This window comes from Echiichthys vipera (genome assembly GCF_963691815.1).
Source record: "Echiichthys vipera genome assembly, chromosome: 2".
Classification (NCBI taxonomy): domain Eukaryota; kingdom Metazoa; phylum Chordata; class Actinopteri; order Perciformes; family Trachinidae; genus Echiichthys; species Echiichthys vipera.
In genome coordinates this window covers 9,032,146-9,320,503 of record NC_139827.1, presented here as the reverse complement: position 1 = coordinate 9,320,503, position 288,358 = coordinate 9,032,146, and the positions used below count along the sequence as shown (strand labels likewise).

General features: G+C 39.8%; 2 protein-coding genes across 3 annotated transcripts; both read left to right on the top strand.

Moving 5' to 3' along the window:
• The first annotated feature begins 159,695 nt into the window (after window positions 1-159,695).
• Window positions 159,696-236,406, top strand: fat1a (FAT atypical cadherin 1a). 2 transcript variants are annotated; one of them, XM_083927545.1, is made up of 29 exons: window positions 159,696-159,833; window positions 161,432-164,721; window positions 175,989-176,303; window positions 187,149-187,210; window positions 192,802-193,131; window positions 194,199-194,415; window positions 195,990-196,129; window positions 203,930-204,205; window positions 204,439-204,649; window positions 205,578-209,651; window positions 210,278-210,474; window positions 210,594-210,747; window positions 212,046-212,279; window positions 215,019-215,405; window positions 222,660-222,874; window positions 224,318-224,455; window positions 224,649-224,792; window positions 225,929-226,126; window positions 226,698-227,288; window positions 227,447-227,669; window positions 227,774-227,905; window positions 228,014-228,171; window positions 228,996-229,464; window positions 230,093-230,246; window positions 230,585-230,695; window positions 230,792-231,435; window positions 231,789-231,926; window positions 233,746-233,781; window positions 234,844-236,406. In XM_083927545.1, exons 2-29 carry the CDS (start codon window positions 161,460-161,462, stop codon window positions 235,509-235,511), a joined length of 13,878 nt encoding a protein of 4,625 aa, XP_083783671.1. In that variant the 5' UTR covers window positions 159,696-159,833; window positions 161,432-161,459; the 3' UTR covers window positions 235,512-236,406. The 2 variants fall into 2 exon arrangements, with proteins under 2 accessions (XP_083783671.1, XP_083783672.1); XM_083927546.1 differs by lacking the exon at window positions 233,746-233,781.
• A 15,018-nt stretch (window positions 236,407-251,424) lies between these two features.
• mtnr1aa (melatonin receptor 1A a) lies at window positions 251,425-286,117 on the top strand (the record flags this gene model as incomplete). The annotated part of the gene is made up of 2 exons (XM_083923710.1): window positions 251,425-251,605; window positions 285,249-286,117. The coding sequence occupies 2 exons, from the start codon at window positions 251,425-251,427 to the stop codon at window positions 286,115-286,117; spliced, it is 1,050 nt and encodes a 349-aa protein (XP_083779836.1).
• Window positions 286,118-288,358: the final 2,241 nt, after the last annotated feature.

The following is a 288,358-nucleotide window of genomic DNA, read 5'->3' as shown; positions in this document are numbered from 1 at the left end:
TATTACAAATGAAACTGTGTGGTTCAGCAAATACAAAGATAATGGCTTTAATTGGGCTCACAGGGGCAGTTAATCAAGTCAAGTTTATTTATACAGCACATTTCAAAAAAGGCAAAGGTTATAATAGAAAAAACATATATACAATAACAAAGTTCATTCATTCATCTTCAACCGCTTGTCCCTGTCAGGGTCGCGGGGGGCTGGAGCCGATACAAGCTGACATCAGGCGAGAGCAGGGTACACCCTGGACAGGACGCCAGTCTATCACAGGGCACATAGAGACGAACAGAGACAGACAAACATTCACACCTACGGGCAATTTTAGAGTCATCAATGAACCTAACATGTGCATGACTTTTGGACTGTGGGAGGAAACTGGAGAACCTCGAGTAAACCCACGCAGACACGGGGAGAACATGCAAACTCCACACAGAAAGGCCCCAGCCAGGGCGCTAACTGGGAACCTTCTCGTTGTGAGGCGACCATGCTAACCACTACACAAAGAGTTATACAAGATAACGTAAAAACATAAAGAGGGTATTGCAATGAAAAGGAAATAAGAAAAGGTATTGTGTTGGAAAAAAAAGAAACTGGTCTGCAATGTTCTCAAACATGCCAATTAACACTCATGATTGTAGCATTAATTCACCATAATTCTGCCATTATCAAATTACATTAATTACCATCTATTTTTTTATTTAGTTTCTTTCTCCTAGCAGTCTTTCTTTTATAAACACATCTTAGCAACGAGTGGTAAGCAGTCATTGCACTCCAACAAATTCATATATATAGTGAAAGCAGATTATCAGAGCAATTAACCTAATGTTAATTAGAACTAATCTTTACATTAAATGGACCAGAGCTAAACAGGCACTGGAGTGGATGAATCATGGTGGCTTTGTAATCACACACACAGCACGATACTGAACAACTCTTTGTTAGAATAACAACAACAACAACAACCACAATGAATAATCTACCAAACCTGTTCTGCATAGCTACATTTTAACTGAGTAAGGAGGTTACCCAGAAGCCCTATGTGCTGTTTCTTTAGTTTTGTTGAATTCCTCACACATTGAGCTGATTTTTCCGGTTCCATGGTTAAAGATATCGACCACTGTAACCTTAATGAATCTGATTTCTAGCCATAATTTTCCAACATAGTCCATTTTAGTTCAATACGACTTTTTTATGTGATGGCAAGTGCATGCAGCTAAACACAAACACACAATAAATAAAGCGGGGAAACATTACAATAATTAAAGGCTATAAAATGTATAAGATCTGGATATACTGGATATAGTGAACTCACTTTTCTGCTACCTTAACAGGCTTGTTCCTTTGCCTTCATTCTGTTTTTCAGGTATTTGCTCTGTTTGATCTCGTCATGATTCTTCTTGTGCTAGTTAAGTCCATGGCCTAACGATTTGTTTAGGATGATGGTCCTGGTGACTCAGTTAAGTTTGCCTGGGCAGATCCAGATTTGGTGTGTTCCAAAACAACTGCACCAAAGCCCTTTAGAGGATTTTGTGAGAGGAAAACTACACACTTTAAAGTACAAATCTAAACCCAGTGCTCACTGGAAAAACTTCCTGGACAGCAACGTCCAAAACATTTCTTACACACCAGGGCATGTTTTTGCTTGATAACGCTCCAAATATAATAATGATACACTATTTGCTTGTTTAAAGTAAACTGCTAGTGCTTATAACAAACAGGACTCAAATATAAAAGTTGAAAACTACATCACTAGGCCGGATGTTTTGTATTATTACACTATCTGAAAAATACAGAAAGCTGTGTATTTTTTTGTCTGCTGAATGTAGACTGGATTTCCATCTGGCAAAATCCAACTAAATAATTATCTCCAAACATTGGACCGGCTTTTTCCAGCCATGCTGCTTTTGTACCATTGTTAGTCAAAGCCCTTTAGAGGCTGCCTTCACAATAGCCAGTAAACCAGAAAAGCCCCATTAATGCTGAAAAGGGGGTTGTTGGACTAATGTCTATCATTTCAGTAATTATCAAGCTCAGTGTGTGCTCACTGTGGGTATTATATTTGGCCTCTTTTACGACCTGTAATATGTCCAGGGACACAACCGCAGGTCAAACTAGTCCTTTCTGAACTGACATCACTAAAGCGCCATTTATGCTTTACTCACTGATTACAATCCTGTCCAGAGTAGACTTTTCTCCCACTACCCAAAAAACCTGCTGTTTTGTGATAATTCAAGTCTGGGAGAGTTTGTGTATGTGCTTGGAAAGAGTCTCAGTTATGGCATTTCAGCTTCATTTTCACAGCCCGTGAATATATATATATATATATATATATATATATATATATATATATATATATATATATATATTGGTGGCCAGTGTGACCACCATCTCTCCTGACAGAGTTCTGTGGACAACTAAAAATTAATCCAGGACAGGTCTCCAGGACCAGATAGCCATCATTCCCTGTAAACTTGGATTAAAAGTGCAATCAATGACACATACAGTCCTGGTTGTTCCAAACTTGTTCCCTTTCAGAAATATGAAAGCCACTGTGCTCTTGGGAAACTTCAGTGCAGAATGTTTTTTTTTGCAGCCTTCCCATGATCTTTGCCTCAATAAAATTTCTGTCTCTGCAGGCAGTTCCTTCAACCGCTCTGATATGCATAGGTATTGAAATGTTATAGACAGGGTTCCTACGCAGTATGGAAAAGTATGGAATTTAATTTAAGTAATTTCCAGGTCTGCGATTCTCATTTATTGAATATTTTCCATACGTGTTGTCTAAATTTGATTTAATTCTTATTTATTATTATTATTTTATTCATTTCCAAGTATGTTTACTCCATCTAAAGCCAATGAAGCAAAGACTTCTGTTTTTTGTGTTACTGTCTGAAGGGGTTGCAGGTTCACAACTCGTTTAGCATTTAGCTTGAATAAAATGCTGTGTATTGAACATGTGAGAGACATGTTCATTCACTTATATGACATATTTAACATGTGTTAAAAGTCGGATTTTAAAACCATTTATTTACATTAGCATAAAACAATTGGTATTCAGATGTTTAATATTGACCGAAAAATCCTCCGAGAAGTCTGGAAAATATGGAATTTTGAAATGGAAAATGTTTAGGATCCCTGTATATAGACACATGCCCTTCTAAATCATGTCCAATCGACTAAATTTACCACAGGTGGACCCAAATCAAGCTCATTGATAATAAACATAATGGGAGTCACCTGAGCTAAACTTCAAGTGGCAAAGGAGGTTTTATCACAGCAAATGATAATTTCTGAAAACTCTGGCCAGAGTGGAGATGTGTGGATACCACATTTTCGTGTTTGCGTGTACTGGGTTAGACTGAGATTTAGGTTCCTTAACGTCACAGTACAGAAAATATATAAGCTTCACGTGTGCGTCCTTTGTGTAGAGTTTGTATGACTACTGATCATTATGGATGCTGTTAAAAGAGAAAGTCATTATGACAGCGGGGGTTAGAGCATCAGTATCAGATCACCTAGTGGTACGCTGGACACTGAAGAGCTAAAGCTCTGAGTTCTGGTTGAGTCACGTTATATGATTACCTGGGTGTTTTAAAGGAGATAGGAGCGGCTACTTTCTGAATGCACTGTTTATCTCCAACCATTTCTTTGCACAGTTCTGCCTTAAATACATAAGCATGAAGGACAGAGACGCACTCCAATGATACCTTGATGCAAGCAGGTCATCAGATGACAGCTAAACTAGCTTCCAGATTTGTTATCCTGTTTGATAAATAAGATGAGTTCTTAGGCCCAGAGTGCATCTGAAAGGAGGTGAGGCAGGTTTAGTGAATTTGGTCCTTTGTGTTCTTCCCTCAACCTAGAATTTCTCCTTTTTTCTCACTTCACCTCCTTTCTAACCACCGTCCTTTGGTGCTTCCGCTGCCCTCTCTCAGCATGTCACTTCTCTCACTTTCTTTTTCAGTCCACTCCATCACCTGCATATCCCCTACATATGAGATATTTTCTGGGTTAAGTCTCTGTCCTGTTTCTTTTCTTGCAGCAGATTTAAGGCAGGGAGGGCAATACAGGGTCTGTACTCATTATCACATCATCCATAAAGCCTCTACTCTGGAATATTGAACTCCAAACACCGGCATTTAACAAGTCAGAATTCCCATTAATTCATCTTAAATAGTGAATGTAAATTTCTCTCAGATGACCCTCTTTACAGTGAATTGTGATGTTGTCTTGCAGCAGAATATCTAGTACATTTCAGAATTTGTTTTCATCATTTATTTCAACATAAAAGGTTGGATGTCTGTTTAAATTAATTTATCAACTAGGTAGTATTGGTCAAATAGTCTGAAAAAATGTGTGATTTGTGTGAGGTGGGACTTTAGCTTACAGTGATTGGTGTATCTGCCCTTGTGTTTCACAACCCTCAAAGACCAAATAAAGGCTGTGTTAAAGTGATGATCAATAACATTTCATCGTTGATATATTAAGATTTGGTACAAACTGCATAAGAACAATTTCTTCCAGGGATGCATTTAATTCATTCTCCATCTTGGAAAGTGTAATCTGATATAACTCAATGGACAAAAGTTGGGTCCTGAAGTGTGGTAGTGGATATAAAACAAATGTAAAGGGACCACAGAGATAAATAAAAGAAGTCATTATCAGTAATATGGGGTTACACAGTATTTAAAGGTTTCAAACAGACACCATTGCTATCACTTCATATGGTGCAAAATAAGCAGCCAACACTCTGACGTCAACAACGCTCTCTTTCCCAAACTTCCATCTGTATTGCCAGAGGAGAAAAACTAAGAGCAGAATATAGAGTAGAGGAAGTAAGGTAATAAAAACTGGAAAACACTGATAAGACACATCTGTGGGATTAAACGAGACTCGCTCTGGCTGCTAAATAGGCACCTTCACCCCATTAGTAGGGTTCACCAAAACATTCCTGAGTTGGCTGGGACGTGGCCCTCCTGCGAGAGTGTCAGGTTGTTGAACACAGACACACACACCCTTCAATTCTCCCTAAAAAACAAATATATATATATATATTGTACAAATTAATATATACGTTGTACTGTCGCCTTTTTACTTTGAGATAATTACAGGTCTGATGTTAGAATTAGTGATGCTGAATAACTAGATATGTCTTAGTCAATGGAAGAATAATTGTGGGAAATATTGTTATTGCGTTCTTGCCTAGAGTCAGAAGAGAAGATAGATGCCACTCCCATGCTTGTATGCTAGACATGAAACTACAGCAGCTCACTTAGCTTAGCACAAAGACTGGAAACAGGGGGAAACGGCTTCCCTGGCTCTGTCCAAAGTTAACCAAATCAAATTTTGTATAATTGCACTGTCGTTATTTGCTGCTCTGTGTGCCCTGAATTGCCCCCCGGGGACAAATAAAGTTTTTTGAATTGAATTGAATTGATTGAATCCAGCTACCAGGGCCTCTAAAGACCCCTACTTTAGTATGTTACATGTCCTTTGTTTAATACCTACAAGAATATGTACAAATGGAAACACGAGCAATTGTGGGTTTTATGGGGGGGTGAGTTTCCCAAGCAACCATCAGAGAACCTAGAAAGTCGCTGCTCCTGGGAAGGAAATAGGACATGATGAATAGTTTTTAGACTTTTTTGAAAAAATAAAACAAACTGTACCTCTTATTTACTCTTCAGAGTGGTATTAGTCCAATTCACTCGATATCAAGAACATTAATATAGCAGCAAACATGTCAATATATAGTTGAGTAATGGCATCCTGAGAAGAGAATGAAGACGCTCTCCCTCTGTTTGTGTTATAATCTGAGTAAAACTCAAACTCTGTATGTTTGTGTATGTACTGTGCAACCCATTCCCATCCCAATGCATTGCATACTGCTGTTTTGTCAGGACCCTTGAGCGTCACTTGTTAATGTCCTGGGTAGGTCCTTTCATCAAAAGCATGATGCTCCCGGTCGCTGTTTGAAACACAGGGAACATGTCGTTTACACTGTGAACTCACATACAACTATGTGGTTAGGTTTAGGGTAACAAAACCACTCTGTTGGGGTAAGGAAAATATCGTGAATGGGGTTAAAATAAATGCTTGATGCACGAAATATGAATGGAAATAAACTGCGGTCTCCTTGGTGAAAGTTTGGTGTTTATTTGACTAATCTACAACCCGCACCTACTTCCTTACACGAAGTTTGGAACTCTTAGTGCGTAATGTAGTGCCTTGTTTGTCTATATCGGATACAGAGGGCCATGACAAAGAGTTTGTATTTGATAAATTCTGGAACAGTCGGTGTGAACCATGTGGAGGCAACTTTTTCCGTATTTCGAAAGGTTATTTTTCTCCTTGACAGGTGAACAAAATCTGTGGTAGACGTCTCTCTCTTTTATGATCTACTGCTAGCATAAAGACTAGTCAATGCCTACTTTTTAGAACTCTACTTTTGGGTTTTTATACATTTTGAAATACATATGTACCATTTGGTATGTTTTGTATTGTATGACTGTTTATATACAAAAACAAAATTGGCCATTAGCTTTGGACCATGACATAAACAACCATCATCAGCATCAAGACTCTAAATCAGAGCGGAGGAGTTAAGGGTTTGTTGCTGACAGTAGTCATCCTCTTAATTGGACCCCAGAGGTTGACATCAGGTTTTATGTAAGGCCTTTGTATCAGTCTCTCCTGATGAATAGTTCAACATTTTGGAAAATGTGCTTATACGCTTTCTTTCCCAGAGTTAGATGAGAAGATCAATACATTCTCGAATCTGCAGTAAGACCACACACGCACCTAGTTATTTTAGCTCATGATTAATACTAGAAACTAGGGGTTACCTGTGAAGCTCGCTAGAGCTCTTTTGTTTAACCCACACAAATACTGAAGTGTACAAATGACAGTTTGCCATTTTACCGGGAGTTATTTACCAGGCTATTTGTGGTTGCTTGACAACTGTTCCCATTCTAGAAATACCTGGGCCAGGAACCAGGATACGACAGGTTTCATTCAGTGCCTAATTGGTCACAAAATGTTAACAAAAGGTTAGTGTCCACAATAGCCAACTGGCACTGTTGTAAATAGTAAATAGTTGGCTTGAGTTTGATCTTAATGTGACCAACACCTATGCAGATACATTTCATTGCTGGGTTGTAGTGAGATTGAAGGGATATCGACCCTAACATTGACTGGTAGCATTGTCCTGCAGTTCATGGATTATCTTTATCTTGCATGTTCCAATTAGGCCTCCTGACATGCAAAAACACCAAGCACACAACAATGCACTATAACCATGATGTTGTTCCCTAATGGCCGGAAGCTCATGCTCAGATAGCCTCACCAAATGATCAAACACTAGTTTTGATACTTTATTATGTTTTGTTCTGTCAGATTTCTAAGGGCCGGTCTGATGAGGTATGATGAGTCAAGAAAATATAATTGGTATCATTAAATGATGTCGGAAAAGATGTTCTGTAGAGAAATGGATAACTGTGCCTCAGAGCGAAAACATCCCCTCTTTACAGATTTGAACATCTGACCTTTTGCCAAAGGCCTTGAAAAATCACATCAATAACTGGAGTTTGACTTGTGCAAAGGGTTAAGTTCCCTGTTGCAAAGTACATTATGTGGCAAGGAAAAAAAAATAATTTGTGCATTTTTCACTGTAAGAGGTCTAACCCTTTAAACCCTTTAAGAACTGTATTTCTTTGTTCACAGATAGTGGGACCTTCTCCTATTTAAACACAGTATGAAAATGCACAAGTAGAAACACATTTACTTGAAAGAGATCAAATCCATGTTTGTTGTATGCAGAGCTGCTTCAAATGAGTGATTTAAATTCAGTTAAATCTGACAAAACTTCACTTTGAATTCTAATAGACTTGCAGACTGGGATTTAATTATAACTTAGCATTCATTTTTTTCTTATTCTTATTACATTCAACTCTAACATTATCAATTTCCTGCCCATTTACAGCATTTTATATAAGTGTTCACACATGTACTTCTGACATGAAGTAATGGTGGCTACTTGACAGGTTCTGCTGATTACAGCTCAGCATGAGCCTGATAACTGCTCAGGTTCTAGCTGATCATTGCCACTGCTTTCTCCGCCACTGATCTAGACCCAACTCTCCCTTGGTATGGAATATAACTGTCAGCAAAACAAATTAAAATAAGCCTCGGAACTCTGAAGTCCCTCTGAAAGGACACTTGCTGCAGAGAGACTCACTTCAAAGATCATTTCATCCTCCTTAAATCAAATATAAGAGGGAATACAACTGGATTGGTGATGAACTAGCAATGAACCTAACGTACTTGACCATGTCAGAAACGCCCCCCTTTCATATGAGCCCAGCAGTTAGCAACACCGAAAAACTGAAACCAGCACTTGAATTTGATTAACTCGAGTGAAAGAAATTTCTCTCACTCTAGAGCACTTTCATATTATGTGGCTTTATAAGAGCTTTACATCATGATTAAACACATCTACGTCTTTAAAACCAGCAAGTTGCAACGCCATAAATGTCACTGATATCATAGTTTATGTTACCAACTACATCTAGGTGAACTGTAGTCTTCTGGCTTAATTTTGTGATTCATTTCCAGAAGAACTGTAGGCTTTACGATATATTCAATGGAGGAAGTTGATGTGCCACTAATAAGTAGCTTCACAGATCGGGAAACGAGGATTACTATTATTACTTATTACTCTAGTTTGGCACCTGGATCTTTAAGATCCAATAAAGTTTATCTTTAAAGATGCTATAATCAACGTTGTATTATATTAGCAATGGATTAAATGTATGTTAAGGGGCCTACCCTATATACATAGTGGAGGATTAAGGAGCTGAGGAGACAGATATTTCCCTCAGAAGTTTGTGGAGACGAAAACTGATCTAACAGGTGAGTGTACTTTGGAAACAATTGTGGACATGACAGAAACAATGTTGATTGTTAGTAGGGAACAGATGAAAAAACAGATTTCTCCTGCTGTTAATGTGTGAAAATGTACTGACCCATCCAACAACCTGATCTTCTCCCTTTGCATTCCTTTGTGGCTCTTTGCTCCCATTGAACAATTTATAATAGAGCGCAACAGTGACTGCCCGCAATGGTTCCGGCTCTGGAAGTGATTTTGCCCATTCATTAACTCCAGTGATGTTTCAGAAAGTCCTTATATAAAGAGTTTTAAGCCTGAAACTAAGCCAACTAGCTACAATATGAACAGAAGAAAAGGCAAAGGTACAAGTCTGTACGTACACAATAATGGAGTTCATTGGTAGCAGCTCACCAGCCGTTCACGGGTTTGTGGGGTCGATCACCATCTCCATGGTAACAACGCAGCCTGCTCTCATTCACAGTACTTGTGATATCGTATGAAAAGTAACGTACAAAAATGTTTGTGTATTCCACATATTTTAATAAGTAATGAACTTTTATCTTGTGTTTCCTAAATGCAACGAAACATTACTATCGTGATCCATTTTCGGTAGCTGTTTTCGGCATTAATTAGAACATCACTTTGTCACCTTACTTAACATTGTTTTTAGCGAACAACTGATGTTTTCATTTTTTTTTCTGTGGAGGACAGTGTCAAGCTTTTAAGTGTGTTTCTAACAGAATCATTCAGCTTACTTTCAAAGGAATAGTAAGTTAATGAAGCAAGATCTCATAAGCGGTGAGAAAGCTGATCATTATATTTAACTTACAAATAGTTCTTAAATGTGATGATGATATATATATATATATACATATATATATATATGTATATATATATATATATATATATATATATATATATATTTTTTTTTTTTAACCAAAGTTTGACATTTGGACATTTATAGAGAATTAAGTAGATTTAATCTGCACATACAAATGAAGTGAAACTGAAATATCATTCAGATATTGCTCATGGTGTTTTGTTTGCATATAATTTGATGAATGAAGAACTTTATCTACTTAACACCCACATTCATTCCAATGAATCCAATTATTAAGGACAGCGTTTCACTTTTCAAACGCATGCAGCTCCAGTGCACATATCATAACCAGTTTTTCTAAAGTTTCTGACATCACTTAATTCACACCAATATGTCACTTCTACATTCGACAACACACAGTTACGACCGTTTTCCCTCTCACATAAACACACAGCCTCTTACATCTAAATAAACATTCCTCTCACAGCAGTAACACACATTCCAAGTGGAAAATAGTTGTTTGTTATTGTAGATTCAATAACATTTCTCTACTTCCTTTGCATTGCGCATTGGTCGTTAAAAATAAGTTAATAAGAGAAACATGCAGCATGTGATTGAGTAAATCTATATGTTTTTTTTTTTACAAGGTGATGAGAGTGTATTTGTCCTGCCCTTTTCACTGTACACTGGCAGCCCTTTATCCCTAGGAATATATTCATACTGCAGAAGGTTGTACATCACAATGTACATTGCATTGCCAACCTTCAGTGACAATTCAGGAAATATTGTGCCCTTTATGTAGTGGGGCACAAAGTAATAGTGTTGAGGTCAGGGGGGTGGGTATGCATGAGGATCAGGACCGCGTCTCAATGAGCATGATTATGCTTTTTGGGGATACAATACAACAGTCAATATAACAGACATCTCCCAACAAATCACAAACAAATATAACTAGAAGCTAGAATAGTATTTTGTTCCACCAAGGCCAATGGTTCATTCATAGCTTCTTGGATCACGGCCCTTTTTTTCCAAGTCTAGAAGTCCTTCTTCTGATTACAGTGCTTTCATCAGCTTTAAGTCGTAATGTGGGAATAACATGCACACTACAAAGAAGAAGTGTTCTATTTCAATGTTCAGAACGTTTTAACAACACATGGATTGCTGTTTCCAGTATTTACATGACAATGAAGAACTAACGAAACCATGGAGCCACGGAATATGATGGGGAAATCATTTTTCTAATTATTCTGACACCATACGAATGCAGCACAAATGCCCTCTCGCAATGCGAAAAATAATTTGTTTATCTTTATTATGGTGTGGAGGTTCATGAAAATATAAAAACAGTCATGTTTTTGTAATCCTACAGATGGACAGACCAACCGAGGTGAATATCCAACCTCTATTATTCTGCCAGCGAACAATAAGAGGTATAATAAGAGTAAAGAGATTGCCACAATCAGCCCTGTTGACCGAAAGCAATGGAACAACCCAGGAGCCCCTCTAGCAGCTTCAGGTTAATCAGAACATGGACCTCCCATTTCCCATGGCTTGTAAGCTCCTCACCTGAAAAGAAGCCATACAAGCTTTGGTAGGACTCTTCCCTCTATTCCCATGGCTTTCTGTGACTGACACTTTCTGGAGGCCAGGCACGCATCACTGCAGGCTGAGTCAAGCTGCGTTTTTGCTCTGTTTGGCATTGAGGAATTGTTGTGGTAAATGGGTTAAACATGAGACAAGAATGTCGAGGACTTCCACTTGATATCATGCCGGTTATTTCCTGTTATTTGTTAAAACACTTATGATGTTTTAAGTAGCTTTGCGGTTCAGGACTTTAAAGTGATGTACTTTTTGTGCAATCCAAAAAATTGAAGAAAAGAAATTGTTAATTCCCAGAGGAACTTTGAGATGCACTTAGTAGTAAGGAACAAAGCTATCAAATGTGCCACTATAAAGGATATGGAAACAGAGATTGAGAGTTTGTTAATAGTTAAAATGTTTTGTATTGTATTTCAAATTTTTATATCTCTTGATGTTTCTAGTTATTGATTTGATGTTTTTTTTATTTTTGATTTACATGTTAACTAGTATTCTTATTTCTGCTTAACCAAAGTGGTCATGTTTTTGCTCCTGTCCTGTTTGTTTGTTAGTGTGTTTGTTTGTCTATTAGGCAATAGGATATCTTAATTACTTAAATTATTGCAAATTTGAATAAAATGTGATGCATTGTTAAACCATGGCCAAAAAAAAAAGTAAAACATGCATTAGCTGCTGGATCAAGGACCTGTATTTCACAAACATCACATGTATTCTTGGTCCAAATCATCATTTTAAAACCTTTAATGAGATTTATGGGAATCGTCAGCCTTGGTGAATGTACTCTCTCTCTCTCTTCTGTTGCTGTTACACTGCATGTAATGAAGGGGTGTCATTTTTAAGCATGAAAAAAGTGTGTTGTTAGAAACAGGCAGTTCTAAAATGTGGCAGCATAATGTCAACCCCCTCCCCAATCACCTCTGCCCCCCGGGGGAAGTCAAGCATCGTGTTGGAGAGGATGACATTTCATGGTTCAGTAGCAATATGAAAATAAAACATCCTTGACTTTTTGTGAGAGAAGCAAAGCCATAGAGAGCTGTCTAAAGTTATTAGGAAGAAAGGTGGTTGAATCAATTAGAATAATATTGTTGTTTGGGTAGTGGGTAATCTACTCGACAAACAATACCATGTACGATACGATCCATAACTGTTTACAAACAGATCTCTTACCTTTCCAATTGTATTCTGCTATTCTGAACTTTGACATTCAATTTCGCAAAGATACAATTTAACTACAAATCATGAAAGTGTGGCAGAGGAATAAAGACAGTAGCCACTTTGTGGAGTCTGTATTCTTTCTGTCGAGATGCCGAAGCATTGACGTGGTACTGTGGTAAGCTAGTTGAGTTCTACAGGTGACACATTGCACAGGGTTTTTGTGTCAGCTTGAAACGATCCCAAACCTTCTGTTCTTTTCTCTTGCCTGTTTCTTCAAGCCCCCCCTCGCTATTTTCTCTCTCATCCTCCACTTTGTAATCCGCTCCATCACCTCTTTTTCTTGGCAAGAGTCATGGCAAAGAATCAAAGCAAAGACTTTTTAGTAATCGAGTTCTTCGAGTTACTCGAGGAATACTTTCATCCCTAATACAGACACACAGGGCACAAGGGCACAAGGCAGTGGATCTTGATCTTGTTCTTGTTTAACACACACACACACACACACACACACACACACACACACACACACACACACACACACACACACACACACACACACACACACACACACACACACACACACACACACACACACACACACACACACACACACACACACACACACACACACAGGACGAGGCTATGCATTTACTTATAACCCGAGACAGTGCAGCACCTTAGCAGGAGAAGGGGGGATGGCTCTGAATGCTGTGTATACAGTATATACTAACGTAACCGATACCTATTATACCTTTAAGAAGGACCAGTGAGGAGAGGGAGATATGAAAAAAAAAATAGATTTCCTTTGTTTTTTTTGTTTTTAAAAGAAAAAAAACTTGGAAAGAAGAAAAACATGGATGAGAAATAGAAACTGTTCATTAACAAAACCCCAGCCAGACCACATTCTTTCCAGGAACCAGCTCTCTGTCTCTCTGTGGTAAAAGCAATTTATGACTGTGGCACTGTGAGTTGGGTGGCACAGCATGGTGACAGATGCAGAGCGTTTCATTGATCAAAGTATCAGCAGAAGCACAGAAAAGTGTAGAAAAGTACAGTAAAAGAATGGGCTGGCTGTACAATTACTTTCCAAAGTCCAGTCTTTCATCAGTACCTTTCTGTCATTGCCTGCTTCTTTGTTTACACAGTGATATATTTATAATTTCTAGCCTGTTTTTTGCCTATTTATAATTGACAATACCTTAAATATTAACTTTATTTTGTGCTGAGGTGAGTTCCAAATTCCTGTAAACAGAGACACTGTTTGATCCTGTGACTTTACTGAAAGAAGTGTTTGGCGCTGTAAATCTTTCCAGTCAACTGAACTAAGCCATTGGGAGACAGTCTGGGGTTGGCTGCTCCCACTTCCTCTTTGTAATGGAAAAACCCACATTGAGAGTCAAGATAAAGAATGGGGAGCAGGATTCACCCACTGTGTCTCAATTCCCATCGAACTTGGTCCTCAGTGTTCATGAGGCGCGCTTTTGGTCGATACGTATCTATTCATTTTGAGATAATGTTTAAATTTAATTTACATTACTTTTGAAAGAATTTCAGTTATTTTAAGGCTCATTTGATCTTTCAGCAAATCCTCATTAGCAGCGCCCTCTCATTTCTACTTGTCTTCAAAGCAAGCTGATTGAAACATCTTAATGCCAGTGCAGTTTCCCTTGAATGAGAAAGCGGATGGTTTCAATCTTCCACACGCTGTCAAGTGAAGGAGGGAAGGAAACAGATTCCTTCGGGAGTTCAATGCATTATTCCAGTCAATATATTGATGTATGTTTGAGACTGATCCAAGGGTAAAATCCCCTCAGAGACAAAGGTAAGAAGAGAAGGAGAGATGGTGATGTTTATGTTCATTTGTCCTCTACTTGGTGAGGCGTGTGTGCTTCCTCTCACCCACTCATGAATAATGAATGCACACACAGCCTAAACTGACCTCTTTGCGATTACGTCAGATGATGGATTTGTTTGAAAGCCACTTGACCTTGTCTTACACATCATCGTTTTGCTGTGTCATTGACACTTGAGCAAGGTTGCCAAGTCACAGCCTGGCACCAGCAGCTCATATGCTGCATAGAAATGCCTACTTGGCAATTTGGCTTCAGTTAGTCCTGCAGGAGATACTCAATCACAACCTCTCTGTCTCATTTGTTGACTCTCAGCCAAATGTCATGCTTTATTTACAGTAATTTATCTGGATGTGTCTTAATTATATCTGAAATGTCTCTTCACTGATCTCATTGTTTGTATCTAATTAATAAAATGGTATGGCAGCCCATTCCAATAAATTGAATGCAATTTTCTAAATGCGTTGTAAACAGAACCCCCCCCCCCCCTCCTAACATGTAGTTAATTAAACCTGCTGTGTATGTGGAAGTTCGTGTAAAGAAAGAGAATATTAGTAATTGCTGTATGCTACTTCAATACGCCATCTTCAAAAAAAAGGACTGATTTGTATGTAGATCCTATTTCATACCAAGACAGCAGTGTGTAAACTATGCAGAGTGGTTTTTGCTTTAAATCACCTGTGAAAGGATTAAGGAAACATATCATGTCAACAACTGCCCATGAGGGAAGCGCTTTCCAGCTCAAGGTTGACCTTTAGTCTTCTTTTTCACTCTGCAGTTTTGCCCGCTAATGAGGCTCAACTTTAGCAAATCCTGTCTACTGCAATTTGAACATATGTGCTAAAATTAAATAGATTGAATAAACATTTTTGACACATTGTAAGGCTCTAGTACAATATTTTTTATACATTGAAAGATAAGGCCATTCATCAGGGTAATATGACAGCCCTAGATGCTGAAACAGAGAGACTTTGCACTCGTGCATTCCAGCATGCAGCAAGATCCCCTGGGTGAGGAAAAATAATGTGCAGATATACATCCATGGGGAGGCCTGATGTCTAGTGACTTGCTAAAGGGGGATTAAAAAAAAGAGCTCTTTCTTTAGCAAGTTTCTTGACATAACAAATTTATTTTTCTTTTTTTTTACAATGTAAGATGTTTCTATCTTTTTATTTTCTCACATCTCTTCAATCTGGCTCATGAGAATTATCCCCTACCTATTTCACCCTAAAGTAAGCCTATATAACGGAGATTTTTTAATGAAATGAGCTCGTACCAGTGAGATCTCAAACACTTTACTAAATTATACATGAGGCTGCACAATATCAAGAATGTGCCCCTATGATTTAAAAAACAAATGTCCTATGCCGTCTTATGTAAAATTTAAAAAAAGACAGAGAGCTGAGCATTTGAACGACATGCGGACAAAACTAAACAGAAAATAAAGTGATGTTTCCCTTCTGCAGTTATTCTTTATTTCAACTCCTTCACGTATCCTTTATTAACCCTTCCAATAATTGGTCAAAAAAGGCCCAGGTCTTCATCTGTGTTGTATTCAGCCCAGAGTGACTGGTTTCTAGATTGGATTCCTCCTCACAGGGACTGTCCAGATAGTTTAGTTACAGTTTCACCTGGGAGAACAAAGGAAAGTAAAGAACTTTTTTAAATGGTGTCCTCAAAAACACTGTGACCTATCATGAAGCTGCTACCTCCGGGGAAGAATGCAACATTGACTACAGTTTCTCGAATAACATGTTTACAGCTGGGTACCAAAGGTGTTTTTGTCTCTGTAGCTAATAGTCCCAGTATGACAGCTGTATGTGGGTTTACATTTCATATAACTCACCTGTCTAAACTATATTAAGGCCTAAAGTTATACATAATTAAGGGAGTGGCCGCTACCAGCAACCTGACTTAATTCGGCCCACTTGAGCTCCACTTCACCTCTTTGCCCGTTATTGGATTAGCTGTGCAGGTAGCTTGGGCAAGATGGCAATAGCCGGAGCCACCCAAACTGAGCTTCATGATAGTCTCTTCAGCGAAGGGCATCAAAGAAACTAAGTCCATGTTTATACAGTCTACCAACAACTAATGTGGTGGAAATCCTAGTGGAGAAGTGGCAAGAATATGGCAAGCTAGCAAGCCCTCCAAGATGTAGTTTACAGACAAAGAGAGAAGGTGGAGAATTCAAATGAGGGAAAGAGAGTGTGTAAGAGAGAAAGAGGCGGACAGAGATGAAGAGATGAGTGTGTACGTGACATAGAAAGATGATGTGAAGCTGCCTCTGGCAAGATCTTAAAATTGTTGTGTAGTGTGCCCTGCACTGTATTTTCTAATCTTATATAGGTACGTTTGTGATCAGACAGCAGATAATCTGTGAAACTGTGTGATGCATTCTGATTTCAAACCTGGTGAGGGGCTTATATGCAACGAGCTACATGCAATAATTAAGGCTCAGCCGGTAGTGGGACCATGCCCGTATACGATTTAATTGACAAAATACTGAAATCAGATTTCCTGTGCGATAGGAAATTCTGTAAAGGTTGTCAGTGACGTATTGCGACCAAATGAAAAACACACAAGTACAACTGTGTTTTAGAAACTGTGAAAAGTCCCGTAACAGAAAAAAAAAGATTCACAGTTCAAATTGTTGCATTGCCTGTGCTGGGAGTTGAGGCGACAGTGATGGTGGATGATGTGCACCTCCAAAACACCCAATTGTATTTCAAACAGCAGACCTCAACAACATGTTAATCCGTCCTTCACTTTGCTGTAGCCAGCATGTGGTGGTATGGCTCCCTAGTGCAGCAGCAGTTGGACATCCGACAGATGAGGAGAGAGTGATGTTCGGTTGTTTGATCCGGACAGAGCGATTAGATCTCAATCGGATCTCAAACGGATCTCAGTGTGGACACAGGAAACACATAATTATACCAGATGTAATTGTAATCAGGTTAAATCATATCTAGATACAATCTGGATGAGACACTTATTAATGCCAGGTATAAATGGGGTCAATAAATGGGTTTCATGTCAAACAAGTCACACAAGTCTTGGCAAAGATAATAATGAAATGCCGCGATTCTGCAACTTGGAACCACAAATCCACTAGTATGTGTATGACAATACCGATGCAATTACCAGACTTGTGGGTGACATGAAATGCATGAGATAAAAGAAAGTGGTTGAGGAACAAAAGGTTTTCAGATAGAGCTAAATCAAAACATCATTTAATATATACTGCCGAGACACTTTCAGTCCTACCTGACAATGTGGAATACAGATGATGCCATCTGGTTAAAATTCAAAGCTTTTAACAAAATAATACAATGGAATATCATTATCAGGGCAGTCGTCCCAGGTCTCTGTATTTAGAGTTATATTCAAGCACATTACGCAAACAAAAGTAATACAATTTCTCTCTGACAACAGAAAACTAGATGTGAATTTAAGAAGCAGGTTCATATTTCACTTTAATGTTTTTGAGGGTGGTATTTTAAAGTGAACACCTATGTTCAATATGCAATGTTGCATTTTAAGGAAAAGACACCTGTTGAATAACAAACATACACTGGGTGTACAGTTATAGGGAGATGGTGTGGGGTGGCTTCCTATAAATTTCCTATAAATGATTCATTACCCTAATCACTGACGAACAGTCTCTTAAAATGTATGAAACTGGGATGGCCTCTGCAGTTAATGACAAACATCGCATTCATTGATACTGAAAAATGAGAGCCCAAAAAGTTCAATTTTGGTCTCATCTGACCATATCACCTTTTGCCACATGACACTAGAATCTTCAACCTTTTTTTTGCCATACTCAAACGAGACTCAGTGGGACTTTTTTCAGAAGAGGCTTCTTTCTTGCCGCCCTGCCATACATGTGGAACTTATCAAATAGTTATCACATGCAAAGACTTGTAATTCCTTCAAGGTCACCATGGGCCTCTTGGAAGCCCTGATCAATGTTTTCCTGGCTCAGTCATCCAGTTACGAGGGGCAGCCCGATCTAGGCAAGGTCTGGATGGTGCTGTATGCCTTCAACTTCTAGACAATACTCTGAACGGTACTCAAAAATAGAAATAGAATAAAGATAACTAAATGAAGATCAGTACTTTATGTTCAGTACAAACTATGTAATGACACCATATATAAATCACCCCAAGCCCAGTTTTCTGCATTATATGTTCTCGAAAAATACATTTTCATATTGGTGCATACCGGACCAAATATACGCCAATACCGATGAGTGCTATGAATATGTATCACTTAACCTCTACCCTGCCATGGGCACAGCAACCTGTCAATCACAAGGTAGCCATGCTCTAAAGTGCACCCTGTGTAATTGTCTTTTTTACTCTAAATGGACGCATATATTACAAAATGAACATTATGCTGTCTTGAAGACTTGAAACTAGCGATTGACACCATAAACTCACTGCGAAAAATTATAACTGAGGAAATATATCAAGTGAGAGTTCAAGTCATTTTCCCATTGACTTCTAAACAATAGGACTTGTATGGTCAGCCCTGCCGGAAATTAGGTTTAGGGTACTTCACCATTGACTTCACTTCAGAGGCCATGGTAAAGACATTCTAACCAGGTTTTGTATCTAAAGCATGGTCACACTTTTTTGATGAATATATGATATATTTCTTTAAGTGAGCGCTGCTGTAGCACAGAAAGAATTTTTCTCTTAAAGGGGAAACAAATATGTTTTGGGTTCCCATCTGCCTTTTAAGAAATGTTTTTTTTTTTGTGGAACACATTTCATTGCATCTTTAAGTCATTTTGTATACAGTAGAACAAAATTGGTTAATCCTGAAAAGGTTTTTGTTTAATTGCGATGATTTTTACGACCTAATGTTGTTGCTGAATTCTTGTAGGTGTTTAATGTATTGAAAATATACAAAAGGCTGGCAGAGGTTAGAGAAAATGTTCAATGTGAGTACATACAAAAATGGATGAAAAGAAAAAACTTGAAAAGAAAATTACCAACTACAAAACATGGACAAAGTGGTGGAATTGTCCATGGATAGTGACCCTTTCAAGACCAATTTTTGCCTGCTAGTGGAGCAGTTCGACCAGCTTTTGCAGCTTTTGGAACGGTTCAAACAACCAGAGAGTGATATTGACATCATATGCAGCTCTCAAGCTGAAACATGTTCAAGTTGTAGTTCCTCGGTGAGCAGATCAATGTGTCATATCCTCAGTTTGATCTCATAGTTTGGAGGTGTTTTCAAAATCATTACAGTGTAACAGAAAGGAAGCATGGAGTGTTCAAAAAAGGCTCACCATGTGATACTGACTGCATGAATGTTCGTTCAGCACTGGACCAATCAATATACATGTCATGTCTTGTGTCACTACCATCGGTAAGCCTTATCAGCTTTGTGAAACCTGTTCATATAATGTGTGTTTCTTAGTTTCACATTATGACTTTCATCTACTTATCATGCACTTTGTACGTCCATCATCCACCCAAACCTTAATCTTCAACCTACGGGGCGGTAGTAGCTCAGTCCATAGGTGACTGGGCTGGGAGTTGGAGGGTAGCTGGTTCGAGTCCCTGTGTGGACCATGAATAGTGTGGAGTGGTGGCTGGAGAGGTGCTAGTTCATCTCCTGGGCACTGCCAAGGTGCTGTTGAGCAAGGCACCGAACCCCCAACTGCTCAGGGTGCCGGTCACTGGCAGCCCCCTCGCTCCAACATCTCTCCATTGGTTGCATGTATATAGGTCCTGTCTGAGCATGTATATGTATTTCAGGTTTGTGTGTGTGTAATATGAAAAAAATAATAGAGTGAAAATTGAATTTCCCCATCCACGGGACTAATAAAGGAATTCTTCTTCTACGCCTACAACCAACAGCGTCTCCTTGTTATTACATTTAAATACTACTAAATTGTTTTCCAAATTATGTTGTGCTGACAAATGTGATTGATGCATCAATGTTCACAGGCGAAGCATCAGAGTGGCACAGAGGAGATAGATTGCAGACATACAAACTGCTAGACTGTGATGCCAGAGGTGTCATTTTCCCAGGAGTTCCAACCCACAGACACACAGAATTGCATAGTGAAAGTGAGGCTTATAGAAAAGCAATCCAAAAGACAGTGGTTTCATTTTGCTCTAGCCATAACACTGTGCAATCAACAGTTGCTTCATAATGATAAGTTAAAACAGAAAAGTTATCCGTGGTGACTTTAACTGCATTTCCTCATTATGTCGATATAAATGTTATCTGGAATTACATCTTACTCAAAACATATTTCCTTTTGCAAATTAGGTGTATATAAAGTCAATTGTAGGAGGCAGAATTGTCTCAGACAGGTTTGCATTGTTTTGGATAACAAATGCACATTATTCCTGAATAAACGGGCCAAACTGTTATGTTGGAAAAGATCAATGTTATTAAATTATTTTATTTCTGCCTGGTAACAGGTGTAGTGTATCATGGAATGTGTTTACAAAAAGTCCTGTGTGTCCTCTAGATTATTTCCAACCAAGTATTTCAGCAGGTGATTTCACCGAGGAGTTCTCTCCTGTGGTCTGTGGTTGAGGGTATTTTAATTACCTGCAGTGTTTGGTTGGAATGACAACCTGCATGCTTGTCCCTCGATGCCTCATGGTTTGAGAGGCAGCGGTGTCGAACAATGAAAGGCTATACTTCTGTGTTCCAACACTTCCCCAGGTGCCAGATTAAATCAAAGAGCAACAATATTCAAAGGAAGGGCACGCCCCAGTCAAACCAATCCATCATCTGATGAAACAACGGAAGTCAGGTTTATGTCGGCAAGACATTTATTATTCATGAACCATTCATGAGGAAGGCAAGTGAAAGGGAATCGAACATAAATCTTTCCATTTCTTTCTTTCTTCGGGAGAGGGAAATCTCCTCACAAACATATCTCTCTCTCTCTCTCTCTCTCTCTCTCTCTCTCTCTCTCTCTCTCTCTCTCTCTCTCTCTCTCTCTCTCTCTCTCTCTCTCCCCCCCCCCCTCTCTCTCTCTCTCTCTCTCTCTCTCTCTCTCTCTCTCTCTCTCTCTCTCTCTCTCTCTCTCTCTCTCTCTCTCTCTCTCTCTCTCTCTCTCTCTCTCTCTCTCTCTCTCTCTCTCTAGAAACATCAGTATATTGACCCGCAGAGCAAAAAAAGATGAATATGCTGTGAATTTCTCTCACACCGTGTTTAATGTTGCATAATAACAGAATCAGAATATTTTTCTAATTTCTATGTACGCAAGCATTTAGTATGGAATCAACACAAAGTTGTTCTGAACTGATCAATAACACAAACAAACCAAGAATCAATCAATCAATCAAGTTCTTTGCGTTCTGATTACATTTGATGTTGAAACAGCCTTAATATACTGTTGACAGGCACAAATATGTTGCTACTTGTTGACACTGAAGAAGCACTCTTTTTCTGTTTAATTTATCATGAGACACTCTGTGTAAGGGCATCTGTTTAATTACCAGGGCCAAGTTGGAAGATGCATCACAACTTTAATAAAATAGTTTCCGTCTTTCTAAAATCACAGGCCACTGTAACTCAGAGGGCATAGAGTGCTGATGGTGAGTGGGCTGAAATGTGAAAATTCCACATGGCATGGACTACTTCCATATGCATTCATTACTTTCCACTAAATTCAGAACAAAAATGAGAGAGCTCAGTGACAAATGGGACTACGGGGGGACAAAATATTATATTACAATATAATATGAAAGATGACAGAAACCTTCACACTATTTCCCTTTGTGAGGATTCACATATTGCAAAAATAATGATAAATGGTTTTGTAACAATTTCACAATAGCTGTAAGGAGAAAAATGCCTTTGTCATGTACAATTCTCAAGTGTGATTGGCCAAATACTACGACCGTTAACAAAACAAAAACTGTTTCCACATGTTTATTATAACAACATAATATCTGGAAAAAAATGTGTGTATGTCATAATAACAAAAGCCTGTTTATCAACTTGTTTACTTCCTTTTTACTGTACGACTTTATGCTGTTGTCATGTTGCTCAAATACTGTACAAACTCATATAGACTGCTGCATCTACATCCTCAAATTTTTTATTTTCTTATTTATTAAACTACTTAATTACTTGAAGTATTTTATTCATATTATTGTTTGTATTATACATACATACGTAGGTTTTCAATTATCTGAATTCTTGGTTTGTTGGTCTCCCCCTCAACAATGTTCAATACAGTAACGTACAATATATTGTCAGTGTATATGGTGTTTGGCAAAAAAACTGAATTTGGTCGAGCCTATAAAGCTTCAAAAAGCTTCCACAATTGATGTGTAGCAAATATTATTTTTCCTACTAGTGCACAGACATATATGCACATGAATGCCTAGCATAAACAAAAGAAACACTAATTTTAGTCAGTGACTAACTGCACTGTTAATTGGAAATCTAGTACATGCAATCATCTATTGATTCCCCATCAGTGCTTATAGTTATTAGGGAGTTTCATTACCTAATAAACTCTATTTAGCAGTCAGTGAAAGAAGTACTTCAAGCTGTTCATTCTCTGCCCAAACTACTGAATAAATCCACTGACGCGGTATCTTACACAACAGTGGTGTACATTACAGACAGCATTGATTTATCACTCTCATTATGCCACATTAGCCAGACTAAAACAATGACCAAAGAACTAAATGAAAGGGAGAGAAACAGACCTGAAAGGATGGAAGGAAGTGCTGTATCATTAATCTCAACCTGTTCTCTACATCTAACGTCTCCGTTTCCTGTTGACACACATCACTCTTTAATCTGGAAGAACCTAATTAAAAGCAATGCATGTCCCACAAAGGTCTGCCACCCAACCTCTTTACCGCAGTAACCGTCTCTTCCACTTCAGAATGAGGTGGGAACTGGGCATCCTGGAAACATGTGCTCTGCAGACCTTATTTGTAGGAGAAACAACCCAAACAGCACCAAGCTTTCAGTCTTTCAAATATGTTCAAGCCTTTTATCAATGGGTTTCTTATTCACGCTTTACTTTAAAAAATGCAATCGTCAGAGAATTGACTTGGGAGAGAACTCAAAGACTCAGTGTTTCCATTAGAGCTATCTGTGTCAGACTATAGTACAAAATCAATCAGTCGACCAACAAAACCGTATTTGGCAAGGTTGATAATTGATGAATCATTTAAGTAATTTTTTCCATCCAAAACGTCAAACAAATCCCTTCTCAAATGTGCCAATTTTCTGATTTTCTTTGTGTCATTTGATTTGAAACTGTTGGTTGTAAAAACAAGTATAGAAGCCATCCTTACAGTTAAAAGTTTATTCTGCTTGAGGAAGAAAAAAGAAACATCTCTGAGTTTTTCCCTCAGATATTTCAATTATTATGTGAGGAAGCATACAGCATTTCATTTAGTAGTGGGAAAAGAGAGCCACATGTGGGTGGACATGCTTACTTTAAATTCATCTCCACTATACATGTGCATCTTCCATAAGTTACTTATTCTTGTTCTCATTTGCCAACCGCTTCCAATTCCCTATGGAAATGTCTGTGAACAATAAGCATTACAACAAGTGTATGTTAGACTGTCTGAGAGAAGATTTAAACTGCACATGGAAATAACTGATTGGACAGTTTTCTGGTTAACTTCTTACAGTATATTAACATTTTATTTAAAAAAGTATAATCCAGGACATAGTGAGAATAGAATGTGTACAGAGTTTGTTTAACTTCATCTTTCCTCTTAAAATGTCCTTAATGTATTTAATGTGACACTCATTCCAGAAGCAGCTGCGTGTTAGAGATCTTTTCACACCCTGTCTCATTAACACTGTATCAACGTCAGCAAGCTCCTTCCTTATCAGTGTACTTCATCCACATCTGCCAGCCTGCAGATAAGAATTGTCAATTTCGACTCATTAGAGGTCTTGACACTACCTATCTGATGGGAGCCGCTTGCTGGCCAGACATGACTTCATGGCTACTATGTGTTCGCGGAGTGACCTTCATTAAGATCTTCAGTAAAGTTAAACAGTCATGGTATGTACTGGATTCAAAATGACGTTTAAATCTCATAATCTGATTCAGCCTAATTATTTCCTTAAGATGAGACTTGAGTATGCAGTGGAAGTTAGAGCTAATAGAGTAACCACTGTTAATCACAAGGTCTTGCAAGAAAACACCATTCGCAGATCTGCCAAACATATGAGTGTAACTTGTTCTTCATTTGTCATTATCCCTTTACTATTAGAGGTTAAGTTGAACCATCACCCTCATGAAACTGACTGTTTTGCCTCATACATGGTCAAAGTGAAGTGAAGAAAAGTCTTAAAAAAGTATTCTCCACTAAATATGTATTATACATATTCATGGTTAGCACTGTCGCCTCACAGCGAGAGGGTTCCTGGTTCGAATCCCGGCTGGGGCACTTCTGTGTGGAGTTTGCATGTTCTCCCCGTGTCTGCGTGGGTTTTCTCCGGGTCTCCGGTTTCCTCCAGTCCAAAGAAATGCCCGTGTTAGGTTAATTGATGACTCTAAAATTGCCCATAGGTGTGAATGGTTGTCTGTCTCTATGTGCCCTGCGATAGACTGGCCCAATGGCAGCTGGGATCGGCTCCAGCCCCCCGCGACCCAGACAGGGACAAGCGGTTGCAGATGAATGAATGATGTCGATATCAATGTAAAAGTAATGCCCTTAGTTTTGATAACATTTTTACATTTTCATGGAAAAGTAGGGGGTGTATTAAATCACATAGCAATCTATCCAATAATTGTTGAGATATTTTAGTCTGGACTGACTGACAGAAAATGTGCATGTTCAATGGACGGATGTCAGAGTAGTCACTGAAACTGAAACTGAAATACTGCACCATTCTTTGTTTTTCAGCGACTTGATATTTTTTAAACACTGCAGCTCACTATTGCCAAAATGGGAGACAATTTTTCCCTGTTCTTTAAATTAGCTTTTCACAAAGATTCAGGGCACCATTGAAAATGAATTAGAAAATGTGGAAAATGTGATTGGAAAGCCTTAGGTATAAATGTTCTGGCAAATGGGTCATTTTTCTCATTAGACTGGTCAACGTTACAATAAAATTACTTTCCTTTTTTTGAGTTCACAAGTTCACCTTGAAGATAAGAGTGTAGGTGTGATTATTCCTCCAAACAATAATTACACAGCTGCAGGCTATGGGGAAATAATGGCTGTTTGAATCTAAATGGCATTCTTTCAAAGACTTTTGTATTGTCTGACAAAAAAACAAAAACCATGGTTACAATTAACACTTTACCCACTACACTTAACTAAACCCCGTCAGAGATGTTATGAGAGGGAGAGTAAGGCAGTAATGGCCTTTGGTCTGTTATTTAGGATCAAATTGCAGCAAGTTAAGAGCAGCATGGCTGTTTCGTTTTACATCATAATGGTTTCCCTCCCCAGCTGCATGCTCTGTTGCATTAAATGCTTGATTTAATGTGCAGTCATTGATGGGCACATTAGTGAAGGGGAAGCAGAAACATTCATTGGTGTGAAGTGAAGTTTTTTTTTTTGTTGTTGACTCAAACTGAACTGTGTCAGTGTGGCTAGTCTGGCTTTGTTGTGTTGTGGTAGTGACATGTAATTTTATCTGGGACTGTATATGTATCATTTTGGTAAAGATTACCAGAGGGAGGTCCCCTCCCCCAATTCAAGTTAGTGAATCATGGAGAGACTACCTATATGCATGCTAATTAGGACACTTGTCATTTTACATGACTCATTTTATTGAGAGCAGAAAATTACCAGCTTCTGCTTTGGCCTACAACTAAGAAATATTAACGTTTGAAACATAAGTGTGGTTATGTGCTTGCAATACTGAATAACTTATCTTTCCTGGCAACAATATACATATAACTAAAGAAAAATAAATAATAGAAGAAGAAGAAGAAGACTTACTTTATTAGTCCCGCACGGGGAAATTGAAATTTTTCACTCTTATTATTAATCATGTTACACACACAGGCCCGAAATACACACATGCACAACCAGGACCTATACATGCATTTAAGGAGAGATGTTAGAGCGAGGGGGCTGCCAGTGACCAGCGCCCCGAGCAGTTGGGGGTTCGGTGCCTTGCTCAACAGCACCTCGGCAGTGCCCAGGAGATGAACTGGCACCTCTCCAGCCACCAGTCCACGCTCCATACATGGTCCACACAGGGACTTGAACCACGACCCTACGGTTTCCAGCCAAGTCACCTATGGACTGAGCTACTGCCGCCCACGATTAATAGCAATATGTCATCTGTCATCACAGAGTTGGCAGTAATATCAGATACCCTGAATAAAGACAACTAACTAATCAACCTACTTTACATAAGTCAAAGGCCTATAGTCTGTACAAAAGCCAATAATTGTGACAAAATGCATGAGGTTTGTGCAAATGTAATATTATCTACCTCCTTTAAAACGTACTATACCTCCTGTATGTAATAAGTTCTCACCTTTTAAGCGGTTCACCTTCAGTTTAGACTGCAAAATGATCAGCAAGCTCAAATAATGGCTAAACTACTCAATGCACACAATGGTTGCTCAACACATGTCATATTACATTTGGCTCCTCTGTATGATTTCACTGTAATTTGTTTACTACTATGACAACACATCAGTTTTATGTATTTGTTGAAGACTTTAAAAAGACTAGTAGTCTCTCTTAAATCATTATTAATATGTCTCATGCAGTTGATGTACAGGATTACCCAGTGCAATGACAAGTAACGTCAAAGGGCGGCTGTGACTCAGGAGGAACAGTGGGCCATCCACTCATTAAAAAAATCTGTGGTTTGATCCCTGGCTCACCCCCGGTCCTCTAGTCTGCATGTCAAAGTGTCCTTGGGCAAGACATTAAACCCCAAATTGCTAATATTATTTGTGTTGGTTGTTTGTTTAAAAGTTTTTGCTTTTTTATATATTTAACTAAAGAACTAAAGATGTGTTGGAGCATGTTTGTGCTTTTTGTCATCAGTTCCGCTCACATCAAGACAAACTGAGATTTGTTTTCACCTTCAAGCGGATGCTTGGTTATTTTTAAAGAAGAGGTTTGTTATTATATCACCATATGGTGTGTTAATGTTGATCGCTGTGTTATATCAGTGGGGAGATGTTTTAACGCCCTGTTAGCCAGCGCTTTAATAACATTTCTATCAGGGGAAATGTTGATTTCGGGTGAATGTTTAGCGCACTGATTGTCATCTTTTGACTCAACTGAACCAACACAGTACAGTTGTGGGCTGTAAAACCAAAGCAATGAGCTGACAGGTGCTAAAATCTGTAGAGCTGTGAGGAACAGTAGATCTGGGGTGACAATTCTCTGTAGGTTTGTCAGTGCGAGTGAGGAATTTCACATGATGCAGCCGTTTGCTCAATTGCTGATATAAAAATACTGATTAGTGCCGCTGTAACATCTACATTCAAAACACATATCCAGTGGAGAAGTGGGGGAGAAGGACGCAGACACACACAACAGATGGCAAGAATATAGCAAGATGGATGTGTTGCATGGATTGCAGCTCAAACTGAAAGACCAGATGTGATGTTAAGAAAGAAGGAAGCAGAGGTAGTGAGCTTAAGACAAGTTCAAATGGGTCATGATATAAGCCTCTCAAGATAGTAATGAGATGGAGGGATTATCCAACACGACAAGAACAGCTAATCAAAGGAACAGTCAGAAGACCGCATAGAAAGAATTTTAACAAGGACTGAAAATTTAGAGGTATGATTGACAGTAATCCTCTTGGCTGGATTAAAGAACCATCTATATTTCAAATGTTATGTCACAGCCCCTTCACAGAATTTGTCTAACATCAGTGGGCATACAGTAGTATTAGATTCAAGAGAAGATTAATTTGATTGTGAACTGTGAAACAGATAGACAAAATACTTCCTTGACTTAACTTAAAAATGTTGATAGTTATCTGAACACATGTAATCCTTACATGCGTCTGACTGAAATGCTTAGAGATGTGTAAAATCCGTATAGGACCATCGTCTCCCATGATCGCAACAGAAAGATGTTTGTTTTGTAAATGTTTTCTTACATATAATTATCAAAATATTATACTCTACAGCTCGAGTGGAATTGATAGAAATGTATTCAGTGGCGACATCAAGGGCATATCTGTCATTTGAACATTGGTGGAAACATCTACTGGGAAGTGTCCAAGCCATTACGTTTATGGTCTTAATAGAAGACTATTCATGTGTGTAATACATTGCATACACTATATGTAACCCTTAGGCACATAGGATGACATCCTGACCTGAACAGTGTATTAAAAAGGAACATAATAGCTGTAATTCTGCCTGACATAATTTCTAAGATGGAATTTAATCAAGACATTTTTTTTTTTGTATCAGTGGCTATACACCTGCACATGCACTGATACATTACGTCCCATAGGTGCTGAATTGAATTAAGGTCAGGGCAATGAGAGGGCCAGTCTATGGTATCAAAGTCTTCATCATCTAGGAACTGCCTACACACTCTGGCCGCATGAGGCAATGTATTAATTCAATTCAATTCAATTCAATTCAAACAAATTTATTTATCCCTGAAGGGCAATCGAGTTTGCAGCCTCAGTCATATAGAACATAGAGACAACAAAAACACATACAGCATCTACAGAGTACCACAGGTTGGCATGAGCGGTGGTAGAAGCAAGTAACAATAAGAAATAGATAATGGGTAAATAAAATAAATATACACATCAAGGCTCTTAAGTTTACAATGCCTGACCTGCTAGCTGTCTGCTGCATTTAAAAGCCTGATGGCCGAAGGAATGAATTGATTTGCAAATCTGTTTGTCTTTCTTGTGCGCAATAGCATCAAACAGAATTCCTGGCTGAGGGCGTGGTAAGGATGACTTATGACCTTCCTAGCTTTCTGGATGACCCTTTTTTTCCCCAGATGGAGCTTAAGTCTTTTAGCTGGACTACAGTGATCTTTGAACAGAGTTTGATAATGCTGCTGGACTGTTCTTCTCCTTCACAGATAAAACCATAAAACCAGAAAATAAAAGAAAACGTCAACATATAACATAATAATAAAAGTTACATAAAACGCTCTTAGAAACATTAAAAGAGTTCTGCTTCCGCAGTAGATGGATACGTTGTTGGCCCTGTTTAACAATCAAACATGAGTCTGGAGTCCAACATTGTACCTTAATACTTATCTCCACAATATCTACATTTCCTCCATGGATAGTGCATGCAGCAGGATCAGGATGGTTCCTCCTAAAATCAATGATTAAATCCTAGTTTTTTTTTCACATTTAAGTCCAGGTAGTTATCATCACACCATTTCACAAATGAAGAAAATGCACAGCCATGACCTGATTGGCTCCCTGGAGGAGTGACAGTAGGGCTGTGTCATCTGAAAATTTCACAAGATGGCTGTCCACTTGGGAAGACTTCAGTGATGGCGTTGGACATATGACCATTCACAAATACTTGCTAATTCTGTCTGTTAAAAAATGTAAAAGCAACATTAAAATCTGATCAGGTAGATAAAAGTAAGAAGCATGACATTCAATTAAAATATGAGGCTGCATCTTATTAAAAGCTGAGTAATAATCAGAAAGTAGAAGCCTTGCATGTGCACTGGGTTTTTCCAGGTGCTTATATAACATGTCTAACATAAAAATCTTAGCATCGTCCATACCTTTCCCAGGCTGATACGCGAATTGTATTGGATCAAGTTTGCCATTTATAAGAGAGAGAATTTCATCCTTCAATATTCTCTCAAGACCCTTCATCACAAGAGACGTAAGAGCGACTGGCCTGAATTCATTAAGTTCTCTTGGATTACCAGCTGTAGGAACAGGAATTATGGTGCATGTTTTCCACATAGTCGGTATCTTTCCCTTCTCAACACACATCTGGAACAACGGTGTGAACACTTCACTAAGCTGGTCAACACAGTGTTGCAGAGTGCGACCGCAGATGGAGACAGGGCCAGCAGCCTTATGTAAATCTACCCTCTGAAGGAGATTTGTGACATCCCTGAAATATCACAATATCATTGTGTTGGGACAGAGATTCCTCCAACATGGAAAAATTATTCATAAAATCAGACCTTTCAAACCGAGAGAAATATGAATTGAAACAGTTTGCCAAGTTGTTATCATCCTCATCCTTTAGTCGAATGAGCTGCCTGGTCTCACAAGATGACTGATTAATTGATGCCATAGATTTTATTCCTCTCCGGGTAGCTCTAAGATCTCCACTACAATACTGACTTTCAATATGTAGTCTGTATGATATTTGTTGTTTGTATATCTGGAGTTTTTTAACGAAAAATAATTTCCCCCTGGGATTATTAAAGTATATCTGATTCTGAATTTTATTTTTATACTTTATTTTGGACTTCCTTTTTGCTCTTTAACTTCTTTAGGGTGCACTCTGTCCATCCGTACCGTGCCCAAACAGGTTTTAGGGGTAAAGTCTAGTTTGTCTGACCAGTGAGAGTGCAACCGTACTGCGCCTAGTTGTGGCACGCTTGCCGGCCATGGGCCGTTTGGGAGAGGTCAGCTTTTGTAAAGCACGTTTGCACATGTACGAGCACGAGCTTGTGCATGAGAACAAGCACAAGGCCTACAGTGGTTCTGACGTCATTTTATGTGCGCCTGTTCGGACATAGAAAAAAAAAAGGACGGACCATGCGCAGACATTTAAAACATGGCAATGAAAGGTTCACGTTGGTGTGGTGCGGAGGTGGAGTGTTTACTGCAGATTTGGTCGGATGAAAATATTCAAAAACAGTCGGACAAGACGCACAAATACTCAGAGGTCTATGGAAACATTTGTAAACAAAGTGACCCATCGCGATGACGTCAATCTATGCGTCTGACGTGTTACGGCGTGATGACGTATAGGCAGGCACAAAGTTACCTTTTAGAGTTGATATCAAAATCCAGTATTTACCAAGATTCCGCAAGAAGAGACCAACTCTCATCCACCTAACTCAAGCTATCCCTATTGAAGAATCCAGAAAGACTTTTTGGCTTAAAAGCTGAAGATTTAGGGTTGACACAAAAAGTGACCCTTGACGCTGAACATCCGTTGCCAAGGTGAAGAGAGGCTTTCGTGTGCCGTCCTGTTTGACATCCGGTCCGCTCTTTGGCCTCTGACCCACCTCGGGAGAGACTCGGTGTTCTGCACGTCTGGAATCCACTCTGGAAATACATCTCCTTACTCTTGTATTCCCACTTCAAAGCAGAGTATTTGGTGAGCATTGGCCATTTGATTTTAAACTTTACTTTCCATAAAGGTATAATTAGAAATAGTAATTCCATATCATAGCTTTGCCATGCCCATCTGTTTTAATGTGTGCCATTTCATGTTATAACCTATTATATTGTATATGTAAATATATTCAGAATTTTGTAGTAAAACCCCAAATCCCAAGTTGTTGTCTGTGATCTTTCATTCTGTTTTTTAAAGAGTCTTTGAATCATTGTTTTACTAGAACAAGTGTTTTCAGATTGAGATTTATAGAAGTTTATTTCATAAGAGCATTTGCTAGAAAAACATTCTTTTAATTCTTTCAGGTGACTAGACAACGATCAGGTTTAGTTCACGTCTGCTGCCTAAGTGGTGGTGATGCCCTTTTAACGAGGAAAAAACAATTTGCCTAATTAATAATTAATAAGGTGATTCATATTTGATTATAATAAGTGTAGTTCCTCTCCTACATCTGGGAGTTCATTTGCATCATCACATACATCATAGAGGCAGTTCCAGACTGTACACTCAAATCGTGCCAGGGGTCTGAAGGGTGGCTTGTATACAGGCATGAGATACACACTGCTGTGGTAAGAAGCACCAAAGGGAGCTAAAGGCTGGGATTTGTAAGCCCCAATGACTGATCTATAGCAAAGATCCAGTATGGTGTGGTGGGACCAGTCACATACTGATTATATGTCCTCAAAGTTCTTTTTAAATTATTTTTAAATTCTATGGCCCAGCTCTCCTCATATAACGACCCTGGTATCTCCTCCATGCTCTTGAGACTGTGCTCGGAGACACAGAAAACCTTCATCCGACTGCAGGTATGGGTGTGTCACACTGGAGAACCTAGACTACCTGTGCAACCTCATTGGGCTGCAGGTACCACTTGATGCTACCAGTCTAGTGACAAGGACACTCAAACCATTCCCTTTTTGGGGGTTGTCTTGCTTTTGCCTCTCCATTGCACCTGGTGTCACTTTCATTTGCACCAAAGCAGGTGAAATTGATTCACAATCACTCGTGTTGCTCAAATGTACAAATTGCATCCCTCAGGTTGAACTGACTTTGTGCTGTAGTGTGATGATTAATTACAAAATTGTAATTTGTAACACAGTGAAATGAGTTTCCACACAGAGGACAACATTTCTCTGCAACATACACATATTCCATTAAAAAATAATGTTTGACTCCAACAGACGACAAGATTTTACGGTACCAGCTGAGAGCATTGACACACAGTCAGAGATTGCATTTACAATCTTTTGCAATCAATTTCCATCTGTGTCTGAAAAAACAGCATGCAAAGCCCACACTGTGTGGAGAAACATGATATAAAAGTTGTGGTACATTTGAAGGATGCCACCACTTTTCTTTCCATCAAGATATATTTTTTGTACTTAATTTGGCCAGCAACAGGATGCTTCAAAGCAATCACTGCCATCTTAGTCTAAAAGCTTTTGCCTCGTGAAAACACATTTTCTTGCCTTTCTCAGTGATGCAAGTTCACCTCCAGGTGCACAGACATGAGCAACATATTGAAAGGATAAAGGGTATGCTGGTTCAAAAAAATATTTACATAATCTCTAAAATGTGATTTCTAATGGCTTTTATACATTTGACCCCGATCAAATCAGGGCCTAAATCTGAGCCAAGTGAATTAATAGTGAGAGTGAGAGAATGTGCAAGTATTGCATTGATGAAGTGTAATAAATTAGAGGAGGCGTGGTAAATTCAGTTCTTCATTTAGCCTATATGTTTGTTCTTTGTTTCTGATGTGACTACAGTCAGTGTGTTTACATGCAGTTTAAAAACCCAATTATAATCGAGTTAAGGGCATAGTCCGGTTTCTCAAAAACCATGTAAATACCATATCCCGGGTAAAATCAGAGTTCTCATACCACGGTTAACATACCTAGATAACTCCTTTAGTAACCAGAGTTCTCTTGCATGTAAACGCTTTAACCCGAGTATTATCGGGTTTCTCGTTTGTGCATGTGCCGGGGTTAGAACTCCCCCCTTCTCCACTCCACGGTGGTGGCTTTTGACTCGGAAAGGCGCCGAAAACAACAAAAAAACAACCTCAATAGAGTGTTACCTTTAAACCGAGGGAGGACTTCGCCATGGCAAGTAACATCACTACCAAGAGGACCCCTTTCTGTCGTAATTCTGTCCAAAAGTAAGCTGTTTTCCTCCCGCCAGGTAAAGGATTTTGAATAGAATGAAAAAAAAGCCAAGCTCAGCTCAGTCAGAGCCGTGCATGCTACACAAGCTAAGTTGGTTTCTGTATTTTTTTTATCTTTAGCAACTTCTTCAACACAGGTTGAAATATCTTCCAGCAGTATGCAGCTATTTCCCAGCCTTTATATCTGCAAAAAATGTTTCAATGCTATTGTTTTATTTACTGTCTTTATCAAAACGCCAACATGGACAAACAGGGAGAGGATTACAAATCTATTGAAAATGGATTGAAGGAAGGGACTTGCCATATTCAATGTCCAAGTGCCACATCACATGCATTCAGTAACCCGAAAATGGCCTTACCCTTTATTTCCAACAATTGAAAATGTGCAGTATATAACCCACTTGTCTGACATGGTCAGTTAACAGGATACCAGTCACCTGGTTTCGTAACAGTGGTTCTAAATGAGATACCATATTTTAAAAAGAGCAATGGCAGGGAAATATGAAATAGTTCTCTGTAATTTAATTTCCAGAAATACTGTGGAGACTGAATAAAACTACAAATAATAGGGACTGCAAAAATTGCATATTGGTTCAGGGACTGTTCTAATCATTCATGTGTTCAATGTTTTGTCTGACTCAGTCTAATAAGAAATGCAACATTTCTACTGCCAATCATTATTTCACATTGCTGCCATAACTGTTTTTGAGCCATTCATGTATGAGCTCTTCTGTCCACTTGTTGTAATGTCTCACAGGGACACAGGCTATAAATGGGATGCAAACCATTTATAAGCCATTTGAAGTGATCTATATTCACAGTCTACTCTCGTATGCCAGGCTGTCCCTGGCAGTTTTGGATAGGACAGTAAAAGGGAATTACATCATTTTGGAAATATACAAGGACCTTTGGGTTCCAAGAGAAAGGGATTATCCTCTTTTGCTCCATTTGAATCCTCTGGGAAGTACAGCATAACGGCACGGTTTCGGACACATAGTTTTTCTGTTTCATTCATATAATACACAATGCCAACTTTGTGATGAAAAAGGATTTTACCTAAAATAGCACCTGAGACACCAGCTGGAGAAAATATAAACCGAAAGTCTGTGAAAGACAGAGATGCATGCATTGAAGATTTGCTGGTGTGAGCATTCTGGACACTAAAATAAAACCATTCTCAGCAGTCATTGACATCATTTTGTTTGATTTTGTGCACATTTTGAAAACAAAGTAATCACAGTGTAACTTAAGGTATTCCAATCCTATTAGTGAGCTGCCATCATTACGTTTACATTTGGTCAATCTGTTATTGATGACAGATTACTTACTGTCTCTCTTCCTCTTTTGCTGACTTTGACAATCAAATGCCACATCATTTAATTAATATGCTGCTCTATGTATTGCCACAAAAGCAATATATAATACATTTTCAATGGAAATAGGATTGGTATATTGTCTCAGTTTGGGTGTCTAATTTTACAATAAACTCTCCAAATTTGACAAATTCTATAAATAATTTTAAATGTTAAATCAACTTGCAAAGTAGAAGGACCTATTTCAGGGGCTCCTGCTTCCTTTCAGTAACTATGACACGAACTTAATAAGAAAAAAAGTTCACTTACTTTTACCCAAATCTTTTCTTAATGTAACTAAATTGAGTTCATTTCACAAAGTTAAATGTACACTCATTAACAGGTTAGTAGTATCTTACAAAATATGATGTTAACAGATTCATAGGCTATCCTATGAAACATAATATTCTATTTAATGCTGTGAAATGGTAGCTGAGACCAGCTAAATTCAGCCAACAGAAGGTGACGGATAGGTTTGGTCGCTAAAATGACTTGGCAAGGATTAGAAAAAAAGGTTGTGGCCTGGGCTTACAGTGCATCACTTTGTGTAGTTATACGCACAATGATTACGGACAGCTCATCACTCACTCACTCATCTTCTACAGCTTATCTGGGGTCGGGCCGCGGGGGCAGCAGCTCTAGCAGGGGACCCCAAACTTCCCTTTCCTGGGCCACATTAACCAGCTCTAACTGGGGGATCCCGAGGGGTTCCCAGGCCAGTGTGGAGATCTAATCTTTCCACCTAGTCGTAGAAGTGGGTCTTCCCCGAGGTCTCCTCCCAGCTGGACGTTCCTGCAACACCTCCCTAGGGAGGCGCCCAGGGGGCATCCTTACTAGATGCCAGAACCACCTCAACTGGCTCCTTTCAACGCAAAGGAGCAGCAGCTCTTACAGCCGAGGATCCGGACACAGTTCTCGCTTTGAGTGTACAAAGATTGGATGGCCCACATAGGTGACCCCCTCACCCCATACTATCGCAGCACCTTCCACAGTTTCTTGAGCTTGAGTTGTTCCATGTCCCGGATGGAATCCGCATTGTTCCTCTTCAATCTGAGGTTCGACTAGAGGATGATACCTCCTTTCCAGCACCTTGGAGACTTTACCAGGGAGGCTGAGTAGTGTGATACCCCTGTAATTGGCACACACCCTCTGGTCCCCCTTTTTAAACAGGGTAACCACCACCCCTACCAGAAGCACCAGGCTCCAGACGACACAGCCCTCAGGTTCACAGGGACACACAAACCTCTTCACCACGATAAGGTGATGGTTCCTGGAGAGGTAAGGACAGCCTGCTATGTAAACTGCAAACGGTGCTAGTTTAGGAAATACTCCTCAAGTTTGTTTTAGAGGGTACAAATGACCTATGTGGTGGTATGGGTTGGAGGACTTGTTGAGAAATATCGATAGACTTTGGGAATTAAACTGAAATAATGGAGGTTGGATTCATCTCACTCTTCTGTTTGAAATGTTAAAATAATTCTTGCTGTGAGACAGAGCAGTATCAGTTCAGATTTTTCTTATTATCACTTCTTGATTACATTTTTATCCGTCGCAGAAAAACGGGAAAGCTCACCTGTTGTACAGGAAATTACTAAATGGAAATACATGCTTATACACATACTAATCTATTGTACGTTCAGTTACACAATGTAATCCTGCTCTCTCCCTTGTCATTTGCTGCTGGTGCACTTAACATACCATGTTGTCATAAACTGAACAGGCATCTACTGTAAATCCCTGCAGTAAATTCCATTCTAATTCATATTGGATATGGATACTTGAGAGTCCCAGCGGGTGTTTCAGTTGACAATGCAAGACTGTTGTCTGGCAAGCTCTTGTCCCTGCAATGTCGCTGCCATCCTGAGGATTAGAGGATGAATAGAATGATGAAGGATACATGCCATTTCCCAGATTAGGATTGACCTGCTTTAAAACATAATGGTGATTTCTTCTCATCCGATTAAAGCCACCAACTGACCCAAATGATTTAGCTTTCTCTGCATTACAATTTGAAATATCTACAACAGTAGCATGAAAAATAATTAGATTTTCAGTCATCTACGAGGCCTTTATTTCATTCAATTCAAATCCGAACCTAAATCTGAACCAAGTTATTGAGCATTCGCTGTCTTGCAGGCTGTATTTGTTCTACAGGCGTTGATCTGCGGGCTGTGTATTCAACTGCTCAACTACTCTAATCTGTCTTTCTCATTCTGTACTCCTATGTGTACAATATATGTATTGGACTTAGATATTTTCTAATGTTCATTATAGATGGATCAAACACTGTACCAACAACAATTTCTTGATAGTATTAGTAGGGTTGTAAAAAAGCAATTTTAACGGTTAAAGATGTGACTACATTGATACAGAGACCTGTGGTCCGGTCAAAATCTATGATGAACCAGTCAATGGCCTGATTATGAAGTTTTGAACCAGTTGACTAAGCTTTGCTGCTTCTGCACAGCGTCTCCACCCTGCCTAACTCTTGTAACAGGTAAAAGGTCAATGCGAGACTTGCGAGTCAGTGTAGATTATGTGGATGCTAGTAACATTACAGCTAGCGCAAGCAAGAACATGCAAGACAAGACCTTACAAGACCTTTTGTGACATGGTAAATGCATTCAAGTTTGTTTGTTGATACAGTAGGCTCAGTATTTTTGTCTACCTGTGTCTATTGGAAAAGTAACAATCACAATGACGTGTTATTCTGACATGATACATTGGACCTCTATTTTCTTCCCATGCCAGAATGTAAAGTACCAACAGTAATAGGGATTCCCTGGACTTTTAAGAAATATATCTATTTGAAAGTAAGCAGCAGTGCCACTTCTATAGAATTAGTTTAATTTATTATGGAAAATGAATATCTTCTGTATCAAACTGTATTAAAATGTATTGTAGCCTATGTATCTAGATACGGATCAAATAGTCTTGTAAGGGAGAGATACACGCCCCTAAATAGAAGTGTGCTTTATAGTCTATAATACGTTATCAATATGCTCTACAGTGTAACAAATAAGTACAAACTTACAGCTTAGAGTAAATGTAGTGTAGAAATGTAATTCTTTACAAAAAGTCATAACCATCTGTATGATATTAGACACCATTTTCAGTTGTGTGGCAAGGCACAAACTGCAGGCAATTACAAGCTTGTGACACTATAGTATCTCATAACAATAAACCATCTGCACCACCTATCAAGCTCAAATTAATCCTTTCCCAGTACTATAAATTATTTCCCAGATAAAAGTGGCTGCTAAACCCGTCTTTGCTGAACTTGAACCTTCAAACTATAAACATCCAAAAGTAAAGTCACGGCCATCTGTCATACAAGGTCATATAATGTTCTCACTTCTTGTAGTCAATGGGCATTTAAAATGGCTCCTAATTCTTGGATTATTATTTTATTATTATTATTATTATTATTAATGGATTAATGTATTCTAGGCTGATCCAAAATGAAACCAAATACTTTGTCCTGACCTGATAAGCTATTTCACATTGCTGCCATTCATGTATGAGCTCTTCTGTCCACTTGTAATGTCTCACAGGGACACAGGCTATAAATGGGATGCAAACCATTTATAAGCCATTTGAAGTGATCTATATTCACACTGTCTAGTCTCGTATGCCAGGCTGTCCCTGGCAGTTTGGGATAGAACCGTACACTGGAGAGTAATATGTGGTTCATGTATGCGGTTTCTATGGAACAACAAAGCAAGAAGAAAACGAGTTATGCACTCTGTGCTTACAGTAAGCCATAGTTTGTGCCCCATGTATTTTACCATAGACTTCAACGCTTCTAACTTTGGTGGATATATATATTTATCAATATAGTGGATATTAAAGGTACTGAAAACCCATTTTACAATCAGTTTCATGACCTGTCGGCTCTACGTGAACACACTCTTTTTGCCAAAGTTTACTCATTTAACATGCTCCTGGCAAGTAAGACTTAGTCGGAGTAGGTGAGGTCATGTACTCCTTTGCTGCTTTCAAAGCATATGTTCTAGGGGGGATACAAATTATGCCTCAAAATGTATCCCGACAATTGAAACACTTTGTCCTATTATCAAGGATTTTATTTTGTGTATACTTCTAAACATGCCTAATAACCTTGGTGAATATAGAGAAGTTTCTTACATACAAAATCTGTCAGACTGCATTTTCGGTCAGCCTCAACATACCTTATATTCCTTATATAAATGACAGTCTTTGCCCTACCACTGAACAGTTTTTTTTCTGTATACTTCAGATCATGCCCAATAAACTTGATGAAAAAAGAGACATTACTTTGTTTCTAGCAAAATAAATATGGGGCTACAAATTCTGTCAGTCTGCATTTTAAACCTATCTCAAAATGTATGGTCTATCTATACTGGGAAATCTTTGCAGATCATGACTATTAACCTTGGTGAATGTAGATAGATTTCTTCATTCCTCTAATGCACAGTATCTACCCTACTCTGTATTATCATATTTTATTTGGAATATACTTCAGATAATGACTAATAAACTTTTATTTAGACATTTCTTTATTACACATTATTTTAAAATGCAGTTTCATCCTGCCATAACATGTATTTCCTATATGTAATGCACAGTCAATGCCCTAAGATAGTATTTTATTTTGTATATACATCAGACAATTATTAATAGCCTAAGTGAATATGAAGATATGTATTCTTTTTTTGTAAAAGAGCGTCCTCCCTCTGTTTTGAACAGGTGATGTTGATACCATCAGGTTTTTACTCATGCAAATATTTCAAGTTACACTGTTTGTCATTAGGTGAATGGAACTTGCCTCATCATTTAATTAGAAACTGAACCAACTTAAGCAATACATTCTGTCAGAACCATCCATATCGCCTTTGAATTTAAATTTGCAAGAACATCTAGGAACACTATTTAGCTTTTAACTTGTCCTTTGTTTTTGGATATGAATTTAAAAGGGATACACATCCGTCCAGATTCTGCAATACAATAGGAAGGGACGTGATAGCTCATCACTGTTCATTGGCCTCTGAATAATTAGACTATCATTTAGAGTAAATTAATGATAATACATAGCTAGGAATTAGTACCCCAACATTTATGTGCTCATGTTTGGGTCATTAAGGATGAAGGTACAACCAGAGTGCACAAAGGGTGCCAAGAGTTATTTTAAATATGCTGAGCAGACATTGTGTGCATCCAGTGTAACTCTATGATTGGAGTCTCGATCACTGAGCCACTCCATCTCTTTGGGTGAATCTCATTACTATAAATGGAAGAGAGAAGAAAGGAAAGTGTGTAAACCCTTTTTAAATGGATTACCATCTCTTGGGAAGGTCAAGTAATTTAATTTTTATAGCACCAGTCAGTGTTAATCCTGTCGGAATCAGCAAGGTCTGTTATTAGGCTACCAATGATCTGTATTTATGTGAAGTTCAACTTCAACTAATTAGTGATCTGATACTATCTTAAGCACTATCTAGGCCTGAACTTTATAATTAATAGTGTTGTTAAATTTCTATTTAGACCAACCCTCCTCAAAGCAATTTCAGTCAAAAGCAACTGGACTTGGTTATTTGTCTAGGACAAAGTCCAGGATTATTTAGACCAACATTGTCATTCCTAGAGACGCACCGCTATTACTGCAAAAAAAATTGGGGACCATTCATGTACTGGCGGAAAGCATCATCTGAGGCTTGAGGGTCAGCTGTCATTATACGTGTTAAGTTGTTGGGAAATGAAGCCTGGGAAACAAAAACGGCATCATCACTACCATAAATTAATAAAACTTTTTCATCAAATTCATTTGTGTGCACTCATTTTGCATTTAAGCAGTAACCTTAGTATAACAATATATATTTATTTTGTAATACCTAATCTTTTTGGGCTGAATAACACCTTCTAATTGAGTGGATCCTGTTTGCTGCACAGTCCACTGTTGGCCAAAAAATTGTGAATATATGATTGTGACATGTAATGGAGACTTTCAAGGATGTATCACAATTTCTTCAGTTTTAGTTTTTGAGGAGTAAAGCAAGGTGGGATTTAAAATATATACATGTATGTGTATTTGAATACACTGAATAGTGCTTAAAGATATATCTTGCTGATTTGAATCCAGATCTGTCAGGGTAATGTAGCCATTGGTTTTAGATGAATACTGTTTTGCCTTTCTGTGTAGCTGTTCACTCTCATTTGGTGTAATACGTAGGTTAAGTATCCCTTTAAGATCCAACTAATAAGACCAATTCAATAACCATCTTTGCAGAGGTTTTAGGAACCAGCCCATGTGATGACTCACATTAGATACAATCAGGACTGTCCAGACTAAAGACCATCCAATTTACTGTAACCCAGCACACATTTATAGTAATTTAAATAAGAATGCAGATTGCAGGGTTAATGTGGAGTCTAATCAGCGGGTTTAAAGCATGAACAAATGTTTTTTATGTCCCTGTGGAGATACCCATGAGCCTCCAGCTGAGCGCTTCTGTGTTGGAGTTTTCCCCAGAGGACAAGAGGGTCACCTCGATACAACTGAGAGGATGGTGCTGGCTGTTGTCTCTGTGTGTTGAACAGAGTCTCTGTCTCATTTAGGGACTAGTTTGGCTAGGGGACATCAACGCTCAAAGCAGAAACCTGAATAAGGGAAAAAGGCTGCCTTATCTGAACCTGTGTGATGTTATTGGACTTCTCTGTTATGGATTGTGCATAATAAACTTAATACAATTTTCAGCTGGTATTTCATGAGTGTACCCTCAACCAGAACATTAGGAGATCAATTTTCACCTTAGTAGTTGTATAATCATTTTTGCAGTGTTTGTCTAGGATACCCAGGTCAAAATGCTGTGGTTACTTTGAAGTCTGGTACATACTGTCAATCGATTCAAATTACATTTTTTCATAGTGCCAAATCATGACAAAAGTTATCTCAAGACACTTTACATATAGCGTAAGTCTAGGTCACACTCTATGACTCATTTATGACTAACAGAGACCCAAGGATTCCTCCATGAGCAGCAGTAAGTTGCAATATCTATATAATCAGATATCAGATAATCAAATATTGAAATAACATATAAAACCATATGTGGTATTAAAATGAATTCAAACTATATGTGAGTGATGTTTCAGCTCAGTTGATCTGTTTATCCAAATATATAACATTATTTATGTGCATCAGCATTTTGCAGCAAGTGAGTGGATATATTTCACTTCTATTTATAAGCATTAAATACACCATTTGTTATGACAAAGTGCTTGCGAATGCTTAATGGATGACTGACCAAATGTATTTGACAATGCTGATTGAGCCATCAGTTACTTCTTGAGGTAGGGATTTTATGTGCAGCTATGTGAAGTTAAGTTGATGCTCATACCTTAAAAAGTATGAATGTGTTGAATGTGTGTCAAGTATGGTGCTGACGCTCAAAGTACTCAAGGTTATTGGTAAAAATCCAACTACACACACACCTTGGGAATCCTTTAATCCTGTGATGTGGAAGAGAGGCTTTAAGCAATAAGAGTCTTAAAAATAACACCAAAGTGCCAATATAGGGCATTGATATTGGGTGGGGGTGGGGGTTACACAATTAACACTCATTCTATCACCACACCTATTTCAACATTTTAAAAAAAATTGAACACTTTAAACTTCCTTTAAAGGAGCTGTACTCAAAATACCAGGGACAAAGGTGGGTTGGGATTGCCTACAGGCTCTCATCCCAATACGTCAAATTCCAGCATATTTTCAAGGCCTCATACATGCGAGGCCCGACCAGCTATCACAACAAACAACTCAGATTACTCCTGTTATTTCTTTCTTCCAAAACAGTAGTGAAGAACAGCAGGAGCAAATGCCAAGAATTGAGTTTTCATTAAGACAAAGTTATGACTGGTGTGTTAACTGCATGCCAAATGAGTCAGAGCACACATGGCCAAATTGCATCCTAAGTTATGATATGACAAGCAATTTAGCATTTAAAAAGCTTCCAGCACTGTGCTTACTTCACATAAAACACACACCAGGGTACTTCCAAAAAGTGTCCCAGAGAACTCGAGAGGCAGCATCGCTGATCTGTTTTAACCAAAATATTATCTAGCCCAATGTAAAACACAAAAAGACAGAATCTACCAGTCTTATGCACCACCACACATCTTATTATTGGAAACATTAACATCAAACCAGCTACAGACAAATTACACTATTAACAAATTCAGTGTGGCATATCGTGTGTGTCTCGTTACTCACCTGTATGGTGAGAAATGGTGGAGGGATAATTGTTATCTATTACACGTACCTTGGTTTTAGAGTTGGCCAGGTTGGGTTGTTATTCACATGGATAATTGGACTCTCCTTTTTTACTTTCACAGTTCATTTTGAGTCACCTGCATGGGCGAACAGCTGATAAGCGACTCAAATACCTTCTCTCTAGCTGTGTGGTAATTGAGCTGCCAACAGACATCCAACCCACTGGCAGTTACCTGTATGACAGTCTCGCTCTGTATCTGCACTGCGTTTCAGATGGGGAGGTCATGTCATGCCACTCAAAAGGAGACAACTAAAAAGCCTTCAGGTATGTGTAAAGTGTTCATACTCACACATATATCAGTTGGGTGGGTGACACGAGAAGTTGATGTACTATTACTAAGTTCTGCTCATAGCTCAGTGTCAGTAAAATGTCTAAATATGTGGCCTCTCCACCATTTGGGAGCAGGTTTTAGACTATCGCCAGTACAAGCACATTGCTTTTATACCTGGCTGTTATGCCTCAACGTTGGTGTTACAGTGTGCTGTGGAGTACTCATTTCTTACAAGAAAGATATTCAATAAAGTTGGGAATGCAAGAAACAAAATGCTTGGGATGGTTGTGATGGTTTTGATGTGATAGTCACAATTGTAGTTATATAGTCACAATTATAGTAATAAAAGTGCTAATAGTTGACTTACAACAGCTTTTTTTATTACCATATGTCTACACCATTGTTGTTTTTTTGCCACATTTTTTAGTCCTCCCCGATGTAACATAATATAAAGTATGCTTCCATTTCAATCGATGCAGTTGTCTACACATGATGGCCCACTCTTCACACACAATAAATATCAAATACATGTGAGTAGATGATTGCATATGGGGCTGTAAGCTCATCAAAATGCTTCAAAATGCAAGGCATTGCTGTGGCTGAAACAAAACAGTGACACTGACTGAGGGCTCCAGCTGCTGATGCTGCTGCTGTGCTCTCTTCGCTGCCCACGCAGTGTAGACATGGTGTGTAGACAAGCAGTGACAAAGCTACGTTGGGTGGGATGGTGAGCTGCATGTGTATGCATGTGAAAAACTACTGATCACAGCCAGTTTAAACCAGTTGGTTCAGACCAAATAAATGGTAAATTTAACCCTCAAACCTATAATGGTTGTAGCTGAAAATTTGACGTCTCACTCAGATTTGTACTCTGATGGACAGAGGGCTCAGCTGAACATATTAAAGTCATAATCCATAGGAGTTGGGATATGTTGTTTCTAGCGTCCTCTTTGGCGGTACGATGTAACTGCAGGTGAGCATGTTCTTTCAGAGCGTCCATCATGTCACGTACGTTGTCACTATGTGTGTTGACCCTTTTTTTTCCCTTTTGTAAACTTTATTGAGACACATTCACCTCTCTACTTCCAGTCCTTCCTTTGTATGTTACTCTCTAAGATCCATACACACACCTGTTCCAAAAAATGCTATCATTAGTGGGTCATATGATCAGTCACCATTGTTTTAACTCACCCTTTGATAGATAGCAACTTAAAAAACAAATTAACTAGATGAATATCTTACAGATTACAATTTTAATATGATACATACAGTATATTCAGTATATGCAATATCTGTACAAAGTGTTTAAATTACAACTGTTTCTAATAAACATTATGAATTTCACTTGAACTGGAAGAGGATGGGACAGTGAGAGTCAGTCCTTGTATGATCATGTTAAGATCTTGTGTGAAAATTGTGAGTGACAGTTTTTATTTTTATTATTTTTGGTTCAGATAAACACATCAGGAGCTAGAGTGGGTAATGTCACCCAGACCTATTGTGTCTCAACTGATTGCAAATTTAATTGAAAATGTGTTTAGAAATTTGCAACACTAAAGCAAATATCAGCTAACATGATAGGGGCCTCAAGCTGGACCCTGCTTCATTACCAGATTTTGACGCCCTGTCATAAAGATTGTCCCCTGTGTCAAAAAGCAGTTAATTTCCTATATACTGTGAATGTGTTTCACCACAAAACAGAACTCGGATCAGAATTCTCTCACAGAGAAAAACAATTGAAAAGAATGGGATGTATGGGTGGTTAATGGGGGTCCAATAGCATCAGGGCCCTCATGCAGGTTAATCCAGCCCGAATGCCTTCTTTGTTGAATCACGATTCCAAAGAACTTTGGTCATTGTAATGCATGCCCAGCACAGCAGTGCTTCTGAATACTCAGCGGCATTAAAAACTACATTAGGACTGTTGAAATAGGACTGTACAAGAATACGGAATAGCTCACGAAGGATGTGTTTGGAAGATATATACTCAGTGGGTAAACACAGTTAAATCATAAAGCCGTGGTGGGCAATTTTTGTGAAGTAAATGAAGGTGTGATTAATTCAACTATCCTGGTTCCTGCTCTTGTGTGATTGCCAGTGGGCCATGAATCATCCACTGTACCATCCTGCACCTCAGTCTCATCCAACTGAATTACAAGAGGGGAAATTTTCTAATTAACTGTGGGTTAATTGCTCTAGCAGTTGATGCACGGAGAAGGATGTGCGTCATATGGTAGTACATTTTCTTTTAACTTTAAAGGGACTTCAGATCACCAGCTTTGCCAGTGTAACTTTCTTTGTACAGGACACACTTGGTGTCTGGGTATCATTTGATAAAAATGAAAATAGAAAGTTTGTCTGAACTACAAGTTATTTTTTTATTTTGCCTAGGAGGCTATTTCAAAAGGGTGGATGAGTGTCAGAGTCAGGGATGTAATCCAAAGAGAAAAGTATAAATGTTGAGAGAAATTTCGTGAAACAAAGAATAATTTAGAGTTTACATAATCTTCCAAACATATATTTTGGTATGGTGTAGTCTTTGTCTTTCTAGTCTTTTTACGAGAGAGTCTGTTTTTTTTTTGTTTGTATTGCGCACACACACACATATATAGAGAATAGTATATATAGTATAGTATAGTTTTTTTTAATTAATTTTATTTTAATGAGGGATGAAAAGCAGTCAGGACCACATACAATGTGTTTTGGTGAGTAACAATAAATGTACACTTTATTATTATTATCATTATTATTAAAAGTATTATTATTTTGTTATTACCATACTTGATCTTTGATCTGGTATGTATTTCACTACTGTAAATATTAATTTCTGTAAATTTAAATTTGATATTTCATATATATATATATATAAACGGGATATAAATATATATAACTACATAGATATATATTTATATTGTTTCTTTAGTCTGTATAATATGTTGTTTGTATATCAGTAGTTTTGTAATGAAAAAAAAAATCTAGTCCTCTCCGTGTTTTCCCTTTGTTCTCTGTGTACCCTTTTTGTTAAGTAGTTTCATTAAATCTGTTCATGTCTGCATTTGGGTCCAATCCTCTGTGTTTTTCCCGTCACCATCCGTGACATAAAACTCTTATGTGGCACGATATGTTACTCAGCAACAAAAGTACCATTTGTGAAATAGAAAGATCTAATGCAGAGAGTTGTCATGGATCTGTGTGAGCTAAAAAAAAAAAAAAGGTCATATGTTCCTATTTGAATTCCATTTGTGAGTTGAGGGGGAAAATTACGGGCTGTTCCATAACACTTCTGATATGGAAATGTATCATTCTGTGAATGTTTCCATTGATGAAAACAGAGATACCTCCGTGTGCGTTGAGCATGCTCAGGCAGATATATAGAGTGCAGCTTGTATTCAACATTACATTTTATGACTGACGAACCTGACTGGTTGCTTTATATTGGAATTCCTCTGGTCTGGTAACATCCTGCAATAACAAGCACAAAACTCTTTGGAGACAGACATCTTGTCTGTCTGGTGATTTCAATCTTGTTTCCGCATCTGTGATTCTCCTTTCCAACATTGGTTTAAGCATCACAGCCTCACCAGGGTAAATTAAAATAGCACAAAATGACTCCTTCTAGCCATCACATTACATGCAAAATTATGTCTCAGTCTAATCTATTATGGGACTAATTTGCCTTATCTATGTGGTTCTTGAGATTTAGTGGAAATGCAAACAAATCTGCTAAAGAGACTTTAATTCTTGATATTCGTTTAGTGCCTTTGGTCCAAAGTCCGATAAATATAGTCTGGTGATTGAGAACTGAGCAGACTTTAAATACAGCTCAACTGTTGTTCATTATCCAGTACACTGGGACTTTTTCCTCCAAATGCATTGGTTTCACGCCAAGCTTCAATAAAAACATTCATAACTCATGTATGGTTTTGGACCGCCTTCATTTATTTTCTGTATTTGGCTGCAATGGTCACAATTCCATTTTCACCGTCTTGTGAGAGTTCATTATAAATAAAACAATAGAACTTTGAAGTGAGGCATTTTTCCACATCACTTTCCCCATTTATTATAAAAGTTTCATGACATAGACAGTATATCGTTAGAGAAGCTGCTGTTGAGAAATGATGATTAGGTTTCTTGTGTCCCATTTGTCACACTTCATAAATATTGATTTATGGTGGCGTAATAATATTTACTTTGAAGCAGCACAGGTGACAGTGCAGTGTATTATGAGTTTTGATGACTGTGTGACTTACAATAAGCTGCACTAGTGTCCCAAAGGTTACGCATAGCCATGGCATAGATGCTATTCTCATTTTGAAAAAAAGTATGCATTGACATTCTTCTGGTCTTACCTATTCTGCTGGAAAGATAAGAAGGGCCAGTGTTTGCACACTGAATACCGAATACACTTCCAAGGGAAGATGTAACTCCACCTCTCTTGTGTTAATAGTGTTGTACACCATATGAAACATCTTTAACTACAATAGTGTTGTTAAATCAAGGATAGTTAGCCTCTCAGCAGCAGCACTAATTATAGTGACATAATTTGTGTGTTAAAACATATATTACAAAAAAAAAAGTTAGACTTTGCGTGTTCATTTTGTGTTTTCTTACTCTAGGTGCAAATGTGAACGTGAATGGTCATCGTCTTGTGTGTTTTGGACAGTGATAGACTGGCGATCCGTCTTTTGCCATAATGTGTGCTCCAATAGGCCTCAGCCCTTTGTGACCCTGAATAGGACAAGTGTATATAAATAAAGCATGGATAGATGATGATGATTTAGAATCAACTAAATATCTAACATGCAATAATTGGACTTCTAAGACTATCACCTGCCTGTAGACTGTCACTAGTAAAATAAATCAATGTTTTTTCTTGTGTATTCGGTAAATAACATCAATTTATCCACCGCATAATTTCCTGAATACCCCCTACTAATTCCAATGAAACTTGTTCGAAATGCAGTGGAAAAACTACATTTTACTAATGTCCCAATGTTCATATTTTGCTATACAGTACAAATGTAACAGTAATGTTGCATTTATCAACTGGTCACAGCAGCTACATATTGGCAAATGAACATTTCCTTTACATTGGCCTGGTGGTACAGAGCTTGACCAACAACCACTAAGTTGGTTAAATCCCCCGCACCATCAGGATGGTGTACTCCAGCTGTGAGCTAGCTTTGCAGGGTGGCTGCTATTACATCTACGGTGCCAAACATCCCTGCAAAAGAACCCCTAAGGCATTGAAGCCCCAAACTTTTCCAGGGGTGCCTGCTGAAATTTCCTAGGAGAGATATGAAAAGAATTCACATTTCATCAAACAGAAAAAAAATATCAAAAGGTTATACAAGTCAAAATATATAAATTAACATATTTATAATAAGACTTTAGTGGAAGAATTAATAGGAAGCTTTGCATGTGTCCTTTATCCTCCATTCAGTTGGTTAAAAAGAAATATAAAGTGTCTCTAGGGCAATGACTGGGTGGGGCAATTATAGCATATTCCCATGCTGTACAGTAACACTATTGCAGTTTATTACATCCACAGATATTATGAAATCACACAGTCCCTGCTGTGCAGTTCTTTTTGTACATCATTTCTACTACAAACACCTAACCACCTGCTGACAAGAAAGTGTGTCAAACGCCACAAGGAATCCCTCTAAAACTCATTAGGGAAGTTTCTGTTGAGAACAGTCTTGATGAGGAACTAAGAGGGATTTCATTAACATCACTTCTCTTGACACTGACTCACTGGAACATCAAATTGTCAGTGGATCTTGATGTGAATGTGCCATCATGAGGGCTGAGTGGGGAGGATGGAGTGGATGATATCCAATTAAATAGAAAAAAACATGGTGGTGAATGTGGATAAACTGATGAAATCATGGTGAAATATTGTAGTGATAATAATATATTCCAGCAAGCAGGAGATACAATAACCAGAGGTAGAGCTGCATCTGCACAGTTTGTGAGACGTCCAGACAATTAAATCAGTTTCCAAACCAATTACAGATAGTGACACTGATGGAGGTATGTGGGTGTTCAGGCTCTGGCTGCAATCGTGACTGTATACCTGAGGTACACGATAACTGGCAGATATATATGGTTGGATATAGCTACTTTCCTCAATAGAATAGAAGCGGAGAGAATGGAAGTAGAGGTGAATTAAGTGGAAGAGAAAACCTTGGAAGTATAGCACAGTCCAAATAAATGAAGTTTTCTGAAATAAATAAATAAAACACCACATTTATGATAACTAAAGTTAGAATATCAAGTTAGCATGTGAATTTTGCATCTCATATTTAGACCAACACATAAAACACAAGTTTTACTGATGGAGTGACATGATATTTTAACTTTGTGCTAAATGCTAATATCCTCATGCTAATTACAGCCTTGTCCTTAGACTTGCCATGTTTGCTCCACTTCAAAATGCCTGTGTTTGTGTTAAAGGCTTTGAAGCTCTCTGTCCCCAGGCCATTATTCTAGCCAGTGCTTTCTACTCTGCCACCATTGATCAATCTACTCCTTTCTGTACCTCGGTGCAGTAATAGCCCCTCCTCACTCCAATAAAAGCAGCAGTCACTGCCTATCTTGCATCACGGAATGAGATGGTTTGCCTTCAAGGAGTAGCCTACCTTACATTGACCCATTTCAATGGAATATGGATTATCTCTGCTTCCACTTTTTGGTCTTTATGAAAAATACCTTTATATCTCTCTTTTATCTCATTAATACCTTTATGCAAAGCTAAGCTATCACCTCTAAGCTCTAACTCTGTACTTAAAGGGACAGTTCACACCCTAATCAAAGACATATTTTTCTTCTTAACTTTAGTGCTATTTATCAATCTAGATGGTTTTAGTGTGAGTTGTCCTGTGTTTGAGAATGTAGAGATGTCTGCCTTCTCTCAGATATAATGGTACAAGATAGCACCCGGCTTTAGGTGCTCAAATCGTCATAAAAATACATATGAACAACCAAACAGCAATGTCTCTTTCAAGAGATCAAATCGTTTACTCAAGATTAATTCATAGACCTGGTTGTGAGCACTTTCATGCAGGAACTATTACCTTACCAATCCACTGCCACCAAGGGTATCTTCACACAGAAGGAAGCATAGTCATGGACGTGAGGTTCATTATTTCATTTATCAATAGCATCCTTCTTGGCTGAGCTAGCATATCAGAGAGCTACAAACTAATTTCCACAAGCTAGCAATGGCAGACAATGGGGGACTTCTGTGCATTTACACAGTCAGCGGGTGAAGTCCAGTAGAAAGAAAATAATTCCTACATGAAACTGCTCACAACATGGTATGTGGATTATCCTGAGCAACTGGCTCATGTTTTCTGGAACGGGCTGTTGTGTTTTTTTGATGTATTTTTTTTGCGCTCTGGGAGCACATGCCGAGTGCCATCTAGTTCCATTATATTCGAGAGAAGCTAGACAGTTTACCTTAAGCTTCAAGACTTAAAAACTGTATGCATTACTCGTAAAGAGAGCCATATTGCCCCAAATCTTAACCATGTAAGTATGCAAGGTGATGTAACATAAAGTAGGGCTTCCATTATCTTTTGTCTGTGCTTAATCTTTGATGCCCTAAGCCTAGCTGGGTACAGGGTATTCAGTTAAATGTTGTTAAGATGCCAATAGTCTGGCTTACTGGATGTACTGTGCTGGGACAAAACCTGACATCCTGCCGAATGTCAGGCTTTCACTATCTATTTTGTTGAGAAACCAAAGCTGCATCCAGGGCTTCACAACACCTAACACAATTGTGATTGGTTTAAAGAAATGCAAACAAGCCAGGTCATCTTTTTCTTTTTCTTTAACTTATGCATATTCCAGCGCTAGCACAGCACTGTGGAGATATGTTTTGCAATGTGAGATTAATGTGCCAATAATATAAACTTCCTAACAGAAACACTTGTCTACCATTAAGTAGACCTGTCTTTATGTCAGTATTTAATGTAAAGCCCTCAGAGACAGAACAGTACTACAACTGTTAGAGGAGGAGATGCACTGAAACCAGCCAATGGGTTGGACTACAAAGTGTAATTTGGACAGAGAGTGAGGTAAGCATTAAGGTTAGGGCCAAGTCTTTTCAGTTCAATGCTGAATTTGTAATGGTTCAAAATACTTCCATGGTCAGCCATACAACTGAGGAACTACACCAGACAGTGGAAATACTCTGCTGCCACTTCTACTGGCCGGTTTGATTGTCACTTCTGCTCGCAGTTAAGTCAGGAGCAACGAAGTGAAGACGGAAAGGGCTTGTAGTCTATTGGTATCTTATTACTGAGCTAGGAATATAACACTTGGCCTTTTGTTTTCTTTCTTTTCAGTGAAGTGTTTACCTCAAAGCAGTGATACCAGCAAATAACTCAACTATCTAAATCTTTTTTGGTTTTACAGTTTGTAATAGATATTCTTTTTTTTGGAGCTATTTCTCCACCAACAGAGTCTTTCAGCAGTTTGAAATGCTGTAGTATATATAGTAAAAACTAAATTGTTTTAAATTTGATTGTAATATATAATTGTACTTGTGTCATGATTACATCAGGGCAGCCCTTCTCTCCTTTTTAGTCTCTGTGTTTTTGTCTCCCTCTGTCGGTGTTATCCTGTATGTGCTCTCCTCTCTGTGTTTTCCGGGCAGGTTGATCCAGGTGTTTCTCGTTGGCACCAATCACCCGCCTCCCTGTATATTAAGCCGGTCCTGAGTCTCATTCGGGGTCGGATCGTTATTGCAGATACTCCACATTTCTCAGTAACAGGAGCGGTAGCGCGTAGGGCTGGCTTCATCCTTGTGTCGGTGTTTCTTCTCACACTCCTCCATGGCCCTATTTGTGTCTGTTCCTTGTGTTTTTTGCTCCTGTTGCCCGTTTCCCTGTCGACCTGTGACTGTTCCTAGTGTTTTGTTGCTCCAGTTGCCCGTCTCCCTGTCGACCTGCCTGCTTGCCTACCTGCCAGCCTGTCTCCCAGCGTACCTCCCTCCTGAGCTCATTCCCTGTGACCAATCTGTTAAAACAGACTCCTGAGTTTGTGTCTGCATTTGGGTCCAATTCTCCATGTTTTCCCCGTCACTGTTCCTGACAACTTGAGTACTATAGTACCTTAGTGCTGTTGCAATTCACATCATGTAAGTATATTCAAAATGTACAACAGCTATGTAGAGTGACAGAATATAAAATAAACACAGATTTATTTTGTCCAATAATCTCACCTGCAAGTCTACCAGCAAACATACTTCATGGAACATTGCTTTGAGCAGCAGCTTGTGTCAGGTTTCCTGCAACTGTAGCATGGACATCTGCCTTTGTCGATAGTCACGGACTCTAATCTACCAACTCAACCAGAACCATAATCTCTGTTTTGTCCTCATAACTGCAGAAAACTTTGGGCTGACCTTTATCGCAAAATTTCCAGGTAATGCAATTATATGGTTGTCAGCAGGATTTACATATTCAGATAAAGCAGAAATATAAAGCTTTGGGTCATTGGCCTAAACACGTATTTACAAATTATAGAACTTAAAGCTGCAGTGGGTAAAACACAAAAAAACCTCCTGCTGCAGCCTTCTCTGACATGTTGGATTACCGTGTGACATGTGAATGTGATTATAGCAGGATCTTGTGTTATCTTAGATTTTGGCTGCTGTGCAAGGTAAAAACTAGTCAGCACCTGATCGAATATTAATCAATATTCTGTTATTGTATTGCCTATTTCTTACATAAAGTGTTTTCTTAAACATATTTTAGTGTGCAGTTCAGCTGTGAAATGAGAAACGAGATTCATATTCGATCAGCGCTGCCAAGTTTTACAGTCTGATCGGATTGCGTCACAGACTCCTCGGACACTTCTCCACCTAGTGTCCACATTTGTGTCCATTTTTTCATTATTTTAAATTCTGACGGGCTTTTTCTAACTTGCTTGTATTTCCACATAGTATATCCCCATGGCCATTGTTGTTGTCTTAAGAGTAAGGAAAGTGTGGGCAGAATTTTCTAATGGCCAAACTAATTAGATCACCTCATTGCCCTTTAAAGCAGCACATATTTTCTGATTGGGCCTGAAGGAGAATACAGGTCACCTCTCTAAAGAGAAAATTGTTCTGCTTCAAGAGGCACAGAGTTCCAAACACAGCACCTTGTATAAATATGCACAAATGGTATCCAAGGGCACTGGAATTCCCTTTGTTATATTCACTATGCATTTAGGTATTTCTGATGACAACTTGCCCTCACCAACTAAAACCACTAAAATACCATTCACTTTTGCTATGAGGGTGGTCTGAAAGCATTACTTATTACCACAATTGCACTGCACCACCTCACCTGCATGTACACAACCTCAGCTGCACCACTCCACCCACATATGTGCAAGAGAGTATCTTTGTTGCTATGAAATTACTTGGCACAAGTGCAAAAGAAAATACTTGTACCAGACTCCATAAGTGCCCCTTCCAATGCATAGAGCCCCAAAGTGATTCTTTAAAATATATATATACATCCGAGGAAAAACACATCAAAACAAGAGGTTTGTTGCTTCAATCTCCTTGTAGCAGCTTCTTCAAGAGCGATGCTGAAGAACACAAAAATGCAGTGTTGACATCCTGTCAAAACACAAACTAACCCAACATAATAAACAAACAGGATACAAAGAAACGTGGTTGTGTGGGCTTCACTAGTGGCTTTGTAGGGGAGCTATAACAGAGGTATGAGCTGACATTCCTGCAGAGTTTCTCTTCAGGGAATCAGCTAATGAATCCCACCGTAACTCTATAATGTGGAGTTGCAACTATCGTCTATAGCTTCAAAAAGCTTCTTGAAAACAGGTTAGAACACGAACACACACACACACACACACACACACACACACACACATACACATACACATACACATACACATACACATACACATACACACACACACACACAGACTCTTAGCAATATTGTTGTGACAAAAAGTGGTTTTAGTGTAAATAGAGAACAGAGTAGATGCCCAGAGGAATTAGCTGAGAAGCTTGAGCATATCTGTGGAACAAAGATGAGCTAAGCAAAGAAATGTAGACGTGACAGACACAACACCTTGTATATCAATGTCACGCTGACAGCAGAAATCTTATATGACTTCTGTTTGTCTCTTCTTCAAAGTCGCTTTACATTTATTCATAATCTGCTGCCAACGCTCAGGAGATACATTTATTGGGCTGCATGATACTTGGAGCTTTACCAACAGATCTATATGGCATTTTTAGAGTAAATCATTCCTGGGCAATAAGTCACTACATCCAATTCTGAACACCCACACACAAGCATAGTCCACCCATACAGGTGTGGACAACAGTTTACAAATTCGTGGTTCAACTTGACCTACAGTGTATGCTTCCCACTTTGTTGAAGCAATGCAACCCTGTTTTAGATAGAAATGCTGACCATAAACTAATGAAAGCAGATAAATTGTTAATTTCCTTTAATACATGTATTTTATTCTGAAAACACCTGATGGTGGTAATGGTTTTACACGTGAGGAACGCTGTAAAAGCTAGTTATGTCCAAGAATTATGCAAAATGAGGATGAATGCCTCTTGACTTGTGTGTGATTGTATCATGCTGCACTAGACCTGCATTTGCTGATTTGCTATCCTACCCTCTGTCCATACCTGATTAGCATAAAGACTGAGCAAGGGGTCGTGGACCATTCTGATTGCCTGATATTGTTTATCAGCACTCTCTCCTGTGTCTAAAAGGAGACCTTTGAGTGCAGTCCACTGCCGTCCTGATGTACTGTACTTCTCACCTTATCACCTGGAATTGTGGGAGACCATTGTGCAACAGCCCTCTGCTATTGGCATGGCTCTCCACCTTCTGTTAAGCAGTCTGGATAGATTATTTGTGCCTCTCCTTATGCCCTTTTCTCACCTCTATTTTTAACTTGTGATTCTGGGCTTAGCCACAAAAAGCAAATGTTAGTGGTGCTGCACTTCCAACCTTCTCCAAGGCAGTTTGCAAGTGCTTTGATTGCTTTCCCCTGCTGGCCCATTGTGTGGTACTGCCCAATCTTCAGCCTTCTGTTTGTGCAGTCCGGTGATGTCGAGCGTGGTGCTTTGTTCTGTTGTGACCTAATATAAGTCTTAACGTTTTGCAGGGGGAGTATTTAACATTTTTATTATTATTATTATTATTATTATGGCTTTGATTTATGTAGCACCTTTCTCAGTGCTCAAGGCGACGGAAGCCGCCTGATGGAAGCGAGGCAGCTGATCAGCGCCTACGGCCCCCTCCGACCACCTCCTCAAACATACAGCAATCACACGACCATTCAACATGACCATTCAACATGACCATAGATCACCATCACGGCATCTAATGACCCTTCCAGTTTTATGTGTCACTGACGCTTGTGAATAAGGAGGTGGCAGCTTTTTTTAAAGGGTAAATCCCAAAGAGATCGATAAGCTATTTCTATCTGGTTGAGTCGATCCCTCCATCCATACATCCATACATACTGTTCATCAACAGATTCTCATCAACTGATTGGTATGATCTCTTATGTAAACAAATGCACAACATTACCAACCAGTTAAGTTTTGGCAACAAGGTGATGGTTAAGTTTATCCATCACAATGACTTGGTTAGTTTCAAAAAAAGGTTGTGGTCTGGCTAAATACTTTAGGGACATGAACACCGGTCCCCTGGGTGAAATTTATTTGTTTTGGGACCCATCCACCACTCCAACTCTCCTCCATATGCATATTAAACCTGACTTCATTCTTTGCTCTGAGCATAATTTATGTGGATTACATACGAATCACAGTGCATTACTTTTCATAGCTATATGTATTAACAGTGAATGATGACAGCCTCCCTACATCCATCCTCATCTGTTTATCCTGTCGAGGGTCTTGGGGGCTATTCCACTAGAGTTTGGGCAAGAGGTACTGGACAGGAAACACTTTCAAGCAGTTGCTAATTTTGGGAAATACACTTTTTCACTTTCTTACTGAGAATTCCACGAGAAGATCAAAACCATGGAGACTTGGCCTGGTATACAACCCTCCGTAACACTACAACCTGTCCTTTCTACAATTTGGGTTTTGTTTGGATTAAACTAACACAATCTAGAGGTGCTTGTAGGACCCCATTTTTAACTTTTGACAGCACCAAGCTAGCTGTTTCCCCAAATATTTACGTTAAGCTAACTGGCTCCAGTTTTGAATGCAACAGACGAGAGTGGCATCAATCTTCTCATCATTCTCTCTGCAAGAGAGGAAGTAATCGTATATCATACAATTCAAAACTATTCCTTTAAGAACATGCAAATTCACACAGAGAACATTTATTGTTTTTTGTGCTTATATTTGCTTTTTCTCAAGCACTGTGTTAGCCGAGTATTAATATTGTTACTGATGAGAGGCTCAAAACTATACTTATGCTGTTTTACTGTTGTATAATGTGAAAATACTATTGCACACGTACATTATTCATATATTCTCATATTCCACAGCATTAAGGTGAGTTTCATTTTTCCCTGTAAAGATATTCAGTACGTGATATGCAAACACAGGGCCTTATATCCCAGCAGTTTTGGTGGAAAGAGAAGTGTGTTAACGCATAGATATTTTAAATGAGAGTATGACCTATGCCATACAAATATGAGACCCCTGGGAAACTATATGTGTAAAGCAAAGTCATATGGGCAGAGTGTAACTCTACACAAACAGGCCTCAACAGGCTGTTGAAATCAAACCCAGCATCATCTTGCTGTGAGGCAACAATGCTAACCCCTGAGCTGCTGTGTCATAATTGGGAAGGTACAGTTTGTAAATTTGTGGTGGGTGACTAAATCTGTAGAGGCTTGTTAGGATGCTCCTTGTGTGATCATAGAGCTAGGGTTACAATACATAGCCAATTTTTTTCCATCCATGCGAGTTCCACTCTGTAAAAAGACATGAGGATGTGCTCCAGTGCAGACAGCTAAGGTTGTAGGAGTCAGGCAGCACCAACCCCTTCAGGCCATGAGGAGACAGCGGTCCGACCGCAGGATGGCTCAGAAAATAAATAATCTCTGACCCATCTCATACCCTCCACCTAGAATATCTTCCCCCTCAGGTGAGCCTTTCAGAGCCACAATACAAACAAGGCTACTAAAAAATATCATCTTTACAAATTTCCATTTGAAGGCTTTGAATAGACATTTATTCTTGAGCTACCTGTATGTTGTATATTGATGATGCGATGAGTTGCATCATATTTTAATATCTATAGAGCATGCCCTAATAAACTGTTTAATCAAAGGATGGATTTATCTGATATAAATTCAAACAAATGCATACATAAGCATATGCATGATTTGGTGAGTTTCTTAACTTTCTTCCTGTTCTCTATCTCTCTCACTCACACACACACACACAAACACACACACACACGCACACACACACACACATACACATACACATACACATACACATACACATACACATACACATACACATACACACACACACATGCACTGCAACTGGCAGCACATGTTAAACAGTGGAGATCATGGAGTGAGGACACTGAATTATTCATCCAATCCTTTGTCACTCTGTGCTCTCAAAATACTGAGCTCCTGTTCACATGCATTATTAGAAACCCTTGGTTCACACACTTTGACCACATACACATTTTACAACATGTGCCTTAAACTCGCTTCATCTTTCACCTCAAGTTGATGACAGTCTCGTCCCACTCAGTGTTTATTTTGGTTGGTTTTTCCCCAGTGTTTCCTTTGTGCTTGTTACCCTCTTGCCCTTATCTTCTCCCTCTGTGTTCTGTGTCATGGACTCTCAATGTTTCTACCTACCGCTGTTTGAGAGGTAGTTGTTATTGATGTGTTGTACCATTACTCCAGAAGTGACACACAGCTACAGACTGAGAACACAGGGTTTGGAATTGGTGCATGGGAAACTTACATCTAATTACTTGGTTGCCTTTGCATCCGACACAATCTAAGTCAGAGAGAGTTACAGTCTGCAACACATCAACCACAGAGCGGGGATGTGAGTTCGGCTACAATTTATACTTGGCTACTAACAATTATTAATTTTAAAACAAACCAAATGAGAGAATGAGATAAAGATTAGTTATATGCAACAAATTAAACAGCTTCCATTTTAAAATCATATCAACAGATGATTTCCATTTGTAATTTAATTAGTATTCAATTTTAAATTTCCTGAGACACGCTCATTGTGCTCTGCTATAACAAACTAATTACTGGCAGAGCTGCAAAAACAAATTCTCATTAAGTTGTGTCCCATGCCTCCCCATTTAACCTAAATTGTGAACTGCATTGGCTGACAGAAAGAGAGAGAGAAAATAGATGCCAGAATATCTTAATATAGTTTGCTTTTGTTTGGAGAGAGAGAATATGGGTGATTTACATATACAGAACATTTGATTTAAGGATGGTAGATTCGGGTCAGAACAGACCACTTACACAATTAGCTGAAGCCCATGGTGCAGACTTTATGAGCAGGAAACAAAAAAAGGTAAAATACATTCTAAGTCTCTAGAGTTTGTCGTACTTTTGTATGCAGATTATTTCAGGTAGCGCTGTAATAAATGATAAACATGCAAGTAATCTGCTATCAAAGTGTGATTTGTGAATGTCAAAAGGATGATAAATACCTTGCTGAGTGACAAGTGATGTCGCTTTGCTACATTAAAATCAGTTCAATTAATTGGATCAGTGAAATTAATTGTATAGGCTAAAAAAAATCTATAAGTGATATTGAACAAATGACAATCTTTAAATGCCAATTCATTCTTTAAAATTGAATGAGGAAATATTGATAAGATATAAAAAGGGATTCAACTGTGACAAAACGATAAAAAACATTATTACAAAAGCTTTTGCTAGAAAAACAACATGACATTTATGAGTGTCACATTCAAACATAACTCATTAATGCTTATTTGAACTCTTTGGTCTAGTATATATGGAAATTAACCTACAGTTGGCAGCCGGCTCAGGCAGACAAAGACCCTACACAACATGCATTGTTGGCACCCAGCGTAAAAAATGGCAGAAACGTTTTCAGAATATGTGCTAAATAAGACACTTGGCATGTCAGGGGTCAACCACTTTTGTGTGCCACCATTGGCACATGGTAGCTTAGGTAACTTAATGGCACACTAGCAATAAGTGTGCAAGAGAGTGCACTAGCTCCTAAATATAGGGAAAACATTGCCAGCAGGAGGATGCATCACCTTAAACAAAGCACAGATCTTTCAGATCAATCAAGTTTTATTGTGTCATTAATCATGGAAGAGATAACGATAGCTCAGAGGAAGAAATTATACCAACAGTAACCTGCCTGCTGCTGTGTGTATATCAAGTATATCATTAAGTTTTAGGTATTCAATCATTCAGTTGTAATAGCCCGCATTCACCACTTGAATTGAGCAGAGCATCGAACATGTGTGCCAGCTGAGATGCCTTTTAAAGGGTGTGCAGTCGATGCCTACTGGGCCCAACACAGGCATGGTAATGGTGCAGACCCATTTCTTTTTGGAAATGTGGAAGTGCCCACTCATCCGCATGCAAAATGATGTTCGACTTTTACCCCATTCTTGAAAGACCCGCCAATATATATATAATTAAAACAAAACAAATGTATTCATTATTGATTGGTGTTTAGCCTGCAGCCTGGATAATGATGAAGCCATCAAGAATCATTGGATCATTAAAGCTCCATCCAGTTGCTTTGTTGTTGTTTGTCTGTTTGTCTGTTTACCAGAGGGCATGGCAAAAAGCTTTCATCAATTATTTGCTTTGTCTTTTTGATGCTGCGCAGGTAGTATGCATTGGGTGTTTAACTGCTTTTTGACTTAAAAACAATGTGAATTATTCATAAATAATTCCTCATCTTTGGTGCCATACAGTAACTAATTTACTTACCTTAGCTAAAGTCTTTCATGGCCCTGTTTGTTTCTGTAAGGCTTGATATCCCTATACTGCCCCCTTAAAGCAGCATACAGCAGTAAGGAAATGTTTAAACAAAGTTGAAAAACAATAGCATCACATGCCAGAGAAACTGAAAAAAAAAACATATCCATCAATCATTTTTGCACAAAAAAAACTCAGACTTTGTTTTATTACACTATGGTGTTGACATTGAAATATGGCCTTTTCTTATGATATTTTACCTTATATCATAAACATGCCAGTTTTTAGTCCATTACCCGCTGACACAAGCTAAGAGGTAACCTTTTTTCAGTTTTGACCTTTGTGAAAAGGCAGCACAGAAAAACACTCAGTGGTTGTCAGGTACAGTAGCAATAAAATACAAATATTTGATTTGTTTATATTCTTTAAAATGTCATTCCTTTCCTCTCAAACCTATTAACTGGGGTTGCAATGGAACTGAATTCTTATCTATAGAGCCTCTTGTGAATGCATCAAAGCCACAGTGCATTCTCTGAATAATAATGAGAGTTTATACTGGGAGAAAATATTTCATACAGATCTATGGGGAGAGATAAACAAGTGAATATTATACAGACAATAAGGCCCCAAAGGATGATTAGTTGTAGCCTATAATGCACACAAAAAGCCTTGTGGGCTATAGGAAACCTCAAGGCTTAAAGCAGTGCTGTTTACATGTCTTGGCGAAGCAAATCAATCACGGCGGAAGCCACACTCACAAATGACAATATTTTGCTGTTGAATGTTTTAGCATTGTAGCGGTCAGAGAAAATGTGGCTAATTGCAAATTAAAATGCTTAGGGAAAACGGCAACATTTGAATGCAATTTGTGCCTGAAAAGGAGTGGGAAGAAGAAAAAATCGTATGTATACCCCAACCCCTTTTCTCATCAAGTGTCTTAAACAGAATGTGTATTGTCACTTCCTGATTTCATGCAAATAAATGTAAATAAACAAAAACACACACACAAAAAACACCTTACATAATGTTTAGGTAGCTTATCCACTTGAAGTAACTTAGAATTATTATTATTATACTTTTATATTCGATCATAATGGCGTTTAGCAAAGCAAGATGATGATGAACAAATAACAAACAAAAAAGCAATACATATGAATGTCAGGACAACAAGTCCAAGATGGTAATGAAGACAATTATTGATTTCCGATAACCCTCCTTATACATATTGTGACCAAATAAAGCGTTTGCATAGTAATTTAAATTTGTGGATGCTTTGGCATTGCTTGAGCTGGATATCCAGCATATTCCATAGCTTCACACCTCGTACCGACACACAAAAGCCTTTGCGAGTAGTCCGGATCTTTGGTAGAACAAAGTTTCCGTAACCCCTCAAGTTGTAAGCATTATCTCTTATTTCAAAGACTTGTTGCAGGTTAGGCAGCAATGAATTAACACATGCTTTGTAAAGAAATATCATTGTGGTATACTTAACCAAATCATCAAGCTTCATCAATTGCAACTGACAGAAAAGATGATGAGTATGCTCAAGAAAACCAGCTTTATGAACAATCTGCACTGCTCGCTTCTGTAACATAATCAAAGGGATTAGTGTGCACTGGTAAGTATTGCCCCATACGTCCACACAGTACATTGAGTAAGGAAGTACCAACGAGCAGTATAAAGTACGGAGAGCAGTGTAATCAAAATATGGCTTCACTTTGTTCATAATTAAAATGCTTTTGGCAATTTTAGTTTTTATTTGCTTGACATGAGACTTTCAAGACAAATGTGTGTGTGTGTGACATATGTCTTTCATTTGATATAAAAAAGAATGATGTAGATAACACAGCACCCAATAACAATCTTGTTGATTTCGTCACACTCTTCTTTAAACACACTGGGGTCATTATCTTTTGATTATTGTCAATCACTTACACTCTGATTAACACAGACAAAATTGCTTTCTCGATTAAGCCTCTGGCCAAATTGGTCCAGGTAAAGACTGCTCCGGGCTCAATTATTGGATTTTGGGTTTATGTGTTTTCCTTTGCAGGCCGAGTGGGCTATTTGCCATTAGCCTGTATTGAATTTAAAGATGATTGAAAGTTCAATACGATCATCATCATTAAAAACTAGAGAACATCTTAAGATAGAATTACACCAGCAGTGATGCGCAATCTGGAAAGGGGTGAAAAGTAGGCTGGCCCAGACCCCTTGCTCGGACCACACTCATTTTCGAATTTGACCCTCATTTTGAGTTGCACCTGAAAAATTTCGTAACGGTATGTTGTAAGTTTGGTACGCTATACGGTTACACAATCTATTGAAAGACAGACAGAAAGACATATAAACACCTTGCAAAATACTCAAAAGGTGAAAAGAGTATCAGCATTGCTGTCACAGCTGGCAAATAGTAAACACACACACACACACACACACACACACCCACACACACACTTACACACACATAATGCAAATCGTCACTTATAATCAGTCAAGCTTCAATTATCTTCAAAAAATGTTTTCATATACTTTTTGAGTATGAATTAGCTTGCATTCTAACCCAGATATTAGAGGCAGCGGCAGATTGCATTTGGTATGTTTACTGAAAGTCTCTTCCTGATTTACTGAGGGATGTTGGAGGAATCTTGGTTTCAAACATGTTTGTATCCTTCACCAATAGATGTGATGTGCTCCAGTGTTGGTGTCAGTCTCACAGCCAAAATGCATGGGTAACAGATGCGACATGTCACATACGAAGGTGGCAGCATAGTTTTTTAAACACACAGCTGTGGTTGCTTCCAGCTTCACTGTGTGCATATTGACTTTTGCCAAGGGTTAATGCAGTTGTATATGCAGGGTAGGCTGGATTGTTTTAATGATCATTGACACAAAATCATTTGATTTTTTTTTTTTAATGTGAAATGTAAAAACACCCACAAGGTTGCTCTGCTGCTTCACATTACTCTCTGGTATGATGAGGTATTATCTTAATCATTTGGCCTATTTCTGTAATAATAATTTGTCTACTAAAGGGACGTCACATGAAGGTATAAACTGATTGATATGACTTCATAGATAAAAGAAATAACTCAATCTGAAATTGAATTTCACAGAAATGTATTGACATTGTTCCCTCAAGTATTTGGAACAAGAGGTAAAAGACAAAAAACATTTAATTTAAAATTAAATTTTTCCTAGAAAAGGCCACGATTCTCATCCAGAAAGCTAAATGTGACATGCACCAATGCATTTCCTGTCAACTAAGAGGCAAAGGAGACCGCCAGACTGATCTGCAACTGTCTGCAGTACACACGCATGCAAACCGGGCAACGGACTCCTTGTACTAGGTTTTCAACTTTATCCCGGATCGCTTTTGAAAGCATCTTTCCAACCATGGTGAATTATTTGTTTTATCAGGCACTACTAGCACTGGAATGATCAAGGAACAATATTCTGAAGTAATCAAAGTCCCCACGACCTCCAGGTGGAGGTCACTTAACTCTGTGTGTAATTTGGATGGTGACTGGTTATACCTGAGAATGTTAATAATGGTTATTCTGAAGGGACTCATCACTTTTCAACGCTGCTATTCTAGTTTTTCATCTTTTATTAATTTTCAGAAGTTCAGAAAAAAACATCTTTTGAATGTTGTAAGGCAAAATGTGTAAATCACATTGGAAAAATAAGCTTTTATGTAGTATCATTTCAGGCTGTAAAACAAGAAAAGTCACTATTTCAAAAGGGTATCATGACTTTCTATAGGCACTGTATATGGACTTGATCGTAATGGCATTTTCTGTTTATCTCACTTGATTTAATATGTACTTTACTGTGTGGAAAACTTTTGATAGCTTAGGTTAATTGTTAACAGTAAAAGTGGCAAAAGGTGAGAGAATCGTGATTAAAAACACTTACAGTAACTGTCACAAAGACTTTTCACTTATCATTTCCAACAAATGTTACATTTTTACACTAAAGGCATACATGACGTATATCCTTGGACCCATTGTTGATTGTTGTAGCTATAAAATAAGTCAATGTCATAATTATTTTGTGTAAATCAGTTCTTACTGAAGCAAAAACACTGTATCATATTTCAGTTTGCTTCTGCTCAACTAATGAGAATCTTTTCTGTCTACTTCAATGTATTATGTGCTGTAATTAGGCATTTGGACTCTAGGCTGTAGGGAATAAATGAAAACCAGACAAAGACTAGAAAGGGAGGAGGAGAAAAAAAAGTGAACCATAAACATTAAACAGGCTTTGGAGAAATCATACATGACTGTGCTTTTCAATATTCCATATATTTAGATTTCTATCTAGTTTATTTTCTTGATGTAGGGCATATTTTGCTTGGTTCTTTGTTACTTTCTTTGTTGTCGAGCCATGTGTCCGTTGACAGAATCACTCACATCATCAAGGGGCTTAAGTGTTTGTAGAGAGAATGTAAATAAAGTTAGATTTTAATGATGCAGGCGTCTCCAAACTGAGAGTAGCAATACAATCCTGATCTTCAAACGGTCGAATCTGAGAAGGCAGGCTGGTAACAAGCAGAGTGAAAACAGTGATAAATGGCTGTATGATAGCAGTGGTCTGCAAGCTTATCTCCACTAGCCAGCAAAGCCTTTTTATCACTCTTTTTTTAATTGCCTTGGTAGTTGCACAAACCCAGTGAAATATGTGCGCAAACACATTTAAAGTGTTACTCTATCCAGAATCTATCCTTCAAGCATAAAACACTCACCGCCTGAAGACTTGAAAGGTGGCTGTCATGATGGGGAAAAAAAGTATTGATAGAAACTTCTCAAACGGTTTCTGCAGCATGATCCACTTCTCCGCTGTCCATCCATGTGATCGATCTGATCCTGTTTTTGTCAAAATATGTCTCAGGACACCACTTCCATCTCGATCCTCCTGAGTGGTCTTGTGAACTCAAATAAGGTTTGTACATTGGCTTGTGCACAGAAACGTAACACTGCACTTTTTGTAAACATTACTGTGCTACTGTATTACTGAGTGGATGTGCCATTCACTTAGTCGCGATAATCTCCTGCTGTGTCTGTGTAAATGTCCCTGAAACCATCCCTAAAACAATGAGCCTCTGGTGTAATATTGCCTTAATGATATGTTCTTAAATTAAGGAACAAAGTGATGTTTTTCCTTTTTTATCTTAATTGAACAGTTGGACATTTTTGCTTTCATGCAGAGAGTTAAATAAGAAGATTGATACCACTTTTGTTTCTGTAAACAAAATATAAAGCTACAGCTAACAGACAGTTATCTTACATTAGCATGAAAAGATGTCCCAAACTGAAGGGATGGTTTGGTGGTTTGGTAGGCAGATCTCTTCTTACCTTTAGACAGGTTAGCTCTTTCTCCCTACGTCTGTTATGCAAAGTTACTTCATATCTAGCTCACAGCAGTAAAGGGAACAAGGGTGTCTTTTACGTGAACATCTCAACGATTTTGAGGAAAGTTGGGTAGGACTTTGTTCGTTGTACTAAATGTGTAATAAACAGTGAGTGATTTGAGGGAGGTAAGGGGGGGATACCACTCAGCATTGTTAGCATAATGACCAAAATGCATGCCCCTTGTGAATCTTTGTACAAGTCCCTGTGTGGACCATGTATGGAGCGTGGACTGGTGGCTGGAGAGGTGTCAGTTCATCTCCTGGGCACTGCCGAGGTGCTGTTGAGCAAGGCACTGAACCACCAACTGCTCGGGGCGCTGGTCACTGGCAGCCCCCTCACTCTAACATCTCTCCTTAATTGCATGTATAGTTCCTGGTTGTGCATGTGTTTATTTCGGGCCTGTGTGTGTAACATGTATAATAATAAGAGTGAAAAAATGTAATTTCCCTGTGCGGGATAAATAAAGTAATTCTTCTTCTTCTTCTTCTTCTTCTTCTTCTTCTACAATTTCATTTGTAAGGATATTTTGAATAGCATACTGTAGGAATTTCTTTAAGTCAGTTTTAAGTGTAATACTGAGATGCTGGAGGTGGACAGCTGTGTGATATTGCACAGCTTTCAAAGAGCAAAAGATCATGATAAATTAAAGTTCTCTCAGAAATAAAATCTGCAGGCTAAAGGTCCCTCTAGGCCCCCAGTATCCCTCCATCTCTCAATTCTGTACGCTCTAACCATCTCTAATAAAAGTATAATATCCTTAAATTGAAGACATTTTACAGGGCATCCCTGCAAATACCAGTTCAAATTGAACAGAATTAGAAAGGGTGGTAGCGCCAGCTTGCTTGATGGGATTCTGTACACCAATAGAGGTGTAACAGCCGACTTGAAATTGATAAACGAGTTGACATGGAGGGGTTGAAGTAAGTGACCTTGAGTTAATACACCTGCAGTAGCGAGAAGCAGAGTTGAGTGTAGAGGAACTGTGGAAGAGAACAGGTCACTGATAAAATACTCTTGGGGTGTTTTATCGTCAGCTAAGCAAACCTTGTTTTCTTTATGTTTACATTATGAATAACACAATCTTCAACCTATCATTAAACAACCAAAATGAACTTAATAAATATTTATGATATTCTATATGAGGCACTCTCAGTGACAGCTTTGACAACTCCTTCATACTGCTTCACTGCAGATTAAATCATCTTTGCCTACACGGTATCAAACTGACAAGGAGCTGATGGTAAAAGAGCAGTAGATGCTTATATTTCAGGTGTTAAGAATAGCTAATGTAAAACATTAATAGGTTTAGTCACTGGAGTATGTATACATCTGGGATAGAGAGCATCAATATGGAAATCTGTTTGAGTTAAAACATCATGGATATATTTCCTGCTTTAAAATGTACTAGCTGCACTGTCGGTTTATGACAAAAAGTATGGATAGGTGCCCATCATTTTGTATTTCATTGCATTTATCTTTTTCAGATAAACATCAACATCAAAAGTGAATATTTAACCTTGAAACCGGAGAATGAGACCAGTTGTGTTCAGAGTGACAGATACATAATATTATTGGGCACACTGGCAGCCCGGTCCTGGTATATCGGGATGCAAAATGTGATTTATTTAGATTCAATATAAAGTAATTGTCTCTTTAAGGCTCTCTCTGTATCCAGATGCCTGAAAACTTCAGGCTTACTGTGTGAAAAATGTTTTTTACTAATTTAAAGAATGTGTTTATTATGTGCCACTAAACTATAACAAAGGACATAGGGGCCTTAAGGTGTGTCCTGTTTTATTGTTTTTTTTTAACAACTTGGAATTGTGAATCCACATTCAATGGGATTTATTTCATTAAAAAAAACACCTGTGACCCCTGTCTCCATCCAGGAGGTCCATGTGGACACTGTTGAGGAGTAGAAATACCTGGGGGTGTACTTCATTAATAAGTTGAACTGGTCTAAAAACGCGGAGGTTGTCTACAAAAAGGGCCAAAGTCGACTCTTCTTCCTGAAGAGGCTGAGGTCCTTTAACATCTGCCGGACGATGCTGAGGATGTTTTATGATTCTTTTGTGGCCCGTGTGATCTTCTTCGCTGTCACATGCTGGGGCAGTGGGCTGGAGGTCGCAGACACCAACAGACAGAACAAACTTACCGGGAGGGCCGCTGATGTCGTGGGGGAGGATGCTGTCCAGGCTCCGGTCTATCCTGGACAATGTCTCCCACCCTTTCTACGACACACTGGCCCAGCAGAGGAGCACCTTCAGTAGAAGACTCCTCGCACCCAGATGCACCACAAAAATAACTTCTCCCTGGTATTATTAAAGTATTTCTGATTCTGATTCTGATAAGATTTAAGGTAACTAACTCAGGGAACACCTCTGAACCGAATATGTGAGGGCGGCTGTTCTCATTCACGGTTCATATAATATGATACTTTAAGTGTTAAAGGCGGAATGATACAACCGGTATGATAACGGCATAGTAAAACACCCGGTAGTATTATGTGGGCAGGTTTTGTTACTTTAGTTCATAGTAGAACGAAGGGTTTTAATCAACTTCCTTCCTCCTCCTTCTACGGGGCTCTTTTTCGTTTGCAGGGTAACGTTAGCGTTTCCACAGTTACTCTGGTTGTCCTACCGTCCTTTACACTAACATTACCTGACCACAGATTCTGTAAACTGTTTTGTTGACATGCCTCATAGTGAAATGTTCTCTGTTAAGCAGTGATGCGGTTTATTGTGAAAGGTAATAGGGCAGTTAGTGAAGCTGTGAAGTGCTTCTGTTGACGGTGTGGGAGGGAAAATAGTTATCCTTCTTTGTTCAGACTACGAAGCCTCTGTGTGATGATTTTATTACCTCCATAAATGCAAACATAACTCCACCACATTTTTCCGGAAGTTCCGACCCTAATGCAGACAGAATAGCTTAGTAAAAGCAAAGTGTGTCGAAAACTAATACAAAAACAACAATTGGATAATTTTTCTATAGCTATAACAATGTGCAATCAACATTTATTTCATAATGATAAGTTAAAACAGAAATTATCCGTAATGACTTTAATATAGACATATGATATATACTTTTTTTTTTAACTGGGGGCATCATCTTAGTAATTTACAGTCCTACAGTAAAGGACATGCTTTAAATATGTGTGTGTGTGTGTGTGTGTGTGTGTGTGTGTGTGTGTGTGTGTGTGTGTGTGTGTGTGTGTGTGTGTTTGGATATGTAAATGTATAATGTTACCTGAGTCTAATGGTATGTCATCAGTACCACACACAGGATGAAAGCAAAGGGAGTAGAGGGAGAGAGGCAATTATATCTCATATACTGTATATGATGTGAAATAGAAGAAACATCAGTGTACTCTGTTAAGATGGGGGAAAGTAAACTTTATTCTATCACATCAGCTGGTGAATAATTTATGCAAAGTAAAAAAAGCAACAACAAAAATGGGGTTTAAGTGAGTAATAGGAAAAATGACACAGAACTGAAAACAGGAACCATATGTATGCAAATTGATAGTTTTCCAGCAAGTCAACCTATATTTTATCTCATGGTAAACCAAAGAGTACAGTTTATCTGAAAAACACAAGCATTTTACGCATTGTTTAGAAATATGAATTTATGTAAATCACAAGTCATGTCAGGGGTTAAGTCAAGTGTCAAACTAGATCGAATCCTCATGAAGCAAAGCAAACTGTATCAAATCAGGTCAAATCTCGAGTAACATGTTTAACGTGTCTTTTGACTCTGCTACAAAGGAAAAAGATAATTGGATTGCTCGCACATATGCTGCCAACATTACCAGCACTGTGTTGCTTTTTTTCAATCAAGCGTCTGCTCTTGATCACATCACCTTGCTCAACAATTACATTGTCAGTACAAGTCTGCAACAAGGTAAAACAGCTTTGTGACACAGGTGCTCCATTTTTAGTTACTGGTTCATATCCAGAAAGTCGGTCAGGTTGTAGATTCAAAGCCAAACTTTTTTTTAAAGGCCAGCAAACTCTATACTGGTGCATTAATTGGCATGCTGGGGCACCCCACCAACAAAATAAAGGCTACAATCCACCCACAAGCTGTGCAAACTGAAGCTGTTCTAGTTTGGCTAATGGTATTCGACAATCATGATTTGAGTATTTTTTTTAAGTTCTTTATTTTTGTTCAACTTCCTTCCTGTCCTTAGGTGTCCTTACATTCTTCCATTAAAATCATTATATTCCACTCTTGGTGCACTTACATTTAGAGGGTCCATCCTTCTCAATCTTAACAATACATTATTCAGTACTCTATTATTTCCCACATACTGATTTCTTTATTGCAGAGTATTCACATTTAGGCCGTATTCACAAGGCAGAGTGAATGGCTAAAGTAGTACCTATTGACCAAACTTTTAGAGGGGCGTTCGTCTAATCTACTGCCTAGCAAGTTCAAGTTGGGTCAAGAAGTGTGAGAAAGATTGGGAGAGATTTGTGCTCATACCACTGAAGATTTTCAGAATGAAATGGCAGTGGTTCTATATTGAAATCACACAGAAAAAAGTGAGGTTATTGGAGTTGAAATGATGGATGGGTCAGACAGTTTCTTTCATTCCCAAACAGTATTCCACATGTGCTTTCAAATAGTATGGAGTTAGAAATTACTTCTGTCTGGTACATGAGTGTTTGCTGCTTTCACCTGCGATGAGATGTATATTTTAAGTCTTTAGTCTCTTTTAGTGAGTGTTTGCATGTAATTGAGGAGCATAGATATTCTCAAATGCACTTGCATGAAATCTGGTTGTTTTAGTAAAGATAATGCTAAAATATATTTTCCCCAACTATATTTAAAATCCCTGTTAAGGGCCAACCTTCAATTTCATAAATTCCAGGTTTGTTCCCGTTTATTCCCACAAATTCCTCTTAATTCCCATCGTATGTTTCCAACTTTGAAAATTCTCTGAATTTTGCAACGCTAGCAATTATTGATTTTGTCGTGTAAAATGTCGACGGTGGCTATGAGATTTTATCAGCTGCTAACTCTGTGAGCTGACCAAAGGCTCTCTCTCTCCAGCAAATTTTTTAAATGTTTCTTGTGGATTTATTTTTAAAACAAAAAATAAAATCTTGTTAAATGTTACTTTGCCCTTATATGGAAAAACATAATTTATCAAGCAACACAGAGGTTAGATTCATGCTTTGTTGCCGTATTTTCAAATATAAGTCAAAAGATGACTAACCAACTGTCTACAGGATAATAAAAGCTTAGAATTCCCCAAAATACCTGCTAACATCACCCTCAATTATGATATCGACACAGGGCTTGTCATCTGATGTAACCTGTAACTAGCTAATCATAGTTAGCATAATGCACCTAGCAGTAGGCTAGTTAGATGAACATGCTACCATTAGCATTTTACATTATAGTAGTAATAGTGAGCCAGTGTTCAGTCAGTTAACTATTGATATACGCAGGCTCCAGTTGCCTCCCTGTCAAACTCTGAAACTGTCTTTGGGATGGTGAGACACTACAAGTGTAATAAGCCCCTTTGTTTTACAAGGCAGAAGATAAATCTGTCTATGTTGTGTGTGTTCTGACTGACATGGAGTTTCAGAAAATCTGAAAGTTTTGGAACCGAAGAGTCAGTATAAACAAATGTTGGCATCCATGCTATGGGTACATCTGAGTAGCATTCAAACAAATTGAGATAGACAGCTACACTCTCCATCAAACCTGAACTTGATCATTTGTATTACTTGCAGCCTCTCCTCTGTAACGTTTCAGTTCATGCATGAGTTGTTTGTGTTCTGATTTGGAGGCTCAGTGTCAGAGGGTGGCATGAGTAAAAGCACTTGTGTGAGACAAAGGTGTCATCAAACAGGGAATATGTGAAGAGAAACCCACTGAGAGATAAATTACATTTGGATTGAATTGTTAATGTTCCTAAAATGACTTGTTTCCCCAAATACTCCACACATTCCCTGTTTAATCCCATTAAAGATGTAATCCATAAGATTTGTATGTCTTTTAAATTACTATCGATCAAAGAGTGAGTTAAAACAATGGTGATTGATCGTATGGCCCACTAATGAAAGCACTTCTTCTTGCCTTTTTGCTGAGTATTTCAATCTGTGTGTCAGTGGCGAGATTCCATTGCTAAATGTAAAAAGGTCGGCATGTTGGTCTGCAGGTGAAGCTTGTCACTGCAGGTAATGCTGCTTTCACTTGTAATCGGAAATCGGGGCCTTCCAACTGCTGATTCAGGCTTGTAGTAAGGACAGAAGTGTAATAGGAACGTGTGTGTCAGTGTGTGTGTGTGTGTGTGTGTGTGTGTGTGTGTGTGTGTGTGTGTGTGTATTTATAAGGGTAACATATAGGGGACGGACCGGAAGTAGAGCAGTGAATAAAAAAATAACTGACTTGTGTGAAAACCCCTGAACATGACAAGATAGAGGTCTTACCAAAGAGGCTAATAGAAACAACATATCTCAAATCTTAAGGATTATGACTTTCATACATCGTGGGTACCAAAGGTCTACTTGGTAAAGTGAGCAGCAAAAGTACAAAACTAGTGACTATTTCCTTTTTTTCATTAAAATCTGTAAGCAAACCCTTCACACACCCGCTTGTTACTATTTCACTTCTTAGTGCAGAAACTACCCATTTCGTTGACCTTCAGAAATTAATACATACCACATAAAAATGTTTCAAAGAAGTGATTGAGTTGTCATGAACACCATGTGGAAAGCTTTAATAAAACTATTTCAGTAGCATTTTCCTTTGTGTTTTTCTCACTGAGAGTTGTTTTTAGAAAGCAAGAGTTGTATGGGTAAATGTCAAACTGTTGATAAAATTTGCTTTATTGAGCCTAATTTAAAAAAATATGTCTCTCTAGTTAATTTTTTCATTGGTATCTCACTTAAACCTAAATCTGTTTCGGTGTGAATGACAATTACATTTCGGGGATGACTGTGGTGACCTCAATCATTTGTCCTGTCGATTGCTGCAGGAATCACAGCACAAATTCACACAGGGACTGAAAATCTCTCTGCTTACTGCAGCACTACTTTTGTCCTTTTTTCAATACAAGAGGCACATAAAATTTGAGAGGAAATAATAGAAAATCAGTATGGTAAATGCCAGAATAAGGGTGCTGCCATGACATTTTGTACTGACATTCATTGTTCCCAGATGGTGGATCCTAATGACCTCACGTTCCCATGGGGTTGACATTTGTGTTTAAGTGTGAAACCTGCAAAGCTAATGACATTCCTATCAGCTTCTGATTTTCTTTGTGTTTAGTGCTAATAAGCAAATATTAGCATGCTAACGAAAGATGATAATTGGCATATTGGTATCGTGAGCATGTTAGCATGCTGACGTTTGCAATTCACTCAAAGCCCCCAGTCCCTAACTGCACTGTTAAAGCAGGGCAGTACTGACACTTTAGGTTAAGGAGTATATGTATTTTTAGAGGAATAGTTAAAAAAAAACCAGTAAATTCCAAAATAAGGCAGCTAATAGAAAGGGAACACAGTGGATGCACTTAAGAGTTGCTATGTTTTCTGTTTTGACATTGACCAATTGGCACCAGAAGGTTCCAGAGACAGTCTGTCTGTATGGTCGGCATCTCACTGGAGCCAAACTCACCACTGGTAACTACTGGTTTGACAGGTTTCCCAGAATCAGCCAAAACAATTTTTCTTTTCCTCAGCATCTATGGCTGCCCTCATCTCTGCTGAGGAAGAATTTGTCACGGGTGATTACCTTAGTGACAGTGTTATCAGGCATTACTCCACCCAGGAGCCTCTTCTGATCCAAATATTTAAAATCTTTTTCTCACACACAGATCACGCGCTGGCACATCACTAGCACAATGAGTGATGTCGCCAACCTAAGAGAGGCTCAGTGCAGGAGGGAGGAGTGCGAATGAAGGGATGTGGGCTTAGCTCCTCAGGGACAGAGTCCTGCTAATCATCCGTGATCACAGACAGAATGTCAACATGCAGCATCGGTGTCTTCCTGTTGTCTTTTGCTGCTTTTTGTTACATTTTCCATTCACTGCACACTTATTGTTAACATTTTTACACCCACACACACACATTGTCATTTGTGGTTTTGTGTGTTTTGGACAGAAATGGAAATGGAAAACAATTTGTTTGCGGATGACGGGATGCCTAAAACAGCAGAAGAATCTTTCAGTTTTTGTGGAAAATAAACCTCCTGTAGTTTTTCTACAATATAAATAGTCAAATATGTCGTACTTTCTATATATATATATATATATATATACATATAGTTTAAAGAAATAGTGCAACATTTTGGATACGCTTCTCTGCTTTTTGCTGAACATTAGAGGAGAAGACTAATACCACTCACATATCTGTCCATTACACATGAAGCTACAGCCAGCAGCTGATTAACTTAGCTTAGCATAAAGACTGAAGCACGGGGAAACAGCTTGCCTAGCTCTGTCCTAAAGTAATCAAGTCTGCCTGCCAACAAAACTCATTAACATTTTACACCTTGCTTTTTTAATCCTTACAAAAAACATGTGTACCGATGTAAAAACGAGGGGGATAACTGAGATCTTATCTATAGCAGCAAGAAAGTGATTAAGCCTATTTTCAAACAACAACCATAAAAAAAACATTAACATGAATTCATTTGCATCAGTGTATCTACTTAAATGGAGCGTTTTAAGCTCATTCTTTCTTTATTTTCTTACTTCATACACCTGGAGCAATTCCAGTCCCTTCTAATTGACAACATGTGTCGAGTGAATATTTAAAAAGGTAATTGGGTTAATGTCTTTCAGTCTGAGGGAGCCGGTTTCCATAGCTTTGATTTGCCAAAGCTCTGTGGAGCTTTCAAAGCCTCGTGGTCTGACGGCGTAAAGGATGGAGAATATACCAGGTGGAAATGTGTTAATTATAAACTCCTGGAGCCATGATCTCTCTCTGTGACCTCTTTATCAGACCAGCTGTTGACCCTTTGCAGCCCTTTTTCAGGGGGCACAATGTCACGGTTGTCCATGTGCTGTTTCAGTGTATGAAAGGTAATACAGATTTTGTTTTGACAGTTTCACTGGATGAAGAAAATATCCAGTATCATCAGTTTCTTTTCAGCACATGGCATTTTGTCAGGATTCAATGACTAAAAAACACTTCTAAATGTGGTTAACTGCTAAGAGGGTCATCTGGAATTGTATCTGAGGATAAATAATTTTTGGCGGACATCTCTATTATGTCTACTATACTTTATATGCATGTGTCTCTATCTTCTGAAAGTCACGGTATGTGAACTGAAAGAAGGTGATCTATTGTCTGTCCTCAGCTGTTAAAAGCTGCCACCTTCAAGGGCTGTTTTGAAGTCACCTCTCTCCTTTTTTTCTGCCGAGTAAGCACCTCCAGAGATAGTAAGTGAATAACACCTCTGAATTAAACCTAATTAAGTCCTTTACCTGAACTCACATCGGCGGAGGTAGTTGTGCTGGCCTTCTTGTTGTACTGTATTTGCTCTACAAATTTTGGCTGTATAGATTAGACTTTCCTTGTAATGGAGTGATGACAGCCTTGGCAGCTCAAGCTTCCTTCCATACGGAGAACAATGGAGGCTGTAGTAGATCTTGCATGATCTGAAAATTTCCAAAAGTAATATAAAATATTTACAGGACTAACTTGTCTTCCAGATGTAATCTAATCTTTAAAAAACTCATCCTCCTGTCATCAGTCAGTCGAGAAGTGTGCATATACAGTAACCTTTTCAGGAAGCTGACAGTGATGCATTCTTTACTGACCTGCTTAAATCTGTTGATACACAGTACACAGTCTCTATGCCAGGCTTGTAACACAGACAAAAGCCCTGTTACTGTAGAGACATTAAGGGGAGCAAGGAACATGAAACATTATGACATCAAACTGTGTGCAATAATGTATATTATGTAAAATCATCACATTCTGCTTCTCTTTTGGAAGTACTTCCTACATGCCAACATGGCATATGTCCCTCTGCAAACAATGACTTTTATGTTCTAAAAAGCTTTCATGAAAAACTGTAGCCGTACAGTTTACTGAACATTGTAGTCATCTGTCTCCATCTGCTATTTTCCCTGGCAAGAAAAGTGCAATGTCTCACTCTGAAGACAAAGAAACTCTCCGGTACAATTATAGGTTGTTCACATCGTCATGTCAGTATCAATGAATCATGCCAATTGGTTTTCCTCTGTTCTGTTCTGTTTTCTGAGGCATGTACGGAACAGTAAAACTCATCCTCTGTTAAACACATCTAAATATGTTGTCTGCTGGTTTCAGTGGTTTGGATGCTTATCCAGAGTCCCTTGATGTGACTATCATGTACGTCAGGATGCACGCATGTGGTATGGATCACAACGTTTACATTTTGTTGCATCATTGGGAAATCTCAGCTGTGAAGACCACAGTTTTAGGACAACTGTGTGTTTTTGCACACATCCGATCCCATTACCACAAATGAGGCAGTGAGTTATCTCTATATATATCTGACTCTCTAATATTTTAGGCTAGCATAAGACTATAATAAATCAAATTAAACAAATAACATTTTACACTCATATACTGTGCAAACAAACACCAGCTCTCTCTCTCTCTCTCTCTCTCTCTCTCTCTCTCTCTCTCTCTCTCTCTCTCTCTCTCTCTCTCTCTCTCTCTCTCTCTCTCTCTCTCTCTCTCTCTCTCTCTCTCTCTCTCTCTCTCTCTCTCTCTCACACACACACACACACACACACATACACACACAAGCAAGCACACACACACACCTTACATATGCACGCAGAGTTAAAGACAGGAGCAACACCGAAGTTTGCACTGAGGTCAACTCTATTTAGAGAGCAGACAGCCAGACTCCTGGAGCCGGCAAAGAACAAGACAGACTGAAATACAGGAGAGATGAGAGGGGGAGGCCTGGTAACCTGAAACCAAGCAATAGTGGAAGTCACTACACACACAGGCATGCATACTTTCAAGCCGACACCAATGTGTGTGTGTGTGTGTGTGCGTGTGCATGCGCGTATACTACCCACTTTCTAAATTAGAATTTTCCAAATGTGTGAGAGGAATGTGGCAGAGTTGTGTATTTCTGCTGAACACACGGCAGCACAATGCCACCAATTCCATGAGAATCTCATACTGAACCTGAAATACAGAAAACAACTAAAGAAGGTCATTGCTTTTACAGGGGAACTGTTGTCAAATAGCCGAATACAGGAAAAGAATTCAGGAAGTTCATTAAGTCAGTAGCCAAACTTTAGGATGTCTGGGAAAATAGCGATACCATATATAGCCAGATCCATTAAATGTTTGGAATATGATTTATGGTATAATACTGTACGGTCAATCAGCATAAACGTGTCTCAATACTACAAGTTTAACTGTTTAACTAGTTCAACAGGGAATGAAATAACATCAATACAAACTCCCCTATTAAATAATTATAAACTTAGTTCAACTTCATGACTACAAACACGCATATAATTAATAAATCACAAAAGTCTTGATGTCCCAGAATAAGGGCTACATATTGATGTGAATTTTTGACTATGATACAGTGTCCTTGGCATATAACCTAAAGATTTTGTGATAACTCTAATGTGGCTACAGGCATTTGAGTTCTTTCTAATTATGTTATCAGTTACTATGTGGAGAAATATGGAAAAGATTGTAGCAGTGATCCAACACAATAACCAGAGCCGATATTCTGCAGTAATGTCAATACACAGAGCAGAGAATAGCAGCAATACAAATACAAAAGAGAAGTATAATAAGGTTGCATAGGACCTACAATAATTGGAATAATAGGAAAATTTAGCGTGGGTAGTATAGGTACATGGTGTACGTGTGATTACTATGTGTCAGTGTGAGGACTGTAAGTGTGTGTAGGCAGAGGTATAGTTCAGCAGATGGCACAATTCAGTTGGTTGACACTCTAAGGAGAAGAAACTATTCTCGAGCAGGGTGCTGAGGCCTCAAGGACACCCGTATCACTTACCAGTTACATTTAAGCAGGCCTAGTTCATTTTTCAGGATGTTGCTGTCAATATGTTTGTTTAGTTTATTCTGTAGTATGACCTGGAATGTATACAGGACTGACTTGAAGCCCCCATTTGTCACACAAAGCATTGAGCCCTTAAACCAAAACAGAAAACAGTCTTTCACTTGGTGTGATGTATTAAAACAAACTGGCTGACTAATTCCCCTTACTGTAAAACTACCTTGTATAGAAGGTTGAGATGTATGGTAGAATTTGATACAGGACATTCATTTAATATGGTTTAAGATATATGTAAAGCCTAAATCATCACAGTAAAAGAATCATGGCCATTGTTTGTTTTTACATTTCTCAAAATAAATGTAAAAAAGGCCAGTGAATGAGAAGGCAGGATTGTTTTATGTTCTATGGCTCTCATTGGTTGTTTCTTTGATTGACATTTGTTCCACCAATTCTGTGCAGCTATGGTGATGTCGTGTGGCGCAGCTTCAATTGTTATTGGTTTCAAGAGTGTTAGAAGCAGGCAGAGAAAGAACACCTAAAGTTTTGCTGTGAGACTTAATTTGCCAAATTTTATTTTTATTTTTTTTTAATGGTGTGCAATCCTGTGTGTGTGTTTGTGTACAAGAATCGGAAGTAATAATTAAAAAGAGTTAAATTAACTATGAATTTGGTTGAAATTATAAAGTAATATGGTAAGCTTTAATTGCTTTAAAATCATTTTATTTAATCATCATTTGTGTTAGAAGCTTAGAAAAGTGTTAATGATGCGTAAGGAAATCTATGAGAACAGATAGATGTTAATTGCTATGAATTAACGCCATGCGCTCTATGTGGTGACGTAGGGATCTGTGAAGGTGTTTGTATTGCATTAGCACCCTAATATCTATTCATGCTGTGCACAGGAGCCAAAGTATACTGTATATTTTCTTTATATTTCTATCAGAACCACACCCAACTACTTTTCTCACACACCTTTGATATGTGGCAACAGTGAAGGAACAGTTGAAATGGCCAAGTGTGTGATTCTATTTGGCAGTATGCAGCTAGTTACTGCAATAGTTGCTGTAAGTTATATGCCTACTGTTTGACTGTAGATTAAAGTACAATTTCACATCAAAATCAATACATTTTAATGAAATTTTAATGAACTTCCACTTGCATGTGTGAAGTAAAAATACCTTTTTTTTTGCATTGAGTTCAACGTTGATTCAATTTTACACACGATTTATGCCATTGACGTTGGTATGTATTATGGAAGAAAATGCTCTTTTAATGTATATGATTGATACACTTTTCACACATCGATTACTCATTTACATTTATGGTGATACATATGTTCCTCGAGCGGTGTGCAGGAGCCGAGGTAGTGTTACTTATGGAAATGTGAGGGAGTCTTTTGACAGCCTCATGAAATTATCGCTTTAAAAAATGTTTATTCCCAGACATCATGTGAGAGGTAGGTCTGTGAATTAAGTTTTCAAGGGAAGAGGAAAAATACCTTTGAGAAAAGTAATGGATTAAAAAGGAACAGTTCAGCCATGTGGCAGACACGTCAATATGATAACAACAATGTCAAACTTATAAAATAAGATGGCATATTTCAACAGACTGTGAAGTTTCCTGATTAGTTCCTTTAGTACAGACTCAGACTGTCGTCACTGAGTGATACATGACAGACAGAGACACTGTAAAATAAAAATGAGATGCAGGAGGCGTGATTCGAGTTTGTGCCGTATGTGCTTTGAATTTGAAGTACTCTCCGATGAATACAGGGCCATAAATGCTCCCAGCAGGATGTAATATGCCATTTCAGATCTACGGGTGATGATTGATATAATTAGGAGTAATGGACCGGCCACCGATTATTATAATGAATGGAAGATCTGCCTTAATGTACATAATAATATTAAATCACTCTATTTTGGGACCCTCAGTTCTTTTGATTTTTTTTTTCAACAAAGCTATAATACCACAATTTGCATGAATTTTGCAAAAACAGCCATTGTCCAATTTTCTGAAAAAAGGAAATCTGGAAAAAAATCACCATATATAATAATTAACAGTATCTATGTAAGTACAATCAATTGACATGATGCAATAAAGGTATATTGAGACAGACAGTATGAGAAAAATAATGAGACTGTTCCAGTAGAAACTCAAAATGCAGTACGAATCAATAACATAAATGCCCCCTTTAAACCCAGCACATTTTCTCCCTTACAACACCAGAAAAACACACAGAGACACTGAGAGAGGGAGAAGGAAAGTTTAAAACAGTAATGATGATGATAATGATAGACCCCTGCTTGAAAAATTTCAAAGCAATCATGTTTTAAGTTGTATTTTATGATAATCATCACTCTGCTGGAAATCAGGGCTGTTACATTTAAATTCCATTCATCAGGTTGTCTTGCTGTGCGATCAGCTTATAGAAAACTTTTGAAAAGATTTTTTTTTCTTAACAGGTTGTGTTTTTACGTGTGTGTGCAATGGCAATCTAAGGGGGGAGGGGGCTTTAAAAAAATACAATTTGTTACATGTCCATTGTTTTATAAAGTTGATAACTTTTTTCAAGAAGTTGTTGAAAATTAAAAATGAAGATTGATGTCTTAATTCAGAAATATATTGACTTTGGATAAGTGTTTCTGCATTCACTTAACAAGGAAAAGTATTACGTTAATGAAACTTAATATTGTATTATAATATTAAGTTAGTGCAGCTTCCTTTCACGTGTGCATGTAGTGACCAGCAGCCATTTTATGCTGCCAGACTCCCCAAGCAACACCTAGTGAGAGCCTACAAGGAGTGAAGGTCAGGGTTGGATTAACTTTACTTGGTGAGTAAATAGTTTTTTTATTTTCTTAATTTTATGCAAGTAATTATCAGCACTCAGTCCAGTTAACCAACACTAAAATTGAATGTCCGCAGCATGCTGTGTCCTCAGATTTTAGCTAGCTAGCTAATGTCTTCAAAGAAGTACATTGAAGTCAGATTAAAGGTGCCTAAATTTGGTCCCAGAACTGCTGCGGGCATGAATCTTCAGCCCTTGTGTTTGCATACACATATATGAGCTGGCATTGGTGAGTAATATGTTGTGGAAAGGCGCTAGCCATTAGCCGCTAACACTAATAATGATAAATGAACAGGGAAGAACTAGCCGTTAGCTGTTAGCCGTTAACGTGCATTGTTGTTTACAACTACTTCCGGCTGTTTTTGTCTCCAGAAAATCAGTGTTCAAAATGAAAAATAATGCAGTGTTTTCAAACCTTGAATATTGCAAAGAATATTAATTTTTTTAAATATTTTTTTTTACCAAGGAAGTTGTCAATGTAGCACCACCAGTCAGTGACTTAAAGGACCGATGGCCTGCACTTTTCAATGCAGCTCAGGTAAATATTTTTTCATGATATGATTTGCACACAAGGTGAATTGAGTGAATGTTGATCAGATGGTTTCTGTTCTTCAAGTGCTGACATATTTCGCACAGAAACAGGATATTTTGGCAGGGCTTTAGTGTTTACCACATCTGCAACAATGTCATTCTCCTGATATTGCTGGTTTATTGCAATACAACTGTTATTGATAAGAAGTTGGTAACAAGACATACATTTTGACAGTAAAACTGGAATTGCCATGTCTAAATTTATTCTGACGTAAGTGAAATAAGTTACTTATACTCAGAATTTAGGTAACAATTTGCATGGACTTTTCTGAGTTGAAGGAAATTAAAATAAAGGAGTTATATCAACTTAAATAGAGTAATTTGACCACTTATTAACACTAAAACTTTGATATAAAAATTTAGTTGGTTCTACATAATTATGTGAGTGTAGATTTTAATGTGGTAAACAATCAATTTACTTTTCTAGCAGATATGAAACTTTATCATAGTATGCAATCACAAAATAAAGGTTTTTTTCGAAGTGCCTTGGTTATTTAAAAAAGAAAAACATGGCAGTACAGCAGTGGTATAGCCACAGCGGATATTCTATCAACTTTTGAACAATAAAAAATAACAATATTGCGGTATTTATAATGTGTTTTTTAATTTTGATCTCCAGTGTATATGGTGTAATTACAATATAACTCATCTAAAGTGATTTACGGGACAACAAATAGCACAGTGGTAGTTTAGGAAGGAAGCAAATTTAAAAGGCCAGAAGAAATCCTCAGCAACTACTGATGACCTTTGAAGTTGTTTGGGTTTGAAAAAGGATTAAATAAACTGTCATCAGCATAACAGAGAGTGAATGACATGATATATGTTTGAATGACGAGGACTTGTGGCAGCACATACATATATAAAGAAGATTGGACATAGATCTAAACCTTGGAGGACGTCACATGAGAAGGAAAGTTGAGGATATGAATAACTTTGCCAACGCAGATGGCCTCAGCTCTATTAATACGTTGAAAACCAGTCCGAAGGGGAAATTAAGATGCCCAGAAGAGTAGTTCAGTCGATTCAGCCTGGATGTGAGTGTTTTCTTAAGTGTACTATCTGAAGCTGCAATGGGATATAAAAGCAAGTGGATAACACAATCTTCTGCATCAGCTTCCAGAAAGAGATGATGTCTAAGCTGATTGACTACTCCAAACCATACTTTTTCAAAGATGTTTGTTTTTTCTAAACATATCAAAGGAGAAAAAAACGCTTCTCTAGGACTTGTGCATAAAAGAGGGAGGCTTTTGAGGATAGGCTACAACAGAGAAACATCCAGAAACATCCAGTTTTCAGGAAACTTGACTAATTGGAGTAAAAACAAGTTCAAAAGTTTAATAGGAACTTGGGTACTAAGGAACTACGCCTAATTTGGTATCGAAAGATATACTCAGAAACCATGTTGTTACTACGGTTTTAACTGCTCAAAAAATAATGTAAAGAAAGTTGCTGTAGCAACCGACAACTATTGATTAATTAAATTATAATTCTTTAATCAAAGGCAATAACATAATTCTCTGTTATTTTACCAAATTACAAGCGGATTGAGTAATTGATGCATTCGTTTTAATCATTCACCATAAACATATCCAGATCTTTTTTTCTACATTTTCCACTCTATGTTAGACAGCCATACTGGCACCCCTCTACTGAACGTCAAATATCGCCGTGGACGGCATAAAAAATGTAGTGAATCGAGCCCCATCTCCGTCTGCAGACAGCGTGGAAGGGTACTTTTTCCGTCAGTGACTGACGCTAAAGGGCCCTTGCCGTCTGTCGCTATTTGATATTCTGGGAGTGAGACTGTGTCCGCTACAGTTTTGATGCATATGTGTTTTTGTGTTTACGAGTTTAAGTTTGCAGCATAAATATTAATCTTTGAAGTATAATCTTCTCCACGACAAGGAATTTGTCAGACACAGCGGTATCCTCAGGGTGTTTGAGAAGCATGTGATTGCAATTACTCCACTTGATTCACTCCTGGCATAATGATGTGTTTGAAATGTCATCACACAGTTGGTGGAATTGTATCTGTCGTGCACAGACCGCTGCCAACCATTGGTACACTTATTTACAGTGGTACATTTGAGATTTTTGGCATCTTAAAGCCACTAGGGAGAGGGAGAGATGTGTGTTCATAAGAGACAGTTTGTTAATGGATGATGGCACTCTGATATACATGTAGCCCAAGTTTTCATCTCCTGAAGACTAACTTTGAACTGACTTATACGTATTCCCTGTAGCCCTGTGTTGTTGAATGACAAAACAATTAACCTTGTCTTCGGTAGTTATCTGATCTAAGCTAGGCTAAGCTAACGGTTTATCCTCCATTATTCACACTCCAAGATGTCCCTTTCAAAGTTTAAATTATCCATAAACTTTTTGCAATTTGACATACTGTTTTATTATATTCATATTCTCTCTGATGCCCCGCACGTAATCAGTGTCCAATACCAATATCTTGGTCTGTATCACTGACTAACCAAATCCTCTGTATTGCTGCTATTGCATGAACCTTTGTATAACTTAACTCTCATGAGCCTGAAGCTTTGTGGGAATGTTAAGCAATGAGCATGTAATATTTATACCCAGCTCAATTTGGGTAATTTTGTCATGGTGCCAACACCTAAGTAATTTGTTTCCACACATTATTTTCTTATTCTGGTCCTGGTAGCTCATTAAGGTGTCAGTATGCTTCATCCGAAGTGCTTGGATGGTTGAAAAGCATCTCAAGGCCCTTCCCCCTACGCCTTTACGACGTCCGATTGGGCAGGACAGTAATAAATACGTGGATTACACATAAAATTAATTTTCTTATTTATGTGAACAAACAAGTGGATGATAAGCAGGGTTTAAACATTTCTCAAAATCTGTTTTTCATGCTCCACTCAACTTACTTCATTCACTTTTGGTGTGCACAGATGACTGCATCTTTATAAATGCCGTTGAAAGTGGTTTCCTTTACACCCAAATGAACAATTAACACTATATGACAGGAGGTTTTCCGCCCGCCTTGGAGTGTGGCTGTTCAAAATGGATACGGACGCCTTCAGACAGTCGGACGCTATGTGTTTGTAGCACTTTTACATATTGAGTGGAGTAGAAAACCACTTTCTGTTTCCAGAGGGGAAAGGGGCTATGCAGCTCTTTCTGTAATCACTGAGTGTCCTTCCTCTCCACACTAATTTGCATTCTGTTATTCGACGAAGACTTTGTCACGGATCAATGTGGCATTTACTTCCTAATTGAGCGCTGTAATAGTGCAAATGAAGATGGAAGAATCAGCCTTCCTATTGACAAGCTTTACTGTTTAGTTTGTTTAATTGTCTTGTTCCTTTGTAATGAAAATGGAGACTTATCCATATTCTTTCTGTCCTACATGATACCCTTATTTCTCACCATATTAGGGTACATTGTGGTCTCAATTAGCATATTCAGTTCATGGGACTGCCCTTTGTGCAATAATGGATTTGAGAAGAATCCTAGCACAGTATTTCTAGGCTTATACAAAGTGTGCAGTTTCCAGGTGTGAGCATTCAATATTGAGCTTCATGAAGAGCCCTTGAGGCTTTCTTACAACAACAGTCCTGAACAATCTGAGTTTTATATGTATTTTAATCATAAGGCATTCGTGATCTGCATCCTTATATATCTGTCATTATCCAAAGTTATCAGTGCTATTAAAAATAAATGCTTTTGAAGGTACAGCTTCAAAAAAGGTACAAAGTCTGAGAAATGGACACTGTGCTACATCAGAGGTATAGTTGAATATAATTTAAATTATACTTCAGTAAAATTATAGTTATTTAGGCATGCAAGCTAAAAGTGCCATTCAATTTACACATTTTGACTGAACTGTCCGAAACCACATGATTAATATTAAAAAAATGTTTTGGCCATTTCGCTGTGGTAGCTCTATAGCTCTGATGCAATGTCAGTAATGCAACATTTGATCCAGACTGAAGACCCATGGGATTAACCCAAAATGTCCATTCATAGTCCCCAGGGGAGGGGCCCTACTAACTTTGGTGATTTGTTAATTTTTTAGTGAAATGTGTTGACAACTATTGGATAGATTGAAATTACATGAACTTTACAAATATCCATTATGAACACAGGCTAAATCCCATCATGGCATTGGTGGTCCCAGTGATTTTGTGCTAACCACCAAAGATTAGCATGCAAACACGCTAAACTTAGATGAGGACCATGGTAAAGACTACCTACTGAACATTAATATCATTGTCATTGTGAGCATGTTAGCAAACAGCCATTAGGATTTAGCTAAAAGCCCCTCATTACAACCCGTACAAAGCTGCTAGCATGACTGGTGATTCACAGCCCCCTGGTGGGCCTTAAAGGTACTACAGATGGGCGCCGAGAGGTCCTTGATAATAATGTTTTGATTTTGTAATTAAATATGAAATTACCATGAAATATTTCTCATTAAATATTAACATTTTAAAAAGTAATGACAAAAAATTAAACAAAGCAATATAATTCAAATGATGTGTTATTCTGCATTATCTGACCTATTTTTGAACCGCAACATTTCTTATCTCAAGATTTTCAAATTTCAAATCGGGCCGCAGTGTTCTTAACTTTGGGAAGCCCTGCTGTACACTCTTTGCTGTGTCGTATGATAGAGAGAGATGCTATGTCTCAAAACACATGTATAACTTGTAACATCTGTATAGTAAGTTTGCCGTTTCAATCGCAAATATGGTTGTGGTCCCACAGCTTCTGCTATGCAGCAAAGATGGAAACTGTTGAGGGTGAGTATTGTCCAGCGTTCCACACCCTGAGTCCATAATGAGGGTTAGTCGTAGTGCACTTCATTTTTCCATACTTTGTCAGTGTGAACACTCAATGCACTCAGGTAGAAAATGTAAGTGCAGAAGTGCATTTTTTGCATTTGTGTTTAATTCAATGCTCATTTACTGTATATTAAGAGAAGGTGGAGAGAAAGAGTTTCGTCACGATCTCTGCTTGGCCAAACTTATCCTGGTGACTAATTGTTTTGAGCAGGACCAACATTGGTTCTGATTATATTTTGACTGATTTTAGTCCTGGCACTAGAAAGCACCCCAACTATTCAATTTGTGACACAGACAAATCTCCTCTTACGATTGTGATATTATGATATATAGAGTGGCTGCACAATTAAAGTGTTAGTTTTGGCAAAGAACTATGCCAGATGTCTGTGTTTTGACCACAAACACTTCCTAGATGGAGATCCATACATTAATCTCAGTTATAATGATTTTTGCTGAGAGATGGGGCATGTTACTATAATCTCTGAGCTCTAACATTGAGTACAGGACTGCTTATAGGCTTCCTTCAGTGTGTCTGGGTCCCATATGTGTTAACCGCTGAAACCAGAACAATACACCTACAGTAGAATGTAAACACTCCCACAATGCTCAAAACACAAGGAGTATATGTGGTGGAGAGCCTTCTGGCAGCTCTTCACAATGACATGTCCACTACAGGGTGATGGATGGTCCACTGTGGAGTCGCTCTGCAGGCAGGGAAGCACAGATGCTCAGGTCTATCCAGTCCAAATACAATATATTTCTAAAAGATCCAAGCCGATGCTTCACTGGAAAAGAGCTATTCAGCTTCAAAGAAACAATTTACAATAAGCATCAAAGCCTCATCTCCCTGACTGCAAGAAATCTAATTTGTGTGGGGCAGATGAGAAACATGAATGACTCATATTACAATGCACATATAAACTTTTCTCATTAATGTATGTGTCTCACTACAAATAAAACCAGGAACTAAAGCTGTATTAAAAATAAAAACAAACTTGAGGACAGTGATTTGCCCATACCACAATGGCAACTCAAACAAAGCAAATCCAATCATTTTTTGTAAAGTCTTTTGATCATTGGAGCCAGTATAAAATAGTATAAGTCAAGTAAGATCCAGAAGAATGCCTGAACAGCTCGCAATCAACATCAGAGATCCACCTGGAGAAAACCACATGAAGGAAATATATCAGCAATGAAAATGAAAATGTCAAACAGAAACAGAAGTCAATTTAATAGATTAGACTGGAAATAAAACAGTAAACATACCTTGTTATTCATCACATGTGCGGATTTTTAAACACGAAGTGTTTATTTTTGTCACAATATAATACGTTTTGTTATTTCTAACTGTGTATGTATAAAAACTTAAATATAAATGATTTAGCATGCTTTAACATTATTATCAATTTAACACAGATGGCATGATTAAAGGATGTTGCAGATAAGCTCCAGTTTAAACCTAGATGCAGTAAGATGAGAGGGGACCAGCCCCGGGAAGGAGTAGGGAGTGTTCTTTCTACAGGAACTGGCTGTTTATTGGAGGAACTGTGTGACCAGGGGTGGAGGATTCAACTCGTGAACGAATGAGAGCCAGTCTGGGAGTGATTGACATTCTAAAGCCTGAACAGGGTCTGCCTCAGCAACATTCTGAACCAATCAAAACAACCCAATGAACTTTATTGCTGTATAAATTCTGTGTGAGAGGAGGAGGCTTGGTGCTCTTTCTGGCTCTTTGGTTGCAGATAACCGCTTGGCTGAAAGCCAGGATTACTGTGATTGGCGGCATCAGTTCTATCAGAACTGGAGAGTACTCTTCATTGAAAAAATAGAAAAGAACAGCACTGAAGGCATTTCGCGATGAAAAATATATTTTAGCGCTTCAGCAAGAGTTTGATAGACAGATGGTTCATCCAGTCACCTAGGTATTTTTTTTGAAGTGCTTGCCTTTTTCCTGACTTTCCAGATGGTTCTGTGCAACAAAACCTCTGGCATGTCCAGTTGGATGCCTCCCTCCTTGTTAGTAATATAACCAAAATGCAGCATTCATTCATTCATCTTCAACCGCTTATCCCGGGGTGCCCCTTGTTAATCTTCCCTCTCCATCCCCTCGTAGGAGAGAGTGTGCAGGGACAGGGGGGTTGTTTAGTTGAATATGTTAATCATCCTAATCTAATTCATTAATCCCTTTTCTTATTATTCATATAAAACAAAATCTCTTATCAATTTCACTTTAACATTAGAATGCTGTGTTGTTTGCTGAAAAACACAGATTGTTACACTTGTTAGGGGGGCACAGTTTGATGCAGTAGCCGAGTAGTGTTTTAAATCCAAGCTGATAGAGGGCATTGAGATGGACAGCAGATGATTTTAAAATGTGTGCATTTTAATGTCAAATTCAGGGGCAGCACAAAATATTTCTGAGGGCTGCCGTTGGCCGCACTTTAAGAAAATGCAATTAGATTATAGTTTATATGAGTTTTAATGTGTTAACATTAATCAAAACACTTCCATGCCCAGGATGAACCTTAATCACGCCACCTTCCTTGAGAGTGGTATGCTTCTAAGTGTATATACGGTATATCTGGTCACTGATAGAACACTTTGCAGCTTGTAATTTAGAGGTCTGAGTTAGTCTTAGTTATAGCCTGTAATTGACTGAATATCCAGGAGAAAAATAGCCAGAACCTTGTTAATTATTGAGACTGGAGTGTCATAATTAAGGATTTCATTCATTCATTAGCAGGCCTGATGCCACTGGTGTAACTGTGGTAATCCACAGTGAAAGTACAGTTCGCTGGCAGAAGCCATATGGTGCTTGTTACTCAAAACCTCCAGTGTCTAATTAATCATAAATGTGGCCCCTGTGCCTTTCGTAATTTGAGAAAATGTGATTAAAGCATTAGTCTTTTTTAATGCTCCCAACTATCCTTGCACATGTGTGATGAATTTGCAAAGGCAAAGGTCTTTAATACAGTTAATTGTTCACTTCAATCAAATGTTCACTCTTTACAATGGCAATCATATATTTTATGCTTTGATATTGTAGTTGATAATATGTAAAAATTAGCTGTCACCTACTGATTCACGGGCATTTTCAGCAATCAAAAAAGAGGCATGTCTTCTTTGATATTCCTGCAGCCAGTGGCCTTTTGGTTAATTCATATGTTACAATTAAATTATATCCCTCGAGGGCTATCAATTAATTTATTCAGAAATCTATTAGAGGCTTTGACAGAGTTAAACACCCTGAAGTCAAACTCTTTACCATATTTGACCTTGAGACGCTTATGAGTTCTCCACAAGGGCAATATTTCTTCATTCTTCTTCATTCTACTATTATTTGTATCACCTCACACATTATGCAATACACTCTAAAACCAGAGTATTACACAAGTAAAAATTAATTCACCTGTGTCATCATCTACTTGTTTATTAGTATTTGTACACATGATTGACTTTGTTAAACCTCTGGAAGGTTTAGCCAACCCTGACAAATGAAGAGATAGATCTTTACTAACTTCCTCAGATATCATCTCTTCAGTCATTGATTAATGTCAACACGCCTTTGCTTTTACAATAGTTGAGTTTAATAATGAGATGAAGGGCTTGAAGATGGGGAATCTGCAATAAACGACAAAATGCTTTGTTGGTCCATGCCTTCTACGACTACACATAGAAGCATTTACGACACTCCTATCGGCAGAATGGCCTGTAGGGAAAGGTCATGGTTTGGGTTTAAATGAATACTTTGTTGTAGTTATGGATCGTTCATCATTATGGTTACAAAAAATAAATGGTGTTTAAAGTTAGGCAACGATCATGGTCATGATAAAAAAAAAAAAGCAGAAAAAAGTTTGTTGCTTTGAATCAGGACACGAACAGCGATTGATGTGTGTTGTTGACCCATCCGGCCACCCTGACTGTTTCCCTATGTGGACTTTGACGCTCTATAACAATGTCACTTGAACTCCTCCTTTTCTCCCATCATAGGCACACAATTTAAGAACAAATCCACAGGGTAACATCAGTTGCACAGAAAAAAGCACACCCCTAAAATCCCTCTTGAGTCATACCTCTGTGTTGGGAGGGGCTCAATCTGACACTTTTGGTGGACACAAAGTGGACATTTAGTCGATCACAGGTGTTACTGATTACATTGATAATGGCTGCATGCATTGTGCATTTTGGCTCACTGACACGTCTAAATGGAACACAGCCATCAGGCATTTCATCACCTCTGCTTTTCTTGCAGGGACAAGGTAAAATGTGAGACTTAACGACAGTTGGAAGCTTGTAAGGGATTCTGTTCTTGTTGCCACACTTGAAACTCCTACTCATTGGTTTAGGTGCCTCTGCAGGTGGATTGATATCTCATATCTATCTACAGTATATTCTTAAAATGTGTTGTGCCCATTAAAAGATTATAAATCACATCTAAAAATAGCTTTTCTAGGCTCTGGGAACATTGTATTCAACCTTCATGGTTTTTGTTTGTAGTTTTGAGGTTAACTGTGGAAAAATTTTACCTCCAGATTCAGTCGAACACACGTGCCTCTTATCTGGCTGCCTAAACCCCTTTGAGTAATTGCAATTCAAACATGAATGACTTTCTTAAATGATTTCACTCTTGAGTCCCGAGAGGAAGAATGTGTGATATTGTTGTGTCACAGCTTAAGTCACAATCAAAATTACGCACAACATGTTTTAACACAGCCCTTTTGTAGCCCATGCACCCTTCTGAATGAGCAACTACCTCCACTAGCATTGTAACAAATGTGTTTATTTATATGAATCCCAACTTTATCATATTACAGAAATTATAAACTAACTAATCTGAAAATCCCACTGCATCACACACAAAAATCACACATTATCTGCTCAGAAACAGCTAAAATCCTCACCCTGCAGGATGAGACAATACTGCCGTGATAAAAGATACTCTTGCCAGAGGGAGCTTAGCATCACCTTCCTGTGTCACTTCTTGTCTCTCATACACAATGATCCTCTGGTCTACACAAAGAGACACACTCACAGTCCCTCCCTTCCTTAACTCGTGTATATTCGTACTCCTATGACCTTTCTTAGAAAACACATTAGCCTTGGTATTTCTGATCAGCGGCCACGACCAAAATAAACCCAAGTCAGAAAACTAAACATCTCAAGAGACACAACTGATTTGTGTCTGAGAGCCTACTTGTGCAGGTGGCACCAACATAAGGTCACTTGATACTGTATGCTAAAGAAGTCACAAAAGACTTTGATGTAAAATAAAACATGTACTGTAGAAGTAGAAATTGTTGATAAATCACAGATTACAGAATTACAGACACTATGAAATTAAGACAACACCTTCACAACTTCAATTGCTTAGTTCATGGGGAATGATAATCAAAAAATGTACAGACGAGACAAGTGTTGAGAAATTGTGATATGCATGCATATTTGAGAAGGAAGGTGATGAATGAGGAGACAGAAATGAACAGATTAGTAAAGGGTTTGGGAGGAGAAGGAACTGCACTGACTGGTTGCAGGTAGACCCCCTTGTCAATTAAACACCTTGTCAGTGTTCATATTACTTCCCACCAACAGAGTTTCTATTAACACTTTCAGAAACTCGCCTATAAGCATTCAAACTGAAGGAAACAACTGCTCCGTGAAACACGCCAAACAGAAAAAAGGAAGAGGAAAATCGTTCATTAATGCGTGCAGTGAGGCCGCTGCTTAAATTGACACTTGTGTAGTGTCAGGAAAAACTATTTTGATCCAATGTAATTACGTGTTGATCTTCCCTGAAGAATTGATTGATAAAAACTCTGATAACTTTTAACTGTTAACTTTTTGATGGCAGGATCACACTGACTCATAACGGTGAAAAAAAACCACACATTTTATTTAAGTTAATTTCAATAATTAATCATTATTTAAACATCAGTTCATACAAAACAAGAAAATTGTCACTTTTAGCTCAGAGAAAGAATTATTAATGATATATAATTTTTGTTTAACATTAACGTTATGCAGTTGATTCATAACATTGCTTTTTTATTCCCTTTCCTGAGTTAATGGAATGTCAATCTTTAATATGGCCTGCTACTTTATACTGACTGCTGATGTTTATCAGGCTTTTATCACAGCATCCTGTCACTCTGCCAAATGGATATTATAAATTCAATTAAAGCAACTGTATAACTTCTTCTTGGCAAGTACTTCCAAAGTCATTTAAGTTCTCAAGTGTGTGTAAATATGACACTTCAACCAACGTCCTTACACTAATGGAACATAATCGTTGGCAGCCAAAACACCTAAAGAAGCATTGGTGATGAAGAGATTAACATGATTTAATACTAATCTTGCAGATTGTGGCATTATTAGCCTGTGATTATGCGACTAATCTTGGCCTCAGTGAGCTGGCCAAGTAGTTTAGTGGTTTCCAAGGGTTATTTCTGTCTCTGTCCAGTATCTTACTGATTCAGTGACATATGGCACACTAGCGAGCCAAGATCTCTAAGCACTGTCAAAGTGTGTCATCACTGTTTTCTTCTTGAATAATATCTTCATGGTGTTGAAAATGTCAAGTCAAGGCACATTCAAATCAGAGCATTTTCATGGGACATTCACTTGGACTGCCGTCTGTATGGGCTTTTTTCTCGCTCCTTGAATAATTTATCTTTAATTTGTAATCCTTAGGAATTCAGTCCTGATTTGACAGCAACCATAGTTACTGCAAATGTTGTTTCAAATAAGAAATACTCCTTAAACAGTTGAGATCACTATGGACGTCATTGCTCACAACAGTGACCAATCCATGTGTGTTACATTTCTTTCACCATAAAAGCCACCATGTGTTTGGCCATACTCTTTGAATATGAAGCAGCAGCAGTTCAGCTGAATAGGCCACAGCTCTGAAGCTGTGTAAAGAAAGTGAACATTAAAAAGTTAAGCTGATAATGAGATAAAGTTGTGCTGGATTACATGCATGCATTGTTTTCCATCCACACTGAGTCTCTCGTTCTTGTAAGGCAAATTGAATCTAGTGCGGGAATGGTCACTAACAACAAAAAACTCTGTAGGGAGACAAAATGCAAATATATTGAACTATAAAAGATACAGGAAGTTGTGACGCTCACTCACAGGCAGCAAACTTATAGCATGCAGCTGTGCGCACTTGTAAAATAATGGCTATTAATTGGTGGGGTATATATATGCGTCGGTTAGTCGACCAATCACTCTCAATGAAGACTACTGGTCGACCAAGGTTTGTTATATTAACTCATTCCTTTTTGTCAATTATTTCAGTTTGTTAATGAGACCAAACAGAGGTATAAGATCAAACCAGGGTATAGCTTAACCTCACCTAGCACAGATAACCTAAACCAATCAACTGCCTTTATAAAGTGTAGTGCCAGGTTGCATAATTAACACCTATGTCCAAATTTGTGTCTATGAACTCAATTCAAATGCGGCAGACATGTCATTAAATTGAGTCGAGTTACTGCCAAATCACCTTCTCTTTCTTCAAATGATCTGTATGCTGAAGACTGTTTTTATCGTTAAGTATTAATGAATCACAGTTGTCAATGTTTTGGTAGAATGCTGATGACTACAAGCCTATTGAATGCAATAAATTACCCCCCGAGCCTGTCAATACATTAATCAGGCTTGAGAAGTCCTCTCTATGCTGAACAGAGAATGACTGCCTGGTCTGGACCGCATCCAATCACAGTGAGAGACTGAAACCAGCAGTTTCACTGAGCAATAATTTGTCTTGTTGCTCCAGCAGCTTTGTATTATTACTCTTGATATCAGCAGAGAGATGAAAAAAAGTCCACAGAAAACATTGTTGCTGTTGTTGTTGTTGTTTGTTTTTTTGTAATCATTCTAAGCCCATCAGCCATTTTTCATTCTTTTGTTCTCTAAAACTTATTGAAACATCCTCTTCAGTGTCAGCAACACCGTCCTATATTATGACAGCAAAACACCACTTGTTAGCTATCAATCATGGTTTAAAGTGGTACAGTCTTTATTGTCACTTCTAATTAGCACAACACTGAAATTGCCTTTTATCTGCAGTGCATGAATTGTCGTCATATACTGAACTGAATGTTACAGGTAATTTTCTCTGCTTTCATTTGTTTCCTTGTACACTTTAATCAAATATGTTCAGTATGCCTTGTCAAACCAAGTCAAAACAGAAAAATTAAAATACAATCCTTCACTTCACGCTAATTGGAAACAATCACTTCTGTAAAAGTTGACTTGCTAATTGAAGCAGCTCAGTGTGATATAGCAATAACCAATTATTAGTCCTCTGAGAGAATTAGGAAAATTAAATTCGTTGTGTCAGTACACTAAATAAATGCATTTAAAAGCCCCCCCCCCCCTGATGAAAAATGCTGTTTGGCTTTACTTGATTGTTTTTTGCTTCACTGTAATGATTTAATATTTTTAGTTTAATAAGTTGGACACAATTTCAGTAGTTCAGTTAAAAACGTTAAATACAGCGGTCACATGATCACAGCGTTTTCACAGCGTTAAATGGAACTGGCTTATTTCTCTTCTCTAAGTGTGATGATGTGTCAAATAGAAATGTGATGAGGGCACTCGAGAATCAGCAGTGAAGCGGAAAAAGATCTGTATTTATAGATGTGAGATTTTTCAATGAGTGGGAGGGAGTAGAGTTAATTTGCAAACAAAAAAAAAAACAGATAAAAGCCATTCTTGAAAAGAATAAGCAATCGCCAGCTTGGTTGATAGTCCCTTGAGTGCGCAATTTAAAAAATGAACCGTTTCGGTTCACTTGCTTGTTTGTTTTTCAGCAGGATTATGGAAACACTGCTTGCCTGATTTTCATGACACTTGAAGGAAGAGTGAAGTATGGACCAAGAAAGAACCCATTACATTTGGAGCCAAAATCCAGATCACATATACACAAATGACTATTTTCACCGAGTGCTGTTGTAGTTATTATTTGTGGAAAAACCATACCAGACATAAATTATTTAACGAAAGGTAAGCTTGTCTTGTACATGTCTGAAGGGCATCTTTAAATCTTGCTATGAATCTGTTTGTTGATATAAATTCCAAGGTTACTGGACTGGATTAAGCATATTTAATTGATGAACAAAATTATATTTTTTTGCTAAATGAATGCAAGTTTAAATGCAAATTAATGGCAAAATACATACATTATACATACATTGTAATTTCCCTCAACCACGTACAGTAAAATGCCATTTGCATGTGCCTATCAAAACCGCTGTAAAAAGAAAAGAGATTACAGATAGGGTCTGGTTAAGAAAGATAATACTTATCTTAGATTAGAAATCATCCTTATCTGGGTATACTATTGTCACTTGAATGTAAAAAATATGCAGTTTATGGCTCTTGGTAGATTCAAATAAAAAGAATCTAATCAAATCATGGGTATTTTCTGGAAAGACTGAAAAACGGTTTGGTTTTCTTGGAAGGACAGTCCTTACAGAATGCCTCAAATTTCTTAATGCGTGCATATGGATGAACCCAGAGCATTCATTTTGTGTATAAAGTCAATCTTAACCCTAATGAGTTGACAATTAATGATTTGGCAACATGCTAAAGGTTCAGTTTCATCCACACTCGGGTATAAAGTTGGAAACAGTGATGGCTAGGATCCCTGTTCTTATTCCAAATAAAGTCAACATGTGTGTGCTCTGTTCTTAAGTCTAGTTCCAGGAAAGTCTTCTGGGACATTCACCTCCTCCTCACTGTTTGCACTGAGATTGGATTTTATATTAAACATGATCATCACAGCATCCTTTGATAGCAACCCTACCAAATAAGAAATTAAATCTCACCACTATAACCTTACACTGTGGGAATTCATTTCTGTCTTCTTGTCTACTCAGTCACTCCCCTTTGGTTGTGTTTCCCCTTCAAATCACAATCCACTTATACCCTGAAATCTTCTCCACCACAGGGATAAGAAACTTCTGTGAAAGAAGTTTAAAAACAAATTAACATTTATAACCAGAAACGGTGGCAATGACTTTAGTCTGGCTTACCGGATGTACAGAGCAGGTATGGAGTCTGGTCTGGCAATGCATGACTACTATGACCTGGACAAACCTTTTGATTGAGAATCTGTTGGGTGATTTATTAGAATACGTGCTGTATTCTAATAAATCACTGATTTAATTTGCAGTAAGTAAGTGGTGTAGTAGTAGTAGTTAGAACGTTGTTTATATTCAGTTTGTCATAAACCAGAGAGCAACAGGTGCAAATGTTGCTAAACCAATGGATTGGGAGCTCAGTGATGGGCTCAGCCCTGATTACCTTCCATAAGCCCCATCAGCTGATGCCTCTAAGGCATGCATCTGCTGTTCTTCATGAGCAAATCCACAAAGTGGGGGAGCCAAAGAGGATTTATAAGGCTCTGCTTTGGGTTAATCTATTCACAGGTACGCTAAAGATATTAGCTAATCATTAGGAAAGTCCTTTCAGCCCCTGAACTAGTTTTCTCATGTGTAATAGCACTCAGAAGGACTTTGTGTGCTCTGTAGTTATTTTTTAACAAGCCTTAATGAACATAGCAGTACAGTATTTACTACTTCAAGAATATACTGAATAACTAGAGTCAGTCTGTGTTCAAGGTCAGTCCGAGCAATTAATCACAGTAATTTAACAACCTGCCACAATGTGAAGTTAAAACATGCTTACTTGGGTTATACTCAACTATTGTCTGTCAGCTGATGGGGAAAGTGATAGATGATTCCACTGTAATCAGAGCTGACAGATTCTTCAGCCACAGCTGTATTCAAGCTACAGAGTGTCTGTGCACACAAGCACCATGTTGTTTTGAAACAAACCAGGGCCTGCATGATCTTTGCACCTCCTGCCTTTTATCATTTTATGACATTTGAAAAAATATTTGGTATAGCCTTAAAGGATTTTCAACCCCCCTCTTGTACATTGTCAGTGCGATCAATTCCTGATAAAATCATCCTGGTAGAATATAAACTATACCCTGGCAATTATCCAGCAGAAGATGTAAGAAAAGGTCATATTTTGTTGGAGCTGCTCCTCAGAGAAGTGGGACAGTGTTCAATCCTGCAGAGATCAGGATTTGCACCACATGCCTGTCAGCGTAAACGGTGAGCTTAGGGAGTTTGACTTTTGGGAGTTTGATCCTCAACATGGACACAGGCAGAAATACGAAATGGGATTAGAGCAGCCCTGGGTGTTTTGGGCCTATTTTTGAATCATGCGATATTATCAGATCGAGTAATTTGACAAACTAGTTTCTAATGTGCATCAGGCTTTCCAAATTAAGATTTTAATTCTTATCTAATGAAGCATGTGGATCAGTGGGATGTTTGCCACACAGAGTTGACTGCTCACATGCATCAGTGTAAAAGAGGACATTCATAGTCAACCGATATGCAAGGACTAGGGGTGTCCCCGACTAAAAATGTTCATAGTTGAATCTGATTCGTCACGTCTTGCCTACAGTCGACTAATCGTTGAATCAGTTTTGGATTCTTTTGCTCATGAAAAACTCTCTGATCCGGGGTGGAGGGTCATAGACATGAAGCAGAGAGCAGGGGGTGCACGTGAGTCCAGCGCTGCGCGGTCACACGTGTCAGGCAGAGGGTTACTGAGAGATGTGATTTCTGATTTGAGCATCTTGTTAAAAGCATTTGTTGTTAGAACATAAATGTGTTTTGTTTGTATCTTTCTTTGACAATAGCTGACGGTATATTTAGAACTGTAGTTTCACTTTCACTTTCAAGGCGCTGTGTCAGACTGTGTCGGATTGAACGTCTATAATTAAAAACAACAAGTGGGCAAATATTCAAATTAAATGATGCTGATGATTAAACAGTAGCAGACTGTTGTATTTCTGACGCCCAGATAGATTTAAAGCCCAGCCAAGATGAGCTCTGACGGTGCCGGATCCTGGATAGTACAACTTAGTCTAAGAGAGGGAGGGGGTTAATCCTGCACACTAAGGCGATAGATTAAAAGCACATTAGTTATTTTCACATTTTCAGCAACATTATTTATTAATAGGCTTAAATGATATACCCAAATAGACTATTTATCATGGTTTATTGGGTATAGTTTATTTAATCAACTTTTGGAACATAGCAACGCACATCCTGTGTCATGACTCGTGATGAGGAACATGCTGGCGTCACCACAAGATGTACAGTATTAAGAGGAAACCCTGGTCACTTTTGGAACTATTAGGCTCAATTGTTTGAAAATGCAAACAATGTAGCATAAATCTGATCTTTTGTCTTTCTTTTCCAGGAATGTAAACTAAAAAAAGCTTAACACGGTGATGTTGGAGCAAAGTAACAGTGGGATTTTCCCCTCATCACACATATATTACAAGGACTAATTGGCTCTGACTGCAGTACAAGAACTTTGCTGTTTCTTTTCCATCTTTTACAAGGATCATTAACTGGTAAGGATGCTGACTTTTTGCCTGGGACCTGCATAGCTTTAGCCCTATAAGCATGATATCATATATGCAGCATCCATGTAACTATTATAAACCCCTTTTATACAAGGTTTTTAGATGAGTCAGCTGGAAATGTTCAAATGTCAGCCAAAGATACATTTTCAACCAACTCACAAAGTAATGTTAGTTTAATTAGCTAGTTAGCTGCAGCACATCACTGTGTAAGTCTACTTTATGATCTGGTTTCCGTGCCTTCATTAAGACTAAGGAGATGGCAGTGGTATATTTTATTTACAAAGCCATTTTGGGTTAACTCCCCTCATATCTGTGTTATCTCCAGTCACTCACCAAAAGCTGTTCTGATATTTGTTCCATTAGCTGGTGGCTCTAACAGGTAGATCTACCCAGGAGTTGACAGAACAGCTTTCTCCTGTTTAGTACCCTGGTCATAGTCTGACACACCAGATATCGACTGTTAAAGGATGCCATTGGCCACCTACTTATTTTTTGAGGCCACTGTCTCTGCAGCTAGTATTGGCCGTGTGTCGTGCTGTATGGAGACAGAGAAACGTAATGGGAATATTCAAGTTAGTTGTTTAGTTGACATTCAAAATAGCTGATCAGTCAAGTGAGTTAAACGTTTGCTACGTCAGCCATCCATACGGCTTTTCTAATGCAACACTTGAAAATGTACATAAAATATGCGTTGTGAATGAAAACATGGGTGGTAAAATTCATTATTTGCCATAACTAGTGAGGGCTTAGAGAAAGGTCAATGCAGCAAATGTCAGAACAGAAAGTGAAAAAGCACAACGTTGTGATGATTCAAATTTGGATTAAAGAAATGAAAAATATGAATTCACTATCTCAAATATTGATCCATGAACGGCATATTGTAGCTTTGAAATAAAATAAAAACAAAAAATTCTCCCTCTTCCATTGTCCGCTTATCGCTTTGGATGACGTTTTAAAAAAAGACTTTTGAAGCTTGTTAACAGTTGCATGCTTGCAGCGGGGAAGCTCAACCAAAGGTGCTCTATCTCCAGCGACAGCCGTTTGGAGATTCATTTGTCACCATCCATCTGATCCTTTCTGTCTTCTAATTAGAAGTATAATACAGGGCTGTAGTTTGTGTGCGAAAAGAGGAGCAAAGAACAGAGGCTGAGCATCCTCTCTGGAAGGTTTCCTGTAGAGAAAAGGCTACGAGAGCTGTTTGTGTCAGTGGGGTCCTGGAACAGTCATTGTCTGAGGAGCCAGAAGGGCTGAAAAAAATGGCGCTCACTATCACAATATGCTCCCACTAAATGGCTGCTGAACAAGGTGTTCATGGACATGGCAGAATAACTCTCCATTATCAGAAGTATCAACACAAATAAGAACTCTATTGTATTTTTTTTCTATAGTGTAAAGAAAATACGCTATGCTTCATGCACTGAAAGGTAAAATCATTAATCTGGATTCAAAATACAGCGATGAAGAAGAAATGCAGATATGAAATATACTGAATACAATGAATATATTACTGGAAACTGTTGTGGGTAAAAAAGAATAGATGTAATAGATGTAGTAAATCAAAAGGTTGTGAATGTGTGGACGGTGTGGTGGTTATGGAAGAAGTGATTTTTGATAAATGTTGAATTTGGGCCATATTTAAATGATAACACACATTTACATAGAGCAATAGGTACAAGTATTATCAATGCTTCTTTTATCACTTATTTGTTGTGTACATAGTGTGAAATTTAAAAAAATATGACATTATTTTCTAACATTTAGGTCCTAAGGCGAAGAGAAAATTCTATACATGTGTTTATCTTACACCCTGATGAACTGTCACTTCCTCTTCTCACCCTTGATTTCCTGGTGTTTGATGCAGCTGTCCCCCTCTGTTTACTGAAATTCGGGGCAGTTATATTGGTTCCCTGCAGTTTCAGATGACCCTTCTGTCTGTCAGACACTTCACACCTGACTGCCAACTGAAATCCCCATATTATGGCCAGCAGCTCCCTGTTGTGTCTTCAAACGCTCCATTGAACATGAGGGGTGGGTTTTTAGAGTGATACTGTCTCATTCTAACCAACCTCTACCTCTTCAAGTAACCTCAAGTAGAAATTTTATTGGATTGATGGATGGTAGTAGCTAAGAAAGTGCCACAAATCTAAACAAGTGGAGACCAGGCTGCAGGATAAACCCCGTGGGGAACATTGTTGTTGTACTGTCAAAGCGTAGCCTGTCTAATGTTTAACTCTCTCACGTGGTTTAAGAAGGTGCTTTCTCCCTCCTGATCAAATCATTGAGATGTAGGAATATATGTTTAGGCAACGTCTTAAACAGATGGTGCGACATGAAATGTGCAATCTATCATGGAATGCAGTGTTGTAAATCTACAATGTAGTAAACCCTGCGCTACATTTCCATCCTCCGTTTTATGCTACAGCGGCATAAGTATACAGCCGGATTCAAGACCTTGTAATGGATGCCCATCTAGCTGATTTTTCAGCCATTCAAAATGGTCTGGGGCCTCATGTATATAAGACTGTGCAGCTTTCATACTGAAAGATGGCGTGCTCAGAAAACTTGAAAAGTATGTATGCACAGAAATATCCCGTTGTTTAAATCAGGCTTATGCTAGGTCCTGCGCACCTTTCCTTTATACAGTATATCCAAATCAATGTAAAACAAGACTCTTACCCCGCCTTGCCATCTACCATAACTTACAATGTAAATGACTATAAAACACACCCCTAGTATCATTTACCATCCAAATCATAATGGTCAATGACAAAACAAGCAAAAAGGTAAAATGTGTGCAACTGAGGCTCTGATCACCACGGTGGAGGCCAAAAACAATATATTATTTGATGGTTTGTCCTCTGGAATTAGCAGCAATTCAGCCAGTTCAGAGCCATACAATGGGCTGGAATAAAGAACCAGTGGACTGAAATCAAGGTGGATGTCAAACGATGAGTGACTGGTGAGTTTCAGCACCGTTAAGTCTTGTATCGCCAAGTTACAAGTGTCTAGTTAAGAGTTGGATAAGAGTTTGGCCACGGCCCGCACATTCTCAAGTCACATTTACTTGTCCGGTGCATTAAAACCAGCAGGCGCAACCTTTTCTTGCAGGTGCACCATTTATATATGAGGCCCCTGCTGACCTGACCTAATCCTCTGCCTGCCCAGCTGCTCCCAATTAGTCGTTAGCTGTATATAGTGAACAGCTCACAGTTTGTCTCTGCCTGATAATCGATGTTTTTTTTCTTTTGTACCTGTTTTTCCAATCATATTTCTCTTTTCTCTGCCTGACATCGCTTTTCCAGTTTTACTGTCCCGCTTAACTGCTGATTCTTCGTTTGCTTGATTTCGTCCTGCCTGCCAGTTGCCGACAGGAGACCTGAACTTTAAACTAGCAGTACTGCTTTTAACAGCACCTGTTCTGAGGCCCAAAGTCTTCCTTTGGGTCCAATTACCTGTTGTCAGTGGACTTCAAATATGGCAGTGTTCCAAAACAAAAAATTGTGGTATCTCTGTTGAATCCAGCTTGACCAGTTATTAGCTCAATAGCAAGGGATGCAATCAATCAGTTAGTAGTTTAAAGCCATATCACTCAACTGTATATCAGCCTTAGTGTCATCCACACATGACAGTATTTTTTTTTTTTGCACATAAAACAATGACATACGAAAATGCAGAGGTGGAATGAAAAAAAGACTGAGGGCTTGTAATGGAACACACCTAACAATAAAATTAAAGACAGCTGCACATGTTTGCCAGCAATTTAAAATTATTATTTTTTAAATCTCTAAAACAAAAAACAAAGGAATATGGCTTCCAAACAAGAAATACCACAAAAAACAAGGATACAATATTTATTTGTTCTTCTTACATACACATAAGTATATTTAAAGTGAAGCTGTTTAAAAAAAAAAATCAGACATGAGGAGTGAGAATCAGACATGAGAAGTGAGGCAGAAAAGTTGTTTCATATAATTGGACCTCTGCACCCAACTGAGACCTGGACAAGATTAGTTCTGTAGAACTGACTCTGTAGAAGATCAACAGATCTTGTGTGATCTGAGACAATGTTACAATGAACTATGAAAAGTCACTCCAAGCAAGGTTTTTAGATACACCTAGTGGTGCAACCTGGACACATCGTTAGTGATCGATCCAGGGTAATCAGGTGTTTCGAGTCTTATCATCAGACACCCTCACATGGGTGACCCAGTCGGTTGTGTCCAGGTAGCAAATTATGCCACGAACCACCCCCTTCAATCAGAGCCAAAAGGAAGCTTTTCAGCAGCTTCCAAGATGTTCCTGATGGCTCTTTTCCTTTGCAGCCCACAAATTCCCAAAAGTCCTAGGACCCAATGAAAAGACTGCCCTGTGAAGTCCCTGCAGTCCAGTTCAATTGGTTCAATTGGCCCACAGCTAGCCTTACACCCATTCCTCTGACACTCAGCCATCAGATCTGCATATCTGGCTCTCTTCCTTTCTTGCGCCTCCTCCATCCAATCTTCCCAGGGGAGAGTTAGCTCAGACAAAACAGCTTGGTTGCCACGGACCACCACCTTTGCTGTTAATACATTAAAGCTTTAGTTTTTCTTTCAGTTCCCCCTTTTGCTGATTCAGATTGAATGGTTTACAGCAGCGGTGTCAAACTCAAATTCACAGTGGGCCAAATTTAAAAACTGGGACAAAGTGCGGGCCAAACTCAATATCTACAAAAAAATAAATAAGATTGCAAATGTGCATGTTTTCCTTCTCTCCAGATATGTATTGTTGAACCTTTTCAGTGCAGGTCCTTGTGCTTGTCGTGGTGTTTCTTATGTTCTATTCTTTTGTTACAGCCACTGTGGCTCTGCAGACGAGACAGACGAGTGTTGAAAGCTCCTGTTTTTCATCTTTCTTTTGGCCGTTTTTGGGGAGGGGTAGATTAAGTTTGTCCGAAGAGACTGGTAGCATGGATGCTCATGTTTGATAACAATAAAGTAGCGGTGCATGTGCTTTATACGCATAGAACCTTGATGTGATCTTGCGGGCCAAATATAATTTTACTGTGGGCCAGATTTTGCCCACAGGCCGGAGTTTGACACCCCTGGTTTACAGTGTAATCTGATCTGAAGTTTAAACTTTTACAGTAATGAAATATATTATTTGGAAACATTCATCTTGAGAGAAAAAGCACTACATCAAACTTCAAAGGCTGCTTATTTGATGAGCTGATTAACGCTGTCATCTTAATTTGACCACAAGATGAGATGACTGATCAATCACACCGTGCGTTTACTCTGATGTGATCTTTATGTATGAAGTACTCTGATTAGAGCAGCATGTCACTGCATGGGGGAAAGTAAACTAAGTTTATAGAAGTCAGGGAAACAAAGTGGTAAATGGTTCAATCTGTTTCTTTCAGGTGTGGATGTGTGTGTGAGGAAGCAGAGGAGCAAAAGCAAAACTGCTGGTCAAACAACAGGTGGAAGTGTGTTTGATAATCGCCACCATCTGGATGCGTTCTACTTGAGTCCCTGATTTGTACCTTTTGTAATGTTTGGAGCGGTCAGGTTTGTAAGCTTTACTTGACAGACCTTTCACAAACTCGTTCATGTTTTGCAAGAAGTGCAGCATCAAAGCAAGTATGTGGTTCTCTCCACATTAATCTACACTATTACCCAGAATGTATGGCAACTATGTGCTTCCTGATAGCTTAGGAGGAGTCTGGATTAGAACCTATATTGAAAAACACCTTTTTGTCCAAACGGTAGACAGCCATGCATCTAGCCTTTATATATTTCATTATTCTGAAATGCAGTTGATACACTGTAGTTGTAATACAAAAGTTTGTATGGTTAACATGCTCTCCACATCCAAGGTGTTCTAAGAGACATCGAGTCCTGAAGTAGTTCCTTCAGTGGGAGGAAAACAGCAATAACAAGCCTCAGATGAAAGCTGAGATTAAGGAAGGAGAGGCTGCAGCAGAAGCTCGCTCCTCAGATAATTCAGGTCTAATCTATGCTCTGCAGGTGTGCAGTTAGCACCAAGAAGGTGAGCCAAGTACCTCTACAAAGATTTACTCTCAGCAGTCGCCCAGTTTTATCGTGCCAATAGAATCCATTGGACCCACACCAGCATGCACACACACAAAAACACATGATTACACACGAGTTTGTCATGATTAAGTTCCATCAATGAATTAAGATTTATGTTTTTAAACAAAAATAAATCATAAATAAAGTACTTTCATAAGCTATGTCAGTAGTCTTAGCATGATAGTACATGGTATGCTTGATTAAAATGAAATAAACAAGACTGTAGAAAATGAAAAACACCATTTTGATTATAATCTATTAGAGGCATTTGTTTAGAGAAAGCACATTCCAATGGGAACAACTTACATCAGATTCAACAGGTGCAACAAAATGATCAGAGTGCGGATGATTTCAGTCAGTCAATAAGTCCTGATGAGGCTCTAATCATGTGAACAAGTGAACACACATGTGGATGGACCCTGTCTTCTCATTATTAAACCTTTAAACCTGGACCGTTCTCCTTCTTAGTCTATTCGATCAAGCTAACACTATCCATGCTATTACCTCACCTAAAAACAACCACAATAATATTAATTAGAATGATAATACTAAAAGGATAAGATGAAATAAATTACATTCACAAAGGCTTTATGCATTTAAAAATGTGATACTTATTCTGCAACCCCGCTTTTTGGGCAACTTCTTTCAAAGTCCAAGTTTAAAGTTAGTTTAAAGCACCCTGAGGATCTGAGGCTGCACACTGGCTCAAAGAGAATTAAAAATATAGCTTAGGGCCATGTAATAATTTTTCAAGAGTGAGCGCTATCATCTTAAAATCAATGCTGAACAGGTAACCAGTGAAGAGATGCCAGCTATTCCTCTTTGTTGCTTTAACCTCCTAGCTGGTGCATTTGGCAACATGATGTGAAATGTGGTTGATGCCAGAAAAACGAGGAATGCAGTATGTAAATGTGGTGAGAGGCTTATAGGAATGATTTGCCATGAAAACAGCTTTATTTAGGTCACCTGCTTCATGTTTTATATATGTTAAAGGCACTGCACTCAATTAATATAGCAGCAAACTATTTTCTATGTAAACATATAAGTGGAGTAATGAACACAGCAAACTTATTTGCTGGGTGTTTTTCATCAAAAGAGCATAGCCTTTTAACCAACCTCTATTTTATTCAGCAAAGTTTGTTTGGTATTTTTTTAGTTCCCCACAAGTCAGCATTTCCCTCACCATTTTTCCTACCAATTGGTTCTCTAAAAACCTCCAGCACATTCCTATGTTCCGGCTCAGCAGGATAAGCTATAAAACCGCAGTTCATTTGTCTCCTCCACAGATGGAGTATGTAGATGGATACTGCTTCTTTCTGTGCTTTAGTGCTGCGGGCTGTGGTGTGGTATATCGCTGTGCTACTCAGCCTCCTCCTCTGCATAGTTAGCCAGCTCTCAGCTGGCAAACTCCCCTTCAACTTCATTTCCCCCACAGAGGAAAGAAGCATGCCAAATGGACCATATATGTCTGTGTGTGTGTGTGTGTGCACGCGTGTGTGTCTGTGTGTGTGCGTGCTTGTGTGTGTTTGATAAGTGACCAAAGTGAAGAGCTCCAGTGCCAAATGCAAAAGAACACAAAAGAACTTATAGTTGCAGTCCGTAAGATTTTCATCTAGTTAATTGCCTATCTAAGAGTGAGTTAAAACAAACATATGACCCACTAATGAGAGTGCTTCTACTTGCGTTTTTTGCTGAGTATTACAATATCCATGTATGTGGTGACATTCCCTCCCTAGATCTAAATAAGCCACCATGTTAGTGACCCAGATCGTCACTGTCACAACAGTTATGTTGCATTCACTTGTAATCGGAAGTCAGGAACCTCAACTTCTGAGTCAGGCTGGTAGTTAGCGTAGAAGTGTAATAGGAACATGTGTGTATGGATTTAAGAGGGTAACATACAGGAGACAGACTGGAAGTAGAGAGGTAAATGTGTTTCAATAAAGTTTAAAAAAGAGCAAGAAATAATGCAAAAAATAATTAGTCAGCACACATAGTGACTGTGAACGTGACAATACCGAGGGTTCTGAAAGAACAGGCGTGCCTGCAGTTACATCGTACTACCAAAGATGTCCCTCGAAACAACATATAACAATTCTTATGGAGTACAACTTTTACTCTATTTCGAAACATGACAATAGCATTTTGAACGCAAATGCTAAATCGTGTAATTTCTCAATGTATCAATAAAAATAGCAATATCTGCAGCAGCTCAGTTGAGTTTTCTCATGTCTCTTAGTCGTCTTCATCAAAAGAGGACCTTTGTACATTTTTTTTGTTGCAAAAAAGACAAAGTCTGGGGAATGCAACATCTGATTCTGATAGAAATAATGTGTGAACCTTTGAAAGTAATCCAATCTATGGCACTTAAGTTAAGATTCAGGAAAGATCATGGTGGTTAAATGTTAAAAACTACTAGTACTACACTACTACTACCAGTATGAGGGTAGGCACAATGTAAGCATGAAGGCAAACGAAATGGAGTATTAATTTTTTTCTTTCAAAAAGTGGAAATAATTAATGATGTAAACAAGTCATTGTTTTCTCTCCGCACAGCTTTGTTGTCAGTAAGCTGTTACTTCTGCAGCTTGAGCCAAACACTGACCTTTAATTTTCAGTGCCACAGACTTCTCCTGTGACTTATACTTACCTCTTTATACCACCTTGTCACATTTAGAGATGGATGTCTGGAGCTGCATTTTCATCCTCACTGAATAAATCCTTCAGATGTCAACGCATTCAAGGACAGGGACTCCCTGTAGTTATTCGAAATCCTTCTTATGAAGTAATGTTTGTAGCACTCCTGAGAATAGCTGCCAATGTTTTCCCTTCGCCCAATAGACTTGTAATTTAGACATAAAACCCAATCTGTATGGGGACAAAAATATAAATAAATTTTCTTTTGGACTTGTTTGACTTTGAAAATATGTGCTTCCGCTGACAGGCAATGAGGCACTTGTTTGAGACATAACTTTTTACTTTCATGGTTTGTTTTGTAATTAATTCTGGATTAAGCTTAACCAGTGGATACAGTTGGATATCATTTCTACCTGCAGGACTTTTTTTATGCTATATTGTGGCAGTGATGAAACTAAACTAAATTAAATTCATCTGTCGGGTGTAAATGTTTTAATGAATTCTGAAAAAATTGCTTTATGGTTTAACAGAGGATGTAAGTAGTCTGTGTGCTACCTTGTTATTAGTGACACCGGTGGCCATTGGCGAACTGCAGTCAACATCCTGTTGCTCGCACTGCTTCCACATTGAGACTGAATATAATTGACCAGCATTGTGTCGGTATAATGTTAAATGAATAACAATCTTCCTTACAATAATGCTAGCTTGCTGTTTGCAAATCACTCCATCATCCAATGCCACAAAGCAACCATGGTCATATGGCCCCCCTCTAGTAGTATATTTATGATTTTCTACCATTTTTAATTCAAAATAGATGCCAATTTTGAATAATGAGATCCATGTGTCCTCATATAAAAACAGAGCAATGAAAAGGGGTTTGCTCCCGAGTCCTATTACCTTTTCAAATCCCTGACTGCAGATGAGCTATGGAATGTGCCGAGAGACAGAGTATAATCCAGGTCGAACAAAAGGGGAGGAAGAAAATATGAATCCCTGCCAATATAGCTGAGGAAGCTGTAGCAGGATTTTGGGTCCTTTTTCTGTTGTTGTTGTTGTTGTTGATCAATATAACCACCACTCATGGGAGTTCAGGCTGTCGGGATGGAGACAGCATTTGATGGGCCACTGGTGAAACGTGTTTTTGTTGCTAACGGAAAAGTTCCTAATATCTGACACGTGCATTGTCCCATTGTCGTACAGTGTGGTTCAGTTCTGCTCCACCTTGTAGGTTAAGGAGGAATGTTATTAAAACTTTGCGGTGACTCAGAATAAAGTGATTGCTTATGTTTTCACTACAGACATTTTCATTTGTATTTACTTTAATTCTATAATTTCCGTTAAGATCTGTAGTCGCAATTACGGTATAACTTTTGAAAAGTTTCTATTAGAACACTGTACTCAGAACCAGCATTGTGTGGTAAAAGAGTGTGGTCCGCATCGCGTTCTGATTAACTGTCCCAAAACATTTGTGTACGTTTTTTTTAAACTCTGGAGCATCTGTATATTTTTGAAGGCTGCACCAATGACAGCATTGGCTGTATAATGGTAAGTCCTTGAATAAGAAAGAAACCAGATCTGTCTGTCCATCTGTCTGTCTGTTTGACCTTTACATCACAGAGCTGTCTTTTTCTTCTATCCCTTTAGGCTTTACGGCCCCCATAATGCAAGGCATCTTACCTTGGTGTGGGCAGGCAATGATGACATTCACAGGCTTTATTGCACCATAAACCCTTTCCACTTCTTACACATATCCCCAAAGGATGATAAGGTCTTAATCAGATAATATAAAATGGCTTCAAATTCAGTCAACAAGACATCACAAGCTGTAGAACCCTTACATACTTGGAGAGAACTTGGAGGCACGGTACTCGATATTCAGAGCATAAATATATCAGCAAACAACTACTTCCTATGTAAAGATATAGTGGAGTAAAAGCGCCATGAGTAGAGAATGAAGTCACTCACCCTCTGTGTGTGTTGTATTCTGAGCTTCTCTGTTTTTTGTCGTGGTAGACGATCCGCTAGGACGTGCATGTTCGTGCATGTGGCCATGAAAAAAGGTTGTTATTTCACATGCTGGGATGAGAGCCATGTAAAGGCAATCCCAGCTCACTTTTTTTCAATATTTTGAGAAGAGTCCCTCTAATAAAAAGGGTGACATTCAGGAAACGTACAAAACATAAAAGCCAACTTGCTCACCGGCTGCAATATTTCATCATCTCCCAAGCTTAGTGTGACCAGGCCTTAACTCAGCTAAAGTACATCGTGACTTAACAGCCAAAATTCGACTGAAGAGTGTAGTGTTACTTCACTCCATAAAATTTATTCAACCATTGGACCAGTTCACTCAAGCTGTATTCATTATACTGCTGTGCTGTGTGAAATACACAGATGGATCAATATCTGACCCTGGGATAACATGAAAGCTAACAACCCATGCTTCAAGCTGTATAAGGTCATTTCATCAGACAGGAAGGGGAAAGGTGGTTGGTTCACCTCCTCCGGGACACAGTCAAACGTGTGTTCAGTCATTCATTCTCCATTTTATTTAAGTCTCAGCTGAACTGATCTTGGTGGAGGATGTCATCAGAAGCATGCTGGCGGGTCACAAACCTCACTAGCTGTTTCCATCAAACTGTTATACATACCTAAGGAATACTTCTCACAACGTTACCAAAGAACACAGTTAAATGTTAAATACATTAAAGAAAAATGAGGAAAAGTAAATACTGTTATGAGGTATTTTGAGTGTTGAGACAATACTTCATGTTTTAAATGCAATACTTTGTGGTTTTGTTTTGGCAAAATGGGAAATCACGTTAAAACATTCTTACTTGTCACATTAAATTGCATTTTACTGCATGTGGCAGATTTTAAAAGGGATATTTACATTTCTCTTGTTGCAATCCCCAATGGAAAATTGAAATTAGCCAGACACATTTTTCTTTCAATCACGGCTACCTCACACCTGGTTGGCCAAAGACCCTCATACAAATAAGCTAGAATGCTAATTTTCTTTTCAAGTGGCTCTATATGTGAACCATTATGTTGGCCATTATACACTTCTTAGATGAGGGCTCTATACTCAGGAATGGATGGATGGCCAGAGCAGAAGCCGAATGCACATAGAGCCAAGTTGTCGCTGGTGCTTAGAAGAGAGAAAGGCAGCATTGTTGTTCACTCTCACCTCCCCCAGTGTGAGGCTCTGGGTCTGTTCCACTTGTGGATGCTGTGCTTTTCTCTTCACACTCGGCTATGGCCAAAGGTTTAAATAAAGAAGTACATGCAGGAGGTTTCGCAGGAAAGAAAAATCTTTGTCTCCATCTGCATTTTTCACCATGTGGAGTCAAACAAATGGAAGCATTCACATGGATTTATGTAGCCATTAACCTGTTAAGTAATTTGACAAACATGAATGAGCTTCATCTGGTGTTATGCAACATTTTTTGAAAGGGTTTCATTGATTAAGACAACTGCAACATCAACAATTGTGTAATATGTAAAAATAACATATTCTATTATGCCACACTAGATTGCCACTCTACATTTTTTTAAACTTAATAACACAGTTAACTTGTGCTGACATTTGTTAGCAATAGTTGTCCTTTCAGAAACTTGTAACAAGTGTAACAGAATTTGCAAGGGGCAAACAAGAGGGAAATGTTAACACAAACTGGACAGTGCAGCACAATTTTCAAAGGCATTCAAAAACAGCTTCCTAAATGGACCTTTCGGGAAGATTGTTATCTTTCAGAAATTAAATTCCATGAATCAATTGAAGTGACCTGCAGCCCGGATCTGGCAGGAGCTACCCAGACAGCTCTGTGCGTAATTACACATGGACGGTGTTTATTTATTTAGTCCTTCCATTTTGTCCATCCAATCGACTTCACTTTTGTGTTACACACTTCCTGAGTACCCAAGGAAGTGTGTCGAGTGTGAGCTCTTGAGATTTACAGGTCATATTTGTTACTACTGTGTTATGTACACACTGTAGTGTATTGAGACAGGACTTGCAACTGCAACTGAATTGCATTCTGGTTATAGATGGCTTTCTGTCAGCCATCTATAAATTCAAACATTTCAAACCCCAGCAATGTAACTATTGGAATGAATACTGTTGTTCCCAGAAATAGCCAGGTCCCAAATAGCTAGCTGTTTGTAAATGATGCATATATTCTAGCATAGGGGATGCAACTATGTCATGCAGGTGTATTGCTCTGGTCTAATTTGAAGGTTGTTTGTTTTGATGAGTTGTTCTTAAGAAAGCGTAACCCCAGAGACCAGACAACTAAAAAAAGCATGAGTGTACACTGCACCAGTGTCAATAATTTTGAAGGTATTTGTTCATAAACCAATGTATTAAAATTTCAATATGTTGTTGAAAAGTCAGTAGGATTTATCTGGGGGCTATGAATGTCTGTACAAAATTTCACTGCAACACATCCAATAGTTTTTGAGAAACTCTAATCCGACCCAAAACGCTTTCCCACTCAACAACATTTGTAAAAACAGATTTAGTTTTCTCAATAGAAAATGAATGGAGAAAATACCCTGTACAATCATCAAAAGAAGATCAAAGGTCCTCGAAACTCTGGAGCAGTGATCCATGATGGTGATCTAGTGGTTTGTGGGTTGAAAGGGAAGGGCAGGACCTTCTGGGTGCATTGTGACCTGAACATGTCTCTTTGATAAACTGTCAGGGGGCTCTGGTGAACTGTCTACATTCAGCAGTAGTGAGGGATGTTGCTGAGATGGCCCCACTGTTCTCATTCATCACCAGCAAGCTGGTCTGAAATCCATACTTATTTGTCACCTATGCATTTATTCTCTGTGGAGAAAATTATAGTTTAATCTATTATATAGACATTGTGTTCTTAATTTTGGATGCTGAAAATAATAAATTGCCCGCCACTAAAATATAGCTGACCCAGAAAATGGAGCTACAAGCAGGACTTACAGCAATTTGTTATGAAAGGTTCTTTTCTTCAATGTGAATTAGTCCATTGAATACACCCATCTGCTGGACTGCTCTTAGCAGTTCAATTACCTGGTATTTCTGACCTTTAGGCACGTGGACAGAATTATAGACATTGTCAAAATACATCAAATGCTGTAAAAGAAACATGCTCGTACCGCATGAATGTTGGCATTTGAACCCATTATAGCTACCCTAAATATAAGCAGTTATACAGTATTATGGCAGGCCTTGGAAGGATTTTCTCACTTCTCATCAGCCACCACTGTTGTTCCGCATAGATTTTCAAAAACAATTATAGCATTAATTTATGCTACTCAACGCTACATTACATTGCTACAAACTTGATAGAAAAAAAGGTTCAATAGGCAGAAATAAGGAGTTTTAAAGTAGACAAAAGAGTAGCTTTACTTAAGTACTGTATTTAAGTTTGACTATACTACTTGTGTGGTAAAAGGTATTATTCAAAGACTCTAGACAGCTAATACTTTTTTAATTTTGTAGTATTTGTTAGTGTTATTACAGTGTTTTAGAGCTACATATACTGAAGTTCTCCCTCACCCAAACATGCATATTCAGCCAATTCGGGCTTTATAAGTTGCTTATCACTACCATAAATATGAGGCAGCACTACTCTGCCTCCTTGTTGGCTCAGTAGGGCGTTATCATAAATTCTATTAGTAAAGGATAAAGAGCAACAATGGTGGGGAGTATTAAAAGACTTACAACACTGTTTAAGGAGGAAGGTTGGGTTGATGGATAGGTCAAACACACACAGGACTTTCACCTGGGAGAGAAGAAATTGTGTCCTATGTGAAACCAAAAGTCAGAGCTGACTTTTTTAGGCTAACTTTCTTTCATAACATTCTTAAGTATTATAACTTAAACCACAATCTTTTCCTGAACCTAACCACATAGTATGTTGCCCAATCCTACCCAAGTAACATAAATGTTGTTTAATTCACGAATGGACCACAAAAGTGACCCGGAGTGGTCCTGACCAAGCTAACAGCTGTGTATCCGGCCCATTAACCTATATCTATGAGGCGGATTATCAGTCATAATTCCCATTGGATGGACTGACATTCTCCAAACTTAGTGTGTTTTCACTTCCTGATTTGAACACCATTAAAGTTTGGTTGTATATGTCTACCTTTGATAGCCTTTTCTTTCCAGAGCGCTCTCTCCTCTGTGTCCTACTTGCCTTTCAGTTTAAGAAAAATTGCTACTGTTTCTTTTATGGCATACAAACAGTAATAAGCGCCCATAAAGGGAGCAGGGTGGAATCTAGATGTTCTGTGTTGATCTCTTGGGTGCTGATTACTGGATCTATATGGCTTCACACTAAAGTATGCTTTAGTGTGTGATTGTGGAACGTAAGAATGAATGTGAATATGCACAACTGCTAAGCTCATTCACCTGAAATCCACAGGAATCCTGCCGAAACATGCTGCGAAAAGCAGAGGTTGAGTCAATATCAAGCTTTCTCATTCTTCAGTAACTTCCATTTCTCACACACACTGAATTTCTTTTTGTCATTTATGAAGCTGCAGAAGTAAAAGGGATAGCGTGTTGAAATAACTGAGGACAGTACCGCTCTGTGGATTCGTCTAGGACTAAATAAACTTGGACAATAACAATGTCCTTGTTTCATAATTTGTAGTATCCCTGTGCGTTGACACACAACCAGCAATATCAAAGGGCCGTTGGCCAGAAGAATATGATGAATATTGCATGGCTTGTATAGAGAGGCCTCTTGGGGGGTAATTGTTCCAGCAAAACAACTAATGTGTCTGCTTAAATCTGAGACATCCAATGTCCATTTAAGGTATTCAGAGCATACAAATGCCCATTGCTAATGCATTAATAATTATCTCACTTCACACAGTCCCACTGTCTCAATTTGCTGTGCAGCAATGTGGAATTTCCATCCTTGCTATCTTCTAAACAGAGCAAACATTAATTTGTAGTTTCCTCGTTGACGCTGTGGAAATGTATGCTGCTGCTGATAAGTCAGCAATAATACATTTAATTTTTTTGAAGTAACTCTAACTGCAAAAGAGCGCTTAAAAGTGTAAAACTATAATTATTATTATTTGATCAACTAACTATTATTAACTATTTCATGAAATTGCAGTCAATGTGAGTCTGTGGCTCAATGGACATACATTATACAACTCAACAAGAAGAAACCAACAAGCACCTAACAGAAAAGTACACAGATTACAAAATAAAGCTTGTTATAGGTTTGTTGCTTTTGATCTTATTTGAAAGTAATAAATCTATAGCTACAGAGAGCTTTCAAAATTCAGCAGATGATTCTGAACTTTTATTGTTTAGCCCAAAAGGAACATTGTATTTGTTGATACTGTAATAAACCTGACAGTTGTGCGGAATTGTTACAAAGATGTACAGTATCCCTATGAAGGGCTCTCTTGGTGTAGAGCATAAAACCAAACTAGAGTGGATGCGAATCATCTGTGTTAAGTACAGTACAAATTCTACCGAAAAAGACACCCATGGGTATAAATCAGTATGATTTTAGACCCTCATGGGTATAAATCAGTATGATTGTAGTTCTACACTGCACACCCTAGCCCCCCCCCCCCCCCCCCCCCACACACACACACACACACACACACACACTAACACACACACACCTCCAGAGCTCCAACTCACCATCACTACACAGCAGGAGTCATAACCAGTAGGTGATTTGCGGGGTTGCCATCCCTCTTGTTAGCAAGATGACCAAAATGCATGCCCTCTGTTAATCTATTGCTACTCTCCAGCCCCTAGTAGCAGAGAGAGTGCAGGCCAGGGAACGTTCCCAAAACATTGTAACATTAATATTGCATTTTACTTTCTAAGAACATTCTTTAAGAAATTCTAGCTAGGGATCGGTTGTTTAGTTAAATATGTTATGTCTAGTTAACGGGACTCATTGATCCTTCAGCTGACTGACGTTTGAAGTTAGAATCTATGGCCCAGACCAACCATTGCTCTGAAATACCAGTAGCTTAACTGATACATTTTTGGTTCACCATAATCTTTTTAAAGTTCCCAAAACAAATACCGTACTTGGTCAGTCATCATTTCTGTCTGCTGCTGCCGAAAACTGGACCGATCCGCCAAAAAAACAACAAAACTGGACAATTTCATCTCAAAGTCAGATTTTTAAGAACTCTATTATGGACCTTTTCACTGATGAAAATGCAGCGAACCACTAAGATGACCCTAACCTTGTCTGTCTGCTGCTTACTGTTCCATGCATTTTGTTCTCTTGCTGCTGCTGTTTTGCTTTGCCTGGTGTCTTTCTGTTTGTGTATGCAACTCTTGTTATGTAGGTGTATTGTCTTGCTGTTGCCTGGTTGCTACCTGCCTGATGCTTGAGTGCTGGACTGCATGTTATTTACTGTATGTGATGCTTTCTGTAATTGTATGTAAGCAGTGTGTTGTAAATGTTTGGATATGTGCTGTTGGCTTTTTAACTTTTGACTTTCCTTTTTTTTAGCCAATATGGCATTCCCTAGAGGCTTTTCATTTTGCCAGGCTGCCATTGTAAATAATGATTTGTTCTTAATGACTGCCCTGGTGCATAAAGGTTCGATACAATTTTTTTTTTAAAGACAAAAACAAATGGCTTAAGTCAAGAGGCTGTTAGATCGAAAACAAACTTGTTATATCAAGTAATATTTTTGTTGTTGTACTATTTCTTTGAAGTGTTCCTGCCTTTAGTGTACAAAATGAGACTATGTATTTCCCTTTGGGCCACATAAAAAAGCTCAGTTTATTTCTGCATTAATTATCTTTCCAAATGAATAAAGGAATTAACGAGTCTTTATGAAGATGCCAAAGTGTTAATGAATTTAGATTTAAGTTGGCATTATTTGCTAAATGTAAATAGATGTAAATCTAAAATAAGCTTTTCATTGGCACACAGAACTTTAACATGGATCATATACAGTTTGTGATTTTTGATTTTAGCATACTTGTACAAATAATTGTTAATATAAGTGATTTTGTCAGGGGCCCCTCAATGGAAACTGTCTTCTCAACTGGTTTTTTTTTCAAAAGTTGACATAAGAACTTGTTTGATTCTGGTAACCCTCTCACAGCAGAAAACATTCAGAAATGCCTCTTAGTACAGTCGCCTCCAGGTTAATTAACACATGGAGAAGGAGCCATCTCTGACTGCCTCTCTCAGAATAGTCTTCTGCCAAAAGCAGCTGCAGGGGGGCCAACCAGTGAGCACAAACAAACTCTACCTTTGTAGGTTACATTAATTGCATCCCACTCGAACAGAACATACCAACACCAGGTGCTGCAACCAGATGGGTGTGCGAATGCCATCTCACTGCCCGGCGTCACATCAAAATTCAAATGCGGCCTCGATCATAATCATTTGTCTCCCTTTGTATCAAGAGAAATTTGTGGTTGACAGGGTGCCAAGTAAACTGCTGAGGTGAGGCTACTGCTCAACAAAAATAAATTCAGCCATATTCACAGTGTTGTCTAGATTTGTACTTGATTTAATTAGATTTTTCTCCAAAAAAGCAAAGTGATATAAAAGGCTAAACTCGAACTGTTATGTTAGTATTACCTTATCCAACAATCTACTGAACCATGTACATCCTATGTGTGTTTGACCTCAAGGTCGTGTCTCATTTTTGATGTGGTGCTATGAACAATGCCCCCTACCCCTAACCTCCCGCCCATGATGACCGCCGATGCAGTAAATCTCTTGCTGGGGGAGACCCCATAACAGAGCCAGCCAGTCTGCGGGCTGTAAGGGAGGACTGTATAAAGAGGACAAGCCATGGAAGGTTTCTATCACTACAAGACAGTTCTTATCATTTCTCCCTTTGATGAGAGGAGAGTGGGGGAAGATAATGTCTGAAGGTCAGCTCTCAGCACCAAGAAGCAACCTGATAAGGACTGAGCTCATACTGAGTAAAATAAAGCCCTGACTGACAACAGACAACTACAGCACTCAAAAAGAGAGAAAATGTTGTTTTTTTTTAAACACAGCTGCTCACAGTAGCTAATGTTAACATAAGCAGCTGTGTGCATGAAATATTTTGAACCATAGACTGTAGACCGTTGTATAAAGGTGGATGGCGAGTCTCCACTTCCTCCCACTATGCAAGAATGAAGCCAAATATCCTGGATGCCATGTTGTAATTTGGCAACCAGGTTCTGCGTAGTAGGGATCAGGCAGTAGAGTCATGTCATTGATGTCCCGTCTTACACCCGCGAGAATAATTGCGAGTCGATCACTAATGTCAATGATGACATTTTACCCTGTTTTTATAGCATCAAATAAATGAAAGAACACTTGAGCAAACATCAGCATGATAGAAACTACCTACATTGACAGAAACCTTCTTTAAAAATGTATTTGAGGTGTACTTTGACTTTTTAGTTTGATCTATGTCCCATACGCTTAACTTTCAGTGAGCTGTCGAGTTGTCAATTTTTACATGAAGTCATGATACATGATGTTTTGGACCATGTATGGAAGTTGACTAATTTGGGGAGACACACTGTCAACTACCACAGTGTGCTGCCAACTGGAGTACATCGCCCTACAAAACACTAAAGATTTGGAGGACCCATCATAATGTTAAGTTATTTATTCCACTAGAGAAAATGGATGCTATCAAGTTAGGCTAACTAGCTTTCACTCGGACTCTGAAAGCTAGTTAGCCTGGCTCACTTTCATGGCAGTTGGAGATGATTTGAGGGGACATTGGTTTTAAATGTCCGCGCATGGTCCTTCATTTTTCTATGTCCGAACAGGCGTACATAAAATTACGTCAGAACAGCCGCAGGCCTCCTGCTCGTACACGTTCGCACACTCATGCTCGTACATGTGCAAACGTGCTTTACAAAAGCCCACCTCCCCCAAACGGTCCGTGGCCGGCAAGTGTACTGCTACTAGGCGCGGGACGGTTGCACTCACACTGGTCAAACGAACTGGACTCTAGCCGTGAAACGTTAAATTCTGCTTATAAATTAAGGTTAGCATGTAGCTTTTTCTAGATATTCAAGTGCCCATTTTCAAATTTAAATTTGTAAGTTTCAGGTAGCATGTATTCCTAAAAAGGGATATTTTTTGTTGTTTTAGATTTAAATTAATCAGATGTATATGATGATAGAGACATTTTGGCACATCATAATCCACTCTTCTCTATCACACAACACATAGCCAAGATGCCTCTCAGGCTCTTCAGTGGGAACAAATCAGTAACGTTAGACACAAATGCCTTCCGACCAGAAACAATGACCTTGCTCCCAAAGTAATATTTAAGCAGTTGTTAAAAGTTTGACAGTATATTGATTTCCTAAAGATCCCATGAAAAACTGCTATTGTCAATAGTTTTGACAGATGATACAGTTACAGTTGCTGTGTATTGTCAAATATGTAATTAAATTCCCCTTTTCTTTAAAACATACAGAGCCTATACACAATAGCAAATCCACCTGAACCAATCAGTTGTTATAAAGAAAGTAAGCCAGTTATTTCAGTACTTATTGTATCCATATTCAAAGCTGTGGGCTGTTCACCAGTGATAGCAGATAGTGGTGGAATAATATTATCTCTACCCTTTGTATTTGGATTTGAATTTATTTGAATTACAATGGTATTCACAATATGCAATTTCTAAAACATATAAAGAACATTTCAAAGCATTCCGATTTGTGTTTGTTAGCCTCATCTAATTAATGCATGCCTCTCAATGAATGAATTAATGACTGAACTTTTTTTTTTAAACGGCTTATGCTTCAATCTGTCTGTCACTCACTTTTGTGAGTTTCTATCATATCTGTCAATCATGCTTTCTTTTATTATTACCGTGCCTCAAATGCTTTCAAGCCAAACAATTGTGAATTTAATTAAGCTCATGTTATCATATTTCTTTTAATGTTGTCTTTAAGTCTTTGCATTATTTTCATTACAGCACTGAGGCTAATGGTCAGTGTACTTACAGAGGAAAAACCTAGTCCTAGAGATAACTCCAGGAATTCTAGCGTTAAAGTAACAAACTAATGGGAGCTAATTCCCATAGGATGCTCTACGTATTTGGTGTCTGACCCACACAAACTAAGCACCAAGTGAACTAGGTTTCTCTTTACACTATGGGAAAGGACCCATATGTCCTGAACCCACAGTCAACAATCCATTCACTTTCTTTTACGGAGAAGTGATTAAATACACACTGTACTGTATGTTATTACTACCCTCGCTAAGGGGGCCAGAACAAGAACACATAACCAACAGCAGTCCAAAGTCAGCTGCATAGTTTGACAGTTCAACATTTTTTCAAAAAACAATATAAATTCCTAAATAACCAGCATCCACCAGTTTAATATCATATACATTTTTGCTTGAAGAAAAGGGAAAATTCACAGGACCTGCATGAGACACATGCTGTCTAGCAAGGCTGGGTTTCTGGTCCTAGTAACCTCCATCTATTAAAAGCAAGGACATGTCGCTCTGTATAATTATCTGTCCTTTTATCCAGCTGCTCTGTTGTTAATTTTCCTTTTTCTGAAGTGTATTGCTTATACATACTTGGAAAAAGACGACTAGAAATCTTGTTATGCGTAAACATGAAACATGCGTTCTCCAAGAGACATCTTAAATCAGTCAAGTGGGCACTTGGCTTGAGAAATGGAGGGTCACCGGTTTCAATTTCCCAAGGTGCCAGCTACCCTGATTACACAAACCAGGTTTCTCGTTTACATGACAGTAGAGGAATCAGATCACAGCAGAAAGCTGATAGTAACCTGACATGTAAATGCACTGATGGAGGTAAATAATGCACAATTTTAAATATTGACAATATTATGAGTAAGGAAATGAATGCAGCATGTTTTGTTAGACAGACACAATCCAACACTCAATATTCACATAACTTTACAATTTGTTTAAAAGAAATCTCCAGAGAGCACCTTCAAGACACTTTTCATGGCATCTATCTCCGGTGTCTCTACAGCATTGTTGTGTATTTTTCTTGCTCTCTAAACAAGATTTATATCATGACCAAGCCACGAAGCAACTGCTTCTCAATATTGATGTGCTTCAAGCTTGGCCTTTTAAGGATCATTATTCAACTAAATATGTCCACAGTGTATCCGCCAGTCACATTTGATCTACATTGTAATCAGCCCAGTGTTTTTATAATGCCACAAAGACAGCAGGCTACATTTTGTCATTCAGACATGAGTACATTACACAATCAGTGTAGAAGTGCAGCATTAAAAAATAGTTGTTGTTAGAGATACATTTTGGTTCAGTGTTACATTGAGTGTTTAATTTTATGGTCTCAGCGTCTTGAGAAACTCAACCGATAAAAAGTGCACCAAAGTGAAACCTTTAGAATAACATTACAGCAGAGACAGGAAGTTTTACCTGATGGGGGACTCAGTCGGTCTAGATTTTAAATTTGAAAACATTTATAAAAACAAATGTTATTGATCCAGTTGAGGGGGTTCGGGCATCTAGTAAGGATGCCCTCTGGGCGCCTCCCTAGGGAGGTGTTCGAGGCACGTCCAGCTGGGAGGAGGCCTTGGGGAAGACCCAGGACTAGGTGGAGTGATTATATCTCTATACAGGCCTGGGAACGCCTCGGGATCCCCCAGTTAGAGCTGGTTAATGTGGCCCGGGAAAGGGATGTTTGGGGTCCCCTGCTAAAGCTGCTGCCCCCGCGACCCGACCATGAATAAGCGGTTGAAGATGAGATGAGATGAGATGTTATTGATCAGCTAAAAAATAAAATACTGTGACTTAATTTAGCATTACAGAGTGAGAGGTTTGATTACATTCACATCTGGCTCTTGGCCTTTTTTGCGTACAGCTAAAGATCAACAGGAAATTGATGAGAAAGGGGGGATTTCAAAAGTAAAACTGTTGGCAGGAAACAACCAGCTATCTGTGAGTGAGTCAGGAAAGTGTCTGCTTTCTAACCAGGTAGCCATTTTTATGAGCTGGATGATGGAGTGAAAATAGGAAAAGGGAGGAACAAAATACCAATGCCTGGATGGACTGAAGAAAATAAATGAGAAAGTAGAGCAAGGACAGGAGGTACAGTGAAGGAGGGAGCCAAATATTGCTTACTTCATTGTGGCCAAGGGTACTTGCACCACAAAGTCTGACACTGCAAATAATACCAGTTGGTAACCCTTTAAAGTTTCACCATCCATGAAACTTTATTATTCCCCTTCAATCTATTTTCTTTTATTTACATAGACGTTCATAAAACTGACATTGCAGATTTTGCTGTGCGCCGTGTGATGAAATTGGAATTGATTTTATTGATCTGAGGTCCATAAGCATTTCAGTTTCACTGCAGTTACTATGGACCAATCTGCAGTTTCTGATTTAAACTTTTGTGGGTAATGGTCATAATATAGATCATCTGATGAGCATGAGGCTTCCAATAATTGAAGAGTCCAACATTAGCATTTCACTAAACTAATATGCTGTGCGATAGTCACATCAGAAATTGGCAGAGCAACATTTATTTTCACATCCGTGCGAAAACAGATGCGCTAACTTAGGAACATTTGGGATGTGCAGTAACATATATGTTAGCTAGCTGTTGTGTGAAACTATAACATTGGACAAACTAGGCAGTTTGTCTTAAGCCAGGCTCAGATGAAGTAGGACCATTTTCTCGTAGACTTGGCCCTACGAGAAAATGGGGTGACTGTGGCTCAGTAGAGGAGTGGGTTGTCCTCCATTGGAGAGATTGGTGGTTCGATCCCCACCTCCCCCGGTTCACATGTCAAAGTGTCCTCGGGCAAGACACTCAACCCCGAATTGCTTAGTGTGAATGTCTGTGTAATTGGGTTAATGTGACAAACACTGTGAAGGCGCCTTGAGTAGTCAGAAGACTAGAAAGGCGCAATATAAGTACAAGTCCATTTACCATTCAATCTGACTTATTTTTTACAACCAGTGGAGTCGCCCCCTGCCAGAAATTAGATAGAATGCAGCTTTAAACTACTTACTTTCAGACCTTGTCCGTCTTTATTAAACAGTGTATAGTCACAAACCAATTCAACTACTAATTGCTAAAAACTAACTACTAAACACAAACTAATGCAATTTCCTTGCGGGAGTCATTCCAAAGTTATCAATAAAGAGAAGTCTAAGTCTAACCCATAAACCTCAGTAACTCATCAAGCATTGAGCAGTCATCAAGTGCAAGCTAGGGAGGAGAGGAGGGGTCGACTCTGAATGCTGTGTGTTTATTAACAGTAGGAGATACTTTCTACATATTATACCTTAAAAATGCAATTGCAGGTTTAACTATGTGTAATGTAACTCTGGTCTCACTACCTCGATTTCCATACCCATACTTTTTCTGCCACGCTACATTAAGGGAATGCCACTTCCTACATTGACACATTAGGTTGTAGACTGTCCTCCCAAGAAAAACAACAGCATTGGTCTTTCAGCAAGTGCTCAAAAGCAAAAAAAAAAGAACAACACACAATATACTGTCTTTATGTTGTAGTGAAAAAGCCCTCTAGTAATTATGATAAAAGAAAAGGAGGCTGCTGTCATTGTTTTTTTCCAAATATGACCATGATCATCAATGTTCTATGCAAATGTGATTTATTAATCTTTAATGAGTCTTCAATAAATCAGGACAATCCCATTTTACTGAAGAGTCATTCTTTATCTACTTCAGGACTTGCAGTTCCTTCAGTTCAAATTAATTTGCAGCCCACATTCTACCCAGATGTTCTTCTACATTATTGAAGGAAACTGGAAAAAGAAATCACTGAATGAAGAAAAAACAAGTTTTAGTTTTCTAATTAAACAGTTTTCTGTTCTGATACCAGAGCTACAGTATATGTGACTAATACTCATAAGGTATGCATGCCTTGTATGTTGAAATTGTAACATGGAATAGATTCAAGATTCAAGATTCAAGATTCAAGAAGCTTTATTTATCCCGAGGGAAATTATTGTGCAACAGTTTCGATACAAAGGAGGAAAAGGATCAGAGTAACAATAAGCATAAACATAAATCAAATCAAAATAAAGCTAACGTCAGATAAATCAAGCAATGAACCAGTGTGACAGAGTGCAACAGATGTCGTGGTTAAGCGTAGGTATATACAATATACAACAATACGCAGCGTGCAGTTTAGCAGCAGATTGAAATAAAATAAGTACAAATAGACTGAATTTGAGACTTTAAAAAATTACAAATATTGTTTTTCTATTGAATTAGGTATTCTGGATTTGACCACTGCCTTTATAGCTCACTATATATTTGCGTCCCTGTCTTCAGGAATGTTACAATTCAATTTGTCTGTCCTTACCCAAACCATTTGCATGTGCTTCCACACACTTTTTGACATACAAAGATGAATAATAAAAGACTCGCTGCGCTACCACTTCCCTAATATCAGCCTGCTCTGCCTCCACTTGATTCAAGTAGTTGGTGGCTGGCAGCAAGAACATTTTCTCTGAGAGTGGGCTAATGCTAGAGAAACTCTGGTGATTCCTTTTTCAAGTTTTACCACAGGAACCAATTATGTCATATATTTATTACTCCTGACAGCCAGGCCAGGGAGGAGAAGAGCGGTAGAAAGAGCTATGATACCCAACAGTAAAAAGAATTGGCAGAATATAGTAAGTAAGGGAAATATCTTGGTTATAGCAAAGTCATTGTTAAACCTACATTAATTGACTGATGTTTTTGGCAACTTGGGGGCAACATAAGCTTAAGTTATAAGCTGTTACCGCATAACATTAGCATTCATTTAGAGTTGTGTGTCTGTCTATTCACTCTCTTCTTAGCTCACCTTTTTAGCAGTGTTTATCCTTATAATATTTCCCTTTTTAACTGCTAAATGCTCACTTATGTTCACCAGATAGTTGCTAACTTTGTGTGCTGTTTGGTGTCGGACAATTACTTGCAGTTAGTTTTTACAGCTTTTTACTGGAGACCACTGCCTGCTGGTGAAAACTACGCCGAAGCTAGCAGAGAGCGTCAATCACAGCAGTAGACTTGCTAGCCGTAAAACCAAAACAATGCTAAAGAAATGTTTTAAAAAATGCTGAAGTGCTCTATAAAGGTGATAATTCTCTGCGGGTTTATTAAGCCTTTAATCAGTGCAGTTATTTGATCTATTGTTAATAAAAATGTTGATAAGAGTAGCAGTAAAAGGGACGGTTTTGATTGTTTGACGTGGGGTTGTAGCTACATTGGTGTTGCTGGTCTTCTGCTGCCTTGATCGATTAGTTTGTTTGAGTTATTATGTGACTTTGGTGTTTTAAAGGATTACGAACACAGCCTAAAAAGGGCAAGATAAAGCAGGGAAAATATATAAAATATAGCATACATTTGATACTGATATTGATTCTTTTTAGTTTGGCCTTGGTTTCCCCGATCCACAGCAGTGCATAGCTTAGCTTCCATGCCTCATACAATCCCACTTAAAAACAATCCTAAATTTCCCATGAAGGTATTGTTAAGTTCAGATGCATGCTGTTAATGGCGTATAAGGCTTCAATGGGGCCAACCACACTGCTCATTATTTGTGCAATTATCAGGCCTATGTTATTAGAAAATAAATCTTATGTAGCCCACATTGCTGGTTTGACAATGCAACCCAAGTAATGAGGAGTTGTCTTTAACAAGACTTGAGTGAAATTATGATTTTATAGCATGTTTATGTCCATGTTTGATTAGTTTCTCATGCACACAGAAAGTGGTTACATTAAGCCATATCACAACATATACACATGTACATGAGTTGCAGAGGAGCACCACTTGATAAAGACGATATGGAGTGATCCCAAAAAAGGCTTTTTCTCCTTTTTAGCAGCAGTGTGCAGAGGCTCACAGGTCAACTGTGATAAATGTTTGACATTAGAGATTATAGAGTAGTCAGTTTAATGATAAGTAGTTTTTTCCACCTAAAATGTCTTCAGTCTATTCCTAAGTACATGGGCTGCATAAATCAGCCAGTTAGTCGCTGGTTTCACATCAATCTTTTTTTTTCATAGAGTGACCATAATCCCATTTGCTGTGGTGACACTGTTCTCATGGTGGGTCCCCACGGGTTGCTGGACCAGCGGCAACACTATTCCATTAATGAGCAACTCATATCTGAAGCAGTTCAAGGACCTGTCACTAGAGTATAGACTATGGCAGTACCATGGGGAATGATCTGTCTGCAAAGAATCATTAAAATGGTTCCACTTTTTATGTATGGAAATTCTTGTTCTTGCTCATGAAACCCAGCTCTGCATTTGTTTGGCTTGACTCTGCCATTATTGTAAAAACAATAAAGTATTTAATCTGTTATGCAGGTGTACGATTTCAAACGACTTCCTGCAGTACCTTTGAGATTTGGGATTTATAAACAGTACACATGATGAATAATGGCTTTTTGATGAATATTTTGCCTGTTGGAATTTGTCCTCCATCGTCACATATGAAACTGTATTCTGGGGCCAATGGATTTCTTCGGAGGCAGTTTATAAGTTGCCCATTTGATATGCCAGTTAGGAGCCTGAATCTTATTGGAGGCAGAGGAGGGATGTATAGGACTCATTAGGTTTAAATCCAGGGCAGGCAGCAAGGGAGGGAAGATGAGGAAAAGAGAAGGAGAAAGTGAAGGGGAGGGAAGGGGTATAGTTTGCCTATGACAGAAAAAAAATGATCCAAGCGAGAGTCAGGGTAGAGATGGAGACATGCAGACTTCCTGGGGTGGGGGGGTAGATGATTAAGGGGAATGATAGACAGCTGCAGGGGATGGATATGCTGAGATGATAAACGATACATAATCTGAGGCACATGGAAATCACAGGGGCCAATTGACTGACATATACACCAATTGGTGGCCGATGAGAGGGAAGGGCAGGCTACAAGTCATGACTAAGTCAGAGTCCATCACTCCAGTTCCCGATTTATTTGTCAGAGATAAATCTGTGTGCTCAGTATGACAGACAGAGTGTGCTCTGTGCAGCACTCAGAATGGATAGAGACAGAGTGCACTAACTCTGTTGCCTCCACACAGGAGTCTCGTTCAGGGATAAATTATAATGCTAACCCTTTTCTTTGGTGCCCTCTTTAGTGGTAATTTTGTCAGTGAAGTGCACGATGACATTTCTCTCACTCCATGCAAAGTGCATTGCCTTTAAGAAACGCATAATGCATGTAATTCTTTTAAATACACCTCAGAAGTATTACATTGTAAACCTTGCTTAGAAATGGAAAACCTTTTTATGTCGTATAATACAATAAACAAATGTTATCACTGCAAATGAATAACACTGAACATTTCACAGTTAAGGGATTAATGGAAGCACTTCAGGGCTGATGTGCTGGATAAAGACTTCATTAACATTGTGGCTCTAAATGTTTTACATATTTAACTGACCTGCCTTATTCAGAGTGTGTGAATGGAGAGTGCACTTCAAATTCCAATTCCAATGGTGTGAGTATTTCAAGCATTTCTTTTGAATTTATTCACTGAACGTTTGCACTTAAAACTTCCATCCAATTTGAACTTAATAGTCAATAAAGTAATAATGCAGTACAGCAATATGAGCACTTGCAATATATAGAGAATGGACACAATAACAATGCTATATAATACCATCCAATAACAGCAGCCCTTCTAGTCGCATGATTGCAAGTTTGGCTGTCTGGATGGTGCCCGGTAAATAATGTGGGCTTCGTAGATAATTGGCAGTCTTTCTGGGGAAAACCTGGTCTTATTAGGAGAGATGGTATTCATCCTACTTTGGAGGGTGCCGCTCTCATATCTAAGAACCTGGACGCAGTTGTTAGCGGTCTAAAACCATGACAACCCAGTGTTGGGATCAGGAAGCAGAGTCGCAGTTTAATACACCTCTCTGCGCTGCCCTTATCGCAGGTACCCAGGAAGCAGAGTGGCAGTCTTACACACCTCTCTGCGCTCCCTGTGGAGCATTTTCCAGCTCAGTTTAGTATACAAACACTGTCTGCCCCACGATCATTTAAATTAAACAGATCAAAAATGAACAGAAGAGGAGCTATAAAGAAAAACTTGATACAAATCAACGCAAAATCTGCGACAATGCAACAATATCAGAAAATAAAATGTGGACTTTTAAACATTAGATCTCTCTCATCTAAAGCTGTATTAGTAAACGATCTGATATCAGACAACCATATTGATTTACTCTGTCTGACCGAAACCTGGCTGCGTCCCGAAGAATATGTTAGCCTAAATGAATCCACTCCTCCCAGTCATATTAATACTCATATTTCTCGAGGCAGTGGTCGAGGAGGAGGCGTTGCAGCTATTTATAATTCAGGCCTATTAATAAACCCTAAACCTAAACTAAATTATAATTCATTTGAAAGTCTTGTTCTTAGTCTTTCACATTCAACCTGGAAAACTGTGCAGTCAATTATATTTGTTATAGTGTACCGTGCTCCCGGTCCCTACTCTGAATTTCTGTCCGAATTCTCAGAGTTTCTGTCAAATTTAGTCCTTAAATCCGACAAAGTAATAATTGTAGGTGATTTTAATATTCATGTGGACAGCGATAATAATAGTCTCAGTATCGCGTTTATCTCTCTATTAGATTCGATTGGTTTTAGTCAGAGTGTACATAAACCTACTCACTGTTTTAATCACACCCTCGACCTTGTTTTGGTTTATGGTGTGGAAATTGATGACTTAATAGTCTTTCCACAGAATCCTATTTTATCAGACCATTATTTAATAACTTTTGAATTCATATTACAGGACCACTCACCACTGGGTAAAAGTGTCTACACCAGATGTTTATCTGATAGTGCTATAACTAAATTTAAGGAAGCGATTCCATCTGCATTTACTTTAATGCCTCATCCTAATATTCAAGATTCCTGCACTAACGTTAGTTTCTCTGAAATTGATCACCTTGTTGAAAGTGTTGCAGGCTCTCTAAGAACAACACTTGACTCTGTTGCTCCTTTAAAAAAGAAGATAATAAAACAGAAGAAGTTAGCTCCGTGGTATAACTCACAAACCCGTGAATTAAAACAAATATCGCGAAAGTTGGAAAGTAAATGGCGCTCCACTAAACTGGAGGAATCTCACTTAGTTTGGCAAGAAAGTCTTAAAACCTATAGGAAGGCCCTCCGTAATGCCAGAGCAGCATATTACTCATCTTTAATAGAGGAGAATAAGAACAATCCTAGATTTCTTTTTAGCACTGTAGCCAGGCTGACAGAGAGCCACAGCTCTATTGAGCCATGTATTCCTATAACCCTCAGCAGTAACGACTTCATGACCTTCTTTAATGACAAAATTATCACTATTAGAGACAAAATCAACTCGCTTGGCACTATTTGTTCATCAAACCCAGGAACCTTACAAACTGTACGACCTGAAATATTCTTGGACTGCTTTTCTACAGTCGACCTTAACAAATTAACCTCTACTATTTCAGCATCAAAACCTTCTACTTGTCTTCTAGACTCTATTCCAACTAGGTTACTTAAAGAAGTGTTACCTTTAATTAGCACTCCTGTATTAGATATGATTAACATGTCTTTGTCAGCAGGTTATGTACCACAGTCTTTTAAAGTAGCTGTAATTAAACCTCTTCTTAAAAAGCCCAGTCTTGATCCTGAGGTACTAGCCAACTATAGACCTATATCTAACCTTCCTTTTCTCTCTAAGATCCTCGAGAAATTAGTTGCCAATCAGTTGTGCGACTTTTTACATAATAATGAGTTATTTGAGGATTTCCAGTCAGGATTTAGAGCAAATCATAGCACTGAGACAGCACTGGTGAAAATTACTAACGACCTTCTAATAGCTTCAGACAAAGGACTTGTCTCTGTACTTGTCTTACTAGATCTTAGTGCTGCCTTCGACACTATTGACCATCACATCCTGCTACACAGACTAGAGCATCTGATCGGCATTAAAGGAACCGCACTGAGCTGGTTTAAGTCATATCTATCAGATAGATCTCAGTTTGTACATGTTAATGACAAATCCTCCATGCACACTAAAGTTAGTCACGGAGTCCCACAGGGTTCTGTCCTTGGACCGATTCTTTTCACCTTATATATGCTTCCCTTAGGAAATATTATAAGGAAGCACTCCATACATTTTCATTGTTATGCTGATGATACACAATTATATTTGTCGATCAAACCAGAAGAAACCCATCAGTTAGATAAACTTCAAATGTGCATTAAGGAAATAAAAAGCTGGATGACCTGCAATTTCCTGATGTTAAACTCAGACAAAACTGAAATTATTGTACTTGGCCCCAAAGGCCTCCGAAACTCAATAGCTAAAGACATTGTTACTCTGGATGATGTTGTGTTGTCCTCCAGCACCACAGTAAGGAATCTGGGTGTTATTTTTGATCAGGATATGTCCTTCGATTCTCACATAAAACTAACGACAAGGACTGCATATTTTCACCTGCGTAATATTGCAAAAATTAGGAACATTGTGTCTCAGAAAGATGCAGAGAAACTTGTTCATGCATTTGTTACTTCTAGGCTGGACTATTGCAATTCCTTATTATCAGGCTGCTCCAATAAGTCTGTTAAGAGTCTCCAGTTAGTCCAAAATGCTGCAGCTCGTGTACTAACTAAAACAAATAGAAGAGAACATATTTCTCCTGTATTAGCTTCTCTGCACTGGCTACCTGTAAAATCTAGAATAGAATTTAAAATCCTTCTCCTTACGTACAAAGCTCTTATTGGTCAGGCTCCGTCGTATCTTAAAGAGCTCATAGTACCGTATCACCCATCTAGATCTCTGCGCTCTGAGAATGCAGGGCTACTCGTCGTTCCTAGAGTCTCCAAAAGTAGAATGGGAGGCAGAGCCTTCAGCTACCAAGCTCCTCTCCTGTGGAACCAACTCCCAAATGTTATTCGGGAGGCAGACACTGTCCCCTTATTTAAGAGTAAACTTAAAACTTTCCTTTTTGATAAAGCTTACAGCTAGGGCTTACGATGAGACTTTATTCTGCTTAATTATGCTGCTATAGGCCTAGTCTGCCGGGGGATAATACTTTTCCTGATACTCTGAGCTTCTCTCCTCTCTGTCTGAATCATTCATGTCCCATCAATGCATGTTACTGATTCAGCTTCTTCCCCGGAGCTGTTTGTGCTTTGTCGTCTCGCAGGTCTCTGCTGATGGTGGTGGTGCCTGCTGCCGTGGTCCTACATGACGCTTTCTGCTGCTATTGTCACTGTTACTCATATATACTATCACTAGTTTAATAAACTATAAAATTTGTAGCTGTATTGTAGCTGCTATTGCCACTACTCATCATTGATCATGTTTGCCACCATAATTATTATCATTTTCATATTCTGTCACTTTAGCTGTGCTTGTTTCTACTATTCTGTTGTATTAACTGCCTTAACATATACGTCATATTCACATTACTATAAATATTATAGTTACTGTTAGGCTTTGCTTGCATCTCTGGAAGTGTGTCTGTCTGTCTCTCCCTGTCCATCTGTGTGTCTTTTCTCTCTTTCTCTCTCCTTTTCTTCCTCCCCAACCGGTCAAGACAGATGGCCGTCCTCCAAAGAGCTGGGTCTGTCCGACGTTCCTGCCTGTTATAGGGAAGGTTTTCGTTGCCACTGTACTCTACAGAGGAATTGTTGGGTCTATGTAAATCATAAATAAGTCATTGAGTGTGGTCTTTACCTACTCTGTAAAGTGTCCTGAGATAACTTTTGTTATGATTTGACACTATAAATAAAATTGAATTGAATTGAAGTTTGTTATATTTTTTTTATTGTGTCTACCCTCTTTAGGTGGTTGCTTTTATTTTTCTGTGGCATTGTATCTCAAACATAATAAATATTATATTTAAGCACTGTTAAACACTACATCTTATATTTTATTACTTGTAGAAGGATGTATTTTAGTAACAGTGTTTAAAATTCTCTTTGCCAAGTTCTTAAATGCTGCCAATATGGACCCTATGAAATGGTCCGGTGGTTCCATAAACACGCAGTCAGTTGGGAAAAAGAAAACATTAGCATGTTTTAATATCCGACAATGTTCCAGCAACAGTCAGACTCATTGCACAGGACATTAAAATTGGGAAGACACACCACACCCCACAAAGTTAGGTAACGGCTAGATCAATAAACACATGCAGAGAAAAACTGTCTCATAAACCTTACAGTTACTGCACTTTATACTTTTATACTCTGTGTTTTTATAATACCTTTTATATACTTCTAAAGAAAAGTGCGTGTTGAGAAAAAAATCGAATGTACATGAATTACCTTGTACTGTGCAAATGGCAATAAAGTTAATTATTCATTAATTCATTCATGTAGCTCTGTAGCTGTATTTTCTCCCAATGATATTCAATCACAAATTAAAATCTTCTTCACTTCAGACTAACAATTAATTACTGTTTATATTCAAAAACTATTCCACTAATGCATAAGTGAAATGCTACTGAACATTGCCTCATTATTTTTTGACTAGCAAGGCCAATTGTCCAGCTACATATATTATTTTTTAAACTCAGTAAAAGCTCAATATTTAACACAATATGAAACAAAATAGTAACAAACATTGTGCCCTTACCTGCCAGGTGCTAAACAATCATTAAGAATGACATTTTCCTTAATTTAGAAGACTTTTACTGTGCATGCTGAGCCTCTCTTTTACTGCTGGCACAAGGAGGCTAAGAGCTCCAACTTTGACTAAATACCTGGTGAATGAAGATGAAAACAAACATATTTTACATGTTTAAGTATACCGAACCATACGGAGAGGTGACATGCAGGAAACCCAAAAAAATGCCTCGTAAAGCATCAACCCTACCCTTTGTGTGGAAACAGCTGTGGTCACTGCTGTACAAACAAAACATGCAGTCATTCAGAGTCATTAATCAAGTGAAGCCTGTAGTAGCAGTATCATATATCATTCACCATATACACACTTCCTGCTTTGTTACTGAGTAACTTTTACTGGCCGCTGCTTGGTTTTGAGCTTGTATGAACAGCATTTGACGTGCACAGTAAATGTGTGATTCATTATCAGTAGTAGGCAGTACCGATGGTCTGTGAGTAACATCAAACGGCAAAAAAATATCCACCGTATGGCAGATAAAAGAATATTGCCTCAGTGAGTAATTGCCTCACCTTCTCCAAACGTCCCTGCCCAAAAGGTGAGGCCTGATTCTAATCAGAGAAGAGAGGAAACTCTGAAGCTCTTTTTGTCAGGTGACTAAATGTTATTTGATCAATGCCAAAAGAGTAAATGTGCTGTGAAGGTGAGGCAAGAAAAGAGGGACTGACACCTTTCTGACCATGGAAATGTGTTTACACTAAACCACTCTTACATAAGTCAGCAGCTGGGTAGTCCAAACAACACACACACACACACACACACACACACACACACACACACACACACACACACACACACACACACACACACACCTTTCTAGCAGATGGAGACTTCATTATTCGAGAAAGAAACAAGCCTTTGTTTAGAGCACAGACACAGCCAATTTTCAACAGTAAAATAAGTCAGTTTGCCCCGTATGAACTGGCTTTCACAACAGTCTATTGTTGCTTATAGATGGGATCTTATCTTTCTTTTGGAAGAAAATAAATGACATTCTCTGCTTTCAGTGGTGTTGTCTGTCTTTAAAAATCTATATTCTGTTTGAAAATCTGTTTATGGGTGTGTGCGTTTTCCTATTTCCCTGCCTATTTGCAGCTCTGAGGTGGAAGGCTGACAGTCCCTTACCAGGTGTAACAGCAAGCTGCTCTGGAATTCTGCTCAGATGTTGCAAACCACAAATCTGTCCCTACAAGCCAGAAACAGCAAGGAAATATATTATTTCTTCATGATGCACACCGGGATATATTGGTGGCTGCAAGACTGCAACCATAGAGACCATATTTTATTACAGCCACACAGATTTCTACTGTATTACAGTGTCCCAGTAGGGTCAAACACAATATGTAAACATGTGATGTAGTTCTTATGCACAGAAGACCTGCAGTACCTTGAAAGATTTTTTATTTAGAGAGACATGAGTACAGCTAAGGAGTGAAATGCAAGTGTAAAAGAAATAGCTCCTTTATTTTTGTGCTATAAAGATAAAAGATACAATTAAAATAAACACCTGAATGGCGTGTATTACACTATGCTACAGCACAATCATAGGTGGGGTGGAATATTAGAGAAATATTCATGTATGTATGCTACATATATTATTATATACAGTATATATCAATACTGTTGGCACTCAAATATAACTAGCCATGGTAAGGCAAGGTGTGGTAAGTTTAGTTATAAAGAACATATCATACAGGAATTCTGAAGTGCATGAAACATATGAAATGAAGCATAAAGTACAAGACATTGAAAGATAAAAACAGATACATCAAAGGTAGTTCACGATGTAAGTGCAGGGTGGATAATCAATGCGTAAGGTTTAGTCAAAAGTGGCAAAGAACATAAATATTTTTATTCAAGTTTTACAGCTGGTAAAAGTTGGGCTCAGTCATATATCTGCTGTAGCACCAGGCAGATACTAGACTGTTAGAGACGTGATATGTGCTAAACCATAGATTTAGAGAGTTGTGTTCAGCTTACTTCATTTTGTTAGGAGACTAGCAGCAGCCTCGTAAAGTTCACTGAGAGTTTCTTTAGGAAGACCTGAGAAATGACTATTGCTGTAGTTCAGCTTACTGGAAATAAAAACCTTCCTCTAAGTCCTCTGATATGACTATGTTTTTGTGATGATAAAAATTCGACTTTCCTCATGATATGATGCCACCACCAACACCTCGTCCTGAATATGTCACTAGAGGAGGATTTCTGACCTGTTTTTTGGTTTTCAAAAGACAAAGAGTCAAGATGAAAAGTTCTTCTCAGCTTTTCTGCTGTTTCACCAAAACTAGCACAAGGAAATGTTGGTACATCCAATATTTAATTTGTGCGATTTACTTCTGGGAATAATCGACAGGGGTTTTATTGCATGGTGACAGAGATTTGCACAATGGAAGCATGTCAACGCTATTTAAGAGGCCCAAAGAATGAGCCTTGGGGAACATTGTCTGTTTGGATAAACAAACAAAAGGGCAGACAGACAAATGGATGGATGCTTGGACTGATGAATGAATGGATTCATACATGTATGTATGGACAGAAGGAAGGATAGACACAAATGGATGTGTAGGGATGGCCGGATGAAAAGGATCAGTGTGTGTGTGTGTGGGGGGGGGGGGGGGGTGAATTGATAGACAGATGGTTTAATTAATGGATGGATGGATGGATGGATGGATGGATAGATGGGTGGAGGGATCAATTTATGAATGAATGAAGGGTTTTACAAGGGGAACAATAAACAGATTTAAGGGTAGATGGATGGATTGATGGATCGATCCATTAATCTATCGATGGAAAGTTAGACACAGATGTGTGTCTAGGGATCAAGTAGCTGAATGGATGGTATAGATGAAAGGATTGATGGGTGGGTGGTAGACAGAGTGATTAATTAATAAATACATGGATGGATGAATTAATTATATTCTTAATTAATTAATTAATTAAAGATTATATGACTGACGGATAGTTGAGTGTATGGAGAGACCCACAAACAGACGAAAGGGTAGAAGGATTCCTGGCTGAATGGATGGACGACTGATGAATGAGTGGATGGATGGATGGATGGATGGATGGATGGATAAATTAATGGATGGATTGATAGATTATTGGATGGATGATTAATGATGGGTGGATGGATGGATGGCTGGATGGATGGATGGATGGATGGCTGGATGGATGGCTGGATGGATGAATGGAAGGATGGATGCAGTAGTCTTTGTGTCAGTGAGAGATGGGCATCAGTCTTAGGGACTCCTTGAAAGTGAGTCATGTTGAAAACAACACAGATGAAGTGCCTCTTGAGTGTGGCTGCTGCCCCATGAGTGCCATTGCATCTCAACAAACCTCCTTTCTCTTCTTCAGAGGCAAGCACGTTATTATGCAGCTAACTAAGCTTACAGGCAATATGAAGAAGAGTCTCTGAGGATATGTGTCTTACCATACAGAGCAAAGCTTTGGATGTCAACAAAAATGCACATCATATAAATGTATGGGTTGTTACAATAAAACAACCTACCAGCTCTAAGAAGATGGCCACACACATGTCCCTGGTCTCATTATTTTTGAGGTATGCAGGCACATTTCTGTATAATATTGAGTGGTTTCATGTCTACAGTTGATATCCACTCAAACACGATATTGCATTAAACAGTATTTATGTTTGAGCTAGCATATCCTGGGTATTTATTAAAACTAATGACTCATAAATCGTATGCAACTATTTCCAGAATGGATCTATGTAATGTTTTGGATTCAGTGCTTTGGATTTCTTTTGGTAAAAGCAAGTGTATGTCTGTGTGTTTTTGTCTAATGCTTCACACTAACTAGTGCAATGTGGATGCTGTGTGTTTAATGGTCCATTGGAAGTGCAGACGCAGTGAGGTCACTGGCAATGCCCTCCGATTGTTTTTCGCACTCTTTTGCTGCATACACATGCCGACAAGCCCTGCCAGCTGCTATCTGCCACTGCCATGACTGCTCTGTGTGTGTGCCATGCATGTGTTATGAGATTATTTAAGGGAATTACTGGAAAAAGTAGCTGTTGAAACAACTTCAACACATCCACTGATTGTTTGATGGGTAATACTTTTCCTGTCCAAGTTATGTATGTATTCTGATTGTCCCATGTCAGCTGCTCAGTTCTGGGATTGAATCACACATCAAGCTACACTTTCAAACTGTCAATGTCATCTTACATGTTAGGACTGTCCTTTGATGTTGTGCCTTACTGCTGTGATGCTATGATCTTCAAGGCTCAACTAGCACCCTGATTCTCTAGATATGTGTTATTGGAACACACAACTTTTTGATACCTTGATATTTATTTCTTGTGAACTCCACTGATTTGCACCTTGGGTGACAAGTTTAACTATTTAGTATCTGTAGTATCAGTACAGCAAATCTGGATGAAATGTTTCTGAAGTCCCCTTTCTTGAATAAAACAATCCTACTAAAATTGTAAGACTTCAAACCCCGTCCAGCTTTTAATGCCAAGAATCATCTCCTCAGATTTAATTTCTCCACTGAGGAGGTTAAAGGAAATGGCTAATATATATATATATATGTTTTCTTATTGGCTACAAATTCTGTTAAAAGCCCAGAGCCAACAATAAATTAATCATGCTAGCAGTTGTTGTTTGTGTAGCCAACGTTTGAGTAGCTTAAGAGAAGCTTATTCCTCTGTGCCATTAGACCTACACTAACAACTTAAAAACACATCAGTGAACCACAGCAATGACTGGGTGACATTTTCTTAAATTACGATGAAAATAGGTAATGTGGTCTGTGGGTTGATTTTGACTCAGTGCCATATACATCCTCCTTGCTAATTAGAGGTTTGTATCCATTCACAGCTGAAAATAGTCCCCAACAAACTTACGTTTTCTATATACGGCTCCCAGCTGTTTGAGCCTTTTTTAAAGCAGTGAAACTACATATTTATGCCTTTTTAAAGTTGCATATCTTCGGTGGCAACCAATGGGCTTGAGGCTGATTGCCACAGACAGGATAAATGTTTAGAATTTGAAAAGTGCTGACACTATTTTCAGCTATGACAATGTTCTCGCACAAGTCTTCCATTTTGTCTCAAACTATATTTTGCACAGAAAGATGTAGATTAAGATGTAGTTATTGTATTTTCTTATCACAATAATGAATTCATAGGGTGCGGGCCTGTTTCTCAGATTTGCACTGTGTTAATTGTGACAATGGTTCAAATATTTAACGCAAATATGTAAACGATGAATGAACAATGAAAAACTTCCCAAGCTGGATGTTGGTTGTGACCACAAATTCTCAAAACATCCATTTGTCAGACAGTGCAACTGTGATTCTGCAAATTTGGAATCAGTATCTCCCCATACTGCCCTTCATCTTCTGCCACCACCATTACACATTTCTACCCTGCAGTATTGGTATCCTGCCTTCAGGCAGAGTTTCTGTGTCTGCACCATCCTTTCAGATCAAGTCTATCAGGCTCAATTGTAAAATAATGGCACAAAGCAATGTCCAGCTCTGGAGGCAGACCATAACTTAGAATGCCTGTGTTGATAATATTAGAACTGTGGGATATACTGTACAAGGTTACGCTGATACATACATGTAGGCAGCCATGTGTAGCACTGTCAAAGCTGTAATCAAGTGCAATGGGGTGTAACTGCACTGCCCTTACCAGCCCATAGTGTAATACAGTTTTTATGTGGGAGTTAGAAACGGCCGATGCTCCATTTTCACTCATATAGCTTCCAGCATTTGTGTCATATCATTGACCAGCCTGTGACTAGTCCCCACACACAAACACACACACACACACACACACACACACACACACACACACACACACACACACACACAACCACACACACATACATACAGATACAGACATCACACGTACATACTGAACAGCTGTCTTACGGTTTCACACTCCAGGCTTGTAGATGATGGATGTGAGCACAGTGTAACCTTATTTAGAAAGCAAATAGCGTTCTCTAGATGGGAAAAGCTGACATTTTCATTATCTTAACTTAAATCTTTTAATGTTTTAGAAAGTGATGTCAGCTTCACTTTGAAGACACTTACAAACACTGTCCAAACAAAGTCTGTGTGGTTTTACATATTTTGTGAGAAGCTCAACACTATCTTTAGATAATCTATCTGTCTGTTTGAGGAGTAATCTAAAATCGACCTCATTCTTTCCTTTTATCTCTCAAACCCAATTTCACTATGAGTTTTCATTTCCATAACTTAGGAAGATAAAATTAAAACTTCAGACCACATAGATGCAAACACATAAATACGTTAGGGAGATATTTTCGGACTCGGGCATGATGAGGTTGACAGATGAAACCCCAGATGTTTCCCCAAAAGATGAACGATGCTGGATTATGTATCTCTTTCCTCAAAACATGGCTATCAGAAAGCAAACTCAGGTTTGTCAGTCACAGCTCTCTTGTGCTCCCCCTTACAGCACTTAAAACATGTTGATTGACCCTTCACTAAGCACCATCCCTCTCAGATACTGTTGTTATGTTTGTAAAGCTTTTTATTCTAGTATGACGATGATAACAAGGCCAAAATTTACCACCTAAATTGTTAGTACTTGTGAAAACAATAGGTCTACAGATGTCGACAAAAGCTCTAATTTTCTAACAGGCTACTGTCAATTTTGCGGGCTGAACTGTTATCCGCTGATTTTGGCAGCTGTGTCTAGCTGGTTAATTATCGGAAGTCAATTAGATAGTTAAAAAAAATGCTGCTTCATCAGACTTGTCCCAAGCACAAATTAGCTCGCCAGTTGATTGGCCCTTTTAGCAAGAAGAGAAGGAAATAACGGAACAGCATTGTTCTTGTAATGTGTGGTGGCTACTCATTAAACCCGTTAAATAACATTTAAACTATATTAAGGCTTAAAGTTTTGCATAATTAAGGGCTAGCCACTTTAAGTGACAGGTGGCTGCTGTCACAGGTGGCGAGCATAGACTTTAGGCTTCATTTGACCCACTTCAAATCCATCCGCATTCCATCTCTGCCAATTTGTAGATTAGCAGGGAGTTAAGAGGCATCATGTACTGCCAAGATGGTGACGGCCAGAGCCACCCACTTTGATCTTCATTTTGGATCTTCTAAAACCTACGGGGGAAATCAAGGAGACTACTTCAATATTCTTTCACTCTATTTCAATGTGGAGAAGTCCAAAGCTTGACAGGCCTGCCGTGCATAGTTACGGTTGCTAAGCTATGATTGGGCAATTGCTGTTGTGGAGAGGGGCTAAGCAGGCAGTCAGTTAATGACAGAACAGAAAAGCCTACATTAATGAAACACCCTGAGTCACATTCATAACGCTTTTCTTTGTACTTTATGTAAACTAAAATACTAAAGACAAATTATAATTAACACTGGAGATTAAAATTAGAGAACCAGGTTATCAATACTTGATTTATTCTGAAATGTTGTTGTTTTTTTGCTGTTCAGAATTTGATATAATTTCAGCTGTGGCTATATCACTGTTGTACTAGCATTTTTGTTTTTTCAACCAAGGCACTTCAATGAAACCTTTATTTTGTGAAAAACAGCCAAAATTAGAGAACACGTTCAGCTACTTTCAGATACCTACCAGTTATTCTTAATCTGGCACCTGGTGACATATTACTAAATTGTTGGACACATCCTATTAATCTGGCAGCTCTCCTGGTTACTTTGCAAGATGGTAAACCGCTTTAAGCAGACTGAAACCCTGTGACCACAGGTAAAAAAGTGCACGAGAGGACAGGATAATGCAGACACTCTCAACAGGGAATCGGTTCAACACTGCAGCTGGAGTTGCTCGTCAGTTCAGTGCTGAACAGGGCAAGGATATGTCTTAGCACAAAGTGTCTCGTTGTTTAAGACGATTTGGACTGAATGCCCACTCTGCAGTGACCAAACTGCTCATAATAAAAAGTCCAGACTTGCCTTTGCTGAGGAGCATTTTGTGGGGACAACGAAGAACTGGTCCAGAGTGCACGTCAGTGATGAGAGGAGGTTCAATTTATTTGGGTCTGATGGGAAACATCATGTTTGGTGAAGGACTGGGGAAAGACTGAATCCAAAATGTGTAAAGAAGTCAGTTAAATTTTGAGGAGGAAGTGTCATAGATTGGGGGATGTTTTCTGCAGCAGGAGTTGGGCCTCTTGTTCAGCTACATGACAGGGTGAATGCAAATGTTTATGTGAACCTCCTTTGGCAACATGCAATACCTTCACTGCAATTGTCTCCTAATCAGCCCGCAACTTTCATTTCACTCACACTGCAAAATGGGTTAAGCAGTTCCTTGAAGCTAAGAATATTTAAATAATTAAATAGGTCACCTCAGAGTCCAGATCTAAACCCCACAGAGAATATCTGGAAAAACCTTGGCAACAAAGCAATGGCTAGAATACCCACTACAGCAGGGGTGCCCAACTCCGGTCCTGGAGGGCCACTTTCAAGCTCTAACAAACCTGATTTTAACGATTTTCAATCCTTTGACAAGAACAAGGTGTGTAAGAGCAGATAGAAACCTAAAACATGCAGGACAGTGGCCCTCCAGGTACGGAATTGGGCACCCCTGCACTACAGTTACCGAACAGTGGAAGAGACTGCAAGAAGAATGGACCGAGATTAAACCAGAGCAGTGTGAGAAACTAGTGATGTCCTGTGGGTGCGGATGTGCTGAAGTCATTCAAAGCAATGGCCTCTACACTTTCTATTCCTTTTTTAATCCTATAGCCCTAAGAAATCATTGTTTGAATCTTCTCTTCTGACATGGTTACTATTTTAAAAAAAACATGCTAGTACAGCAGTGGTATAGCCACATCAGATATACTATCAATTCTGAACAATAAAAAAAAAACAGTATTTCAGAATAAAACAAACATTTATAATTTTTACAATTCGATCTCCAGTGTATATCACAATTCATGATTGTAAGACAAGGGTAGTCTGGTATTTTTAATACAGCTGTTGAACCAGTAGGGCCTCTCTTGATCTACGGCATATAGTTTATTTGCTAATGATTCAATTGTTAATGTTAACTAACAAGCCAAGAGAGACGATGTCACTTTATTCTCCATAGGATAGATTAATGCGGATGATAAAGGGATTCAGAGAGCAGGGATCACATTAAAATGGACTGTTAATTAATTAGGTCTATCTGTCATTGCCACTAGTGTGCCACGGGAGTGCAGAGAATCTGTACTTGTTGATTCTGGTGGCTGCAGCTGTGGGGGTATCAGATTTCCCCGGAGTGTCCGTGAGGCTCAGGCAACTGAGAAAAGAGCGAGCGTCTGGTGGCTGAGGCGCAGACAGACACGGCCTACTGACCTTTGAGCCAGTTGCTGATTCTGCTGGTGGTGGCATGAGGGTAAATAATGGTGACGTGCCTGTCACCTCAGGGTACAACTGCTCGGAAGTTTAGGGGGAGGAAGCTGTCATAAATTCACCAGGGGCCAGGTTGGGTGGTCTGCTGCCTCAACTGAAGGGCATTTCCATTTAGCTGCAGTGGAAGCTTAATGAACTAAATGCAATGACAGGAAAAAGGGCAATTTCAACTTATCTTTCATCATTAAACATGACTGCTGAGGCATGAGCAAACAGATTGGCTGCTTAGAGGGCCATAGCCACCAGGGACCCCAAATGAACAAATTACACATTCTGTTTTTATTTTGCTCATAATTCAAAGCTCAGTCAATTAATACATTTTATATTAACAATAAATCAAATGACTCTGTGAAATACGTATGTTAGGGGTCACTTGTGGTGATAAACCCACAGAAAAATATCTGTGCAGCTTAATGAGGCTTTCTGCCTCTTCAAGCTCATTGCTTTGCTTTTACTGTATGTTCGGGTCACATTGTTCTCATCAAAGCAATTTCCAGCAGCAGCAGCAGTTGGCTGTTTTCAACAAACAAGCTCTAAATAACCCACTTTATCTTATCTGACCAGCAAAACCAAATGACGGATGAATAAAAACATATTTCCTCCATAAAAGTATTTTTTTTTAAAGGTAAATGTAAAACCATCATAGATGATAAAGGTGACAACAAAGGTAGGTCCCGATAACTACATAAAGGCCTTAAAAGAAAAATGCCTAAATCTTATTCAAAAATCAATTCAGTTCATTCGTCTCCATGGTCCCAGCACCAACATGCTACTTAGCAACTTCAGTGATCAATAGAAAATAAAAGCCTGACAAAGATTTATGGTGGAAGCACCGTCTTAAGAATAAATGAGTTGAGGGGAAAATGGAAGCGTGTACCCTTAGTTCACAGAATGCGGTCAATACATGGGAAATATATAAATTGTTGGTGACAATATAATTGTATTGTGGCAGTTTTCTACTGCAAGATAACAGCACCACTTTGTCTTGTCCCAGTGGAAATAGGAAGTTGTAATTTCAGATTCCTATCGTTGATATGGTTGAATTGTAGACTCTAATTGTTAGATTTTTTTCACTCTGTAGATAAAGCTTAGACACCATTTGGCTGATGTGATCTCGATAAACACTGACAAGGAAATATCATTTTGGAGATAAAAAGCATGTTACTGGTGAAAAGCACATCAAGATTTAGCATTGCTAGTTGTTTAGTGTGGGCAGCTATTACTGATGGTACCTTAGATGCCCTCACCATTATAGGTTAACAGTATTTCTCATAATAAGGCTCAGCTGACAGATAAATGAAAAGAGGCCAATAGAAATAGCGTTTCAGGACATTTTCACATTTGTTGCACATAAATACTAACAAAGGAATACTCCCCAGTGGTTTCTGTGTTATAATGTTGAAAAGGGAGGGAGCCTCTAAACTGTGTGTAAGATCTATTAAAACTATTTATAGTCTGCATCTTTTAGAAATAGCCATTACATGTTGTAATTACTCCTCTATATAGTAGTGTTTATTGATAGTGGTGGATGCCGCCATTCCTGTACTGGGTGGTAATTACCTTTCTACTCATAAGTAACCATAGCTGCATCACATCAATACTGTTTAATGTTAATCTCACTGTTTATTTCTCACTCTATACCGCTTCTATACTGCAAACAAATTATTTCCTACTGCTGCTAGTTTCTATTAAAAGTGTTCAACTTGCGCAACAAGAAGTGGCTTTTATTGTGAAGTAGTCACAGGAAGTACAATGCATTTGTCACTGAAGTTTGCACTGACAGCAGTTGTCAAACAAAATGTATCTACAAAATGCCTTTTTGACAGCAATTTTAAATATTGTCATGTTAGAAAAAGGTCAATTATTGACAGACTTCTTAATTAAACAACTTGAGTGTGTTTGGCTACACTATAAACAGATACGGAAAAATAGATCTTAATGGGGAACTCCAATTTTACAGATCAAAGTTTGTTTACAGATCTTAGGGAGTACTTCATGGATGGAGCTTTCTGGAGAAAAATATCTGGGGTTGTGTAGTTAGAAAAAAAGTGAGCTTACCAGACCTTTGTCTGCTCCTTACTTTAAAAAATACATTTTATTAAGAAGCCATCAAAATCGTCTCAAAAGCAAGCTATGCCTTGCATTAAAATGGGTTATTTTTGGTAGGAACCTAAATAAAGGAACATAATAACATATGGCAAAGCATAATGCCCAGATGTCAGTACGGAAGCGTTGCCCTCCCCTTGACTTGTGGGTCACAACGTGAGCATCTGTGAAATATATAATGTAAATGCAATTTGTTGTGTGTCTTACCATGAACCCACAAGCTTTGCTCATGTGCTCATGATCCTTTAATGACATGCTTTGATGCCTGAGGCCCGGCCATTCACACAAAGAAAAAGGAAGACTAAGGGCATAAACATGCCAGAGATTTTAAAAGGTTGAAGATTGGACTGCATGTTCGAGTAGCCAAGGGCAATTTCAGAGTGGAACTAAATGAATGATGATGATAATAACATCCCGGGTCACCCCTGCAGCTCTGTGAAATATTTCTGTATTTTTGATTCTCCAGTATAAGCTACGGCCAAAGGCTCTCCAGTAACTGGTGCCCAGTTAGCTATATATTGTGATGAAATGAAAGAATAAAATATTTATTTCAGTTTCACTAACTTTGCAAAGGCACTGCAATTTTTATGATTTCTTTACTGCTTATGATAAAATAGTCATATTATTCTTTATCAATATTTTAACTTTTATGCTAATGATTTTCATGCTTCTCACAAGAAAAGATGGATTCACATGCTGCACACATCATTGTAAGTAACCCCCGTTGTAACCCTTTTAAGCTGAGCACACAGACATTACCGTATTGTATACTAATGACCGTGTGATTGAAATAAAATCCATTTGTTCATTCTGACAGTTTCATAATGTATTACTACAACAATTCAGTGCTGCACTACACTACATGTGCTCCACAATACATCAGTTCAAAGACGACTTCTTGTCTCCCTCCTTTAAGGTCCGGATCTCCTCAGTTTGTCTTCAGTCCCAGAAGAGTTGGGAGATAACTCGGCCTGATCAAAGAATTTGAATGAATCATTCTGAAGTCTGTGGGTCTTTAGCTCAAGGGAGAGTCACAACGTGATTGGATTTTCCACTTTCAGGAGCAATCCTCTGTAATGTCACTGACACCTCACTAAAGCAAGACTGCCACAGTCTGTTATATGGTTCAATATTCTCCTATTGGCATTTTTCTGTCGGTGAAGAGCAGGGGGCATACCAGCAAAATGAGACGAGTGAGAGAATATTCCCCTTGTTATTTTCAGCCAGCAGAAAAGGTTGAAAAAAGATTACATTGGCAGTAATACGAAGCGGCCTTTGTCTGCAGGGAGTCGACTGTAACAGAATTTTGATAGAGGTAGCATTACAGAACACCATATCAGACTGTTAGATCCCCAAGTACAACAGCACTTCATCAATTATGCTCAGAGACTAAACATGCAGGCTTCATGACTCATGGGAACACTCAGTCTGCTCAGTTAGCTTGTGTGTTTGAGTATTCATATCAGCTCATAATAGAATACTGTATGCGTTGTATTTGTTTACGCAAGAACATAAATCATGAAATCTTAAAAGGACATTTTGGCAAACCCAATTTATATAAGGGAAAACTGATTCTTTGTGTGACTCTAGCATGGTACATTGTGCATAGATTATATAAAATATAGTTCAATTTCACCTGAAATGTGCTGCAAGCTTAAAATAGTAGATGAAAGCTTTCCTGGAGATTATTCACAGCAGTATCTCTATTGTATATTGTATGAATATCTGATCCCTTATGAACATATTGAATTTTGCTATCTCAGAGGGCAAAATTTAATATGTGGCTCTGAGACGTCTAGTCTGATGTGATATTTATGGGGCAGTGCAAGTGGTTTTACTTTTCCCTAGGAACATCACCAAAGTTATACCAGTACCCTTAAAACTATCTACTGTTTATGGGTTCTTTTAAAAGGCAGATAAAGACATATCTGTTTAGGCTTGGTTGACCTGTAGCACCAGGTCTTAAGACTTAATTGTGAACTGTGTATTTGTGTATTGCCCTGTATGTTGTTATATGCCCTTGTAAAGCACTTTGTGACTTGTGTCTGTGAAAAGAGCTATACAAACCGTATAACTATAATAATGCAGTGCATGCATGAAACCTTAAGGGTCTGATTAACTACCTACTGCTAACTGCTGAAACCTTTTGATGCCTTTTGAGTTCACAATGTTAGTCATGCGTTCAAAACCACGACCGTGGAGCATCAAAAAGTGGTGGTGTGTGATGAGTAGTGAATGAAAGTGGGTTGTAGCGGATCAGAAACATTGATAATCATCATCATAATATGTATAATGCCAACATTTAATTCTTGCAACTGGGGTGCACTTTATTCCCACATCGTCAACCAACATATCTGGTTACTATTACACATCTATGTTAAACAGTTCCTGTAATAATGTGTAACAAAGAGTTTCAACTTGCTGACTTTTAATGCCACTCTGGTTTTCATAGTTTTCACTGAAAAGAGTAGTCAGGAAGTTTATGGTTGGAAAAAAAAAGAATCCATGTATTGAATCATCTGTTCCCCCGTCTGCGTCTTTCTTTCTCATTCTTCTGGAGATCAAAAACATAAATAACTGATAGCTACCAAATTGTTCTATAAAGCATCTGTGTTTGCACATCAGCCTCTTTAAATAACAAAGACCAGCCTAGTTTCTGGCAATTTCATGATATGAGCACAATTTCTTAAAATGATAACCTCCCTGGAGCAAGAAAAAATGAGAGAATTACAACTTTCAATCCCGACAGGATTACATGGCTACGCAATAGTTTGACACAGCAGCTTTACTTTCTACTCCTCTATTTCAAAGGTCAGGGATATAGATGGTATATTTATATAAGCTTACATTCTTACTCAGTTTTTTATTTAAACAAGAAGTTAACTTTCATTTGCTTAAGATAATAATACCGGTAAAATATTGCATCCATGCCATGATTGGTACATACACTGGAGATCAAAGTTAGAGAACACATTTTTAATACTTAATTTAGTCTGAAATGTTGTTTTTTATTGTTTAGAATTTGATAGAATATCCACTGTGGCTGTACCACCTCTGTACTAGCGTGTTTTTTAAATAAACAAGGCACTTAAACAAAAACCTTTATTTTGTGGGGAAAAAAACAGTGAGCAAAATAAGAGAGCAGTAACCATTGTGTCAGAAGGAAAGATTTATAAAATGTTTTCTTCGGGATATAGGATTAAAAAGGGCGACACGCTGACGTGGTGGTCAGCACTGTCACTGCACAACAAGAGGGTTCCTGGTTCGAATCCCGGCTGGGGCCCTTCTGTGTGGAGTTTGCATGTTCTCCCCGTGTCTGCGTGGGTTTTCTCCGGGTTCTCCGGTTTCCTCCCACAATCCAAAGACACGCACATGTTAGGTTAATTGATCAGCACATCCGCGCCCACAGGACTCTAAATTGCCCATAGGTTTGAATGGTTGTCTGTCTCTGTTTGTCTCTATGTGCCCTGGGATAGACTGGCGTCCTGTCCAGGGTGTACCCCTGCCTCACCCCCGATGTCAGCTGGGATCGGCTCCAGCCCCCCGCGACCCCGACAGGGACAAGAGGTTGAAGATGAGTGAATTAATGAATATAGGATTAAAAAATGAACAGGAAATGTAGAATGACTTCAGCACATCTGCGCCCACAGGACATCACTAGTTTCTCACACTGCTCTGGTTTGATCTTGGTCCATTCTTCTTGCAGTCTCTTCCACAGTTTGGTAACTGTAGTGAGTTTCTCAGCCATTACTTTGTTGCCAAGGATTTTCCAGAGATTCTCTATGAGGTTTAGATCTGGACACTGACACTTCTTCCTCCAAATTAAATGACTTCTTTAGACACTTTGTGTTCAGTCTTTCCCAGTCCGATGCCGAACATAATGTTTCTCATCAGACCCAAATAAACTGAACTTTAATGTCATGTTAATGTAAACCCTATTCAGCAACATGCAATACCTTCGCAGCAATTGCCTCCCAATCAACCCACAATTTTCATGTAAGACAATGCCCCCTGTCACACTGCAAAACGGGCTGCGCAGTTCCTTGAAGCTAAGAATATTGAAACAATGAAATGGCCAGCCCAGTGTCCAGATCTAAACCTCATAGAGAATCTCTGGAAAATCCTTGGCAACAAAGTCATGACTAAGAAACCCACTACAGTTACCGAACTGTGGAAGAGAAGGTGTAATTTTGCTCACTGTTTTTCGCTCACTGTTTTTTTCTTCACAAAATAAAGATTTTTGTTAAAGTGCCTTGGTTATTTACAAAAATATGTCAGTACAGCAGTGGTGTAGCTACAACGGATATTCTATCAAATGCCGAACAATAAAAAACAACAGTATTTCAGAATACATCAAGTATTAATCATTTGCTCTCTAATTTTGATCTCCAGTGTACATGTAAGTTATTTTGTGTTTATGGAGTGTCATCTTAATACACTTGTCCACAAGACCTGTGCTCATTCCTCAAACTCTTTTGAGGCTGTTTTTGTACTGACAGTGCTGCTCTTGGACTCTGGGAAACTGCCACTGCACAGAACAGCCTGTTCCCAGGTGCAGTCATATCAAGTCTTGCGTAGGACAGCAATGTTTGAACACTGTAATCCTCAGCCTTCATTCTTCCCAAACTTCAATAGCCACCGCTGTTGCCACTTCCCCCTCAACAACTGCCTCTGTAATGTTTTGCACACAAACCCAAAGAGGGCCCGGGCTGCAAGAAACATTCGTTAGACCTTCAAAGGGGAGCCAGACCTGCTTGATGATAAAAACACTGTTTGACCCATCTCTTTGAAGAGTGTTACAAAACATGAACTGTACCAAAAGCCTGAGCATACATACGCTGTACGAACGCTCTGATCCACGCACGTGGGCATACAAAGATGGATAGCGGGAGCGAGTACACTCCATTTTGCAGCAACCTTCAGATCAATCCAAAAACAAAAGGGCAGGGTTTTCGCCCTATCAGTATAACAGAGTCTGTTGACCTTTTTAAATGAATGAAAGATACACTAAGGTAAAGTAAACAGTGGTTTGTTTGCTGCATCATGGCAAGCTATATTGATCCCGGTTCTCAGAAAAGGTCATGCACTTGAGAGGTGATTGTTATTAGACAAGCAAAAAACAGACCGTGAACTTTTCAGTTATTCGTGCGCAAAGGCAAGACAATGACTTTTAATTGTGTTAGCTCCGTATTTTTTCAGCACTGGAGGTTCATTTACATTTCATGCACATTGTTTTCTGATATACAGTACTCTGGCTTGGCTTTGGCTGGGCATCTGTGCTGAATCAGCAGTGGAGTTGTGTGTGGCAGGTCATTAGCTAACAAGAGCCAGTCTTATGTCTGCTAAATAGCTAATAACTGCAGTCTGTGGGAGAGGCAGCCAGAAAGGGATGAATGTACTCTCAGCAGTCTCAATGTGGTGCATTCAATGCCTATAATGCTGCTGTCCTTTCGGTGGACAGGTTATTAATGCAGCTTCGATTTTCATGGTTTTCACTGAAAATGTAGTCAGGAAGTTAATAGTTCTACAAGATAATCATCTAATGTATCACATGATTCCCTTTCTACCTTTCTTTATTTTTGTCGTTTCCTTTTGGATCTAGAGATCAAAAACATAATAAATCATAACTGCCAAATTGTTTGCTAAAGCTACCTTCTTTTTCACTGTTTTTTTTCCCAGCAGGAGGCATGTTCCCTCTTTGTTCTGAACTGTGTGGGTGAGCCGAACACAAGTAAGTATACAACAGACAAAACACGGAGAGTAACTGGGGATTTAATTCAATTTGTATCCAATTAATTTAGGCCCCTTACAGCTAATTCCAATTCTAACATGGTGATTACGACAATTATTGTTCCAATAAGAGCATATTAAGGGCAATGTATTGAAGTGCTTTTGCCACAACTGTGTCTCGGTCTCTCAGCTGGTGCTTGTTGCTTGCTTGTCCCTGTTTCCAAATTGGAATTTTTCCGGCTGCAATTTACAAGACGACAGCAAGAAAACAAACTCAACTCCAGACTTTCAAAATATCTGTTCAAAATGTCGCATGTGACATCACATATGCAATATCCCTATTTTCCTTATTCAAGTATATATATTTATATGTACGACAGGACACATTCTGATGTCAGATGTGAACAGCTGTCCCTCTAAACTGGATGTAAACATAATCTAGATACACAGCCTAGAGGGCCTCGGAAACCTTCATCTGTAATCCCAAGACTCTTGCTTAAAGGCACCTTCGTATATGATTATGCAATACAACTTTACTGCCACAAGGCATTATTGAGTTTAAAAAGCTATACAGCATAAAAAAACATGAGCACCGTTTATGATTCTTTGTTATGCTAATGAGGTGTTGTATTGATAATTAGTTGACTGGCTCGGCTTCCGTGTTCAACTGCTTGAACTTCAAATAAGATCAATATTAGGGCAGCATAAGCAGTTCCAAGCTTTCTTTTTCAAATCAAAAGCTTAACAATTGGATTAGTGAATAAACCTGCTCCGAAGGCGACAAGTCTATTCTGCAACAAGTGTCAAAATGTCAAAAAGTATTGTGTGTGATGTCGTTCTTTGAGGATGGAAACTGATGTATTAAAAATAATCCTGAGCACTGGAGGCAGGCACATTTTACCCCATTATATCTAATTGAATGACAGACAGTGAAGAAAGGGCTTTCACTCATAAAACGACTGACGGGCTCCCACAGAGACGAGGAAGTTGATGAAAATGGAATGAGTTATTCTTTTTCGGCTTTTTGAAAATGTTTACATATGGAATATTGATTTAGAAACAAACGTGACATGATAATGACCCTCTGCGCAGCGGTTTGGCTGCGTGCGCTTGCCTTTGGCTCATCACTTCGTGCTGTGAGTTCACCAGACTGCTGCTAAGAAAGAAAGAAGCCCATCAAACATTGATGAATGCCACTCCGCCTGCTGCTTTACTGATTTGCATTTCTGTCCTGGCACTGATTTCCAGCTCTTGGTCTTGCAGAAGAAAATTTTAAAAATTGAAGTCAGTACCTTAGAGCTAGTTAGTTGATATAATGTGACACATTTCAAAACACACAAGAATGAAAGACAGGCACACACACAGAGTAACATGTTGCCTTATTACAATGACAGTGCTGTTAGGGCCACCAGCGCAGCCATCTCTGAACATGTCCTGAGGGTACATTATTTGCCATCTAAGCACTTTTGCTGCCTGTCTATGAGGAGAAGAGACAGGGCTGACGTGTATCTCACAATGTCAGTTTCATGCACATAATACATCGTGAGAATTCTTTGCTCATGTTCCACGGATATTAGTGGCTCTGGGGAGCAAGAAGCGTACTTGAAACAATATTTCTGGCTCGCAATCTGACCAACAAATCAACAAAGACATGCTGATGTGAAGATACATACCTCGGTAACTGCTATGCCTGTCAAGCATTCAACAAAAGCAGTATTGTCAATTCTAGCTGGCGACAAATGAAAACTGTTACCCCAAAAAGCACCGAGCCCTCGCCACAATAATTACATTTTTATTTTTATGTGGCCAAGAGGCATGATCATGTGTTTCAAGTGTGAAGAATTTCTTTGTAAACATAGGTCAACATGTCGAAGGAGTGCACTGATTGTGGAAAAATAACAGACCGGGGAATATAGGACTCTTTCTGTGAAAAGCGGGGAACATCGAACCCTTTTCTTAAAAAAAGGTCCGATGTTCCTCGGTCACATACAAAGCGGGGAACATTGGACCCGGGGAACATAAGTACGTTCCCACTGATTGCTACAGTAGCTAGCTACTAGCTAACATTATGACTGGTGTCTGGCTGATTTGCTTTGAGATGAGAGACCTAGGAAAGGATCCCAAATATAATATATCATATATTATGCTAAAAGAACAGGGCTAATGTTATAAGTTCCAGGCAAAACGCATCCTCACCAGCTGATGATCTGCTGCAGGGCTGTGGAACTTGTCAGACCTCGGCTAGTACATTGGCTACAGTGAAGCATTATAAGATAAAATTTAAGATCAGGCACATAACTGTTCACATGCTAAGCTTACAGAAAAAAACATTAAAAATGGACAACGTTAATGTGATACTATACTATGATATGATATGATATGGAAACAACTGGTTTATATAGGCCTATTGTGAATATTGAGGAGCCTATAATTAGTGAATGGAAGTCCTGATCCGAATGGGTTCTTTTTCGTAATCCCCAAAAATAATGTAGCAAGCTAATGATATGCTCTTTGGTCTTGGAAGTAATGCTGGATTAGGTGAAGGTACTCAGCTACTTAGACAGATATGCTAACATTTGAAGCTTAATTTAGAGCAGGAAAAGAATTCCCTGACATTTTTGTTTATACATGCAAAAAAAACATCCCGTCAGACTGTCAGACCTGTCGTCCCCAGTTACAGTTGCTAAACTATGATTGGACAGCTGCTTTTCTGTGGAAGGGTTTAGTGAATGGTTAATTTAGCATAAATGTGATCCATAGTTTTGGGTTACCTGTCACAAAGAACTGGTGAATCCCAGCCTTCAGCAACAAGACACCTACAATTACACAAGTAATTTGTACCTGCCGTGTAAAAGGATACCGTCTGAACGTGGTGGCCTGTCAGTTTGCCACAGATGTGATTACACAAAATATCATCTGGACCAAGCATCCTCTGCTGTGACTGTGCCAAGGACGTCACACATTATTCCAGCACTTAGTCACACAAATGTGCTCTGTTTTGTACACAAGCTGGAGAGAAAAAGGCAAACCTCGGTCCTTTTAGGTCCTTTTATTCACTTCCAGGAGAGATATGACATCCCCCAGATCTGAGGATTAGGGAGCAGTGTGAGGGCCTTGGGGCATTCCCTAAGCTGTCTAAATCTGAGACGGGATATGGCTCCTATTAGATAAGCAAATGTATCTTTAAATACATAATACATGACTGCCAGAGGACTATGATTGGCTTGTTTTTGTACTAAGAAAGGGATTGAAGAGCGAGGCGGTGTCTTATGTAGCCTGAATGAATACACTGTGAAGAACTTAATGAGTTCATTTTATTTGCAATTTTCTGTTTCCTCAGCACCAGTTTGTTCAAGGGAAATGTGGGCTGGGTGACAGTGAAAGGCAACATCATCCCCAGGGATTCAAAGCACTCCCAATCCCCTGTATCACTGTCTCAAAGCCCTAAGCAGCAAACGAACATACAGCATTGGGTGTATGCGGTTCTGAGTGGCTTGTTGACATGTGAAACTGTCCTCGTAAAGCAGAATGTTTCTGACTTGGACAGCTGTTTCTTGCTGATAATGGATATACAAATTCCCAACTTTTATAGCAATGAGAAATTATCTGTGCTCCCAGGGTGAGAGATGAGTAATGTGTGTTAACATGAAGTGTAGCGCCGCATCATTTTAATGTGCAACAACAAGAGGATGGAGGTTTCTCTACAAACACCAGCCTCCATTACAAGGCTTTGCTAATCCATCCATGCAAATCCATGTCCAAAATGCGCCTTTTGTGTATAATCCTGACACAATTTCAGTGGGATTAGAGTTTAGTAAGGACAAAATGACTGGTGGAATACAGTACATCAGCAATATCAGTCAGTGTTGTGTTCACTTTGTTGTTCATCCCCCACCGTCTTGATATATTCGTCACATCAGAGAGCTGGCCTCCCAAGAGAGAGAGAGCTGAAGGAGGTGGGCTTCGGATAAAAAATCTGTATGTTAACAGGCTGCATATGTGTGACAATAACATATATACTGCAGAACCATAGGATAAAGTCTGCACGCAAAAGCAGATTGCACTGACAGTGCACAGATAGTCTGCACTGCATATGTTAAGTAGTCATGATATGTTTAGCATATACTCTTCAGAGATATAATCTCCAAGCCATGTACTCCACCAGACAGTCAATCAGCACTTGAGAGTCCAGAGTCTCTGGAGGGGAGAAGGGAAGGTTATTTTGCGAGAGGCGAAAAAAAAAAAAAAACATTTCAATGCATCTGAGCTACACAATTAAACACAAACAATTGCAATACTTCTCTGCTAAGCCCAGCTAAGCGGGTGGAGCTGAGGTGGATGAAGCCTACAGTCTCAGTTTTACCAGAGGTCTATAAAAAATTCATCCCCCATCATAGAAGGGGGAAATTAGTTATTGAGGCCAAAACCATTTTTTTGGGTACCAGGCTGTAAACAAGTTACCGTTGTTGTTTGATGTGTTCACTTGTGAGCTTTCTGTTACCTTAGGACATAACTAGGCTAGCCGTTACCCTGTCTACAGTCTTTATGCTAAGCTAAGGTAACTGACAATCAAGTTATATTTAACAAACAGATATGAGATTATTAATATATAATAAATATTGCTTGCAAGTGGACTAGGCTATCTCTGTAGAAGACACAATTGCGTCAACCTTTTCTGTATTGACAAAAAAGAGAGGGGATAATACACTTCAGTGAAATATAAAAAAGATAAAATCATCATCAGTGCCCCTTCTCTTCTTGGGTGACAAGCTGGACTTTATTCCCAGGGCTAATAAGGCGGACAGTCTGTGTACATTTTGAATGCACTACTGTGATCCATCTGGGGACATCTCCAGGGACGGCCATTTTATTTGGCTTATGAACCAGTGAATAACAAGGAGCTTTAAAAAGCAACCCAGTCTAAGTCAAATGAAGAGTGTAAAAGCAGGGGGTAAAAGGGAGTTATTGATTTCCCAGGGGAAAGTGGTACAGGTTTCCATGATAACCTGCAGAGAGAAGTGCACTAATCTATTTCACACCTTTTATTTTTCACATGCATGCTCTATTAAAGTAACCTTCGCCAACTAAATAATGCAGTAATGCTAACTCTCCAAACAGGTTCCTCCAGATATAGCACAGTGTATTGTGTCATTTTTTTCAGGTAATTACGGAAGCTTCTACAACCAAGGGGCTTTGCTACTATAATTTCCTGCTTTACTTGAGGCAGCGTGACTTTATTTTCAGAGCACAGCAGTTTGTCTCCAGCTGCAGGGGCAATGTCAATAGTTTATTATATCCCATAATTCTCTCATATTATTTTCTAAAAGAAGCTCCCCACACTTAAATAGCGTCAGGTGCAGCCTGACACAAAATAAAGCGTAATTTTGAAGCCCAAAATATCAGTTCTTTGGGTAGAAGTTTTGCACGTTAAGGCTCATCTTAAGAACATTGGCATCAGCTCTGAGAGGGTCAGTGTCTTTACTTGAGGACACTACACCGGGGTGGATATTGAATTATTCTAATCTCTTTTACAGTTAAGCTCTGCCTCAGGATTCAGATTGTACAGATGGGTTGGTGGGAGAAATGGATAGCTGGGTGCTCTATTGCTGCAGGCACACTACAAATCATCTGTATCTTCCTGATCTCTCTCCACTTTCAGGTTGCAGGGGAACCTACAGCCTAAGACATTAGTCATGGGGGAAAGGAGAAGTAACTCACTCAGCACGACATTCTGGGACCATTCCCAACATCTCTCAACAACATGAGGACAATCTGTAACGGATTAGTATGATTTTAAGAGGGAACTGAGCCTGCATTGTTCGTTACATGAGAGGATATATGCAGCATGATGTAGACTCTGTCATAATGAGGCTTTTGGGCTGAAGACTGGAGTGCCTTTCACACCAGCACAGGAGACATAGCTGATGAGTCGGTCAGCAAGCCCTCACACCAGAGTGACAAAAAAAATATGTTACCTATCTATAATATTACCTTCTCCAACCAAAAGCCTCCTGAGTGTGATTCCTTAGTGCCTCCTGATTTTAACTTGATGTTGAATTATTTCGTGATTTCGCTTTTCATTCAAGGGAAATTCCAGTGTAAAATCATCCCAGGGTCTTTTTAGGCTAATTGGGTCATCAAATAAGCCAGTGAGACAATTTCCTTCGTGTATAAACTATAAACGTGGATTTTTCTGGAGTTGCTAACAGCCTGTCGCGGCAGTTACCTACTGGCCCCCGTACCAGCTGCTCCATTCAAGTCAATACCCAAATGCAATCCAAAAGGAAGAAGCCCATTGATGATTTAATCCAGCAAAACACGTAAACCTAGTTGTTTGTGGCAGACACGGTAATCCCTCTGCCTAAGCGTCTTGATCGACGTCTTAATGTCCAGATTCAAAACAATAAGCCACTGGTTTATCAGAGCAAGGTCATCGTACCGCAATGGCAGCCTATGAAAAGTTTCTGGGTTATAAGCTTTCATTTTTGCTTCGCATCCGGAAAAGATACAAACACAAACCATTCTGCCTCTCTTCACTTCAAGTTGCAGGCTAGTCGGCTTTACCCATGCCTGCACTCACTGTGCGTCGTCCGGTAACACAGTCCCCCCTGCCCACTGAGATCTGCATGATGTTTCGGTGTTGCATGGAAAGTTGTGTAGGACGTTTCCCCATACTGCCACAAGCCACAACGTTTACGTTTTTTGCTGGAATAAAACATCAATGAGCTCCTTCCCTTTGGACTGTATTTGGTTACTGACTTGAATGTAGCGGCTGGTACCGGGGCCGGTAGGTACGTTTTCCAATACACTCTTTTAACACAAGCTGTGTTCACATACTACGTTATTGGTGCTTTGCTTAATGTGTAGGGACTCTTATCGTGCTACTGCAGAGGTGGGGTGTTTTTCGAAGCAGTATTAGTGGTTAAAAAAGACGTTCTAATGCTCCTGACTTGCTGCCCCGAGCTTATCCGTGTTAGCCGTGGCAGGCTGTTAGCATCTCTCCGGAAAATCTACGTTAATAGTTCATACACGGAAAAAATGGTCTCAATGGATTATTTGATGACTCAATTTGCCTAAAAAGACCCTGGGATGATTTTACACTGGAATTTCACTTTAAGAGGCTGGAGGTATGCCCCAATGCAATCACTATACGTAGCCACCCCCCACCCCCATACATATAGGATCTATAAGGCACTTTGGCCTGACCCACAGCAGCCAGGGCTGCAAACACTTGGTGAGATCAAAGCAGTGAAACCCGCCCTGGGCATCACCTGACCTGAATTCAATTAAAGCTTTACAGGCAGATCAGAGGGACGGCTAACAGAGAGAAAGGGGGGGAAAGCGGTTTCAGATACTTAACATTGTCTGGGACAAAAGTGGGAGCGAGATAGAGCGGAGACCAAGAGAGGAGAGAAAGATGAAACATTACACACTTGCTCTCTGACACACAAGCTCAATCTTACTCTCCCTCGCCCCTCCTTCCTTCTCTCTCTCTCTCTCTCTGTCTATCTCTCTCTCTCTCTCTCTCTTGCTCTCTCTTACTCACACAAACAAACACACACACACACACCAACCATAGGTCTCATTCGTTTACTCAGCCTGTGGGCAAAAGTGACTTTAATGAGCCAGTGCTGAATGGACATTAGGCAGAGATTCTCACGCTGGACTGCCGGCTCCAACAGCCCCTCTCTGCTCTGACATATTTTGGCAGCCACTTCACAGCACGGTGTCATGTTTGGTTGTTAACCGCATGTTCGAGGAGCTGAATGAACTGCAGACATTTGCTTCTCTGATGCCCAAGTTCATTTACTGATACTATTCAAACTACACTGTGTTTCTTAAAGGGCATAACCCGCAAAACAGAATTGATTGAAAAAAGCTTTAAACAAGTAAAAAAAAAGCTGTGATGCTGGTTGCTGTGATTTGGGGGAGAACAGACACGGCTAAACTGCAGGCAACACACTGAGCTGTGCATGCAAGGAATGAGAGAGGCATCTGTGACATCAGAGCTGAAGGTGTAAGATCCTGGACCCCTTCAAGAAGATCTGATATGCCCTTACTTTCAAACTTAAAAAAAAAATACTTTCAAGTGCTTTTAGTATATACAATAAGAATAATAAAATATTATGTAACAAAATGTGTTTTAATTGCTGTTTATTTCATACATGTATTAAACTAAGATATGCTAAAGGATAAAATATGCATTAGGCAAGCAATTAACGTTTTATTAACTTCATTAGACTAATTTATCTGCAAATAATCAGAGAGACACAACACATAGGCTAATAATCAAAGGCATCACTTTCTCCCTTAGTTATTAGTGTGACTTCCTTTCTCTCCGCCCCCTCAGTAGCTCTGTCACTTTTCCGAACGGGAGTAGTGAAGGGAGGAAAATCACGACTTAAGCATTTCTTTACTGTTTTGTTTTTTTGTCTTCTTGCGCGCTTTTATTGGGGTACCGATATTTCCGATATCACCTGAAGGCAGCAACAGTATGCAACTCCACCTGAGCCGTTGTGCAGGAGAGGAGCGAGGCGAACCATAGCCTACAGCTCTACTGTATCAAGCCACCAAGTGTGATGACTGAGCGGATCGGAACAGAAGGCTCTGAAACCTGTGAGGGACTGAAGGACTGAAGGGGAACGGGGTGACGGGTTCTCACACACAGAAGCCTCCCGCATCTGCGAGATGCTCGCAAAGAAATATTTGCCCAAAACTGCCAGGATTTATGTGAAGTGAAGTTTGGAGCGGCAGCCGGCGATCGCCCAGCTGGTCTGGTGAGTAGCTTTGAGTAAAAATAGAGGACGTGGGCTCGTGGTCGAGGTTAAAAAAATACTCTTTATAAAGTTTGAGCTAAACTCGAAGCATATTTTAAAGGGCGTTGCAGAAAAGTGAGTGTTTCTGTCCGACTTGTGCCAAACAACCCAATGCGCAAATACGCACGCTTTAGCAGCGCGCCCTCAAACGCACCTGCACACACGGGAGCACAGTACAAGTTGACAAGTTGTCTAGCTGCATGCAGAACAGGCTTTCTGCAGGCGCACCAGCTGGATCACTGCGGTCCGGGCATGAGCAGTGAGACAGCGCCATCAATCGCATAGCAGCCACACTCCTGGGTGCCTGTGGAGGGAGTGTAGTGCAGCTTTTGGTCTGGGAAGCAGTCAGGAAGGCTGTGCGAGGAGGGGGGTTGACGGGATCAGCGCCTTCACGGCGAGTGTACCTCAACCATCAGTCACTCTGCTCTAATGCCAAAATACAGACCATGGGACGCACTGCTGGATACTACATTTACAGCCTAACCAAGGCTATTAAAAGACAGCATTAGAGAGAATAATGGGAAGAAGATAATCGCCAGGATTTATGTTAAAACACTTAAATTGCAAACAAAGGCGCAACTTATATACATTTGCAAGTATTATTAACCCATTTATCATCACCAGGGATGCCCGGAACTGTAATTTCATTTGCAAAATACAGTTTATACACCTTTTTAATGCTGAAAACAAAATGATGGTGGGAATCCACGGGTCATTTTTCAGCACAGTGAGCATAAATGATTGTCTAATTGACATTCTTCATAGTGTTTCTTTGCTTGCCACCAGCTTGAGGTCATACCGAACTCACCTTTTTCCCCATTTGTCACAAAAGAGCCTCGTCGGGGCACATAAGTGGTTTGGGCTGCAGCGGAAGAGGTGAATATTGGATTAACGTTAGTACCATTTGGACAGGAAGAGGTTTTGCCCTTTATAAGAATAGAATATCCCGTGCCATAGGCCCTATTGTCAAGTGGACTTTGTTCTAGGTTATTTTAAATGAGCTTATTGTAATTATAAGATGTAGAAATATGAAAAGGAGCTTAAATGAATAGTCTATATGGGGAAAAACGCGCATGTTCCTAAATCACATCTCTTTTTTTCACTCAAAAGCAGCAATTTGAGCAGAAAAAAAATAAAAATAAATAATCATATCGTCAACTCAGTTCATAATCAACATGTCCTTACAGGTGAATGCACGGGGGTTGGAAGTTTTAGTAGCATAATTCCAGTAAAAGGACGCTCCCGTCCCTAATAAAGAAAAGGATACCTTTGGGGCCATAGGTGAAGTGGTTGTAACGAGATTAAGATGAATCTCATTTCGTTGAGCACAGCCTTTTATTGCAGAATATTTTAAAGATAAATATACAATGTCAGCCGCAGTAATTCAAAGTAGGCTACCCTGGCTTGCCCTGGGTTCAGAGCGGAAAGGTTTTTATCCTCCTGCCAGCCGGTAAGTAGATCCGGACGTGCGCAGCGCGGAGAGATACCGGGAAAGATCCAGTGTGTGGAGAGAAAGGGAAGCAGTGAGGGAAAAGAGAGAGAGAGAGAGAGAGAGAGACTGTCTGCTGCCTGGTGGTGGTGGTAGATGGAGTAACGGAGTGGGGACAAGTCCACGTATTACCATGCCGAGATTCGGACTACATAAACTACATGCAAAACCTCCAAATATACGAGATTAATAATAGAAGAGGTACGTAAAATGTGTTTTTATATACTCCGCGGTCGTGCAGCTCCTTTAGCGTTTAGCTTCGGCATCTGTGCAACGAGTGAAAAAGTTCACATAGGTTAGGTCGGCTATTGTGAGCCGTGAAAGAAACTAGCCGCCGCTGCTTTCTATATCTATTCGGGGGAAGTTTAACCTCAGCAAAACAACCACTTTAATGTCGTTTTTCATAGCACATGCGGTTTAAATGTTTGTTAGGAACTCTGACGGTAGTTTATGCGTTGTTTTGCGCTGCGTAGGAAAAGTGTAGAGCGCTTTTTTTCGCTCTCTCTTCAAGCAAATCTGTGCTCACCGCACGGCGACCATCGTTTCGTGAAGTGAATGGCTTTAGTTGGGGGATGGGGTTTGAAAAGAACTAACTTATTTTACTTGAAAGACTCGTTTTTTTATGAATGAAAACAGGTCACCGGTTAGAGGTCGAGGGGGGGATTCATTTCGCAAACGCTACATCTTTTTGTTGTAGGTGTAAAAAAGGTAAAATAAGTTTTTAAGTTGTAGCAGTTTTCTTTTTACAATGGTCGCCCACAAGCAGATGGTTCTTTTGTACCTGCCCAGCGGCGATAGTTTCACATTCAAGGTATTTTTTTAAATTTTTTTCAAGTTTGACTCTGTCACTTATTAACCCCGCATGAAGCATTAATAACTAAACCCCGCTCGGGTCCATATTTGACACGCCAAAAGTCAATAATGCAGGTTTTTATAACACAGCACTCCTGTGCAGACATAGCGACGTCTTGCTCTTATTTGTCTTTGTACGGACTCCACGCAGCCCGAGACGCTGTAAAGCGGCTGTAAACGAATGAATGCGCAATTTGAAAGCCGTTTCATAGTCATTTCCCTCTGGCTTTTTACCAGTGACTGGGACTCGATGAGATGTAAAGAAGGACCATTGCATTTGATTTACCACGCCAGGGTTTATAATTGCTGCTCTTGCTTGGCAGGAAAGGTCCTGTTCCATTGTAAGTTATTTGTACAACTGTTGCTTGTGTAAATTAGATGTTAGATTTTAATTTTTGGATTGGATTTTTGTTGCATTTCTATCCATGAAAGGAAAAAGAAGGATATATAAAATGTGCAGTCTTACGGTGGACGTATTTTTGCACCAACAAGGAAATTAAAGATTTACACGTGCTGCTATTGCCAGAGCTCATTAAGATGATGTTTGGGTAAATTATGGTCTTCTGTTATGAACTCTGCATTTTTGGCATCTGGCGTTGTGCAGACACCGGGGCAGTTCAGGCTTAGTTCTTGTCACCTGATGGACTGCTCTGCTTGATCTTATTTCCACATGGAACCTATTTAGCTATTTATCAGCCTAGCCATCACTTGTCATGACATTTAAAGGAGTCTGGGAAAGTGCACAGTGAAGAAAGCCAACAGTTTTCCGTATTCAGGCTATTTTCCATGGGGGTTGATAGTAGAAAATACTGATTTCATGTGGAAATTTGCTAGTTTTTATTCCAATAAATGTAATTACCATTAATTAATGAGTTAGTTTTATGTACTAAATGCACTTGTATGATAATGTGTAATAATACTAACAATTATATTTTGTTCATTTCCAGGTGGTTCTGTAAAGATCACGGTACGATAATGGGGAAGCACTTAGTTTCACTGCTTGTGCTGCTCCTGCAGCTCCTCTGTGGCTGCGCAGGGAACCAAAGGATGGCGAGGGCCGTCTCCATGCAGTTCACCCACTCTGTTTACAATGCCACCATATATGAGAACTCTGCTGCTAAGACTTACTTAGAGAGTCACACCAAGATGGGGATCTATATCACAGACCCAGCCTGGGAGATACGGTACAAAATCATCTCTGGAGACAATGAGAACTTGTTCAAAGCGGAGGACTACCTGCTGGGAGATTTCAGTTTTTTGCGAATAAGGACCAAAGGAGGCAGCACTGCCATTCTGAACCGGGAGGTTAAAGACCACTACATACTGACTGTTAAAGCTTCAGAGAGGAGCACTAATTTTGAGTGTCGCACTAGAGTTAAGGTGCAGGTACTAGACACCAATGATCTGAGGCCTCTCTTCTCACCAACATCCTATAGCATCTCTCTGCTGGAGAACACCGCCATACGCACAAGTGTGGCCAAGGTCACGGCAACAGATGCTGATATCGGTACGAACGGAGAATACTACTACAGTTTCAGAGAGTGGACGGACATGTTTGCAGTTCATCCAACAAGCGGTGTAGTCACACTGACTGGCAAACTAGACTACTCTGACACAAAGCTGTATGAGTTGGAGATCCTTGCAGTGGACAGAGGAATGAAGCTGTACGGCAGCAGTGGCTTCAGTAGCATGGCTAAACTCACAGTGAGGGTGGAGCAGGCGAACGAGCATGCACCTGTAATCACTGCCGTGACCTTGGCCCCGTCAGATGCAGACCATGACCCCACTTATGCTATTGTGACAGTGGAGGACAGTGACCAGGGACCAAATGGAGAGATAGCGTCATTGAGTATTGTGGCCGGTGACCCTCTTCAGCAGTTCAAGGCTGTGAGAAGTAGCCCCGGGAGCAAGGAGTATAAAATAAAAGCCGTCAAAGATGTAGACTGGGACAGCCAGCCTTTTGGATATAACCTCACTTTACAAGCCAAGGACAAAGGCAGCCCCCCTCAATTTTCATCTGCTAAATTGGTACATGTCACTTCTGCACAGTTCAAAGTGGGCCCTCCTATATTTGAAAAGGCAATTTACAGAGTAAATTTGAGTGAATTTGCCCCTCTTCTTACACCTGTCACTATGGTGACAGCTGTGCCAAAGTATCCTCAGCTAAAGTATGCCTTTAGACACAAATATGACAAGAACCGATTCACTATCAATCCTGATACTGGCTTAATCAGCACTGCAGGACCAATCAATGCTGATTTTGCTCCCCGATTTGAGCTAGACATCATCACCAGTGACAAAAAAGCGGCAACAAAAGTGATCGTTGATGTGACTGATGTGAATAACAATGCACCGGAGTTCCAGCAGACATCTTACAAGGCCAGTGTTGATGAGAATGTACCCATAGGGACCAGTGTAGTAACGGTTAAAGCCACTGACCTCGACAGAGGCGAGAATGGCTACGTGACCTACAGCATCACCAATATGAGCCCTCAACCATTTGTCATCGACTACTTCTCTGGTGTCATCAGTACCTCTGAGGTCCTAGATTATGAGCTCATGCCAAGGATTTATAATCTCAGAGTCAGAGCGTCAGATTGGGGATCCCCTTACCGGAGAGAGGTTGAGGCATCAGTCACCATAACATTAAATAACCTGAACGACAATAAGCCCTTGTTTGAAAACGTTGACTGTGAAGTGACTGTGCCAAGAGATCATGGCGAGGGAGAGCAGATAACAACGGTGTCTGCCATAGATGCTGATGAGCTGCAGCTAGTACGGTACCATATTAAAGCTGGGAATGATCTTGATCTGTTTGAAATGAACCCAAACTCTGGCGTGCTTTCACTGAAGCATACGCTGAGTGAGGGAGAGGCAGCTAAAGTGTCCTTTCATAGTTTACAAGTCATTGCGACAGACGGCGAACACGAGACTCAGCCAATGGTCATGAACATAACTGTCATCACAGCACGCAAGCCCGTCCAGTTAAAATGTGTCGAAACTGGTGTCGCTACCATGTTGGCTGAAAAACTACTCCAGGGCAGCAAAATCAGCACGCAAACTGAGCCGGATGACAACTTTATGGACTTTCACTCAGTCAACCGGTATGCTCCTCAATTTTCAGAGTCTTTTCCAAGTGTCATTGAAGTTAAAGAGGACCTCCCCGTTGGAGCCCGAATTGTCCATTTAAGTGCCACAGACTCAGATAGTGGCTTTAATGGGAAGCTAGTGTACGTTATATCAGGAGGGGATGCAGAAAGCCGCTTCAGAGTAGATATGGAAACTGGTTGGCTTTTGGTTTATTCTCCTCTTGATAGAGAAACAACAGAGCAGTACACCCTCAACATCACAGTTTATGACCTTGGCATACCACAGAAATCCTCATCACGCCTCTTGGGTGTAAAGATCCTAGATGCCAATGATAATAGCCCTCAATTTTTGCAAGATTTGTATTCAGCTGAAATAAGCGAGAGTACACCTGTCGGGACGGAAATCATCCAGGTGGATTCAACAGACAGGGATCAAGGACATAATGGAGTTGTGAAGTATTCAATCTTGGGAGGAACAGATCATTTCACGATCCACGAGGAGACTGGTGTGGTGACTGTGACAAAGCCGCTGGATCGTGAGCTCCAGCCAGTTTATGTCTTGAAGATCGCCGCACGTGACCAGGCAGTGAATGAGCCTCAGTTAGTGTCCACAGTGCCGCTCAAAATCACCTTGGAAGATGTGAATGATAATCCACCTAAATTTGTCCCCCCTAATTATCGTGTGAGGGTGAGGGAAGACCTTCCTATCGGTACCGTAATTATGTGGCTGGAGGCTCACGATCCTGATATTGGACCTTCTAGTCAGGTACGATACAGCCTTATTGATAATGGAGACGGGAATTTCGAAGTCGACAAACTCAGCGGTGCTGTGCGGATCGTGCAAAATTTAGATTACGAGACCAAACAAGTGTACAACCTGACAGCAAAAGCTAAAGACAAAGGAAAGCCCATGTCGTTGTCGTCAACCTGTTTCATTGAGGTGGACATCGTGGATGTGAATGAGAACCTCTACAGGCCTTTATTCCGATCTTTTGTAGAAAAGGGATTTATAAAAGAAGATGCACTTGTTGGGACTTCGGTGATGACTGTGTCTGCTGAAGATGAAGACAAAGAGCGAGATGGAGAGATTCGATACTCTATACGAGATGGATCTGGCCTGGGGATATTTACCATCGATGAGGAAACCGGTGAGTCTCTTTTATCAGTGTTTCCATAGAGCTGTGTGAAGCTTGTGGTGTTTTTTCTGAAATAGGGATGCCTCAGCTTAAAATAATATTCATGAGAAAAGTTCTGTGCAGCTAGAGTGTATTCAGTTGATGTCACTGTGCGGAACAATGAGGTAAGGGAGACTTCCTGGAGACGTGTTTGGTTCCTGATTCCAGTCATTTTTCCTCTTTGGGAGAATTGACGACAGGAACAGATGGACCAGCTGTCACTCAGACCTGTGTGGACATTCCTGAGTAGATTCTGAGTGATTTCACCTCCCCTTTCCTCAGTCATGCTCTCACTGTATAAATACATAATAAGATGGTCATCTGTTGGACCTACGGTAAAAACAATCTTTTAACATTTTAGAAATGAAGGGTTTTTGTAACAGTATATAAGGCAGGATTTGCTTGCAGGTGTCTTATTATGTTGCAGAAAATATGTCAATACTTGCACAGCTTCCTAGAATGGGTTTAACAGCTGGCTCAAATTAGCTCAAAATAAGCAGTCTGGAATTCCAGGAGTTTCCTACCCAAAACTTAGCAATCACCTGATTTGGATGTTTTTGGACTTGGCTTGCTGCTCTCCTTTTAAAACTTGGTAACCACATTCTCGGGCGGCTTAATATGACTTTTTCCCCCTATTTGAATTTAAATTTCTCTCTACATTATACATATTTAATGACTAAATGAGGCAGTGAAAGTTAATGCATAATACATTGATTTCTCTCGGCACATAGGTTCATATAAAGCTGGAAATGCACTTTATTAGTGTGCTGCTGACTTGTACTGTTGTTAAAGTGGTTTATATTTTTAGTTTATTGTTTATTAAGAATCAGATATATGTGAACTATTCAATAAGATGACAGGAAGTCTCTTCAGTGAACCTGTTGGGAAATACTATCTTCTGCCTGGTAAATTTAGCACCAGCAGACAATTCTTACGAAGGATCTGTCCTCCAGGGCCGTGGCTGTGTCAGCTGTGGTGTGTTTGTGATTGTTTCTGTGGTACTGGTTCGACTGTGATTTGTAATAAGATTTTGTTTCGTAAACAGACATGCAGTACGCTTAAACTGGGCTTTAATGCAAGAATAACAAGTGCTTTTCCAAGTTGTTTTAGTTAGGTGTCTTCCTATGTGAGTGTAATGGAAGTTGAATGTTGCAAGGAATAGTATCAATTTAAGATAGACTGTAGTATAAGAGGATATTGATAGGGCCACATGCGGGCCAGCTTCTAGTCCATGTCTAACTCAAAACCCTGTGTAGGGTTCAGATTCATGGAGCCTGGTCTCATCTTCTACTTAATCCCAGAGTCCTATATTAAGTGATTATCTGGAGGTGCAATGATAGGATTGTCCTGGGTTGGGTCCTGTTATTATGGATTACATCTGAGGTCAGTAGACAACTAAATACAGCCAAGGTGGTAATGCCCCTCCTATGATTTCACTAGATGAAGGGTGTGGTTTCTAAGGCTACCATATGCATTTAAAATATTGTGCTCCTAAAAGGAAATATAAGCATAGGTGCACTGCACTATATTCAGTGCTGCAGCTGCATGTTGTGAATCTTAACCAGAATGTTTAAAAAAAAGTTCAAAATTAGAAAACAAATGAAAAGGTGGTGTGGGGAAAAATGCCAGGAACCCCACACCTTCAGTCATGGAATTTATGTTTTATGGTGGGAATGAGTGAGGAAAGACTGTTCAAGTCTCTTCCTGTTTTACTTGATGCTTGCAATTCTAAACCCTTGCAGTTATGTTTGTTTACAGCTGTACATCAGTTTGTTGCATGGGCTGTATCCATGTTGTAGTGTTTTGTTTGTTTTATCACCACAGTATACATCAATATTCAAGCTATTCCCCTTACAGTGACATTCACAATAACACAGTAACAACAATACTACTTTGTGGGCAACAAAGTGTTGCTGTGGAAAACATTGCATTCTGTGCTGATTGATGCAAGAAGACAGTGAGTAATTCTGCTAGAGTAGGTGTATCTTACAAATCTGAACAAAGGTTGTATTTTAGGACAGGCAGCAGGCTTGCCACCCACTTGACTGCCATTCCTTAACCACACACGGAACAAAAAAAGTATTTGATTGTGAGACATTGTGATGGAATATAAAATTGGTGTCTCTGATTGCTGTTTATTGAATGCCATCATGTTCTCATTTTCAAGTAAAAGAAACCGTTAATTGCAAGCTTTTTCTCCTGATATGGAGTCTGTCAAATGGCTCAGGGGGTCCATGGCAACTGTTTGCCCAGACATTCTCAGAGTTATTAAAAGCTGTGTGGTCACTGGCTCGGTGCCATCTTAATTTAAACTAACTCTTATCAAGACTCTGGGCCCCTTCCCATGCTTCAGACCGTATTTACCATTCATCGCTTAAATCACAAAAATGTGCTAATAGTCAAGTGATTTCTTTCCCCCTGACAGAGATCCAAAAGCCTCAGAGCAACAAAACTTAACTTTGATATACTGAAAGCTTTCCAAGTGCTTATGTTTAACATACTGACCAACTTGGAGATTCAGCAGAAACAAAACAAGATGGACAGTCCATAAGACTCATCCACTTCAGCCCTGGTTTATTCAACCTTTTTTTTTTTTTTGAGAAATATATCTGCATCTCGTAGTTTGCTACACCTTTGACTTCCTTCACCACCCACCAGCGTACTATGTTTCTCCACCATTTTGAGCTTTGGAGAAAGTATAGCCTATACTTTACTTGTGTGGGGTTGTATGCTATGATGGGCTGGCTACAGTTTTACATGTTTGGGCCCTAACCGTCAACTGATCTTGATTTTCGAGGGCTTATGACAATTTTGAAAGAGTGTGGCTAATGGCTGAAAAGGTTTTACAGGTAGTGCTCTAAAACCCTGGAAAAGTATTTTCAAAGATGCAAAAAAAAAGAGTTAACCAAAAGAGCCCTGCCTTTTGTATGTGGGTCAGTAGTGATGATTGTATCTCCTTCCGGGCCTAACTAATAAAACAAGTCTTATCATGATTAACCTAAGCAAGCCTCCACTTTTCTAAGTACCTGACACACAATCACCCTGACACATCTTAAGACATTTGCCTATGAGTAACTGTCTTATTCCGGGATGACTAATGGAGATTTTGCAAATCAAGACGCTGAGCCCCAATTGATCAAAAGCTCAGGCAGACATCTGCAGGAATATGGGGAAGGCAAAGAGGCAACTTCACAAGAAGCCTTTTGTAGCCTGTGATGTCCATGGGTTTGCTTTTGGACATGGGGGCCACACTACTCAACAATGTGCAGTTAAGAATTTCTGTAGAAAGGGTGAACTGAGTGGTTAGGGGCCTACCACATGGGTGCAAATGCCCTGAGCAGTGAGTTTTTGTGTAGTTGGAGGGAAGGGAAGAAATTAAATGAAAACCAAGGAAGATTATTTCATACCTACATTTATTTCCTGTATATTATCTTTCTGTGGATATTGAATTTTGTTACCTTCATGGACATTAGTTATTGTTAAGATGGAACTGTCTTAGGCTTTACATTCAATGCCATATCCCCGTGTCCTTGAGTGAATTTAAGGCCACAGCATCAGGCATCAATTTGTGTGTCTCCACTTAAAAGTAAAGAGTAAGACAAGGTCATATTCCTGTGGTGTTGGCAGGGAACTAGACACAACTTACTTGCTAAAATACATTTGAGGCAAGTTGTGTCTCAGTTTGACGTGAAATTATCCAGTGCACAAGGTGACCAGAGCAGAGTGTTCAGTCTAGATGAGACACAGATGCTGATTCCATAATGTATGCATTGCCCTTTCTTGTTGGTTAATATATGCATTGCCCTTTCACTTGAAGTTGTTTTTCAGCCCGTGCTGTAAATGCGTTCATTGTGAAAGCGAATGAAACCGTTTGATGCATAATCACAAAATCCTGTTGGTGTGTTTTCCATATCCCAAAAAAAGATAAATCCTGTCCTTAATTTAACGATAAACAGATTCTTGACATAATAAAAGACGTATGCTTGCATTGATTTATAGTCAGTTGTTTGGCATCAAGTATATTTTTTTAAATAGTGAGAACGTTTGCCCTATGTCCCTAATTTCCTATTCAGTGCCTATATGTTTGAGATAAAAGTGGGACTGCAAAGTGGCACATGATTCCAAATAGTCCTTGCTTGAGTGCTGTTACTGTGGAGACAGGACCAGGAATGTGCAGCGGGACAAAGTTGATTGTAGGTTGCTAAATTAAAAACACACTTTCCCTAGTTAAAAGCATGTTGTTCTCTCAGTCCATTAAATCTTTTTAACGCAACTTAAGGTTGCCTTGTGCAGAGGATGTGCTTCATTGTGTGTTAATTCGTGTCATGCTTACACTCTCATGAATTAGATCTTTACTCTCTGTTCCTGTAGATGAACTGTGAATAGTACTGAAGTCTTAAGGCAAAAACTGTTAAAGCAGTGTTTTTCACACTAGTCCCCAAGGAAAAATCAGAATTCCATAATGATGTTACATACATTTGCTTATTTAATTTGGTAAAACACTGCTCAAAAACAACTGTTTCATTTAACAGTTTTTAAGTTTTTTGTTATTTAATAGGCTACTTCAAACAACTGGTGCTAAACAAACTGCCAGTGTAGGAATTATGTCCCACAAACAGCAGTGATATTTTGAAAGCATTACATCAAAACATCCTCTCCACAGACACATCTGCACCAGGGACTCTCAATCTAAATTATGACAGAGATATAAGAGATACTGACATGCTTTTATCCTTTTATTCAAATTTCAGCTACTATTTCAAGCATTAAGAGCCAATTTCATGCTGTCTGGTACTTGATCAGTGACAGCCCTGACCACAAATCACCACTCAGGTGCAGTGAAGTGGGTGTACTAAAATACATTTGCCTGTCTGTCAACCAATAATTTCTATGGCCATATTGACTGAAACTAAAATTGTATATGCTACGCATCTTAACCAGTAGGCCGCAACACAGTGCACCTCTGAGAAAAGTGTCATTAGGCCTATATTTATTTTTGGATTACAGCTCGTGCACACAACAACAACGATAAGAGGCGGCCGCTCATTCAAAATATCAATGGCCGCTCCTAAAGTGGTTAGCTAAGATGCTGCAATAGCATCAGTTTAACAGAACTGATAAGAGAAAGGCACTGAAGGCTTTTTTTTTTAATGCAAAATATGTTTTCTCTCTTCTGCTTATTGCCTTTTGATGGTTCGCCCAATCACCTGCCCTTCCCCAATCTTTTTCCACTGAGTCCTTCTCAGATGGTTCTGTGTAACTCTGCAATGTGTTTGTTAGTAACCTTCAGAGGTGCTGGAAGATAGATTGTGTTACCTCGCATAGCTTAGCTGTTTCACTTCTGTGCTCAAGCTTTTGGTTGTTTTTGTTTTTTTTGTTAATTTTTTTGTTGCAAGGTATTGATCCATGGTCATGAACTATAATGATTGGCTTGGCTTTATAAATGGGAAGCCAGCAGGAGATCATTTCCTGGTCAGTGCTGTTGTACCTGAGATAGCACGAATCGCCACTCATATGAAGGGGAAATTGTTTGCTGTCAGCTTAAAGTCTACATCCCTTCTTAGGTCAGCTGGGGTTACCCCGTACAATGGGAATTTAGAGAGAGCTATAGTGTGTAGAAATGAATGAAGGTGAACCCTGTGTTTCCTTCATTGTCACCAAAGGCACAGGCAGGCTAGAAGGTACCCAAACAGCTCCTAAATAATACTGTGATATTGAATCAAGGAGTATTGCTATGAGGCCTGTTCAAAGCCCTTTGAAAAAACGCTGTTCCCAGTAACAATGAGAGCTTTGTATCGTCAGCTAAGTCCCAAAAAGCTATCTCAACTGGAATTAAAAGGCAACAAAAAGAAACATTCAGACATGCATCACATGTAACAAGTGTATCAAAATAATTTTTCAGTTTCTTTCCCACAAATAAATTATTATATATTTTTTAGACGCCCTTTTATATTATGGCTCAAGAAATTCTAAACTTTTATCAGTTCTGGCTGTAAATAAAAATAAACATAAAAAACTATAGGATTACACAAACAGAGTACCAGTGTTCTCCATTGTTAGGCTAGTAAAGTGATGGAGCTTGTCTTTAGTACTATGGTCCTTTTAGCCAGCTGTTGACAGCCATTTCTCTGCCAGTACTGACAGTATACAGCGTGCACAGTGATGCATGAAGTGGAAATGGCTCACTGGCTCAATAGACCGGAATATTGTAGGAGATAAGATAGACATGTTTTTTTGTGTGATACTGCATCACCATTATGATTATCTCTTGAGACATATCCTAATGTACTATGACCCCTGTGTGCCCTTCAAACAAAACAGAGCAAATGACATGAGTCAAAGAACATGACACGTGTAAGCCTGTTCATAGCAATACAGTTTAACAGGACATATTTGGAAAATTCAGTTTAACATACAACGCTGACCACGATCACTTATGTTATTTTAAATCTAATTCCAATGTAAACTATTAGGAAAAAGAAAAATATTGCTAAATAAATCAGCTCAGTGCAAGTTCAAACTAAACAATACTAAATTAAAATGGGTGGCACTACACAATTTACTTCGATCAAGGAGATAAATTATTACTACATTTTGACACCCACTAACCGCCAGGCATAACTGTTGCATTGCTAACTGAATCAAGTGACAAAGCTAACATTAGCTTGCGGATATGGAATTTGTTTGACACATCAAAATGCTGCTAAACAATGATGTAAACTGGGAAGATTTTATTGCAATTAAAAAAAAAAATTTCACATAAATAACACAAGATACCTCAAGATGTTATGCTAACAACATTTTGCTAAATAACATTAGCTAGGTTAGCATAATTAAATATTCCCCACTTACACTTAACTGTAGGAATACTGCAGAAATAATTATTTCTTCATTTTCAGTTTGAAACAAGCTAGCAGTTACTAAGAACTTTGGAAAACCACAAACTCACCAAAAGATTTCAAATTAGCTCATGCAACCCAGTCCTCACATTTTTTTTTGATTTAAAGTGACGTAAGGTTTTAAGTAGGATTCTCTACTGATATTGTGATGTTTGACTAGATATAGTTTTCAATTTTGTATATTGTAATGTGAAGTGTCTTTTGGATTTAAAGGCAGCAATAAAGCATAGTGATGTATTCTTCTGAACTTCTTAATCATAGCCCTATACTGATGATTGTTTATGAAAAAAAATGGTATTTGATTTTCTACATAGCACCCAGTTCTCATTTGTGTCATTTTTATCTTTGGCATATATTTTCCCCTCATCATATTGCACTAAAATGATGAAATCATTGCTTCAAGCAATGCTTTGAATATACAACAACCAAACATATTTTCTCTTTGGACCATACTTTAGATGTTTGAATTTCTTTCAAAGGTTTCAGGCATTAATACCAACAGGCTTAGTGTCTTTGAAGCACAGATCTTGGCTACAGATGTCTGGGAATTTTTGGATGATGTGATATTAAGTTGCTGGGTAACAGAAAGCTTACTTTAGGACTCTTTCTATTACACCAGGCCCTACAACGTGGTAGCGGAATTTGAAGCATTTTGCTGGGGCTGTGGAAAGAGAAGGGGGGAGAAAGCACTGAGAAAGTTTATGTAAGCATGTGAGTGAGAGGCCTGAGAAGGCTGAGGAATGTGGGGTAGGGGTGAGCAGAAATTACCGGAGGTAGTTCAAAGCAAGTCCCAATTTTTCTACTGCAGAAAGCCCTGGAGTATGTTGAACCAGCAACACATAATCACAACATTATGGATGAATGGTCAAATGAAAGTTTCCAATCAGGACAGAAATTAGAAAATCAGCATGACAATCAAGAAATTGTATTGAGAGCATATACTATATTTAGTACACTACTTTATTTCACTAAACAACTTGTGACACGCAGGAGTTTCAAGCAGCTTTTCAAAAGCAATTTTCACACTGGCTTCACTGTGACTGGAAGTTGTTATAGAATAAACTCATTCCTTACATGACATTGATTTCAGTACACTCACACGTAAAATACCTGCTGGTCTTGATTATTTGAAATGCATTGGCCGTCTGGAGGCTCCAGCACACTGCCACTGTGCTCAAGTAACTTTGAAGAACAAAGCCAGAGGGGAAACAAAAAAAGAGCAATGGAAAAAAAAGCGGAAAGCAAATCTGGCAGAGGCTGGTGCACGGTCTGTTTTTTTTTTTCTTGTGGCCTTAGGGCAGGTTTTGCTTCTGCTTTAGTGAGTAGGCTAGGTATATGGGATGGGTGTGGCAACTGAATTCTTAAGATTCGTCTTTCATGTGCTTTGTTTGTAACTCGTGAGTCAAAGGCTGTGGCAGATAGCTTTTCATACTCTGTGTCGTTTTGCACATTTAAAGTAAAGTTGTTCAGCTTTTGAGTCTCTACAGAGATACATTTGAACAAATAAATATTTAGTGTGCAAGTTGGCGTTTACATTTAGTTTGAAAAGCCAACAGTGTTGACAGTATTATTCCGCTTGCAGTTGGATTCATGTGTCAAGTTTTTTAACTGCAACATATAAAGTTATCTCCCGTATGCTGATAGAAACACAGCGAACAACTGTGATCAAAAGGCATGACCCTGGAAAAAGAGAAATTGCTCTGCCATGCTGGTGTCTGCCAGTCAAACACATAAGCATTCAAGCATCTCCTTGGCACAGACATGAAAGATCTCTTATACTTTACGCTTGTCTCTTCTTTTGGCTTGTGCTTTGTCTTATTAACATGTGTGCATGTCCACACCTGACCAGCTCCGCTCTTCTGTACCTCCCCTCCTCACACCAACCCACTTAACCATTTTCACCTCCATTCTCATCTTAATCCTTCTCTATTTAATCCCCCCCTCTTCACTAATTCCCTGTCTACGGGTGTCAGAAACAGTCATCCTCCCATACTGTTGTGTTTCTGCTCAGGATGCCTCACATACGGATCTGTATTTCTAATTTATGCCTAACATTTGCAATTTCCAGCACCAGTAGGGGTCCACTCCAAGTTTTCAGCTTCAATAAGGTCATAAATTAGTCAAGAATGTGTTCTTTTTATCTTAAATTATTGTGATCAAATGATCATGCTGTTTATTGTTTATCGTGAATCTTAATCTTTTACACAGATAAATTACTTTCTCTGTGTGTATTGTCCGTTGTATGCATTAGTTTATCATATTATTATACCGAGTCATCTAATTAGCATTCTTGATACCGGTCAATGATGTTTCACCACAAGGCTCTCTTGGCTTAGAAACACTGGGAAGCTACCTATCTTCCCTTGCTTGAGTACCCAGGTCTCCAGACTAACTTTTTTCACTAGGAGCACCGTGTGCCCCTCCCCCGCGCCCCCAAAAAAGAAAAAAATACAATGTGCTGTTTCAAATTCGGTGTCACATTTTTATTGTGTTCTTTTGAAGACATATAAAAAATAGAAGGTAAAACAAACTATACATTCAAAATAAGGGGTATGACGCGACGATAGAGGATATTGTTGAGAGTATAATGATGACTAAGGACAAGAGAGGATCTCACGCTGAAAATGCAGTGACACTAAAGTAAAGCAGGGTTGAAACAGTAAATGAACTGTCCTGCTGTTAAAATTGAGACTTTTTGTGAGAAGTCGTTGAAAGTGTTATCTCGTTTCTGAGAAATCTGTCTTCACCCAAGGCAAAAGGTTTGAATGCTCTCAGTTACATACCTTCACCGCAGTTCATCAGGTTACAGTGAACAAAAGCAGCAGCAGCAGCAGCAGTAAAGAGATCTATGTAAACTATTTGAACCCTTGAAATGTCCTTATGTGTATGGTTTTGTGGAGGCTCCCTTATCTGGGCCACCAGTAAGTGTGTCATAGATTCAGTCTAGAAAATGGACAACACCCATATCCGGTAATGATACAGGTGTACCTACACCATGAGTCACTTTTATTACTTTTGGATTATAATAAAATCAAATATAGCTATACATTTCCATTGCACTTACAGTATCAAGGTTATAGAGGTAGAACACCTCTATAACCTTGATAAGGTATACCACTATCTTCAACACAAATGTGGAAATGGTTGTTGTTATAAATGTTGTCAGGGTTTCTATTATATGGAAGATATTTGTGTTTATGTTGCCCTTCAACGCCTTACATTACACTTGTTAAAATAATTGGACCATTTGCAAGTTGTCCAAATACTTGTTTTTCTTTTTTATCGACTATTTAAAAAAGGAAAGCTATCAAAATGTCATCTATTTATCATCAATCTGTTATTTTACAATGATGGCAGTGAATACCAATCATGGTTACTGCTATATTATAGCATCCACATGCCTCATAGTTAATAGATTTCCTGACTTTTTGTTTTTGTTTGACATGCACATTGCTTTGTATCATGCTCACATTCACAGGCAAACAAACACATGCATGTGCACACAACCTCTCCCCAAAACTGAAACACTCCTACGCTCATTTAAGCACACCTGCGTACTAACACACTCACATTAATACACACTTATCCCTTTCCTACAATTTAAAATGTACCTACTGAGCGCCTGGTGAGTGCTCGTAAGTGGGCTTGGGGTGAGGATGAAAAGCACTAAAGCAAATTCTCTTCTGTGAACTTTGCTGTTAGACTTACCTGAGAAAGATCCGAAAGAACTTTCAAACTGCTTGTCAGTTTCCACAATTCAAACACCTGAACTGGTGTTGTCGGATGTTCCATTTGCAAGCATGCATATTTGCATCCAACAGAACTGCATTGGTTTTACTGTAAACTGATCACAAGGCATGTTCACAACATTAAAATGTACCCTGTTGATAGAAAACTTACGCTTTTCGCCTGTTGCCCTAGTGCATTGGGACATATTTACACAAAACCTATCCATCTTCCACTCCTCCATTTAACCATTTTCAACTTATACAGTTCACAGTCCTCTGCAAGCTCTTTTGTTTGCTCAGCTGAAGGTAACAGACCCAACATAGCAGTAAAAAACCTTCCTTGCCAGTCAGTGTAAACAGGAGAGCACTGACTGGCTGTTGTTAATATACCACCTTGACATGTTTCAGTCAAGGTGCCTTTAACCAACCCCTATATGTCTGTTCAGCTGCAGCTGGTGTTCAAGCTTCTGTTCTCTTCATTGCTAGAAATCGATCTCAGAGATCACTGATAGTGCTGGCAGTGAAGTGAAATTCATGGCAAGTGTTGCACATAAAAGTGTTCCCTGGAATGATGCAGGCTAAAGAGTTTGTTTGTGTCTTTCTCATCTCTTAGGTATTATCCGAACACAAGAACTGCTGGATCATGAGACAACACCTCACTACTGGCTCACCATTTATGCGATGGACCATGGCGTGGTGCCGCTCTCTGCCTTTGTGGAGGTCTACATCGAAGTGCAGGACGTCAATGACAATGCACCGCAAACCTCAGAGCCTGTCTATTACCCTTCCGTCATGGAGAACTCCCCTAAAGATGTGTCGATCATCCAGATAAATGCAGTTGATCCAGATGCCAAGGCCAGTGATAAACTCACCTACAGGATCACCAGCGGCAATCCCCAGGGTTTCTTTGCCGTTAACGCCAAGACAGGTAAGATTGCTGTTACTATGATGGAAATTTATGCCCCCATAAATTGCTTGCCAAGAACAGGAAGTCCCTGCTCTGACTCACAAGGTTATGTTGTGTTCCAGGGAAATATTGAATATTGAATATGGCTGCTAGCTTGAGAAAGAAAGACATATGCTGATAGGGTGAAGCCTAGCCCTGTTTCCAGTCTACAGTTTATCTCACCAATGTAAATGATTAAATATTAAAGACAATAGCTTGTTGTGCAGTCTCACATCGCTAAGGTCACCTCTTATTTTTTCCATGTAAGCATGGACCAATTGGGATATCCTGACTGAAAGATACATATACAGAAAATTAACATGAAATGTCACGTGTCATCTTAAGCCATGAAGTCATGAACGTGGCAAACTTATATAAAGAAGTGTACTACATATTAAATGATCATGTGAGATTTGGAGCCAGATTTTGAGATATACTGTAGTGCTTGGCTGACAAGCTGGAGAGCTGCTGTGGGGTTCCAGTTCCCTTTCCTCTGAAAAGGAAGTGCAGTGTGAACACAATATTTTAACCCAGGACATGAGTGATTTGAGCCTACAGGGGTTTTTCCACTCTAACAATCTAAAGTGTGTTCTCACATGGTACCCTGCAAATGGTGTGATGGTTAATATTTCATGGCGTCCTTTTAAAGTTGCAGGAGCCGGCTATGTTTAGTTGAATAGCAGAGAAAATACTTGTAAAAGGTGCAAAGTGAAGCTCCATGTGCATTCAGAGCCTCTCTCTAAATTTACAGGTTTATTCTTGTTATGCTGGACTCTCTGGATTTTTAAAATTTGTTCTAGACCTGCAAAAAACCCACTCAGGGGCTTTTAGTTTATATTGTCATTCTAAGAATAAAAAAATCCAGTCATCAGTTAGTGTTGATTTAAATTACTTTAATTTTGTGTAACTCAGATCAGTGTAGCAAATGAGATGATTAAACTCTGTATGTCTCTGAAAGTGCCAATTTATGAACTAGTTATTCTTCTTCTCTAGCTCACACAGCTTTAAATGCTTGTTTAGCTGGAATGAGGATCGGGTAGTGAAGCAGTTGCATTGGTTCCTCCACTGATGTGTGTGGTCCTGTTTCCCAAGGTTGTCGCATCAACAAACTGGAGTTATTTTTGTTGGAAGTGGCAACGTGAATGTTCTAACCAAATAAGGATTCATCATGTAGCATGCTTCCCAAACGAGCCTCACAGTACTGTTGGGCACACCCCAATGAAAAGGAAAAGAAAGAAAAAAATCAATGATAAAGAAAAGGGGAAACCATAGGTATGCAGACACATACGGTTGGTGTTTTTCGTCTGCATGCATGACAAGATCAGCTTACATATGCTGATAAGAACTCTGGGAGGCTGAAAAGGAAAGCTGGGAAATCGAATATTTATCTTCTGTCAAAGCAGTCATACATAACGCAGTTTTAACAACGTAGGCCGACCTTGAGCTGTGAAGAAAATATCTTGGCTATCTTTTGTGTTCCTGATATATTCTTTTTTTTTTGCCCTTCAATGGGCGAGTAACCTGTGACAATATGGGAACATAACAGTGAAGGAATATTTACACTGAAGCAGCTGAACTTGAACTGAATGGAATGGACTGAAGACAGAAAATTAAGCGTAAAATATTCTTTGATTCTTTTGTGTACGTAGTTTTCTTCAAGTTAATGTACTTTATTCATCATGTGCACAGTTGGAAATGCAAATCTTTAGTCTCAGGCTCCCTCCAACAAAACTAATTAAATAGGTCTAAAATATGTAAAAAGAAAAATAACAAGGACAGTAAAGAAAAAGAGCAAAGTTTAGGAAGAGCTTGAGACAAGGAAGCCATCCTTGGTGCTGCATTGCTTCTAGAGTTTGTTAAATGCCAGCAGTAAACTTACAGTACATCACTTATTTAACAGATGAAAGTCTTCTTAGCCCACATATCTGAAGGAATTATTTTCCACTCGTAGGATTACAGAGTTTTTATGTATTATGGTTAAGTCCACTGTGGGTAGAACTGGCTGTATCTTAGCGTGGTTCTTTAAAAAAAAAGTGCCAGAAGAGCTCTCTGAAAAAAAAACAACCTGGTTTTATGGAGGACACTGGAGCATAAGGATAAGAACCATTCATGCATATGAAAGTATGTTAAAACTTTAATCAGTGGGACACCATACAACCTTTGAAAGACAACTTCATTAAATGCCTGCTCTGTTGCTTTGATTTTCTTTTGTCTTTATTTTTGAAGACTGCAGCAGAGAGTGGAGTTAGACCGGTGGTTGGGGAGAGAAAGCAGGGAGCCAAGTGCTGCCTACTAGAGAAGACAGTGATTTATGCAGAGTGCCAGTTAAAATGACAGCAGCGTGTTTAACAAGACAACGTTTTTAGTTCAGAAATGGAATGAACGTGTTGAGGAATGATTATAATTATATTTTGTTTAATATATCTGCAGTATTAAATTAGATGGAAATAGGCCTGATATCTCTCCCCATTATCAACTCAGTATGGCATTCTCACCGCATATTACAGGTTTTTGAAAATGTTTAAATTTACAACATGTAAGTCTCTGTAATTACATGTTCTAAAATTGCATTGGAAACATAGGCCTTTGGCATAGCTACAAAGGGGTGGGAAAAAGGAAGAGACGCTAAGGCCTATGTTTTGTGTGTGGGTTTTGGAACGTGCATGTGTTCCAAGCTAACCAGCTAGCCTTCCATCATGGGCTACAGACGTGTGCAGCGTTCCAAAAAGGCTGTCAAGTTTCAAACACATATAAAGGCTTAGATTGACGCCTTGGGTGGTGTTGGTCGCCCCTTTTCCGCATAGGCCCACATTGGCTCAGTAAAGTGCAAGATGAAAGGCTAAGTCCTACTTTATTTCAGCCAAGTAAACAAGTCCCGCTGTTTTAGGCTGTTGTCTGACTTTCGTTTGTCATTTAAGTGCAAGGGCAGCTCTTCTCTCTAGCAGACATTATTGCAAACCCAATGTCTGAGATCTTAGGATTTATAGCTGTGCTTTGAGGGGATTGCAACAGGGGGAGGGAAAACGAAGCAGAGCTGTGTGGGGTGAAAATAGTGGCAGTCAGCTGGATATGAATTGTGTGTTCTTAATCAGTATGAGATCAGTGAATTGGAATAATGCTGTTTGGGTAAGAAATTTCAAAGGATAAACCAGTGTTTGGGTGTCTGATGGCACATTTTCTCATCCCACCCATAGACAAAAGCACAGTATTTCTAGGTTCCTAAGCTCTGATATGGCGACAGAGGAAAATTGTATTCCCTGGATAAAGAAGCATAGGCAAGTTTTATACAGATCACAACAGGATATGGGCTGTGTGATAGGACAGATAGGTAATCATGTATGTTCTGTGTAAAATGTCTAAATGTAATAAAATGTTGTTTGTTACTGAGTGCAAATTAGAATGAGAATGGTTTGTTCACACATACAGTACTTGAGACAGCCAGCCCACTAGCTGTCTAGTCTTATTCTCTATATAAAGGAGTTGTAACTGCTAGCTCTGTTCTAGTTCATGGGAGGTTGTTGACATGAGTTGCTCACCTTTTCTGTGGGAGTGTGAGCACTGTTCAACACCTGGTGAATCACTCTCTTTCCTATCTGAAATGCTGCTACTTTGCTAGGACTTACTGGACTTTGAGCAGAGCTCTTATTCCAGAACACACGTGTGTAAGGAAAGGGCAACCAAGCAGGACAAAGTAGCTAGAACACACACACACACACACACACACACACAGGAAGTTATTCATATCTAAGCTAAAGGTAATGTGCTGGAACAAAGATCCCCACGATAGCGATGCTATCTTGCTGAATGCTCATAACTGATTTCTGTTGTGCCTATTCTTCCTTTCTATGTGCAGTATTAGTACATTCTAAAGTACATTCTCTAATTATCCCAGGGTTGTTCCATGACTGTTAGACCATATTACCATTAGTCTGTGGCGACCTGCCATATGAGATTTATGGTCAGAGCACCTAAAGCCTGTTGAAAACTCCACCCTATAATGATGGCACCTATCTGTATTCGTCACAAGAAAATGGTGTAGTTAAAGCGGACAAGAGCACGTTTTTAATAAGATCTGACTGTCTATACCTGATTGTGTTTGCCCTTTAATGGCAGCTTTCATTCCAGTGGTTAAACCCAAACCACACAGGTGAATTCTTAAAGTCGTATTGAACAACTTTTGCCCATCCTTTTTCTTTGCTTGCAGCCAGCAACTCACTGAGCAACTCATTGTCATCAATTGAAAAGGAGTGCTGTGGGTAATGCTTTGGCAGGCTTTGATGCCTTCAACAGCTTTTTTATGCATTTGTCATTTGTGGGGTTGAATGAAAAGGTAAGGGAAAACTGCCACTGGGACTACAGCTGCATAACATCCACCTTTTGTGGGACACATATCAACTTTCAGTAACGTCTTCAGTGTTTGACGGAGAAAACACACGCATGCACGCACGGACACACGCACGCACGCACACACACACACACACACATACACACACTGGTGTTATCAGTGGTTTACCAAAGCTCCAGTCACTAACAGGGGAAGTGAGATAGGAAATGGATACTTCCAACAACTTCCTGATGTTTCCGGTGATTTGTGGGCCAAACAATTGTTAGAGCTCTCAAGAGAGGTTGTGAGAAGCATATGCGGCTATGAAAAATGTCTGATTGTCCTCTTAAAACTTCCAAGAGTGGTCATGGTGGCTTAGTTGGCGGGATTCAGTTTAACCACATTACCTCTTTTAACACATCCAATAATGCAGCATGATATATCTTTGTTTTTAAAATGTAATTCATTATTCCTTTTTAATGCAAAAGGGATAAGTAAACATTTACATTCCTCTCAACTTTATATAAAAGCACCACAGGAACTGTGATGTATTCAGTGCAAAGGGAAGCCACACCATTATGTGCAGGGTGACCTACCTCATGTCCTAAAAGTAACTATGACAACCATTTGTGCCATCAACGTAGATCAAGTGACACCTTTTAATCAGACCTTTGATTGGTTGATTTACTAATATTTTGAAAGGCAGTTTTATTTGACAATGGCAAACCCGTGTGGGTTTACAGAGGCAGCAGTCAAGACGGTGTATTGACAGATCTGTCACAGCAGAGGTGCACTGCTAATACTGGCACTGTTACAAGGAGGTTGAGTGAGTAAAACATAAGCTGACAGATTAAACACTGTTCCTGATATTACAATATCACTACACAGTCAAATTATAACATGCAGTGTTTTAGTTTAAATGTTTTATCTCTTAAAATGTTTCTGCTCAAGAGTTAAGTGCTTTGAGACATCTATTAAATTGACCAGTTCGCTTCATCGAAATGCCTCACCTACTAATTAATCATCCACACAAGCACCTAAAATGTGGATGGTGAGAAAGTTGGTGAAATAGTTGGTTCTAGATGTTTGGCCACTTAGTGACTATTCTCAAGGCTAGTGGATGAACTGTTGGAGCTGGCAAGGTAACACGCTTACCAGCCGAGAACATACTAGCTTTAGTTAAGTCACAATAGCTCTTTATAAAGTTTAGGTTTATATTTTCTTTACAGTGCAGTTTATTCCCATCTAATTCAACAAAGAGAGTCTCTCACAAATGTATGGGTCGAAGGACTTCATCAACCAATGAAAATTGTGCATACGTGGTCTCTCTCCATGTGAGTTCTGCAGATCCTCGCTTAGTATTACATTTTCCACATCAATTATCTTCCCTTCCAGAACTCAGTAGTTCAAACTTTAACATTTTTATACTAACAGCGAGAATTTGACTGACAGGTGGTCAGTCTAATTGACCTTGCAGATTTATTCTTAAGGCATGGCCCCATCTATACTACTTATGTGGTTTAAGATTGACAGAAAGAAATTTGACAGATGTCTACTGGCCGATGTGAGATCCACAAAGTCTACGAGAGAGAGAGAGAGAGAGAAGGAAAAATCATTAAAAGAGATGATCTGCCTGCAACTTCAACATGCGTTTAGTTCGCCCATGCATGACTAGTCTTTAATACCACTCAGATTTCCTGTGTACATAGCAGAACTGACATAGGTCAAAACTACAAGTACGCTCTATGGTACCTCAGCTGCTTCCAAGCATACCATCCATTTACACAACTCCCCATAACATTCACTTTCACCAGCACTTGGGAGCCTGAATCTCCCATATTACAAATAAGCTTTGCAGCTGTGAGATGCTGAGATATCTCAATCCTAATGCAAACAATGCTCCCCCTCTAAATGCCTCTTATCATATTCACAAAGACCACATGTACATGTATGTATTAATATGTTTGTTTTAGCTTATATGGACTTTCTTTGTCGCCTCTGTAAAATTCTCTGTGTTCCTGGATGACAGAACAGGACATATATTGGACTATGCTGCTTTGCATGCCAAGCATTGCTTTCCTTCATAATAAAAAAAGAACCATCAGTAGGTCTTGTTCAGAAGTATTTTTGGGACTCTTATATAATGAAAGCGACAAACAGGTTTTACTTTATTGTATCAATCCCTTCTTAAACTCCCACAGTCTTTTGGATGTTGGTCACCTACAGTTTTCATTTGAGAGAATAGATGGCACCACGAATAGTAAAAAACAGCACTTTCCACTGTGTTGTTTTAGGCTTCAGTGGCAGACTCATAATGAAGCTGCGAATATTGATATAGCTGTCTGTGGTCGAACGTTTGGTTTTCTGGATAAGAGATGTTGCAGTCTGTGCACATTATTTTTCTCCTGAGAGAGAAATCGCAAGCATTTAAATAATGCTTTTTCACAGCATGGTGTCAGCTCATCCACAATAATACTAAATATCTCATAGACTTTGAAATTGCACAACAAATCCAGCCGCTGCAGACACCCAGCACATTCCCAATTGTCTGGAGTTACGGCTAAATGTGTGTCACATAAATATGTGTGTCACTCTAAAGACTGCTAATCACTGCAGCAATGCCTGGGTATGAACTGACCCAACAATGTCCTGTACTCCTTAAGTCCCTCCGGGCCTCCATTTTGGAGCAGTGGTTGTTGCACTCAAGGACATGGTTTAGAGTGCCACCGCTGCTTTGCTGTTGTTTTTCTCCCCCTCTCAAAACAGCATGGCTATAATTACTGTCGGCCCAGCTCAGCCCACGCCTGAGGATGGCTTTTGGTGTGTGTGTATATGTGTGTGTATGTTGTGACAAAGGCTGTGGTTTAGAAGTGCAGACTTCTCTGGTGAGCTCTGGCTTACCAAGCAATCATTTTACAGTTCCTTAACTTTTGGGTTGAAATAGAGAGGTATGTAACTTTATTGGCCAGAACACTAGTGCCAGAATAGCCCTACATAAAAGGACCATTCCTGGTGAACATGTTGCTTTTTACTAGCCGCAATAGCACTGATGGTATTGGTTTCACCTTGTGAGTCTGTGTGTGTGGCATCATGGCAAATGTGGTCCTTGAGACCACAGAGGTGGTTTTGAGTATTTTGACAGGTGCTTATACTGTATGTGTGTCTGTCTGTCTGTGGCCAGATTTTCTCACCACAATAGCATCACAACCATGCAAGATGCAGTCATGGAACTTTACAGGTTTGTAGTTGAGATATGAGAAAGGGTGTGGTCCAAGCAAATGTGCCAGAAGTAGGAGGGTAGAAAGTAGAAAAGTGGCCATTGCCCTACCAATGCCCCTGGCTCGATTAGGAGTTTAAATAAATTTGGATTTTTATTAAGTTTAGATTTTTTGAAAACAAGTTGTTTCCCAAAGGGAGTTCGTTGCTCAGATATTAGAGTGGGCGGCAAGTCCTGTGGTCGGAGATCTGGCAGTGAGCTGGCAGCTTGTCAGACAAAAATGAAACAGAAGCAAGCTAAAGCAGTTTAAGCCACAACACAACATGCATCAAAATAGCTTTACTCATCCACAGAGGACACAACATTTTTTTTTGCATTCCAAACGTTTGATTCTACTCCCAGACATCTCTACATCTTTAAATGGATGATGGTTTCATGCTCCATCAAAATTCTAAAATACTTTAACTTTAAAAATGCGACAGCCGTTAAATTGGCTTGTGGCTCAAACGATTGCCTAGAGGCCATGCCCCGACACCGCTGACCATTGTGAAGTGATTTAACCGATCAGTTTATCGACATCAAATAATCAACAACTATTTTGACAATTATGAAGTCACAATACCAGAGAAAAATGTAAGCAATATCTATTTCCAGTTCTTGTGAACTGAATAGAAATAGAAAATAATTGCAAGATTAATCAAGAATGAAAATAATCATTAATTGCAATACACCTGTGGAACACACTTAATACAGTTGAAAAGAGGAATCTGGGACAGACCAAAGGATTAAAGGCAGATGTGCACTACATGATGGATTGTCTGTTACATGGAAGATGTGTAGAAAGAATACCGAGTGTGGCAGCAAACGTCTCTGTCCTGCTGTGCGAAGGTCGGCACCCCACTGTTGCCGAAGACACTACTGTATCTGCAAGGAGTCCCACATTTATCAAACATGCTTGATGTTTATAACACCTTGCCAATAGTTTTACTCATCTGGACAAAGAAATATACGCATGCTCATTACGTGAGGTTTGCTTTTGCTGTTTTTACTTTGGCATGTTACTACGGTGAACTAAGGACAAAATTACTTTTCACTTCTTTCTTGCTTGCCCGTGCACTCTGTCCAAATTTCCTATCCCTTTTTTTTTATAGCTGGTGGTAGAATTGCAAATGTGTTTGTTAGGTGGAGATAAAGAGAGACATATTACACCTCAACCAAAATATATACAAAATATGTGCAACCTGTGTCATTAACTCAACATCCTGTTTGCGAAATGGGACTTCTCTGAAGTCTTTAGCAAGGCTAAAAACTAAAACCAAATTTCTATTCTCCAAAGTGAGTTTGGGATTAAGGCCAGTCGTTTTAAAATGTAATTGTTTCATTTCATTGACACTGTTATGTTGCTGTGCTGTGCTTCTGCACTGAGGTATACTGTTTATATTACAAGCACTGTATCTGATCTATTATGATACCAGCCAAGCCTTGATTAGGCAGCGGATTTACAGAGGAATTATGAATCAGAGACCTAGACTCGCTGTGGTTAATGCTGTCATCTGTATTGTGCTCTATAATGCATGTACAAAGAGAGAAGTTACCTAACACTGCATCCATCAGCTCCCGCCTTGCTAAAGCACATGAATAATTAGTCAGCGTGGTCTGTTTTGATGTGGAGCAGCAGAACTATTAGCTTTGATGGTAATAATGTACAGCTCACTAACTCATGTAAACTATGCTGATCCTCTGCAAACTTTTTTGCAGACATCATGCAACACTGCAAAGAGTAATTCCTGTAGGTCATATAAATGTACTAAACTTGATTTGTATTGTCAGTGTTGACACATCTATTTTCTCTCTATGAAGGGGATGTACTGTATGTAACAGTGTTGAGAACGAGGGGTAGAGACGGATTTATCTTTGTGTTAATTAAAATGTATCTTTCATATTTCCATCAATTCCATCAATATGTGGCCATATTAGGTAAGCAGAGCAAGAAAAACAAGTTGCACCTACAGGAAGTTTTCTCTTTTTCATCCAGCCAAATATCAGTAGACCTATATCTTTGCAGCTCACTGTGAAGATTAAATTAAGTCTAAGAAGGGGGAGCAAAAGCGCCCCGCTCATATCCCTCAATTGCAGTGCAAAGGGAGGGCTATTTCAGGACCTGTAAGTTGTGGCCTGGTATTCTCGTTGCAGGCATATGTGCCATTGATGGGTTTGGGTTTCGGAAATCCTTTGCTTTATGCTAATCAGATGCAGTGTGGCAAGCAGACAGCTCTGGTGCGGTTAAAATTGGCATGTCTACTCTACACTCAGTATCTCTGCAGAGTTGCAATTACATTCGTAGTGAGAACAGAATGCCGCTTATAACGTAGCCATGTAACTCACCCACTTCTCTTTTCTTCCTTTGTTTTTGAATTTGATTCGAAATAAAATTAGTCAGGAATCAAGACTCAATGTTGTTTTATTTTTTACTTTTTTTCAAAGCCTGGCTTAACAAAGTCCCCTCTGAGTGATTGATGTCACACAACATCAATCCTGTACTTAAAAATGAACGATAGAGCTTAAAAAGACCCTTGAAACCCTTCTGCTAACAGTAGGATCTTTTCTGAAGTTTCCTTTTCTGTTTCAAAGAGTGCTCAGGACTTGGGGCGATGTCTGACTGGCTCTATTTATTCAGCTTGCGGAAGAATTAAAAGCAGGGTGTCAGGGGCTTTGCTGCTGTTTGGACACTATTTGCAAAGCTTTGTGATATTTCACGTATGTAAGGCGGTTTGGTGGGCTGTCTGGCAACTGGTTTGACCAAAAACAAGGAGGACCTACAGCGGGAGCATTCCTCCAGATGCAAACTTTTAACTCACTGGTGACTGATGAGATAACCAGCAGGGTTCAGATTATGTCATGATCACCCAACAATGAGTGTGAGGATTGGAGGTTACATTGTTTTATTTTATTGCTTTTATTGTTTCACATAAAATAATTGAACAAGATTTTTGCTAAGTGGGACATGTCAGTGTTTGCTGATTGTTTCTAAAAACATCTTGGTTCAAATCATCTTTTTCATGATACATCGATAGCGATATCCTGGATCTGCAATAAGCTAGAATCTGCTGATACATCACCATTTATCTGTCTTTTCTTATTCATCTGTGATTTTATGATTGCTTTATCATATAAAAATATACTGTATGTAAAAAATAGAGCAACATGTATTGATTCCCATGGTTGTTATTGTATGCAGTAATTATATGTCTGCACGATTCATAATATTATTAATTGTCTCCAACAGGTCTGGTTACAACTACTTCAAGGAAACTGGACAGGGAGCAACAAGATGAGCACATTCTTGAGGTGAGCACTTTATTTTGTCAAATTTTGAACTCGAGAGAATAAGCTTGAGACTTGTCAGTGTCACGTTATCTTATTAGTGTGAAAATGAATTAGTAACATGATAATCAGAAACCTCAAAATAGAAAAAAATTCAGTCGGTTTTAAATACATTTCTTTATTTATATAATGAATTAATAATCAACTCTGGCTGAGTTCCACATATTTCCAACAAAACAAGTTGTTTTTTATATGCAAGAAAAGTCCTTTTGGAATAGTTTCACCTTGTACTGATTTCCGGATGGGGTAGGAAGGAGAAGTGGGAGGCGTGTGGGAGATGCCGCTGACTGTTCCTTTGTTCTTCCCCACTGTTCCGTCTCCTAGATGGAGCAAGCTGGGACAGGAAACTGTTGTCACACCAGGCCAATGCCTAAACTTGTGGGTTTTAATTGAGCTGTGCTCTATTCTCTCCTGATGCTTTGCTGCATCTTTCTCGCCACAGAACCAAGGTTGATAATAGGCGTTTTAATTGTGTTTCCGATGCTGACAGGGTGCAGATTGGAAGCCTTTTAATTATTGTTGTTACATGTTACACAATTCAGTGATCACTGGGTGACAATTAATGCTGGTACATCTGGTGCCAGAGCAGTGTTGTATTTCATACTCTGTACATTGCATGGCACTGATTGCATTACAGGACTGAGAGTAAATGTTCGGGATAGAAGTGTGAAATAAAAATTTAACAAGGTTGGTAGAAAAAAACAACAAAAGAATGAATCTTTTCTACAACAATAGTTACACCTGTGAAGACTATTGGGTATTAAGGTCAGAAAAAGTTCCCGTCCAAACCCAAAGCTCTTCCATCTAGACGTTTGCTGTAGACATAGAATTGCTACTTCCAACATGTGGTTGAAAGCTGTTGAATTACTGGGTTGGAAGTGGTGTCTGTTTGAATCAAAGTCTTTGTGTCTGTGAAAAAGAAGAAGAAAAAGTCAAATTCCCACAGCTAAGCTTGGTTCATGAGTTTTTGTTAATTTGTCTCATTTGACGAAACACCTTCTGACAGATATTTAATTAACACATTTAAAGCTCAGCTCAAATTCTGATCAACTTTAATGATACCAAATTCAACACCCCTATTCTCCTCAATGTAATGTTCTAGCTTTTCTTTGTGATGTTTATTAAAACATTAAAGTGTACAATTATACCAGTTACTGTAATTCCAGTGCACAAAGAACAATTGTCTAATACTAACTAATATAAAGTCTCTCTTGCACATTCCTATTTAATTTGAATAAGAGTTGGAGGCATAATTAAAGCAACTAACTGTTGACCTTATTAGGTAGAAAATGGTTGTGTGAACACAGCCTGGAAAGAGCTGTGTAACCATGGCAACTCAAGAAGTTTGTGTGTGTTGGTCACTGGTTATTTGGAATCCAGCAGGAAGCTCTTTATTGGGCCAAACATTCATGGAGCAGCACAGACCCCTAAACCCTGCAATTTGCCCTCCCCCCAGACACACACACCTTAGTGTATCCTCAGGGCAGCTGATCGAGGGATAATCATGACTCAGAAGAATATGTATGCGTGCACACATGCCTTTGAGTGCTGGCAGAACAAATCAAATTGAAGTTTTTGTACAAGCTTGTTGTTGGAGAAGAAACAAACATGTGGGGCCATGTGGAACATGTGGAGCAATTAGGGTGGGGGCTGTGTCAGCATTGTTTGCAGCAAATGCCAAGAAGAGGTGGAGGGAGCACAGGGGGCCTTCAGCTTTTATGATGAGAAGGATGGGGGTTGGTAGTTGTCGTGTGCCTGTGTGTGAAAGAGAGAGAGAGAGAGAGAACTGAAGGCAGAAAGACAGTGGGGGAATTTGAAGAAAGACAAAGTTGCTCCTGATGGTCTGAGTGGGGGCTCTAGCGGCAGGATGAGAGGCCTCTGGCCCAGGAAGGGGGGCTGAGTAAATAACACAAGTGGGACAAGTCAGGACATGCTTAGGTTTCAGGCCTGGGACTGAAGAGAGAACATTATAATAGAAAAGCAGAGCTGAATGTCCTGTTCACAGCTGTTGTCTGGACCCAAGCATGCTGGGATAGAGGTGATAGAGCTGATACAAAACCGTGTGGATATAATTACATTTTTGATAAAGTTTTGAAAGGTAATGTGTAAGCCTTTTTGACCAAATAATTCCAGGAACAAAGAAACCAAAAGCATGACACAAAATAATTAAACTACAGCAGGAATAATAATAAAGATGTAGAAGAACCCAGGTAAACTTCCACTTCGATCATTTCTGTTTGGGTGTCCACTTACGTGGGTCCAGACCTTTGAATCGGCCAACTCCACTGAGTTGACTGATTCGTTAGGCATTGTAACATGAAACTGCGGTAGCCAATGAGCACAGCCACGGGCAGGACTCACGCTGTCTGCTTGAGACAACACTCAAAACCAAGTTGCGTCAATCACAACCAAGTCAGTTCAACCGTAGCCTACTCCGTCGCAACCTTACTTTGTACATAACGGTGGATACATTTTTTTCGAAAGTCACAACCTCCGTAAAATGACTTGTTTCACTCCCATAATCGGATCAATTTGTTCAAATGTTGTTGTCTAGAAGAGCTGCGCAATTGAATTCTTTTATCCCCGTGCAAATTTGCAAAGCGCTAAATCGGAAGTTAGTGAGCTCGGACAGGAAGTCTCTTGTGATTGGTTAGGGAAAATGAAATCCCCCTTTTACCCATGGAAATCAGGTTGAATGCAGACAACGTCAAGATCTAAACGAAATATGATTAGTGTGACAATTGTGTATGTTATCAGGCAAGGTTTCCTCTACATCTGAAGAACTGTAATGATTGGGCAAATTTAAAACACGTTTTTTAGACCCCTGGGAAAGTTCCTGCCGTAAAAACATCCATTTTATAACAATCTTGTAACAACAAGATACATTTTCTTCTCTTTGTAATGTAAAAGTTATTCCAACAGACATTTGTGTCTGCTCTTTAAAAGAGAGTGAGTTGCTCTATGTAAACAGGACAAAATACTGCTCTCTGCTTTCAAAATCCTTCACAGTGTGTCCTGATTTCAAGTTGATTTTAATGAACATTGCATGCATTAAAGCAACATTGCTATTATATGATAGTTCAGAAGCTTAGAGTTTTGCAATAGATAATCAGAACATAATGGATTGGCTCTCTTCACAGCAGTGCTGTACTGATGCAATGAGACACACTCCCTCTGATGTGACTTGTCAGTCTTTTGTGTGGTTTGCCTAATTATCAAACAAAAGCTTTTGATGAACATTTTCCAAAGAGAGATGCAGTGATGAATTGTGTGCCTGCACACAGTTACACACATAGCAGTTTCATAGAGTAAAAGTACCGTGCTGGGTATTTTATAGACCTCTTTCCGGAAACTGTGCCTTTTCAAGGTATTTTCTATAATCGGGGACATATACCTTCATATATAAAACTCGTGATCATAACGGAAATGTTCATTGCACAGGATGGGGACCAACGTATCTTTCCTGAGTGAGACATTCTCATTAAGGTTTCCAGTCATTCCATTTTAAATAATTCTGCTCAAGTGACTAGCACGGAGAGCTGCAGACACTGAGGAAAACAAAAACACATTATTTTAGTAATTGAAACTATAGCACTAATTGGTTTGTCCTGGACTCCTGACTTTTTTGAGTGAAGCACTTAGCAGATGGTTTTAAATGACTATGACATTTGTTCTGCCCTTCTACTGTATTTTGAAGCCTGAGGCAATGCTAACAACTCTGCCAGCGCTCAGATGCACAACCCTTGAGCTCATTTTTGTGGGACTAGATTAATATTTTGTTTGTTTAGGTCAGCCTGTGGCTCTTTCCTTTTCATTAAACACCTCAAACTGTGCAGTGAAATGTCCAAAGACACATCGGAGTGTTAAATCATGGCACAAATTGCAAAGCGCAAGCATGCCACCATTAACGCTTAATGTCATGACTTAAATTAAGGCCCCATTAATGATTCAGTTGTGCGACGGTGCCGTTTATATTGAGTACTTCTCTGGTTTAAAAAAGCCCCCGGCCGGCCTTTACTGGAGTGTAGTCAGGCTTAATGTTTATTAGCGGAGGAAAATCTTTGTTTGCAAGTTTGACACACATGAGCAGAGTCAGGGCAGCTGGTGCTATCAGAGTGAAGAGATACAGTTAATTAAAAATAATTAGCTGTGGTGGGTTTTTCGTGTAGCAGCCGTACAAGCTGCTGTTATCATGATCATAGGCAAACATATTAAACCTTTATTCAGACTAGGGAAGTTTTTAGTTCACGATAACAACCTCCAGATGAAACAACCATGTTTACCTGAATACACAAAACCAAGTTGGTGAATCCCCAGGGGCAACCGTATTATTTCTAAAAAAAATTAAGAAAATGGTAGGTTGAGTAACCATTAAGTCCTTACCGCAGCGGTATAGCTTCGAGACCAGCCCACATCCATTTGCTGCATTTCCTTTCTCATCCCTGCCTTTCCAGTCAGTCTCCTCTCGTCCAAATATAATCTTATAAGAAAATAAGAAGTTTCTCCAATTTTAGTGGACCCTTTAACATTGGTTAATTTCCAAAGTGATGTGTTAATTACATCACTGTTTACATAAGAGCTAGTACTGAAATGAAACTTCCTGAATTTGTTGTTATGCCCCAAAAATACCCTCAAATGGATTTGGGTGCTTGTGACAGTGTCATGGAATTCATATTACTATGCCAAAGTAGATGCTCAAGAGTCTGAAAGCCCCAGAAGTGTCATGCTGCTCCTCACATTTAACCAGACAAAAAGTAGTTTGAAACGAATAACCAAGGGACCAAAAGCAATGCTATTAAAGAACCACTCTCTCGCTTACTCTCTCTTTCTCTCTCTCTCGCTTACTCTCTCTCCCTCTCTCTCTCTCTCTCTCTCTCTCTCTCTCTCTCTCTCTCTCTCTCTCTCTCTCTCTCTCTCTCTCTCTCTCTCTCGCAAGCATTAGAATACATTAAAAACTATTTAGTGTTGTATTTCACTGCTGGAGAATCTTTCCTTACAACATGAAAAAATCCCACTTATTACAACAGCTTGACATTTCAGTCAGGGAAATAGCATGTTCTATGGAGTACTTCAGGATTAGATATTTGACTTGATTCATCGATTAGAGATTTGATTATTAGGTAATTAGGTAACAGCAAAATCTCAGAGGGATTTGCCTTTAGTGTGGCTGCTAGTTAAGTTGCTGATAAAAGGAGTGGAACGGAAGTGTGATAAAGGGAAAAAGCCTGCTTCCCCTTTTTCATCTCTTCTTTGATAATTTTAGGCCCTGGAATGATGAGTTTCTATCACACCTATTTTGATCTTGGTGGTTTTACATAATGCTCAATGATTTTGCTGGAATTATAAACCTTTACTGAAAGATTTACTCCTAATTATTCCAAAAATCTTTCATTATAACTATTGAAGGGATTCAGGTATTTTCCTTATCTATGTAAAATAAAAACCAAAAGGGGCAGAAGTAATTTTGAATGTCACTATTAAAGTTCACTGCATATATAATATTTGCTTCATCGGTTGATATATTTGACTCTGACATTTTGATTCTTTCTCCTCAGATCACAGTCACTGACCACGGTGTTCCTGCCAAATCAACCACTGTCCGCGTCATCGTCCGAGTCCTGGACGAAAACGACAACAGGCCGCTGTTCCTGGAGAAAATCTACAAGATCAAGCTACCGGAGCGCGAGAAGCCAGAGAAAGAGAGAGCCACAAAGAGAGACCCGGTCTATCGGGTCATTGCGTCAGACCGCGATGAGGGACCTAATGCCGAGATCTCTTACAGCATCGAAGAGGGAGACGAAAGCGGAAAGTTCTTTATCGAGCCCAAGACCGGTCTGGTGTCTTCCAAGAAGTTCTCTTCTGCTGGAGAATACGACATTCTTACAGTGAGTATCTAGTACCAGGACTTCACCCTGTCCTCAGCCTGATAGTATCTCAGTAAGCAGTAAATGTTTACAACCGATGCTTGTTTGTTCTTTTACTGTTGCATTCTCCTCTCTCTCACCCCTTTTGTTTCTCTAGCCTCCTGTTTTTTAGTTTTTTTTTTTTTTTAAATGCAGTAAAAAAGTCTCTGTTTAAAGGAACCAAAAGATAATTGGTCCACACACATCATGTTGGTTTGAAAGTGTAGAAGGAAATTACTTGCAAAACACATCTACATAAAACTTTAGAGAGAGTGTTTCAAACACCAACACATGCAAATTTGGATTTCATTATTACAAGAATGTACAATACACTTTCCTTGTTACCATGGTCTCATTACTGCGCTGTCTTTGTCATTGAGAGCCAAAGTCATTCAAAGATATCGGCTCCTTTTTGGCCCTTAACAGACTTTGTTTTTAGTATCTCAGAATTACTGAGGAATGCTTGTTATATGTGTGAAACAGGAATGTTATCTTTCAGTCTTCTCCCAGGGAGACAAAGAGCGAGAACTTCTAGTTGAGTCGTCACAGTTGTCTGTGAAAACTGTGAAATACTTTTTTTTTTTTGTTTAAACTAATTTTCACCTTGATTTTATGTCGCCACACACCCTAAGTTGTGTCACCTGCTGCAAGAAGACACTGCTCAGTGTTCACAACAGTTTACACTAATTCAAGTCTACACAAGAGGTTGAATCACAAAAGAGTACCACACAAAAGGTGTTTTGTTATTCAAAATGCACGGTTCTCTTGCTTTGGTGGCAGCTCAGAGTACGGATAAGCTTTTACAATTGAAACACAACCCGTTTTGTTTTGTGCCATAAATTAGTGGTTCTACTTACAGTATGTAGGCACTTTGTATAAAATGTACTATGGTTTACTGGCGTATTTTATCTGTAAGCATAACCTAGCAAGCTACATAACGACATAACTTTTACTTCAGAAGAGTATCAGGCAGAGAGCTGCACAGAATCTAATTTTCAACAAAATCTTGCATAACACTGTGTAACATCTTTCTTCTCTGCCTGTATCAGATTAAAGCTGTCGACAATGGACGTCCTCAGAAATCCTCCTCTTGTCGTCTGCATATCGAGTGGATTCCCAAACCAAAATTACCTGCCGATGCATCGCCCCTGCTCTTCGAGGAGTCGCCGTTCACCTTTTCTGTAATGGAAAGCGACCCAGTGGCGCACATGGTGGGGGTCGTCGCCACAGAATCCTCTGATGTTCCCGTGTGGTTTGAAATCACAGGTATTGCCTCCTTCACCTTAATGTCTGTCATTGTGTGTGAGCGCATGCATTCTGTAGAAATTCTCATAGAAATGCATCAGAGATAGAAAAACTCTTTGTAGGACTGACATAGTGTTTGTGTGTGATATGTCTGGGAAATAGTGAAGAGAAAAGAGCAACCGACAAGACAATAATATTATATAGTATATGAAGCGTTTAGGTTGTTGTAATGTAGCAGTAACAGTGAGAAGTCAAATTTGAAAACTGGCATTTTTCGAGTTTTCTTGGCCCCCACAAAGTCATTTTAAAGTCATAGCATTTAATCCCTAATAATATGGTAAACAGAATACATTTTATTATCTGAAAAAATGTGGATAAGAAAGCTGAAGAAATATGTTTTGTGCTTGGATACTGTGTTTTCCTCTAAAGATTGTACAAAGGCAGGGTGCTGTTCTCGCATTTTTACTACTGATATAGGTCTTATGGCAGTTAAGTTCATAATCAACCTAAACTAGCATAAAATGAAGGCAAGACCACTTCTAATTATCAAGCAGTTTGCCAGCCAGCTGCAAAATATAAAGACATTTTTCTCAATTTCACCGTTTCTGTATTACTGTGTGTTTAGAAAGCAGAATTGTATCACGAATTAATAGCTCAAAAAATGTTGATACTTTTCCACGCTAACCTCTGTGAGCCAACTGAGATGCAGTACAATTCCTCACACTTTTAATTGGCAACTCTGTTTTGAAGTGTAAAGACTTAAATGGTTCTCCCTTGAATGTGTGTCTTATGATAGGCACTGTATGCACGAGGAGACTTAAATTGACTGCTTTGAAAAATGCTTGCCTCTTCTTCCTTCCTCCCAGCCTGTTCTCCCTCTAATCAATGTCTGACTAACATGTCTCTTCTCTTCTCTCTTTCTGTGCTCTGCTTCCTGCTTTCCTCTTTTCTCTGGAATGTTCTATTTGGTTGAATTTTTTGCAAGACGGCATAGAGGATACTGAGATGTTTTACATCCTTCAGATGGCTTGTGACCACAACTGTACAGCAGAAGGTAGCTGCTGAGATCTCCTAACCCTCTGTGCTGTATTAAGAGATCATCCTACACCGTGTGTTGTGCTGCTTGATTGATGTTGTGCCACATTTCCCCTAAGCCTATGACCTGATAATAAGTCTCAAGAGAAAAAAAACTCCTCTTCTTACCTTGTGTGGAATAGAGCCCGGCCCACTGTTGTGTGGTTGATCCTTGAGAGCATTCAGCATCATTGTATCCAGTATATAAAAGGATGTGTTGTGTTGTTATACATTCATAACTTATATGTATCCATCCTGTGCGTGTTAGGGTGAATTGCATGAATAGCTATTATGTGAATATAAGATAAACAAACAATTTCTACTGATAGTTAACGACATCAACATTAATGTATCTATTTATTATTATCATCATCCCCGCAGCAGAAAATGGATGTTTGTATGCCCATCTCAGCACCCCTATTTCCTGTTTGTGTAACCGTGCTACATGCGTACAACTAAACAATGATTTGTCACTTATCTTTTGTCCTTCCTTGTTTGTACAAAAAAAAAATATTCCACAGGTGGTAATTATGACAGCCGCTTTGACGTGGGCAAGGCCAGTGGAACCTTGATTGTTGCACGGCCCCTGGACACTGAGCAGAAATCAAATTACAACCTGACGGTAGAAGCCACAGACGGGACAAGAACTGTCAGCACCCAGGTAATTGAAATCCTAATGAAACGGTTGGAAACTGATGAGGCAGTTGTCATGGTTCTGTTTTTTCCCTGTGAGAAATAGTAGAAGGAAAGGGGATGGGTAATGAGTGAAGAATTGGACAAACTGTCCTGTTTGTTGTGATATGTTAATGTAATACTATCATTGCTCTCAACTGGCACCTGGAAATGTCAGTTTCTAGGTTTGAGTCTTATTACACCCTTAACATGACCTGACTTGTAACCACATAATGTGGCCTTGAAAAAAAATGGACTGATAACACAAAAAATATGGGATCTATTACGGTAAGGTTGTGTTGTTTTAAGAGATCTTCTCATATTGTCTGCTGCTGCCTGTGGGGTGTGGTTAGATTATGTTTTACCACTAGATAATCTGATATAATTTCATTATTAGCTCACCAGATAGGGATACAGGTAATTTGCCTATCCATTTATTTGGCCAGGGTAAGATGATACCACTCCAATATCTGTTAGTATAAGGCTACAACCAGCAGTTGGTTTGTTTAGCTGAGGATAACTTTTCTAAAAGTTTTTTGTCTTATTTACTGAAACTGTCACCATATCAAGACAGTATACATGAGACAGATAATCTGTGAAAATAAAATCATGTTTCTCTGCCTTCTCCTAATGCTCATAATGGCATCTGCGACATGCCGCCGTGCCTGAAGGAAAACAAACAATCAGACCTGAGGAGTCCTTAACACAGTGTCAATCTCTGCTAGTGAGCTGCGATCAAACTGTCACACAAGGCAGCACTGATCAAATATGTATCGAGATTCTGTGACTGTATTGTCTATTTCTTGCCTCAAATGCCTTCAGAAATACTATTCTCAGGACATATTGACAGTTTCAGCAAATATGACAAAAATGTTTTTTTTTTATAAAAGTATAAGTATAAAAGTTAGACTGGAAACAAGCAGGTTATTGAGGTTATGTGTAGACATATATTTTGTCTGGGTGCAGTCCTTCACTGGTGGCCTGGCAACCTTGCGGCAATGTCAAGATTCACAAAACTCTAGGGTCGTTAAGGTAGGCAGATTTTCCCCCTTCTGACAGAGTCGGGCTAATTGTTTCCCCTTGTTTCTTGTCTTCATCTTAAGCTAAACTAACTATCTCCTATCTGTACATTTGTCTACCGTACAGCCACGAGACTGGTATCGATCTTCTCCTCTAACTTAACGAAGAAAGACAATAAACCTATCCCCCAAAATCTCAAACTATCCCTTTTAAGTCAAGCCTTGAGTAAAATGTTGTAATCATTTATGTTTTTATAGAAAGAAAGAAAGCAAGCAAGCAAGACAGATATTCTTAAGAAGACTTAGTGAAGACTCTTTTGTTGAACAAGCTTTCAAACCCTGATATGGGTAGTCAGTGTTCCCCCCTCCTCTGTTCGCAACCATCTCAGTTGAGCATTGTACTCCAGGAATCTTCCATTGTCTCATAACTGACGCAGAGCTGCTGTAATGTTGGTGCCGTCTAGCCAGAGGTTTTTTTTAAGTATACATTCTTGAGCCCACTCCACTCCAAGCTTAGCTGTCTCTTTCTCTCTCTCTCTACTCTTCTGTGATAGGAACAGATTGCCTTGATCTTTTCTTAATGGACTCTAAATTACTAAATATATTAAACTCATACATATAAAGGTATGCTCATCCTACAGCCTGGAAACTGCAGAATGAACTGAAAGGATGCTTTTATGCAGAAGAAGAAAAGCGTTATGTACCGTAAGACCTTTGGTGAGCCATTTTGATGAAAGATGAAAGTAAAAGTTGCCTGCATAAAAACTACAGCAGTTGCATAGAACACGATTTTAATATATGAATATGTTAATTTAATCCTTCTTGCGTACATCTTGCTCCCCAGCTGACACCAAAGCTGAAACACCACAATAAAAGCTTTTAAGCATGCAAGTTGTCTACGGTTTTTGTTCGGATGGTCATGCCTTGTCCGTGAGATTTTGAAGGTTTTTACATGGTAGTTTGGGTCATATGGGATTGTGGCATTCAAAATGTCTTGTCCTTTGTCCTCAAAGGGGAGCTTCAGAGAACTGTAGCTGGAAAAGAATCTATTTGTTGTCACTCTGTATGAATAAAGCCTTTCATCATCTGGCTGCTGTGCTCCACTGAGCCTTGGATGAAGCACCGCCTTGACTGGAATTCTGCAGCTCATCCGAGGAAGCAGCACGTCCTATAGTTCAGTGCAGAACCTTAAAAACAGCCACAGAGTACCTATTTCTACAGCCGTGATTTCCTATCCACATTAAGCACTTTTTTAAAAGCCTCAGCAATACTGATATCAATCACATTCAAAGGTCAACGTATTCAAAAGGTCTTAACTATACGAGCAAATCTTTTACGTTTCAAGGAATGATCAAATGCAGTGCTCATATACAAATACAGGGTCATGTATTGAACTTCAAAACACATTTTCATTTTATTTTTTAGTTCACACATCAATTAAATAGTATACATTACAATGGTTTTGTTATGGAATTTTATATACGATTAAACATCAAGATCACATGACGTATACATGTTATAGAGTATGTTATACAGTTAAGGCATTTATGAAAATGTGGTGGCTTTGGCAGTAAATGTAAATATCCTGAAGTGGATTTCCTGATAATAATCTATCTTTTAAATTTACAGCATATCATATCATTTGCACACTACCACAGATTGTTCTAGCGTGATCACATTTTTGTGCAAGCACTGCTTGATGATCAGCTTTATCCGCTCCATCTCTACAAGTCATCACAGCTCAATTGAACCATTGAGTTTCACGCAAGAAATGGGTCGAAGAATAATCACTTACACAGTATATCAGATGAAGCTTATTGCCTGCAACAGTTACTGTATATTTCAAATGTGAATGCTGTTGAATGCATCATTAGAAGGCATGACGATTTAAATTTTTTTTTAATGACCAAGAGGCTCGTAAATACTAGAAAGCTGCAGGACGCGTAGCCATGAAGTTGCGTGCATTGCCGTTGACACATGCAGCCACTTTTCCAGTAAAAATGGAACCGCTTGCATGTTCCAGGCAACCGGCCTATTTAACCCCTCCAGTTTTCGTCGATGGAGAGGCAATGCCATTTGGCAGTCATGAGAGCCAAGAACAGAAAAAAAGACCATAAAGCGCAATTTGCTACTGCAAAGTTTGAACTAGCAAGTTAACTAGCATTCAAGAAATAGATTGTATGACCTCTATTTCCTTTGCCATTGAACACACCTTTTTTAATAACTTTTGATTTATGTTTAAATAGTAGGCTATTACTGTTTAACCAATAGTATAAATCAGCAGTTAACAGTAAAATGGTTCATTATTAACGTACTTAGTTATTAGAGCTCTGTGTCTAGTATGTAAGACACAGTCCTGTAGATCCAGCTGACCACTGTAGATCAGCTGTTTTCCATAGAGGGAACAGATTAACTGAATTTGTATGCTCCATAAACCACACTTGTGATGTGATTTGGGCCAGTTGTATGGGATATGCTGAGAGCCAAATAGGTGACTGAAAAATGGCATACGGTGTTATCGAAGACTCTAGCAATCCCCAGATATGTTGGGCTAATAATAAATGCATCTCTGAAAGTGGAAATGTATTGTTAATTGTATTTTCTACAAAAATGTGTTGTCTAAACCCCCACACCTCTATGGTTTCGTTGTTTTGAAAATGTGAATTTAAATGAGATCAATCCACTAATGTTCTTAGTGGAGTAGCTTTCCTTCATTACCTGCATATTTGGTCAAATATTGTTCCAGTCGCTTTACTTGGACATATTTGCGGGGGAGTCTTAAATGTCCTGAGGATTCAGCATACTGTTACAGGAAAGCCATCTGAGTGTTTTGGCTACTAACTTGTTTATCCGATTACATTGTTCAGCATTGACAGTATTTGCTCAGTCAGCAGGGGTTTTAACAGAAACTCTAAATGAACTTCTTGCTGGGAAGTGCATGGTTTTTGTAACAGTGAGTTACCAATCATACCAATGTGTCAAACCACACTGAAATGTATTCATTTACTTTTTGAGATGGGCTTACTCGTGTTTTCAAGGCGCACATGTAATTTTAACCCCTTAGTTAATCCACTTAATTGTACAGAAGTAGGATTAACCATTGAACATTTGTAGCAAAATCTTATAGTCTGTAGATTATTACGTAAAACACAGATGTTGAGCAATCAATTTTCTCTCTCTGTGCTTGCAACATTAAAACAGATCCAAACGAAGAGATCATTTTCATTAAGAAATGATATGCAAAAGAGTTGTTTGTCATTGCATATGAATATGTTTTCTCTGCATACAGCATGTGGTTTAACTTTTAAAAAGTCATACAGAAATTCCACTGCAAATTAGATCTACCTGATCAGACACATGCAGTTCACCTCGTGAAAGCTCAATGTTGAACTTATCTATTCCTCAAATCAAAGTCATGTGAAAGCTGTGCTGCCAGACAGACTGGCCTATTTTCTCTCTCCTTTGGAATGTTTCCCCCCCCTTTTTTATTCTCTCTCTCTTTATCTCTCTCTCTCTCTCTCTCCTTCAAGTCGTCTTTGTCTTTCTTTCTGATTTTTTTTTCCTTTTTCAAAGCTCCACATTTATTGGCCAGGTATGCAGGGATGATGATTAGTCTGTTTGGGTAGAATAAAATGCAAACAAGAGCGCTGGACCTCTGTGGGTAGTGGGCTGTGTTAATCCTGTTTTGGGAACACGTTGGAGTGCTCGGTGCCAGTGGCCTGCCTTTGCCCAGAACCTGCCACCTGGCCGGGGTGCTTCCTCTCCTACGCAAGACACAGGAGGACAATGAGTACAATGAGAGCCCCCATGTGTCCTTTGCTGGATACACAAAACACAAAAGGTGTTTTCGTTATTCAGAAGGCTTTGTTTTTTTTTTGTGATCTCTTAAGCACACTTTTGTTTTTGGAGGTTTATGTTATTTTTTAATGACAGTGACAAACTGTGAGCTGGAAATTGAAAATAACCTGCATGGAACAGGGGTGATATCAGTATGAGGCTTATAGTTTGTGGGAGGTCTATGGGAAACAGTCAGCCTTCCTGTAATGTGCTTTCCATTTGACCATTGTAGTTCTATGAAGGTGTCTCTAAAGGCTCAGCTGATGTAGACGAGGGGTGCCACATTCTAGCTCGGGCACCTCATAGTCAGGAGCTAAGCCAACAAGGCAGACTCGGCATGCAGCCCAGCCTCCCTTCCCCCATCTCCAGCTATATGACATCCTCCCTTGGCCATGCAGAAGTACCTCAAGCTGTTCTGCTAACAATCTGTTCCTGCTCTCCTGTTTCTCTTGTGATATCAGTCCACATTACAAATACTCTCTTTATGTCTCTCTCGAATGTTCACCTCATTCACCCATACTTATATGTTTTCTTTCCTTTGGTATCAAAGCTGACTATTATATCTAGGACTAGGTGTTATTTCCTGGCCTTTTTTTTTTTGCATTTTATTCTCCGTTGCGTCTTTTGTTTGTGAATTTCCTTTCATTCCAACCCACAACCTGTGTTTTCTAAATTTTACCATTTCCCATAGCTTTCTTTGTTTTTTTAACCGTCACTTTTCTTTCATACTCTCCTCTCACCCTCACAGCACTTTTTTTTCTTTAGTATCTCCATCTGTCACGTCTGTGTCTCAGTCTCAATCTTGTTCCTCTCCAGCATTCCCAGAGGAAGCCATATACAAAGACTACAGAATTTTCTTCTACAGCAGCAATTCTGCTGCAGTCAGGCTGTATCATACTTTGTGATATTTGGGGGTAAAGTTCCTTTGAAGTGTTGTAGAGCCTCCTTGCAAAAGTAAAGACGAGTTTGTGTGCATACGGAGGCTGAATAGCCTTTTGTGTGCCTTCTAAACCATCTGAAATAGGACATTGTGGATAGATGTGGATACCACTGACCAGGTTCTATTCCTTTCTGCTTCTTGACAGCACTATCAGCTCTCGCCACCTTCCTCGCTATTCACAAGACGTGTTATCTGACGCCCGCCAGATTGAGACACATTGGACAAACTATTTTTGTGGATGCATGTGTGAAAGAGCACATTGTATGAGCCTGCGTGTGTGTATGTGTGTGTTCGTGTGTGTGTGTGTGTGTGTGTGTGTGTGTGTTTGTGAGTGAGTGAGCATGTGTGCGTGAGTGCGTGCATGTGTAAAAGGTGGATTGTGAGTAGTCACAGATCTGGTGCTATATGATGTCTGGCATGACATGAGAAGACATGCTTGGAATGAGATAGTTCGTCAGCCTGCTGAGGCTGCAACATACACTTGAGGCCAATTTCATAAGCCTCTTCAGGGTTAATTCCTCATTGAAAAATTGTATTTGTTTTACATTACATATCCTTATTAGCAGTGTGACATGGGTTGCAAATGACACATGACTTGTGGCAAACAGCCAGTTTACAGCAGTGACAGACAGCATGCAGCCCAATGCTCCCCCTGCAAGATGGCATCTGTGAGATTAAGCAGCAATGCCAACATCACAGCACACAGCAGATTGTAAATGTTATCAGTGCTGTCAGGTTGAGTCTATATTTGTCTCTGTAGTCTCATAGTGATCAACAAACAGTATTATGGCAAAAAACAACAGTTGGCATTTGTGTTGACCAGAGATCTGACAAATCCTGGTCAGTTAGTGAGCTGTTAACTGGTCAGAGCTTTTGTGACTATAGTCCCCTTTAGTGTTCCTGCACCAAACAGCATGGCTTTTGCCGTTTCCTTACGGGACATCACCCCCTGGTGTTTGGTATGCAGGTGTCTAATCTGGGCTGATCCCTTTGTTCCCTATGTTTGGCAACGGCAGAAGCCCCTCGCTGGTCTGGGAAGCAGAGATGGCATTCCAGCAGCTCTCCATAATCCTCTGTCGGAAGTCCAGTAGACGAGTGGCTGGTGTTGATAAAACATGCTCCCAGTGGAATTTTACAGTTTGGGGATGTTAGTTTCTTTGTTGTGCATGTGGCAAAAAACACAGCGACTGCACGTTTTGCTGTCCAAAGCAAGAAGTGTAGTGTAGAGATTTGTTTAATGGATTTGAACTGTTTGTGAAAACCTTAGCAGAATATTCAATCTGCCAAACAGCAACACAAAACCAACCTAAAAGTAGTATTACTTTTAGACATGATATATATATAGATATATACATACATATATATTAATATCCCTGAAGTCTTCTAACTTTCAACAGTTTATGGCTCCCTGTTAAATAGTTAATCACACATACTCTCAAGTGATCACTTGCTCCTGTACATAGCCCACAGTTAATTTTGATGCATTGTGGTTTGATGCATCATTGATTTCTTGTTTTCCCTGTTAGCAGCATCAAGTAGCGATTCAGTTACAGTATTGCTTTTGCCATCATATGTATTGATCTGGTCTATATCTACACATTGCTGCGTATTTCTGAAGAGCATGGGAGAATTATTTAAATTTTTTGTGTGTATGTTAAGACGCAGAGCAGAGGGACTGAAAATTAAAATAGGATCATTAACATGTCTTTTGACCATCTGAGTGTACAGAACATGTATTGTTTATAAAAAAGTATTAAGTAAATTAATTGTCGCTCTTTTTTCTGGTTAATATTGGGTTTGAGAGTGTGTAATGTGTGTTTTCGTATACCAAAATACACAACGACAGAATATTGAATGGCTCAAAATGGCTCAGATAATAATTATTTTCACATTATGTACAGTTAGTCTGGTGTTGAAGATATATATTCCCTGCAATTTCCCAGCTTGGGATCAATAATGTATTTCTATTCTATTCTATGTTTTTCTCCTTTAGGTGCTTATCCGTGTCATTGACACCAACAACCACCGGCCGCAGTTCTCTCAGCAGGTGTATGAAGTTAATGTCCCTGAAGACAAACCAGCAGGGACCGAGGTACTGCAGATCAGTGCCGTAGACAGAGACGAGAAGAACAAACTGACCTTTACACTCCTGAGCAGCACCGATCCCTTCAGCCTGAGGAAGTTCCGACTAGACCCAGGAACAGGCACTCTGTACACCGCTGAGCGGCTGGATCATGAAACTATGCATCGTCACATCCTCACCGTCATGGTAGGAATCAGTCAACACTGGCAATTTAACAATGGTTAATGGTTTAATGCAGTTTATTTTGAAATAGTTTGAATTAAACATCCATGAAATTATGATAAGCATGTTTGTTTCTATGGTTTTCAAAATACAAATAAATTGCTGTCTTATTAAAGCTGAAGTATCCCTTGAGGGCTCTAACACTGTCACTGTTTTTTTCCCTTTTCTTCTTCTCTCCTCTTTCTTTCTTTTTCTAGGTTCGAGACCAGGACATCCCAGTAAAGAGGAACCTTGTGCGTGTTATTGTCAATGTGGATGACACCAATGACAATGCACCCTGGTTTGTAGACACACCTTACTCTGGACGTGTGTTTGAATCTGCAGCTGTCGGCTCGGCTGTGCTCCAGGTCACAGCTCTTGACAAAGACAAGGGCTATAACGCAGAAATTGTCTACAGCATCGAATCAGGTAAATTCACATGAAGTTGCTGTGCCACTCTGTTGAGACACCATTTTCCTAGCTTTTTTTTACATAGCAGAAAGCTTTCATTGTAAATGCATGCAAATTAAATCAGCTCGTAAAAATGTATGAGTCATCTTGAGTCCTGCTGCCCACTGGATCTTGATCATGAATGGAATACTTCACAGAGAGGAGGAGAGTTTTGAAGAGTTTGTTGAGAGGATCTCCAAATACGTGGGAGATGGAGAGAATCCCCCTCAGAATTTCCCACAATGGTTTTCTTAAACAATATGCTGTTGTATGAGAACACGAAACATGTGGCTATTAGGTTTTTGTTTTGATATATGCATATTTGACATAGCTAAGATGACTTAATGTATTGAATAATAGCTTGCTTTTGTTTTGAGTGAAACTGATAGTTTCGGCAGACTGGCGTAGAATCACATTAGCATTTCTGACATTTCAAATGTGACAACATCTTCCTGCTACTTACACTAAACAAAATTATTATCTTTTTTACCATATATGTTTTGCATTCATTAGCAGTAGGGATGGGAATTGAGAACCAAGCCAGTTGAGAACCAATAACAAACTGGAATCAAACCCATGTGTCTGTGCTGCTGGAAACTTGCAGAGTCAGCAGTTTTTTCTTTGAAAAACTAAATAATAAAGAAAGCTGTACAAATATACTCTCATTTCATCTAGACTGTGTTCAGACTCAAAGATAATACAACAGTTGCCTTGATGCTAAAAATGTGTCGGCCTACCTTTTTTCCCACACGGAAAATTGATCAGGAATGAATAAAGAATTGAACCGTACAATTGTTGCCAATAAAATATTATCAATCCCCATCTCTAAATAGCAGCCAGATATCACAGATCACAATGACAATCAGCCACATAAATATATTCTTCTTTTGTCATCTCTTTCTTACAGGAAACGTTGCGAACTCATTTGCCATCGACCCTGTTCTTGGAACAATTACAGTAGCCAAAGAGCTTGATCGCAGCAGAAAGACCCCGTATGAACTCACCGTTAAGGCATCTGATAATGGAATACTCCCACTGTCAACTACAGCCACTGTACACATTCTGGTAACAGTTTCGGACAATGCAGCCCCCAGATTCACCGAAAAAGAGTACTCCACAGAAGTCAGTGAATCAGTCCATCCAGGAAGTTTTGTGAGCTTGGTCACAGCCGACAGCCAGTCATCTGTTTTCTATCAAATAAAAGGCGGCAACATCAACAACGCATTTGATATAAACCCTAACTCAGGAGTCGTTGTTACCCAAAAAGCTTTAGATTATGAGACCACTTCTCAATACAAGCTCATCATACAGGGCACCAACATGGCAGGACTTGCCAGCAACGCCACTCTTCTGATTCATTTAAAAGATGAAAATGACAATCCTCCAATCTTTCTCCAGAGGGAATTCAAAGGAATAATCAGCGAGTCGGCCCCTGTCAACAGTGTTGTTCTGACCCGTGAAAACACTCCTTTTGTCATTCGTGCCTCTGATACTGATTGCGACCAGAATGCCATGCTCATCTATCAAATTGTCGAACCTTTTGCACATAACTATTTTGCTATTGACTCAAGCACTGGAGCCATCAGAATCACAACAGCTTTAGATTATGAACAGCGTAGTGTATTCCGCTTCACAGTCCAGGTCCATGATCTGGGAATGCCACGCCTGTTTGCAGAGATGCCGGCCAACGTTACCATTGAAGTTATTGATGTTAATGACTGTCCACCCGTTTTTAGCCAAGAACTGTATGAAACGACTGTCATAGTGCCAACATACAAAGGAGTGGAAGTCATTAAAGTCAACGCTACAGACTCAGACTCTGGGCCCAACTCCAAACTTCTCTTCTCCATCGCTGAGGGAAATATCGGTGATAAATTTAAAATTGATCCAAATGCAGGCATAATTTCTATTCAGAATGTCACACAACTCAGGAGCAGATATGAATTAAAGATTAGAGTTTCCGATGGTAGATTTGCTGCTGTTGCCACTGTAAAGATACACGTGAAGGAAAACAAGGAGAGTAAGCTTAAGTTCACCAGGGAGTCCTACAAAGCCTACGTCAAAGAAAACTCTTCTGAGAAGAAAACACTGGTGGTAATTGCTACTGTTGGGAACCAGGTGAACGAGCCCTTGTTTTACAAAATTTTGAACCCTGACAGCAGGTTTAAAATTAGCCACACATCTGGAGTAATCTCAACCACTGGCATTCCATTCGATCGCGAGGCACAGGACACATTTGATATAGTTGTTCAAGTCTCCAGAGAGGACCAATCTGAAGATGGGGCTCACGTTCTAGTAACTGTCACTGTAGAAGATGTAAATGACAACAAGCCTATGTTTGTGAACCTTCCCTATCACGCCCTAGTTCAGATGGATGCAGAGGAAGGCCATGTCATCCGACAAGTCACAGCCATGGACAAAGATATTGGCCCGAATTCAGAGATCCATTATCAGCTGAAGGAACACCAGGAGCACTTTCAAATTTCCCCCTCTGGTGAAATCTCCCTCAAAAAGAAATTTGAAGAGGAGTCACTTAACACAGACTTTGTCATTGTTGTTATGGCAAAGGATAATGGAGAGACAGCACTCTCAGCTGAAGTAGAGGTGCCAATAACAGTGGTGAACAAAGCAATGCCAATATTTGAGAAGCCTTTTTACAGCATTGAAATCCCTGAAAACACTCAGCTACACACACCTGTACTTCATGTACAGGCCAATGATTCTGAAGGCCCTCGTATTGTGTACACCATCTCTGAGGGTGATCCGTTCAAACAGTTCTCAATTGATTTCAACACAGGTGTAATCCATGTGATACAGCCTCTGGACTTTGAGACACATCCCGCCTACAAGTTAAATGTAAGAGCCACGGATTCTCTGACTGGAGCACACTCTGAAGTGTTTGTTGATATCATACTGGAAGATGTTAATGACAATGCCCCTGTTTTCCTCTCAAAGGCCTACAATGCCAATATTTCAGAGGCCTCTGTCATTGGTACTACCATTTTGCAAGTTGATGCCATTGATTCTGATACTGGCAATAACCAAGAAGTATTCTTTCAGCTGGTTGAGGAAAAGGGGAAGAGTTCAGATTATTTCACCATTGAGCGTGACACAGGAATAATCTCTACAGCTCAAGTTCTTGATAATGAGGAGATCCAACAGCACAAGTTGAGAGTCCGTGTTGTGGATGGAGGAGTTCCAGCCCTATCTAGTGATGTCATTGTGACCGTAGACGTTACCGACCTGAATGACAATGCTCCAGTATTTACAGAGCACACTTACAAAACCACTGTTAGCGAATTGGCCCCACGTGGACACTTCATCACCCAAGTCCAGGCGTCTGATGCTGATAGCTCAGACTCCAATAATTTGGAGTTTTCCATTATATCCGGCAATGAGGATCAGAACTTTTCCATCAACAAACAAACAGGTGCCATTTCCATTTCCAACCATCGTAGGCCCCATATGCAGCCTCTTTACAACCTCAATGTATCAGTATCAGACGGTGTATTCAGAAGCTCAGCCCTTGTCGTGGTAGCAGTTACTGGCGCCAACTTCCACAACCCCACCTTCTCTCAGGTTGACTATGTGGTAGAACTTATTGAAAACTCACCGATTGGTACCTTGGTAGCAGAAGCAAAAGCGGCAGATGATGACGATGGCATTTATGGGCAAATTACATATCAGATTGTTAATGACTTTGCAAAAGACAAGTTCACTGTCAGTGAAAATGGAGAAATCTTTGCTCTAGAGAGCCTTGATCGAGAGAATACCGTTGAAAAAGTTATTCCTATTTCTCTAATAGCTAAAGACGGTGGTGGAAAAGTTGGATTTTCTGTAGTCAATGTCATTCTCACAGATGTCAATGACAATGCCCCACAATTCAGGGCAGCTGAATACAAAGCCACTATTGCATCAGATGTTCCAAGAGGAACCTCTGTAATTAAAATTGCTGCTTCAGACATGGATGAGGGAAGCAATGCTGACATTGAGTATTCAATCGAAGCAGATGTTGAAAATGTGGAGGAGAACTTTGAAATCCACCCAACCTCTGGGGTCATTATAACCAAAGAGAGTCTCATTGGACTTGAAAATGAGCTCTATGCATTCTTTGTGAGGGCAAAGGATACTGGGAATCCATCCAAACATTCTGTTGTACAGGTTTACATCAGGATTGTTGCACCAGAAACACCAATTCCCAAGTTCGCTGAACCACATTACCGCTACACAATTGCTGAAGATCTTCCCATTGGCACAGAGATCGATATTATTCAGGCTGTAAGCGAGCAACCAGTTGTTTACAGCCTTGTGAAGGGCAACACCCCTGAGAGCAATGAAGATGAGGTATTTGTTGTAGACCGAGACAGCGGAGCCTTGAAGCTTCAAAAGAACCTTGACCATGAGACGACCAAATGGTACCAGCTCACTTTGCTTTCCCAAACCAAAAATGAGAATTATGACATTGTGGCATCTGTTAATGTAAACATTCAAGTGAAAGACCTTAATGACAACAAACCTGTCTTTGAGTCAGACCCTTACAAGGCTGTCATTGTGGAAAACCTTCCAAGTGGAGCTCAAGTGATCCAAGTCAAAGCCACTGACCAAGACTCCGGAACCAACGGTCATGTTGTTTATAGCCTCGACCCCAAGCAGAACTTGCAGGAAATCTCTGAGCTGTTTGCTGTTAATAGTGAAACTGGATGGGTGACCACCTTAAAAGAGCTAGACCGTGAAAAGATGAACAAATACACAATCGCCATCCTAGCCACAGACCAAGGCGACAAAGTCCAACACGTTAACGGCACCAGAGTGGAGGTAGCAGTCGCTGACGTGAACGACAACCCGCCCCGCTTCACTGCAGAGATTTACAAAGGCACAGTGAGTGAAGATGACCCTCCTCCCAGCGGAGTGATCGCTATACTCAGCACCACAGATGATGATTCTGAGGACATCAATAAACAAGTGAACTACTTCATCACAGGTGGGCGTTTATTATTTTGTGAAACACACAATAAGTGAGCCCAGAGAGTTTACTCCTTGCTCGTTTGTGTAACAGTTTTTCATAAACAGAGCTTAGGGAGGATTGTCTGTTTATGACCCTTAATATGATTATAATATCTCATCTTTAAAACATTACACAGTCCTATTATCAGTTAGGAGTCTGAGTTATCACCTAATCTGTTGAAGCTCAAATATATTATGGCCATCATAATACAGAAATTTATAATTATCTGAATAATGCTTTGCAATAGACTTGGGGGAAATACTTCCTCTGGTGTTAATTAGCAAGTGTGAAAAACTATGCCAAGTCTGTGAATAACAAGAGAAATTACAATCCAACATTAGTCCATGTGCATTTTCTGTTGGTTTCTTGGTTTGCTTGTATATAAAAATATATTTGATTTAGAAATAAGGATTTGCTCTGTGAAGTACTGATGAATACTTAAAGGACAATTTCAGCAATAATTTATAGATATTTAGTGGAATGTAGTTTCAAATATAGGACAGACCCTTATGCTCGTGTCTTTTTAATGACTCCGGCTGCTTTTCCTGCCTTTGAGTTGTTTATCGTTCTGAAGTGGTATTTTTCTTTTCTACATCAAACAGGAGGGGACCCACTTGGCCAATTTGCCATTGAACACATTCAGAATGAATGGAAGGTCCTTGTCAGGAAGCCCTTGGACCGTGAAAAGAAGGACAATTATCTCCTTAACATTACTGCCAGTGACGGCATCTTCACTGCCAAAGCCGTTGTAGAGGTCAAGGTGCTGGATGCCAATGACAACAGCCCTGTTTGCGAAAAGGTAAAGTCCATTTTCCTCGACTGTGTTGTAATCTTAGCACCTAATTTGCGTTTGTTTTGTCTTCCTGGTATTCATAAATTCCCCTTTTCTGTTTTCCCATTACTCCATCCGTACCTCAGTCCCTGTATAGTGAGAGCGTCCCAGAGGACTCCCCTGCTGGCAGGCTCATCTTGCAAGTCTCTGCCACGGATGCTGATATCCGCTCAAATGCCCAAATCTCTTATGAGCTCCAGGGAGTTGGATCTGAATTGTTCATCATTGACTCTGATACAGGTGTGTATCTGTGGGTTGAATAAAAGAATGGATGCAAATGCTTATGTGTGTGAAGAACAGTGCTCGTGTGATGTTTTATGGTCAAAATAGTAATACATTCCATATGATTAATACACGTCCTTCCTTTCTTTCTGAAGCTTTTTTTTGTCCACAGTCATTGAGTTAGATGTTGGGATGCAGCATGTGGAACACTCATGTTATAGTCTCTCGTGAAACAGTCTTGGCCCTCTGCTTCGAGCCACAAAATCAAAAAGGCAGCTCAGCGGGACAGCAGTCTTAACAGTGTACACTCTAGTTGTGATCCCTCTGAAAAATGTTAGTCTTTGTTTTATTTGTGTTTCTGTATGTGTGTTAATCATTATCAGCAATAGAGGAGGTAAGCGCGTTTTCTTGTGCCCAGTTGTTATTTTCTTATTCGTTTTTAAAAGAGCCAGGAACATTTCCCCACAGGGCGACTGAAAGACCCAAACAATGGCACTAAAATACAGAGTTGTACACTTAAATTGAATTCATGACTGCTATACTTCTTGCCTGCAAATAATTGCTTCTGGGAGGTCTTCTAAATCAGAGATCCCATCTAGCTGCTAAGATGGAAAAAAGAAGGAGAAAACAGAGAAAACAATGCCAGTTAATCACACCAACTGTTTTTTTAAATGCAAAGTTTAAGAATGAAAGGACAAAACAAACTTAGATTCAAACAGCTATACAACACATCTTCTGCTGCATAAAAATCCTCAGTAATGGCAAATCTCAGCTTTAATATGCTGAGAGACTTACACCGAGGCAGCAAAACCATCGAACTGTGTTTTGGCAACCCTCATTATTGAGTTTCCAACAGCAGTGCTACTGTTATGAAGAGGGGATGTTTTTTTTCAGTGCCGACAAGTAGGATTATTGCAGATGAGGACCGCCAAGAGGCTGTGGAGTTTTCCAGAGGTTGCGGTAATGTTGGCTGCCTCACATCCCAGGACACTTCCAAGCTGCTCTTAGCTGCCAACGTTGATGGTTTCCTTCACCCACTCTGTTTGCCATTTTCTCCCTCATCTCGCGCTTCAATTACTTATTTATCCCCCTCTTCTCTCTCTTGAAAAGCCGTCCGTTGTGGATGTTTTTTACTTGGTTAGTAGACGGCAGACAAGGCGCAGTGCAGAATAAACATAGTTTGTCTTCTTATAAGCTCAATATCTTGTTTAATTGCTTACACAGATTTAATATATGTCTGTAAGTTGAATGTTTTTCAAGGAGTGCGTCTCTTTATGCTTGTCTATTTTGCTAAAATTCTTCTGTCTCACCTTCAGGGGAGTTGAAGACTCTACAGCCCCTAGACCGTGAGGAGCGAGACGAGCACAGGTTCAAAATGCGGGCGGTGGACGGAGGAGGGCGGTACTGCGAGGCTGACATCCACATCACTGTGGAAGACATCAATGACAACCCACCTCAGTTCTCATCCGATCCCTACACCATTACAGTCTTTGAGAACACTGAGATGGGGACATATGTGGCAAAACTGCTGGCAAACGATCTTGATACTGGTGAGTGTATTCTCAGACACAATCTTTCCATGGCCGAGTACTCCAGAAATAAACAATAGATTACCTCAAAAAATGTTTATGTAAAGCAAGGAAAGTGAGTCCACTGCCTGCTATAATGTTCGCTAAGCCTTGCTTTCTTATTTACTGTCGCTACGCCTGTCGGGCTGCCCGTTCACACACAGCATTTTGCAGCCTTCTATGATTTGTTTTTAAATGATAACAATGTAAAAAGAGTCTCAAATTTCATCTTGGCGAAAAGTCAGCAACTTCGTCTATTTATCCACTTTTGTGATTTTAGTTTTTGACAGACCAAAATAAAAACACCGCCACCCTCCAAATTGAGTATTGCTTTCACAGCCCCTTGCACACTGCCTCAACATTTGGATACAATACACATGTGCAATCCAATATACAAACTACGTTTTAAATAAACCTTTAAGAGCTCTTGCTCGTCGCCAAGGCCTGTACATCATGCTTAAAATGCAAATAGGAAGGCAAACAAAAGTATTACAATGAATCATCAATGATCAGACTGAAAAAAGCACACGTGTTTCAAGAATATACATTTGAAAGTTTTTTTTTTAGCATAATTAGATATACAGGTATATGCACATGCAAATATAAATGTGGACTCATAATGCACATTACGTTATTATTATCTTTCCTCAGTGAAACTGAATTACACTAAATGGCAAGAGGGAGGGATAACAAATGTGGAATTTCATGAATGATCAACCCCTCAAATTAAAAGCTCCATTACACTCTAATGAAATTCCTCTCTCTTCAAGCTGAATTCTCAAAAGGGCTGATTCCAATTTTCCATTTGCCTGCTGCAAAGCCACAGGGACACATATTTATCTCTGGTATCTTCACCTTTCAGCAAACACAGCCAACCACTGAGAGGCTCACATGTGGATAAGACCGTGACCTTAAAACCATGCAGTTAAACAGTCATTTAAGCTCCTTGAGACTTTTGGATCTGCCGTTCCAGATTACACCTTTAGTCTTCACTGTTAGAGAATCGACGCCCTCTTTGTCTTTTTCCCTTTTCCAGTCCCTCGTATTGGACGGACTGACAGCTTGACACAATGAAAGGGGTGCTAGAATTGTGTCCCTCAGAGAGAAACCTTGAATGGCATAAAGAAAACACTGGTATTATTTCTACCCTGAGGCATTGCTTGCACAAACTTTGCTTCACATTTTGAATATCAAGGATAAGGATACTTGAAGAAAAAAAAAGTGCTTCCCGCAGTTTAGCCAGGGGCAATAATTATTGAGAGTTACTCTGAGTGAAGCAGAGGGAGATTGGATTAGTATTTCTAACACATGGAGAGCTCTTTTCTGTGCCTGTCTAGTAGTTAATTTTTTTATTTAGTTGCAAGCTTGAAGTACCAGTGCCAAGTTGCAAGCCACATGGAGAGTGTACTGGGAGAATTAGGCGTTGTAACTTTGACCCAGTTCACTCACTTCAGTCAACTGTCTTAGCAGGCAACCTTCAAAATTGGACGCCTAATGTAACTCTCCTACAAAGAGAAAGGGTTGTTTTATCCTCCACTGATATTTGACTCTGCATATCTCTGTGAGGACTCATTCTTGGCACTAACTGCTGTGTGCCACTGCATCAACCCATTTGGCTGGAAGATGTTTGATGCTTACCTACATTGCTTGCTCCTCAGTTTAGCCTGATGTTACACTCTCTGAATGGCAACACTTATCAGTACATGATGGTTATGAACCAGACAGATTAACAGATCCAGACCAGTGGCCTTGATCTGTGATAAACTAAAGTTATGCGAGTACACATTCCTTCTGTGATTCTGCTTCATCCTTTATCACTCCTTTTGGATTCAAGTGTCTCTCTTTGCCCTCTGTACTGCTGTGCTGTTATTTATTTTTTTTATGCAGTTTCATCAGTCATTTTGTTTGCTCTATAACATTTTAGAAAACATGTTTTGACAGCCTAAAAGTCCAAACCCAAAGATATTCAGTTTACCATCATGGCAAAGATGTTGCCGAATAATTTTTTATCAATCGACTCCTTCCAGCTCTTAATTTGATATTAAAAACTCCGACAATGGGACAGAGATGAGCATACAATCACAAAAACACCTGTATGAAACAATGTAGCCAATGGAAATTCAGCACAACTACAATTAAACAATTGTCTCAAGGATGATCAAACCAGATAAAAGTGATGGGAAGCCATATGAGCAGGGCTCCCCCTGGTAGTCCCTCTAGCACGATAATGAGATCCTCAGAAGACAGGGGCACTTACCTGATAAATGGGAATATAATAGCGGATTCCAAATGGGGGCCACCTGCAGAAAGGCATTATGATTATTATTGTGATCCGTCTCTGTCTTGTTGCTGGAAGCGTCTTGCTAGTGGGAGGACATGAGTTATGAGGATGGCATGGATTAGACGTGTACAGGTCCTATTTTTCAGAGGCTGTGTGAAAGATGGATTTGTCGCAATCAGAAAAGAGGGTGACATTTCAACATTTCAAGAATCAATACATCAGTATGATAATCAATATGCTTCTTACGCCCTGTACTTATAGTATTTCTGTTGATGTAGCTTTTTATTTAATAGGTGTAGATAACATTTTACTCTGCAGTTTAATTGCTGAGATGTGGGTACATAGACATGTTGTACTGAGGTGTCACAGGTTAATGAACAGGAATGATCTTCCAAACTTTGCAAAATAAACACAGAATTGTCCTTTTTCTGTCATCCCAGGTCTCAACGGCGACATCCTCTACTCATTGGTCGGTTCTGCTGACGGATTTTTCTCAATTAACGAGAACACCGGTGTAATAAGCCTGGAACGTCCCCTAGACCGAGAGGTGCAGTCAACATACGAGCTGAAGGCCCTCGCCAGTGACCAGGGCTCCCCGAGTCTTTCCTCACTGTGCCAGGTGGTGATCTCCGTCCTGGACATCAACGACAATCCGCCAGTGTTCGAGCACCGTGAATACACAGCTACTGTGTCCGAGGATGTGGCGGCGGGCACACAATTGCTTAGAGTGCAGGCGGCCAGTCGGGACACTGAGGCTAATGGAGAGATCTCTTACACCATCATCAGTGGGAATGAGCACGGCATGTTCAGCGTGGACCACCGCACTGGTATGTGGTAGCATGAAATCTTTTCTTTTAGCTTTGCCTTTACTGTGCTCTTGACTTTCTCCTTATTGGTGTAACAGAACTTTAGTATGACTTTCAATCCAATTATATTGGATATTAAATTCCCCCCCAAAAATTACCCCATTAAAATTACATTAACAGTCACCACAGGGGTTAAAGGTACCCGTTGACGTTTTTGACCACTAGTAGCACTGTGGAGCAATGCTTTTACAAGTGTGTTCCTGTTGTTTACATCTTGTATGCACAGGAGGAGGCACATTCCTGCCAGCTTTCATACTAATGCACTGTCTGTAAGGTGCAAATAAAGCATAGCAGTACAGCAATAAAAAGGCATTGATGCCTAACTAAAATATTTTTTAAAAATCAGCTTTTTGCAAATGTTTTATGACCAAGGCAATATGTTTATCGGGTTTGTTAGGCTTCAAGAATACACACAGTGCAGATTATTTTGTTTACAAAAACATCAACAGGGCACATGGTGTTAAACATCTAGAGCGTCATCGCCCATGCCTTCTTATTGTTGTTGAGTCTACATAGCCTGCATTCCTGTCTTAACATTATCATGGCATCATGCTAAACAACCAAAAAAATGTCAGTAACTTTAAGCTCAAACATTTTATCTCGCATGTGAATTCTTACAAATGAAAACATTTGCGAATGAAACTCGCTGCAATCCGTGTTCTACCCGTACTGAATTGCAGGTCGAACTGTGGCTAGCTTCATCACTGCAACGTGACACCAAAGAAAAGAAAATTAATTATTTTCTGTTGTCTAGTAGCAAGCAGTAATGTAAGTTAGAGCAGCTGAGCCAAGCATTACTTTTGAATTTTAAATTAGAATCAATGAGAGATGGCGATTTGACTTCTGGTTTGCGGTGCATTATAGCTGACGTTTGCATCTAGACTTACTTAGAATTACTCACAGTAGGTTATCGTACATTACATGGATATTAGAAGCACCTGATGATATATATATTTTTTTTTGGTGTGCTGTGGTGTCGTAGGGACTATTTAGATTGTTCTTGACGTGTGAATTCTTCAATTCAATTCAATTTTATTTATAGTGTCAAATCATAACCAAAGTTATCTCAGGACACTTTACAGAGTAGGTAAAGACCCAACAATTCCCCCATAGAGTACGGTGGCAACGAAAACCTTCCCTATAACAGGCAGGAACGTCGGACAGACCCAGCTCTGTGGAGGACGGTCATCTGTCTTGACCGGTTGGGGAGGAAGAAAAGGAGAGAGAAAGAGAGAAACACAAAGATAGACAAAAGACAGAGAGACTGACACACTTCCAGAGATGCAAGCAGCCAGCGAGTAACAGTAACTATAACAATATCTATAGTAATGTGAACATGACCCACATGTTATGGCAGTCTGCATAGCAGAACAGCAGGAACACGCACATCCAAGGTGACAGAACATGAAAATGAAAATAATTATGACAAAATGATGAGTAGGGGCAATAGCAGCTACGATACAGCAAGACATACCACTGATGGTGTTTTTATGGCTACAGATTTTATAATTTATAAAAGTAGTGACAGAATAAATGACTAATAGTTATTGAAGTAGCAGGAAGCGTCAGTAGGCACCACCACGATCAGCAGAGACCTGCACACAGGACCAGGGCAGCAGGCATCACCACCATCAGCAGGGACCAGCACACAGGACCACGGCAGCAAGCACCACCACGATCAGCAGAGACCAACAATCAGGTCCACAGCAGCAGGCACTAACACCATCGGCAGAGACCTTCATACAGGACCACAGGACCACAGCAACAGGCATCACCACCATCAGCCGAGACGTGCGCGCAGGAACAGGGCAGCAGGCAGCACCCCCATCAGCAGGAACCTGATACACAGGACCAAGGCAGCAGGCACTACCACTGTCAGCAGAGACCTACACACAGGACCAGGGCAGCAGGCACCACCAGCACCAGCAGAGACTAGCACACAGGACCACGGCAGCAGGCACCACCCCCATCAGCAGGGGCCTGATATACAGGACCAAGGCAGCAGGCTCTACCAAAATCAGCAGTGACCCACAGGACTACGGCAGTAGGCACCACCACGATCAGCAGAGACCTCGGAGATGACAAAGCACAAACAACTCCGGGGAAGAAGTTGAATTAATAACATGCATTGATGAGACATGAATGACATAGAGAGGAGAGAATCTCAGAGTATTAGGAAAGGTAATATTTCCCCTTGCAGACTAGGCTTATAGCAGCATCATTAAACTGAACGGACGCAGCTTTAAGAATAACAACAGCAACACATCTGAGAGCTCGTAAGCCCTAGCTGTAAGCTTTATCAAAAAGGAAAGTTTTAAGTTTACTCTTAAATATGGGGACAGTGTCTGCCTCCCGAATAACACTTGGGAGTTGGTTCCACAAGAGAGGAGCTTGGTAACTGAAGGCTCTGCCTCCCCTTCTATTTTTGGAGACTCTAGGAACGACAAGTAGCCCTGCATTTTCTGAGCGCAGTGATCGAGTTGGGTGATACGGTACTATGAGCTCTTTAAGATACGACGGGGCCAGACCAATAAGAGCTTTATAGGTAAGGAGAAGGATTTTAAAGTCTATTCTAGATTTTACAGGTAGCCAGTGCAGAGAAGCTAATACAGGAGAAATATGTTCTCTTCGGTTTGTTTTAGTTAGTACACGAGCTGCAGCATTTTGTACCAACTGGAGACTCTTAACAGACTTATTGGAGCAGCCTGATAATAAGGAATTGCAATAGTCCAGCCTAGAAGTAACAAATGCATGGACTAGTTTTTCTGCATCTTTCTGAGACATAATGTTCCTAATTTTTGCAATATTACGCAGGTGAAAATATGCAGTCCTTGTTGTTAGTTTTATGTGAGAATCGAAGGACATATCCTGATCAAAGATAACACCCAGATTCCTTACTGTGGTGCTGGAGGACAACACAACATCATCCAGAGTAACAATGTCTGTAGCTATTGAGTTTCGGAGGCCTTCAGGGCCAAGTACAATAACTTCAGTTTTATCTGAGTTTAACATCAGAAAATTGCAGGTCATCCAGCTTTTTATTTCCTTAATGCACATTTGAAGTTTATCTACCTGATGGGTTTCATCTGGTTTGATTGATAAATATAATTGTGTATCATCAGCATAACAATGAAAATGTATGGAGTGCTTCCTTATAATATTTCCTAAGGGAAGCATATATAAGGTGAAAAGAATCGGTCCAAGGACAGAGCCCTGTGGGACTCCGTAACTAACTTTAGTGTGCATGGAGGATTTGTCGTTAACATGTACAAACTGAGATCTATCTGATAAATATGACTTAAACCAGCTCAGTGCGGTTCCTTTAATGCCGATCAGATGCTCCAGTCTGTGTAGCAGGATGTGATGGTCAATAGTGTCGAAGGCAGCACTAAGATCTAGTAAGACAAGCACAGAGACAAGTCCTTTGTCTGAAGCTATTAGAAGGTCGTTGGTAATTTTTATCAGTGCTGTCTCAGTGCTATGATTCGCTCTAAATCCTGACTGGAAGTCTTCAAGTAACTCATTATTATGTAGAAAGTCGCACAACTGATTGGCAACTAATTTCTCGAGGATCTTAGAGAGAAAGGGAAGGTTAGATATAGGTCTATAGTTGGCTAGTACCTCAGGATCAAGACTGGGCTTTTTAAGAAGAGGTTTAATTACAGCTACTTTAAAAGACTGTGGTACATAACCGGCTGATAAAGACATGTTAATCATATCTAATACAGGAGTGTCAACTAAAGGTAACACTTCTTTGAGTAACCTGGTTGGAATAGAGTCTAGGAGACAAGTAGAAGGTTTTGATGCTGAAATAGTAGAGGTTAATTTGTTAAGGTCGACCGGAGAAAAGCAGTCCAAAAATATATCAGGTCGTACAGTTGTTTCTAAGGTTCCTGGGTTTGATGAAAGAATAGTGCCAAGCGAGTTGATTTTGTCTCGAATAGTTATAATTTTGTCATTAAAGAAGGTCATGAAGTCGTTACTGCTGAGGGTTATAGGAATACATGGCTCAATAGAGCTGTGGCTCTCTGTCAGCCTGGCTACAGTGCTGAAAAGAAATCTAGGATTGTTCTTATTCTCCTCTATTAAAGATGAGTAATATGCTGCTCTGGCGTTACGGAGGGCCTTCCTATATGTCTTTAGACTTTCATGCCAAGCTAAGTGAGATTCCTCCAATTTAGTAGAGCGCCATTTACTTTCTAATTTTCGCGATATTTGTTTTAGTTCCCGGGTTTGTGAGTTATACCACGGAGCTAACTTCCTCTGTTTTATTTTCTTCTTTTTTAACGGAGCAACAGAGTCGAGTGTTTTTCTTAGTGAGCAAGCAACACTGTCAACAAAATGGTCAATTTCAGAGAGACAAACGTTAGTGCAGGACTCTTGAATATTAGGATAAGGCATTAAAGTAAATGCAGATGGAATCGCTTCCTTAAATTTTGTTACAGCACTATCAGATAAACATCTAGTGTAGAAACTTTTGCCCAGAGGTGAGTAGTCCTGTAATATGAATTCAAAAGTTATTAAATAATGGTCTGATAAAATAGGATTCTGTGAAAAGACTATTAAGTCATTGATTTCCACACCATAAGCCAAAACAAGGTCGAGGGTGTGATTAAAACAGTGAGTAGGTTCATGTATACACTGACTAAAACCAATCGAATCTAATAGAGAGATAAACGCAGTACTAAGGCTATTAACAACATCAACGTGAATATTAAAATCTCCTACAATGATTACTTTGTCAGATTTAAGGACTAAATTTGATAGAAACTCTGAGAATTCAGACAGAAATTCAGAGTAGGGACCGGGAGCCCGGTACACTATAACGAGTATAATCGGCTGCACAGTTTTCCAGGTTGAATGTGAAAGACTAAGAACAAGACTTTCAAATGAATTATAATTTAGTTTAGGTTTAGGGTTTATTAATAGGCCTGAGTCATAAATAGCTGCAACGCCTCCTCCTCGTCTACTGCCTCGAGGAATATGAGTATTAATATGACTGGGAGGAGTGGATTCATTTAGGCTAACATATTCTTCGGGACGCAGCCAGGTTTCAGTCAGACAGAGAACATCAATATGGTTGTCTGATATCAGATCATTTATTAATACAGCTTTAGATGACAGAGATCTGATGTTTAAAAGTCCACATTTTATTCTCTGATTTTGTTGCATTATCGCAGATTTGGTGTTGATTTGCATCAAGTTTTTCTGTATAGCTCCTCTTCTGTTCATTTTTGATTTAATTAATGTAGATGATCGTGGGGCACACAGCGTTTGTATAGGATACTGAGCTGTAAAGTGATCCACAGAGCTCACGGAGAGTTGTGTAAGACTGCAGCTATGCTTGCTGTGTGCTTGCGGTATGGGCAGCGCAGAGAGGTGAATTAAACTCTGACTCTGCATCCTGATCCCAACACTGGGTTTTTGTCAGGAGGTGGTGGAGGTGCAGGACTCGATAGTCAGGTCAATGTTTGCAGACAAAAGTCTTGACCCTTCTTGGTTAGGGTGCAGGCCATCGCGTCTAAAAAGCTTGGGTCTTCTAAAAAAAGTCGTGAAGTTGTCCACGAATGGAATGCCCTTCCCCAGGCAGTGTCCTTTAAGCCATAGGTGAAGCTGGCGGAGGCGGCTGTACATGACGTCACCAAAACGGGGCGGGGGAAGCGGGCCGGAGATGATCACACGCTTCCCTGTGTTCAGCAGGTGGTCCACCATGGACCTGAAGTCCTGCTTGAGGACCTCGGACTGGCGTTTCTTCAAGTCGTTGGTGCCGGCTTGCAGCACCAGCGTGGAGGCCGACCTGTGTTGTGAACACAGCTGGAGGGCGGAGCACTCAACGTCCCTGACGCGGGCTCCAGGGTAGCAGAAAGTCTGGCCGCAGCGCACCCTCACGTGTCTGACCATCGAGGTTCCGACAACCAGCACGGGAGGGGAAATGCGCTGCCTCGCGGCTGCTCCTAACCGGGGCGGAGCAGGGGGGTTGGTTTGGGCGAGCGGACCCCGGCTCCTGGGTCGGCGAGAGCCACGACTGACTCTGTGGGCGGATGCCGGAGTCGAGCTGGTGCGCGCACCGAGCGGGGGAAACTCCTGCAGGCTTAGGACGTCAAACCTGTTATCCAGTGGTAGATCCGGAGGCGGAAGGGGGAGAGATCGGCGAGCCCCAGTGCCCCTGTTCACCCTCGACCAGGGTTCCCTCGGCTTGAGTGGAGTTGAGCTCACCAGGCCCGGGGCCGCAACTCCGTTCTCCCTGGTGGAGCACTGCCACTCCGCGGGGAGAAGGCAGGAGGAGGAGGGCGCCGATGACTTGGGCCTGGCACCCTGTTGCTGCCAGCGGGACTCGGTGAGTGTTGGTGCCGAAGTTCCGGTGGTGATGGAGCCAGTCCATGGCAGGGTGGTGTTGTCGGCAGCCGTCATGGTACGGTCACCAGCGCCGGAAGCCTTAAGATGGGCGAGGAACTTCGCCTGAGTTGAGGCGACGTTGGAAAATTCCAGGAGGATTTTGTTCTTCTCCATGAGGTCAGCCTTCAGTCCAGAGACGTTCTCCCTCAGCTTTGAGAGCGTGGGGAGACAGGACTCGCACACAGCCATCATGTTGCAGCCTGTGCAGTCTGTGCTGTGGATCCGTCACCCCGGGGCACAGTACCGTCACAGGTAGGAGAGTTAAATGAAATTACGTTACGGCCTTGGGGCCGAAAGTTCCGGGAGATCCCTTTTTACTCCTGGGCAGGCAGCCCACTTCACCAGTTGTTTTTAGATCCCGCTGAGTTGAAGAAATGTTTAAAAATTGGCGCCTCGCTAGTGCGATTCGGCGTCACGACTTCCGTGTTTTACTTCTCCGGTGTGATCAGAGGCAACCACAGGCCCGATCGTTAAATGCTTCGGTCGATCGGTTGAAGAAATTAATACAATAGAAGCTGGGCACGAGTGATTGCAAATATGAAATCGATAAATTAAGTTAAAAACAATATTTTCCGGAGCCGAGGTGGCGGGAAACCCGGTGAATTCAAACGAATTCAAACGACGCTGCGCATGCGTATGTGTAGGTGACGTAGACAGTACAAAGCAATGCAATACAGACCAATACCAGTACAGACCAATACAGACCTCTAGGTGGCGGCGGCGGAGTTAGAACCGCCGCCGCCACCAGGTAGGAAGAGATGGTGACATAGCACCATCTCTTCCTACCTGTCTGACCTTCTGCTGTCTCTTTCTACTCAGGTGATATCTTTGTGATCGAGCCGTTAGATTACGAGGTCTCCCACGAATACTACATCACCATAGAGGCTACAGATGGCGGCTCACCACCTCTCAGTGACATGGCTACTGTGAACATCAACCTGACGGATGTCAATGACAACACACCTGTCTTTAGCCAGGACATCTACACAGCCGTCGTCAGCGAGGACACTGAGCTGGGAAAGACTGTGATGGCGGTAAGAATATACATACTGTCTTTAGGGACATACTGTATAGTGATTGCTTTTTAGGGGGCAGTAACTTATAATTACAACAAAGCTGCATGCAGGGAGAAATTAATGTTCATCTACCTTCCCTAACTTTCCTCCAGCTAGATCTGTCAGTTTGTTCACCTTCTCACTCAGTCGTTATTTCTCCCTTACAGCCTTTCTCCTCGGTGCATAACTCACCGCGCACACAATCGCATATCTGCACCTGTGGCAAATCACCATCTGGTGGACAGCTAAATTAGGACCAGTGCTCTTCATGCTCACTGCACCGCTATTCTCATGCATTATCTGACAAACATGCTCAAGCAGTTTAAATGAAAGGCCTTGGACTCATTAAGCCCCTATCCTAGATAAGGCATCCAGCATGTTAAATGTTCTCTCCATCTATTTCTGTCGACCCTCCGTCCACCTCTCCCCCCTTTCCTCATAAAAGACCTTTGCTTATGGCCATTTATCCGTGTGTCTAATGTACCTGAATATAAATGATCCATCCGAAAATTAGATTTTAATACCTGCCATTGTCTCAGACTTGTAAATCTTCTCTGTCTGCTGATTTCCCCGGGGATCCCTTTCAATAAGTGACAGTTGGTGGGTTTAAAGCCTGAGTGTGTGTGTGTGTGTGTTCCTGTGTGTGTTTAGGAGGAAGTCGCACAGGAGAAACAATTGGTTGTATGCATCTGTATGATGTGGCGATAGCAAGGCTGCAACTTAAGATTATTTTCATATTTGGTTCATCAGCTGATTTTATGTTCGATAAATAGATTAATTGTTTTTCCTATAAAATTACAATGTATGTCTTATTTTGTTCAGCCAACAGTCCATAACCAAAATATATTCAGTTCAAAGTGATATAAAACAGAAGATCTGAGACAAAAAATGTTGGCATTTTGCTTGAAAAAATACTCAAATTATTAATTTGATTATATGAATATTAGCGGTTTCAGCACTCGTACAATTGTGCTTTAAATTTCCCTAAACTTGATTTTAAACTCAACATATTTCTCTCTAACAGTAAGTATTCATAATAAACAGCACTCATTGAAATTGTGTGGGTGTGGTTTTTAACAATCCACCAACAGTCATCTGAATTGAATTCAAATATTGCTAAATCCTGATTGGTGCGTGGAAGTATATGACATCAGATTCCCGAGTCCCACCCACTTTAAACTGGGGAAGAGCTCAGATGAAAACACAAATGTAGAAATCTCTCCTCTGAAATCACCAAATGTCTTCTTTTTATTTTTATTTTTATTCAACCCCTATTTGTGTTCATGCAGGACCCATCGATAAATTGTGTTTTTATGACCTTTAGCACAAATGTTAACATAACAGCTACAAGCAAAAGTGTTAAATTGTAACGTTCAAGGATTATGGATTGATCATTGTTTGGGTTGTTTGATTGATCCAAAGGTGATGGCTGAGGATCTTGACGGGCCTTCCTTTGATCACGTGCGGTACTCCATCGTGGACGGTAACCAAGGCAGCCCCTTCACCATCGATCCGGTCAGAGGAGAGCTTAAAGTTGCTCGCCAGCTGGACAGAGAGAGAGTAAGAGAAACAGCAGATACAATGCTGACTGTACATAGAGTTTAATCTACTGAGGACTAATTGCACTCTATGCAGAATCCAATCAAAGTCATGTCAGGCCTAATAAGAAAGCTTGTGTACGGATCTTTGCTGCATTATTGCTTACAAAAGCAGCTTTGTCTATGTATGGTAATTCTCTCACTCTCTTTCCCAGACTTCAGGCTATACTCTGATGGTCGTAGCCTCAGACAACGGAGTGCCCCCTCTTTCCAGCAGCGCCATGATCAACATAGACATCTCAGACGTCAACGACAACCCGCCGCTTTTCTCCCAGGCCAACTACAGCCTCATCATCCAGGTGAGAGGGGGAAATGGGTCATTGTAGATGGGTGATTAGAGGTGGAGAGGATGAGAATGAGGTAGATGGAAAGGTAGAACACTAGAGAGAGGTGCAGGGGGGGGGGGAGTGCAGTGGACACAGAGAGAGGGATTAACAGGCAGAAATAATGGGAGACTGCGACTAGAATGTCAAGAAGCAAGTAGAAGGTTGGAGCAAGAACAGAGGTAAGGACAAGAGAGAAGGGGGGGGGGTAAAAGACAGTGGCTGCATCTTAAGTATAAGAATTCAGGTAAGGGTAAGGCAGGAGTGATGAAGATTGTGGATTTGCAAGATACTGAGCTGATAACGAATGGTTGAATGAAGTAAAGAGAAAATGTGTGAGAACCAGAAGAATGACAGGAGATGCATCTGTTTGGGAGATAAAAAAAAGGAATATTCCAAAGGCAAGATGGAAAATGGTTTGTCTCCAATTTTCTTGTCTGTTTAAAAACACTGAAAAAGCAGTTTAAGAGATACTATGAGGAGGCACTGCACACATGGGGGGCTTTCTTAGGCACTGTCCTATTTTGAGCTCCTAGGTGGCCTAAGGGTAAAAGCTCTTCCTGAACCTCTCAGCGCTTGGTTGGTTTATCCGGTACCTTCTTCCCGACCTCAGCACGGAGAAGAGGCTGTGGTTGGGATCTTTAATGATTCTCCGAGCCTTATTCTTGCAGCGCCTCCTGTTCGGTCCTGTTTCTGTACCCTAAAAGTGTGTTTTGAATTTTGAGAAACTGACGTGGTCCCTTTTATTAGCACTCATCAGAAGCCTAACCACATTGTGCACCAGATGTTGGATAAGTTACATATACAAGCTCCTAGTTAATAGCAGTAGAAGGAAATTAAGTATTTTGTTATCAGCAAAGGATGAAATGACAGTGTATGGTGGTATCAGTGTTATTGGGGTAAAATAAATAAGATGGCTTATATTTCTCCATTTTCAGCAGTTATTTGCTGTCGAAAGCACAGTTTCAAGCAGTCACTGTTACCTTTTCTCTCAACAATGTTGTGCGGGTGCATATCTTATCCTCTGAAAAATATTAGAGCGTTGAAGAGCACCAGGAGAACCGCCGCCTCTCATCGCGAATATTAAACATGGCTCTCTTGTATCTAAACAGGAGAATCGACCAAAAGGCACAAGTGTTCTCCAACTCATTGTGACCGATAGGGACGCTTCCCACAACGGCCCACCTTTCACCTTTGCCATTGTGGAGGGGAATGAGGGCGATGCTTTCCACATCAATCAGCAGGGAGCTCTAGTGGCCGTGGGGGCGCTGAATAGGAAAAGTAAAGAACACTACCTACTTCAAGCACAGGTGAGTCACAGTACAGAGGAGAAACCACAGTTGAGAGGTTCTATTGATTTAACCGTTGAGCCAAAGCAACCCGATCTATTTGTCTTCCCTCTTCTCCCTCTCTGTGCCTTTTCTGTCATGCTCACTCATTGCTGTCTCTGACTCTCGCCAGTGTCTGTCTTTCCATCTTTGAAATATATTCTAAATAAAGTGTTTCACCATGCGAACAACTGTCTAAAAAATGCGTGTGTTGCTGAGTGTTGATGTGTCACCTTAGAGGAAAGAACAGGGGAAAAAAGCGAGTGGGCAGATGGAATATGAAATGTAAGTGTGATGTCTTGTTACACGAGAAGCACGCTCAGATTTGAGTCATCGTTGTTTTTTTCTCCCAGAACTGAAGACCATCCGTGTGAAAGTGTGAATGTTAAAATGTATGAACTATTGATGTTTTGTTGGCTCTTATACCAAGTGCCCCTACAGTATGTAGATGCCATCAACTCAGAGATATGAGAGGAAAGAGCTTGATTGCCCTCTGCTGTTGGAAAAAAAAACATGCATATTATTTCCTCTTCTCCTCATTTCTCATGTCCAGGTGTCAGACAGTGGCAAACCTCAGCTCTTTTCCACCACTTTCATCGGTGTACGAATAATCGAGGAGAGTGTTTTCCCTCCTGCCATTCTTCCACTTGACATCTTTGTGACCACTGCCAGCGATGAATACCCTGGAGGAGTCCTGGGCAAGATCCACGCCACAGACCAAGACATCTACGACACTCTCACCTACAGCCTCACCCCCTCTTCTTCCTCAGACGAGAGCGGTGCCTTGTTTTCAGTTTCCGCCTCTGATGGTAAAGTGATCGCCCTACGACCACTCGATGTGGGCCACTACCCTCTCAACGTGACTGTGACTGACGGCCGCTTCACCACAGCGGCCGATGTCACGGTGCACATTAGGCAAGCAACTCGTCAGGCGCTCGACAACTCTATTGCAGTGCGCTTTGCAAATATTGCCCCAGAGGAGTTCATTGGGGACTACTGGCGCAATTTCCAGCGGGCGCTGAGAAACATCGCTGGAGTCAGGAGGAGTGAAGTCCAGTTAGTGAGCCTGCAGCCTTCGGAGCAAGGAGATCTGGATGTGCTGCTGGCTCTGGAGAGATCTGGCAGCCCTTATCAGTCTCAGGAGGTAAGAGCAGCCATGATTACATTTTATGTTTGTAGATGTTTGTAGAACGTTTGTTGTTGAGTTGCAACTCACATATTTCTATTTAGTCCAACCAAAAGCCAAAGATATTCTGTTTGAAATGACAAATAAGTGAAAAGCCTCTGTTCATGCATCCTCAGGTTGTCTTCCGTAAGCTGAACTCCTCTACAGCTGTGATCGAGGAGATGACGGGAGTTCGGATCGTGCGGGTGGTGCAGAAGCTGTGCGCGGGTCTGGACTGCCCGTTGAGCTTCTGCGATGAGGTCATCTCTCTGGACAAGACCACCATGTCCACTTACAGCACAGCTCGCCTTAGCTTTGTTACCCCACGACACCTCCGAACTGCGACATGCCAGTGTGAAGGTAGAGTAATAACATCTTGCACAGACAACACAAAAATATGCAAATTTACACATTTATTATCTGTTAGACACTCCCATTCTGAGTGGAAGTATGTGTGTATTCAGGTGGTAGATGTCCCGTGTTGAACAACCTGTGTGAGAACAGTCCCTGTCCTGAGGGTATGGAGTGTGTGGCGGATCCTAGAGACACCGTGTACAGTTGTGTGTGTCCGGAGGGCAAAAAGGGAAAGTGCTCTGGTAAGAAAACTGTTTTTCCAGATGTTTTCACCTGTCTCCAGCTTCTACTACTTGATCCTGCATGTTTGTCCAAACTCTTCTTGATACATATCTTTTACTTAATGTCAGATGGCCACTCATTCACGTTCAGCGGCAGCGGCTATGTGAAATACCTTCTGATGGAGAATGAGAACAAGGAGTTAATGAAACTGTCTCTGAGGCTCAGGACCTTTTCCAGCCATGCCACTGTCATGTATGCTAAAGGAACCGACTACAGCATCCTCGAGGTGTGTTTGTGTGTATTTGTCCAGTCTTATTCCTCAGCCATAACAGTGACTTTATTCCTCCAGCGTCTTTTTAAAACTGAAATGATAACCTCCCTTATCATAATTAAGTCTAGAATGACTGTCCCTCTGCATTTCTGAGCTTGTCTCTGTATTACTGCCCAGCATTTCCATATCAGAAGGGCTTAATAAACACAAAACGGACCCGCCCTCCCATGAGCCCATCCAGCCGTGTGTACCAATCAACTATTCCGAAGGGTTCAAAAAGTCATTTTAAAACTCTTTTCACATGAGGGACGATGGGAATGTGGTGGTGGGTCGAAAAAAAAATCTCACACGAGCTATTTCAGTACTGGGAGGGCAACAGAAAGCAGTTTCCACATTCCTTTTATAGCCTGTCTGGTGTAGCCGTCTATAGCCAGACCTTAGATTAAAACCTGTCTGGTTAAGAGGCAGTTATTGTTTATCAGACAGCAATGTAAAACTTTTAATATCTCCCAACTGTTGCTTGTTCTATAAGAGGCACGAACAGAAGTTACACTGTTGTATAAAGAGGTTTTCCTATAAAACTAGTAGACATAGGTTTGCTCTTCATTAGGATAAGATTATTTTCTGACATGCACTAAATTGATGCACACTGTATTTTCTGACATTGATTTATAACACTGACTTGATGATTTGATTACAATTCCTCCTCCTTAGTTTTAATCTCATGGAGTGTTAATCAAAATTGGAGACAAAATAGCCGGACCGATGAGATGAATAACCTACTTAGGTCTGATGTATGTTGGGTGTTTATCATGCTCTATGTATTTTCTGACTGATAGATTGTGAACGGCCGTCTGCAGTATAAGTTCGACTGCGGCAGTGGGCCAGGCCTCGTGTCAGTCCACAGCGCTCAGGTTAACGACGGGGAGTGGCACACGCTTACTCTGGAGGTGGATGGTAACTACGCTAAGCTCGTGCTGGACCGGGTGCACGCCGCCTCGGGCACAGCACCGGGCACCCTGCGAACCCTCAACCTTGACAACAGCATTTACTTTGGCGGTCACGTACGCCAGCTGGCCACAGCACGCCACGGGCGCAGCCTGCCCGTCACCAATGGACTCCGTGGCTGCATGGAGGCCATCACCCTGAATGGCCTGGAGCTGCCTCTCAACACCAAAGCTCACCGGGCCCATGCCGTGCTGGAGGATATAGTGGATGTGACCCCAGGCTGTGCACTTGTACCGGCTGAGAGTTGTTCCAGTAATCCCTGCAGCAGCGGAGGAAGTTGCACCTCGCTGCCTAATGGAGGTACATAATGTCCTGCTCAGCTCATTGCACACACTCAGATTTCCACTAGAGTTGCTTAAGTGAGATTTCAAGTTGTTCTTTTTTTCTTTTGAGTATCTGTACATGATCTTTGGCCAGACTCAGAGGAGTCCTTACCCGATTCTGAAGCTAACTTCTACTATTTGCAACCAGTTGTAGAAACTGAAGAGCTGAACCTCCTCTTTCTTCTTCTCTGTTTTCTCTTATGTTCTCCTTTTGTTGTGGTTATTTGCAGTTAGTGCTGTTTGCCATTATTGCAAACTCAACACTTCTGTATTGGTTTTACAATAAAAACCTGCCAGTGGTTTAAGGGGCATAATCCCTCACCATCCCTGGAAGGCTTTTTAAAAAATAAAAAAAAACATCTACAGGACGTGTTGAATTTTAGAAAGCATCAGCCCCAAACAACTCCAAACAGTGTGGTAATAAGCATATAATTGTTCTTTTGGAAATGATTCTGAATTGAACAAGAAGAAAGGTCTTTATGTGTGGTTGATCTGTACTTGTTGTTGTGAAACAGCTTATCCTCAGCAAACGTACTTGGATTTGAGAATTTGCAGTAGTTTCAAAATGTCAGTCTTCATCACTCTACTCTTTTTCTATTCCACAGGCTACTTCTGTAAGTGTACTGCCTCTTTCATGGGTACCCACTGTGAGATCGGAATAAGCCCTTGTGCCTCCAACCCCTGTCTGTACGGGGGCACCTGTGTACCTCGTGCAGATGATTTCTACTGCCAGTGCAGAGGCCAGTACTCAGGACAAAGGTATTACAGCCTTTTTGGTCTTGATTATAAATAGGAAAAGTGAACATTTTCCACAAGCATGCAGCATTGATGCCATGTTGGTAGGATGATTTTGCACATCTGTCTGTGTGATGATAATCACGTGATGAATCTAGACAAAGACCAAAAATATCCCTTTACTTTATACATTTAATTGTAATTCTAATATAGTAATTAATACTTGATACTAACATTTAATGTTGCATAGTAGTTTGAACCTTCATTCCCACATTTAGGCAGATTTGTGCGATGACACATTTCAGAAATGTAGTCTTCGTATATATATATTTTTAAGTGAACTTAATTGTGTCTTAATTCAGGTGCCAGTTGGGTCCGTACTGCAGAGACAACCCCTGTAAAAACAGTGGAAAGTGTATTGACAGCCTGGACGGTCCAGTATGTGAATGTGAAGCTGGCTTCCAGGGAGACAGGTATGTAAAAGTGTTTAAACTCATGAACTAAATTAATAATAATTAATGCATCAGCCATTTCGTAACACTTGTCACTAATTTCTGTTGTTTGCCCAGGTGCCTGAGTGATGTTGATGAGTGCATCAAGAACCCCTGTGCCAATGGAGGCCAGTGTCAAAACACGTACGGCTCCTACAATTGTAACTGCTCGCTGGGCTTCAATGGACAGATGTGTGAACTCCGCGCCGAGGTCCGCAATGAATTCGTCTCCACATCCTGGAACATCGGCCTGGAGGAGGTGATTGGCATCGTGGTCTTTGTGTCCAGCATCTTCATCCTGGTCCTCCTCTTCATCATCATCCGGAAGAAGGCGTGTCGCAGAAAGTCAAAGACCGACAACGACGACAAACACCTTGGAGGCTCAAACATGCCCCACTCCTTCCTCCAGAGACCTTACTTTGACGCCAAACTCAACAAGAACATCTACTCCGATATCCCGCCGCAGGTCCCCGTAAGGCCCATCTCCTACACTCCCAGCATTCCGAGCGACTCAAGAAACAACCTGGACAGGAACTCATTTGAGGGCTCAGCCATCCCGGAGCACCCAGAGTTCAGCACCTTCAATCCAGACTCTGTGCACGGACACCGCAAGACTGTGGCCGTGTGCAGTGTAGCACCCAATCTTCCCCCTCCTCCTCCCTCCAACTCTGTCTCAGACAGTGACTCCATCCAGAAGCCCAACTGGGACTATGATTATGACAGTAAGTTCTTAAGCTTTACTTACTTCTAAGTTAATCACTAAATAGTTAATTGCTTAACTTGCCGTTGTCCAAATTACAATTAAAACCAAAAAATCAGTTTTAAAAAAAATAAATGATACGATTGCCCATGTCATTTCACATATATTTACCATATTGTGATATATTGTGACTCCAGAAAAAAATGTTGATATTGATTTTCAACAATTAAAAAGTAGTAAACCAGCAACATCCCACAAACGGTTGATATTGTTTTTTGTCTTTTCAAAAGTGAATCTGTTACACATCCCTGTATTTTATATATGATCCATGTACTGTAGGGAAACACTGAAAGGAAACTGTACTTTCTCTTCCAGCTAAGGTGGTGGACTTGGACACATGCCTGACTAAGAAGCCTGCAGAGGACAGTGCCTGTCACCCCTACAACACCAGGGGCAGCATGTCTGAGGTTCAGTCCCTCAGCTCCTTCCAGTCAGAGTCCTGTGACGATAACGGTATGCTGCTATCAGACATCTCAAATTTTAGTCATCTGAGACAGCGTAGTTTGAGAAATGCCAGATTTAATAACGCATACATGTATGAAATGTCATTTTTGCACTTACGAGTTATTGCTTTTTTTTTTCCTTTTGTCTGATCAGCCTGCAGGGTTTTTTCCAACAGTTACCTTTTGTCTCCGAGAGCCTTGTTGATTTTAATGCTAACTCTGTTTCTTTGCATGCTTGGAATGGAGGGCCCAAAATGGTGGCTCTGGGGTCACATGTTCTTTTCTCTTTCTTTTTGCTGCGGGGCTTCAGCTCCCATATGGATTAAATCAGTCCACAGATCCAGAACAAGGTTTTAAATAGGGGGGGTCCAGCCTGTAAGTCCTCAATCACAACGAGTACAGAGGGAAGCAATCACAACAACTTGTACTGTGTAATTCTCCTGGGATTATTTATATACATTCTGATCCTGTTTCTTTTTAATCTGCCGACTCTCAGTTTACCTGTTTCAAAAGGGGTTTGATGACTTACTCAGAAAGCAGTCATGTTCTGTTTAAACATCACTCATAAGGTCATTGATTTTGACAAACGTTTGCATTTTCCTTTTTTTTATTTATTATTTACAAGCATGCCTTTTCTTCTTTCTTTCTTTGTCTCTTCCTTTTTTTCAAAATGTAGCTACAAAGGGATGTTTAAAGTAAACATCAAGGAGCATATCACAAGGGTATATATGCACCGTTATGTTCTCCATGTCTCACTTATTACTCTGTCATCACTCGGATATCATGATGGGGATTGTGCTGCTCATAAGTCATCAAAACCTTCATCTCTTACACTCAAAATGCAAATGAATCCTAATTTGAATAAGAAATTGAATATTTCCTAAACAAGTCATTTCTTTTCCTTCATTTCCTCAGTTTATTCTCTAAACACACACAGGCTTTTCTCTGTGTTAGGTTCAGAAATGTGTTTATATCTCCAGGGGAATTTCACTTGATTCTTCCGTCTGTACTGCCAATGGCACCCCGTAGCATCTCAATATGTTGTTCCTGTGTGTTATCTTGCACAAACAAAACCAGACTGCCACCCACCCCCCCTCCACTGTGTCGCCTTCAACCATTGTCTTGTGCCCAGCCATGAACACCCTCCCCCTCCCCCCAACATTCAGTGTTGACACGGAAAAGAAAAAAAAAAGTGTCCAGCAACAACGACAGCGGGAAGCGTTGCTTTTGTTGGTGACACTCCCACCACCATGCACTCCATATGTGTTTTTCTTTTCTTTTTAAATTATAAAAGCATTCACACTAATGCTAAATCTCTTCCACCCTGTCTCCCCCCCCTCCTGCCTCTCACAAGCCTCCATAGTGACTGTAATCCACCTTGTCAATTCTGCTCTTGACACGGTGGAAGGAGAAGGTACTATTTTATTGCTTCCATCTGCCAGTAGTTTTGTCCTTGGTGTTGGGACGTGAAGTGCAGGTTATAGGGCTGCCATTATCTTAACTGACAAACCTCATCCAATCCTGACATGATCCCTTTTAGATTCAGCCGCTAATTAAAAAGAAATGCAAATACTAAATTAAACAGGCACTGAAGTGTTAGCCTTCATGTCTCAGTATTGATCTTTGCCCAACTTTTGACCACACACCTCAAGAAAGTCAGTTTAAGAAAATGGCCAGCCGTCCATTATTGAACCTGTCACTCTGGTTATCGTCATTTTGTCTTTCATCGTCCTCATTTCATTCATGTTCTTAGCCGATTGTTCTTTCCTCTCAGGTTTTAATGTGACTTGTTCTTTCTCCCTTTCTCCTCCTTCTTGCCTCATATAAAGAGTCTTTTTTGGCTCATGATCTCAAGAACCCAAGAGGTGACTTTTTACATCTTTGTTTGCTTGATGTTCATTGGTGCCCCCGCCACCCCACCCTCTAACTTTTTTACCCACTAACCCCAAAGCTATAATGAGGAGAGGGTGTGAAATGCCGGTGTGAGACAGAGCTTTCTGCATCAGTGACCTCTTAAGGTGTTAAGTCTGCCTCTGTAAGATTATTTGTTAGCCTAAAAACATTCCCATGCATGGCTTCGATGCTGTGACAACATTAAAAGAAAATGAAGTGTATCTGAGCCTTATAAGATCAAAAGTCTTGCTTAGTAACTAACTGGAAATTTAACTGAGTGGATGGAAGTTTTTTGTGTGTGTCTGTGTAAGTACTGTAAAGAGTTTGTCACAGCATTTAAAGTAACTGTTTTCAGCAATGAAACATTGAAATTTACTGTATGTTAAAGTGGTGTAGTTATCCTCAAAGTCAAAAATATGATTTGTCTGGTGAAGTGGTAGAGGGAAGTCTTTACGTCACAGTAAAACAGAAGTAGAAGTAATTTGATATATTTCCACGTGAAAGAGAATGTGTGGGCGAGGTCTAATTACTAGAGGGATTTAAATCCAGTCCTATAGATTTTATCGGACAGCTCGGAAGTGGGTGTTTAGCAAATATGGCAGTGTAATATAGAGCTGTAGAGATACTGTGGAATGTGGGACACCATATTAATATATATTAAAAGATACATTTTTACAGGAAGAGAAAAAGAGAGGGGCGTTACTATAAAAAATACTCAGCACATATTTTGGACATATAACGAGAGATAAGAGAACGGATTACACGGGGAAAAAAAATACTGTAGATTCTTATTTGTTTCACTGTCTGTGAATGTGTCTGCAGTGTGTTAAAAAGTCGCTCTCACAAAGTGGTGTGAAGTTAAGTGTTTATTAATGAACGACTCATTGTGTTGGTGTGACGTATTGTGTTGCTGTTGCATGGTGTGGGTTTTTAACATTAACATGATGTCATTCGGTGAGTGTTAATAACTGTGTTGTCATGAGCTTTGATACAAATTCTGATGAGTTTTTGTTTTGCTTATCCTAATCAAACAGGATATCACTGGGACACATCTGATTGGATGCCAAGTGTTCAACTTCCTGGAATCAAGGAGTTTCCACAGTATGAGGTTGTGGAGTCGCCCGCCCCTCTGTACAGTGACCAGAATGCCATCGACACCGACTACTATCCCGGCGGCTTCGACATTGAGAGCGACTTCCCTCCGCCGCCGGAGGACTTCCCTGCAAACGACGACCTGCCACCACCACCTTTGCCAGAATACGAGACACTGCGGCCCATGGGTAGAGATTTTGACCAGTCTGCGACCGGTCCAGGTGGCCCGGCTGGGGTCCGCCAGCGCCCGGCACTGCCCCAGCTCTACAGCCTTAACCAGTACCTGCCACAACACTCCTACCCAAGCGACGGGGGCGACACCGAGGGCCAGGGTGCTACCTCCACCTCAGGCAATACCACCCCAGCTTCTACCATGGGCACCGGTGGCTACAGAGGGGGATACCCTTTAGGTTGTAGTCGGGACTTTGACTCCTCAGCGCTGGACAACATATCCATGTCTCTGTACACGTCCACAGCCTCTTGCTCGGACATGTCAGCGTGCTGTGAGGAGTCCGAGGTGATGATAAGCGATTATGAGAGCGGTGACGAGGGCCACTTTGAGCGGCTGTCCATCCCGGCTTTGGACTCCCAACAGCACACTGAAGTCTGACACTGGATCCAAACAAAAGTGCCTGAACCCACAGCTAAACCTTATGTTAACCCCTCACACACCACCCACACTAAACATGCACAGTACGTGTACGCAGAAAACACATACACATACATTCACACACTCACACACGCATACAATGATTTGAATCGAAACACAGGGGTTGTTGAGACTGGTTGTGAAGGCCAATCGGCTGAGAAGATCTCATGAAGCTATAGGAGCGACTCTGTAGCATCCTAACATCTGCTCAGTCCAACTCCTGCCCCTTTGGCAGTGCAATTGCTTTAAGTAACTGTCATCACACACAGGAAGTGGATTGTCTAAAGGGTCAACATTTAAATGTAAAAGCATCATGAGAAAAAAAAAAATGTCACGACAATATCTTTGTTTCTATAAATACAACCAAGCAAAATGTTTTTATAAAAGTCCTCATTTTCAATGTAAATTTAAATGTACAGTTTTGATTTCAAAGTTTACTAGGTTTTGTAGATATTCTATGCTTTTATTTTCAACAAAGATGAGTTCAATGGTGTGACATTATCAGCCTTACTGTGCTTACATTCACAAAAAAGGAAACGTTAAAAAAAAAAGAAAGAAGAAAAGAGCGTGGCTTTTCCGAAACACAGTGTACTCGTAAAGTTTGTTGTCTCCTGCTCATTTCAAAAAGGGTCTTCAATGAACGACTGCATATTCTTGTTGTTTTTTTTATTTGTTTGTTTGTAAATTTTGACTTTGGAACCTCTTTATTTTTCCACCAAGAAAATGGGACCCAATATATTTATAGTGCAGAGTTATCCATGGACACGTGACTTTTTCAGGTGTCTATGTGTGTGTGAGCAATGCTATGGTCTTGTTAAGGTTTTTATTGAATACTGCCACAAGCTCACGCTTTCCTACTGGCAATAAATTATTCCTAAAAAATATTTCTGCTGTCTGTGTCCAATTATTTATGTATAGATCCAGGTTGTTCTAGTATGCAGTAGTCTGGTTCAGGTTATTCACATTCACTGTTCGTGCTTATCCCTATGAAAAGTGATGCACTATTTAATTCAACGTAATCCTAAACCAGGACACGCTGCTTGGCAACAACTGTGTGAAAGCAAAAGTCAACGTCGACTTACTTTTGTTTTGTAACTTACATACTTGTCACTAACTGCACATACGTACATGTGTAAGTACATAAACGTACAAATTTAAACCCAAACTGGTGTAGGCAGACGAATCAAATGTGTGGACATTTGAAAGATAAGGAACAAAAGATTGTACATATCAGAAATACTTAAATAATCTCAGAGGGAAATTATTTTACATAACTTTTGGTATCGTGAGCCGTGCGACGATACGTTGTCTGGTTACAATATGTTTGCTGTAGCAAAGTATTGTTTGTGCAAAAAGTATAGATGTATGTATTGAAGGCTGAAATAGCAATCTCATCTCATCTTCAACCGCTTATCCAGGGTCGGGTCGCGGGGGCAGCAGCTTTAGCAGGGGACCCCAAACTTCCCTTTCCCGGGCCACATTAACCAGCTCTAACTGGGGGATCCCGAGGCGTTCCCAGGCCAGTGTGGAGATATAATCTCTCCACCTAGTCCTGGGTCTTCCCCCGAGGCCTCCTCCCAGCTGGACGTGCCTGGAACACCTCCCTAGGGAGGCGCCCAGGGGGCATCCTTACTAGATGATCCCGAACCACCTCAACTGGCTCCTTTCAGCGCAAAGGAGCAGGGGCTCTACTCTGAGTTCCTCACGGATGCTGAACTTCTCACCCTATGAAATAGCAATGCAAATGGCATTTAAAAAAAATGTTTTAAGTCTAATAAAGATAAAACAATTAACTGACTATTTGAGAAATATATTGGCAGACTGATGAAAGTAATCATAATCACAATAATTTAGTTGCGGCTCTACAATCAAGTACAATATATGTGATAATTTCCATTCATTTTCAATTGTTATTTTTCAGTGTTAAATAAGATGAGTGGTGATATCTGAACATGTTAATGTACGGCCTTTTAAAATATTTTATACAGTGACAATTGTTTTTTTTTACCACCAACAAACCTGCATTTAAACGGGGTCATTGCAAACAGGTGGCGTGCAAACAAACACTTACCAGACACTTACAAGAGCTCTCTAAGTTTTCACACATACCAAATATGTCAGGCTGAATTTTGGGGGCATTGTGTTTAACTAGTGCAGAAAACAAGTTAGAATATTTCAATTTGATGGACTGCTCCAGCAATAAAATATACAGAGTGTTGGTTTTGAGTATTTTACTTTTAGTGTTACATCAACATTCAATGAAGCTTTGGAACAAGCTGATCCAGAGTATCACAGTGACTTCACAAAGTGTTCAGACAACTTTTTTTTGCAGTCTTATGCCAAAATAGTTTAAATGGTTGTTTTTCCCTCATCAGTCTACACTAGATGCCCCAAAATGAAAAAACAAAAACAGGATTTTAGACATAAAACAAAGAAAACCACGCAAATATCACATTGACGTTAGAATTCAAACCCAGGTGCCTCCCATTTCTCTTGATTCCACACCTTGATTGGGATCCAGACGTGGTCAATTCCTTTGATTGGGCATGATGAGGGAGGCCCACACCTGTCTATATAAGGTCTCACAGGAACTGCCTCCAGGGAGCAGAGACAGGACTGTGGTGAGGCACAGATAAGACATGAAACAAGCGTTTCTGGTCTGAAAAAGTGTTTGACCTCACTTATCATGCCTGAAGGAAACCAGGCACTGCTTAGCATCCAGGCAATACCATCCCAGTGTTTTTCAGAGGCAGGGACAGGGGAACTGGTCAGAGTTGAGGGGAAGGTAAATAATGGGTACATAATAAGTACAGAAATCTTCTTAATGCCAACCGGTTTCAGAGGGCCCAGGGCCTCACACTGGACCAAAGGTTCAACTTCCAACAGGACAATGACCCTAAGCACTGGGCCACTCAGCCAAGATTTGGGCCAATCTTGGCTGAGTGGCCCAGTTTTTGCTTTGTCATTATGGGGGGGAAAGAGCAATGATTTTAAGTAAGGCTCCAACATCACAAAATGTTAAAAGTGAAGTGGTCTGCATATTTTCTGAATGCACCGTATGACAGTCAGATGGTGTGGAATATGGTTATTTGAAGTGTCAAAGCTTCAGTACATGAGGGGAATTATTCAATGGAGATAAAATCATGAGCTCTCCAGGCCACCATACAGTCTGACAACCCAGTGTCACCTCCCTCCTCTGACTCCCTGCGGCTGCTTGTATCAATAAGCCCTGGTTGTCTCACACAAGGATGATTAACTAACATGACCCTGATACCTCCGGGGTCTGGTGCACCACTGCAGTCAGTCTGAACTCTGTGTTTTCTCACTGTTCGGCTCTCTGCACTGTGCTGATTTGGTCACGGCTCCACGCAGGACTGACTGTTCTTCCTTCTGGGCTCTGCAGTGCAGGGTGACCTTTTGACCTTCAGTCAGGACAGCAGAGTCACTCCACATCTGTTCTTCCTGACTATTATGAAGGCATCTCTCCTCATACTCTCTCTATTGAATCATTATCATCAACACAACTGAAATACTTAATATCTTGTTTTTCTCACTTTTCTAAAAACGTTGTGATGCTGTATAGAATATAAATAAAAACAGAATGCAACGATTTGCAAACCATTGAACACAAATTTCTTAATGAAAATTATTGTCTTTGAAATTTGATGGCAGGAACAGCTGGGACAGGGTCGTGTGGCGTCACCGGCTTTCAACAACACTGCAAGTGTTTGGGAACTGAGGAGACCAATCGATTGTTCTGAAATTCATGTTTGATGTAGGATTTCAGCTGCTCAACAGTTTGGGGTGTCCTATTATAATGCGGCAAACGTTTTCAATGGGTAACAAGTCAAGACTGTAGGCTGGCCAGTACCCGCGCTCTTTACTACGGAGACATGCTGCTCTAATGTGTGCAGAATATGGTTTGGCATTGTCTTACTGAAATGAACGACAGCTTCCCTGAAAAAAATATCCCTGCTAATAATATGCTGGCATGGAGGATGCAGCGTCCATGATGACAATTTCAAATTTGACTTGTCAGACCACAGGACAGTTGTCCACTCCGTCTCAGTCCATCTTAAATGAACTCGGGGCCCAGCTGAGGTAGAGATGTTGTTTCTGGATTGGGTTATATACAGTTTCAACTTGCGTTTGTGGATGCAGCGACGGACTGTCTTCAGACTATGGGTATTGGAAGTATTCCTGAGTCCACGCAGTCCAAATTCTTTGTAATTTTATGTTATTCTTAATTTGTTGCACTATTTGCAAGAGTGGTGAACTTCTCCCCACCTTAGCCCACTCATGTTACTAACCTGTAGCCAGTTAACCTATTTAATTTTGAGATGTTGCTGCAGCAACTTTTCCATTCTATTGTTGCCACTCACCCAACTGTTTTGAAATGTGTAACTGGCATCACATTTCAAAATGGGCATAGCATACCTTCAAAAAACAATGACATTTCTCAGTTTCAACATTTGATATGAGGTCTTTGTGCTATTTCCAATAAAATATGGGGCTTCAATGTTTTCTATATCATCACATTTCCAGCGGGGTTGTAAGTAAGGAGTGGCTTTTATAAGGGCCCACACTAATTTATCAGTGCTTACATGACACTCTAAACATTTGTGATAACAACTTGCCAGGTTGTAACAAATGCATTTCCTTGCCCAACAGTAAACATGCAACTTGCTGTGTCTTTTCATCAGGAAGATCTCCTCAGTGAGTGTACGCTCTCTTGATTATACATCCAGCAAAATGAAAATAGCAGCTCGGATGTCTTTTGTGCTAGTGCCACTGGGGAACATCAAAGTTGTATACTTTCAAACAGCAAACACAGTTGTGGCTTTAGCTGCAGACTTGATGGATTACTGACTCGCTCACTTCATAATAAGCGTTTAATCTGCAGTTATACAACACGCCTGCAGTCATAATTAAAAGAACATTTCAACATTTTGGAAAATATGTTTATTCACTTTCTTGCCAGAAGTCTGGGCCAAGAAACAGTCTGGCACATAACCCTCCATAAAACCTCTTTCTTTTCAAAATAACCAATAAATAACAAAAGAAAATAGAAATGGTAAATGGACTGCATTTATATAGTGCTTTTTTTTAGTGCTCACTCAAAGCACTTTACAAAACAAGTGAGGTGAGGTGACACCTGCTCATCAGGAGGCAGGAGCGAGTGGGAAAAAAATCACACACACACAAACACACACACACAATTTCGGTTTCAGTATCCTGCTGAAGGACAATTTAACATGTGCAGCAGCCAGCAGGGGCCATGGATGAAAGCACCAGCCTTCTGATTAGTGGCTGACTGCTCTACCTACTGAACCACAGCCACCCATAAAACATGTTAGCTGGTAAGCTTTAGTTTCCAGTCTGCATAATGAAGCAAAGACGGGTCTCAATCTTCTCATCTAACTCTTCCTAATATGTTTAATGAATTTCAGAGCTTGTTGAAACTACAAAGCAACTTGTGCTGCAGGAGGATAAAGACGAGGCAAATTGAGTTTTAACAACCTGGTTACCCTAAAATTGTCTTTAATCACACTTACTGATCTATGAAGCTTTAATAAATTACTTATTAACCTACAGCGAAGCCATATGGTAGGTCTATCTCATAAAGCATGCCTCATTGGAAAGTGGAACCAAGTTGAAAGGTCATACTGTTTAAGTCCTTTGGCTTAATTTTTTGTGTCCAAACCAAACCAAACCAGTCCTGATTGCACATTTGTCAGGTGCATTTATTTTGACTTAACCAAAAACAAATCTTGGTACGTTTTTGTTAAAGTTTTAATGGCAGAAAAAAAAAATCTCTCAGGTTTCACATGTTAAAGGTAACGGCTCCAGTCTGAGCGGTATAATGGGCACAAGAACACATATCCCAAACTCTAGCAGTGGTTCTAATCAAATCACTTTGCAGCCACTCATGTGCTGCTTAATCTCATGCTTGGTGGATCCAATTAACTCTGGAAATGGGACCAGATGTTCTTCCATTAAATAAATTAAGATTTCCATACCTATTAATGCATTATTCATACTATGGAATCACGAATGCACTACTGTGAGGAAAAGAGGTGTTCTGCTTCACGGGATGTGGTTATTAGCTTTTACTCGGGAGGCTGCCAGTGTGTAATGCTGCATCACAACCACAAGATGGCTGCATATGACAACTCATAAAAGCGAGAGGACAGGACCAAATACAACGGAGCAACCCAGAGACACATGTGGAGTCTCATCAAATGCTTGCACTCAGTGGATCCTTCTTGATGAATGAATCAACACAAATCCGCCGAATAAGCCAATTCATGAATCAGTTGGTATGGAAACCAGCACGCTAAACTCAAACTTCCCCCTGCACTGTTCTGTTTACCTGGTAATCTCTCTCTCTCTCTCTCTCTCTCTCTCTCTCTCTCTCTCTCTCTCTCTCTCTCTCTCTCTCTCTCTCTCTCCTGCCCTAAAAGCCAAACAGCCACATTTTTTTTTAAATTTCGAAAAGGTCTACATATCCACTGTGCAAAATATTCCATACAGATGCACTTTTAACCTCAGGGTGGAGGCATAGCATGCACAGGGTAAAAGAGGCATCACGTCCTTTGTTCTGTGCAGCATTCAGCTGCTTAACAAGCTTTTATTAAACTCGCACTTGATGCACTAATTATGCTTTTTATGTTCTTATGATGATTTGATGTTATGTACTGTGAGGTATGTTGTTGCTGTTCTTTTTGTTTTGTTTATGCTGTTTGTGCAGAGTAAATTCTCCTAGGGTTAATTAAGGTTTCCCTCATCCATGATGATGGCAAGAATAGCATGCTGGTATCTGTATTAAAGTGAATTAGTGATGATTTATCCCCCATGCATGAATCATACATTGACACTGACCTAATTACACATGATCCATTATGATCAAGATACAGACAAATAGAAATGCATAGCAAAAATAACATTGTCAAGATTATCCAAAATTTCACAAATCATGTGTTCAGGGGAGCTCATGTCTTACAAAAAGGAGCCAAGCTCCCCCTGTCTCTCCTGTAGTTCATACAGGGCATATTCCTTATCTGTATGCCTTTCACATACTTCATAATTTGTTCTCACAGTCAGTGCAATCCAGAGTTTTTGACAACCAGATTAGTTTTTCATCAATCACACCTCAAGCTATGATTTGCTGTTTGCTCAGAATATGTGCACAAGGCTATTTATAAATGCAAGTTGAGGTTTCTCAGACAAAATGCAAATATGAAATACCTCAAACATCGAGTTAAATGACAGAGGTGTCTGAGAGAGACGCAGAGGGTGATTACCAAAAAGCTAACAGCAGTACTGACTGTCTGAAGAGAAGAATCTGCCCAGTGATTCATGAGAATTATGCCCTGAGCCCCCCTCAGACCCAGAAATGTCTGATCTATACAATAAGACTCTGAGCTGATATTAACATCGACCCACCACAGCTGCATAATTCGCCAGAGACGATGCAGACGGGGGAGCAATGCTGTGGTGTGTGGTCACAACAGAAGCAGCAGGCGAGAAAAACGAAAAATTCTGTCATTTCGGTTTGAACTGCATCAAAGGTCTCCATGACATGCGTCATTGTGGAGGAACCATTTGAGCAGAGCTGTGTGTGTTTACAGTACATGTACCTAATGACCCATTCTGCTAGAATAATTACTCTATTCAGCTGAAATGTATCACAGTTTGTATTATTAGGATGAATGTGGACACATTTTCAAAAGAACAATGCAGAAAAAAACCCCATGAAGATCAATTTACTCATCACCATAGTGATATTATGAGGGGGTTACTCGAGCGTAGAGACTAGTTGCCAACTTAGTCTTTGACAACTTTTAAGACCCTTTTTCCAACGTTTTTATAAATTCAAGTTGTTAAAGACACAACCCGCAAGATTTCTATCTGTTTAATTGTCTTTAAGTTCCTATCTATGAAAGAGAGACTTAAAACAACAGTGATTGATCATAAAACCCACTAATGAAAGCACTTCTACTTGCCTTTTTGCCAATGATTTCAATCTGTATGTCCCTATACGTGAATGCGCTTGGTCAGTCAGCAGCTGTCGGTCTAACCAATTGGAGCTGTCACTTGCTGAATTCACTTGTACTCGGAAATAGGGAACTTCCAACTTCTGACAAGTAAACGTGCAATGGAAGGGAACGTTCAAGTCTGAATTCTGATTCAGGCTCAATTTAATGTGTCTGGGACATGAGGTCCAAGTGGCTCGCCCGCAGTGACGTCTTACCACCAAAGCGTCCGCTAGAAACAACTGTCTCAATTCTTATGGATTACAACTTTAAGACTTCTTAGTGAACTGAAATGTTTAGTGAGGCTGTCTGCTGACCCACGACTGTCACCATACATCATAGCAACCACATTATCAAAGATGCTAGCCACACCACAATCGCAGCCAACAATCACCAACAACGACGATTCCGCGTACTGGGATGAGGTGAAACAGTTGACAACAACCTCTCTCTGAATGTCAAGTCGATTGTAAGACTGTGTAGATGTTTCTTTGGGATGCACGTACCAAACAATCTCTCTTAGAGCTAAAACACCTCCCTCCTAAGTGAATATGTCTCAACAGCAGCTGCACTAAAGAGAGCCAGTCTGTGCATATCTGTCCTCTTCAGGTTCTACATAGGGTCCATACTGACTTCCTACATCACTGTTTTGCATGGGAACGCTTCAGCTGCAGACAGGAAGGCCCCGCAGCGGGTTGTGAAAATAGTGGGACCAGGTTCCCTGCCATCAAGGACATCTACACAGAAAGGTGTAATAGAGAAGCCTGCAGCATCGTGGAGGACTCCTCTCACCCCCTTTTAAGGTCTATTTGACCCGCCGTCTTCTGGAAGAAGGCTGATGGGTATCAAATCCAGAACCACCAGGTTCAAAAACAGGTTTTTCCTCAGGCCGTTTGTCTCCTGAACTCTCCACCTAGACTTGGACACTTTGAAGTTTCTACACCTCAATCTTAAGTGACGTTTTGCTGCTTCTATTGTCCTGTGCTTGCTTTTATTGTTTTTAATTCCCTGTCTTTATGTATTGCATTATTTATGGCCCCGGAGGCACGATTTCAATTTCTGCTTTGCATAACCTCTAAGAAGAGAAATTACAAACTTTATTTGAGCAGCAGCAAGAAAATAAATGAGCTGTGAATGTGTGTGCCAGTGCTTCTAATGACCCAACACTAAGTTAATGTACTTATTAAATTACATAATTCTTTTATATTTGACATTTTTTTCAAGTAACATGAAAGAGTGTAACCCCCTCCCTTTTTAAAAGCCTATTAAGACCCATTTTAAATGCTTGTTTTTAATGTTGTTGACTTTTCACAGGACAGTGATAAATAAATTACCAAGCAACTTTTGGAGCGCTTGGCTACTTTCCAAAAACAATATTTGGTGACACTTAACCACAAAGCCTCTTTTACAAACTGGAGGTATACTGGGGGAAATGCAGGATTCAGTATTTTCGGCCAATAATGGGGACTAAAAGGCAGAATAGCTCCACCCCTGCTGCTTCCTATTTGACCTTTCATTGTTTAATCCGTCTCTTGCTCGTCTCCCAACTTTATTAAAAGTTCAATAGTGAATGACTGGAAACCTCAACATAAATACGAACCCATAAAACATTTCAAATGTATCGTCAATGAGTGGGAAAAATGAATTCCTCAGTTTTAACTCGGCGTGGGGGAGAGAATCAATTAAATTAACAAAAAAACAACAAACTAATTGTCTGGCTCCATTCAGGTACAAGTGAACCAGTTACTGTATTGTTATGTGTTTGTGCATAAGCATGTGCTGAGAGAAAACATGTGTATGAGCGAGGGAGAGAGAGAAACACGCACGCAAAGACCACTGACCCCAATAATCCTCTTTCTACCAGCATACACATCTCTTTCCTGGGTGGAGCTCAGCTGTTGTCATGGCAACCGGCTGAGAGGAGGAAGAGGAGGAGGAGGAGGGAGCAACGGCAGATAAAAGCAAACACTCTTGTTTCTCTGTGGGATGTAGTGATGTCCAGTGAAGCAGCAGAGACATGCTGGGGCTGTGTCGAGACCGCACTCATTACATTACTTCTGTCTCTTCTCCTTCATTTTGCTGACAGCTCTCTCAAATGAGAGACACGGGCAGGAGTGTGCGTAAGTGTGTGTGTGTGTGTGTATGTATATGTGTGTGTGTGCGTGTGGGTGTCAGGAGGGAGGGGGGGTCTCAGCACCCTCCTGTCCTCATCACGGGTGCATCTGCCCTTTCCCTCCCCCACACACAGCACTTCTTTCCCACTTTCACCCTTCCCCTTGCCTCCCCTACTTCCCCCCACGCAACTCATAATGGCTCTCTCAAACATGCTTCTCTGTTTGACATGATGGAACCATACAGTACCGTACATTCCTTCCCTCCACCTCTCTCTGTCATTTTATTTGTCTCTTTAATTTAGCCAATAAAGGGAAGAAACTTCTTTGGAGGTATTGTGTTTTTTTTTATTAAAGAAAATAGCATACCTCTAATTCTGTCTTTTTCTGCTCTGTCAGTTCAGTTAACTTTAAATTCAAAGACGCTCAACTGGCATACAGACAGTCCGCCTGTCTATCATGATCTTCTAAAGACCGAGGAAGAAAATGACATAAAGAAAGTGTTCATAAGTGCATCCTGTGCCAGAGAATTATCCCCTTTTCTCTTTAACAGCATTTACGTAAAAGTAAACCCTTGTAGCGGTATGCTTTCCTAAAAGCATGAGTGGAAACAAAACACAGTATCCCCTGCAGTTAAGTCTCTCTCCGTCTCAGATGCCTGTTCATTACATGTCCTGGGATGGGTAACATGTTCTTTGTTTACTTCTCGGTCGCAGAAATGACTGATTTATAAACCGCTTTAATTATCCATTAGATAAAATTCTCATCGCTCCAGATGCTTGAAAAGGCACAGCAGGAAAACAGTGAATCATGGGCTGCAACAAAGAATATAAGGTAGATACAGGAAGTCTCAGCTACTGGTTTACTGGAGAATTATACATATTCTTGGTTTTTGGTTTGACTTGTGCACTCATCAATATGGTTAAAATGCATTACCAATGTATTAATTGCTGTGATAACGCCCATACATTCATGTTCTGTAGGGGGCATGAGATTTGGTTATGGTACGGTGAACTGACGAAAAAGGGGCTAAAGAAAAGTTAGCTAGGCTCCCTCCTGAGCACCACGCTGGGGGCCAGATTTACTAAGAAAAAGCCGTTTACAACTTGCAGTTTTGCCCTTAAAACTCAGTCCCAACTGCTGTTCCCTCAGTGAATCCATTGGAATGGCCGGATTAATCAACCACGGTTAACATATCTCCTCCTATTTGCACGATTCTCGCTTAAATGCATATGCACTGCAAAGAAAGGTGCAGCTTGCAGACAGTTGCACAAATTACATTCAAGCTGTGACTCCAGTCTGCTGTGGCCACTGTATAGACACAGGGGCACGAGGTGTCACATCTGCTCCTTAAAAACAGGCCTAGTAGCCTTAGTGGATCTGTCCCTGAGTGTGCAGCAGCTATCACCGGCTCAGCAGGTGCTGAGATCAAACTATAAAGCAAAGAATGTCTGTCTGTGCAGGTTCTTTCCCTTTTTCACAATCCTGAAAGTCTAAACTGACTCGCCGCCTGGTTTAAGTACTTCCTCAATGCTACAGGGATTATTTTTATATATGATGAATTTTCTGTGTGTGTGTGTGTGTGTGTGTGTGTGTGTGTGTGTGTGTGTGTTTGAGAGAGTGTCTGTCCTTCACATATCTTGAGACCGTTGCTCGGGAGAACATGTCATGTTAAATTTGTCCAGATTGCAGATCGCTATAACAACGAACTTTACAGAAACATTTGTGTACGGATTGTTTTTCTGCCATTTGAATTGTTCATTAGTTCTTTTTCACTACTCCTACCACAATTTCTGAGCAATCATCTCCACCGTTGATAAAGAGGAGCTCTGGACCAAGCCAGAAAAAGTCACTTTATTTGATTTTTGATATTCCATACAGTTTTTCTAAAGCTGGACCCTCAAAGTTTGCTCAAATGTTTCTAACGGGCACGCCAACTGACAACACTGAAAGCAATAATGGGGGCCAAGTAATAAGCCCATTTCAAGCCTGATTGGACACTGTACTATTAACATAAATGAAAAGTAGCCTAACACTCACTCACGCACTTATGTTCAGCCATTTATCTGGGATCAGATCGCGAGGGGCAGCAGCTCTAGTGGGGGACCCCAAACTTCCCTTTCCTGGGCCACATTCACCAGCTCTAGCTGGGGGATCCTGAGGCATTCCCAGGCCAGTGTGGCTTAACATCAATTACCATCAAATGGTAATTCATGCTAACAATTGGAACCAAGCTTACCAACTTTGGAGTACTAACCTGGCAGCATGATGTGTCCTACAGAATGTCGTAAAGGAACAGACGTCTCAAAATGAATAGCACATGATGAAGGCTGAGAGCTGCCAATGACTCAGCAGTGTTGAAATAACTAAACCTAAAGTATTGCTCAAATGCTGCCATGGGAACTGGCCACGCAGATTCCCTGAAACTGACATGCTCTTTCTATGCGTCTAAAATAAAAGTTTTGAAACATTTTAAAATGTAAAAAGCAAACGTGTGAAGCAACAGCTGTAAGATGCTTGTTTGATAAGATCGTAACATGTTCATTTTAAATAAAATGAATGTCTCCCCACATGATTCACGACTCAAGGGTAATAACTCCCACCGACTTCCAATGGATGAGTTTCAGTTTAATTGCAGTAATTAACGTTTCCGTTAATTGTGTCAGCCATAAAATCCTCAATATGTTAATTTCCAGTGAGAAAAGCTCTGACGAACTAACTGAAAATGTTCCACTTGTTCTGCTGATGCTACTAAAGCTTAATCATTCAAAATGGCAATGATTTAAGATCAGCAAATGACAGAGATTTAGTCTTTCCTTTCCCCCTGTTACAATATGTCTACTGTACTGTCTCAATAGCTGCTATCATTTTTCAAAACATGTCCTCGTGGTTGCTTTTGCAGCAGTCTTCATTATTTTGATATACAGCAGGGCTTTGTTTTGTTTTTTTAATGCACCACAGATTAGTGTGTGTGTATGCTGAACAATGTCTGCAAGCGAAATGTAATTTAGAGGCACAAACTGAGATAATGGTCACATTTAATGCAATTCAAAAATATGTAATAATAATGACTTCTTTGTAAAATGATAGGATATAGGGCATTGAGATGGAGGATAAAGGGAGCTGAAAAGGCGGCTCCCATTATGGCTAATAAGTTTGGGACGTTGTTGAGTCGAAACATAATGTGAGGGGCTGAAAGGGATAAAAGATGACAATAAAACGAAAAAATTAAGGCTTGATCACTCTATTACACTGCATTTGCAAATCAGTGAAACATGCACACACACAATAGAAAACTGAATGACTGGAAAAATCCTAATTTGACATAAAGAGAGGTGTCCTCGTGGTGAAATATGAGCTGTCAAGTCTATGATGGTATATCAAGATTCATACACCTGCTTGAGTTTTTCCAAAAATGACACGTTCGGCTCTCAACAAGTAGAGCGTTGCATCAGCAGCTGTAGGTGTCTCGGTGAATAATGTAACAAAGCTTTTTCAGTGATAGACAGTCAAGGACAAACAACATCTCTTATTGAAATACACGTCTCGAATAATAAGACTTTGCTGTTTGTTTACTTTCATGTCAAAACTACAGAGTGAATAATTGATTTGGCATTGACAAAAGCAAAACCTATTGACAACCCTATTTGTTATACAAAGTAATGTACAATGTAATGATTGTTGTAAATTGGCTTTAAGGATAGAGTGTTCTTTAACTCATTGGTATCGGTCAGTCAGTGGCGGTCTGTCAGTGGGCCAACGAAAGTTTGCATAATGTTTTCCCAAAATTTAAAAATCTAAATATGCAAGTAAATCAGAGGAAAATATCAATCAGGGACGAGTGAAGTGACAATATATCATGACAAATAGCAGGATTAAGAAAAAGCAGAAAAACAGTTTGATTTATTTTTTCTTGTGAATTTCAAGAAGTACTTAATTAAGAACTACGTTGTTAATCCCTCTTGGGAAAATTCTGTTTTTTCCGTTTGTTATTTCCATTCCACACACACACACACACACACACACACACACACACACACACACACACACACACACACACACACACACACACACACACACACACACACACACACACACACTATATTGCTGGAGGGGTGCCAAAGTGGTTCGGCTGCCTTATAATCAGGCGCTTCAAGCAGTTGGTGGTTCAGTATCTTCTTCAAGGGCACTTTGGCACCGGCCAAGCAAAGTCCCCTCAGAATAATACTTCCTTTAAGACCTCTAAAAATGACTCAAATAATCACTTTTTGGCTGACATTGGTAGTCAATATTTCACAAGTATATTGCTTAATTTGTAAGGAGTGACGAGCCAAAAACGGTTGAGAACCACTGCTGTATATGATGTATACAAGGCAAGGCATCTTTATTTATACATCCCATTTCATACCAGGGCAACTCAATGTGCTTTACAATGGGACAAGACATTTTTTTAAATCAGCATAAAAACAAAAAACACACAGTTAAAAGCAGGAGCAAAGAAGAATAAAAAAAGTAAAATAAAAGAAAATGGATAAAGTTTAAACAATAACAATTTGACTATATAATAGTGGTGGGGTCAGATAAATAGATTTTAGCACTACCCTTAAATTGCAGATGACAATGAACCCCTACATGAGTTTTACATTTGATTATGACAAAATATAGTGAACTGAGACAGCTCAAGAATGGGCTGCAGGAGTGTGTGTGTGTGTGTGCGTGTGCGTGCGCGTGTGTGCGTATGACCCATCCATTGTGAACATCATTAACAATAGCATAATGACCATTCTTTGTATAGAAACTCACTCTATTCTCAGGGACGCTCAAACAAAAGTAGGTCTGCATAATTAGCATTTCAGTTATGAGTGTGCATTGTTGGAGGGTCAGAGGTTCCACTGAAGCCAGTCATACCTTAGAAAATAAATCCACTGTTGAATTACTGCATATCTAAAAGTATTTACCACAACGACAATATGTAGGGGAAGCAGAAGTTGCGGATTCAGTTTAAACCTCTGGTACATTTTTAATGTAGATCTTTAAAAGACCGAATCACCTTCAGTCCCCATCAGCATGCTCGAGCGTTCAAGTAGATTCAAATAAGTGCGTTTCCCATTGTCTTACAGGCGCCGTGAGTATGGGTGTTTTTTTCCTGAAAGAGCTAAAACATGAATGATTCTTCCAAATGATAATGAATGGGCTGCTGAGATAAAGCGAAGCGAGAAGCCATGAATGAACACGGTAATTGAAAAAAGAAGTAGGGCGCTCCCGGAGCCAGCCCCGTTGCTGTTCCACCTCTCCGCCACCAGGCGACGGTGTTTCTCACTCAAAATAAAACCCCGCTCCTCTCCGGACTGTTTGTTTCACACGCTGGGAAGGTTTGAAGTTGCAGCTTCATGTCACACATGCGTACCGACAAAGTGAATGGCACATGGGCGCTGAAGTGACACCGAGGCGACCAGAGTGAGGGGGGAGAGACGACCAGAGCGGATCCGCGGCAGCTGCGTGAAGTCCAGGCAGTGGGGAGAAAAAGAAAGAGAAGAAGTAGTAGTAGTAGGAGGAGGACGAGAAGGAGGAGGAGGAGAAGCGCGCTTGGAGAGAATGAAGATGAAAGCCGCGGGAGGCTGTAGTTTCCCATCACCGGCGTCTCAGACATCCAGGCGTTGAGACGCGCTGGGGAGTCACGGCACGTTGAATTTGGAGCAGTTGGGGAAAGTTCAGCGACTGTATACAATGGTTATAAATGGGTCTCACCTGAACAGCTCCTCAGACCCGAGTGACACCGTCCTGGACCGCCCGCCGTGGGTCACCACAACTTTGGGCTGCTTTCTCATCTTCACTATCGTCGTCGACATCCTGGGGAACCTCCTGGTCATCTTCTCCGTGTATCGGAACAAGAAGCTCAGGAACGCAGGTGAGTCCAAGTGTGCGTGTGTGCGTGAGTGAGTGCGTGCGTGCGTGGCGACAGAGCGGCGCGCTCGAGATTAAACTCAGCCGCTTTTAAAAAAACAAAACACAAACTCTGAGCTTTTTTTTATTTATTTATTTTTAAAAGTGAAGACAGTCTCGTGTTTAATCACTGTTTTATCAATCAACACGCGTTTCAGGTCGACACGCCATGTCCCTCAGTGTTATTGTGAGGGAAGGAAACGTCTTCTGTTGACATTTTTGACGGTTGTCGGAGCCTGTGCGCGATATGACACAACCTTGTCGACACACGACACCGCACTGGTCACTCATTTAGGGGGGGTTATTGTTGATGTTGTTCTTTAACCCCCTCCCCCCCCCACATTTTTTGTCACTTTAATATCACTACAAATACTTATATTTATGCCCTGCTGTCGTTACAGTGCGTAGGCGAACTGGGCACGGACAGTTCAAATCGACCCCGACTTGCCGTAGCCTACTTTTGAAGCAGCTATAATGTCAGTGCCCTGTCAAGTACGCGGGCAGCTTAACAGGCTCACAGGACACGAGAGCGACGCGAAGAGAAAACACTATAGCAATTATCGACACAGTCTGAAGCCACGGGGAAAGCCCAACGCTCATCCACATCACTACTTATACTAATGCTTCCCGGGCTTCTCCAATATAGACGTTACACCAGCCTGCAGATTTAATTCAATAATGATAATGGCAGATCCCCCCCCCCCCCCAATGTGTTACTATAGGTCGATGATGAAACTTGTACCACGCGTGTGTTTGTTTCAATGCTCAGCACTTCACCGTGAATTTAATTAGGCTAAAATATGGGCTGTGGATTAAATTATGCCCCCCCCCCGACCCCCACCACAGTTGGTACAAGATTGGCACAGCAGTGTTTGTCTTGCTCAGTGAAGGCGGTAAAACGCTCATAATGCAATAGTCAAAGGACTGGAGAGCTGCTGGGAAAACCCAAAGAGCCTCCTGTCGTGCTGAGGTTTGCACACCCTTGACTGGCAGCTACACATATCATGGCTGTCATCATTTGCAGGCTGTAGTGGGGTGATTTGCTAAATACACTCCTGACATTACCATTTCACTCGCCGCAGAAATGTAAGGGTCAGAATAGATTTCCATCATGTGGATTCCGAGCGGAGAGTGCCAGCGAGCAATATTAAGTGTTATCTGGGATGTACAAGGATATGATTGCCTCGTACTGAGAATCCCCGCGAGCTCTCTTTGCTTTATGATTATCAGTATTTGATAAAACATTAATGCAACTCTGCAATAGTTGCCCTGGATTTTTTTTTATGTTAACGGAGGACAGCTGTAGCCAAGCTGCCTTGAAATAAAATTTGAAACTCAAAATGCATCTGTGTGATGGCATTGCATGTTAAATTGGGAAACCGAGTATGGGACAAAAGGAGAGATACATTTATCAAATATCATCTTTGAAGTTGTTCCATTAATTATGACTAATTACATGTAAGGAGGTCATAATGCAGCAGAAGCAGGAATTGAATCGAGCATGCGCTTCATTTATATTATCTGCATGTTGTTGTTGAGTATTACTTGCTGGCGTCACCGTTTTATTTATTCAGCTCATTGGACATTTCAATTTTCTCTTTGCCACGCTGAATTCTGACGAAACATCCCCAGGAAAAGTCTGACGTTTGAGGATCAAAGAGAGCTGATGAAAATAACCCTCGTCTTAATTGTGTTTCTCAAAACTGTCCGTGAATACTAATTCAAGTCCCAGGCAGGCTGATGACGTGGTTCCTGGTGGTGCCTGTGGAGCATATTTGCTACTTTCCATTCATGTTCAGAAGACGTGCATGCTTAACTTGAGGCTCTCACAATTTTCTGTTCCACAAGCCATTGGCACATTGTATGCAATTTGGCAGACATATTGATTGATATAAAAACTTTTCCATTCATACTTTCATCACTGTTGGATTGTTATGCTGATATCTGGGCTGTCACTGTTTTACTGGCCCTTATCTGTGGGAATATAACGCCACAGATGATTGCTCGACACACAGTCACACATTTTACTTGGACTGAGCACCGATCTCGACTTCAGGAGTAGGTTTTAACTGTCACATTTTCTGTCCACAAAGAATTCAATTTTCTGTCATTGAATAGATTGAATCTCCACGGATACACAAATGGGCACAAATTTTCTTGGCATGAACTAAGTGCTGTCAGAGATTGCACAGCAGTGGAACAACAAGGAGATAAATTAAATAAAGAGTAATGAAATAAACTCAGTGGAGAACCTGGCAGGCGTTGTGGTCCCATATTGCAGGCGGCAGCAGCAGGACTGCTGTCTCTGCATGGCCATACCCTACGTCAGTGCGCGAAATGGCCATTGAGCGAGTGAGCATGCCAACAAACACATGGCGAGCGGTTTGAGCCGCATGGCTGGATACAGAATCAGCGCTGTGAGCTCAGCCCAGTGCCAGTAAATCATATTAAATGTTGCTGTTCTGTTGTAGATAAAGGCATTTTTAAACTCACGCTGAAGAAAAAGCAAAAGTTGCCAACAACAAATGTTCTCAATTGACTGTTCTGGCTAGCTGCTTGTCTTGAGTGAGACGGTAGCTTATGGAATATAATGTGAGATGGTTTTATGTAGTTCAGTTTTTATGACAAGAGGAGAAAATGCCAGACCTGGTAGCCCTGTGCAAATGGCCATGCAATACCTTCCAATGCCTTTCCATCCTTTGATTGTGTACATTTCTTTTTTGATACGACACTCTTAGCCTCTCCTCTTGTTATATGCAATGTGCTGATTTGATTTGGGTTTAACGTATGACAAAGTGGAAAATATGAGCCGTCCTTGGTGGCCAATGTAGCGTCGCTGCAAGGTTGGGTGTCAGCAGTCTTCACAGCACAACAATGGCATCATGCTCTTGTCCACTCATGTGTTGTCAGCTTGAGTTAGTGAACGAGAGCAAAAGAGAGGTGTGGGTTGTCTGTCGAAAGTCTGAAAATTCTGATTCGTGTCACATCAGCAGCGTTTTCTTTTCACCGATTGTTCTCAAGGCAGAAAACTTCAGGTTCAACAGCACGGGAGGTTTTAACGCACCCACTGTACCGTTCACAGTCTGAAGTGACAGACAAAGACAAGCCTCAGTGTGCTGACACCCTGTGTTGGGGTACAGCTCCACACTGGAGAGGGACTGTCTGTTTTTTAATAGCACAGAGTTTATCCTTTTTCAGCATTGCACAACTTGGCTGTGTGCCACCACAATGTTATTTCCGATTGTTCATTTACACCTCTAGTATCTGTTATCATATTATTTCTCTCCCTGTAATGAATATTTTGAGGCATTACTGCAAAATTAAGTGGTATTTGCATGCGTTTCCAAGTAAAATGAATGTTTAAGGTTCCTAAATATCCAGTGGCTTTGTCGAGAGATTCTAAATTGGCTCAGCGCCATGGAGCATAATGAAGAGATGGCTGTGAAAAGAAAATAAATCTCCTGTAGATGTACGTAGTAGTAGATGTTGATTTCACAGCATCCTGTTTTATTTTCATCATGAGGAAAGCCATTCAAAGACTTGTTTTGTGAGAACTGTAATCCTTTAGATCAGGCTTTATTAGAGCACACATAACTACTGTATATTGAGATTGTACAAGCAGGCTCAAACTTGGGACATGGGTTGAATTTTCAAGAACAAAGCTTAATGAAAAAACTTGTTTTTGTTCCATTTAAAAAGTAAGTATTAGTTTGGTTTTCACTTAATGAGTTTTAACTTGGTCGCAAATCTTGTATCCCAATATAGGTAGAATCCTATCTAGCAGCATCATATCTTGATAACCCGATATATAGTGTGTTTCTTGAAACCGAATAAATAACCCAGTGGTAAAGCCTATTTTTGTATACTCCAGTGTGAAAATAAATACCTAACAAATAAAAAGTGCTGATTATTTTCTAATTTTTATTAAGAACTTACATAACAGAGGGCTAATGTAAGTGACGTAAAAACGAAACACCAATGTTCAAATGATATTCCCTCAAAATATTTCCCATCAGATTTTCTATGTGTTAGTATGTGCTCGTTAATATCCATTTCGGGATGTAATTGGGTTTCATGATTAGGGTTGCAATGACACGGAAACTTTCAAGAAACTTTCTATGGGAAGTTAAACTGGGGGACACTTTTGAAGCTAAGTTGTAGTCCAGAGGCTCAAAGGTGTGGCTTCGATAGCCTTGTGCTCTGGACTCAAAGGTGTTGCTTCGATAGTGCATTTAGGGGGTGTGGCCTCAATACCACTGCAGCTATGTACACGTGATTAAGGAATAGCATAGAAATTCTCAAGTGTACTTGCATGAAATCTGGTTGTTTTAGCACACACTCAGACTTGCCATTTGTACTGTGCCCAAGCCCAAATGACGGCTAAAGTCTAGTTCAGACATTTTAAAAGATGCCACCCGAATGGTTTGCAGTGTTCTGATGCGGAGTGTTTACTGCCGATTTGGTCAGATGAAAATATTTAAAAGCAGCTGGACAACAAAAAAACTCTCAGGGGTGATGACATCTGTAAGCAAGAAGCAATCGAGCCGAGGCCCGGATCATTTCACGTAATGTGAGTGCAAGTGAGCCTGGGCCGCGGGGGAAGAGGGGGGGGGGACAGTCACGCTAAACCAAGTCAAGATTATGCTGAAATATATTCCCCCCAACTAATGTACATTAAAAATCCCTGTTAAGGGCCAACCTTCAATTTTTGATACTTCCCCTGAATTCCTGTTAATTCCCATGGAAAGTTTCCAACTTTGAAAATTCCTGGAATTTCGCAACCTTAAAGTGTGAGTCTAGCGCAAAATCATCCCATGGTCTTTTTCGGCACTTAAATACATCAAATAAACCATTAAGAAACAACTATTAATGGAGAAATCCTGGAGAGTCGCTAACAGCCCGACTTGGCTAACATTGATTAGCTCGGGGCAGAACGGTGAAGGCATTGAAACAGCACGAAGCACCAATGGGCTCCTTCCTTTTGGATTGGATTTGCTTATCCACTTGAGTGGACTTTACTATGAGAGGAGCTGGTACCAGGGCCAGTTGGTAAGTCTTTCGAAACACTCTTTTAATAAGCTCTGGCTTCACTAACTACGTTGTTGGTGCTTCATTTTATGTGTAGGGATACTTCTCATGCTAGTGCAGAGGGTTGGTGTTTTTTGGAGCAATATTAGTGGTTAAAAAAGTTCACCATACTACCCCGAGCTAATTAGCTTTAGCTACATCCGGCTGTTAGCGACTCTCCCGGATTTCTCAGTTAATAGTAGATACACCATGTAGTAGACCACGGGATGATTTTGCACCGTAATTACACTTTGATCACGTTATCTCGATATATAATTGCATGAAGATTCCATTGAAAGATGAGAAATTCATATGGAATTATCAACCAGACCTATTGACAAATGAAAAACAAAAAAACTTTGCTTTCAATACCGCATTCACACTGCTGTCTATGTGAACGGCAGAGTGACGGAATGGGGGGACAGATCTGTGCCAGAGGTAGTCACAGAGCTGCAACAGTGCTGAGCCGATGTCTGTGTGAATGGAAGAGCCAGCAAGGCAGAATGACACACAGTAGTGATCCGCAAGTCATCCTACAGGAGGGTCAAAAAGTGACAAAGCAGCGTTCAGAGTAGCCTAGGTTATGAACATCGCGTGCAATAGTCCACTGTATCTTCGCCTCTCACTTTTCCTCTCTCCCACTCTCTCAAACACGCAGGCAGGAGAACATCGATGCAGTCCGTCTCTGTCCTTCTCTCTACTGACAGTTGTACTACTACCATGTAGTCGGTGGTTTGTTGGTTGGATCGACTTCAAGCGGTTGATTAACAGTGGGCTCGCCAATGTTGAGAAAGTTCATTTTTTTAGATGAACTAGTTCAAAGTTCAGTTCACAAATTTTAAAATGAACTAGTTCAGTTCATTGTTCATAATTCAAAAGTAACAACTAAGTTCACAGTTTCAAAAAAATGAACTAGTTCATAGTTCTTTTTTTTTCAGTATGTTGCTGCAGGATATTATTTATAAAATGATTGCCACAGTATAGGACACAATATATGACCACAGACAGAAATTATGTTATCAGTTGTAACACTAAAACTGTGTCAGATTTCATCTTCATATCCTGTTTTGAATCCTTATCCAAAATGTATTTACATTAGAATTGAGGGGACAGCATTTCCCCATTGTTGCTTTAACACTTTGCTGCTGTCCATTCAGTCTACACACGAGCAGCTGCAGCTTTCACACCTACAGTATATTCTCAAAACCATGAGGAAAAACTTGCTGCTTGAATGGTCTTTTTAAATGAGTATTTATAAAAGGGGAAAAAAAGGACAGTAATCCTTAAGGTGCAAATGTTTTTCAATTTTAATAATTTAATGAATACTGGAAAAATATACCAGGTTCAACAAACAAGTTACATGAATAATAGTAAAAATAGTAAAACCAGGAACCGAACTGAGATAGGAAATTAAGGTTGAACTTGAAATTAATTTTATGAAAGCTGGGCTTTCCACTTAACTCAAAGGCTGCAGGTCTCCGACAATATACTGCACCACCAGGTTGTCCATCTGTGTCTGGGAGATGACAATGGAGCCACTCGCGTACGCAGTTAATGGGATTTTGGTTGAGGATCCGTCTTGACTGTCCTTTGATTTTTTTTGCTTGCACATACCTTGAAATGCCGGGTGCTTCAAATCAATGTGCCGTTTCAGGTTTGCTGTAGATGTGACTGAAGTGCTGATTTTCTTTTTTGAAAGCCTTTTGCACAGAAAAATAAGATCGTTCCCATCCTCACCGACCTTGTCATGAAACTTGTTTAAACGCGAATCCGACGCCTATTTGCTGCTCTGTCCGCTACCTGTTGCTGTAGCCTCCATTATGTGTTTTGTTTTGATGACGCTGGTGGGGTTGCCAGGTTGGGTCTTTTTTCCGCTCACTATTAAGGCCTGTTTACGGTGTGTTTCAAGCCTGGGTTTCGCCTGGAAGGCTCTATAGAAATCTGGCACCCTACTGAAGAAAAGTTAAACTGAGAGATCGTGCCGTTCACAGACACCAGAATGAACTAATGCAGGTCATTCAGTGCAGGTGAAACATTAGCCTTCAAGTGTCATGTCGTGGTTTTCTTCTAAAAATCTGCACTTTAGTTCTCAAACTGTGTCAGTTTCTCAATTTATACTGTGCTCAGGTATCATCTGAATGACTGCCCACTTAAATGGTTGCGTGTGCTACATATTGTACTCCCTGAAATTGTATGTTACCTGCCAAGAGCTTTTAATTGGAAAGTCTAGATGAAGAATCAAGTAACACTGAGGAGACATCTGTAAAAAAAAGGTTGCAGGCATCGTGAACTGCACAGCGTAATGTATCCTCTGCCAGCAGTATAAATATCGGGTGGCTGTATCATGTGTTCCCACCTCTGATGACAAGGCTGCCTCTTTGTGAACCCTGCTGAGCCCCCCTTTGGCGCACACCGCTACAGTTTCACCCACAGTGACTGAGGGAGTCAGGAGTGTTAAATGCACAACTGTGACTAGGAACTTTGACTGCTCTTCTTCTGTAAGAGCTAAATTATGTCTGCCATTACAGCTTATTTATTTCATGATCAAAGCCGTTGTAGTTTAAAGTGATTACATACGTTTTAGCCATCAAAGGAGTGGTATGTGCAGAGTGTGACAGTAGAAGGCTGTTTTCACATTCATCTGCTGAATGGGGGAATCGTTTTCGTGCCCACCTTAACTTTGTAATCCTAAAGATTTGAGTTCTGGTTGATTCAGTTCCAGTTGAAAGCTTTTAATGTGAAGCAGCAGCGATGGGATAGTCTGCATTTGTGGCGATTCATATCAGCTCTGACACAGTCTAAAGATACTCTGTGCCGAATAAAAATGGTATCAAAAAACATAAGGATTGTGACTTTAAATCTGAGTTTAAAATGTGTATAAGGAGGATTTGTGACCTCACAAGTGGTTTGAAAGGCATTCGTGGTCTAAAAGGAAAAGAACGGAAGTGTGTCGTAGAAACTTAAGAAGGAGACCAAAACACCTGCAAGCACGGGGAGATCATGCAAACCTCAACAGAGACCCTGCCCGGGACTAGGATATGACCTGAGCTGAGATTAATTCTAGATTTTCCAATGAGGAAGGAGTCTATGTAATTCGATGAACACCATATTAGAAACAAATTATTATTTAAACACAGTATATTTATATGTCAGGGGGGTTCTTTAACGGTTCTCCTTTGTACGAGGTGGATTGAGCAGTATTTTGCGAGAGTGGGCCTCAAAGCTCAAGTTATTAAAGGGGCCCCTCAATAACTTAGAGAGGCCACAGGTTAGAGAGTGCGCCTATATGCTAAAGTTGACATAAGACGCTGCACTATATCTCCTGGATGTTTTTTGCCGAGACATTATTAGATTATACTCCTTATAAAATAAACACGATCTCAGAGCAGTTGCATTTTTGGGGCTTCTCATCATGCTTGAAAATATTAGATCTGAATTTGATACCAGGCTGAGTGTTTATCCTGGAGTTCATTATGAATGAAAGAAAACACAAAGTAACGCTAACAGTAATGCAATAAATAACTTAATTTAATTAAAACCCACATTTGATTGACAGTGTCCCGTCATTCCTAAAGTTCTCTAACACATAAGTGAAAGCGCAGGAGTCAAAGCTGCTCACTGGGTTTGTCAGTTTCTGCGGTGATTGCTGTGAGAAGCACCAGAGCAGCACAGTATGGCGGGGCAGCTTAACAGTATCAGAACTGTAAGGAAGGGGCTCAGAGGGTAAAAAACAAGGACTAATTGGGGACCCACAACAGCCAGCAGGTCATGGCTTTGCAATTAATTTATAGTTTGCCCGAGCTGAATAAATGAGCGTTGAGTGGGAGAAGATAAAGATCTCCTTCCACTCATGAGGCACTTAACTCCCAGCTATAGATTAGTTAATACCCCTGCTTGCAGCCAGGACACGGAAAAAAAGGAGCGCCTGCTATCGTACCCCGAGGCTGCTTTGCACCTGATAACTTGCAGTCAGCATTAACGGTTTCTCTCAGTGCTCCTTTGTATCCTTAAACGTGTAAAATACTTTATATGTTTTAATTATGCCTGGCTTGCACAACTACTTTGTACAGACCTAATGTCAGAGGGCTTTTTCACAAGGATTAAAACACGAACATTAGATCTCACACAGATCTAATTAGGTAGCAGATATGTGGAGGGCTGTGGCTCCGCTGCTGGGATTGCGTGCTGATGATGTTATCATTGTTCGTGTTGCCAACCTTATCCAGCTTGTTTGCGGCCGCCTTTCACTCTTAGACAGTACATGATAGTGAAGATAAAGACAAGAAAAGGGAGGTAGCAGATTGGCGCTAGCTGGTCATACAAAGCAGACATCCAGTGAAAGACACAGTGGCCTACACAGTGTTTATTCTGAGAAAGACACAGAATCACCATTTCAGTCATGTTGCTTCTGCCATGGGTGACTGGGCTTTTGTTTTTGTAACACAAATGACAACAATCATGGGGAAATTGCTCTGTTTTTCTCTATTTAATTGGCACCTTGTCCTGCTGGGTTCAGGCCTCTTTCCAGGGTCATCTGAGAAAGAAAAATGGACCCAGCAAGTGCTCATTTGACTTATTCTCATCAAGGTGCCTGAGCTTCTAGATGATATTTTAAAAAATATTCGCAGGATTATCTGTGCAAACAAAGCCCGTCTACAGTAATCCATTCTTTATACACGATGTGCGTCAGCTCGACGATAAGAATGTGGTCTATGCTTTTCCAAATGTCTCCCCTAAAAACACCTTTATGTTTCTTTTATTTTGCTGGTTTACATTCTGCATAGATTGAAGTGTAATTTCTCATTCCCCTGCCAAGTTTTGCACCTCATCTTAGTCTCCCACCTTCTTTGTACTCCTCCTCCCAAGCTTACTCCCGCTAACACACACACACACACACACACACACACACGCACACACACACACACACACACACACACACACACACACACACTATTTTTTCTCTTTTCACTTAAATTTGACCTTCCAGGCTTCATATTCCATGACACCCTGTCTGTTTGCATCACTCTGATCTAACACCCCCACCGTTCTCTAAGGACTTTATGTTGTCAGACCGCATACCTGTAGAGGAATGCCAATAGCGCTTTACATCAAGCCAGTCAAGCCAGTCAGGCAGCAAGACGGTTCTCACACAAACCCCGTGGATTCCAGATTATATAATGGACAAGTGGGCAAAATGAATTGAGCTTGTTATTTTGATAAGTGTTAAGCAATGACCAGCCTGACACCGTCAAATTTAACAAGAGCAGGCGTCTGGCATCTGGTCTTCTCCGCCGCGACCCCCCGTGCATGTTTCCTTTCTCTTGCTCTCTTTTTGTCTCCGTCCGTCTCACACTCGCCGAGGAGAGCATTCTTTCACTTCAAAAGGAAGACATAATGAGTCTATAAATACTTGTGCATACAAGAAAGCATATTTGCAGCCATTTAAGATTCCATCCCCACCACTCCAGCTAACCCCCCTTCCCCTTTCCATGCTTCCCTGTGCTATTTTTAATCATTTACAATATTATACAGTGAAAACTTGTTTCCGCTTGATAGGAGCTTGGGATGACGCACATGGGAAGCTTAGGGCAGTGAGATCAACTAAAACCTAATGCTCATCCAAGGGGAACTGTGCATAACACATGCATATACTGTAGAGTGCTTACTGTAGAGCAGTAACTATTTGATTAGACACACATTCGTGAGGAGGCAGGAGCTCAGAGGTCAGAGATGCTGGCTGGTGATGAGGGTGCCAGTTTGAATCCCAGTTGAGAGAATCAGATCAGAGAAGCAAGAAACACTCTTCTCTGTGCGCAAGGTGCCCTTGAATGCAGCACTTAGTCCACCATTGCTTCTCAGTGGCCAACAGTGGAAGACTGTAGTTGGACTCAGCAGCTTCCAGCTGTGAATGCGTCAGATCGTATGACTGTTAAAGCGTATCTGATGAATACAACGAAAATATGCAGGGCCAGTCAATCCTCCTCAGACGGAATTTGGAAAAAAAGAAAAATACAGAAACTGACCTATTTTTATTTTTTTCAAATAAATACTCCTCCCTCATTCCTGCCATATTTTTATTATTTAAAACAGGGCATAGTGTACCCAGTGGAAGAAAATAGTTAAAGCTTCGTCACTGTCTATGAGCCAACACTGATTCTGTTGAATGGCATGTAATTATGATTATTATGGCAATCACATGAATGCCATTTGATAAACCCATGTGAACAGTGCCCCATTCATCCTTATCAGAACATTGTTTCTTGGTTCAGCAACATGGTTTATCTCTCAGACACAGCACTGCTCTGCAGACACACTCTGGACCTGCCTGCACCATTATAAAAATAACTATTTTAGTGCATACAAAGCAAAGAACTGAGGGCGTAACATCATAATTACAATATTCCTGTGCAGTTACAAAGATGCATGTTGTCATTTTAAAATTAAGTAACTAGGTTTCAACAAAGCCAAGTCTAAAAATAGGAAAACAACAAGCATTTTGTTTGATATGGTCTCCTAATTTTGGAGTAGAGGTGTCAGAATTTTGGGAACGTGTGCGCGCTCGGTCAGAACATGAAAACAGGATGTAGGCTATAAATGTTAAGAGAGAGTTTTGTTCTTTAGAGATACTGAAAAGAACCGAGTTGGACCATTTGTATCTGTTTTTCCCAAGACATTCATGGAGACACGTATTTGTTCCTTTAGTGAGCACAAGACAAGATTCGTCCTGAATTTCCTCCGAAACCTTTTGTGAACTTTTGCGTTATGCAAGAAACAGCAGGACATGTTTTCTGCTAGACTCACTGTGGAGCAGACCGAAACAAAGTATCACAGTTAATGCTTATCAAAAAGAGGCTCTTTAATCGGTCCACGAAAGTAAAGTGCACGATGTGACTCATAGAACCTTAGGCAGTGTACACTTAAGCCTTAAAGATACAATTTGCATTTTTCTTTCTTATCTTGAAATATAAATCAATATTTTTCACCCTGAAAAAGGACATATTCTCAGTTTTGAATTGTTTAAGCTTGCTTTTTAGAATTGAGTTAGTTTCAAATGAAATATAGTTATAAAAAGAAATGATAACACACACAATAATTGGCTGACAATTACTTACTTACTCTATATTAAATTATATTATCAAAGCTGCTTACATTTTTATATCAATGATGGATCAACTCTACTTAGCTTTACAGCAACTTTTAATTAATTGTTTTACATCCTACAACGTTACTGTTTTGATTGACTCTCACCACTCTCATCAGAGCTAATGAGACGGATATTTCTCTCAGCAGAGAGAATACTGGTCCAACACATGGCACTATCTAGATGTGCATAAGCAATTGTGTGCTACAGTAACAGCCAATCCTATCATCCACTGCTTGTTTAAGAAAACAGTCACTCAACCATTTAATTCAGTCTAACCACCAATGAATATTTCCATTATTAGATCTCTATTATGCAGTTAGAGTCCAATTTAGTTTGTCTTTGTCACTGTTTTGCATTGGTTAAGATCACTTAACTCAATATCCACTCTATATAACTGACTCCATTATGAAGACGACTTGTTGCCAAGGGCTTGTGTTGTAGACAGGAGTGTCAGTGAGTCCTGCACTTTGTTTTACTTACAGTTATGAGAAAACAGTGTTTTTCAGTTTTTCAACAGAAAGACACACTTAGCAGTGCAGAGGTGTGCACTGATTCTCCTGAGGCAGATTATGACACGTTCTTCGTGGCCTGTCACATTTTTAAAGTAATTAGTCCTACACATCCCTCGATTGAGAAAGGCTTACTGAGATTTCCTCACCACAGTATGCTTTCCTTTAATGACTCGTAAACATGCTTTTTGTGATTATTGTCTAAATGAGGCAATTTTGTCACACTTTCAGACACACACACACACACACACATACACACACACACACACACACACACACACACACACACACACACACACACACACACACACACACACGCACACATTTCTTGGGTTCATTCCAGTGTTCTTTGGGTGCCGTTCAAAAGAAACAGGGAATTAGGCAGTAGGAAGTTAGATGTTCTTGCTGTTCAGTGCTGTGCTGTGCAACTGTTGCGTACACATCAAACGGGGCCTGAAAGAGGCGTACGCTCCTTCCCTGACCCATTCATATGAACATTTTGGGGAGAAATTGGCAACACAGATGGTGAGGTGATGACAAACACAAACACACACACACACACACACACACACACACACACACATACATACATTTGCGTAAGCATCCGTAGAGCAATGTGCTAGGCAGAGAACAGGTCTTTGCAAGCAATTCAAATCGCCACCTTGGAAACATGTGTCTATAGAAGAACTCACGTTAAGTTAAAAGTGTTGCCATTTTCCATATAACCTCAAAAAGACAAACCCTTCTCCTACAAGGCATTCATTTTGGTGGGTAAAATGGTCAGCAGCAATCTATAACAAAATGATATGCTTATTCATTCTACATTAAAATATTAAATGAAATCATTTCTTATAGTATTTGGTATTTTTGTGAAATATAGATATGCAATGATGATTGCTGGCTAATATGTATGTAATGTTGTCAAGTGTCAAGTCTCTATTTGATCATCTGATGAGGGCCCGCCATAAATAGTGTGCACTGGGGCCCGTAGTAACTACTTTACGCCACTGTCAGTGACGTAGTCTAAGCCTAAGTTTCACTGATAATATAAGAATTAATTCATGTGGCATGCAGTATTATGAAGAAATAATCTGATATATGTTATGGCAAATATTACACTGTGATAAAACTGTAGATGTGGACGATATCGCTGCTTGGGGACGTTTATTAAAACCCTCACACTGCTGACACTGCTGCCGAAGTAATATCTTATGAAATCAAATTTCAACTAGAAGTGCTGTGTGTGTGATTCCAAGCCAGAGTAGACATTGCTGTTTTGTTGTGGTTGCTGTTCACTGACATAAGTAGAAGTGGATAAGGCAAGTGGAGGGGAAGTAGTGGTCACATCAAAGCGGTCAGTGACAGCATAAAATCAAGTATGTTTCCCTTTTGTTTAATGTGTGTAAGGAATGGCAGTGGACAGAATGGTCATGTCACTTCTGGAGATGCGTCACAGGATCGTCTTCTATATCTGCCCTTAGCTCTAATGAGAGGAAGGGAGGATTTGTTGATAGTGGTGCACAAGAAGAGCATGTTGGGGATTAAGTCATTAGGGATGGGAATCCATAATTTATTTCCATTTACAGCAGGTCTGGTTCCAGAGAATGATTTAGCTTGGACCTTATCACCTCCTTTATCAAGGCCTGTTCATCGCCCAAAATGACTTAAAGTTGTATCAAGGGAATTCTTGTTCTTGGTTCAACTAAAAAAAAAAACCCAGAACACAGAAACACAATGCCTGAGATAATTATGTTAGCATACAGCTGCCTACTTAAACATCCAGCAGACATATTTCTGGCCCCCTGATGGATTCAAATTCAATAAATACTTATCTTTAAGCCCATCAAAATAAACAATCTGCAACATCTCGCTGGTATTGCCCCTGCTGATGTGACCAAGGCCACCAGTGATGAATGCCACCTCCTCTATAGATGGCCCAGGAGACCAGGAGAAGCTTTCTTAGCCATGTCCAGCCAAACTGGACAATAACAGTGCATAGTAACATAAATCTCCTTACCACCGTAGGGAAGGGAAGTTAAAGGGAAAAATAGTGATTCAAGTGTACCGAAGAAGTCATATGACTGTCAACAACCTCCCAGGGCCATTAGCAGGGATAAGGACCACAGTGCACAGTGTTAGAACTGGTGTTCCACATTGCGTAATGTATTTTAATCAAATAACATTGCATTGTAAACATCAATTAGAACATTGGGGAATTTGACGAAGCTTGAAATCCAGATAAAAAATAAATACTTTTAAAAAGCAGCTCAATACCCATTTGCTTTGACTTGCTTTTGTTTAATCTATTTTAGTGTCTGTTATGGTTTTAGCTTGATGTCTGCATTTCATGTCTGTAGTTTTGCATTCTACTTACAATTTTTGCATTTTGTTGTAAAGCAGTTTGTGACATTCGCTCTTAAAAGGTGCAATACAATTAACCTCTTATTATTATTATTATTTTTATTATTATTGTAAAGGATCAGAACTGATGAAGTTCTTTCACTGCCTGTACTTACTGTTGTTAACATAGCATGCTCATTTGAATTTTGAAATTTGTTGCAACTCCTTTTTACTGCTATGTTGTACTGTGCAGCATTTAAACTTAACAACAATCGTTTGTTTAAAGCAGAGGGACCATCTACCGAACTAAGAACTAAACTAGGATGTCAAAAGGATTTTCTTAATAATTAATCATGTGGCCTATAAAAGGTCAGAAAAAGAAGATTCATTGTCACAATGGTAAGAGTAAAATGTGACATTCTCAAATTTCTTGAGCCTTCAAAACAACAGTTCCAACCCCAAAGATATTCATTTTACAACAATATAAAACAGACAAAGTCCAGATCCTCATTTGAGATTATCAAACCAGTGACTGTTTGGTATTTTTGATCGAAAAATGACTTAAATGATTCACTGAGTTTCAGCTCCCCTCCCTTGTACACATTTACAGATTACCAACTGAATAACTTTGAAAAACTTAAATGAAAACCAGTAAATGCTTTTTCAGTCGCCAGACAGATTCAGCTTCATAAAGCAAGTTGATCTGCACTGGCAGCCATTATATCATCATATTATGACTGAAATAGTGGGAGAAGTGTAAGGCAAGCTGTAAAGTTGGTGTTTTCACAACAGAATAAAATCATCTCCCCTTTTTGGGGTCAAGTTAAGAAAAAAATCCCATGGACTAGATTGGATGTAACCAAAAGGGAGACATCAAAAGGTTCCATCAGAACAGATTTTTGCCCTCAGTGTTGTTGTGGGATGGGAAAGTTATAAGAACTGATGTGGAGACATGTATAGTTGGCCTTCAGGGAGATGGGGATGATGTAGCAAGACGATGTGAACATTTTTCCTGCTGAGGGTAAAAAATGTTTGGAGAGCTATGCGTCAAATTGTGGCGAAAGCAGAATATGAGCATCTGTCCTCCCCTTATTTTGTAATTCAATTAGATTTCAGAATGGGCTGCAGCTGATGCTGTCAATTATTCTGTGCACAGGCTTAAATACAGTATCAGATCGAAAATGAGTAATTGATCATCCATTCATCATCTGTGCCCATTAATCCCACATGAGCTAAATCATCCTGTCAAGAGTCCAAATTGCTGCTCTGCATTTTAATTGTAGGCTATATGTGTGTGTGTGTGCGTGTGTGTGTGTGTTTGTGTGTGTGTCCCTGTCCCTGTCCCTGTCCCTGTTAGGACCAATTTGATATAGTGAGGACATTTTTGCAAACTGAGGTCATTTTGACTGAGCCTCGCATCTTCACAGTTGAGGTTAGACTGATATAATAAGAAGTGGATTATAGTTTAATTTTGGGTGAAAGGTTGAGGTTAGACATGTCGGGCTCAGGGTCAAGGCTAGGATTACGGGCTCAAAGATGAATGCTCGGGCCAGTGTGTGTGTGTGTGTGTGTGTGTGTGTGTGTGTGTGTGTAGGTGTGTGTGTATGTTTGTTTAATCATACACTTACGCCTGCACTCTCAGTTGTGAATGTATATGTTTATCTCCGAGACTAAATATGTGAATTACTTTGTGCAGTAGTGCTGAAAGAATAAGTCATTCAACAAATAATGAGTTTTTGATTTGTCGTTTAACCTGCAACAAGCTGGAAACACAACTTGCATAAAGTTTATATGTTAGCAAACACCTTTCCTATTTTACCAAACAACTGTCTAACAGACAGGGAGCAACAAAAGCATTTGACCGGAGTCAAGTTTCTAGTCACCCTGCAAGGCATGTTCAATATTCAGTGCTCTTAGCTCTTTTTGGCCTACTCCTAAGGGAAATGTCTGGCTGCCAAATGCTCTAATCTGCTCAGGAATTAGTCACTAACTTTGTCTGTCTGCTGCTCGGTATTGGGCAGGAAGCACACAGTAAATTTAGAAGAGCTTTTTACTGAAAACAGCTGTATGCTGCGGCTGGAAACGAGTTTGATGAGAGCAGTGAGACTTAAAAACAGTCAAACCAAAAATAGAGACAATGTTGTGATGGGATAACAACAGTTGCAATGCTAAATCGGTCCAGGGATATAAAGTGGGGGGCAATGGCCTCTCTAATTCACACCCCGCTACTTCTGTCCCCCTTGCCCAGACCACACCCATCTTCCAACTCTGCCTTTATTTTGATCTCAACTGCACACCTGACTGCATGCTGCACCGTTACTCAAAACCACCAATTTGGTCATTCCCGATACAGTATATATAGTATGTATATATAACTTCTCAAATATAAGGATTTGCTTCTTGTCTATCTTTTTGTATTATTACAAATCGAATTGGAGCGTTGGTTCGACAAAACAAGTCGGTTGAAGACATCCCTTTTGGTTCTCAAAACTTCTGAGGGGTATTTTAACTATTTCCTGGCGTTGATAGACTAAACAATTATTAGCTCTTTTGGAAAATATATATTGAGATATTTGTATAATGAAAATACCAATTACAGTAATTACAGCCGTATATAATGCATCGCTGTTGCTGAATTTGGTTTGCTTATTTATTTCCCCAAGTCCTTCAGCTGTATCTCCCCAACAAACGCAGCAACAACAAACAGAAAGAAAAACTGCCTGATGAATCTGATAGAAATGCAATATTGTATGAAGCGATGTTTCCTGATATTTCTCAGGTTGGATCCTCCTTTCTACTGCCAGCTTGTTATGTCATCGTTTAAGAATGCAGTATTATGTCCATTTGTGAATAGCACAGACTGGAAGAAAGAGTGTCTGCATGACTAGCGTTGGTGGGTGATAGATGTCTGTCTCCAAGCTGCTCTGTGTTTATGGTGCATATGTTTCTGTGTATATACTGTTGGCTCACAAAGCTTCTTTTCCACACGTAGATATAGTCTCTGTGTGCATATTATTGCGTGACTGTATAAACACGCATGTATGTTTAAGTGAACTTTCAACCTTGCCGTCTTTATTATGATGGGAATGGATGCACAGGATGTGATGGGAGGCTGAAAGACACATGAATGTGGCAAATAGTTGTGATGCAATAAAAGATAGTGGGTTTTCAATATGGGGATTAGTCAAAATATGACATTGTGACTCCTCTGTGTGACACTTTAAAGCAGAGCTGTTACATGCAGTAAATAGGAAATTAGAGAATGTGTCCACAGCTTATGCTCAAAGTGACACTCGGGGGGAAAAAAAAATAGTAACATAAGCCGTTAACCATAGCAATAAAATATGGCTCATCTGTTCAAAGCCTTCGCATTTATGGTATATAAGTCTGAAAATACATTCAAAAGATGTCATTCAAAAAATGCAGAAAGAATTCCAACTATGGTATTAGGAGATTACATTGAGCTCTTTCAGGTCAATTGGGGTCAGATGATGGAAATAACTGCTGCACAAACCAATCATATCTAATAAAGCTCAACAGATGCTAAAGCTCTGGTATGACCTCAATTTCCCATGGGAACAGCAACAATATATCGAAATATACAAAGGATTGTTGGCTTTAGGACAGTTACACAAGTCATAACATTACATATTCATCCCCCAAAACTATCATGCAGTCCTTTCAGTAGAAGTATGTACCATAGATTAATTGGCCCTTAAATTGGCTGCGGTAATCAGTGCAGCTCACAGCATGCTAACGTGTATAGCTGTTAACATAAATGCTTCCATCTTTAATAATTTGGATGTTGAGTAGATGTATAAATGCAGATAATCATCTCGATATGTAACATGTCAGCAAGCATGAGGATGTGTGAGAATGAACTCTGGCTCAAACACAAGTACATTTATGAATGTGAATTTCAACACCTCTCCCCTTATTTTTGGCCACAGGGAGGCCTCTTCGGCGGTAAAATGGAATTGCAGGCTAGCCTGTTCTTTCAGAGCTCTCCATCTTGTCACGGCCGTTATGCGCGTGTTTTTTAATCTTTTTCAAACTTTATCAGGAACCATTCACCACTTTACTTCCAGTCCGTCCCCTTTTGTTACCCTCTTTAATCCATACACACACACACACACACACACACACACACACACACACACACACACACACACGTTCCTGTTACACTTCTGCCCTTACTACAAGCCTGACTCAGAAGTTGGAAGTTCCCGATTTCCATTTACAAGTGAACGCAGCATACCCGTTAGTGACGAGTTCCCCCGACAGACCAACCACTGTCTGTAGTGATGCTAAAACACTCCATCGAGGGAATTTGCAGGTATGGTTGATAATTCCCTGTGGGTCTGTCATCATGAGCGAAACATTTTAAAACATATTGATTAGTGCAGCTTTAAGGTAAAATAAATCATCACACATCATCTACTGTATCCAAGCTATGGGGACAGGTGGCTTTGAGTTACTGGTGAAAACACTGGATGCATGGTTTCTAATATCATGTTTCACCCAAAACAACGTCCTGAAATTGTACAGCAGCTGTCGTGGGAAAGTTGAGCAGCACACGGACAAACACACAGATACACACTTGACATCAGCTGTATGAGCTCTGAACTTTCACCATATATGAGTCACCCTCACTGACCACAGTGGTAGTACAGTATATTAATAGTTCAAGTGTAATCCCGGCGAAACTGAACCCCACGGTCTTGTTTGGCATGGACATCCATTAAAGCAGTTTTCATCATTGATGAACAATGAACATCGGGAAGCAATTCAGGGACTCCCCTGCTCTGTATATTGCCATTTTATTTCTTTCAAGTGGACCTTTAGGCTTTTCCTTATTTTTGGTCATATATATATAATGTTACAATGTCAGATGTTCATATTAAACATGGCCAACACATCAAATGATGAGGTAAACATATGTAAGTGTAATGAGCAAAAAGAGTTAGACCTGTTTAGACTGCATTGCCAGACCCATCTCTACAGCGCTGTGCCAGTGGAGTATGGTCTAGCTACACCGCCTTATCAATCTGGGACAGGAGAAAAAAATGCTAGGAATTGTTTATATTTCTTGAAACCAATCACCATTATCTTGGGCAGAGCTAAGCAGAGAGTGCGTTGAGCAAGACTATGTTATCCATAACAGAAGATTGGTTCTTTTGTTTCAAACATTTGTTAATGTGACTTACAGGAAAAATGATTCGAGAAAAGTCAACTTCAGAGAAATAACTAAACCCATTTCCCAGCTAATGGTATATTAATATGGCAGCTACTGGACTAATCTGTTTATCATTTATGTAAGCATAAATAATAAACATGCTGTATTTAAAATGATGTAAACCCATTTAAAATCCACAGTACAGTACATGTATAATGTATGCATTATTAATGTTTTCATTTTTAACCGAAACATTAATAATTTTACTGTAGTTTAGGGTTGCTTTGCATTGTACTAAAACCTCAATAACCTTGAAGCACGATGAGTGTGCTCATTTGATAATTAGTGGAAGTAACTCCTCATTAAATAGTTGCTTTCCAGGGACCTAAATTACATAAATGGGATCAATCCAATCTTCTGACAGGATCAAGCTGCTTGGTAATTGCAAATGGGAATCCAAGCCACCCTGTAATTGGTTGCTGTGTGTGTGTGTGTGTGTGTGTGTGTGTGTGTGTGTGTGTGTGTGTGTGTGTGTGTGTGTGTGTGTGTGTGTGTGTGTGTGTGTGTGTGTGTGTGTGTGTGTGTGTGTGTGTGTGTGTGTGTGTGTGTGTGTGTGTGTGTGTGTGTGTGTGTGTGTGTGTGTGTGTGTGTGTGTGTGTGTGTGTGTGTGTGTGTGTGTGTGTGTGTGTGTGTGTGGTTGATGGGGGCTGTGTGCCTGGGTTAACTGTGGCACTTGATTCTTGACACTTTTGACAAAAACATGTAATGATTCCAGTCACAGTTTGGTCATTTGATTGTCGGTTTCAGTCTTTTGTATAGGAAAGAACATAGTTTTTCGTTGTGCCTTAAAACTGCAGTGGGTAAAAGCCTTCAAGAATGTAAGTAAGAACTTTCAAGTGAGCCCTTTTCTTGTAGCTCTCTGTTCTAAGCCAATATGAACACACACTCTCTCTCTCTCTGTGTCTGAAATGACCTGTGATGGACCAAAGTCCGGTCACTGCTAGATTGACTCCAAAGCTTGAAAACAGAGCCAGGCGCAGGTGCAGAAGTCTAGTTTTCTCTTAAATTACAATATGATGCCTACGCCAGGTTAAACATTTTGATTAACATTGCTGTTAAACACTTGTTTAACACTTGTAAAAGCTTATTCATAGCAGCATTTAATAATGTTATGTGGCTAAATCAATTAAATTTTGTGTACTTACCAAAAGCAGTGGATTTACTTGCGTCAAGTCTAACTTTAGAGAATTTTGGCTCACACATTTGTACAGGAATTGTACAAATACTAACTAGCAGTTAGCAAGAGAACTAGCTCTTAGCGCTTCTTTCTAGTGCAACTATTGTTTTGCCTAGTCCTGCACTAGGCTGCTTTGAGTGGCTTGTACGTGTTACAACGAGCGACCGTTAAAGTTAAGGCTAAGAGGAAGGGCCCCAGGGCACCGAAGCCAACGGTGGAATTAGAACTTCTGTATTAGTCACATGATGCCATGGGGACCAGAAACTGGACTTTTTCATGTTGACTTACATGATGAAAGAGAGTGTCACAACCCACCTTATGACTTTTGTTAATATCAGAATTTTATTCGTTTCGTCCGATAACATTTGGCCACGATTAAATCATTAAATTCCCATTCAAATTAGCCAGAGCACTAAACCAGAATGGTCAGCCTGACCAGCGGAAGTCATTAGTGTGTCTGCTCTATGGGCCCCATAATGTGGAAGTAGTGCCAATCATCCTGGAAGTTGAACTTTTTTGGCTTCATGCATTAAGCAGCTTTCATAGTTATGAGCAGCGCTGCGTCTTTAACACTGTATCCAGTTTACTTTACACATCCATGTTAAGAGGTCATGGTTAGGGTTAATATAAGCCAGTCACAGCACAGTCCAGTTTACTAAAAGCTTACAAGCTATTATTTCATTTTATAGTGATACAAGTGATCAAAGCTTTCATTGACAAAATCATTATAACTGATTACATATTTGCTTAGTGTTCCCTTTCTTATATGAGACCATATCCCTTTAAACAGCACTGTTACTGTGCTCCTGAGGTAAGATGTCAAAGTGTCACATGGCCACACCAGATCAGATAACCTACTGTACCATAATAATGTCAGGCTTATCATTTTAGCCATCAAACATGGCTCTGTGTAATATTATAAGGCTCTTTGTTGTTATCCACTAACCTGCTTCAGTTTCAGGACAACTACAAGCATAATCGGATATTTCGACACCCTCCATGTGACCATCTGCAGACAGGACCTCTCTTCATGCAAACAGTAGCCCTCTGTCTGCAGAGCTGGATGTCCAAACTCTTGCGTAACTGACATGACTTTTGTAGTCTTTCTCACCCATTTCCACTTTGTCTTCGGGAAGTGAAGCAGTATCTGCAAATTAAGACTCAGACATGTTTTGTTTCTGTTTCCAGTTGAGTTGAAGATACAATTGGTTGAAGTATACATTAGGAAAACAATTACAATGGAAAGCACGTCAAAAATAATCACATTTGAGGTGTATTGCTGCATTAACTGTGGGTTAAATTATCACAGGCATTGTTTTTTTGTTTTTTTAAGGAGACAGGTGAAGCACACCATGGTTTGGGGTTTTGGTATGGAGAGTTCTCCTACAGAGAGAGAGAGAGAGAGAGATAGAGAGAGAAACAGTGGTCACCATAACACCATACTGAAATTCATCCTGTGTGTCCTGGTTGAACTTTAAATCTGTCTCCCCCTATCTGGGTCAGCCCATCAGCCCCCTACCATGCACAACTACTTTACTACTCAGACTTGAATCATGTGTGAAACACTGAGGCATGATGGAGGGGGGTTAAAAACGTAGCTTTTGTGAGTAGGACAGGTGGGGTAAAAGCAGCCTCAAAAATCTGTTTTCAGCAGGTAATTTGTTGGCTATTCTGTTCAGTCGTGCTCTGCTTCCATCTTGTGTGAGTTCAAATTCATACATAACTGCTCTTCTTCATTTTGGTGGCTCTAACGTTATGTTTATGTTGTTTGTGTGTAAAGGTCCCTTTTGCAACAATGATGCTTTTACACATATACAATTTTGTTTTTGAGAATTGAGTCATAATGCCCCGTTATCAGCTAACATTAGTACTTAGTACTCTGTACACTAGTAGGCCTGTTAACGTTTTAAAAAAGTTTTAACAAACTAGACCTACCGCGTAATTTGTTAGAAATAGGGCTGTGACTTTATCGTGTTGATTACGAGTAATTAATTACAGAAAAATTTTTTGCACTCCAAACAGCGCAAAGCTTTGCTCATTACATGAGTTTCTAATACTGATGCACAGGACACAACGCGATCGAAATGGAATCCGATGAGAAGCATGATGAGCAGTTGTTGCTTGGTTTGGTGGGCAGAAATTTTGCAAGAAAAAAATTGTGCAAGAAAGAATTTGCCTACCTTCGGAGCACTTCCTGCCTCCGCTACCACCTCAATACCAAACATGTTGCAGCTAGCACAGACAACACTCCTAGTTCGAGTAGGCAGTGTCGCCAAACCATACTGGACAAGATGACAGGGTTCAGATCCAAAATAAACAAGTCCACGATTGACAAATTAACAGACACACTGGCAAATTGGATTGCAGTAGACTGTCGGACACTCTCGGTAGATAGCGTTGTCTGACCCAACTTATGAACTGCCATGCTTTATTTAACTGATAATCAAGTGAAAGTAGATTTATTGGAGAAAGCTGAATGTGTTGATGTGATTGGGAATTATTGGAACTCGGTCAGCAATACAAATTACGTTGGTGATGGAACGAGCAAAGAAGAAGAGGCTGCTACTGTGTGCTTCATAGTCTGATTCAGATGATGATGTGGGGCCTAACAGGGCCTTGAGCCTCTACAGAGCAGAACCCACCATCAGCGAGACAGACTGTCCACTGCAGTGGTGGTCAACTCATTCAGGGGCCCATCCACAACTGTCTGTCCTGGCCAGCAAGTATCAGGTTAGCCCTGCCATATCTGTCCCTTGTGAGAGACTTTTCTCGCTTGCAGGTAACATAGTTGAAAAGAAGAGGGCAGCCCTCAGCTCTGAAGTTGTCAACACTGTTATTTGTCTCAGCAACTGGCTGAAAGAGAGGGAGACATAGGAGGAGTAGTATTGTGATGCCAGACTAATGGGTTGGTTGTTACTGTTAAGTCACACTGAGATGTTAAACAAACTAGTGTGGCTTATGTTGCAAAGATGTTTTTGCTCAGGACAATGGCATTGATGGCCATCATTTAAGTATATAAGTATACTTCACAGTCTCTCTGAACAGTGACAACCACAGATTAATCTGCAACAACAGTCTTGTGTTCAGTAGACCCACATCATTCACATGTCCTCTGTATGAAAGAGTTAAAGTCACTCTGGAGACTAGTGTCACAAAATAACCTGCACGTGCGACATTAATGACAGTTTGATGCGACTGAAACTCAGCAGAAACACCTTTTATTCATCAGCACTTAGCTTTAGATTGGGGGGGCTCTGCAAGCATTGTCCTACTCTATGTCCTCTTTTTGTAATCTTGGATGGTCATACGTACAAATGGTTTTTAGTTTTCTCTACTTTATAACAGATGCTGTAGCTGAACCAGAGTGTGGCTCACTGGGGAGCAGCTGGAGTACTGTAAATCTTAGCAGCACCAGCAGCTACAAGAGCTGTGGCCACATGGTTCACCCTACCCTCAGCTCCTCAGGGGATCTAAAGTACAGTATCCCCCACGCATTGACCTGATGTGCATCAAGATCAGTGTGATGGAAAGATAAATATTTGCACATGTATGACAATGCTGGTGTTTAACACAGCTATCAGAGTTGTATATAATATAGTAATATAATAATATAGCTAATGTTCATGCCTGGTCTGACAGACAGCTTCATTTTTGATATCCTGTTTTGCCACTAGTTCATGGCACATGAAGACTGTGTAATCAGATTGACAACATGACATTGGACAACTTGTCTAGAGGGCTTTATCTGGAAGACGTGACTGGACCTGTCAGGCTGTGTCAGGCCACCAGCTGTGGGGGCCTGGCTGACATCCAGTGTGACACCACCCGTGGTGTTTTGTCATCTCTGCTCCCTTAGCAGAGAAAGTAAGTGTGGCAGACAGGTATTTTCACAACACATGATCTTCAAAATTGCAGCGGTGGCTGTAAGAAAGAGGTCCAGCAATTTGAGATTGAGACTGCTTAGTTAGTTATTTTTTTAAGGTACGACGACGACGAGATTGGCCGGTTAGAAAGTAGACCTCACTTGATCTGAGATGTTGTTAAAATCTCACTCAAGTGGCTTTCCAGTGTTCACACCCACAGGGCATCATAGCACTGCTAATTACAAAAGGAGCTCATTAATCCTGCCTTAAATTAAGCAAATAAAAACTATACATGTGTATGTATATATATATGTGCGTGTGTGTGTGTGTGTATTTGTGAGCAACACTCCTTCTTATTGGTGACAGAAAATGCAGCACTGTTAAAAAACATTGTGCATGAAAATTAAGGACATTGTGCACTGCAAAAGAGAACAACACAGCAGCTCATCTAGGATGTCATAAATCAGTAAATTACCTTCAGTTTAACCACATCATTCTTAAGTATTTTCTAAATGCCACTGTTAGCGTTTAGTGTTGTGATTAAAACTTGACTCTTGACATTTAAATAATCTTCAGGCTACTTACTTACTGGCTGCTTTATGAGAACAGCCACTGTGTGTGAACTAGAATCTTGTTGGCAGTGAATAATGCTGCTTTCCACTCGGCTGTTTATGGTTGGTGCTACACTAGGAGAGAGGGCACTTGAGGTCAGTCTGTAAAAAAATCCCTTCTTTCCTTTGCCCCACCAGGGTAGGAATAAACCACTTCTATCTAAATCCATGTCAAAATGCTTCTTTTTTCACTCCTGAAAAGAAAAGCTCTATATAGTAACAGAGAAGTCAATTGACAGATGTTGTCTCCCAGCATACTTTTTTATTATTAATGTACACTTAGCTCTGTGTGTTCTCGTACTCATCCTTGACTCTTGAAATAGCTTCTGTAAGAGAAGAGATTAAACCTACCGAGAGTCTCATCATCCACGCCTGTCACTGGATTCATTCATAAACACAATATCCGCAAATCCAATAGTGACCCAGGGACATAATCACTGAGCTTCTTCAGAGAGCTGCCTCCATCTCCCTCTCTCTCTCTCTCTCTCTCTCTCTCTCTCCTTTTATTCTCCCTTTCTCTTCCCCTTTCTATTTGGATTATTATTAATGCAGTTCAAGTAAAGTCCCAACTTCACAGTTGTTTTGTTTGCATTTTTGTCACATTTCTGTGTGCACACCCGGGAGCTGCCATGATAATCCATTTTATTTCTTCCTGTCATAGGGGCAGCCAGGAGATATTTTGAGTGAATTCCACAAGACCTCACAAAATGCCCTCAACACTCACAGACACACAAAAAAACATTATATCCTCTCGCTCATCAAGGACTCATCTTTATTCAAGATTTTCTACTTTGTTGGCACAGTTGCTGAATCAAGTATGAGCAGTCAGAAGCTCAGTGATGAATTCACAAAAACGCTTTCTTAAAAGGAAAGAGCAAGTACAGAAAGGTAAATCATTTAGGACTCTGTTTTTAACATTGTAATGGCAAAGACCTGCTAGTTGTGTTCAAAAAGGTGTGGCACTATGTGCAAAATGTTCCAACAGTGTTTGAGTAAGGTGATTTATTGTTACCGTCTCCTTGTGTCATACCATTTAAACTGCTGTCAGTCACAGTAGTGCGTGATTGAAATTGCTCACCAAACGGAGACACACTAAGGGAAATAATGAGGTTCAGAGTAGATCCCTGCCGATATGGGATTTTTGAGGCCAATACTGATTGTCTTGTCCTGTGATTATTCCTGTCTATATAAATATAGTCATTTCCATGTTTGTTTCTCGTCTGTTAAGCACAATTTCTTTTTTCCAGGTTGATGCTTCAACTTAGCTCCATGTATTCATCCTGTATTTTCCCAGTGTTTATAATTTTTATTACTTGTTATGGGAAATAAACAGTTTATTCTTTAGTTCTTGTCTCCTACCTAGCTGTATCTGCATTTGGGTGCACTTGCCAGCTCGACACATCAGTACTGTATGTTCAGTATTTTAATTGCTGACTGTTTTGCTGGACAAACTGACCATTTCTACATAACCCCAAGCATTGTTTTCTAAATTTTGTTCTGTAAAAAAGTTTTCATATCAGCGCATACTGGTCAACTTATACACTGATAAAAAAAGATATAGGTATATCTGGGATAGGGTGATTTGGGCTGACCAATAAATCAGTCAAGATATGAATATGTACCATCAGAAATAAGACTAGCAAGTTAACTGTTTAAATTGAATTTACATTAATAGACATAGTTAAAGTATTGTTTTTTATCCAACATTCTAATATTGATTAGATATGGATTAAGTTATATATTCAGATGTGTTTGTTAATCTATATGTTAAGTTGTCTGTGCATAATATTGATCACTTTTTTTTGTAACACAATGATCCACATAAAAAAGGTCATGTTCAATTGCTGACGGTCTTGTAGGCTACAATTGAAATAAGTAGAATAAAAGAGGAAGGTAACCTGAAAGAGAAAGGACTGAGATTTGAATTGTCACTGTTTTTCACTGCGTGACCGATGGTGTGGACATCATGCATTAACCGTTAGAATAAAAGGTTACACATTCTGAATGTGTTTTTGCAGTTATTTTTCAAGATGGATTTGACCAACTTTAGGGGAAGTGTTTCAGCATAACATACCCATTTTAAGCAAAATATAAATACTGTGTGTGCTGCTATATGAGCTTGGAACTGCAATCCCATTATACCACTTCTTCAAGGTCAGGAAAATACCCACATCGTCGTATAGCACCGTTTCTACCAGTCTTTGCACTGCCACGAAAGAAGAGCCATTTGCAATTTAAATTCATGATATGATATATACATGTAACTCTACTGGTCATCATAATTAAAATGTACATATTCTTGACATGTTGAAATCTATTCATATTCCTGGGGTGGTTTTTCACACATTAACATACATTAAAATGAACGTTCTGCAGTATGTTTTGCCAAGGGCAGCATACTAAAAGGTCTTACATGCTTTTTCCACACATTTACACTGACCTCAGTAACTTCCCCTGAAAAGGTATGCAGTTAGATGTGACTTTTGACCATGGGTTATGAAATGCCTAATTCATTAGTGCAGTCAGTACATAAGGGTACACTGAGCCAAGACTGACATATTCAGACTTGCTCCATCTGCTGCTAAGCTTCAGCACATGCACATTATATCTCACAAGGAGCCTCGGAATCTTACATCATGTGGATGCTACACTGTATACTGCTCAAAATCTGAAATTAAACTGAACAACATAATTTTCCCTTCTGTTAGCATCAAATTTATAAGAAACATTCATCCGAGTAACAGCCTACAACAGTTGGTCGACGGTTGTCTGAACAGACTGTCAGTAGGTGAACGTCTTGAATGTTTTTGCACAACTTTGGAAGGAAAAGGAACATACAGTATACACAGTTTACTGAGAATGTAAAACAGGATCTGAATTGGATATTTTATATAGTGGAATTTGTAACACACACACACATACATATTTACTGAGGGAACAGAGAGAATTAGACAATAGATCTAGGGGTAAGGTACAAAATAACTTATGTGCTGAGATTTCAGGAAAACATAGCATTTCAGCGGAGGGGATGGATACAGAACATGCCGCTTAGCCCGCTTACTTTTTGTGGTTGTAAATAAATCTCTGTCAGCCTGTGAATGTTCTTATTTGTCCAGGTCATCGTTATCCCCAAAGCAATTTCAGACAAAAGCAACTGGACTGGTTATTTGTCTAGGAAACGTTTCACCTCTCATCCAAGAGGCTTCCTCAGGTCATGGTGTGGAGATCCATACCTGGTCATTTGCGTGCATGAACTGAGGAAGCCTCTTGGATGAGAGGTGAAACATCTTCCTAGACAAATAACCAAGTTCAGTTGCTTTTGTCTGAAATTGCCTCGGGGATAAATATTTCAGTCCTAATTAAATTCCCCCTATTTTAGCAATCCACAGACACAAGGGAAACAACGGGAGAGTGATGGGGAAGAAATCAAGAGAGAGCTGCAAGCTAGAACCGCTGTTTCTAAGCACCTTCCCTGCTGATTTTGACAGAAAATCATTCATAAATTTAAAAATTAGCAATTAGCTGCTCGTGCTACATTCTAATGTGAGAAAAGTAGGCTAAAGATCGTAGAACCAAGTAACTGCAACAATTCAACCTCTGAGATTTCCAGTCAAATCAGGCTCCTTAGATTGAATAGTCAACTATTTGGAGTCACCTCTAATAAAATCATCTCATAAGAGTTATCAAACGCCTAATGTATTCTATATTTCTTAACAAACTGAACAACTAGGCAATGAAAGCCTGGGTCAGAGAGGTGACAAATCATCAGAGGAACACTGACAGAATGCCAGTGTTTGCTGAGATAGCACATTTGAATGACAAGAGTCAAAGCAGCACTTGCTGGGAAACATGTCAGGGTACTGAAAGATGTCACTGCTTGAAAAACCGCATGACTCTGAGAGCAAAACATTCATGTGATTCAGTGAAAAATTGAACTCTTCAGCTGGAATCCAAATCAGTCTGGAGGAAACAGAAGAAAAGCAGACAAATGAAACCCTATGGTGACAGTTTGTGTTTTCCACAGGAGGGATGTATAGCCAGTTCAGTCAAGAGAGACTATGTTCATGAACCGAAAGATGTATTGATTGAAAAACAATCAGTTTTTGGTTTAGGCTTAATTCACATTAAATGCACAACTAAGGGGAATGACCATATAATTGATCAGCCCTGATGCTTGGCTGGTGTGTATGCTGAGAGATGGAAATGAGAAACAGCTATTCGGGAAAATACAAAGTACACTGATTAGTGAGTGGCTTCTGCATGGACATATAATGTGTGGAAGGTAGTAAGCCTATTTGAGTAGAAGATGTGAACCTAGAGGGAGTAGCCTCTTGATTTTTAGCTGATTTGATTTTGAAGAGGCAAAATTTGTATAAAAAAGTATTAAAATAAAATCTCCCCTGACTATGACAATTATGCTAATCTCCATATTAAACCACAGGCCTGTCACATCAGAACAAGATTGTGACCATCCTGGTATGACCCAATAAAAGCCAGGTCTTGAATCCCTTTGGAAAATCTGTGGAAAGACCCCAGTATAGCTGCTCACATACGCTGCCCTTTCAGCTTGACTGAACCGGAGGAACTGTGCTCTGGAAAATGGGACAAAAGCCTAATTCAGATGCTCCAGGCTGATACAGGCTCAGACATTACTGCCAAATGTACTGTATTTGTTGTTTTTTATTAAACTACTGACTGTGGTTAAAAACAATTTGGATGTGATGTCTGCATGTTTGAAAATCAATCAGTTTATTTTTTTATAGTTGCCAATAAGAAAATCTAATCATATTCCATTTTAGAGATTATGCTGAAAAAACTTGAGCTGACTGGATACTGGCCAGATGCACTGTGTATATTTTCAGGTTGCCAGCTAGTGTGTCACAATTCATTGCGAGCAACAGTGGGAAAATGCTCAGATGGGCTTCACTTGTACCTAAACCAGTTGAAAGTGTGGAATTGCAGAAATGGAAAGGGACCTAGCACCAGGTCATCTCTTCTGAAGCCAAAAGAAAACTTGATGCGTCAACCACATTACTAGTGACAGTGACAAAGACAGTGAGGGAGACAGTCCAACAACCCAAAGAGCCTGCTGCCTTTAGGGCTTCCACACTATGCCCTTGTAAAGGTCAAGGCTCTTACTACTGAGTGACTGAGTTAGTTTAAATTCCTGTAACAGGGTTGTTTCGGTAAAGAATAGCCAAGGAAGGGAAAGGGAGCTCCTCAAAGAAAACTTTTTGCACGTTGTGTTGATGCTGTCTTTGAACATGGAAAACATGTTCTTATTTGGCAGTATGCATGGGGCTTCACTTGCTGCAGCATCCCTCATCTCTGCACATACACATATTCACAGTGTCTTGTCAGTAAGGAGGACCTTGCACTGACTTACATTAATTCCTTGAAGACATAGTCTAACTTTAACTATAATCACTACACAGCTTAACCATAAAATGTAATGGTTTGTTGTGTGGTATTCAACTACTTTTCCACACATGGGATTTAGGTCCCCATATTGTCACTATGAGACGATCCCCACAACATCATTAATGCTAGTAGACACTTACACACATTTGCACATTTACTCCTACCTTAGAGCTGCAAACAGATGCTGCCTTCAGGTGTTTCTGCTTCAACCGTCACAATTAAATGCCTTAATCCACTACAAATACTAAACTTAACCTAGACCTAATTATAAACTGAACCCTCAACACAGCCTTAAAACCGTCTTGTGGAGTATTTGAGCACTATGAAGCAGAGTTTTTGTTTATATCTTGTATCTTAGATCTAAGCTACATGTAAGCACTCGAGCTCACAGGAAACAAAAAAAAATCCAAAGGGTGTTTAACCCTTGTGACCTCCCATTATGGAAAACATGTCCTCCTTTTCAAAAAGTGTCCTTGTTCTCAAGGTCCTCACAAAGATAGATATATCTGAAAGTGCACACACACATACTTTATAGTAAAGCTCTCTAGCAGCCATGGGATCTTGTGTCAACAGCAGGTGCACCTAATTCCCTATAGAGGGCAGCTGAATGACAGACATAAAAGGACAAAACTTAATTAATAGCCACATGTGACCCCTCACAGCAACTAGCTGGTATGTACTGGAGATAACAGGCCACCGGGCTGAGCAGTAGTGTGATTCTAATGCTCAGGTGAGACTGACAGGTCTGCCTGCGGGCTGGGGGAGTGTGTCTGATACTGACAGACCAAATGTCAGTGCAGAAATGAAATTGCCTCTTGCACTGCAGTGATTGTAGAGATATACAATGTGTTTAGTTCCTATCTGACATGCAGTAAACACTTCTTGTCATCTGTGACAGGGTGTTGTCACATAGGCAACTGGATCTGGACTTGTCATTAGGCCTCGTAATGCAGTACTCGCTTCTATACATACAATAAATTCCACTAATATATAAGTGACAGCTGTGGAAATGCTGTTTGGATGGATGTTAGGGTCCTCTTACATCCTGACAGGCGAGACAGTGGTAAACAATGCTATACTAAAGAAGTCTTGATAATGAAGGAAAACTGGAGACACAAAGCAGTGTGCCTACACTCACAAAGTAGGTTGTTCCCATAGAGTGTAATAAGATATTTGCTATTTTGTCTTTTTTAAGTGTATGTCATGTATTTCACTTGAAAGAGGTTGAGGATCACAGCCAGTGTGTCACCTTTCCGTGTGCAACAATGTGTTCTCCAACAAGCCTTGTCTAATTCTCATTTCCCCATCAGTTTGGGAACAAAGAATACACTTGTGTGCCCATTATCACCTACCGGCCTGAAGATCATGTCCTAGCTGGCAATTAGAAATATGCATTATTTAGTGACAGGGACCCCCTTCTTTTCATTGATTGCGTGTTGAAGTTCACATGCACCAAATCATCGGGGGAAACTACCGAATATGTTTATGCATTCACACGAGTGCAGATAAACATAAACAATACAAATTTTGCAGATGCATTTCCTCTCAACATCTAGCCTCGAGGCCCTTTCCTAGTGGCTTATGTAACGAACTAGCTACAAGAACAAATGGAAGTCTCTAAGGGATGGTGCTGGTTATTTTGCATGTTTTAGCATATTTTTAAATCATGTATACTTAAATTACAGCCTGCCATTTCCGATGTATACCATAGCTTTAGTGCTTTTTTAAATGAAGAGCCTTGAACTTTGATTTAGATCATTACATGGGACATCTTCATTGACAGTTATTGCTTTGTGATAATACAGTTACCACTCCACTTCCCTGCCCGAATAAGTTGTTTCTTGCTTAAGGATGATTTTGGCAGTAGCCAATTGTCCCTTCCATAAACAGCTGGTTGATATTACAGCTGTTCCTGTTATGTTCACATTACACATCACATTACATCACTACTATGTCCTTTTTTAAGTAGACATTTGTTCTGTAGTTGTAGCTTTTTCCATACTGAAATACATGGCTGCTAAAAGGGGGGAAGCAAATATGCTAAAACAAGCAAAACAGTGGTACAGTCTTTTTTTCAGACACATAAAATGTTTCTGTGTGAATAATTTGGCATCCTCTCAGTACAATCACTCACGCTCTCTTTGTCTTGTTCATTGTTGGATGACCAAGCTGCTCTGCTTCTGTTGTCAATGGCTAATGTGTCCTCCCTTGTCTCTCCTTTGGGTGTTTTTTGTCTGCAGGGAACATCTTTGTGGTGAGCCTGGCAGTGGCAGACCTTGTGGTGGCCATCTACCCATACCCCCTGGTCCTCACCTCCATCTTCCACAATGGCTGGAACCTGGGCTATGTTCACTGCCAGATCAGCGGCTTCTTCATGGGCATCAGTGTCATTGGCTCCATCTTCAACATCACGGGCATTGCCATCAATCGATACTGTTATATCTGTCACAGCCTCAAGTATGATAAACTGTACAGTGACAAAAACTCTGTCTGCTATGTCATGCTAATCTGGGCACTGACTGTGGTGGCCATTGTGCCCAATCTGTTTGTGGGTTCACTTCAATATGACCCGCGGATTTATTCCTGCACGTTTGAGCAGTCAGCCAGCTCAGCGTACACCATCGCAGTCGTTTTCTTTCACTTTATTTTACCCATTATGATTGTCACATACTGTTATCTGCGCATTTGGATACTGGTCATACAGGTGAGGAGACGGGTCAAGCCAGACAACCGGCCCAAGATAACGCCACACGACGTCAGAAACTTTGTCACCATGTTTGTGGTGTTTGTGCTGTTTGCTGTTTGCTGGGCACCACTCAACTTCATTGGTCTTGCAGTAGCGATCAAACCAGAGGTGGTGGTTCCCCTCATTCCTGAGTGGTTATTTGTGGCAAGCTACTTCATGGCCTACTTCAACAGCTGCCTTAATGCCATTGTGTATGGTGTGCTGAACCAGAACTTTCGGCGTGAGTACAAGCGCATTGTAGTGTCAGTGTGCACGGCACGTATCTTCTTCCAGGACAGCTCTAATGATGCAGGGGAGAGGCTCAAGAGTAAACCATCACCACTAATGACCAACAATAACCAGGTCAAGGTAGACTCTGTCTGATCCAGAACTCAGAGGAATGCTGAGCGGACATGAATAGATTCACTGTGGCCGAGAGTAAAAAAAACAAAAAACAAAAAAGAAAAATGGCAGCGTGAGAAAAATACCAAAAAAGAAATATAAATAAGGTTTATCCTCTGAGCTGTCCACAGACTGTCATATGGTGCTATCTGAACTCTAAACAATAACAGTAACAACAGGGGTGCATATTATCTTTGTCTTTTATGAAGCACTTTTGTTTGACTCTAAAGTACCGGTAGTACAGTAAATATGATGTCCGTTTTGTTTTCATGTTTACAGTGATGATATAAATGTATCATGAATATTATAAGTATTTATTTTCAATGAAATGTCATGTAGATATATGGTAAGATATATCGGGTTCCAGTTAAATGAAGACAAAACTTTATTAGGCCAATAAAAAAGATTTACAAAACTTGGTTGAGAATATAACCAAAAGTTTATAAATTAAGTTGTCTGAACTAATTTGAATAACCCCATATATGACACCATAGCACTAATTGTGTGCAAGCAATGTGGGTTGCTGCTGTCTATTATACCCTGCCATACATAAAGTGGAATATTTAGTCTCTCTCTCTTTCTCTCTCTCCTTGTGAGCTCATTATACTGTATGCATGGATATGCAGGAGTTGTTCATATGCAAAATAAAAATCTGACATTGATGGAGGATCTGTTTTAGACCTGTTTCCAATTTACTCACAAATGCAAGTTCATTTAAATTCTGTAAATGCGTTCAGTATGTCTTTTACATTTACTTTTAAATTACTTAAATAACTTTATTTTTTCTCTTCAAATGCATTTGGCCAACATTTCTTTTTGTTTAAAACCGCCACGATTGTTTTATTGCTTGTATTTCATGTCCCATCTAACCATTCTTTGTTCCCAGAACTCAGCAATTAGTTTGGATCCAATGTTATTATTACCAATAGTTGAATACAATCCAAATACTATGAAAAATAAAATCCAGGTTGTAAATAACTTTTTAACTTTAACTTTATAACCAATTAAGGGGGGGAGGGAGGTGACGACGACGCAAGAGACGACCACTTATTCAAAACAACAATGGCGGCTCCCAAGCTTATAGTTTAGATGCTGCAATATCATCAGCTATATCAGAACTAAAGAGTTGTTTTTCTTTTCCTGATTGAGTTTGATAGACAGATGATTGATTCAAACACCTGCCAGGTATGTTTTGAAAGCACCTGCCCTTTCCCAATCAGTTTCCAATGACGCCTTCCTCGATGGTTTATGTGTTATAAACCATCTGACGAGTCAGGTTCGCAATGCAATGCAACAGCTGTAAAGTTAAGCAGCATCTATGAAGAAATATTTTCAAAGCTGCTCATTATAACTTGCATTAAAAAAAAGTATGTTGCAGAGCTTTATTACATGAGATGTACCGATTAAAATGGTCAGTGAGTGTATTTGAATTGTTCTTTTTGCCCAAACAGGTTTGTGTCAGGAGAGTGCTGAACATCTTTTGTTGTTTGGCTGATCCTCTAGATTCATATTTATGGATCAACTATGACTGTATTGTCTGTCTCATATGTGCAGTAGATCAACACTGAAGCTATCAGTTTCTGTCTGCAAACAGATTTCAAGGTCAACGCATATTGTATAAGTGTTGATGGGCACCAGTGTCCTTCAAAATGTAAAGGACAGTGCAGTGCATGGGAGGCAGGAACAGCCTGCTGTACATCATCGTTTGCATGTGTGTGTTGCATACCATGCGTGGGCAACCCGGTTAGTGGAACACAGACAAAGGCATCATGCATCACAGAGGAGAACGGCTCAACTATGCATTTGAAATCCACTTGGCTTACATAACGGCCGCTGACCATCATCCTCAAAGCAAAAGCTGAAAGAGCCAGCTCCCAGCAGACTCCCTGCCCCCTCTCTATCTGTTTAATCCCAAGAGCTGTGTGTGGTAGGAAAGGACTGAATGGGTTGTGGATGAGCAAATGTAAAAATCCCAGGGATTTATACTGCCCTCAAACATTTACCATGTAATCTGGGGGCCAAAGATTTTTATAGCCCAGGATGTACAATAATTCATTAGAGAAATGCCAGGTGTTACATGACCAATGGCACTGCTTAAGGCCCATCTTCCAATACTGGTTCAATACCAAGAAAAGATAGAATGTGTCCTTTACTGTGGCAAGGCCATAGATCAAAGCTCTAGGAGATCATATCCTTCAAAAAGCAGAAGACAAATCCCACTCT

Coding starts and splice junctions, on each gene's coding strand:
- fat1a (XM_083927545.1), top strand. CDS start 161,460: ATGGGGAAGCACTTAGTTTCACTGCTTGTGCTGCTCCTGCAGCTCCTC. Junction 209,652..210,277: donor AGTGAACTACTTCATCACAG/GTGGGCGTTTAT, acceptor TACATCAAACAG/GAGGGGACCCACTTGGCCAA. Junction 230,247..230,584: donor GGCCAGTACTCAGGACAAAG/GTATTACAGCCT, acceptor GTCTTAATTCAG/GTGCCAGTTGGGTCCGTACT.